The 288,358-nt window shown below is 32.4% G+C and overlaps 1 protein-coding gene across 2 annotated transcripts; it reads left to right on the top strand.

Moving 5' to 3' along the window:
- The first annotated feature begins 153,665 nt into the window (after positions 1-153,665).
- LOC143252850 (cell adhesion molecule Dscam1-like) lies at positions 153,666-287,571 on the top strand. Of its 2 annotated transcripts, none has more exons than XM_076505622.1 (26): positions 153,666-154,036; positions 181,214-181,543; positions 219,833-219,994; positions 221,789-221,932; positions 223,569-223,686; positions 235,373-235,548; positions 237,165-237,434; positions 237,996-238,403; positions 241,453-241,614; positions 242,922-243,209; positions 244,332-244,451; positions 247,660-247,833; positions 254,388-254,535; positions 255,226-255,374; positions 258,706-258,837; positions 262,605-262,772; positions 263,052-263,122; positions 263,214-263,466; positions 268,256-268,354; positions 269,560-269,745; positions 272,207-272,506; positions 275,470-275,649; positions 276,306-276,461; positions 278,981-279,054; positions 280,208-280,283; positions 283,489-287,571. In XM_076505622.1, exons 1-26 carry the CDS (start codon positions 153,928-153,930, stop codon positions 283,614-283,616), a joined length of 4,581 nt encoding a protein of 1,526 aa, XP_076361737.1. In that variant the 5' UTR covers positions 153,666-153,927; the 3' UTR covers positions 283,617-287,571. The 2 variants fall into 2 exon arrangements, with proteins under 2 accessions (XP_076361737.1, XP_076361736.1); XM_076505621.1 differs by having other exon boundaries at positions 278,981-279,081.
- The last annotated feature ends 787 nt before the right edge of the window (positions 287,572-288,358 follow it).

Below are 288,358 nucleotides of genomic sequence, written 5' to 3'. Positions count from 1 at the left end.
ACATAACTCTTTGAAGAAATATACCGCATATTTATGCGAGATACTTCATCTTTATGAATGAGTTTCAAGTGTAAATATTTTCTTGTGCAATTAACGTTTTAAAAAAACTGTCATCAAGTTTTCAGACAACATTAATATCGATAGTAGTCTTTGTATAGCAAAACAACATTGTGTGATAAGTCCCCAATGTAATTTTTGATAGCAGGCTGTTAAGGCATTTCATGAGCTCTTTGAGAAGCAAGAGTCAGTTGGAGAATATTAAGTTTTTATTTCTACAGAGGTTCTCAAATTCTAAATATTGGGTGTTTATAATTTTGCTTATTCATCTGGGATGCAATTATCAAATGATATTTTCACAAACAGGTATGCTCCCAGTGGGTCAAAAGTAGGCTTGACAGCTTCTAAAGCTAAGTTGTCTGAGTTGGGAGTAGTGTATTACTTAAAGAACAACAGCAAATAAACACATAGTTACTCTTTGATGTGAAATTATGTTGATGTTCCAGGATTATGCTTTTCATATTTGTTTTAATCTTACAAAATTTAATGTTACTTCTGTGGAATCCTTACACGAAATTACTGTAAAATAAATTTTATTTTGAACCACTTCAAGCTGTATTTGTTGTTATTTATTTCTTCATCAGCTTTATTTGATCATATATTGAGATTTGTTCAAAATAAACTCTGGCCTGGAAGCATATTTTAAAACCTTACTTTTACTTTTATCTTTTATCAAAATTGCTGTAGTTTGGCTAAATGTCAAGCTAAAGTGTTTGAATTTAGCATTTTAGGCATAATGATATTTTTTCTGCAGTAAGGCCTTTTTATAAATGTCCTGCAGAACAGTTTGTGAATTTTTAATATTAACTAAAAGTCCAATGCCGTGTATCCCACAGAATATCTATTTAGATTTGATTTCCATGCACTTTTGATTTGAAAATCTATGTAAAAGGTTATGTAGTAAAATTACCTGCAATATAATTTCAATTGTACATTCTTCAAAAAGTTCTGAAGTACTTTATTAACCTAATGTTATTTCCAGAAATTTTTTGTTTCACTAATATTTAAGAATGTATTTTCTATAAATGCAAATATCTCAATTTCAAGAAACAAAATGTATAGAAGATTTAGATAAAACTATAGGTCTTTGTGTACATTCCAATGCTTGCTTTTCTCTAATTGGCTATTTATTATTTACTTTTCTGTACTAAAATTAGTGTGTTCCAATGCTTATATTTTTATTTAGGTCTATTTCTATTAACAAATAAACATGACTATGATCATACAAGATTTTAAACTAGGTGTATAGAGCACTGTTCACATTTTAAAGTTTATTAAAAAATACAACTTAATGTGTTTACTTGCTACAGGAGTTGTAGATGCCCTTTTTAAAGACGCAAAAAAATAAACAAAAAGCACTTTTTGCCAGATGAAATAACGGTATTTTGTCTTATATGTTACTTTACTAATGTGTTTGTGTAGGAATCAAAGTATTCTATTCTATATTTAATTGACTTTGACCTTGATTATAAATTCTAAATGTGGAGTTGACTGGTTTGTTGTTAAACACAAAACTACACAGTAAACTATCTGTGTTTTTTACTACGGATATTTAAACCCAATTTTTAGCGTTGTAAACATGCAGACTTACCGATGAGTCACTAGACGCTAAATGTGGACTCAAAAGTGTAAATATATATCATTGTTTTGGTTATCCATTATTAATTTGCAGTCCATAATGTATAACTATCAAAGTACTTGAGAATAAACCAAAATAAAACCCTTTCTCTTGAGGTTAAGTTTATAGTCATAATCATATTTGTGGAATCTACAGCTGGATTTAAAGTAAGAGTAAAAAATCCTTTTCTTGTGTATCCTTTTTTCTTGTAGCTCCTGCACATAGTATGTTGCAAACATTTATTGTGAGACATTTAAAATGTGACTAGAATAATCTTAACTTTTTCTCAAATATTATTTATTTAGAAACGGTTGGTATGGGTCACCACGGATAATTTTATTTAACATCTTATTACAAAAATTAATAGCTCACCCATTAAATTGTAAAATAACGTAATAAAACTACATTTTTAACTGAAAATCAAGTATTCGAAATCGATTTCGCAGGAGTACCTTCTATCATAGACAGAGGCTCATCATGTGTTTCATAAAGGACTTAAGACCCCAGTTACGAAAAACCTAGTCCTCTAGACTTCACGCCAAATTTTGAAATATTACGTTGCAAGAGGTGCTGATTTGTAGAAATAAACTACTTTAGTTTACTGTTTACAATCTTTTCTCTTTTCTCAAATTTGAAATCCATGAAGTATGAAAAAAATATACAGTTGTATACAGCAGTAATGGTTTTAAAGGGTTCAACGTTTCCATCTTCACCAGAACCAATATCATACACCTTGCTTTTTTTTCTAATCTAATTAAGTTTTGATGTTCAGAGCACTTGTCTTTCTCATTACTGTTCTAATTAAGTTTTGATGTTCAGGGCACTTGTCTTTTTCATTACTGTTCTTTCTTCACTTTCATCATCATTTCTCTACTTCCAATTAATATGATTTGCTTTATTTAAGCATGAATCCAAAGAAAAGCAACATTTACAAACACAACACATGAAGAAATCTTCCGCTTTCTATGTTTACATTACTGGCACTTCACATGTTTCACTTTTGAGCATATTTTTTCAATCAAAAGAAGTAGTTTTTAGTTTGTATTATTGGATTACAGTTACGAAGTCTGATACCTCCAAGCCAAATTTTTCCAAAATTTGAATCGATTTCTCACGATCTGGGGTCTTTACGAAAGCATTTCACTTTTCTATCGTTATTTTTATAAATATTTCTATTAAAGTATATTTGGGTATATAATTTTTACTTTTTAAAACTGGTGGCTTATAAAAACACGATATACACAATTTCATTCTCGTTTATTCCAAAGGTCCTAAGTTGTTATAAATGTAATTTGTTTGGTGAATTTTTCGCAACAAAATTTAAGAGTTATTTGTGTTAGCCGTCTCTATTTTAGACGTGATAATCTTACGTTACTCTTTAACAATAAAGAGTTAGGTTCGTCTTCACTTATAATGACCCCAAGGCTGAAAGGGCGAGCATCTTCGGCAACAGGATTAAAACTCACCACCCGCAACTTGCGAGACAAGCACTCTAACCACCAGGTTAGAGCATGCTCTATATCTAGTCTCACCTGATAAATTTAAGTTGAATGTTTGTTATGATTTTATTATAGAGAATATAATTTTTCAAGGTAACTCAACTTTTGAGGAACAATATATTTGTGCCCCCTAAATGCTCTAAATATGGCAATATACATATATTAAAATTCGAATACCCTTGTTTGCTAGATCGTGATTACTCCTGTCAACAAAAGCCAAAAAAAATTGATATCATTAGAAGACGTCAACTACCATATCTCAGACGAATCACATTCTCCAAAAAAATTATTTTCTTTAACAAATGTTACTTCCGCTTAAGAAACCTTTGAATCTTTATATGTTACAAAATATTATGAAATTAAAGAATACTACCTTATCTTGATTTATAAAAAAATCTGTAGAATAAATTTATGTGTCCAGAAACCTGTAAATTGAGTGAACAGGGGAAAAATTAAAATAAGAAAGATAATTTGATTCTTTTCTCTAAAGCTTTTGTCTTTCTAAAGGTTTTCTCTTCTTGTTAATGTATCATTAATGTTCCCAATCATAGATGAATCCATTGTTTTAAACTCTACTCTTTCATTAATTTACATCTGTACTCTTTTGCAGTCATCAATACAAAGCTTTGATGATGATTTGGTCACTCACTTTTATAAAGTAAACACATGAAACTTAAATTAACTACGAATGCATGTATATTTAGTACATCAGGGCACTGAAGTATTAATATATTGTTCAAAACTTCTCCGATTAACCATTACCTGATTGAGGGTCACATTGTCACCAAATGTACTAAAGTATGCCATGTAAATGGAAACTGTACCGAGATTGTTTTTAAAATATAAGACAGACAATACGTTGAGTCGTAAATTATCTTTTGTTTTGCTGTCTCATTGCATTCACAAACTGTAATGAGTTTTTTTTTCAATTCAGCAGTTCAGTTTTTATATAATATAACCTACACAATTTATAATTTTGTGTTCATATAAACGTATGAGCAGAAATCTATATAATATATATAGATTATATATATATATATAATATATATAATTTCAAATATTTCCCTCAGATGAAATTGCAAACTACAAAAACACAGGAGAAAAAAAAATGTTGTTGTTAGTTGTTCAATGTTTAGTGCATTGCTGAAGCACAACCTATTTTAAATGTATTATTTGTTAAGATTATTAGATGGAAAGAGTTAAACCGAATTTATGTGTATTTGAACATTTCATACAATCCATGTTAGAGTAAACAAAATTTTTAATTAAATACATCTTGTATAAGAGTATTAAAAGGTTAATATTCAAGGTACTTCTGTAAATATTAAAACAATTAAACAATAAATGTACTTAATGTTGGTCGTTTGGGTGTTTAATAATTAAGTACATTATTTTTGTATGAAAAAAATGATTTTACAAAAATAAAATGGTAAAATATTTAACAAGTACAATATTCCACCCAAACAAATAAAAGTGTAATAAAAGTTGGATTAAATTTAAGTTTCCTGTATTTTTCTAAAGTATGTTCGACATATTCATTGAATGCTGTCTGGTCCACATAAGTGGATCAATTCTTTATTCAAGTAGCATTTCACACGCTAATATAATTGAAATGTAGTTCGTGTGAGTTATTTAAACTTATTGAAATGCACGTTTGTTTTATACGAGTGCTTATTCCACCTTAAATAACTTTAATATTTGCTGTAAGTTCCGAGCACACTTCAACACAGAAATATAATCAGTTCTTACTAATATCTTTGTAATCGTTAACGTTTAATATCATTGTAACATTTTGACTATCATCATATACTGTCTGTAAGATATATGTTACATTTAAAATTTCAAAATTATCATTAGTCTAATAACGTGATAAAATGATTTGTGTTAAAAATAATATTGATGCACTGAACCAGTACACTTAATTATGATGGTTAAACGCTTGTATAATGTTGATACGTTGTATAAGCATTATAAAACATGTTATTCAAACACTAATGTCATACTACTGTTATTAGATTAGTATATTTATACACTGAACTCATTTACGGTGGGAAAACACTAGTGAAGCAAGTACATATAAGAAAAAATAAAATACAAAGTTAACAATAGTACATATTTATATAGTGCAGTGGTTTCCAACCAAGGGTGCTCGCCCCCCCAAGGGGTGCGAGATAACATTTGTTTTGGCCACCTTCACCTTTATTCTTAAATAAAAAATTACTGTGAGGGTGCAAGAACACATCAACATTTTTTTAGGGGTGCGGGGTATAAAAACGGTTGGGAACTACTGATATAGTGAGTCCGAAACAAGTTTAAGGTGAGTTTAAAACACAAATGTGACATAATATTAATGTAGTGACTTTTTAGTGAGAACGCGGCAAGAAATCATTTCGACTGAAGGTCGTATTTGTACTTCAGATATCAGTGACCTCATGACTATACTATATTATCATTAGGGTCAACATTCTACTACTTATTAAACTATGAATTAAAACTATCTCAATGTAATGCTTTTTTAATACATAAATCATATGTCAGACGATATTCTAAAGGCACATCTTACAATAGATCACTTCCAGTCACAAATGTAATATAGAATTAGTGACTAATGATTGTTTTGGAATTAAGCACAAAGCTACACAAAGAGTTTTTTGGGCTCTGTCTACCACGGATATTGAAACCTGGATTCTAGCAGTGTGAGTCCGCCTACATTCCCCTGTGGCACTATGAAGGCAGAATTAGTGACATTCTGTTCTTACATACCGGTCTTTCTGCATACCAGTAGTTTAAAACAACAAAATAATTAGCAAATTCGACAACGTAGTATACAACGATAATTTGTTGAAAACAATTTTGTGTGTAAAGAATTCAGCTGTACATGTTTGTGTTAAAATCTACACAAAGCGATTATTTCCATAACTTGACAGTTTACGAAGTAAAGTTATATATGTCCCCTATTTTTGAATATGAAGTGTATAGCTTGTATATTTTTTACTAAATAAAGTTAATAGTATAAAGGTTTTCAAAATGTAAAACAACCTTCTTAACATATAAACCATACAACCTAAATTAAACAACTATGTTTAATACTTATTCTTTCCTGTAACACATGATTAGATAACGTTTGTTCTATTTTTACAAAACTGCAACATGCATGGTTTCTCAATAAGGCATATCCTATTACAAATGCAACGCTTTCCAAAACAATTTTTTTGAATTTAAAATATGTATGTAATAATCATCACTTTATTTGTCAAAAAATAACATTTGATCAGATATAGTATGTACATTTATAAAACACTGTTTGTTTTCTCTAAAAAAACTTCGGTTCACTTTGAAATACAAACACGAAGCACTATGTCTTTACTAGATTGTTCAGACATATGGTCAGTATAACTTTTGTGCTACGCTATAAATAATTCATACTATATGTTTAAAATTTTACAAACTTCGGATTTTCAAGCAAAACCTTATTTTAGATAAAATAATTAAACTGCTTAAATGCCTACAAATACAAACTGTGCTGATTCGGTTCACGTCATGCACTGATGCTAATAATAAATAGGAAAAATATCTTCTAGGGTTAAAATGCTATAAATTAAGATGGCGGTATTTTTCAGAACAATGTATCTGTAAGAAAAACTAGTGTATGGATAGTAATTCATATTAGCCATTAACTTAAACTTTATTATTTTACAATTAGTTTGTCTATGCTCTACGTATAGAGCATGTATGTTTTATGTCAATGCGAAAATATAACACTTTTCCACGGCTTCGTATTGTCGCACCTCGATTAGCAGATTATATATACGTATGCTTAAACATGATTGTCAAACATTGGTGTAATATCGTCACAACTGTATCGACACATTGGATGAGTACATTAAAACACGGTGACTAAGCATTAATGTAGTAATACTGCAATTATATTGATACAAATAATCAGTATACTAATCACTCCCTGGTAATGCACTACCTCAGATGTCAACAACTCTAATCTTATTTAATTATAAGAAAATAGAACGAGAAGTACGTGATGCTTTTTAATAATTATTTCAGTTACTTTATTGGAAATATCTCAAGCAATTAATTTACCAATGCGAACCGATTTCTGTCTCTAGTGATATCAAAATCTGTATAAAGCATACCTTTTTGTTAGTTGTGAGTTCACTCAAAATTATGAATTGACAAGTCTATACTTATCGAATCCTGGTAATTTCAATAACTGTGTTTCACAAACAGTTTTATTTCTGAATGTAACGAAACATCCTCCGCCAATGAAATTCAGCAAACTTCTGCATTATAAAGTTTATATTGGCCTAAATTATAGACTTATAGTAATTATTATTAGAAAATACTGACTTCTCAAATTACTCTTCTGTAGGAAGATTTATATAATTGAGATCAATTTTAGATTAGGAGATTTCGATTAAATATAGCCATTTTAACATTTTCTAATGTTTGGCACCAATTTACTTTTTTCCTTATATATTTTATAAGATATTAAAATGTTATACATATAGACGTCTATAATAAAACTCTATAGGGTTACATAAATTAGATGTTTAAAAAACATTAAGATTAACTGCCGTGTTCCAGTTGACTTTTCCAACCTTGTTCCTTTGGCTGTGATTTCACTGATGTTAAAATTTATTTTTGACAAATTTCCGATTTATTATGTTATGCACGTTACGTATTACTATTTCAAAAAACTGAGAATTTCAATTTGAATTTAGATGTAAATATGTATCAAATTTATGATATTTGTCAACAGTTTTCTTTTTTTACACATATATATATTTTAATATACCAACAAAAATAATACAATTTATAATAACGGTTATTACTAATAAGTATTACAAATAATGATTTATATACAACAATTTTACAAATAGTACTGAGTCTTATACCCAGTCTAGAACTGAATATTTTATCGGCGATCCAGGTTCATGACAGGCAAATTAATTCTGAGCTAGCTAGCTTGGTTGGTCTCACAGCGCTGACTTTTCCTGGTGAAGATGTTTAGCGTCCTTGTAGAGATGTTAACGTCCAAAGGCAATTTATTGAAGTTGAAGAATTCGAAATCTAAAATATTTCTGGTCCAATTCTCTAGTTTTTTTTTATTATTTGGCGTTAATCTTAATTATAGCTTTCGAGATCTGTAAGAAATTTATTGTAGTTGACCAATAATAATTTTTATGTCTCTCGCTTAATTGCTTTTGTACGAATAACTCGAGTTTTTTGAAGTTTCAACAATGTTCTAGCAGGTTTTCGTAAAATAAATATTGTTGATTCTTACTCTCAACAATCTTCTACAAATTTCAAGAACAGGTAGGACTGTGCAATACACAGTCAAGAATATACATCACATGCAAAGAGAAAACTACACTAAAACAAAGGTAGGCGCTAAAATAAATGTATAATAGTAAATATGTTACACTAGGTAGGGACAATTATAACTGCCTTTGTCAATAATTAGATGGCAAGAGAATTGGCTACCTTAAGAGGAAAATTAGATATTTAGTTAAAGCAATTAGAATATGTATTATAATAATAGCATACCTGGACCTTCTTTAATAGTTTTTATCCATTAAAAAATTTTAGTCTTAAAAAGTAATATAAACGTAAATTAAGTAGCAAGTTATGATATACTTACTATGCTCTTCTTTTCACAAATTGTAATGTGACAAACAGCTAAATCTAGGCTTAAATTAATAGAATAGCCTTACGCACTAAATCTAGTGAAAGATATATATTGGATACTTACATATTTCCTCCCGAGGTGCCCCTAGTGGCTCAGCGGTATGTCTGCGGACTAACAACGTTAAAATCCGGGTTTCGATACCCGTGGTGGGCAGAGCACAGATAACCCATTGTGTAGCTTTGTGCTTAACTCAAAACAACAACAACAATCTCCCGTGGTCACAGTAGCATGTCTCTGGACTTACAAACCTGAGTTCAATAGCCGTAGTAATTAAAGACCAGCTAACCTATTGTGTAGCTTTGTAATTAAACTGCAAACAAACTTATACGTTCGCATTTTACGTTAACCTTAGCAGTTCTGATTGATTTTAGAGGACATAGATTAATATTTATTTTGGTTATTAATCGGTTCTAAGTACAGTAAAACCTGTCTCAACTGAAACTGCATGGGGAGGAAACCTGTACAAGCCGGAAATATCAAAATTTTGCAGCATTATCTTAAGATTTCTCTTATAAAAGGCCCTCTATATGGCGAAACCTGCGTAACGCGAACGCAAAACTATTTTTCACCTACCTCAGCTATCAACAAGTAGGATTAGAACCTGAGTAAAGCGGAAAAATGTTTGTAATTAAATATTAATTTATTATTTAATTAATAATTTCTTTAAATATTAATAATTTCTTTAAATATTAATAATTTCTTTAAATATTAATAAATTCTTGTTTAATTAATAATTTCTTTAAATTCTAATAAATTCTTGTTTAACTAATAAATTCTCGGACACTTTATTACAGTAAGTATTGGTTAAATATATTATGTTATTTTTTCTGCCGTCATTGTTCTGGAGGTCGCTATTCGAAAAAACGATTGACTGTACATTTGGTCGCAGTTGTTGATGGAAAACTAGAGAAACCATAGGTAATAAGTAAAAGTGAAAATCAGCGCTCTTTCAAAAATTGAAGGAAAAATCAACTTCCTGTGGAATGGAAAGCGAATAATAAAGCGTGAATAACAAGTGCTATATTGGAGGAATTTTTGAACAAATTAAACAAAAGAATGGAACAAGAAAATAGGAATATTCTACTTTTTCTAGATAATGCAACTTGTCACCCAAAAGTTCAACTTTCAAATGTTTGTTTAGTCTTTCTACCTCCATGTACAACATTAGTTCTACAGTCACTAGATAATGGAATTATACAATGTATAAAACTGAAATACAGAAAACTGATGCTTCAGCATATTGTTGCAAAACGACTGTAAGAAAGCATCTGAAATGACCATGAAAATTGACGTGTTAGATGCCATTGCATTTTTAAGTCATTCAATCGGATGCGTAAAAGATTAATACGTAATAAAGTGCTTTCGAAACTGTGGATTTATTCTTGATAACGGCGGAGATTGTAGAGATGTTGTTTGTTATGATGATTCTAGTGAAATCAAAACTCTGATTGAGAAGACTGATGCAGATGATCTTGTGAACACGGAAAGTTTTGTGAACGTTGACAAGAATGTTTTAACAAAAACTGATGAAATTGATTTTAAATTTATAATGAAATTGCAAGATAGTAACAGTGTAAGAGATTCAGGAGATGAACAAAATGAAAAAGGTAGTGAGGAAATAGAAATCCTTACTTCATCGCAAGTGTTAAGTAAAATCAAAGGATAAGAAATTGTGAGTCAGAGGAGATCCATGTAATTATGGTTGGAAAATATTAATTTAGTTTCGTACTATGTGTATAGGTAACGCCACTAACTAAGATTTAAGTTGTTCAGTAAATGTTCAGTTACTGCATAAATACACAATCGCTTTGCATATTCTATATATCTTCAATGAAATAACAATCACACTATACTTGTCTCTTATTACATAATACTTTTGAATATTAAATATATTACGTGATTAAACTAATACTTATTTATAATATATAAATTGCTTATGTTCTCTCTCATTTTATTGTCAGTTGCGTTACATCATTATTGACATTTTGAAACAAACTATTTCGGAAATAATATTTACACTACTTTTTGACATAGTTTTCTATAAGAAATAAAAACAAAATGACTTCCTAAACAAAGCACTACTCAATACAGTAATCTCCCAGCTCACAAATGTATCTGTTATAATAAGATACATGTAGTGTTGAATTTTAATACGATAAAGTAACTTTCTGTCTGAAAAGGTAAGGTTGCTTTACCATTTCCGCTTTACTAGTAACAAAAGAATGAGGAGTGTGTTGGCAACCAGAGACACGCTACGGGGTAAGGAAGTACTCTGTTCATACCCTTAAAATATATTGTAAGATTTAGATTGTTTGAGGACTTCTGATATTTGACTTTGGCTATTTTCTGAATTTATAGACAAATGACACTTACTAGACAAACCGACAACACTATATGAACGTTGTACACTAAGTAGGTAAAAAATCGCCTTCTCTATTTTATTGATATTTTATGAAATTCAGGAAACGGCTTAAATACTTTTTTTTCATTCTGAATATTTCGAAGTAAACACGAGGCAAGAGCTCTTTAAGTAAATTGCCTGTAGAAATACGTTTGAATGTGATGCTTCATGTAATTGATAGAAACTAATAATAAGGGCTAGAAAAAATGAAATAACAACTCTGTTTTTTAGAAAAAAAATAGTTTTACACAGACTACTATCTTCTGGTAGCTCAGAGGAAAGCTTGCCGGCTAATAGCACTAAAATTAGGGGTTCCATGCTACATCGGGTGCTGTTCAGACAGCCAGATTTCCGTAAGAAAAACAATAAAATACTTATAAGCATTTGGAATTCCAAAAGTTCTTCTACTACAAATAATACATAACTATAAAATCAGACATGGTAAAATATTAACAAATTTTAACACATCTATATAAATAAACCTTTACCGCTAAAAAAAAAAAAATATTGTCTGTATGTAATGTGCGAATACTAGTTTATTTTTATCTTCATACTATAGCCTAGTGAAGTATATTGTTTATCTGGACCGTGAAATTGCGCTTTCCATTTTGGGGCTGTGAGTATGTTGTTCGTGTCTATCATATCGAATATTGATTAGAATTGGCGGTGTGTGGGGTTAATTGGTTGCCTTCCTTCCAGTCAATCTCTTAAAGTTATGGACGGCTAGAGGTATTAGCCGTCGAGTGCCTTTGCGCGAAATTAAAACAATTGCCATGAACAAAATTCATTCCTACCAAAATCAAGATCGAAATAACTACTGGAATATATGTTATCTATTGGCTTTCATAATTAACAGATACAAAAAGATTTTTCATTCTGGGATTGGTCGAAATGTATTATAGTCAAACAATAAATATTTGTATCAAAATAAAATCAGTCAATCATAGAGGTGAATGAAAAACCTTCCATTCCTGTAAAATTTCTTTATCTTATCTCCGTTTTTGCATTTGTTTTGCATCTCTAGTATATTAAGACATATCTTTTGCATGACTTTTGTGTTACGAGTTTCATTTGACCATATTAATGCTCAAGAATAATGATATAAAATATCTTTTATTATAGATGAATAACAGTAAACAATAAATAAAAGTAAAATGTAATTACATTCCAGATAAGAATAAATGAATAATAAATAAACAAAATAACAACCTTATTTAGAGAACCCGTAATTATTAGGATGTTTTGGGGATTTTTTACGATTAGTAAAGAAAATAAAGCTTTATTTATTGAGAAGTTTTGGGTCTGAAAATTGAATTCTAATAATATCGTGACCCAGTATGTACAGATGGTTAAGGTGATCGACTTGTCATCTGAGGGTCGCGGATTCAAATCACCGTCACATCAAACATATTCGCCCTCTCCGCTAAGATGAAAATAAAAACTCCAAGTGCTTACAAGACTATATGCAGTATTTTTGTGTAAACACGCACTCTAAAGCAGAAAAAATACTGGCACTGCTCCATAATACAATATCTGATGAATTCCTCTGTTTTTGTAGTTCCTGTTGGCTACGATTAGGAAAATCAGAGCACCTGGGAATATCAAATAGTAGACATGCGAAGGAGAATTATGGTCCCATAATCAAAGATACTGTTTTCATAGGGGTTTGTTTTTTGTTTTTGTTGTTTGGACCTTTGTCTGGTTGCCAGGTTTCTTCATTGGCTTGAAGCTTCATTAGGACAGCACATTTTGTTTTACAAATTGAGGAGCTTTTTCTCAAAAGGAAGAGAAATAAAATGGATCTAAGTGTTTATAAGGGAGAATCAGGGGGTCTAGAGAAGTTCCTCTCCTGGATATTGAACTTTTACACGTGCTGTTAAATGCCACTGAAAAAAATAATGTCCGAAAAAAGAACTGTTACTATATGGATCACCCATAGTGACAGTTTCTTTTTTGTTTTGAAGTTCACGGTAGCCGTTTCTAATTTAGCAGTGAAGACTAGAGAGACAGCATTTAGTCATTACTCTACCCACCGCCAACTCTTCAGCTGCTCTTTTACTCACGAATAGTGGGATAGAGATTGGACTCCGTCAAATACAGTTCAGCTACTATATGATATCCCAACACTGAAGCACAGTAGCAATAGTATCCCATTATTTTTGTGATATGGCTAGTGTCTATAATACCTTTGATTGGATGTTTCCCTTAAAAGGGAAACAAATCACTTGCTTTGGGTGTGAGTAGCAAGCTCTCTTTAGAGTGAACTGTCTTTATCTTCCTGTAAAACATGATAGAGTAAGTAATCAGTTTAATCTGACTGCACAGCAGCTGCAGGATGACCAGCAACAATCTGTAAATGTTTCATCTTCCGTTAAAGAAAATTTATAAAACCTCAATTAGTGTTTACATCAACTTGGCGGTGATGGTCATTCTGGTTCTTTAAAGAGATCTTAATAAGTGCATATCAAAATATAAGAGAAGAAATAGTTTGTGGTTGATATAGAAGCAGCCATAACACTGGTAGACATTACTTCGTATCAGGTACTCTGAGTAAAAACACAAATTGGACCAACTACACTGACTTCTTAATGGTGATTGGCAATAACTTGGATGTGACTAAAGAATCATATCTGATTACCTCCAGAAGAGAGTTTTCTTATCCAGAAAGTAGGCGGCATTGGTTTATACACTGATCGATACAGTTAGCTATCCAGCTTCCCACTAGAATGATCATTTGTATAGCAAGTGAAATGTAGGTGACTGTGGCTAGATGTAACGTTAACGTATCATATATTTTGCCATGTTCACAACCCAACCAGTTATACAGCTGCGGTTGAAGGCTGGGAATAACAAAAGCGCACTGGATTGAGCTCAATGGCTAATAAGCAGGGGTTATTGACTAAGTATAGTAATATACTCGTAGGAAATAAGGCAACTTTGCATGAACAGAAATCACTCACCATCAGAACAGTACAATGATACCCATCACATTAAGCAACGACTGTGTAGTCGTCTTTGGAGGCCAGAAATGTAGTCATCACCTAGGTACAGGAGATGACATTTCATGAGATTAAAAAGCCACTAATGGGAGCGTAGTTTTCTACAGTAGTGACTGTCAGAACAAAGAATGACATATACAAGATTACTGTTAATTTCCAACAAGAAATTGCAGTGAGAAGTAGCATGAATAATGTATCTAACAATCCAACAACATAGACCTAGCCTTCAGGAAATAATAAGTTGAGATGGATAATGAGATTAAGTCAAAATTGTATTCAGCACATTATACTGAGTTTCATGTCATGCTATTTGGCTTATGTAACGCTTCTATCACGTTTTAGGTGTTAATGTGAATTATGTCGAATTTTCTACAAGGTAAAAAAATATCTGGTCTGTGTAGATAATAGCTTGGTGTTTAGTTTCACGTTTGAGTATCGTGTTCTGAACTTGTTTATGATACTGCAGTAGATAAAAACAAATTATTTAAAACCTAGAACGTACACTCTCATATCGATTAAGGTGGAATTTTTGTTCACATTGTAAAATCGGATAGCACACAATGTATTTATAAAGCACGTTTTAAAAACGACTCAGACATACACTGCTAACCAAAATCTTGAGGGCAATGAACATAAAGAAAACAATATGCATTTTGCGTTGCTAGACTCAACCACATAGTAGAGCTTTGAAAGATGAAAATAAGAAAAGGGAAAATAAAAATAAAAAACTTTTTTAGCATTTAATGGGGAAACAGTTGTGCATATCCAACAATTGTCTGCTCTTATGAAAACCAATATGCATTTTTCGCGCATTTGTCATGTTTTTGATCACTTTCAATATTACTTGTATGGAAGAATGTTTACCTTTTGAATGGATCATGCATTGCTAAAAATAGCTTATGAGCTTTAAGATCCCTAGAGGGATGATATCATATTGGATGACAATGTTGAAAGAGTGTGAGATGCTCGTACAGCATCACCCTAGGACCTTACGTATGAACAAAGGTGAAATGTTTCACTGTATCGTAGCCCTCTGTCTGTTTATTGAATGTTCTGATTAAGACACCATGCTATTAAAACCATAGTAAGTACAAGCCTACCAGTAGCTGATTACAATTATGACTGTATGCTGTGATTAACACCGCAAGTGTGCCCTGAAGATCAAATGAAAGGCCGAATACTAGCATATTTTATTGCCAGTAATTATTGTTTATTTCGACTACATTCTTGCATTACAAATATTTCTTTTTTTTTGTGCTGTTTATTTACTTAAACCTTTTTATTTTTTACACTTGTTATGATAAATCTATCATATTTATATATCTTATTATTAGTTGCCGCCAAAATCATATTTCAAAGTAACTTCACTTCGCTATGATGCAGAATTATCAGTAGTTTGTGTACGCCAAATATATAAATTGATTTTTTTTTATCTATTCGTCATTGAAGTAAGGAAAGAAGCTACAGACAACATATATAGAGTAACGAGAAAGGTGGAAGAATCCCCAAAAATACACCCTACAAGAACTTGCAAAATATATTAGAAAAAATTTGAATTTGTGGTGACAACAGATAAGAAGTAGCATAAATTTGCTGCTGTGCTCGTAAAAGTTGTTTAGGAAAAGGTATGAAGAAAAAAGAGATCAACAAGCATAAGAAACCATCAGAAAGAATTCGCTACAATAGTCTTCACACCCAACAACAACCTTTATCTGCTCAAATTGCATCTGAATGTGTTTGTCACAAGTAGGATTATACAGCCATACAATAAAGTGGCTGACGGATTAGGTATTTTTGTTGCCTAATGTGCAGTCTTGCTGATGTCAGCTGCTACTAATACTACTACCTCAAAAATTTATGTTCTTTGGAAGTTATTAAATAGTTTCACCAGTACGAGTTTCAGAGTATATTTTTTAACTACCAAGAGATCAGTTAATTTACATAATCTAGTAAATTACGTTTGAGAAGATCATCAACCTGCAGTATGTATTTACATTTGTCAACAGAATACTCTCCATCAAGAAATATCCAAAAAACCTACCTCTAGCGACTACGTGTTTAAGTTTCTTTGAAAAAAAATACGAAAGTTGTATCCCTTTTAGACAAGCTGATATCTGAAGTGGGTGTAACAAATCTAAGATGTCACATCAGTATGCTGATATTTTAGTAATTATCCCAAACATGAACTCAAATGGTCCAGTAATTATTGTAATTGAACTACATCATTTAGTTTATAATCAAGAAACGAAAGTTAACAGATTACTAGAATTAAAACAGTATTTAGTTTAGTGTCATCATTTGGCATCTGGAAAATATTATATTATAAAGTTTTGAATTTTTTAAAAATAACTTTTAAACAAAAAGCAGTCAGATTAGTAAATCTAAAGAAAGGCTTGTGCCTTTAGCAGTAACACATTGCCTGGTTCGCATTTAACTCAAGACGCATATTGTGTATCTACAAAGTCTTTAGTGCGAAAAATTGTTATTAGCCGTATTTTTCAAGATCTTAAACTCTTTGAATCTAATATAAATGTCACAGTTTAGCAAATAATTAGAAAGAATAGAGAACCCATTATGTTCTGTATTTTGTGCATCGTAACATATTTACGGTTATACATTTATTTCAATACCTACTTCTGGTTCACTTTGATGCATGTGACTTGTATTGTTGAATGTGTATTGAGCAAGTCCCGCCTGTTATCTAAATTTGTAGAAGATTCTTGGGAGTAAAAATCAACAATACATATTTTACGAAAGCTTTTACGTGTTTCCGAACTTTGTTGAAGATTCGAGAATCTCGCGTGATTCGTATAGAAGCAGCTAGTTAAGAGACAGTAACGGAATATTATTTGTCCGATACAGTCCGCATACTATAAGCCTTGGAAGCTGTATTTGTGTTTAATGTTTTTTAATCGGAAAACTACAGAATTTGACCACGAACGTTATAGATTTCGAACATTACAAAATGTTTAACTTCAGTGAATTAACTTCGGATGTTTGTATTTCTACGAGGACATTAAATGTCTTCCTGGGCTCGATAAATTAAATAATAAATAAAATTATTCTTCAATTAAAAATTAAAAAAAATCAAAACTATCATTAGCCTCTCCTACGTACACCGAAGCCCTTTTCTCTTTCTTTTTTAATATTTTAAATAATTTATGAAAAAGATCCTAAATTAGAACAGTACCACGAGCTTATAACAACGCAAAAGCATAGCAATAGTCGTTTTTAGTTCACAGTATAAACGCAAAAAAGTGCTTTACGCCACAAACAGGTTTCATTAGCCCCGGACCCTGGATAGTTACCCGTCCCCTCGTCAGTGGACCTGAACGTACATAAAAAAAGACCACAACACGTAGTATTGAAACTAGAAAATGTAGATTTCACACATAGAAAACCAGGATAAATGAGGATGCATATTCGTTTGACATCAATATTATTCCCTTTTCTTCAGTTAGTAATTTTGCTAACAAACAAAATAATAAGTGTGTGTGTTTTTCGTATAGTACAGCCACAAAGGGCTATCTGCTTAGCCCACCGAGTGGAATCGAACCCCTGATTTTAACGTTGTAAATCCGGAGACGTACCGCTGTACCAGCGGTGGCGCACAAAATAATAAGAACGTTCACTTTGTTAAACGAAATAATAATTTGAACTAAGTAAGAGTTTTTTTTGTCTTTCCGATTTGTAAAAAACACCTATTTTCTTTTACATTCAGTGTATTATTTAACAAAAAAAAATATCTATAATAGTTACTGTGTCCAATTTCGTCCACAACAATTCATGTTCAAAAGAATTATCTTTAGCTATATTATATACTTGAATCGCACACTATTCAACAAGTTTGTTGTAACTATTTGGAACAAAAAGTAATAACTTACAGGGTGATATTTGTAACAATCAAGTGTATTCAGAACTGCGATGGCATTATTATATAACACACCAAATAAACCCTACTATTAACGGTTGTATTCAGTAAAATAAATTTCAGAAAGTCACTTCTTAATATAAGTAAAGAAAATGTTACTGTCAACATGTTAGAATCCCTAACGTGATAACATAAAGCTCTCAGGTTCGCTACACACTGTTTCTTGTCATTTTCCTGAACGAAAAAGAAGAATGCTGACAACGTGTTTTTAACAGTTGTCGTTTCCATGAGACGTGTCACAGGAGATACATTCAATTTCAAACAGTTTGTTCAAAACGATACAATAAAATCGTGCATGTATATAGTACCTGTGTGAATATATATATATATATATAAACCAAACAACAACAAATATATATTTAAACATGTTCCTCTCTTTATAAAATATAATAGATTAAAGTTGATATCGATATAAAATTTTAGAACTTGTAAAGAATAAAGAATTTCATTTTTAGTAAAATATTTAATATTACTTATACAACACTGTTCGAAATTTTATTCAAAATGAAATTTTCCGTGTTGGAAGACATGCATAATATTAATATATATTGATCTCTTAAGAAACATGATAAATGTGAAAATTTAGTCTTAAAATATTAGATTAAAAGTATAGCGTGTATTTACTCTCATAGACAATTCTTTGCTATTTTATGTATATATTATATTACGTATTATAATTTCAAATAGACTGAACTGAAATAAATGATAATTTAGATTTATAAATCAATTAAATGTTGTAAACTTTATTGTACATGGTGTTCGGAAAATCACTGTGCACTTATATTTATTAACAAACATGTTTCAATATAGAATAATAATAAATGAATAATAATTGTACCACTAAATTCCGTAAGGAACATAGGGCCGCAAATACTTGCGGTTTCGTGAACAGACTGTCTTTTAAGTAAGTAGGTTGTTAGTCTACTACACAACCCCCACATAGGAAAACCTCTTCTCACTCCACTGAGGGGAATCGAACCCCAAATTTTAGCGTTGTAAATTCGGAGACATACCGCTGGACTAGCGGGGGACTCCATACGGCCTACAGGAGGTAAATATAAATGATAGTTATAAACAATGTTCAAAGTGACCCAAGCTGGCATCAATACAGACTTGGATCCTTCTTATTTTGTTTCTAAACACCGCTATCAGTTGCTGGCTTGAAAGAGACTGAATAAAATATGATTACAAAACTGCACAGTGACTTTCCAAACACCTTGTATTTGTCAACACAATTGATATACACAGTTTTCTTTCTTTCTTAAAGAAATACATTTTAAAAAGTAAACAATAATACAATTTATAATAACGGTTATTACAAATAATGTTTTATATACAAATTTTTTTCACAAACATAAACAATAGTGATTCTTCTTCCTGATATGGAACTTCCCTGATATCCTGTCGAGGGTTCACGATGAATTAATTAATTTAGATATGATATCAGTAAAATTCACTTGTCGGGCAGCTAGCTAGTTCTTTTGTAATCACACGTGAGTTTTTCACTGCTGAAATTGTATAATGTCTTCTTAAAAATACTGATGTACAATGTTAATCCGCTGAAGTTAAGTAATTTTAATGTTTAAAATCTATAAACATTACTGATCAATATATCTGATGTTTCCGATTGATTAGCGTTAATCACAATTATAGCTTTTGAGAGTTATAGTAAAGTAACAGTATATACTGTCTTTCGGCACTTCGCGTTTTTTTTTTACGTTTTATAAACGTTTCATAAGAAATTTCAGCTTGTTAAACAACACTGAATATACGCTAGTACTTTCGTACACACATATATTGTTGATTCTTAAAGTCGTGGATCTTCAACAAATTTAGTGAATAGGCGGGAATTTTCCAATACACATTTAACAGTATAAGTTACATGCACTTCTAGGTCAGGTGATTAAGACACTCAACTTGTAATCTGAGGGTCGCGGGTTCAAATCCCCGTCACACCAAATATGCCGAGAGAGCATTATAAAGTGACAGTCGCTCCCACTATTTGATGGTAAAAGAGTATCCTAAGAGTTGGTGGTGGGTGATGATGACTAGCTGCCTTCCTTCTAGTCTTACAATGCTAAATTATGGACGGCTAGTGCGGATAATTCTGGTGTAGCTTTGCGCGAAATTAAAAACAAAAACATGCACTTCTAAGTATATGTTTAAGTGAAACAAACATCAGTATTAAACTAAATATATAGTAATAAATCCGTCACAATATACATATAATGTCAAAGACTATTATTAAAATCACTGTTCAGAATGGCGTTGCACGCGAACATTTATTAAATGAAATATTTCATATCATAGGACAAAAGACCGTTTATCGCTAAAACCACCATGTATTACTTTAACCCATACTGTGAGAGAAATGGCTGGTGTTAGGTAAGCTGCTGTGTTCAATATGGGATCCCTAATCTTAGATTGCAAATGCATAGCATTCCATGTAATAACTCTGCTATGTAATAATTTTGTAAAAGTAAAGTAAAAATTTTCGGGGTACAAAACTATAGTATTACAAACGGTTTGTTTGCACTCGTGTGTAATAGTGATAATAATAATGTTCTTTAAAAATGAATGATTTAAAGTCAGTGTATACATGTGAAACATTGACTTAAAATATAGTGAGAGATGTTTGAAACATCTGTATCCAAACAGTAAAACGTTTAATTTAATACAGTAAATTTTGTAATTTTTTAGCTTGTAGAATATATTTTTCAGGATAATATCAGTACAACATAAATAGATAGTCCTTTAAAATGTATTTTACACTGTAATAAGGCATAATATAGATAGTTTATAAACACTAGAAAGTATTTCTAGTAGTTCAAAATCTATAAATAAATTTTTAGTAGAAATAAGGCCTTCAAAAAACTATACATTAAAGTATTTATTTTTTGCAGTTCTCCAGTGGCACAGCAATATGCTCATGGACATTCAATGCTACTTTAAAATCTGCTTATAAGTTAATTTAGATAAAAATTATATATCGTCATAAACACGTGGCCATCTCGGCGGGTAGGAGCTTTCCGTCAACAGTTTTCAGACTTACCGTTGACCAACCAGAGGACTGTAGTTATTATAAAAAAACGTACTTGAGTTTCTATACCTGATAACACAGATAATTCATCTTCGTGTAACTTCGTGTTTAACAAACAAACGAAATTGCTGTTACTGTTTGACTTCCAAGCACTCTTCTGACTCCTCTGTAATATCAAATATATAAATACAAAAGCCCAAGATGCTTCTCATATTGAATATATCATTATCAACAATATACACTTTCTGCTACAAATAAACATTTTGTTAATCAGGCTTTTATCCAATATCTTAATATGAAAGAAGAAACTTTCAGCAGATTTGATAATAATTCAACCACTGTTCTGTTTGCTGCACTTATCGAATTTTCAGTAAAATGAGCGTGGAACAGTAGCTAATGGACACTGTATCTACTGCACGCTTTTACAGAGGAGGGCTTTAAGTCAACATAAAAAAAATATATCCTGTAATGTAATCGGTTCTAATCTGAGACGCTGTTTAGAAGTTTCTTTACTGACTTCATTGTAACCAGCTTGTAACTGCAGTATGCGGTTGAAATCTACTACACAAATATGCATTTTGCTAGAAATATTGAAAATATGTGCTGAAAATTATTACCAGTCTTAATTTCACGTAATATCACACCATTTACCATCTTTCGAGCTTTATAACGTTCACGCTTAATAATACAGATTTCTAATTTAATCCAAAAATGCAGTAGCAATGTTGAGTGTTGAGAAAAGTTGTGTTACTGCTTTACAAAACACGTAAAAAGTACAAAAGTTTCTGATCCACATAAGAAACATTTTACATTTGATTTTCTAACATATCTTGTGAAAAGTTTTGCTTCACTTATTGAATGATACTCAACTAAATTACCAACATTGAATCTAATACATTCTGAAGAGGAAAATGTTTCATATTTTGATAATCATTTACTAAAGTGTGCATCTTAGAAAGTTTTATTTGGTTGTTGGAAGAATAAAGCTACGAAGATGTGTTATTTGTGATATGCTAATCTCGGTTATCGAAACCAGAAGTTTTGCATTATAAGTTCTCAGGTTTACTGTTGATCTGTTATGCGCTATTTAAGATACTAAAGTACGATCTGAATTTTTTTTGCAGATTATTACTTTTAGTGACTTTAATTAAAAAACTGTAAAAGTTTCTTGAGTTGATTAAATTAATTATATTGCTTTTTTCAATTTTATGAAATCGCAGATAGTATTCATAAGTTTTAGTATGATGTTGTAAAACTAATAAGCTTTACTTTAGAAGAGTTAATGGAATTTATGTGTCTGTCTGTTGTATGATTTATTTAGATGTATGTTATCAGTAAAAAAAATTTAAATGCAAAACTAGTTCTTGTGAAATCAAGTTAGAGAAACAGACTGTATTTTAAACATTTTGGTTGTTTGAAGTTAAGCACAAAGCTACTCAATGGATCATCTGTGCTCTTCCCACCATGGATATCGGAACTTGGTTTCTAGCATGTAAGTCCTCAGACATATTTCTAAGTTTTAGATAGGTTGTGTAGATTCTAAATAAACTATCTTATATAAACGTTTCATAATTGCATGCTCAGTCAGCAACAAAATGTGGAAACTTTGCAAGGAGTGAATTGAATACTCTTGAAGGGCAATGAATGTTTATAGTTTCTATTTATGTATCTAATTGCATTAAGTGTCTTAGCATGTAATTGCATCATCAATGTTTAGATTTCGTTATGTCCCAAACAGCTACAAGTAAAACTTTTATTTTAACGAGACAACTATTATAGCATAATGTATTATGTATGTTAGGTTTTAAAAACACACAATATCTTAATTTGCATAACATACTTCTTAAAATTAATGTTCTGGAAAGGATGGGTTTTTCAAGATAGAAAAACAGTTTAAACTTCTAAATAATATACAATAATTTAAAATGTAATCTTATTTTTTATATGTTTATATATATATAGAATGCATGATTCACATTCTTATACTAACCTTTTATATACTTAGCTCTGCTTTCACTCCTATTTCTAATTTAAACAAATGATTATTAAACTCAGTATAACATCATTTTTGCTACAACTAAATATAATAAACAAATGAATTAATGTTTAACCAATCACTTCACTATTTATATACAAACTATTTAAAATATCAACATTTACCATTTTATGATTTTCTCTAGAACATTCATCTGAAGTACAAAACATATTATACAATTATAATTAATACAACTTTAAGGTTCTAGAGTACAGCTTGTAAACGAACTACCCTTATGAGTAAATCAAAATGTCTGCAATGATTATCTTGGACATATTTCTAACTCACAATAATACTGTCTAAGAGTTCTAATTAAAAAAACTTTGATTTTAGGAAATACAGAAGATCATTGGGAAGAAATATATATACACATGGCCAAATAACTAATTCTCTGTTAAATCTGAAGGAATAACATTCAATAGCTCTGAAAGGTCTGGAATTATATATATATATATATATATCAACATACAAACATTTTCCTTTTTTTTTTATAAAAGTGTTTGAAGTTTGTAATGGTATTAGTTACTAGACTAATGTCGTATTACTTTATAATGATTAAAGTGTATATATTAAATGTTTGTTTGTCAAATTAGAAACTCTATTACATTATCACATTTAATGAAAGTAGCTCATCAAAGCATAAAATATATCTTTTACAAATTACCGTATTACGTAATCTAAAAATAAAGTTAAAATGATCTTTAATTATAAATCAAGTGAGTATTCTTTCATTTTTTATAAATCTATATTTTTAGTGTTTTTCATAAGAGAATATATTTTATAACAACAATATAAAAACCACAGAACGTACAAGCACACTGAAATCTTTATCAAGTAAACTTCACAACACACAAATATACCATAAACACCATAGCTTTTTTGTTTGTTTGTTTTTAATTTCGCACAAAGCTACTCGAGGGCTATCTGTGCTAGCCGTCCCTAATTTAGCAGTGTAAGACTAGAGGGAAGGCAGCTAGTCATCACCACTTACCGCCAACTCTTGGGCTACTCTTTTACCAACGAATAGTGGGATTGACCGTCACATTATAACGCCCCCGCTGAAAGGGCGAGCATGTTTGGCGCGACCGGGATACGAACCCGCGACCCTCAGATTAGAAGTCGCACGCCTTAACACGCTTGGCCATGCCGGGCCCCATAGCTTATAAAATACTATATTAACTCTTGCACATTATGTTGGTATTACTATTTCAGTTAAAGATTATATTTTTTCATTAATGTATCATTATGTGAAAACAAACAGTGCACTTATCACAAAACATTTAAATATATTGTATTAAAAACGTGTCATTACGTAAGCAAAGAACTCAAACATTTACATCATAGTCAAATATAATTTTATAACACCAGCAGTAATTATATGTCTAGTTTAGTTTCTTGTGATAAATTTCACCCCATGAATTATAAGTTTCTAATAGGTATGTTTGAATAATTAATACAAGTTTCCATTTATTTTTTCTTAAATGAAACTCATGTCTCAATACAGCCCAATATGTTATCATTAATATATGTAAGTAAAAATCATTAACTTAGCCTATACTTAAGTATTTATTAACAAAATTTGAAAAATTAGATATACTAACATACTAATTGCGAAAATATCTTACTTTATAAAATATTGATCAATACTCCAAAGTAATAACGCCTGCAGTATATACTTTTTCTGGCATGTTTTTAGTCGGAAAGAATAAATAATCACAAACGAAAAATTATTTGAGCTAAAGTGATAATAGAAAGCTTCATAAATTAGAAATTCTACAAAAAATATCATTACTCTTCCCTACCAATTAAAACTGATGTGGTTTATCATAGCCAAATATACTATCATAAAGATGTGTAAGACAATCACACAATTCCCTAGTATCACACTTACTGAAACACCATGAGGAAAATAAAGAATGTATAGATTTTGGTAAGTTATATTTCTACACAATTTTAAAGTATAAACATATGAGTTCTTATTCAAAAGCAAAAAACTTCTTAATTTACTCTCAAATATTTAGAATAATATGAATGTATACTTAGCTTTCTGTATCATTATGTAAAGCAGATGAACAGGTAAATTTGTGGTTACTGATTGCTCAGCTCCGTGAGATACAAAATCCACTCTTTGTTGCCAGACTAACAAAGTATATTTTTTGTAATTTTTGTACAGATTTTGTAATGACAAAATTAAAGGTGATACATTTATAAAATATGAAAGAATAATCTTTTCTTGTAGATCGTATATTTTATTATAAAAAGCAACAAAACTGAAATATTTTGTTAGCAACTTTTACAGATTTTGTTCCCAACAGCTTCAAAAATAGAATGTATGCACATTAGTTGTGATGAATCTTGGATCAAGTCGTTTTTCTTTAACTCAAGGTTTTGTTAATAAATGTTACTGTAATAGTGATAATTAAATTTGTAGTGTTACTTTCAAATATATTTTGATAAAATATAAGGCTATAATGAACCCCGAGCTTTATTAAAAACAGAATACTCTTAACTGACGTTTAATATATTTAGTTATCTCTATATAAGTGCAAAATAATGTGTCACGTATTACTGTAATATTGTTTCAAAATCTATGTGAGGAACTGGTTTGTTTTGGATTTTGCGCACTAATCATAGACAAAATGGAAGGCAGCTTGTGAACTCCACACATTGCCAACGCTTGGGCTATTCCTTTATCAATAATAAGTGGGACTGACCGTCATATTATAGCACCTCTACAGCTGAAAGGCGAACATGTTCGGTGTCGGAAATTCGAATCGACAACAATCAGATTGCAAGTCGACTGTATCTTAACTACTAACTAGGCCATGCCAGGTTTCATGAGATGAAATATCTGTTTTGAAGTACTCAATAAACTAGTTTTTCTGTACCTACAAAATAAAGTCTCACATGTTTAGTTTGCATTAAACTTAAAGAGTGAACATAAACTACTGTTGGTGCGTTACAAACTAATTATGTTTTACTGTAAAGCACATGTTTGAATCCTTTTACTCATCTTTTTATGTAGAGCAGGGGTTCCCAACCTTTTGGCACTCGCGACCCCTTATCTAAAAGTTTGAAACCCATGTGACCCCCTACTTAGGGCTTACTATCAGCAGCTTAATTTTTCTTTTATTTTCTGTGAAGGAGAGGGAAAAAAACATCTAAAATATATTTAAAAATTCTGTAATTATTTATTAGCAAATTAAATCACATTGGTTCAACCCGAATTCACAAAAAGAACATATATTTCTTAAAATAATATTAACATAAGTTTGAACAGCTATCCAGCCCAGCTAGTGAGATGCCTGATGTTGCATTTCAGCAGCAAACTTTGAAATTTGTGGCCGAGCGTTTGTTAGAGCCAGTCTCATGTCATCTCCAACATCCAATCTGTTCCTATTCTTTGTTTTTATATTGACAAGAGTGGAAAATCCTGCCTCACACAAGTAGGTAGAAGCAAATGGAACAAGGACACGTAAAGCTATTATGCTGACTTTGGAGTATGACTGATACATAGCGCACCAGAACTGAGTTACGGATTTCACCTTGAAGAGATCACGAGCTGAAGAGTCGTTCCTTAGATCCAGAAATTCATCTTGAATATCATCTGGGATGCTGGATACATCAAGTTCAGTACAAAATGGGTTCCTTACCAGGGCCTCCTGTTCCTGTGATAGCTCAGGGGAAGTAACGCTTGACTTCCTTTTCTAGAGACTGAAGATGTTCGATAATCTCATCCTTGAGGAACTGATCCAGTTGGATCTGAGTCTCATCCGTCACTCCACAAAGTTTTTCAAACATAGCGATGTTTCCAAGATTGGTTTTCCGACGCCAGTTCTGCAGTTTGGAAACAAAGGCCCGAAGACTATCTTGAAAAAGGAGAACATGTGTTTCCCTTCTTTGAAGCTTCAAATTGAGCTTGTTCAGCTGGTCAAAAATGTCGGCTAGGTACGCAACCCCCATGCTTCATCTTCGAAGTGAGCTACAAGATCTTTCCTTTCTTGAGTCTCCAGGAATAGCTTTATTTCATCTTTCATTTCAAAGACACGATTAATAACGTTTTCTTTCGACAACCAACGTACTGCTGTGTAGAAGAGAAGGACTTCGTGGTCAGCATTCATGTCTTTGCATAATTCTTTGAATAGGCGAGTGTTGAGTGCTTGAGCCTTCACATAATTTACAATTTTGATTACAGATTCAAGCACTTCCTGCAGAGAGGCAGGGAGAGTCTTACTGGCGAGAGCATATCGGTGAACCATGCAGTGGATGCCCTTTGCTTGAGGTGCTAGCTTCTTCACTCTCGACTGGAATCCTGATTTCCATCCCAGCATAGCCGGTGCCCCATTCGTACAAACCCCACACACGTTTTCCCATCGAAGATCTTCGTCTTGAAAAAAAGTTGAAACTTTTTTCATGACATCATCAGCTTTTGTTGTGGTTTCAAGTGCACTGCAGAATAAGAATTCGTCTTTGATGTCACCTGAATTAATGTATCTCACGAAGACAAGCAACTGAGAACATGAACTTACATCTGTTGATTCGTCGAGCTGAAAGGAGAACAAAGAGGAACCCTTGATTTCAGTCAAAACCTGTTCCTTCACATCCATAGACATTTTAGAAATGCGCCTCTGTATAGTATTATTTGACAGGGTACTTGCTGCATCTTCTTTGCACTGGCTTCTCCAAGAATAAGATTTACTGCTTTCATCATGCAGGGTTTAAGAAGTGTTTCTTCAATCGTGTGAGGCTTTTTTTGTTTAGCAATTTCGAATGCAATCTCATATGAAGCTTCCACTACGGCTGCACTCTGCTGCTGAAACGACCCACTTCTATCGATTCTTTGGCTTTTAAGACACAGTTCATGCCGTTTGAAGAAATCCAAACCCTTCTTTGCGTGTTCTGGATGTTTCGTCTCGAGATGACGCTTGAGTTTTGATGGTTTTATTGACTCTGCACTCAGGACAGCATGGCACAAAACACACTGTGGTTTCTCGATGCCGTCGTTGGCGAGCACAGTGGTGAAGCCAATGTTGAGGTAGCATTCTGAGTATCTGCGCCGTTTAGCCATGGACACAACTCACCTCTACTGCTTACTTATTTCCTTGTTAAAATAAAATAAAAATGTTGAATTATGAACGCTTTGGCAACTGTAGATCTTACACTGACTACTTGTGGGGGGTGCAGGTAGAGTAATGCTGGGGTAAGTATTGGGAGGGAAGGGAGCGTGGCCAGTCGCGCGATTCGTCATCCACCAATCAGCAACGGAAATGTGACTCACGTGTCGACAGCGAGCACACACACACTTAATCACAGCTAAACAGACACACAAGCATACGTACATGCGCGTGCACTCACATACTTGCTACTCACTGGTACACACAAACATACAGTTGGAGACACATACACATTCACACAGGCACATTCACTCACAGGCAAGCATACATACACCCATAATATCACCTAATGACATTGAACTAACGTAGCACACGTTTTGCTTTGCACCGAAACAAAAAAAATTGTAAGAGCATGAAAATGTAATTGATGAAATAAAATTAATGTTATCCCAAGCTACTTCTAACAAGGCTACGCGATCCCCTGCCAAGGCTTCGCGACCCCCTAGGGGGTCGCGACCCACCGGTTGGGTACCCCTGATGTAGAGACTTGTCTATATTACAATTAATTAAAATGTATCATGATAATTACAGTATTTTTTTCACATAATATTTCACATTCAAGCATGGTGAATTTATAAATGTGAGACAATAATCACTCGAATTAAAATTAAATGTCCTTTTAAGATTATGAGTGTCAACTCTTTTTTAGTTACAAAATTTGTTGGTGAAAAATGTATTTGTTGTAAACTATTAATATTAACTTTTATAATGTCATAGATTTTTGTATTTCTTAACAAATGTTTAATACATCTGGTTTGATCATTATAAAGTGGCATGACTTTAGGCTTGTACATATCATTACAAACTTGAAATAAATTATTTTTACCTAAAATGTCATATGTATCCGTTTTTGATACTTCCAACGCAATTTCTTTTTTAATATAAATATATTTTAAAATATAAATAATAATACAGATTACAATGACTTTATTATTAACAAAGTTTTACAAACTTAAAACAATATTAAGTCTTCTATCTGGTTTGTAACTTTCTTGATGTCTTATTGATGATTGAGTTAATTGCTAGTTTATGTAAATACAACTCACTTAAATGGGAGCTAGCTAGTTCTGCTTTCTTCTTTAAAAGTCGAGTTTTCAACGCTGAAGTTATATGATGTTTTCGTAAAAATACAACTATCCGATGTGAATCCGCTAAAATCAAACGGTTTATAATGTTCGAAGTAAACGTTCTTGGTCAAGTATCTGATGTCCCCGATTAATAAGCGTCAATCACAATTATATCTTTTGAGGTTTATAGTATATCAGCGAGAGGAAAACAAATAATACATACTGTCTCTCGGCGCGTCGCGCTAATTATATTTATAGATGTGAGGATAGTTCAAGAAATTTCAGCCTGCACAACAATATAAACGATACACTTGTGTTTACGTATATTGTTTTTTACACTCGAGAATCTTCTACAACTTTAGTAAACAGGCGGATACTTTACAATATAGATTTTAATAGTATAAGTAATTTACATTTCTAAATATAAATTTAGCTTAAATGAACATCGATATTAAAATAAATATATGACAGTAACTCCGTCACAACTATTACAACGCCTTTGTGATTTCAACAATATAGTTATATCTCGATTTTTAAATAATTACTATTCTTTTCTGTAAATCAGCTGAAAACGTATGTAAGTAAGTTATCTTCATCTTCCTTAACATATGCTTAACTTTATTTGTTTCAGGCAGAAGGTTACATGTTGCTGCTCTTTGTTCAAGGATAAATTTTTTTAATATCTGTCATTAATGGTTTGTCTCAAGAAATTTGTAACAATAAAACCTTAAGGTGAAAATTTCTGTGCTGATGAAACATATCTTTTAGGCCAATAAATGTAGTAAAACCCCACATTAAAACTTATACTGATTTTAATTATGCCTTACTTAATAGGTTTTCCAGGAGGTCAACTAACTGTAAGTTAACGAACTTCTAATACTAAAATCTGTAGTTTCTCTCCGAAGAGAGCTCAGAAAATCCATTTTATAACTTATAGCTAAAACCAATTTTTTTCTTAGTCATTCCAATACGGTTTTTACTGAGAACGGTGTATAACACTAAACCTCCTTTTGATGTTGTTGTTTTATATTTCTTTCCAATGGCATTTATGCACACTAGTAAAGCGCATTAAATCAGATTTTCACAGTAAACAAAGACTAAATTGGGATGCTCTGTATATTGGTGTTTACAAAGTATCAAGCCTTGCAGTGTAAGTACCACATCAGGAACAATTGGATTCTTTTTACGTTAACTGGCTTGATGAGATATCCCAGTAAAACTGACAGAATTTTAGTAACATTATTTCTAACACAGTATCATTTTCCATTGAGAAAATAAGTTAATACTTTAAGTTCACTTTTTGAACACCACTGTCGTTGAAACCTTTCATTCAGTGTCAGAATGTGTCTGCAAAATATCTTCTAATAAATCTCTTTTAATGTAAAGAATGTGTGCGTTCGAAATAAAACGAGCTTTTGGTCTCAAGATTAAATAAATACAATAAATAAATCCATTTCCGAAACTCTCTCTTTCCTGACTACACATCAAGATCATAAGCTATGCCAATCTAGATTCAAGCTTAGCACAATATAAGACAAGCCAAATTGGTCAGTGTAGCTACAAAGCCAATTCCCATGATAAATAGACTAAAGTAGCACAATCAATTTTACTTAAAATGCTATTGTAGATACATTTATAATATAGGCCTCTTTCACAACAGTGCGTCAACTAGTAGACGCAAAAACACCACTATATTACCCATATAGTCAATCTTGAATAACAAAATGAAACTATATAGTATTAATCATACGATCAGTCTATCACAAACCACAATATTAACTATATGATTAGTCTGCCACAAGAAACTATTAATCATAGTAGTAGAAATATTCTCCCTATGGAGAAGTATAGCTGTTAGCCCCTGATGAACGCTTTTAGGCCTGTGGTTTTTTCTGGAACTGTCTGACAGTTCTACAACATTGTACTCATACTTCACATTGAATAATGTTCATCATCCATGAGAAAAAGAATTTGATTGAAATTTTAGTTAAAAATGATATTTCTTCACAAAGTTGATTTTATTGAAGTATTTCTTTGTAGACGCAGTTATCAATGAAAGTATTTTGCTTTTCTTTTGCAATACTCATGAGGTTTTTCTCTATAGAAATCAAACCATTTAGTTTCTTCCTTTTGGTAACTTTATTAGCTAACTCTCAAACATACAATTTTTTGTGGAAATTTGAAGTGTCTTATTTATTACTCAGCTATAAAAATACTGCATAATTATAAATATATTGCTCAGTGATCGGTGCAGTAGTTTCCAAAATCCGGGTTTTGGATGTATACTTCGCAAACTACATTATAATAAGATAGTCTGTCCAACACAAACCACAGAATGAACCATATAATCAATTTACCATGCCATAATATTAGCGAATAGCTCAGTCTTCAACATGAAAATACTTATCTTGTAATCTATCTACTACAAACCAAAACATTAACCGTGTAGTGGTTAATATCAAAGAATTATTAGCCATAATCATAGCAGGTGCTGGAGAACTTTAACATAAGGTTTGTGTTTTTTTCATATAGCCAAGCCACATCGGACTATCTGCTGAGTTCACCGAGAGGAATCGAACCCCTTATTTTAGCATTGTAAATACGTAGACTTGACATAAATGGAAAGTAACCTATGTGAAGGTGCGACATACAGTATAATCAGCATAAATTTTTCGAGAGAGATGTGTTTTATAAGAAAAAAATATGTCAATATTTGACAAAATGCCTAGTCTTTCTGAAGAAATCAAGCAAACTGCCAGCTATTGGCATTTAAGTCGTATTTTGTAAGCATAATAATTGCTTTTATAAAGTATAAATAAACTGGTTGTTGTTATTAAGCCCAAAACTACACAAAGAGCTATCTGTGCTTTGCCTATTAGGGGTATCAAAACCAAGTTTCTGGGAGTAAAAGTCCACAAACATACCGCTGTGCCACGGGGAAAATTTATCTATTTCGCATACACACTTTTTAATTTGTTTGTAGATTATTTAAATAAGGGATAAAATAATAAAAATGTGACAACAGAGAGAAACGGTACAATGTTTTTCATAGCTGTAATGTCATTGGGTAGTTAACAGTTCTGAGATGCTCTCTGAACAACCCAGGTCGTATTCTTCAGATGGCATCACTTTCCTGTTAGTCAATGTGGATTTTTAGATTTATGTGGACATGTTAAAATTATGTAACATGTGCTAGTGTATAAATTCTGTGTGAATAATTCCTCAATAATGCTTTTCCTGTGAAATGAATTTAAAATGTCAAAACGTGTTAAAGTGAGAATGGATCAAAGCACTAGAAACCATAAAGTGAATTACTTGCACTGATCCAAAAATACCTCTAGCCACGGTAAAGTTAATAGCAAATTCACTGTTTTGAAGAATTTACTACTATGTTTTTATTTTACTGTCAATTTTGTTTTAGTTAAATATATATTTAGAAAGGCATGTAACTTGTACTGTTAAATGTGTATTGCCAAATTCCCGCTATTTACTAAATTTGTGGAAAACCCTCGACTGTAAGAATCAACAATATATGTGGGCACGAAAGCACTAGCGTATATTCAATTTTGTTGAACAAGCTAAAATTTCTGGAAATTCGCCTAACGCTTATAAAACGTAAAAAAAAACAAAACGCGAAGTGCCGAGAGACAGTAAATACTGTTGCTTTACTATAAATCTCGAAAGCTATAATTGTGATTAACGCTTATCAATCGGAAACTTCAGATATATTGTTTATAATTTCAAATATTACCAAATGTTTAATTTCAGCGGATTAACATTGTACATCAGTATTTTTAAGAAGACATTATATAACTATATTAGTGAAAAACTTAAGTATGATCAGCGAAGAGCTAGCAAGCACTCGTTAAATGAATTGTACCATTGATAGAATAATAAGGAAGTTTCGAATCAGATAGAAGACTCAATATTGCTTGTAAGTTTGTAAAAATTGTGTATATAAATCAGTATTTGTTATAGCTGTTTGTAGAAGCCATTATTGTAAATTGTATTATATATATGTAAAAACAGCTGATCAAAACGTTGTTCGCTCCTCTACATAAAAATTTTTCTCAACCCAAACCAGCTGTTTTCACATGTATATTTTTCTCTACAAGTGGGTTTTCTCGGCATCACTATAAATCGTATTATAGTCTGAATACTAAAATATATTTATTTTAAGAAAGAAAACTGTGCGTATGAATCATGTTGGCAAATATTATAAATTTGATAAATTTTGACATTTAATTAACTTCTAAGTCTAAATTACAATTTAACTCAGTATTATATACGAAATGGTAATACTTAAAATAATAAATTGGAGGGTCGTCTGGCATAAATTATAATACGTAACATAATAAATAAGGAGGACTCATGTTCGAGATCTGAGTGAGAGAGAAAATTTGATCTAAATTTAAATTCAAATTATATTTATCAGTGCGAAAAAGATTTGATCATGTTTTGTTATCAAAATATTCTTGAATCGCTCTCCATCATACAACTAGGAAGCTATAACAAAACTGAATTGCTCGAAATTGCCAATTTTTAGAACTAGAGATTAAGAAAGCAATGAGACAAAACAAACTAAAAAGCGTACTATTTAAATACTAGTCGATGAAATTTGTTGTCTGAGGAACATTAAGGTAATACTTTACTGTCCCCACCAACCAATCATGGTAGAGTGATAAAGATAAGTTAAAGATCAAACTAAAACTCAAACAAACCTATCTCATACGAGCTCATACTGAAGACAAAAAAGAACTAACTCGAAGAAAGACCAACTCGTATCAATATGTTGAAGTACCGTCACTTAACTGATAAAGTACAGGAGCTTATACCTCTATCTTTCTTTAAAATATTATATCTATTATGATAAGGTCAAAGCAACTGTTTAAAAATGCATACGAGTTACAAGAGGCTTTTCACCAAACGTTTCAAGAATTTTGGAAACAAGATAAACTTATATGGAATTCGCACACAAAACAAAGAGGTTTATTTTGATCGATGATGTAATTCTATGCATATTTGCGACAGTTTCGACGAACTAAGACAGTTATGTCTAATTGAAAAATTTAAACAGCTTGCAAGTAACGATCTCAAAACTCACTTCGATGAAAAATAATTGCAACTCTACAGGAAGGAGTTTCTCTTTCAGATGATTACACTTTAACAGATAAAACCACTTTTCATAAAAAACTCTGCCATCTCAACAAAAACTTGTACCTGTTCAATCCACTAAATTTGATAATTATTCTAAAAAATCCAGCTCCTTTAGTTTTAAATATTCTAACAACCATGGTAAAACGTCACCAAAGCCATCTGTCATTTATGTTGCTTTTATGTCCACATACGAATGTAGTTTCATAGATCACCCGACTTTGTTGATTTGGCCACAGGGACAAATTTAGACCATTCATATCTTTTGGTACTGTGTCTTTGACAAATGACACTGTTATACCCACATGTATTCGACGTGATACTGAGGCGACTCAATCATTATTATTATAAGTTACATTGCCTTTAAATTCGAGTTTTGCCTCTGGTGAGTCTGTTATTGTTCAGGGTATTGATTGCTGTTTCGTTAATGTTCCTCTTCCTAACATTTATTTAGCATTAAACTTAGTTGTGGTTGGAATAAGACCTATTCTGCCAGTTTATGGTGTATTATCATTATTGTTGTTGGGAAATTAATTAACTAGAAGAAAAGTTGTTGCTAAACCCCTGATTCATCTAATAATGATGTTGTTGTTGAGGAGGAGAATCCTGATGCTTTCCCTCGTGTGCTGCGACTTTATCTCAGGCTAAGAAATTAAGCCAAAACAAATGATAGACATGTATTCAGAAAATATATATTATATATTTCTATCAAACATTTCGTGAATTAGACAGGCGTCTTGTGAATAATTTTCATATTGACAATTCCTTTGTGAGTGACAATGATGAACGTAAGGTATCTAGTTCACCTGCTGAAGTTCCGTTTGCTAGAAGTAAACTGATCCATGAGCAAGAAAAATATCCGAAGATTTCTTCACTATTTCTATATGCATTCCTAAAAGATAAAGTGGTGGAATTTTCAAACGGTTATTTTTAAAACATGATGGAAATGGAGACCACCAGATGTGTTAGCTTTAAATGACTGGGCTGCAGCTTATTATATTGTTATTACTTAAATTACTTTTTATGAAATATTGAAAGTTGTCCAATAACGCCTCATGTGAGGTCATTTAGGTGTTAACAGGACATGTGACAAAATTATTAGATATTTCTCATGACCAAAAATTACGAAGATGTTAGAATTTATGTTGATGATATTGTGATTTACATTGACACCTGGGAAGAACATTTATGCGTATTACGTGATGTTTTTGAGAGGCTTAAGGAATCTAATCTCATTGTAAAAGGTGACTTTTTTAAAGCCAATGTTGTTTATTGACGTCATGTATTAGGCTACAGCAAATTCTCTAATTCAAACTAATGTTGAGTCTGTTGTGAATTATCCAACTCCTACCAACAAGAAAAGTTTCATGAGGTTTTGTAAAAATTTTGCTGACATCACTGTACTATTAATAAATCGGTTGAATAAAAACCAAACGTTAAATTAGTCTGAATCATGTCAGTTTGCTTTTGAAAAGGTCAGATTTATATTCTGCTCTCATCCTGTATTGATGACACCTGACTTCCTTAAGCTTTTCGAACAAGTTATTGATGGCAGTGCTTTTGGAGCTATATTGTGACAATCAAACGATAAAGGTATTCAACACTATGTTGTTATTTTTCTAAAAGAAATAATTGTCACTAAAACAATAATTCCACTGTGGGAAAGGAAACATTGGCATTAGTGTTGGTTTTTAGAATATTTCAGTGTTTATGTATGTGCATCACAACAACCTATTGTCATTGACACTTATTACAACCCATTGACGTTTTGCAACAAAATAAAAAGCAAAAACAGAAGGTTGTTAAATTGGAGTTTAACATTACAAGAGTATGATTTGAAAATAATCCATGTCAAAGGGGTTGATAACATCTGTGCTAATGCACTTTCAGTTGCAATTTAATTTCATGACATAAGGTTATTTGTGTTGATTGTGCTTTATATTAACATTTTATTGAAGTTGTATAATTTGTTTGATGATGTATAATATTTAATCTATTGTTGTCGATGTATGTATATCTCAGTTAAAAATTGTTTAAACCAATTTTTAATTCACTAAGGAGAGAAGTGTGACGGACTTACTATTATATATTTTAAATATCGAAGTTTATTTTACTTACCTATAAATTTAGAAATGCATTTAACTCATACTGTCAAACAAGTATTATGACATTACCGCCCATTCACTAAATGTCGAAAAATGTAAGAATCAGCACAATACGTGTTTACTATATGTGTTAGATCAGCTAAAAATTTTAGAAATTTGCAAATAGCTTATAAAACTAAATAAACTCGAGGCTTCAAGAGAAATCTAAATTGCTGGTTTGCTAAGGTTGGTATACACTATACCTCAGAAGCTATAACTGTGATTGATGATTATTAATCGAGAAACTACAGATAACTGACCAGAAACGTTTATAGATTTCGCACATTACCAATTGTTTAATTTCAGAAGATTAATATCGGATATTAGTATTTTTAAGAAAACATTGTATAAATTCAGCAGTGAAAAACTCGCATGTAATCAGTGAAAATCGAACTAGCTCCCTGTTAAGTAAATTTTATCGATATTTAAAAAAAAAATTAATTTTCTCATCGTGAAGCTTCAACAGAATATCAAGGACGTTCCGAATCCAACAGAAGACTTAATATTGTTGTAAGTTTGTAAAACATTTCTATATATATAACTCATTATTTGTAATAACTGTTTCTAAAAACCATTATTACAAATTGTATTATTGTATGTATATTATAATATATTGTTTTAAGAAAGAAAATTTCGTTGGAAAATACCATAAATTTGATAACATATAGATATTTATTTAATTTTTATGCCTAAATTACAGTTTAAATCAGTTTTAGGCTGTTTGAAATCGTATCATGTAACGTAATAAATTGTAGGCTCATTCAAGATAAATTATAATACAAGCAAGATAGTTTAAAATACAAATTCAGGATAATAACTTGCAATCTTAAAGTAATGAAAAACAAAATACCAAATCATAAAAAGAAAAAGTGACATCTTTTTATGCGTGAAAAATATGGTGACCTGATGAACAAGTTTTTTAAATTTTTTGTTTGTTTTGAATATCGTGCAAAGAAGCTACACGAGAACTAGCTGTCCCTAATTTAGCAGTGTAAGAGTAGAGGAAACTCTTGAACTACTTTTTACCAACGAATAGTAGGACTGGGCGTTATAATCTTTGATCAGCCCACCACACGTATGGAAACTCAATCCGTGATGATGAGAAAACCCACTTGTAGAGAAAAGTGTATATTTTAAAACGGCTGGTATGGATAGAGAAGGCACTAATAGAAGAGCGAACAACGTTTTGACCTTCTTCGGTCATCGTCAGGTTCACAAAGAAAGAAAAGGTTACTGACCGGTAGCTGACCACATGTTTGAAAGCGGTTGTGTAAGTGAGTGTAGGAATGTAGAAGGCGTGCTTAGATGTTGGATATATTTATTAATATAGGTATAAAGGTGTTTCTTTGTAAGCCTTTCTTTCTTTGTGAATCTGACGATGACTGAAGAAGGTCGAAACGTTTTTCTCTCCTCTATTAGTGTTTCCTCTATCCATACACCGCTTTTAAATATATAGTATGGAAACCAAGGTTTTAGCAGTGAGAGTCCGCAGACATATTGCTGTACCACTGGGGAACTTTGAATTTGGCTAAAGTTTAGATTATTGTCTACACTTACTACTGTAGTTACTAAATTTAAAAGGGCCCGGCATGGCCAGGTGGTTAGGGCCTTCAACTCGTAATATGAAGGTCACGGGTTGGAATCCCCGTTACACCAAACATGCTCGCCCTTTCAGATTACGAGTTGAACGCCCTAACCACCTGGCCATACGGAGCCTTTTTAAATTTAATAACTACAGTAGTTTTAATTGCATTTATAACTTATCTTTGTCCCTCAACTCTGATAAGCTGGTGGAGACACTAGAGTTTTTTCCCCAATGCTTCCTCAGACAACAAATCATTTTTGACTATTATTTCAACGATATGCTTAGTTCACTTTTTCTTATTGAATTTTAACCTTTAATTTTAAAATTTTAGTAATTTCGAGCAATTCACTTTTGTTATATTTTTCTAATTGTTCGAGAGAAAGTGATTCAAAAAATCTTAATCATGATCAAATCTTGTTTGTACGGATAAAAATATATTGAATTACAATTTGAATTTGTTTCGAATTTTGTATCTGATTAAGATATCTGACACGAGCCTCTAATTTATTATGTCAGGTATTATATTTTGTCTCAGACGACGAGTCTCCGATTTATTATGTTATGTACGTTAAGTATTATGATTTCAAACAGCCAGAATTTTTTTTTAATTTAGAAGTTTATCAAATACCGATATGTATCAACTTTATAATATTTGCTAAAGGATTGATACACACGATTTTCTTTTAACACACAAATATAATTTAATATATAAACAACAATACAATATATAATCACGGTTATTACAAGTAATGATCTATATACAAACGATTTACAAACTTATGAAGAATATTTAGTCTTCTATCTCGTCTGGAATTAAATATTTTATCGATAGTCCAGGTCTACAACGAGCAAATTAATTTTGGGTTAATATTGTTACACTTCGCTTGAGACCACACAGAACTTTGGCACACCTTCATCATTCCTATCCATAATTACTGTAGGTGACTAAATACTACTCCTAGGGATGATGACAGAACACTATTCTAAATAAACGTGTATGTACTTGATGAAATGTTATTTCTCTAAAAATAAAAGTCCCAACTTCTCCCACAAGTATCATTTATTTACTAACAACCTTTATCACTTTGTAAACACAAAATTGTCTGCACAGTCTACATTTAATCATTTTGTAAGCCATATATTTGACCTAAGATGCAGTGTGAATTAAGCTTTATTAGAGTCAAGAACAATTACTTTTACTTCATTCATTGCGTTTATGAGCAAATGTGTGAGAGAGTAAATGATGTATTTTATGTGATGGTTGCTATTTTCTAAAAGATAAGAGTAAAGTACTAGACTACATTTATAAGATATCAGGGAACAACACTTAATAGTTTAAAAGTATTGAGGTTTCCTGTTCAACATGAACTCATTTAATTCACGATTTTCTCTGTCACGTGATTGTTTTCCTACATATCTATGACCCACCTGTTACATTAGTTGAGATATGTGACTAAACGGGACTTGAGGGCCTATAGCCACCACAAACTTTCTCTTAAACCCGCTAGCTACCCCAACCAACATGCTGTTGATTTTCACATCAGAATGGTGAATTGGCAATCGGTTTCTTTCATGACAATTATTAAATTTTACGCAAGACATATATGGAAATCGAGAAAATTTGCTGTGATGTTTATATAATGTTACATTATTGTTTTATGTGTTTAAAATCTTTCTCTTGCTAAATCATTTATCAACGATTATCTCTGCAGATACCTATAAAGGCTATAAGGTCCCAGGGTTGTTTGCCAAAGAGATATAGTATGATGCAACATGGTAAATTTTCTGTGCTATTATGTATCTATATAAGCTGTATTAGGACTTATTATAGATTATAACATAATGTTGCAGGGTCAACTTAGCATGTGAGCTTACAAACACATTTATCAATGTCATAGGATCTAGACTTACGCTATGCTGCATGGCACTGCCTGCCAGCAATCATTCAATTTGTAAGGGAAGATGAAGACCGCAAGGTTATTATCAATTGAAATATAAGTGGCATTGTAGTGCGAGGAGTTACGATCTCCCTTAATTATTCTCACATAAGATGTTAAGGATATAAATTTAATGTATTCTTAACTAAATTTGCTTAAAAGACTCAAATAATATGATATTATCTAAGCTGGCAATCTTACTTGAAAAATGAGGATAATTTTACAATATTCTACAGAAGGGGAGGATGTTTTATCATAATTTTCTCATGAGTATTACAGTCTTATAAATATCCTCAGTTCTATGCAGCCCCTCCAGTGACGCAGCTGTATACCTGCTAACTTAAAATGATTTAAGCCGGGTGTAGGTATCCTCGGTGCCCAAATAGCCCATTATGTAGCTTTTTTTGCTTAACTTCAAACAACAACAAATTTTATGATTTTTCATACGTTCTGTTCAATCCATCGTTATGGGTAGTTCAAAGTGCCCATACCACGCTCTTTTAGAAAGTTACATTCAAATGTTAATTAAAGTACCTTATTATCACTGTATACAAACTAAACTTGGCATCGAAACGCAATTAATAAATCAATTTTAAATAATATATCTTTTAAGTTCTTAATTTTATAAGGAAATATATAAATAAATCATCAGTCTCTTATAGTATGGAAAATATGACATTGTTCTTTATATCTTTCCAATCTCTAATTTATTTAACATTCTTCTTTCTTCTCCGAAGAATGAAATTTCACACAAATTACTCAATGTAATATAGATACCACTCAAGCAAAATTAATTTTTAAAGCCTTCAATCTTCTTTGTTTACGCAATCATAAACTTTAAAATAATGTAAAAATGTTACGACCATTTGTCACATTAACAAATTATCAATAATTATCTCTGACATTTTATACACTACATCATTTATAACAAATAGAAAGGCAAAGTTCCAATCTGTCGAATGACGTATTAAATTACGTTGTTTTCTTTAGCAAATATTGTAAGCTTCATCTTCAAGTTAAAAGTTTATGTTCCTGTGTTCTGATTACATAGCCAAAGGAATTACTTTAAGCTCCTTTGTCTTAGTTAGAAATCCAGCTAAAAATGATAGTTATAAGACATTGCTTACTTTGTGCATGTTATGTTTCTGTGTTCTTATGTGCATTATTTAGTGTAATAGTTCCATTGATGTAAAAAGTAGACAGGTTTCAGTTGTGACTTACAGCAAAAATAAGAAGTCAAAGGTAAGTATCATGTTTCTTGTTTTTGGTATACGTTTATTATTCATTGTCATAAAAGTAACTACAATGTAAAAGTTGAAATATTATTTGGTTAGATAAGATTAGCTAATAAATAATAATAATGATGATAAACATTCTTCACCAGGTATGCTCGAGAGCAGCTCGTGTGTTACATCATTCAATGTTGTAACGTGAGCTAAACGTTTGCCAAATGGTTTGCTATTTCTCCAGTTGAATTATTAGTTTGACCGTATTCATAATGTAATAAAACAATAAAATAAGTAGAAACAAATGTAAAATGTTGCAACCTGCAGTCATTCTAGTAATTTATATTTATTTCGTATTTGTTATTGTGGTGCTTACAAGATCAGTTAAATGGCCTGAATCTGTATAGATCTAGGGTAACAGTTACAAAAGGAGACTTTATTTTTTAGAAAACGCTTGATATTTGTTTTGGAGTTTTACAGGTTATGCAAATGAAATTTAATTTTTTTCAGATGAATAAAATTATTTTTAACCTTAACAAAAATCGTTTTGCACTCGAAATAGTCAACATTCTTACTCCATATATTTATGAACAGCTTTTAGTAACATTACTTTATTTAAAAACTCTTTGTACAAAATGCTTCTAATGTTTACCAAAAGCTTGCCGAATTTTGTGAAGATACATAAAAAATATTAAAAGTTATATTATAAAACTCTAATGGCTATTGTGTGGTGATTAAGTTGCTCACATCAACCAAACCTGTATAGAAAAAGTTAAGAATGTTTCAGAGTTCTCAGCCTCTTAGAAAGGCTTATGCCTTATATTATATTCTGTGTAATTCGTAGGACATATTATGTTTTGATCATCTTCAATGCAGATTTGAGGTCAAAAGAATGATAGTAAGATAACAGCAGCCAGATAGATATATTTAGCGTTTGTTGGTTATCGTAATTAGCTTGTAGGCAAGTAAAATATGATTGCTTCTTAATTCCTCGAGAAAACTTGTCACATTTTAACATTAATTACCAATGACCGGTTGCCGTCACATTAATTTCCGTTAACATTGGAATTTAGAACGATAACAAACATAAGGAAGTTATTGCATTATGTTATGACAAACGAGATTAACAGCGCATCAATATTTTAAATGATAACAAGCTGACAAAGCCAAAAGTGTTACAGCATTTTATAGTGAAAAAAGACCCCATGGACCTGAAGACCCTGATTAAAGAAATATCCACCACGTAGAGTTGGAATTTAAGCGAAGTTGTTTAATCATACTTTGCATAGACAATATTCTTTTTAGAGTACTCAGTTGCAGTGATTGCAATGTTTTGTTTTGCTCGCCATTATTTTTTACACAAGGAGTGTAAGGATGAGCCAAGACGACCTTTATTTGAGGTTGTAGGAACCAGAAGAAAGAAGTGTGTCTCTGAAAGCCACGATACATATGTACCACACAAATATGCCATGTAAGCTTGGTGTGAATTCAAGATTATTGAAAATAAATAACTGGTCCAAGATATAAAATGAGTATTACTCATGGACACAGCACGATTTTTAGTTTGCCACTCCACATTGTATTCTGTTTTCAGACGCTACGATGAGAATAATACATGTTAAAGATAGAAGAATTATTATGGAGCTAAACTGAATTTTGAGCTGCCTGAGTTTAGAAAGGAAACTGAAAACAAATTTCACAGACCCCAAGCCAACACGAAATTATAACTGTTAATAAGAGGAGTAGGGGAGGTGACTAGTAACAGCACTACTTCTAATCGATCGTAGCTTCAACTATAGCTAAAATTTAACGGCATGCTTCACAGACTGCAACAACTCAAAACATAGATCTTCTGATTTACAGTCAAATCACATATCATTAGGCCACACTTGATCGATTGATCTGATTTTTTATAACACAGTATTCCTCCCGATGTAAATTTACATTTTTTCCCGATAAAGTTGTTTCTTTCAATCATTGTCAGCTTGACTACCTGAAGTTTAATTGCAAAACAATATTAAGGGTGAATATATTATGGTAAAAATACATATTCTCGACTGTACTCTTCAACTCACGTAAAAGCAGGCCACATATTCATTATACAGTTCTGTTTGTTTTGTGCAATAGGCTTTTTGAGTAATTCTCTTCTGAACTAATGATTATTGTGTTTTTATTTGTGAAATAAATTAAATTTAACAGCACCAGACTTGAACTCTTACCTACAGACACAAATGAAAGATCATTAAAACGAGAATTATAAATTTGTTCGTATGTTTGAAGATAAGCACAATGCAACACAATAGGCTATTTGTATTCTGCCCACCACGGGTATCGAATCTCGGATACCAGCGTTCTAAGTTCTTATGCATTCCATTGTGTCCCTGGAGGACTTATACGTTAAAAAGAGCGATAGAGGTAACTTAAAGATACACTTTAAAAGTTTTGTTGATTTTACGATTTTTTGGAAAATAAATTGTTAGAAAGACAAATTTCATAACATATCAGAAAACGAAACTCTAAAATAAGCAAACATTTTGATATATTCACGAAGAAAAACTAGATGATTTTCATGACTCAAAACTTTCATTACTTTGCTTTTATTTGCATTTTAATTTGTTTGATTGTTTGTTTGAAGTTAACAACAAAGCTACACAGTAGGCTATCCGTGATCTGCTCACCATGGGTATTAAAACCCGGTTTCTAGCGCTGTACATCCGGAGACAAATTATATCACTGGGAGACTAATTTACCATCAATTTCTAAAATAAACGAGATTATAAATAATACATTTTATGCGTCTTTCCAAAACAGAATTAACGTTTTTAGACATAGTTGCGTTACCCAATCCAATGTATATTGGGTGCCTAATTTGCTAACAACGAGTCGAGGTTGGAACGTTAATTTGTAAATGTGTGTGTTTTCTGATAGCAAATTTATATTGAGCTATCTGCTGCATTCACCTAGGAGAAATCGAGTCCATAATTTTAGGGTTGTAAATCCATGTACTTATCGCTATTTCACCGAGGGACCATTAATTTGTAACAACGGCTTTGCCTTATGATATGTCTACTGTCACAAATTATGATATTTCAATTGTTCTGGTTTGTTTGGTTTTTAATAAAAACGTTTGTTTAAAATAGTATTTAGCCTAATGCTATGTTATCAATTTAACTATTTCTGAGTTTTGTAGGTTATCTCTGCGTATTATCGTAAGAGAGCGGGCAGTCTTTTTTTTTTCTTGTGCGTGATTAAGATATTATTAGAGTAGAGTACAAACAATTGAAACTCTTAGTTGAAATAAATGAACCTAGTTTCTAATAGTTCATAAAACTCGTATTTACAGATTCATCGCAAATATCTTTTGTTTCATGTTTACCAAGTCATTTTAACTCATAAGAATAACAAAATACTGTAAACGTTTTTATTATACACACTGAAACCCTCTCTTTTCTTTAAGCAAGTAACTTCGAACATATAAATAGTAACACCAATTGTAAAACACCCAACACAAACTTTTTACAAATATTCAGAGATGCATTTTACAAGTAAAGCTTACAACATTCAACAGAACTTTTTTAACTACCTCAGCAGCATAACTTGATCTTATAATGCCAAAAATCAGGTTTGAGTTCTATAATATCTATGAGCATGATGTAGATATCCCATTGTTTAATTTTTCGATTAAACAGAATTAGAAATAATATTGTTCAATTTAGCTGCAGTCAGATATTTGTATATAGAAACAAAAATTCACAGCAGACGACAAAACTTCGTAAACACATTTCAAAGTTAGTCACTCATATGAATGAATGAAAACAATGCGCTAAATGTTTACACTAAAGTTTAATTGTAAACATAATATTGAAATGCCAGTGCGCTCAATTCATACTTATTAAGTGTTAGATACCTTACCAAGGTAAATTTTTGACATAAACATCTAAAACTAAAACTTAACGTGTATTAATTTTCAACATACTTTAAGAAAATAAAACTGATATATACATCGTAAAGCACTAATTGAATGGATATACATAAAAAAAGCAAATAAATAAAAGGCAGTGACGCTTTCGAGTTCCCCGCTAGTACAGCGGAATGTCTCCGGATTTACAACGCTAAAATCAGGGGCTCGATTCCCCTCAGTGGGCTACGCAGATAGACCTTTGTGGCTTTGTTATACGAAAAACCCAACCCACCTGACGCTTTTGTTAGTCAAAATATATACATATCGAAAAAACAGCACCACTATAGACTATCTCAACAAAATAGTACCTCATATAAAGGCGAAATAAAATGTAATGCGTATTTGATCGTTTCAGAATTGTCTTATTAGCATAATGACATTGGGTAGGAATATGAGTTTTATAAGTTCAGAGTTACTAATTGAGTAATTATCAGAAGTAATGAAACGACGCATACAAGATTTAAACATACTAATTTTTAATGTTTCATCTGGCATAAAATTTGTTTAATACTTTCGTTGGTATCTCAATACGCATTTAAATTGATTTTTTTATATTCTAGTGATTACACGGACGGAATAATTTCCTTATGTATATTCCTGATAACGACCTACGGGAGTCTTAACTTAAATACTTGGTTATAAAGATGCCGAGCAACGCCCTCAAGCGTTAATCCAGGTGCTATCACATTCCTTATCTCGTTTGGGAAAATGACTTTATAAAAAACTTCAAAGTATATCACTATAAATTTTACCATAAACGTTTATAACTATGTAATATTTTATATATAATGTACTAGTCTTAGAAGAAAACATTTTTTTCCAAAGAAAAAGTTTACTTCAATTTAGCATAATCTGTTCGTTATACCTAAAATAACAACAGCAAAACAATTACAGCTTTGTTTTTCATAAATTTCAATTAACAGTTATTTTACCAACATTTGTGGAGACCGTTGAGTGATAAACTTGTATCAGAAGCAGGTATTACCCGTAAACGCATAAGTTACAAAGCAATGGTGAATTCGTATATACATATTTATTGCATTATTTTCTATAAGGCTCATACGATATTCTTTTTTCATTACGTGATCTTTAAATTATGTGCAAATACTAAAGAAACTACACACTATTGTTAAAACTAGTAAGCTCTGAAAATTAATTTATAATATCTCAGAAAAATACTATTATATGTTTGAAAGTTTATTTACTAGATCATTGTCACATGTAGTCAGTAATGTAAACTAATTGTCCTTACACGTTACAATAAGCTATGTATCCAATACACTTTCTCGAACAAATATATTCAAATTATGTTTCTATTCCCATCATTTAATCATCTTGATGTAACATTTTCAAAAAACGTATTTGGTGGTACCATGGGTTACCACTTGCTGAAACTATGGTTACCGATAACTGTACGTTCATATTCTGCTTTTCTCAACATATTTGAAGCACAATACAGTGAAGAAAATAGTTTTACAGACAATATTTAGCTTCCAAATGTAGAGGATATATTCAATGACCAAACCACAACCATTTCTATTAGTACAGTAGAAACAATTTTTATGCACAATGAACGTACTGCTTTAAGTCTAGTTTATCATTGTTAAATTAGGGACACTTAACTTAAATTGCACAAAATTCAAAACAAACCAAATACTTCATTTTATTGAAAGCGTGCATGTGTTGCCTGTATATTTACGCATTTTAAAATAAAACATTAAAATGTCTATAATTAAGGGTTATAGTAATAAGCCTCTTCTAAGACTTGTGTCGAAAAGCATAATCTCACGTCTTAGTTGCCAAATATATGTTCATACGTTCCAAAATATCTGAAAAAGTAGTTAGATAGCCTAGCATGGTTAAATGCATTAAAAAAACTAGCAAAATATCTAAAACAGAGAACAGTAATCAATGTCGACATTAACGAGCAACTTTGGTGGTATTTTCTATTTTTCATATAAAAACTTGTAAGTCAGATAGAGGAATATAATACTGAAAATAATCTCTACAGAACTTCTTTTATGATATTCTTAGGCTTAAAAAATAAAAGCGATATGATATAAAGTGCTTGAAGCAGAACAACAAAATCAATGTACTTAATAAACCAAGAGATACAACAGAAGACCATTTCTGACATCACAATCAGTGAAATACAGACATCTCTAGACAAAAATAAAATTGACACAAAAAAGTACTCAGTAGTAAGGACAATGAAAGATGCACTAAAAGCATAGCTACCATTATACATTATGGTGTACATAAATCTGAAGAAAGAAGTGAAATTGGTATAATGTATCATTCTCTAGACATACATCTATTATCATAACTTCACATGGACAAAGTTGTCAACAAATACTGTGAAAAATAAAAAAAATATCCAATATTATTTCTGTCTAAGTACCTGAACAATGGAAGAAACCATATAAAATTCCATTGCTAATGTTAGTTATTTTAAACAATAAATGATGTAACGTGGCTTAAGTGAATAGAATATTATTGACTACAAACAATTATATTAAGATTCAAGTGCGATTTTACCCAACTTTTATATCATAATACCATAATAGAAACAAGTTATGCAATTTTCCTTCTTTTCTTTGCGTAAAATAACGAAAAGGAATTTAACTATTTAAATCAAATAGCCAGTAATATGGTTAAAACAATTCCTGAATACTAAATATATATGTACATTGATCAATCGCGAAAACTCATTTCAAGGATATAAAATCCTTAAAGTTTATGTTCAATTAACGGCAAGTATGTCACCATTTCAATCAAAGAATTAAAGAAACTTCGTTTATAGTTAGAAAAGATGCAAATACATTGACAAAGGTTAGTAATACATATAACACTGGCTATAAAAATATAAGCGCAGTCAATGCTTGTTACCGTTCAAGTCGTTTAATGTTATCATAGATTCCTTTTCTATAACAAAATGTAAAGTTTTGTACTCATGCACTCTCTGGAAACTCTGTTCACATCGTTTTTTTTTTTCATTTTTTTTAACTGAGGTTCTCAGTAAATGTTATGACTGTAGTGAAACAACAAAAGAAAAAGGAACACACGACTCTAAAGAGCATGGCATGTTGGTCAGAGTTGAATTTGATTTTACAGCTTAAGAAAAAAATATTATTGTTTTCTTAATTAAATTTCAGTACACAAAGTATACAGAACTTTAATGTTAAGTGTTTAGGAATATTAAGTCGTAGTACATTCACTGTACAGGGTCACACAGTTAGGCTTAGAAAGATAGAGAGGCAACATATCGCACTAACGCTGTCAGGGAAGGAAACAAATAAATACTGGTGTACTTTGTGCAAACTTAGTCATAAAGAATCTGGTGTAAGTCCACCGTAAATTCTCTGTCTATTTAGTGCAAAATTCGAGTAGAAACACTACAAAACATTTATTCACTACCAACTATTGGTCTACTGATCTACATAATTTATATATGGCTTTTAATGTTTAGTGTTTGGTGATATTAAGTCATAATACAACAGTGTGGTATAAAATTTATAAAGCTTTTAATTTTTAATATGTGAAAAAAATCGTATAAAACAATCCGTAATGACGAGAAAACCCACTTGTAGAGAAAATTATATATTTAAACTATGAGTAGAGAAAGCACGATGGCTGAAGAAGGTCGATACGTTGTTCGCTCCTCTACCAGTGTTTTCTCTATCCATACCAGCTGTTTTTAAATATATAGTCATATAAAACAGTGTAGGACTTGCAGAACTTAATGTTTAAAGACACTAAGTTATTTGGACTCCCTATATGCATAAATATTATAAATTCATTCATTCACCATTAGATTCCATCAAGGAACATAAGGCCGCAAACGCTTGCGGAGGATTCTTCAACAGGTATTTAAGTGAGTAGGTTGTTAGCCCACTGCACCGAGCCGTCCCTAATTTAGTAGTGTAAGACTAGAGGGAAGGCAGCTAGTCATCACCACCCACCGCCAACTCTTGGGCTACTCTTTTACCAACGAATAGTGGGATTGACCGTCACATTATAACGCCCCCACGGCTGGGAGGGCGAGCATGTTTAGCGCGACGCGGGCGCGAACCCGCGACCCTCGGATTACGAGTCGCACGCCTTACGCGCTTGGCCATGCCGGGCCGTAAATATTATAAATACAACTTTTAATTTTCTTATTTGGAAAATTGATGTTTTCAGTTTCAAAATTTTATATGCATTTCAATTAACACTTTATGCTTAGGCTAAATGTATTATTACTGCGTGTGTTTTCTTATGGCAAAGCCACATCGAGCTATGTGCTGAGTCCACCAAGGGGAATTGAACCAGTGATGTTAGTGTTGTAAATACGTAAATTGAACACATCAGTTGTATCATTCAATGAGCTATGTTAACCAATGAAATTGTTTACAGAGCACTAAACATTATTATAAAACCAACAACGCCAATCAAATTAATATTCACTTACAACAAAATAATATCTAAAGTAAGAATCCATTGAAAGTCTTTTTTCCCATCAGGGATATTTGCGGGGATCATGAAAAAAGTTTATAATGAGATTTTAACTTGACATTGTATCAAAAGTATTGTTTACAATGCTTATATCTTTAGTTTATAGAGTTTTATCTTTTTCATACTGCTTGATTTTTAAATCTGTGAATGGCATTACTGAGTATAAACAGCCACAGTTGACACAGCAAAAATAGCCCATTGTGTAACTTTGTGTCTACCAAGAAACAAACAATATGGAGAATACAGGGAAACTTCATTATCACAATCCAAATCGTGCTTGAAGGAAGTTACAATATTTGCTTATTTCAAAACAGCACCAAATATGTGTGCTTTCTATCATTCAAATTTAAAGAGGCCAAGAAGGGGTTCTTCTATTTCCCAAGTGTATCGACATCAGAAGTTAAGAGGACACTTTGTTGGCAGAAGCATTACTATGAAAGGAGTGACATAATATGAATACATCGTCGAAACCAGAAGGTGCACTGGTAGGAGAAGGGGTGACATAAGATGATTACGTCGTCCTCACGAAATGGAGCATTGCTAGTAGGCGTGACAAAGAGGGTATGTCATAATCTCCAAAGAGCATGTTGCATGCATCTCAGTTTTATCATTTCTGATTATAGGGTCATTATGTTTCTTATTTTTATTGGGTAGAGTAATCTGTTTGGCATCTCAAACAATTGGATGAACGACAGTTCTTTATATCAGACACATTACTAAGAGAGGGTTAGCATCGTACAACTACATCATCAACATCAGAGGACGCATTGCTAAAGCATTCAAAATTTTATTTAACTACTATTTTATGAATTTATATCAATAAGTTTGGTATCAAACTGTAGGTTATAATTCATGTGTTAATACTGTATGTTTTTATTTCTTAGATTGAAAGTAAATATTTAAAAAAAGCACTTACACGTCGATTTTTGAAGGGTTCCCTTATATATGACATGTGAAAAATCAATCAAACGCTAATAATGCTCCTCTAGTGGTTTTTTCAGTCATTTTCAAGTATTTTCGTTACCTTATTCTTTCGATACAAAACGTCCAGTTGACAGGTTGGGTCTTTAACTGATCAAAATTTCATTTTTTTTAGACCAAAACATTGCTCAGTTACTAAGCTTGATATCGAATAGCGGAATTCTATTACATCGATACAGTAATTTACGATTTGTTGGTTGTTTCAAATGTATATATTAAACCTAAAAAAAATTATGTCATTTCACGTCTTCCACGTGTGAAATTTTATCAGGCTTAGAACTTATAACAAGCAGCAGACGAGTACACAGATCGTAACTGCAAGAAATAATTAATTACTTAACTCTTCATTTATTGTTCTATGTTTTAAGCAAAATAAGTTTTAAAATTTGCTTGTTAATAGTAATAATCAATTTACATATATAAAGTATTATAACTGAAATATGACTGTATTTTACAAATTACTAGTTCACTAAAAAACAGCCAAGACAGGTCACGAGGGCTATCTGCGCTAGTCGTCCCTAATTTAGCAATGTAAGACTAGAGTGAAGGCAGCTAGTTATCACCATCCACCGCCAACTCTTGAGCTACTCTTTTACCAACGTATAATGAGATCCATAGTATCATCATAACCTCCCACAGCTGAAAGGGCGAGCATAATTTGGTGTGATTGAGATTCGAACCCGCGACCCTCAGATTACGAGTTGATCACCCTAATCACCAGGCCATGCTGGGCCTTGTTCCAATCGTGTGCATCACATATGTATCATGTTAGATCATGATGAAGGCATCTAAATGAATTTTATGACTTTTGTGACTTAAGTTGATAAAGATATTATACAGGCTGTATTTCAAAAAAAGAGCTAATAAAGTACACTTACATAGTTTTGTAAGTAACTGATTTGAATCTTTGTAGTACAGTTGATGAAGATGATTTTATTCAAGGATTATCGCCCCCGCTAGTACAGCGGTATGTCTCCGGATTTACAACGCTAAAATCAGGGGTTCGATTCCCTTCGATGGGCTGAGGAGATAGCCCCTTGTGGCTTTGCTATACGAAAAAAAAACCCACACCCACTCAAGAATTATCACATTTTCTCTGTTAATCTCTCACATTAGATTAGTTCGTTTTTTTTCTTAGAAAACTTGAATTATAAATCACATTAATATTACTTGTACGTTATTTCGTAAGTTTGAATAAAACAAAACATCCAGAACCAGATATACAAAATATAACGAATCTTCTATCAGTCATTGATGATAAAAGATAATATTCCATCCACTCATCCTCTTGAATCACGGTCTGCATATGAGTGAAAGAACATAAGCCCAGCTCAAACTTTGTACACTGACAGGACATTTCATTCGGTAGGAAAGACATTATTGCTGGTTGAAAAAAATATTTGAGATTAATGTTTTTTTTTTGTTTCTCAGTTTTATCATTTCTGATTATGGACCATTCTGTTTCTTATTTTTACTGGGTAGAATAATCTGTTTGACATCTCGAACCATTAGGTCGACGACAGTTCTTTATATCAGTCTTAACAGTCTGAAAGCTTTGTTTAGAAATAAGCCTCTAATGAAGATTTGTTACTGTTAAGTGACCATATCTTCATCCGGACATTTAACTTGAATAATTCATAATAGTTGTACATGCACATCGTAAACAACACTAGATTCCACAATATCCGAGTAAATATAAAGTCAATAAATTCTGCCATGCTGGTTAACAGTGTATGGAGCTTTAGTAGGCTCAAATGCTTAATGTCAAATCTAAAGTAGAACTGATAATGCAAAATCAAATATAATATAGAAGCGCCATCATTCAGGTTCACACCTATTTTTCAGGGGAATTGTTTGTTTGTTTGTTTTGGAATTTCGCACTCGAGGACTATCTGTGACTATCACATCATTCAGGTTCACACCTATTTTTCAGGGGAATTGTTTGTTTGTTTGTTTTGGAATTTCGCACTCGAGGACTATCTGTGACTATCAAATATAATATAGAAGCGCCATCATTCAGGTTCACACCTATTTTTCAGGGGAATTGTTTGTTTGTTTGTTTTGGAATTTCGCACTCGAGGAATATCTGTGCTAGCCGTCCCTAATTTAGAGGGAAGGCAGCTAGTCATCACCACCCACCGCCAACTCTTAGGCTACTCTTTTACCAACGAATAGTGGGATTGACCGTCACATTATACACCCCCACGGCTGAGAGGGGGAGCATATTTAGCGCCACGCGGGCGCGAACCCGCGACCCTCCGATTACGAGTCGCACGCCTTACGCGCTTGGCCATATGTTTCAAGGGATTGAATCGTTGATAACTACAAGTTTATAGTATGATCATACCAACTGATTTAAGATTCTAATTAAATTTCCTCTTTTTAATAATATGGTCTGATATAAATGATATTGTAGCAGAATGAAAGCTAGCAGACTAAGAGACCTATCCTGTACCATTAGACATGTTACGCCAGTTATGTCGATACTGTAGTATGGCCAAAGCCACTTTCTGCAAATCATCAAAGTTCATACTTCTCAGAAGATGAGTGACATAATGTGTCAGAGTATTGTTGAAAATAACAGTTTAAAGAACTATTATTAGACAATGTCACTGCTGTTTACCCATGCCCAATAATGTGTGAAAGAGTTACATTTATAGTTTTATGATGGCCGACAATTCAGATCCACTTGACAGATCCAGCTCGTACATTTTTTTTAAGATATCCTTTCCATTTTACAAAATACTGTTTGTCTTACCCATTCCTCATTCGTGGAATATTCCTTCCACAGCATATACATCGTTGGATAACTTGATAACATACTGTAAATCTGATTCGTTCTATTTAAGTTTTCTCCGATATTATCTTGCAATCAATGCAGTGGTAAGTTTCTTCTAGTCTCAAGTAAGTCATAAAGATTTTGTTTACTCATCCAGACATATAATCTTTCTTAAATTGATGCTTGACTTTTTTAATACACATATAAGTGATCACTTTGAACTAAACTTTTACTTTTGTGGGTGATTTGTAGAGCATTGTCCACACTAACAACTGATTAGTAATCATCATCGTTTTGTCTCATTTTAATACAATCGGCTATAGATATTGACTAGATTCTTCAATATGGTGATTTACTTGGATGCTCCGTGATGAGTAAAACAGCACCAAATTCTAGTTTTAACTGTGATTAAATCTTTCTACAATATGTACTGTAGTTTCATTATCTGAATTTCTTATTCCTTGAAATAACATTGAAACTAACGATAAGTAAATTTTGTTTCACTATCAATTTGAAAGTTACACGGTTTTCCACCCTGTTTAAAATTTTTTTTTAAAACCTTGGTTTTCTTTGTACGGAATAACCCATACATACTAATAAAATCCATCTATAGATGTAAGTAAATGCTTAAAATTATATTGATAGTGAGTTAAGTCAGAGAAATCCCCCCATCACACCAAACATGCTTGCCCTTTTAGCCGTGGGGCGTTATAATGTGATGATCAGTATCACTATTCGTTAGTGAAAAGAGTAGCCCAAGAGTTGATGCTGGTGGTGGCGACTAGCTGCCTACACTCTAGTCTTACACTGCTAAACTAGGGACAGCTTGCGCAAAATTCAAAAAACAAACAAACAAACATGGATATTAAAATAAATATATAATAGTAAATCCGTTACATGTAGTTATAACAATACAGAATATTCAATATGTTTAAAGAGTTGTGAGAATACGTGTAACAAGCAATATTGACCCTACTGTTGTAACAAAAAAAGAAAAAACAGTGTAACGATATTCAAATGGAGTTAAAACTACTTTTGATGACTGTGTTTGTGTTTGTTTTTCTTATAGCAAAGCCACATAGGGCTATCTGCTCAGCCCACCGAGGAGAATCGAACCCCTGATTTTATTTGATGACAGCAGCTGACAATCTGGGGAGACGATAAACCGCTAATATTTTATTAAGTAAACCCAAACTACATTGTATTCTCATATGGTTCGAATTTTGCGTAAAGTTACTCAAGGGCTATCTGCGCTAGCTGTCCCTAATTTAGTAGTGTAAGACTAGAGAGAACATTACCACCCAATGCCAACTTTTGGGCTACTCTTTCACTAACGAATACTGGGATTGACCGTCACTTTATAACGCCTCCACGGTTGAAAGGGCGAGCATGTTTCCTGTGACGGGAATTCGAACCCGCGACACTCGGATTACTAGTCGAGTGCTTTAACCCACCTGGCCATGCCGGGTTGTATTCTCACAGCGATGGGACACGTTTACATTCTCCACGTAGAAGTTTTAATTAAGAAAGTGCTTTTACAGAGATGCCAACCATTACGATTTGAGCGTAATCAAAACGATTTTGGTGTGTACATTACGACTATATGCTCATACAGACAAATATTACGACTTGTTGCAACTCCCAAATTATAATATATTATATAGGTCTATACAATAAAGTGATAAATTGTTCCCCCAGGGCTTGAAAGGGGTGAAAAAAAATTTCTAGTGAGATACATATAAATTTTGATAATAAATAAAAGACATAGCCCAAATGGCTATTTGCGATAATCATGTTTGTGCTTGAAATAATAAAAAAAATATTTGTATCTTCGACGTCTACCAATAGTTTGATTGCGGTGCTTCTTCATACAGAGTACGTGGGGGAATCCATAGTTACGTCATCAGTGCTTGTCAGCCAATCAGCGCTCGCGTGGATGGGTATTTCTCGTTTTCTAAGCGGCATAAAAACACCAATGCGATTGTTCATAAGTGGAAAAAAAGAGGTCTTGTTCACCAAATTGTCTTGTTTCTGGCAAATCTAAAAGGAATAAAACTGTGAATCAAAAATTTAGGAAAGAGTATAGTGCAAAATATCCGGTCATTGCATCAAAAGTCAGTGACAGTCATGCGTTTTGTACAATTTGTCACATCGATTTTTCTGTGGCTCATGGCGGGATAAACGATTGTTCTAGACATACAAAATCGGCATCTCACCAACAAAAGGCTGAGGCGAAGACAAAATCGATGCAGATAACGACATTTATGAGTAAGAATTCAGAATATGAAACCATCAATGCAGAAATGATGTTCACGCAATTCGTCATTGCTCATAATTTACCCCTAGCTTTAGCCGATTATGTAGGACATCTATTCAGAAAAATGTTCCCAGACTCTGATATAGCGAAAACATATGGCCGTGCTAGAACCAAAACTACAGCCATTATACAAATGTTGGGTTGTAAAGATGACAAATTGATTTCAAGCACACTTAGTAACAGTGTTTACACTTCAGCCACAGATGGATCCACAGACATGGATAACTCAAAACTGTATCCAGTGGTTGTGCGATATCTTGACCCTTTGCTTGTAAAAATTGTTTGTTCTCTTTTGACAATGGTGAAATGGAAAGAAGCTTCAACGGGAGAAAATATTTTCAAGCTTTTGGACCACGAACTGACAAAGAGGAAAATTCCTTGGGAAAACTGTCTTATTTCTTCTTCAGACATTGCCTTAGTTACAAGCGACAGTCAAGAGACAATCAATGAAAATGAGAAGAAAACGAAAGCTAGCAAGGAAGTAACCAAGAAAAGTTATGCGCAGAGCAAGTTAGATAAGTTAACAGTTTTCTTGGACAACAAAATGAACTTGTTATTTTGTCTTTTTCTTCAGTCTGCAATTCCTCTATTTGAGGAAACCAATTTGATATTGCAAAGAGAAGAACCTTGCATACACATTATGCATAGAACTCTGATTACACAAGTTAAAAATATACTTGTCAGATACATCAAGCCAGATTATCTTAAAGGCAACATCACTGAGCTTGACTACAAGAATGAATCCTTACACAAATCTGATGAGGCAGTTTCTATTGACAATGCTGCCGAAAAATACATTGTTAAATAAAAGGACCTGGACCTAATCAGCTTCTCCGCCAGTGTCAAGAAATACTATATTGCAGCTACAAATTACATGATGAAACATTTCCCTCTAAATGATGAATTTCTGATTCACGCAGAGGTTGCTGATTCAAAACTGAAAGTCAGCAAAGATTTCTGTTCTCTACGCTTCTTCACAGATAGGTATCCTGTTCTTGTCAATACACATGAAAGAATGGTGCAACGCTTTCATGAGTTAGGTATTTTACGTGTTATCAGCATTCAAATAGCGTATTTACTAAACAACTGACAAGATTAAACTGAGTGTTAAACTTGAGCAAACACTTTTTCCTTACTTAATACATTGCATGTCGATTATTTATTTTTTATTTAGGTTACACGAAGACAATATGCGCTCACTTTAAAAATACACTTCTTTGTTCTTCATCACCTGCTGGTACGTAATGATGAAAGGTTATTTATCTAAGATAATTTACTAATTCATAAGAAGTGTTTATCTTAAACATACAAGAGAGATAAGAATAACTTGTTCCAAGTCTCGAGATATATTTATTTCAAACTCATGTACATTGAAAAACAGCCAATTCAAATTAAAATGATTATGACAAGCATGTCAATCGTTGACACGATAATATTAACCATTAACATTCTAATATTATATTGTAATACTGTACAGAATATTTGGGGTAAGTAACTTTTGCATTGCACTGTATGTATTAGGACTTTACTTACTAATTACCTCGTAACTGTAAATTGTACATTTAAGTATTACTTTACATTTAAGTAAGTACCTTGCTCTGATAGTAAGTTAATATTTTCTATATTTGGGAAAAAAAGTATAAATATGGTAATGAGAATGGCTAATTAAATATATTGTTCTTTCTTTCATACTCATAAAGATTACACTGTAGTTAAGTAGCTTTGCTCCTGGCAATAATTTTGGATGTAAACCAATAATAAATTAATGAACTAAATCCCTATACTATATTAACAATGCAAAATAATCTCTATAATTAAAATATATTAAGAATAAGTCAAAACTCAGAAATACAAATGCATTAAACATTCTAACTAAAACTGTTAATGGAAGTAATACTAAAAATTAATAGTGAAAAGCTAGTTATTTGATTCGTGTGTTGTGTATAGGTTTAATCCACATTGAAGAACTTACCACTATGAACAAAACTCTGCACAGTCATCTGTAACGATGTATTATGACCAACAAAACTGCATTAAGAATCTCCGAAATTGCAATTTTAGTATATCTGATCCTTAAAATAAATTTTCACGATACAGTTTACTGGTTAGCTATAGGTTTTTATGATTCTGACGTGCTGGGTACTGAATGAACAATTTGAAAAGGAGGCTTTCTGCTGTAAACAAACCCTTTGAGATGTTGCCATTACTGACTTGCGTTAGTAATTTGAAATGTCTTAGTTTCGCACACAGAAAAGCGAATGATACTGTTTAAAACATCTAAGAATCACAGTGTCATAGATCAAAATATGGTATAAGTTCTATGCAAGTTTACATATCCATGATTTTCATATAAATGATCATTTAATGTGTGGCGTTTTCTACCTAAACCTTAAACGCGTTCATTACCGTTTATTTTCGTAGTTACAGCAACTTTATATTTACTCACTCCCTAGTTAAATGGGATAATAAAGAGAAAACAGGTTTATTTATTTTAACATGTTGATAGATTTGATAATGTTTATATTTCTAATGTGATAAATGTAATTTCTAGATTAGAGTTAACTGTACTGTTTACTATGAATGTGTGCTAGTTAAATATCATGACATGATGGATAATACATTCATCCAAAGGATGTTTAAATAATGCAACAAGTTGTCAAGATATCTGTGTATGCCTTATAAGTGTTACATTGTTTGCATTGTATTAATTGAAACAAGGCAATACCAGTACTCTCTTAAACTTCTGAAAGAAAAAAAATGTTCTCTCAGGTAACCGAGACGTCGTTGTTTATCGTTTCTCTTCTGTTAACCAAAAGAAGCTAATTTTCTTTTAAAAAATTTCTCTCCTAACTTTTACCGACATTTTCTTTCTTAAGAAACGAATTTTGGGAAAGTGATAAAAAATAAAAATGAGTTTGTTTAGCCAACCACTTTCCTGACTATTACAAAGAACAACACAACAATAATCCATAGATTTCGTAGCTGGTATTTAGCTAAAAGGTATTCTCGATAAATTTGCAGCTCTTAAGTCACAAACTTAGTTGTAGATCAACAAATGAAAAGAAAAATGCACATCTGTTGGTTGTATACTTCGCCATTCAACTACAATAGGATATTTCACCCAAGTTTTTAAAGTCTCGCTCATTCTCGGTAGTTTGTGTCAAAACGAGAACCGAGTTCAGATACGTGCATTTTGTTCAGAAAAAATATATGTTTGTTTGTTTGAAGTTAAACACAAAACTACGCAATAAGCTGTCTCTATGCTCCAACCACCATGGTATCTAAACCTGGATTTTAGAATAGTAAGTCCGCAGATTTATCACTGCACCACTGAGGGGTGTTCAAAAAGTAATATTTTCACTCTATTAATATTGAGACCATCTTTATTAACATCAGAAAAATATGGATGTTGTTTTTGTGTGTCTGTGTGATAGCCTGTAAAAATTTTTAAATTCGTAACTGATAGCCAAAAGATTCATTTTACTTAAAAACTGAATGCATTTAATATATGGTTTTCTTGATGACGAGAAACCCACTTGAAATACAAATGTATCTCAAAAAGGCTGGTATGTGTATTAACACTTTTATTGATAAACAGAAAACAACGTTTCGACGTTCCTAAGTCATCTTCAGGTTAACAAAGAGGGAGTTTGAATGTGACCGTTGCCAGGCATATGTCTAAGGGTCGAGAGTATAAACGGGTACGGGATAGTAGGGGGCGTTGTAGTGGGATGTTAGGTACTAATTAGTATAGGTATAAAGGTACTACTTTATATTGGTTTAATTGTGGTTTTAGTTGCTTGTGTAAGTAGGTCTTCTTTGATTTTGCATTTGTTTATATTTATTTCTCTGCATAGTATCTAGGTGTTTTCTATAGTTATGTTGTGTTGTTTTTTTATTTGCAGTGTTCAGAAACGTTAGAGATCAAAGCCTACAATCAGAATGATTTATCTTCTAAGTTTTAGAAACAAGCATTATTTAACAGAATCAAAATCTACATTATCAGAATTTAGACTATGCTCAGTTAAGATTAAAGCCCTAAAAAATGTTAATCGTCACAGAACATCAAGATTTTGGTAACAATGTGAACACGGACCAGTATTATTCGACGATTCGAAAATTGTACGATTTAAGCATATTAATGTAAGGTATTCACCGCCTTCTCAAAATAATCATATAATAATATTTATATTCATTTTAAAAATAAAAAAAAAACATTTAACGAAGGCTTAAGTTTGTTATGTATAAAAATTCATGAATAAATATGATCTAAAGTACCTCCTATAATAATTCTTTATATTTGTTGGGAAGGCATGTTGACTGAATTGTACAAAGGTGGTATCAATGAAAACTGTGTAGATCGCAAGAATTCTTAAAAAATTTAGCAACGTGAGACAACGGTAAATTTATGAGTAAAATTTAAAAAACAACTATTTTTTACTTATAGAAAATAATAAATTTATGAGAATTACTTCAATATCTTACACATTTTGCTATGAAAGACTAAATTTTATTTCATCAAAAAATGTTTAGTTTAAAGATTACTAAAACCAGAAGTTTCTATTGATTTGGCCTTAAATCTTTATTTTCTCTTTGTATTCAATAGTCTAACGTTACACGTCTGTCATTCTAGATTGAAAATGAAGCTCTTAACGCAATAATAAAAAAAGATAATTGCATCGTATCACATGATTGAATGTTGTTCCAAAACATGTGAGAAGAAAACTTGGATAAATGATAAAAAATAAATTGACGTGTCTAAATGAAAACTTCATCTAGTTTCTTTTGTGCGACGTTTCGAGCAGACATCCTTCGATAGCCAGTAAAGACCGTGTTACTGTTGGGTTCCGATCTGCACTAATGATGCAATATAAACTAACATTTTTGTTCCACAGCTTTTTATACAAATGTTAACAGAGGGAAATAGTTTCAACAAGAAATGAATGCATCACCAGTAGACAATTAAGTAAAATTACTTATCAAAGTAATGGAGTTAAATAAACATACAATACTATTTTTTGGATCCACACCAGCATACATTACATATAAGAACCCAAGAACAATGATATAGTTATGTATAAACCTAAACTAATACCTATCTGTAGTGGCTAAAATTATAACGCTATACTTCATGCTATATAATATAATTCAAAAATTACAAAAACGCGCGGAAAAATTTCACAAATCAATATGTATTTTAAAATGTAAAGTTTGTTGCTTTTTTTGTTTGAAATTAAGCACAAAACTACACGGTAGTCAATCCGCCCACCTCAGGAATCAAAATCAGGTTTCTGTTGTTTTTTGAATAAACTACAAAGCTGCACAATGGGCTATCTGTGCTCTGCCCACCACGGGTATCGAAACCCGATTTTTAGCGTTGGAAGTCCGCAGACATACCGCTGAGCCACAGGGAGACAAAATATAAAGTATCACCTCCAAACATAAAATATTCATTGTTCTTGATAAGGCATAAAGACTTACAATGACCAAGAAGTCTCATTTTTCTTCTGTGATTTTAAATACTTATACTCCATATTAAAGGCTTGTTCATCAACGTTTACTGGAAAAAATGGAAATGCCCTGACCAGTTTTAGTACACGAATGCAACTAAAGAACAATGGGATAAGGGAATTTTCATCCTTATAATTAGCATTATGTTATTCATTCACATAACCAGTTAAACATATAACTGGTGGAAGCCAAACACGTAGTTTCAGGTCTATATCTCTTATATTAAAAATGTAATAACCTCAATACTAATGTGTTTTAACACGTATAATTGTAATGTATTTATGTATAATGTTTTTATCGGTTTTATTATGTTTATATAACATTTTAAAATTAAACTCCAGTTCTTTATTTAAAGTTCTAATATAATTTTTAGTACAAATTAAAATAAAGTTGTAAGAATTTCATTTATAGGCTAGAGTGAGAATATATTTATTGTTAAAAACAAAAGTGAAATTCCATAAAAAAGTACAGGTACTGCGCTGAGTGAAATGGACCTATTTTTGAAAAAAGAATACACTTTACATGGAAACATGAAATAACGACAAAGCAGCAACCGGTAGAATTGCTCCCCTGGTTAAAAATGTAATTAATCAGAAACTTATTTCTTTGTTCATTATTGTTAAAAGTAAATTTAATCAAGTATTTTATCAATTTACGGATTACGTCTTCATCTGTGTTTACACATTTGTTTTAAAGAATAATTTCTTTTAACTTTTTTTTTATTCAATTTACATAAAACACTTTTTGAGAGACTTAGTAATTAGTTGTTTACTATATTTTTAATTGAATGTAGAACATTTCGATGACTTATTAATAATGTTATTAATAACTCATTAATACTTACAAAACATCATTAGTTACGTTACTTACAAAGTTAAGATTATCGATAAGAATAAAGCGAATAAACGTAAGAAGATGAATTAAATTGATACGTTAAATAAAATATAATTATAATGAAATATTCTACTGTCAATAACCATATACTAAGAATACCTAATAATTAAATATGCAGTTTTGCAGATAATACTCTTAGTGTACAACGAATTAAAGAGATAGAGAATACATTCAAAGTTAATTATCAAAGAATAACTTTTCATGATAAAAAGCAGAAGTTGATGTTAATTTAGGAATGTGTGACATGCAATAAACATAACCATCTTGTGTTTATGTAGGTGGTCACGTGAATAGTAGTTGCATAAATTATTCTAGATAGCAGTATACCAGAACCACTGATGTACAGGTGTGACCTTTTTAAAATATATATACTAGATTAAAGTACTAAAACAGTGAATGACGAATTAGAATTGATGCATAAAAAACACAAGTATACTATTTATAAGTTCGCACAAGACAAGAAAAGTAATACAACAGTTATATTTTGACAGGACTCTTTTACAGGTAGCAACACCAGCAAAATTCTTAGAGATTAAATGTTACTCGAAACTAAACTGGATACACCATAGTAATAAAATAAAAATCAGAATTTAATAAAGAGCGAGTTGCCTTAAAAGCCTGACTGGTAGCAAACAAGGATCTTTACCAGGAACCATATTAAAAACCTACAGAACATACATAACACCAGTTGTAGAATATGCCTGTATAGCATAGATCAATGTATTAAAAATAAATCAACAAACTACAGCAAACACAAAACTATGTTATAACGAAAGCATACAGGGTCTCACTATGAATAAATTCTGAATTTCTGCGCAACTACTCAAATATGCGAACTCTGTTATGGATAACTTATGGATAATTCGCTTTCAAATTATAAGAAAAAAACATTAATTCAAATGAACTTATGACAAACTATACAGTTATAAAATACATAATGAACCAAGCCTTAAGTCCTTCACCCTTCTAAACACCATAATTAATAGAGATATGGATAATGTCTCACTGAACAATATCATACCAGGTTTTGTAAAAAAAATGTACAATGTCTAACCCAAATATTTATTATATAGCCTACTTTATTATTTATTTTAATACTTTTTGAATACATTTTGAGAGTACATTAGTATGTAATTTTAGGTTTATTTATTTCAAAGTGAGATCTTAATTATGTCAGGAAAATGACTTCAAAAGAATGTTTGTTTCCAACTGAGAATCTAATCAGGTGGGTAATTTGGTAATTATAGATTGTATTTTTTAAAATGAAAAATTACCCATTATTGCAAAACATTCGGCACTTTGTTGCATAAAATTGGAGTCTTATTGGAAAGAAATGGTTTTGTTTCAGTAAAACAATTGTAAACACATTTTCAGTCGAATATAAGAGACTAAAAAAGTGTAAAAAAATACAAAAGACATACGAAAAAAAATTTTTTTGAATGTAAACCAAAAATATGAAAATTCTATTAATCTAAAGAAAACTTAGAGCATTTGCTCACAATTGAAACATTGTTCAAAAAACTTCTTAAATGTTTATAAATATTAGAAGAATTTTGGTGGTCGACTTTATTTGATACCTTATTCAAGTCTTATAGATATAAGTTTTCACGAAGTATGCATATTATATTTTATCAAAGTAACGCCAAATGTTTGCAAAACTATGTACTTATTAATAGGAATGCAGCATCAAAAATTTATTTTAAAGCAAGAACCAGTAATCATGAAGGTGAGACATTTTCATGAATCCTAAATTCTGTAAAATAATTTTGTAAGCCAAACAGCGCTAGGCTACCTAAATCGTAAACACAAACAAACAAACAAAGGGTTTTGTATGTAAAAATAGGATTATATGTGTATGTATCTCCTAAGTGGAACTGTGTTGTGAAGAGGGACTACAAGTGCGATCACACAGAATTAAAGCTAGTAAAACTGTACGAATTAAAATTACCCCATGAGTTGTACATTGCAGGAAAAGAGTATGTTCATTAAAACTGTGGACGATAGACAAAATTTAACGTACTATGAATAAAGCAACCACAAGGTAACAGGGATTATTACCTAGAATTCAGTTGTATTGAAAGCAAAATAATAATTCCAGAGCGGGAGGTAGAGGTCTAGGTTGATCCTGCTCCTCTCTGATCTAAAATATCAACCAAATTCAACTAACGATGAAGAGAATAAACAAGTAACTGACTCTAAGAGGAGAAATTTTAAAATGTGATTTTTTCTTATGATCTAAGTTATGCTAAGTTATATTCTGTACCATTTAAGTTGTTGAGAAAAAATATCAAGTAAATGTCATTTAATTTTTGTTTATTATTTTTATTCAATTTTGCTGATTTCCAAAATGTCTGTCCTCCAAAATTAAAAAAAAAAGCCGTTTCTAAAGAACAGCTATTTCTCTAACGCTTATGTCCATCAAAAGTGTACTACGTGGTCGGAAAGATGTCTGTAAAGATCACGTGCTTTTATTTATGTTTTAGCGCAAAGCTTCGCAATGGGATTTTTATAAACTGTGAGGAATCAAACCTTGGAGTTTAGTGTCATAAGTTTACAGATTTGCCAAGAGAAGACCCAGTTTTATTCCAACAAAATTAATAATCGAACAGCAACCTCTATATCAAGTGCTCAAATTAATTACAAAAAAAAAAGATGTTTTCACTAACAACAAGGAATATTTTAATGGACTGTTTAATGGTTTTACACTTTTAAATTAGCGATAACTAGCGTAGATAGTACTCGTGTAGCTTTGCACGAAATACCAAAAACAAACATCCATATTACACCAACTTAGACAGCTGCATGTGGCTCGTGTAGCGTCCTTTATATTGAATCTGTAGATAAAGTATAACCAATAAAATAATAAAACCTGCTGTTCTTTAAGCAAACAAAGTAAAATAAAGTATTATTGGAATATAATTTGAATATACACGTTCATCGTAATAGATGAAGTAAGTAAGAGTATGAATATACATTTTTTTTTACTTTTGAATTTGGCGCAAAGCTACATGAGGGCTATCTGCGCTAGCCGTCCCTAATGTTGCAGTGTAAAACTAGAGGGAAGGCAGCTCGTCATCACCATCCATTGTTAACTGTTGGGCTACTTTTTAAACAGCGAATAGTTGGGTTGATCGTCACATTATAACGCTCCCACGACTGAAAGGGCGAGCATATTTGGTGCGACGGAGATCCGAACCCGCGACCCTCGGATTACGAGTCGAACGCCCTAATCCACCTGGCTATCATGCTGCTTTGTGATAAAACAAACAAACATCTAGCATGTTCTTAATCTTCTCCGTTTTCTCTAACCTTATGCGTTTATATCTGAATATTTATTTTTATTAACATTAGGTTTGCTTCGAAAATACAAGACCTATTTCAAAGAGCAATAGACACTGAATCGATTTCAAACAAAAAATGAATTTCATTGAAGCAGATAGATGAATATTATCCGGGATTTATTTAAAATTAGTTAAGCTATCCGTGAATCGTGGCCGTAGAACTTAATGATATTGTAAGGAAATGTTGCAAATGTAAACCTTTACTAAAATATTTTTTACTCCAAGAACATTTTACGTATTTGTGTTCATTAAGCAATAATGTACCTATTAAGCATTTTAAAATTGTAAATTTAGCTTAATGAAAGAGAAGCAGTAAATTTTATTCTTCAGGATAAAGTTTTATAAAATGTGATGCAGATTTTAAAAATAAAATTACATTTTAAAGACACCATTTACTTCATGTCGACTTCAAAGTCCTAAGACAAAAGTAGAAATAAGTTTATGGGTGTGTTTTTAATTTATTATGTAGATAATTTAAACCAAGGGTCAAGAAACAATATTACTTACAAACTACTCTTCATATATACTTATCAAAATATCTACCAATAATCACTGTTCTTTGTAATGTATATTTTATCTAGATACACATTTTACTTTTCTTTATAATAACTTGTTTGTTTGTTTTTAATTCCTCGCAAAGCTGAAACAGGGCTATATACACTAGCCATTCCTAATTTAGCAGTGTACGACTAGAGGGAAGGCAGCTTGTCATCACCTCCCCCTACCAACTCTTGAGCTATTCTATAACTAATAAATACTGGATTTGACTGTCATATTTTAACGCTCATGCGGCTGAAAGGGCAAGCATGTTTGATATGACGGGAATTCAAACCAGCGAGCCTCAGACTACGAGTCGAGCGCCTTAACCCACCTGGCCATGCCGGGCCAGTTTTAACAAATTGAAGAGTTACGACTGTACTCTACATGGGATCACCAGGCAATATGAAGGGGGGGGGGGAGAAATAGAGGTGATGATGATATAGTTCTATGAAGTGAAATCACAATCGTAATGAAATCATCATACATGGACAGGCATGGCCAGGTGGGTTAAGGCGTTCGACCTGTAATCTGAGGTTCGCGGGTTCGAATTCCCGTCGCACCAAACATGCTCGCCTTTTCAGCCGTGGAGGTGTTATAATGTACCGTCAGTCCCACTATTCTTTGGTAAAAGAGTTGCCCAAGAGTCGGTAGTGGGTGGTGATAACTAGCTGCCATCCCTCTAGTCTTACACTGCTAAATTAGGGACGGCTAGCACAGATAGCGCTGGTGTAGCTTTGCGCGAAATTCAAAAAACAAACAAACTAACATCATACATGTCTCGACAAGTTATCAATAGCTAAAGATAATACAGTCACTTTATGTACAAAACACTAATTCACTAATTCTGTATATAATCATACATTTCCATACCTTTTATATGTAAATCACTTATCATCATGAAAAGAACACTTATTTAACATGCAAACCTACGTAAATCTTAATATGTCATTGGTTTATACTCATCCATATAATTATGTTCTTCACAAAATATTGTATCTTACGATAAATGACAAGAAAATAAACAACCAATTTTAATTTAATATACTGATTATAGTTTTAATTTCCATACTTACGTTATTTTTGAATCAGTATTTTGAAAATGAAGCAAAAATTTCTTATTTAAATGAGGCAGTTATTGTAACCAATAATTTACTTTACATAATTTTTTACCTAGAAGAATACCATTATTTAACTTTTCATCTCCAGAGCAAGTGGGCAGAGTAAAAACGGCTACAAGAAAGTGTATTGGAAGATTTTTTGCAAAACAATCTAGGCATAGTTTGTTATCCAAATTTTGATATAATATTATGCACCAGGTAAAGGGAAATTGCTATATATTCGTATTCTATTAGAAATATAAAGGTTTTTAAGAAAAAACAAATTAATTTTATATTGTCAAAGAATGGTATTAAAACAGACAAGTTGAATAAATATTCAAACACAAGCATTACTAAGTTCTAGCACTGTCGCCAGGATGAATATCCACTGCAAAAGCTCCAAAATCACAGGTAGACAAAGACTGTTGAAATATACATCCTTTCTGTCCATGAAACCGTCAAAAAAGTGTATTTTATTGATGAATAGTGCATCTACATACATTTTATAAAAGGAAAGTAGTAAATGTAGAAAATTAGGAACATCATTTAACAAATATATATAGTCTAATAACAGCAATAATAATTTTTGTGGCTAGTGATAGTTCTTTTGCTTGTAATAAAGCACCAAGCACTTCTTTGAACACAAATTTGTTCAGTTCATGCATCTTGTGCAAACATATCTGGAGAAACGATGTTCTCCAGCATCAGTGCACTTCACTCAGTCGAGATACTCTCCTTCACAGTCCACAATATGTGTAGCTCCAGCTACCTTCTCTAGTTCATTCCATTTCTTCATACGTTCTGTTTTATTTGATGGACAGTTTATGATGTCTTCAGGTATCACCTCTGCAGCTTTATTCATGAAACCTTCATTGAGGTTTTGTTTGAAAACTTTTTCCCTTTTAGCTGGTATAAATTGTTCAAGATGTGAGCATTTATTTTGGTCACTTCAATAATCCAGATTTAGATAGTTTTACTAATTTCGACTGCAACATTTATCAGATGTACTTTATTCATGTTGGAATCTTACTAAATTATCATTTTTGCTGTGTTATTATTTATTTGTGTTTTTTTTATAAAGCATACAGATAAGTCTATAGACATCCAATTCAAACACATTATTGGGTAATAGATTAAAAAGGAAATAATAAATTTCAAGCCAATATTCACGAATAATTGAAGTTTATTTTTAACTAAACGAGCACGTGTTTTGAAAACTCTTCCTCTCTTAAATAGGAAACATTAAAATATTTTTCGTCGGTGAAAATGAAAATGATTCTGACTTACCATTTCTGAACCTTAAAAATTTAAACCACTATCTTATTGTAAGTCATATTTTTAAGATTTATATTTGAAGTAAAGAAGTTTCAAACTTTCTGTTTTCAATAAAAAAAATTGATATTTTGGTAGTTTATACCAAACGTTTTAAATAACAAACTAATATTTATTGATGACTTAAAATAAAAATATATCTCAGAACGGTTGGTATGGGTATTAACGTTTCTATTGATAAGGAGAGAACAACGTTTCTACCTTTCTAGGTCACCTTCAGGTTAAGTAAGAGAGAGTTTGAATGTGACCGTTGCCCAACACATGTCTTAAAGACGAGAGTATAAACGGATACGGAATTGTAGAGGGCGATGCAAGGTGAATGTTAGGTTATTAATTAGCATAGGTATAAAGGTGTTCTTTTATATTGGTTTAATGTTGGTTTTAGTTGCTGTATAAGTAGGGCTTCTTTGATTTTGCGTTTCTTTATATTTGTTTCCCTACTTAATATCTGGGTGTTTTCTATGGCTATGTTGTGTTTATTTGATTAACAGTGTTTCAAAACGTGTGAAGGTGTTTTGTTTCGTGTTCATTGAATCTAGTTTTCATTTTTCTGCTTGTTTCTTTACCTCGTAACAGTTGTTGCATTGTCTTTCATAAATTATGTTGGTGTTGTCTTTGTCAGTGTAATTTTTACATAGTATGGACTTTAGTTTTGTACCTGGTTTTTGAATAAATGTGACGTTTTCCAAAATGTTGTGTTTTATTATCAGTTTTACCAAATGTTGATTTTTTTGCTGATGTCGGGAACATATGGTATGCAGCAATGTAAGTTTTTATGGTTTATTGTATCTTGGGATTTGTTGTTTTTGTTTTTTGTTGGTCTAGGCGTATGCGTATAATCTTTTCCACGGTTTTTTGAGGAAATTTGTTCATGTTTATGAAGTGTTGCCTTATTTTGTTGATTTCATCATTAATTTTATCGGGCGAGCATAGTTTTGTGGCTGTGTTTATTTAGTTTCTTAATATGTTGAGTTTTTTGTTGTTTGATGCGCTGAATCTCAGTATGGGTGATTTTTCTGTGGATTTCTGTTTTGAATTGTGTATCAGTTCTAGTGATTTGAGGTTAAGAAATGCAATTTGGCTATTTGTTTCGTGTTCGTAGTTAAACTTACTGTTAAGGTATATCAAGTTAACGTGATTGAAAAAAACTAAATGTGTGCTCTGTAGGTGTGAATCCAGCAATTGTATCATCAACATACCTGTACCAGTATAGTAGTGGGTGTAAGGCTAAATTAATCGCTTGAGATTCAATTTGTATGAAAAAATGTTGGTTAGAAATGGTGACATGGGATGCCCCATATTTAGGCTATTTATTTGTAGATAGTTTTGGTTATTGAACATAAAGTTAGTTTTGGTGGAAGTGAATTCTATCAGTGTTGTTATCGGTTACTGGGGGGTGTGCATCAATAGATTGGGGTCTTGGATATAAAGTTCTAAAGCTATCTTGCAGGCTTCAGTGTTTGGGGCTTCTGTGAAGAGCGATATTACATCCAAACTAGCCATTAAGACTTTATGATTTCATTGATTAAGAATATATCTAAAGTTGAAAGAGTCTTTGAAAGAGGAGCCGACTGATTTTACATATTTAGAAAATGTCCAAGCTATATATTTAGCGAGGCTGTAGTTAAAAGATTCGTTGGTCGACATTATGGGTGACATGGACAATCAGATTTGTCGTATAGTTGTGGTGTGTGTGAGTCGGTCTTTAGTAAATAAGAATAAATGTTTTCTGAGATTGTGTTGGTTTTTTCATTCAACATTGAGAAAAACTGTTTTTCTGAAGACCTTATGAACATGATTATGGAAAAATATAAAAGCACTTGTGTTTTACAGGCATAATCTACCTTTAACAAATATTCTTACACTTTAGGGATCCTTTATGTTTTAAAATAAAGAAAATTTATACTAAACGCTGTGAAACCTTCATATTCATAGATTTTGCTGAATCTTCTTCTCTAAATTTGTTAAAGTAAAATATCATATTCCAATACTATAGCGGTCGTAAGTTGTTTAAACATTTGCATGTAGCATTTGTAAACAGGGCTACATTAGTTCCATGATACGTTACCAAGTGGTTTGAAACAAACAACGTCTCTAATCGAACGATGGAAATCATTCCAGTATTTATCTACATTTCAACCTAAGTAACACCTTGCGATAAAGACTTCAGTATTTTCTGCTTAATGATACGTCTTCGTCTTTTCCGATATTTCTAAAAGTGCTTGGAAACCGTTTTTTATACACACAAATAATTAATCTAAAAACCTATTTATTACTAGTCTATATTTATTAAAGTAATTCTTAGCTATACATTAAGATGATCTTTCGATATATTTGAATGCACGTTTTTGATGTTCTATGAATAATGCTGTTCTTATACTTCTTTGTTTAATTAGTGTGTGCTTTGAACTAGAACATAATCATTAACGTAATAAGACTTCAGTTACCCGTTGTAATCTTCAAACATATATAGAAGACGTCTGACGATAATTACATGTACACTCCACTGTACTGAATTTACCATTAAGAACAAAATAATTAGGAACTTTGATCATTCAATCTATATTCAATATAAAATATAATTTACTTCCTCGAGCTTGACATAGAGCTAACGTAAATAGGAAATTTATGAAATTTTGAAATGTGAAACATATATTATAAAAATAAAACAAAATTGAGCAATAATTATTACCTACATATTCTATAAATGATGATTCCTTTATTTGCAGTTTATGCATCTTATAACTGTAAGAAGTAGGCCCTCTGTTTGCTTTATTTCCACTTGCTCATTGGTAGTCTTTTTCTTTCGCTAACAAAGAAAGGTTTCCTTTGTACACGACATAATTATTTTCCTACGCATCTCCTCCTTAATCGCGCCGTCAGTTATGGATATAAACACCAGAGTACGAAAAAAAAAAAAAGACATTCTCGGTAGAACTGCCGCAAGTTTACAGACTTATAATGCTAGAATACAGGGTTCGTTCCTCCCAGTGAACAGAGAAGATAGATCACTGTGGCTTTCCTTTAAACGAACTAGCATTAATTTCATTATTTGATTTTTTTATGAAACAAACTACCAAACTGACCCCTTGGTCCTTAAATTTTGAAGAGCAGAGAATAAAATATTTGTGAAACTTTTTTCTTAAGTATGCTTGAAAATCATATAGAAAATATTTTCAATTCATCTTTAGGACTTACATGAAAATTTTCAATTCTCTCTCACCACTACAGAGTCTCATTCTTTAAAGTCACGAGGAAACTTCTTATTGTCTTCAGTAGCTTGTCAGGGCATCCACATTAGCAAAACAGCTTGAGCAACGTTCCTAGGACTATTGAGTCGAAAACTTTGTGAAGTCGACAAAGACAGAATGAAGACTTCGATGTTGTTCCAACACTGTTTCCTGTGCTTGATCTAGTGTGAACATCATATCAGTAATTGGTCTAGTGGATCTGAAACTGCAGTGTTTTTCTGGAAGAGTATTATTTGCAATAATTTGTGTTTCGGGAATATTTTGGTCAAGAATTTTCTAGCTTTTGTATCTAGCTTTTGTCGGTGGGGAAAATAATGGCATATTTAAAATCCCATGAAACTTTTCTATCTCCCAACAATGAAATATTTTTATAGCAGTTGTCTCTTGAGAACGATGGTATCATGTTTAAGGATTTTTGATGAAAAACATTCCTTTCTTGGTGTCTTCTTTTTTCCAGTCCTATAATGGTTGTTATGCTTTCTAGCTCCTCTTGGATTGATACTTGATTAAAATTTTGTTGTGCACCAACACTTGTGGTGGATGGGTGATTTGATAGGTCTTGAAAGTGTTCTTTCCAGTAATTAACCGGTATGACCAGATGATTAGGGACGCTGTACTCGTTATCTGCGGGTCGTAGGCTCGAATCCCTGTTCCGCCAAACATGCACTTCCTTTCGGACTTGGGAAGTTATTATGTAACGGTCAACCCCATTATTCGTTGGTAAAAAAGTAGCACAACAGTTAGTGGTGGGTGGTGATGACTAGCTGCCTTCCCGCTAGTCTTTCACTGCTAAATTAGGAACAGCTGGCATAGATAACCCTTCTGTAGCTTTGCACGAATCAAACAAACCAATAATTAACAATGTCCTCTTTGGATGTGAGAATTTCAAAACTACCAGTATTTTTTATTGTAACTTGCAAATCCACAAGTGTTTTTAGCTATATGTGAAATACTTTCATGTTGTTTATATCAGCAAGACATTGAAGCTTATTAGAATCATTGTAGGTTAGTGAGTATTTATGAAGTTGCTTTGGGCCATTCAGTAACAAGGAATGATCTTTATGCTGAATATGTTACAACATGCAATAAGGCTGGTAGAAAAGGGGTTGTCAATGCTAGTATCTTTGCTAACTGTGTAAAGTAAGTAAATTTGACAATGCATCTTGTCTGTGAGACTGGAAAATTTTATTAGTTAAGTGTAAGAAAAACAAATGTATACTTAACTAATAACCTTTTCCAGTCTCACAGACAAGATGCATTGTCAAATTTGCTGAACAACATTAAAGTAGTTCAAATATAACTAAAAAACACTTAGGTGAAATACTTTCATGTTGTTCATATCAGCAATACATTGAAGCTTATTAGAATTGTCCTACTAGTCATTAATTATATTTTTCCCTTTACTTTGTAATGCAGTTTTGACTCTTTTAAACTTTTGCTGGGTCTATCATGCGCTTTGTCTTTTGACAGAATTGTTAGCTATCTGTCTTGCATGTAAGAGTTTCATGATTTCTGAATTATTTTTAAAACCAATCAATATTTTTCACTGGACTTTACCGATAACTTTTAAGAACGTTTGATAAAATGGGTCACGGAAATACTTCCACTAATGTACATTACCTACGAATTTGATGCTGCACACTGACTCGGAAATTTCATTCTCGGGCTTACTTTGGATGTGGACGTTCTTTTGTATGTGTACATTACGTTTTTTCAGTACTCTGGTCCCTGTATCGTTTTAGATAGTGTGGACATTAGTCTTCAGATACTGTGAATAGTGCGTGCTGACAGCACGTCGCTAATATTAAATCTTCTTATAATAACGTAATCAAGTAGGTTATATATCTTTAATCTTTGATGTTGTCAAGATAAGTACCATTTGTCAGTGACCCTAAGAAATATGATGGTGTTAGCGAGGCCTTTTTTAACTGCAAATTTCAAGTAATTTTTCACCATTCAAATTAGATTTACCTATGACAAACATACCTAGCACATGCTTTCAGGTTTTATACTCTGGCCAAACTCTGACAGTGAAGTTTCCCATCAGATTTAGCTTGTATGAGATTGAAATAGTTTCTATTGTGTATAGCAAATCAGAAAATAATCTGTCTTTTATTATGCAAATTAAAATGAATATTTAACTGTAAACTCATTGAAGGTAATTGAATTTAGCATTGAACAAGGAATTTAGACGACAATAAGTATTCTCATACTCATAAAATATATCCTTAGATGATATTGCTTTTGTGGTCTTAGGGCATCTCGTAGATGTGGCGTGGTTGGAAGCTTGATGGCCAAAATTTTTAAATGGCATCTTCAAAAATGTAGTTTCATGGAATGACATTCCTTAGTCTCGTATTTTTTCTCCAGGCTTATGGTGAGCTGTAACTAATCAACGTTAAGAGCTTTGGATTTTGTTGTGTCTTTGAAGACATATTGTATCTTATTGATGTAATTCAGTTTATTAAGGATAACAACAAATGTATCTTTATTCATTGAATGACAGTGATATTTTAGTTATCAGTTAATTCCTTTAAGACAGTATATTCCTCATTGAACCAGATTTATGAGAGTTGCAGTTATAGAGTGAAGACAAAGGCAGTGTTTTTAACCTGGTTTTTACAAAGTTCTGTAAGTTGTGGTAATAACTTCTTTTTCAAGTAGGTTGTAATTTCAAAGTTTTGATAAATGCACTTAAAGGGGAACAGATAATTAAATAATTTGTGTTTATTGGAAGGTAAGCAAAATTGTAGGCACTTAGCTAGGGCACTTTTACAAGATTCGCTAAGCACAACATCAGTAAAGGTAAAATTCACTATATTAGGATCAATACTGTTGTTATTTTTGTGTTGAATTATTTTTTTCAGTTTAACTATCTGTTTGTACTTCAGCCGGGATACAGTTCTGGTTTGTTTGTTTTGAATTAAGCGTAAAGCTACTCGAGGGCTTACTGCGCTAGCCGTCCCTAATTTAGCAGTGTAAGACTAGAGGGAAGGCAGCTAGACATCACCACCCACCGTCAAATCTTGGGCTACTCTTTTACCAACGAATAGTGGGATTTACCGTCACATTATAAAACCCCCACGGCTGAAAGGGCAAGCATGTTTGGCGCGACGCGGATGCAAACCTGCGATCCTCAGATTACCAGTCGAACGGTTTAACACACTTGGTCATGTCGGGCCACTACATTTCTGGTGTTAATGTTTTAAGCAAGTGGTTGTTGTCGATCCATGGTACGTTATTGGTCAGTTTAATTTTCGCTGATTCAAGTTGAATGGTAGCCTGTTTCTTCTGTCCGTATTTCAACTTCAGTTCTTTTTAAAAAAGACAACTTTAACGTAAGAAATAGGTAGAAGATTTCTTCATATAACAGTGTGTAGGTTTTAAATTATTGACGACTTAACGGTATTTGTAAGTTGTTAAGAAATGAGTGTGCAGTGAACATTTCCGGATTTTCAGGCCAAATGTTTCGAGTGATCGAAATAGCATATCGTCGTCTAATAATACTAACAACTAACAACAAAATCGAACTTATGATGAATAACAATACAACGACAACAATAAACATTTGATATGTATGTGATGGTTAAAAAACGCTAATTCTTAAAGGTTGCGGAATGTACTTATTCCATCTTCATCAAGCTACACTGAACAAGATAAAATATTAGGTAAAAGCATTTCTAAATTTGGAAAATTCCAATATTTTGTAAAAAATGAAATAAAGTGCAGAGAAAAAGATGAAATCAATCAAAAAATAAAAGCAATAAAGCATAGGCTCGTGCAACAATTGTTACAATACTATACAAGTTATTCAAAACAGACTTAACTGTAGTGAAGTAACCATATGCTGTAGACCCACAAAGACTGTTTGTCCCTTTTTATAGGTAAACAAAGTTACATACTGAACTTACAACTTTTTTAAGAGTAATTAAAACTTTCTGTCCACAGGTTAAACTACAAATTATATTTCAATCACCTTTAAAGATTCAAAATGTGTTCATGTCTAGAGACCTATTACCTACACCTATGCGTTTCAGGGTAATGAAACATATTTCAAGGTAATATACATGGTGAATGTAACGCAATTTACATTGCAAAACCATACGTCAATTACACTTGTGAACCTTCAAACATAGAGAAGTGTCAAACACAGCTGGTAAACAACTATAAAATTTCTAATCCTGCAATTCGCATACGCAGTGAAAACATTAACTACTCATTCTTGATAAAAAATTTCGAAGTCATCTTATCTGAATCATCGAATATTGAGGTTTTAATTAAAGAAAATAAATGAATTTTCAACTTTAAATAAAACACAAACTCATCACAATTAAATTAATTTTGAATAACTTAATAATATTGTTACAATTTTTCACTGTTTCACTCTTTCTTGTTTTTATTTTTAACTAAGTTTATCTTTTACTCTGTATTGTAATTAGTCTTTACAAAATGTTTGAACTTTTGACACTTAAAATTTTTGTCCCTTAATTTTTTACTCTACTCAGTATAACTTGCTGAAAGTGGAATATGTATGTTCAAAAACCTTCAAGAAGTAAATGTGTGTTACTGCAACACATGTGTCAACATGTGTCAAATATTTGTTATTATTGTCGTTATACTATTGTTCATCTTTGAAGGTCTAGAATGAAAATTGCGAACATTTCATATTAAGTTGCAAAAAATAATAATTTCATCTGGCACAAATTCAAATATTAAAAAGAGAAAACGAAGGCATATATAACAACTTTAACTATTCGCATCTTATAACTGTAAAAGTTTAGTTACATAATTTACGTGATTTTACTTAACATATAATCATTATTCAGTTCATAAACGCAACTGCTTTATGCTACTGGGTTAGAGGTTACATAGATGTACTGTGAGACAGTGAATACCGTTTGTTTTCATTATTATTATCATTATTTTACTTATCGTACATTTATTATTTATTCTATCGTTTAATTTATCTATGAATTAACTCAGTTTCCAGCTGATCACGTTTATTTTGAATAAATATATACTCTTCAAAACAAGAAACGCAAATGGATATTTTTATTATTTTAAAGAGAAATATATGTAATAGCGTTACAAGCTCAGAGTATGTGATGTTACACGTGTTAAGGCACTGATTGTCAGACCAAAATGACAATAAAAGTTGTGCACTTTGAAAACGGAGGAAAACATCGGATTTTTCGCCAAAACGCATGCGTGTCCAATAAATTTGTTTGAGAGATCTGCATGTTCTGCAGGTGCAACATGTGCAAAATCCCTATAAAAGTGACGGGTTCTCGGTTTCAATAGCTCAGTGTTAAGCCACCGACACGCAATACAGTTACGCCAAGACTGACTGAAGCAGAACGCAACAACGCCATTGGTCGCTTGGAAATAGGCGAATCTCGATCAGATGTTGCCAGAGCTGTGAATGTCCACCCAAGCACCATCACAAGGTTATGGAATCGTCACCAACAACATGGATCAACTTGTGACCATCCACGATCTGGCAGACTTTGTGTGACCACTCCCGCACAAGATCGCTACATCCGGTTACGTCACCTTTGGGATAGGACCACCACTGCGACGTCTTCTACCTCAACCATATCAGGGCTGCGTAGGATTTCCGATCAGACCATACGCAACCGTCGACGAGATTCTTAGGCCCCATGTGCAACCCATCATGGTGAACGTCAACGACGTTTTTCAACATGACAACGCCTATCCTCACACAGCCCGACTCACAACTGTCTTCTTGAGACACCACAACATCAACGTTCTTCCCTGGCCCTCCAGATCACCAGATTTAAACCCCATCGAACATCTTTGGGACGAGTTGGACCGACGTCTGCGACGGCGACAACCTCAACTGCAGACTCTACCTCAGCTTGCAGCAGCTTTGCAGGCTGAGTGAACAGCCATTCGACAGGATGTGATTTGTCACCTCATCGCTTCCATGGGCAGGAGATGCCAAGCAGTTATTGATGCTCGCGAGGGGCATACACGTTATTGACGTTGAGTGACGTTAAACTTCACCTAATGTGCGTGGACTTCGCCTTTGCAGACTTTGGATGTTCAGCAGTGAATTTGCAAAGTTTCACACATGTCATACAGAACTACCCGGAATAAACTTGTTAACAATTTGTCTCATATTTTGCCTTTTGCGTTTCTTTTTTTGAAGAGTACATTTATGTATATTTGAAACTGACACCAGCTTCCTATCAGTGACGTACAGATATTATTATTGTAGCAAAAGATTATGTAAATCTGTGATCATATGAGATGTACTCTTATTATCGAACGAAGTGAATAAATATCCTGCTACAAGTTTTATAAACTGAGTCACGAGATAGTTAATGAGTTATTCTTGTTTGAATTCTATAATATTATTAATATGACAAAGTGATTTTGGAATATTGTTGTTTGGATTTATTATCTTGATTTGTTTACCTGATTCCATTATTTGAAATAATTACCACTCATATTTGTGATTTATTGCTCATAAACACTGGTATCAAGTTCTGGTCTGGTATGTGTTTTTGTAAGCGCAAAATTTTATTCCAAATCTTATTACAGTTTGTTGAATTATTTTCTGTTGAACCCTGGTTTTAGCGATGTGTTATTTTAGACCGTCTACTATCTCTCAACAAATAAATCATAATAAGTAAATAAAAATGATAAAAAATCCTACACACAACAATAATACGTTGTTTAATAATGAGATTAAGGTTTACAAAGAAGAACCTTACTGCTTATGGCGCTGGGGTAAATTAAAGAAATATTATGCTATAATTTTTACAAATGCATTACCTTCTAATGGCCATCAGGTTTAATTTTGGTTAACCTCACAAAGTTTCTGTTGGAAGTGTTTAAGAAATGGAATGAACAAATTAATTTAATTTACTAAACAGTTTTTAGAGTTGCAAGAGTAGCCAAAAATTTGACAGTGGGTAGTGATGACTAGCTGCCTTCCCCTTAGTCTTACATTGCTAAATTAGGGACAGCTAGCACAGCTAGCCCTCGTGTGGCTTTGCATGAAATTCAAAACAAAACAAACAAACTTTAGAGTTGCAAAGTAACTATTAAGCAAAATTTCTATCGTGAGTAACTTGGAATCTTTTTTCTAAATTGTGTAGTTTTTATAGATAAATTTGTTTGTTTGTGCTTAAGCACAAAGCTACACAATGAGCTATCTGTGCTCTGCTCACTACGGGTATCGAAACCAAGTTTTTAGATAAAGTAGCCATTTTACTGGTTATGGTTTTGGTATGAGAAACAATCAGAAAAATTATTAGCGGGTTCATTCCAGCAAAGAGACTTTATTTATCATGCAAGTTAACTTAAATACGGTTAAAATAAATCACGTTACTTATCTTTATTATATTTCGGGCAATTTACAAAAAGACAACTATCTAGTAATGTTGTTTGTTTGTTTTCTGAATTTCATAGAAACTACACGAGGTATATCTGCACTAGCCGTCCATAATTTAGCAGTGTAAAACAAGAGAGAAGGCACCTAGTCATCACCACCTACCCCAAGATCCTGAGCTATTCTTCTCCCAATGAATAGTGATATTATAACACCACCACAGCTGAAAGGGCAAGCATGTTTGGTGTGATGGGGGATTGGAATCTGGTAATGAAGGAGAGCATAAAACAGATACATTTTGATGTATTTTAAAATCACTTCTTTCTGAAATAAAATGAACGCTTCTTCACTTTCCACATAAATTTTGAAATGTTCATGTAACACGCTATTATTATGTGGAATATCACGCTAGACCTGCCAAGGGTTATCCACACTAGCTATACCTAATTTTAGAGTGAAGAACTAGAAGAAAAACAGCATTCACCCATCGCATTTCTTGAGCTACTTTAATTAAATAGAAGGATTTTACCGTCATTTTCACAATACATCAACAGCCACAATGTGCACGGAACGAGCCACGAAACATCAGATCTACAGTCCAGCACGCTTATTTCTGAGCCGCGTCTGACCATTGAAATTGTGAATCTCAGAAATGATATAATTCATAAAATAAACCTTACTCTCAGCTATCCCATCCTGTGCACAGTTGCTATTTAAAAAGAAACTAAACTACTTTAAATCTTTAAATTTTTGATACATATCAATCTTTGTGTCAACTAGCGTCAACTAATCTTGGTTAAAAACATAAAACGATGAAATCCAAAACCTCCACCCTACCCAAATAGTACAACAATAAGTCTGAAGGCTGACAACACCAAAACACAGTACATATAGCCCAGTACATATATTGTATAGCATTGTGCTTAGCTGCAAAGAAACGGGAAAATATCCAATATATCATTCGATTCATTACTTATCACAGAATTAGACGAGTTTACTGTGATAAGTAAAATACAACTAAAACACCATAAATATGATTCATATATACTCTTCAAAAAAAAGAAACGCAAAAGGCAAAATTTGATACATATTCTTAACGAGTTTATTCCGGGTAGTTCTGTATGACATGTGTGAAACTTTGAACATTCACTGCTGAACATCCAAAGTCTGCAAAGGCGAAGTCCACGCTCACTAGGTGAAGTTTAACGTCACTCAACGTCAATAACGTGTATGCCCCCCGCGAGCGTCAATAACTACTTGGCATCTCCTGCCCATAGAAGCGATGAGGTGACAAATCACATCCTGTCGAATGGCTGTCCACTCAGCCTGCAAAGCTGCTGCAAGCTGAGGTAGAGTCTGCAGTTGAGGTTGTCGCCGTCGCAGACGTCGGTCCAACTCGTCCCAAAGATGTTCGATGGGGTTTAAATCTGGTGATCTGGAGGGCCAGGGAAGAACGTTGATGTTGTGGTGTCTCAAGAAGACAGTGGTGACTCGGGCTGTGTGAGAACAGGCGTTGTCATGTTGAAAAACGTCGTTGCCGTTCACCATGATGGGTTGCACATGGGGCCTAAGAATCTTGTCGACGGTTGCGTACGGTCTGATCGGAAATCCTACGCAGCCCTGGTATGGTTGAGGCAGTAGACGTCGCAGTGGTGGTCCTATCCCAAAGGTGACGTAACCGGATGTAGCGATCTTGTGCGGGAGTGGTCACACAAGGTCTGCCAGATCGTGGATGGTCACAAGTTGATCCATGTTGTTGGTGACGATTACATAACCTTGTGATGGTGCTTGGGTGAACATTCACAGCTCTGGCAACATCTGATCGAGATTCGCCTATTTCCAAGCGACCAATGGCGTTGTTGCGTTGTGCTTCAGTCAGTCTTGGCGTAACTGTATTGCGTGTCGATGGCTTAACACTGAGCTATGGAAATCGAGAACCCGTCACTTTTATAGGAATTTTGCACATGTTGCACTTGCAGAACATGCAGATCTCTCAAACAAATTTATTGGACACGCATGCGTTTTGGCGAAAAATCCGATGTTTTCCTCCGTTTTCAAAGTGCACAACTTTTATTGTCATTTTGGTCTGACAATCAGTGCCTTAACACGTGTAACATCACATACTCTGAGCTTGTAACGTTATTACATATATTTCTCTTTAAAATAACAAAAATATCCCTTTTGCGTTTTTTTTTTTTTTTTTTGAAGAGTATATAACCATTACAAGAGATTAAGACTACTTTTCCATAAGCCGTTGTTGAGGGTTACTGTTGAGGGATGTAATTAATGAAACCGATTTAAGTGACAAGGGATCACTTAGATAATAGATAGGACTTTGTCTTCAGCTAAGTTGCAAAACAACCAAGCAATCTAGGAAAACAAACTAGTAGCTTTCAAAATTAAATGTTTTTCAAAAATATATATAAATATACCTACATATCATTAACTTACTCTGACAAAGAACCGTAAACAAAATATAGTAAAAACATGACTCGTAGAAAACAATAACATTTTAATATCTGATATCACTGAAGACGACATACCCATGCTTGTGAAATTAATCATTTCTAATAATGAGCCAATTCAGTCATTATGAAAATGGTTATTCTTTAAGTGATATTACACTGTTTTTCGTACTGAATAAGTAAACGTATATATATATACATACATTTGTAAATATTTTGCCAAATGTTAATGTCATTGATTGACAACTTGTTGAACATTTGATTTGTAAGTAAAGACATCCATCCTTTTATAATTTAAGTGCAAAATTAATGGGTACTAAGAATGTTCCCAAGAGAAGACATTCGTTTAAAACCATTTAAGAATGGCATTTTAAATTAACATAACTTGTTTTCTTATCAATCATGTAGATATATATGTAAATCAAAAGAATTACAAAATGACTCAAAAAAACAATCCGTGTTCTTACAATGCTAAAAATTTGGTTTCGACCATGGTGGCCAGATTACAAACAAACCTTTGTGTGGCTTTATGCTTAACTTCATACAGACAAGCAATCTCAAAAATCAAAGTTAATTTTTCATTACTAATCATTGTTGTCATCTTTACATCTTATAATGAATAGGCCAGGTGATTAAGGCACTCGACTCGTAATCCGAGGGTCGCGGGTTCGAATCCCCGTCACACCAAACATGCTCTCTTTTTCAGCCGTGGGGGCTTTTTATGTGACGGTCAATCCCACTATTCGTTGGTAAAAGAGTAGCCCAAGAGTTGACAGTGGGTGATGATGACTAACTGCCTTCCCTCTATTCTTACGCTGCTAAATTAGGGACGACTAGCGCAGATTGCCCTCGTGTAGCTTTGCGCGAAATTCAAAACAAACAAACATAATGAATAATGTCCGTGGCCATAAGTACCGAAACGCATTGGACATATTCCATCTATCAGAAAAGATTCAGGTGCCGATGTCAAACTATCCAGCAACAGTAAAGTGCGCGACTCTTTCAAACTACAACTATGTATCCTCCAGGATTCGGTTATTAACCTTTCATTACATATTCTATTGGTGAATGATATACCGATCCTTCAGTTATCCACAACACATGAGTCTCAGTATTATGCTGATTACGTAACTGTTTGGAGCTCGTCATGTAACCATCTAAATACAGCTTGTAAGGCTCAAATACATTAACTGCCATACCATTATGATGTAATAAATGTCATTTCACTCTAACCTCCCCCCACAAAAAAACGTAAGCCATAGTCTTTGACAAATGTTTCAAGGTAAAATAAAGTATATTTAACCCAAGCTAGATTGAAACTTTATGATTTCTTTATTATTTTTACTATGTTTATAAAATTTTTAAGTATTACCTTTCACTCTAAACTAACATGGACAGGGTACATTAAGGATATCTGTAGTAAATTGAGTATTTCAAGAAGATAGTTGGGTTTCAAAAAGGATGAAAGCTAAATATCATCGTATATATATTTAAATATTTTATCAGACCCTTAAATGAAAATGACAATATGATCCTATATAATACGGTAAATACATTATTTATAAAACTACAAACACAACGTAGTCTAGTTTTACGAATAGCTTATAGGTTACCTATATATACATCAATAATATATCTCAACACAACTAATATGATACTATCCATTAAAGGTAGAATATTCAAGGTAGCTAAGGATTTTTAACATAAAGCAGTAAACCGCAACCCACTAACTAAGTTATTTTCATATCTATGTGGTATCCCAGAAACATGGACTACCCACCTTGAATCTAGTTAAAACGTTGTAATACGCTCATGTGCATTAATCTATATACGTTTTAGTTCCGGATAATGAAAGTGGCTTTTTCTCAGATACTCTTCTTTATCTCTCATAAAACATTAAAGGTATTTGGATCTATTGGTTGATCCCCACCCATACTGGTGCTTTTATCTCAGAAATAAGTAAAGGTTCATGTTTTGTCTAAATGTTCCGTCTTGTGGTTTTGAAGTGTCTTTTTACAACTCTTTTTTGAGTTAGAATATGATTAGCAAGTAACATTCACTCTAGTGGGGTGAAGAGAAATACGTTTTTTGAACACCTCCGTTTACATATGGCTTTGGGCTTTTTTGAGGTTAATGTCAAATAGTTCAAAATCGAAATACCTGCCAATGTTTGTATAGTACAGCATAGCTTGAACATACAGTGTATTAGCTACTACTGCCATTTACTGTTTTCGTTGAGTTGTGGGAAAGCATTTACCCTTAATGTTTAGGTACAACTCTATACCACCTCAACTTTCTAAAATATAAAATTTAACTACATGTATTAATTTTTTCTTTCCGTTTTCTTTCACAGAGCTTTCCAATACCTGCGATTTACATAAATCTTCAATTAACCTAGAACAACTCAAATATCAAATAAATCAATACTCACAGAAAACATTGGTGAATTAATAAAGGTCTTGGAAATAAGTTAAGAAAATCATTTTATTTATAATAAAGTTTGAGTTTAGAAGAAAACAAAATTCAATAGCTTTCTAATTAAAATTCTAGAACACATATGAATTAATCTTTGTAAAAATATAATAATAATTAATTGCATTGTGTGTATTTTAATTCGAAACAGATCTGACGGGCTTATACCTGACTGTGAAACTCAATTAAATATTTTTCTATTAAAAATTAAATGTATAATAATAAACGACACATTGTCAACAATTATAACATAATTTATTTAAAGAGTATTACAGTTTCAGAGAAAACATTTTAATACGTCGTTGTAAGACTAAAAAAATCATCTCAGATACGCTAGCCCAGTTTGTGATTAATAAATATAGCTATAAAATAACACGATCTTATGATCATGTTTTAGTACTTCAGAACATGCTGATACTAAATCTATATTTTGAAAATTAAAATGTTTATATACTTTTACACGAATAATCTACTAAAACTAATTCATATAGCAAATGAAAAACGTCAACCGATATTTAAACCAGATGCACTTTTGCAGGGGCCCTACAAGTGTTCTATTTCAAGAGTAAATAAAATAAAACTATGAGTAATATATATCTTTATTTCTTGCTGAAATTGAAAAATTTAACATGCTCTGTTTTACCTTACAGAGTATGTGATTCTTCTCGTGATTCGTGGCATTCGAACGTTTTACTAACGTCACAACAGTACAGATTGTAATCTTAAGCGTCCCTCATATGACTCATCCTAGTGTCTACTGACTGACAGATAGACAACACACTACTTTAAAGTGGTACATTTAATTAAAATTTTGCTAGGAAAAAGACTACAATACAAGAAGTATCAAAAGCTTTAATTGCAAACCACGCTAAACTGGCAATTTCAGTTGGCACCTCTACATAAAACAAAAGTCTAATTTCATTATATATATATATATATATATATACTAGAAGTTTAGAGGTTAAATATAATTACTCTCTCAGGTTTTTAGCAAACGACTTAATATAAATCATGTGATGATAAATAAACATATTACACTTGCACCAAAAACTTTTCCCGGCATTTATAACTTTACTTACCGATGTAATGATGCAATTTGTTTTGTGTCCTGGCGGACTAAGCCAGTAAGGATTTCTTTATGTTGATTTTAAATCTTGTTTGAGAATCTGTAAGATACCGAATCCCTTTAATTGTATCTTTCTAGATCTTTTTTAACTGTGAGCTTTCATTATTTTCCCATTCACTGTGTTTGTTAATGTTGTTATTGATTTTTTTCTGAGTCTTTCCGAAAGAAGCCAATCATTGTTATAAACTCATAAACTCAAAGGAGTTTAATAATCGATGTTATTACACAGCTTATTACGATGGAGTCACGTAGGCCATCTGGTTTTTACAACAAAACGATTATTAGCACAGAACAGTTATGTAAGGTAATGGAACGGAAATGAGCTCATGATGGAACCATAATACAATGTTAACTATCTTCCTCTTTCTAGAAGTGCTTGAACACGGTAGAAAAAACAAACATTTTTGAAACTATTAGCACTAAAGCATTTTTAGCTGTAAAGTTGTAAGAAACGGAAACTTTTTTGTTTAATGCCCAACGTTAGAAATATTATCTAACACAATATACGACTAATAAGTACATATGTTAAATGCTTTTTTTCTGTTCTCATATTTACTTACTTTTATCCTCTCGAAGAAGATCATAGAATACACATAATTTTCAAGTGAGAGTGGCTTTTCTAAAGTTGTTTTTTTTCCTGGGTGATGTATTTATAATCCTTATTTCGGGTTGAGCAACCGAATTTGCATATCATTAAAGTTTTATATCTAATATGGAATACAATTAAGATTCTGGGGTGTGTTTGGTGAATATTTTTATCATTGCTTGCTCAGCAATTCAAAGTTATAACGTTAATACTTTAAAGTAATTGTAGGATTATCATGCTGGAATGTCTGCCTTCGTCAAGACTGTAAATGTTCCAATAAAAACTCAGTTAACTTCTTAGTTTGTATAGTTAAGAAACACATTCAAATGGTGATATTACATTGTCTGTTTCGATGTACGAACGTTTTTGAGCTTTTTAATGCGATATATATAATCAGCATTGTTATCGTTTATTACACTATTTTGAATCTAGACCGTGATAATTTTCTACTCTATGTAGCCTAAACATAAATAATGATTTTTGTATTTAGCCTTAGAGAAATAAATTTCAGTGCAATGAATCCACTAATCCGAAAAAAATAATTAATTTTTAATGTTCTTATTGTAGATTGTATAATTCTAATAGTATATTTTAGTATTCTTACTAAAGAATATTTTTCTAATATTTTTGAATACACTAAATATATCTTAAATATTTTACTGTGTAGCCATAAAGAGAATACATTTTTAAATCGCGTTGTGAAAAGAAAACAATGAAATTAAGCTATCTTGGTGAACTTAATCTATACTATATAGCTAAGTTTACGGACTTGCAAAGCAAAAGTCTGTGATTCGAGTTCTGACTGTAGACAGTCTATAACTAACCCATTTTGTATCTTCGTTTTAAGAATACAACAAGATGTGTAGGAAATTAATGAACACATGTAGTATAATTATATAATGTCATATATATAATATCTTACTAAAAGCAGAAGGATAGTGCTTGTTGTGGTGTTTTGCAAATAAATATATATCTTAATAAGTTGTGGTCCCACTTTTCTCAGTGTGAAGTATATTACTAGCACTTAACACCATTTATTTGTATTCTTCTAACAGTGAACTAGCTAATGCAAACTAAACCGTGATAGCATCATTCATTACCAAGCTTCACACATGAAATTCCACAATCATACTCAAAGTGTTCTTCAATTCATACGCTATTCATCCTAAATAATAAAAAAATGCAGTGATTTATTGCCCATAAATGGTAGATTTTCATAACTATTCACTACGATAATGACTCAAAGTGTAATGATAGACATTACATAAGCTACAAGTCGTGCCTTGAAACCCATCATTAAGGAGCCCTTTGCTTCTAGTGGCGGTACTGTCCCGTTTATCTGAATTATCATTATAGTCACACATTGTGGATTAAATACAAATTATCATTAAAGACACGGATACTAACTAGCAATTTTGTTTCTTAACATATATGAAAGATTACATAGACTGGGAGTAATATATTCGATTTTTTTATTCATCTTCCGCAGTTTTCTACTTTTTCAGCACATTCCTTACAATCGAGACGCGAGCAATGCTACACGAGTGCTACCTACGCTAGCCGTCCCTAATTTAGAAGTGTAAGACCAGAGGAAAAGCAGCTAGTCATCACTACCCACTGCAAACTCTTGAGCTACTCTTTTACTAACGAATAGTGGGATTAACGTCACTTTTTAACGTCCGCACGGCTGTAAGGGCGATCATGTTTGGTGTGACGAAGATTCGAATCTGCGATCCTCGAATTATGAATCGAGCACATCAAGTACCTGGCCATGTCGGGCTGAACGAAAGTAAGTCAAACTAAAATATTTTGTACACTTATGATATTAATGCTGCATTTTATAAATACTCGTCTTTGGACATGCATAAAATCTTTCCTCGTGGCATCTTGTCTCTATAATGATATAGGAAAGAGTGTTCTCTTATCGCGACCGCATTCATTGAAAAAGAAAAGACCAAATGTTATTTGAGGAGAAAATTTAATTTGTCCTTGTTTATAATTTATTTGGATGAAAAAAAGTATATGACTGATTTTCAATTTCGCTCAAAGTTTCACCAAGGCTATCTGTGCTAGCCTTTCCTAATTCAGCAGTTTAGGACAAGAAGAAAGAGAATTAGTCATCACCACCTACCAAAAACACTTTTACCAACGAATAGTAAAATTGATAGTCAAATTAAAACGTCCTCATGGATAAAAGGGCAAGCATGTTTGAAATGACAGGGATTCGCAACTGTGACCTTCAGATTACGCGTCAAGCGTCCTAGCTACCTAACCAGGCCAGGCAAAGAGCATACTAGTAGTATCATTTGAAAAATGTTGTATTTATGTTACGAATTGAGACAATTGATTTTACATTGTCATGTTCTGAAAAACATTACGTGCATATTAATGTTATAAGTAATATTGACGAGAAATGTAACCGCCATAAGGGATTGGTATTTCTGTTTTTAAACTTGTTATGTCATCTTTCTTTTAGTTCTCAAACTGTGGCATGTGAAAAGGTAAAAACTTTAAAAGTTAAAGCTCATTTTAATACCTTATCAAAAAGCTACAAAAATGTACCAATTTCTCTGCTAATATGAATACTTAAATCAAGATTAAGTGACTCGCAGTTGTCCTTCTTTGTGGTTAAAATGTTATATTGTCATATGTTTTATTACAATTACGTTAAGTTAATTTTGTTAACGTTGTACGTATTTACATTAAGAATTGACTCACACCAATTCTCGACATGACAATTTTATGTTTATTGCCATAATTACTAATACAAAGGTTTAGAACTAATTTCGATTTTTATTTACAGCATATTTTACTTCGTCTCTCTGTTCATTTGTCTATATTCCAATCTCCTAGTCTTTCCCTATCTCAATGATCACATTTCCCTTATATATCTTTCTCTTAACAACCCCAAATAAATCTATTTTGTATTAAAATGTCTCATGATCATAAGAAATTCGTATCTTCCAATTCTGCCGAACTTGCAAAAGCGAATGCTCTTTCTAACCATTTAGTGCTTTAATCCCTTAGAAACATTAGAATTCTGCAGCTTGTTCGCCATTTTTAACCCCAACCGAATTTTATAACAATGAACAATAACTAAAAACACTCTCATTAAAGCAGTCGTAATGAAATGAAATCGGTTAAAAGTGCACAAAAGTGTCTCGAGAATAAACAGATAATAGCAAGATATAAGCTGACTTAGTTTGTTTATGTAACTGTTTACGAATAATTTATTGTTTAATTTAATTGTTAGAAATTGCATCACATTACTCGAAACTTCTGATTTTTCTCATTTATTTAACTGAATATTGTTATCTATTATCTAATAGCGTTTACAAAGTTCTGGCTTTAGGTGGATTATTTTTAAACACACTTATAAAATATAATAGGATATCAAGTGAAAAGGCCTAGCGCGTTAAGGCGTGCGCTTCGTAATCTGAGGGTCGCGGGTTCGCGCCCGAGTCGCGCCAAACAGGCTCGCCCTCCCAGCCGTAAGGGTGTTATAATGTTACGGTCAATCCCACTATTCGTTGGTAAAAGAGTAGCCCAAGAGTTGGCGGTGGGTGGTGATGACTAGCTGCCTTCCCTCTAGTCTTACACTGCTAAATTAGGGACGGCTAGCACAGATAGCCCTCGAGTAGCTTTGTGCGAAAGTTCAAAAAACAAAAACAAACAATCAAGTGAAAAAGAAAAAAGAGTTATCGACTGTGTAATCTTGAGTTTAGCCATGAGTGTGTATAATGGCGACTTTTAAAGAGTAATAATAAAATATTATCATTTGGTTTATTAAGAAATTGAGCCAACCCGTGTAAGCTTCCGATGAAAAAGAGGATTATTTAAAGCTCCGGGTGCAAATGTATATGCGTTTGACTTGTTTTAATATAGTATTTTAAAACCAACGAAATGTAAGTCATTTGTTTATTGTTGAAACCTGTCGCCTACTGTGGCTCTACAAAATATAACAGTGGCGAGCCAGCCAAGATTATATAGAGGTAATTGGCAGTATTAAAAGATGTGAATTACAGCGAATATCACCTTATGTACGTAATGCTGAGAGTGATGGTGAAAACATTGTAGATTAAAACCACGTTACATAGAAGTGAGTGATTATAATTTATGAGAGCTTATTAGAAAATGGATTTATGTGCAGCTAGTCAAAGAACGGGTCAAGAATTATAGGATTCTTACACACAATGATCATCAGCATCGGTACCCCATGGTGGTAGCATAATTACAGGTTGAAGTGTTATTTCCAATCTGTATTCAAACCTTGTGAATAGACTAATTTTTCAAGTCATAATATGAGACTGAATTGCTTAACTGTGTTTTAATTATTACTTCGATTAAATCATAATTTGGTTAAAATTATATCGTCTTGTTTGTATTATTTTCTAGCGCAACACTAAACGTGGGGCTCACTACGCTCTTTTGAGTGCGGAGAACTGAGCCCAAGATTCTAGCATTGTGAATCTATAGACTATGGATTTACTGCTGAACTCTCGGGGAACATTGTTATTAGTGTTTGTCTACACTGTCGTTCATCATCTTCTATCTCTTGTAGTAAAAGTGGCTTAAGCTCATTTGACATACAGAAATCCAATATTAGGTTTCCAATTTTGAAATGTCAAATAAATAGGTGACAAATGTTTAACAGAATGAGAATAGTTGTGTATAAAACACGTGAAACATGTGTTGTGATAACATTTAGTTCATACAATAATTTAAATATTACAATATTTCAGAGAATAGGAGATATTGGGTTTGGTCGAAACAGATCACCTTTAAAATTTTCTGATAAGATTCTTAAGTTTCAGCTTCTGATATTAGTAGGAACTATAGAGCTTTTACTCGCATAAGCCCTAAGTCCAATTTTGCTCCCCAAAAACGAATTTTTAAGTGAGTAATATAGTTTCAAGGTTTCAGATAAGTTGTCGTTTATCCTGAAGTTTGTAGAGAAAACAATTTCAAAAACAATCACATGAAAGATACTACGTAACTTAGGCTATACTTTCGCTAAATCTGATAGGTGTATGACTATAGCATCACGTACTTTTTAAGCTTTTTTCAGAATGGCGGGAGGTGGAACTATATACAACCAACTCAACATTAGTCAAGTGTATTTTCTCTTAATTCTACTTTAAAATATTACATGAAGAACACAACGCTGCGGGTAAAAAAAAATGTCAGAAATATCTTCCAGTAAAGGATGACCATGCAAACGTTTGGTATATTCCAATTAAAAGAAACTGAAAATCTTGATTCAATAAAACGATAATGACTCAATTTCAGAGTAAAAGTAGTCTTGTGTAGTACATGGAGACCAAAACAACAAACCAATAAAACCGGGATGTATTGTCCAGTGTGTAAATGTTGGGCTCATGAACTGTGGGCCGATAATGGGTGTATTAACTGTGAATCTAACACTGATACGAATGTTAATGGTGAGTCACATCAAGTTGAAGAGTTCTTAAAGCACCTAACTGTGATTTAGATTCTTGATCTCATTTATTAATACCTTGTTAATGTTGTATTCCTTGCATGCCTATGTTATATGAATTTAAATATCAAATATACTCATGGATTAGATATGGAAAGTGTCACTAAAACACTTCGAAAGTTATAAAATTTCGTAATATTTAAATCTCTTAGCTTGATTTCTAATAAAAGGTAATGGTAAGTTGTGTCACGTTAGTCTACAAGCCTGTATCAACGATAGAATGAAATAGTGCATGGAGAAACATTACTTTAATATGCAAAGCAATTATATGTTGTTCAGATTACATCCAATGTAATATTAATTTATAATATTTATTTACTTGTTAAATATAATTATCATAATAAATTAATCAAGTAAAATACTTAAAGATTGTAATAATATGAACAAAAGAAAAAATTTGTTTATTTTTACTGCATTTTGTTTGAGTTTAATGAGAAATAGATGTGGAGTGATAATGGTTAAAAAGCAATGATAATAAATTAACTATGTATTCTGACAACGTTTTTTTTCTAAAATAAATACCTTATAAATTACAAACAGATTTTACAAATCCCATATATTAACTATTCTATAAACATTGCTCAATTTCTCTATAACATTTTTTTTTCAATTTCCTGTCATAAAAGAGCCTATAACTGTAAAATATAAATAAAAAATATTAAATAAATATCTTGTACCAATAAATATAGCGTATTTATATAATACAAGGTGTTTTATGTGAAGTAAACATTAAAACGATTACATAATTGGAAATGCACGGTAATGCTTCTTTTACCACGATACTCTGACAGGTAGATGCAAATAGCCTGTTGAATTTTGCGCCAAAAAATGCCTAACAACCAACTAATTCTCTGACAACATATTGATTTTGAAACTTGTCCCTAAAGGAACTGTTATTTCATTTATCCAGTATTTTGAAAGATTTTTTCTAGCACTTAAAGTTACGCTAGAGTGTCGTTTTGTTGTTTTGAATTAAGCACAAAGCTACACAATGGACTATCTGTACTTTGCCAACCACGGGTATTGAAACACGGTTTTTAGCGTTCTATGTCCGCAGACATACCGCTGAGCCACTGGGTGGCGCGCTAGAGTGATTCACAGAAGAAATCAAAACCTGCTTTAAAGAAGGCAAAGTTAATATCAGACTAATTATTTATCACTTTGTGTTACGTACAACATTGACAAATTACCTTTTGTCACTCACAGAATAAGACATAATTTCACGACTTTGAAATGTATTTCGTTGACACAACAATAAATCCTAATTTGTTTGTGCATAGTGTAAAGAAGAGAAGGCATTTAGAATGTGATTTTAAAAAGAACAATAAAAGTTAATATCTGGTCTTCAACAGAATGTATATTTAATAAGAAAATGCGTTATAAATGAATAAGAAAGATAAATTATTGTGCGAAATTCACAAAACATATTTCGAGTGTAACTGCCTGACTTTATATGTGTAATTACACAGAAAGGATGGCCCCTATGTTTTTGTAATTTCTAAAACTATGTTATATTTTTTATATTAAAAAATGTTTCCGTTAATATAAATTTTCACTGTGAGTCGAGATCTACTTAAAAAATATGTAAAAAACTAAAAAAATCAAACGCTATGTATTCAAAATGTCAGTTGTTTATAAAATGACGCAATCAAGAAATGTTTTTGGCGGGAAAGAGACAATAATGTTTCGATATACCACAACTCTCAATCTGGCCAGGCAGATGACTACTAAATATATCAACAGCCTCAATAACTATGTCACCAAGAACTCAATGAGCAACATCGAGTTAATAAGGAGGATTGCCAACAGAGAAGTCTGGCATGCCATGGTCGTCGACGTCTGCCGCAGATTTGACACATGAAGAAGAAGAAAAAAGAAGAATACCACAACCATGACACAAATGAGCAGAGAGTAAGAAAAAATTACTGTTTTTAATTATAACAACTCAGTTTGAACAGTAAATTATAAGATTTAATTTTAAAATATTAATCCACAAGTAAAACATTTATATTAAAAGAACTATTAAATGACAATACGGTAAATTAATGATAAAACTACTTTACATCGGTTATAGAAATAAATCTTACCTGCAATTAGAAGTTTTTACTTAAAATTGTAACAAATCAAACCTTTTGTTATGTTGTTGACAATAATGGTGGACTTTATATTTCTTAAAGGGTTGTTTTATCCTCTAAAATAATCAACCTCTTTTTTTCCAGAAGTCACTTCAATAAATATGCATCTAAAATACTAAAGTAATGTGTTTGTGACGCAACGTATTTACATCCATGACAGAGGTTTTGTTTCTTGTTGCTAAAAATTAAAGAAACTTTGTTTCAAAATTTTCACGCAAAAAAATCATGTTATTTATCCACTGTAATCCTTAATTTTGAAGTGATACACTCGAGAATATGCATGTGTGTTTTCTTTCTTGGAAAGCCACATCAAACTATCTACTGAAACCACCGAAGGAATCGAACCCCTGATTTTAGCGTTGTAAATCTAGGCACACTAGGGAGACGGCAACTAGTCAACAGTAACCAAAACCAACTGTTAATTTACTTAAGTCTGACCGCATAGGGTAATTTGACTGCCTTTGAACCTAAAGCGCAATCACGCGTGAATTCTATGTTCACAATCCAAACATACAATCAAACATGACAGGGTAGTTTACATTTTTGTAGAATTTTTTGAATTTACTAATAAAGAATACAAAATTAATTTGATACAAACATTGTTACTAGCAAATGAACCCAGGCCTGACATGTCCTGGTGGTTTGGAATTCTTGAAACGCAACCTGCGGGCCATGGGACTGAAGCAAGGTGCCGAAAATGCTCACTCTTTAGTTATTTTTTATAATTTTCCATTTTCTCTGTGTACAAATAATTAGTTAAAACTCATGCTAAATGTACTTAAACTAGGGCAAGTAAATGATATTCCTAGGCTGTTCAGCTTTAATAAAGTTCTTCCTTTCACGTTTTAGTTTCAAAATACACTTAAATATCAACTAGTAATGCTTTACAAAAGCATATAGACCGAATAAAACTGAACCAGATTAGGTTCTAAAAATAAAGATAGATATATGTTTCATAACAATATTTGTTGATGTTGGTGAAACAACTTTGATGTGATACTGTAAAAACATGAAAGTAAATTCTTAGAAGTTAAATAATGGTCCAAATAAATAATAATCAAAACAGTAGTTCAGAATAGTGTAAAGGTTCAGTAAAGTTGGATCAATTATTTATTAATGTTTGTTGTTAACCACAAAGTTACATATTGGATTTTCTTTGCTCTTTCCACCACAGGCATAACAATAGTAATTGTACCTGTATTATTCTACAGACTTATCGATTGGTTACAGGGGGGGTAAGAGAAACTTTTATGAAATGTACGAATACAATTTCAAATTAAATACTCATAAAATATTATCCTTCAGCAATAACATCTTGAGATCAACTCCATGAAAAGTATATGAAAATAATGTAAATACTTTATTTAAAATCTTGTAACAAATTTAAAACGTTCTATGGTGTTTAGCGTACACGAATAGAAAGTTGAGAATAAAATAATTATTATGATCACCTATGAATCAAACGATCTTCCCCTGTCTCATATTAAAAGAGCATTTGAACTTAACTGATTTTACACCCATCTGACATATAGAGATCTGTTATGTAACATTCACTGTAATCGACTGATGAAAGCTGAAATAATTCGAAACCGTAATTCTGCAGTCTGTTTCTATATGAAACTACTATACGCATTGTCTATTCTGAACAACTCTAATATGTTGGAAATATTGTACATAATAGAACACTTTGTTTTTAACTTACCAGTTTCCTATTGTTGAAAGGAATAGAAAGAAAAGCAGCGGTTTACTAGAAAAGCGATTTATGTATCCAATATAATATTGTTTTAAAATAATTGCAAACACGTTCAAAAGTTTCTGGGTAAAACTTAGGATTCCAAAAGTTTATTTTGAGAGAATACGTTTTATTAGGTCATGTTTTTAAGATATACCAGTTTTCAATGCTGGATCTTTCTCATGATTGTTGTAATGAACTAGTTTGCCATAAGGCGCCCTTAATAGCAATGATTCAGAAGTAAAACACTTGATATATTTCTTGGTTAATTCAACTTCATGATAAACTATGAAATGATTAAACAAGTCAGTATATACGCATTTACTTTACAAAAAGTAGTTACCTTCTTAACCCTAGGATAATCGATAGAGTTTATGCGGATACCACCGACTTTTAAAAACATTTTTCTAAATATCTAGATACAATACACTACAATAATAAATTCTGTAACGTTAAAGGGGAGAACAGATACAAAAGTAATAACAGAAAATCAGTATAAATGTATATATCGTTATTGAACAAATAAACTGTCCAGCACATACAAGTTCATTATTCTCGAAGCACCTCTGATTATTAAGGTTCCTACTCACACACAGGAGTCGAAAAAATGTAAAAAAATAAATAAAATACGAATTACTGTTGAAACCAACGTATATATTATGTGATGAAGGAAAGGAATTTCACCTAAAAGTTTTGGTCAGTTCGCAACAATGAGTTTTACAAAAGTTAAAAACAGCATTACTCGATATTATGCAATATTTAAACGACATTCAAAGTGAACGGTATAAACACAAGCTGGTAATTTGAGGATTATTGATAGTAAATAAATCATTTATAATTGATAATCATTTTTAAAACGTTTATAATCATCTGTTTCAGTCATTTTGTGGTTTGGCATTGTCAGATGGTTAGAGCTCTCGACTCGTAATCTGAGGGTCGCGGATTCGAATCCCCGTCACACCAAACATGCTTATGGGGGCGTTATAATATGACAGTTGATTCCATTATTCTGTAGTAAAATAATTGCTCAAAAGTTGTCATGAGTGGTGATGAATAGCTTCCTCCCATTTAGTCTTTTACTACTAAATCAGGGACTGCTAGCACATTGTAGCTTTGAGTGAAATTATAAAAGAAACAAAAAACAATAATGCATTTTGTAATACGTACTACGTAGTATTTAGATCATTCAAACTGGAGATTATTTATAGAAATAAAACACTTGTAACAAGTTAAATGCTTCTAGATTTCTATAGTTGTAAAAGAGGAGAATCAATATCCTAAGTTAAAAGTATAAAATTATAAACAAACCATGGAAATATAGTTTTCTTGTTGCATTTTAGGCAAATGCGTTATTTGCGAGTTAATCGTCTGTTGCTTTTGAAAATAAGTTTTTTTGTGGCTCATGACTTGAAATATACAATTTCACAGCAAAAATTCGAAGAAAAGCCTCACGGCGAGAAACTCGTAAAAGCTCTATTGTGTATAATGGTAGTTACTCTAATTGACTTTTAACGCGTAGTTTTATCAAACAGTTAACAACATCTGTGAACATGTATCAAAAAAGTTACGTAACATTAACTTTATGGTAGTTTAACGTTCCAAATAAGAGCGACCAGAATAAAATTTTCTACTGATAGAAGAAACATATAAGAAAAACATAATATTAAACATTATGATATAATGATTATATTAACAAGACAAATGAATTTTCAAAACACACATATGGTAATATAACTTGTTATATAAAAATATTTATATGCTCTTTTCAAACTAAAAAAAAAAGTGAAAAATAAAATGTTTAAATACAATTAAGGAGTAATTTGAAAATTCCTTTCAGTGATTACCATAAAATATTATTTTTTTCGCGTATTTCGTTCATTTTAAAAATATATAACAAACATATATCTAATCTATTTTATTTCTTTATACATATTAAGTTAGCAAAGTATCAGTTTAATAAACCAACCAATTAATACTTTTCTATTATTTTGTTTTATTTACTTTCACTTCGAAGCCTTCAGTGTTGTATTCAAATTTACTTACTTTAGAAATACCTTTTTCATACTTTGGAACTTTGAAATATATACAGAGATTTACAGCGCTACAAATTTGGTTTTGACATTTATGGTGAGCGGAGAGTAGATAGCCAGTTTACATTTCTTTCGGTACAGACTGTTCAAGGTGGTGTACTATAATAGCGTTAACACTTTATATCAGTAATATAGAAATATTTTTAAAAATCATATTTTTCGGATCTTATAATTGTAAAATTTTGATTAACGGAACACAGTTGCAAATGATTCTTTTCAAATGCGTATTTTAGAGTTATTTTAGTTATTTAGAATATAAAAACAAGTGAGGTCAATACTCATTTTAATGACGTTATTGTAAAACTTATTCAACCAACTTTGTTCTGTAGACAATGACACGCCATATATTCAAGATATGAATCATTTTATCAGTTATCATTTTCTTATATGTGTGGTTGGTTTTTAATTATTACTTGGTGTGTTTTCACTGGATTTTACTTAGCAATTCTGGCAACCTAATTTCACCTAAAGTAGTAAACCAAAACAGCTGTTAGGGTCACGTGATCGTTCTTATTCGTGATTGGATGTTTACTTCCATGGTCAAATACTTCACTTGTTTCATTCTTAAGCTTAAACATAATTCGTAATATATCACTGTTATAAAAATTAATTTCTTTCCAAATTAATTATCCAGCGTTTCACATCATTAATTCAACATTTTTTTTCCAGTTTGCTACTCTTTCTTTATAAATAATTAGTACCAAATAAACAAGTCTGAAAGTTGTATACAGTTGTAGGATATAATTTATGTATAGCTTTAATTTTCAACTTTAATATCCCACTGTAATTTTATCAACCTTTTTCATTTAAATTGTTTACAAGTATTCTCCTAGTTAAAAGTTAATACGATGCTTTCTTATTTTGCTATGTTCTTGTTACTTACTCAAGTGTAAAAAAAAAAGGTTTAATATCACACTTTCCGTATATAAATAGTATATACAATTGGGACTTTATTTCGAGTACCTACATTTACACTTTATCAGGAAAATATTTGAGGAAGACTTGTTACTGGAAGGTAATAATAGCACAGCACTAACGTCAGAATAGATAGGTTTGTTTGTTTTTGAATTTAGTTCAAAGCTACACGAGGACTATCTGCGCTAGCTTTCCCTAATTTAGCAGTGTAAAACTAGAAGGAAGACAGCTAGTCATCACCACCAATCACTAACTCTTGGGTTACTCTTTTACCAACGAATAGTGGGATTGACAGTCCCATTATTACATCCTCACAACTGAAAGAGCGAGCATGTTTGATGTGACGGGGGATTCGAACCCGCTACTATCGGATTAGGAATCGAGTGTCTTAACCACCTGGCCATGCCGAGCCGATATTATAAGTAAACCTATCATGGTATTAGACAGTACGAGCACATTACTTGAAGGAGTCACTGCTGACGTATAAAAACTTGAACAGGACAATCAATAAGTTTGTTTGTTTTGGAATTTCGCACAAAGCTACTCGAGGGCTATCTGTGCTAGCCGTCTCTAATTTAGCAGTGTAAGACTAGAGAGAAGGCAGCTAGTCATCACCACCCATCGCCAACTCTTGGGCTACTCTTTTACCAATGAATAGTGGGATTGATCGTCACATTATACACCCCCACAGCTGGGAGGGTGAGCATGTTTAGCGCAACGCGGGCGCGAACCCGTCTTACGAAAGAAGATAAAAGAAGAGGCTTGCTCAATGTTGTACAAGATGCACTAAATTGGAAGAAATTAGCTTACTACTCAGTACACAATAATAAAGATTATTACTTAAAAGTAGGAAAAAGTGAAGAGGGAAACAGAGAAAGCTAAGAATCAAAACTCAAATTAAAAGTTGACTACTACAAACAAAATTATCAAAGTAATCATTATTCTCTTAGATGGGCAAAATTAGTTTATTATTGAAATTTAAATGTAACAAACAAATTATAGAAAGAGAGAAAATCAAGAACCTGGGAAAATTTAGTGCTGATACTGTGATTGTCTATTTGTTTGTTTGTTTTTGAATTTCGCGCAAAGCTGCTCGAGAGCTATCTGCGCTAGCCGTCCTTAATTTAGCAGTGTAAGACTAGAGGGAAGGCAGCTAGTTATCACCAACCACCGCCAACTTTTGGGCTACTCTTTTACCAACGAATAGTGGGATTGACCGTCACATTATAACACCCCTACGGCTGAAAGGGCGAGCATGTTTAGCGCGACCGGGATTCGAACCCGTGACCCTCGGATTACGAGTTGAACGCTTTAACACGTTTGGCCATGCTGGGCTTCCGATACTGTGAATCGAAGAAAGAAAGAGCTTAATGCAGACAAGTTATGATACAACGTAGCCAGAGTAATCAGGAGGATTAAAATGTTTATTTTAACAACTCGCTTCTGGTATACTTAGGTGCTGTACTTGACTTTCCTTTTGATTTTAATGTTGTACGTATTCCTTAGGAACTGACCCCTACTACAATATATAATAAACATCTCTTTATCACTATAATCAACATCCGTAGAATAAGAGTATTATTTCTTATTGGCATCATATTAGTTCTTTCTTTCTCTCAATTTATTCATTTGTTCTCACACCATCCGGTTTCTATTTCTTCTGTTAAATGCCTAAGTTTTATATATATCCCTTTCTTAAAAGTTACAACAAATACGCACCTGTTATCTTGTATCGGAATACAATGTCTTATAATCAAAGGGTTTTCTGAAACTGCTAAACAGAAAAGATAGCCAATCACTCCAATAATATGCTAACAGCTTAAAGTGACATTTCTTCCACTAAACTTAATAATGTATGTGAGTGGATCGTATAAAAATTCCTAAAAGTAAAGAAATTAGGCAACAAAGCCATATCGTACAGTTGAAAAAAAGGGAACAAAGTCTAAACAGATAACATAAAATAAGTTGAAATTCTAAACTAAGCTGCTGGAGAGAAGAAAAAATTATGGAAGATGAATGACATTATTTTTGTACGGGTTAAAATAACTGGTTAAATGGCTTTTTCCCACATGTTTGTAATGATCCAGGAAAGAAAGATTCTTGATGTAATATTCTTTTCAGTATATTGTATATAAAACAATACTCTACACTTAAACATTATATACATAGATTCAAATAATAGATCAGATGTCAGAATACATAAAGCAGAAACAGTGGTATTTCTACTTAAACATTTCCAGTAGCATTGTGGAAGAACATCAAGTTATAGATTTAATACCCATACCAGCCATCTTGAGGATACATTTTCACTTCAAGTGGGTTTCTCGTCATCATGAAATCCTAAAATCTTTATTTTTAAAACCAAGAAAATCTATACACCTTCCAAGTAGAGTTCAGAATTTAGGTGAATATCCAAATAGTGACAGAAATGCGTGCAAAAAGATCAGAAGAAGAAAACGAAAACAATTTGCAATTAGTAACTTTTGTATGTGATTATGAGTATAAATTATATCTTATCTATTCATGACTCATAAAAAATTTGATACTAAAAGAAGACCACTTTTACTACTTTTTTCTCAATTATGACTTCGACAATGATGTAACTCTCGAGTTACACATATGAAGTACCTTAAACTCACCTATGAATAGATTGAGACTGTATCGAATCTACATGGACTCAGAATCACGTAATTACTAAAAGTTAGAAACGAAACTTTGTACAAGAGTACATAATCCATAAAACTTGAAGTCCCATATAAACTTTCAAATCTCCATGTAATCTTAACATAAAAATTAAGACGTTTCCTTTTCAAACAAACTTCGTCAAATCTATAAAATATAACCAAATAGTCCATGATGGACTTTTGCCTACAAACTCTAAACCAAGTATTGATTAAAAGTTCATTTAAATTAAGGTAACAAATAAGGCGAGAATTAATTTTACTTTCTAAAGATCGTATGCAAACAGATAGTGATAGTATACAAATTAACAGTCATTAACTTTTATTCCATTCACAACCATTACAAAACTATAGGCTACAGAAAATCTTCTCATATTAACATTAAGCCTAACCAGACAGAACAAAGCAGTCTAGCACACAAATAGATAAGTTAATTTCAACCTTGTGACTACTCACTCTTGTTTTCCTGCTAGAAAATCCTGCATCTAAAAACCATAGATAACCATCACTAATATAGGTTACTTTTAACCTAACTAAATTTACTCAACGAAATAAATGTTAAGAAGACAGAAAGACTAGACTCGTGAAATTTATAATTAGTAAAAGAATGGAGTAGAAATGGTTTATGTCTGATTATCTTCACCATTAATCTAATCTCAAAGTTACACATGGCATAATCCTTCATTCCCAAATCAAATGTATAGAAAATACATACTCTCTCCATTCGGGAAACACTTTATCTTTTAGAAAGGAAGAAAAGATTAATGTGATTATTTATTACAAAAGAATTAACATCTTTTTCAAAGTGATAGATTTAAATGCCTAAAAGAAACAACTTATATTTGAGCAAATAATAGTTCTTTAAATATAAATATAATGCATAATTATAATAACGGTGTGCAATAGGTGTCAAATTAAATTATAAGTTTAGCAAATTTTATAACATCTAAACATTTAACAGAATGAAATGTAATAGCAGTAAATTCTAAGAGCCTTAAATTTCTAAAGAAGTTTTAAAAATTAATTATTTTTTTAAGCACAAAACTACACAACTGCTGACAACAGTGAGTAGTCGAAATTGTAAGTTTGTTAACTTACAACTGATCCGTCAAGGGACAACACTTGTAAATATTTAGTTAGATTTATATATATATGTTTTTTTTTACAATAATTGAGATATTAAAGATATTTGAAACACCTAATTAAAAGTTACAAAATAATAATGTTTCTTTTTGAAATATTATAATGCATTAGTTTATAATGTTAGTAGTAAGCACAGCGATAGGTCAACATCATTATGTTACCTTATTTTGTTGTAAAGTACTTCCGCCACAATTTTGTTTATTATAATATTACACTCGCAGTTTGATTTTCATTTAACCCTATAAAGGTTTTTCTTATTTTAACCATAGGAAATTGCTACTTACAACAATAACCAGCAATACACAAGAAATTCAGTTTCGTTTCTTACTGTAAGCATTTTACTTTCTCTTCTTTGTTACTGTTAGCTTATTCACTTTCTCTCACATCTCATCGTCTGCCTTCTGTTTTATATCTCTTTTTTAAAAGCTATGCCAACCACACCTGTTTTTCTTATATTGGATTACACAATGTCATAATAATACGGGCTTTAATAATCTTTACAGAAGCTAAATAATAAAAGCAGTCATTCCTTCAATAAATTCTGTAACGACTTAAAATACTGTCATAGTTTACTCTCTAAAAACTTGTGAGAAGTAAGCTATTTTCTCATCTCTTTTAAATCCAATAGACATTCCTTATACTAGCACGGCATGACCAAATGGTTAAGGAGCTCGACTCGTAATCCGAGGGTCGCAAGTTCGAATCTTCATCACATCAAACATGCGTGCCCTTCCAGTCGTGAGGGCATTATAATATGATGGTCAATCCCGCTATTCTCTGGTAAAAGAGTAGCCTAAGAGTTGGCGGTGAGTGGTGATGACTAGTTGCCTTCCCTTTAGTTTTACACTGCTAAACTAAGGACGGCTAGCACAGATAGCCGTCGTGTAACGTTGCGCGAAATTTAAAACAAACTAAACCAATCCTTAAACTGAATTTTATAAAACATCTTCCTAGTTTTCCTGAATATTTTCAACAATGTTGTTTGTATTCAATCTCGCTGCGTTTCTGTTAAAACTTGATACTATCTTAGAATATTAGAGTATTAGCACTGAAAAGCTAACAATTTGTTCAGAAGTGCACTTTTATCAATATATTACAATCATGTTTGCACCAGCACTGAAAAAAAAACTCATAATTCGTTTAATTGTGTACTTTTATTGATTTATAAAGTCTAGCTTATCATGACACTCTTTGTTAACCTGTTTCACCATTTACAGTATTTTACAGAACATTAATAATATCACTTGTTTTCACGTATATATAACATTAAGTGTCACAACTTCACAATTTTATATTCTAATATTGCAAAACATTTACAGTCTTTTCTTTATGTACATAACTATAATTAAAAAATAAGCTCAGTTTCTTATATATATATATATATATACATAAACAAGTACACAAATTCTTATCTTTCATTCATATGCATAACAAGACATTCACACAACATACGTTTTAATCTCAGCTGAAATGATCTTAAATCTGCATCTAACAGGTCAACCCATAAGTACTGTCCGAGAATTTAATACAGTAAGTGCATTATCATTTCTATCTTTTTACAAGGCTTCAATGACAAAAATATGTAGTAGGACGTGTATAAAAAAGTTCAGACAAATAAAAGAAACCAACCCAAATCCACTTTTTCAGATCATTAATCAAATAAACCCTTATCAAGATGGATGTGTCTGAAGAGCACTTTAGGCATACAATGTTTTATGAGTTTAAAAAAGGTAAATAGTGCAGTAGAAACTACATGAAACATTCAAGTTGTTTATGATACGGAATCTCTCAATGAAAAAAATGTCGAGGGTGGTTTCAGAAGTTCATATCAGGTGACTACAGCTTAAGTGCTACGCCACGTTCAGGTCGTCCTGTTAATTTTAATGATAACTTGCTACTGGCTGCACTTGTTGAAGATTATGCTGTAACAGTTGAATAACTAGCATAGAAGCTTATTTCTACCCATTCAACAATTCACCGTCATATGCAACAACTTGGAAAGGTATCAAAAATTTGAAAATGGGTCCCTCATGATTTCACAGAAGCTAACCTTGAAGCAAGAGTGGATATTTGCACTTATCTGCACTCTCGTGAACGTAACTCACCCTTTTTGGACAGGATAGTGATTGGAGATGAAAAATGGATATATTATAAAAATGTTAAGCGCCGCAGACAATGGCTCAGTGCAGGTAAACTGGTTAAAGCACAGCCCAAATGGACCTTCCCTCCAGGAAAGTCTTGTTAAACGTTTGGTGGGATATTGTTGATGTGATCCACTTTGAGTTGCTGCCACTCAATGTAACTACTATATCAAAGTTCTATTGCCAACAATTAGAGCGCCTGACTGTTGTACTAAAAGAAAAGAGGCCTGCCTTGATCAATCATAAAGGTGTTGTGTTACACCAGGATAATGCACAGCCCCATACAACAAGGATCACATCTGCAAAGATTGAAGAGCTAGACTTGGAAAAACTTCCACGTCCTCCTTATTCTCCAGACCTTGCTCCATCAGATTATCATCTATTCCAAAGTTTGCAGAAATATCTTGATGAAAAAGAGCTTGGAACACATGAAGATATCAAAACTACCCTCTATACATTTTTCTCCTCCAAACCCCAAGAATTTTATGGAAGTAACATTCAGAAGCTTGTGAATCGTTGACAGGAAGTAATTGATAATAATGAAACATACATTATTGATTAAATAACATTAAAAGCGTTTGAGCTTCTTTCTTTCTGAACTTAAAATCGGACAATACTTAAGGGATAACCTGATATATGCATTATTTTTAATCACGGGAAGTCGCATGTTGTTATTAATCAAGCACAAGAGGGTGTTTGTATTTCAATGACCACTCGCTGTTCTATACTTTACTGTAAAATTAAACTCTTATAGACTCCACTGGAAAAAAAAATCTATTTTCATTCTTCACTCTGTCTGGCCACATTATTATTCATTTTCACGAGAAATGCTGTATTTAAAAGAAAAAAATTAAGTTCTTGTAGCACATATGATTACCCATCACTAATTTTCAGCAGTATATAATGCTTGCTTATGTTTTAGTAATTGTGAGCTGAATTATGCCTCTGGATGTTTTATGCCGTCTTCACCTTAATGACTACGCTACCTCAATAGCTGCATCTGACACATCAGTTTGCACAATGGTGGCTAAAGTCTTCTTATAATTATGTAAAAATTGTTCTTTTCTTAACCTGAAGATGACCTGGGAAGGTCAAAACGTTGTTCTCTCCTTATCAATAAAAGTGTCAATACCCATACCAGCCGTTCTGAGATACATAGGTAAAACTAATTTATCACTCAGTGCCTCATTTAATTAATTTCCTAAAAGTTCTCTCACAGGCCTCATCCACACACACGTTTTGGACACATTTTACAGATTAATCTTTCTACAAGCCAGTTAATAAATGTCCTGTATAACCCTACCATCCCAATAAAATATCTAACTCTCTTCTTTGTCTACAGGAACAATAAATCCCTTACACACCATGTGACCTAGACATCCATGTTGTCTTCTTTAATGTAACGTTTGTATGGTTTGACTATTAAATCTGCTTTACTCAACTTATCTTTATGCTTTTTGGTGTGGTGTTCATCCCAATTATTGGTGCATATGCCATTGTCATCCATGTAAGCTGTGACAGACTTCTGTAAATCCTATGAGAAGTTAGCCATTATTCTTTGAAGATACTCGATTATTTTTGCTATAATGGGCATTACAATAAATTAATATAATCCACAAGGAGTTGAAGATGATTTTTCTCTTCATCCTCTTCCTCTAATTTGTTTCGACTTGGAGATAACATTCGATCAATCTATTGTACAACGTACTTTGCTTGACTAATTTATCATATCCTTCATGTGAAATAATGGATAGAAAATGACAATAATAACTTCATTCACCCTCCTTATCAGTATATAACCTTATCCATCAGTCTTAGCTACGCTACTACAGCTGATGCAAAATGGCTAGATGTAGTAGCTGTTGTTTTTGAATTAAGGACAGAGTTACATAATGGGCTATCTGTGCTCTGTCCACCACGGGTATCGAAAACCGGTTTTTAGCGTCGTAAGTCCGTAGATATACCGCTGAGCCACTGGGGGCAGAAGTAGTAGTACTAGATTTTGTAGAAATTGATAAAATAGTTCGAGAACTGATAGTGATATCCTCATGGATCGGATTTTTAAAGAATTCTTATCAGACTTATACATTATTTTTCAGCTTAAAATAATAGAAGAATTATGAACGTAAAAGCAATAAACATGAAACACACTAATTCTTATAGACCCGAAACAAAGAACAAATGAGACAATTAAAACCATATTAAGAATAATGGTGCAGAAGGCTCCTGTTAAATAGTATACGAAAGGAAGTTCCCCACGATACATCAGAAGCATCTTTTTTTTTTGAGTTACTATACTTATCGAAAACTTGTTTCTGCTAAAACAAATCTGAACCAATGAAAGAGTTAGCACACGTAATTACTTTGAGGCAATTTTTAGCAAAGGAAGAGAAGTTACGGGCTAGGGTCACTCAAAATAATTAAGTTAAACAAAAGCTACACCATGAAAATAATTATAGAAAATTATAACTTAAGAAGAATGTGTTAGTTAGATTACAGAACCCAGGATCTAAATATAGTTCAGAAGAAAGTAAATAGTTTATTTCCCTATAATTAAGTGAGTTGGAAGTGACATATGAGGTAGATGTAGAGGACAGATATATAGTGGATCAAATGTATCCTGTAGTTATGCTTAAGCCATGTCACGCTAGAGATACACATGAGATGTGAGTGATGACATCTATGAAATACAGCCATTTATTTGATGGGTAAATAGGCTAGTAGTAACGAGAGTAAACAGAAAACTATATTTAATTCTAATGAGTTACAGGACATGTTAAAATATTTGAAGAATTTACTCCTACATAACAGGAGTTATGTTATAATCTCAACGATACAACAATATTTTGGAGTTATATTAATAATTGTTAAATTAATCACTGATTCTTTCACTTTCATTTCCCTCTTAGTAGCTACCTGACATGCTGGACATCTTCAAATTTATTTGGTCGGTGATAGTTTTTATTGATCCTGTCTTTAATTTTATTTTTACTTAAATGTCTAGCCAACATTGTTTCATGCTCGAACTCTACTGTTTACATCCCTTTGGAAGTTCTAGTTATTTCGTACCAAACATTACCTCATTGCCGTTACATTTAGGCCTCAACACTCCTTCCCACAAGTAACAATAATTCCTCCAATATTCAGTTACTGCTGATTCCTCTATTACAGCTTCACTGCAATATTTATCAATATTTATTCTTACTACCATTTAACTATTTGTTCTCGATCAATATTTACTATGCTAACAACAGTTTAGAAATGTTATTATTTCTATTATTTAATTCTTCACGAAGTTCTACTCACGTTTCGGAGTTATATTTACTCCTGTTTGTTTCCTAGCTATGTTGGTTATGTGCTACCTTTGCTTCTATTAATCAAAACTGGTTGTAAGGTGCCATCCACCACCCTCTGCGACTATTTCACCTTCAGAAGCCCGACATTTCAATGTGACTTTAGGTATTGATACACTACAGCAAGATCCTCTTGTTGTGATGTTAAACTAATTAAACCTAATGTCTCATTTGTGAGTTTATTTTTTTTACTAACTATTTTTCACCATAGTTTTCCATCTACCAGTATTCCTTAATGCTTTCACAGTTTTCACACTGATAGTCGCTTCTTCTAACTACTTATTAAAAAGTTTTGGAGAAGGTGAGTAACTTCTCCCCTTATTTTGAAAATCAGTCCTGAGGAAAGGTTCTCATTACACTTTCTGAAACAGCTGATCCAGTTTCATTTACTTGTGATAAGTGTCTTACTAGCTTGATTTTGACCTAATTTCAACCAACTGTGTTTTACTAAATTTTCATCCATTAATTTCACTGTTTCACGTACGTTTGATGGCTTCCAATAGTTTAATCATATCACTGTGTTAGCAATTTTGTTTAAAGTTGCTTTTGAAACACGAAATTTACAATATTTTCAGTGCCTCCACTACTTTTAAATCTTTCAATCTAATAAAATAACAACTTTTGCGGTCTTACTCTTTAAACGTCTTAGTTGCAATTTTTTCCAATTTACTGTAATAAGTCTTCGAACTTAAATAGGTGATTTCATTGCATCATACTTTAATTTGTCTGTGTCTTCATTTTTATTATATCTTGCTAATATTTTTTCAGGTAATGCAAGAAATAATTTTCTTGTCATATCATGTGGCTTCCATTCTTCTGCTTTTTCTAGGTGTTTTTTATCCAACAGCACAAAAATATTTGATATATCTATACTGCTTTCACACAACTTAGGCAAGCGCCCTATTTCCAAAATTACCATGAACTGCATTCGTCTTTACCTTGAATTCTATCTGCGTATGTTTACATTGTAACTCTAGTTCTAAAAGTTCTATTACCTTTTACTTTCAATGATTTATTCTCAGCGTTCAATGTCAAACACTTCATTTCTGATTGTATCTTAACAAATTCCATATTCTTACCATAATGACCTTTAGGAACACCAATCGTAGTTCTCGTATTTACACTATGCTCAAAGCTTGAAAAATCTCCTCGTAACTCCTGCCTCGATTAAGATGTTATATATCTCATCTTTTTAACCAATTGCTACTACTCAATTCTCTATACTTATTTAACAATTGGCTTTCAATCAGTGATTTATAGTGTCGTCCATAATATTATTAATTCTATACTTTTAAAAAAGAACCACACAATTTATAACCAGTAGGAATTAAGTGAATCACTGTCAAAATTAAAACGAACAAAATAAAAATCGACTTCACTGCTTCACCCAATTGACTTTCTTATTCAGCTTTTTTGTTGATATGTTTTTAGCTTCAACCTCTTCTTTCATGGTTTGATTTGATTCTTAACGAATTGATGAATTCCACCATCACTTTGTTATAATCGTGCTACACTCACATTTTGTTTTCTTTTAACTTTGTTAAGGTTATAGTTACTTCTAAAAGGAACAGTCTCATGCTAATATATATATACTACATTCCTGCTTATTAAGATGATCAACAACACATAAGAAATTAGGTTCTGTTTCTTACTGGTAGGATTTTACATTATTCTTTCCTAATCTTGGTTTATTCTCATGGTTTCCCTTTTGTTAAATACTTATTCTTTATATACCTTTCTCAAAAATCACGCAAGAAACACTAGTTTCTTCTTATCGGGTTACAACTTCTCATAATCGTAGGGAATTCAGTTGTCTTCACAATGACTAAACAAGAAATTGTGTCACTCCCTCCAATTATGTTCTAACGACTTAGAGATATGTAATTCCGTAATATCTTAGAGACTGGCCACTTCCTACCTCTCTCAATTCTTATCGATGTTCTTTACACTAACTTTATAGCATAGTCTACGTCACATTCACCCACTAACAAACTTAATCTGATAGGTCCATTCTCATCCACAGTGGTCTATCAACAACGTTTTTTAGAGCAAAAGTAACTTTATTAGGAACAAGAACATGCAGAACTATATAGAAGATGTCGGTCCCACATTTCATTAGGGATAGTCTAAAAGAGTTGCTGCACATACGCGCACAAGAACAGTAATGATGCTTAGATGAACAACTTCATGGTCCATTTAATATTTTGTAATATAAGGAACCACCTCATTTTTATGTAATATTTCGCTACTTTGTCTCATTTAAAAGATGCGCATGCACAAACCCGTAGATAACATAAGTAATAATACCCAGGTGCACACCTTCAGGGTCCATTTAGAATGGATACAAAACGTCGTGTTTCTAGGTTCGTTGCTCTTAGATCTAGGGTGCTCACATAGCGACACAGCATAAAAGACACGTCCTTTCATTGTTATACATTATTAAATTGTTTTTTGAAAATCTAATGTACCACATAGAATTTTCACATACGACTCGAGTGGCTTAACTTACTTAAAGCTCTCGGTAATATACTTAAATCTATATTACAATGATTTATTATTATTATGCCACTCGATTCCATGAAGGAACATAGGGCCGCAATCGCTTGCGGATTTATTAACTGGCTGGTTTTTAAGTGGGCAGATTGTTAGCATACTGCACAACCCTAACCAGGAGGAGAAACATGAGCCGTCCCTTATTTTGCAGTGTAAGACTAGAGGGAAGGCAGCTAGTCATCACAACTCACCGCCAACTCTTGGGCTACTCTTGTACCAACGAATAGTGGGATTGACCGTCACATTATAACGCTCCACGGCTGAAAGGGCGAGCATGTTTAGCGCGGCTGGGATACAAACCCGCGACCCTCGGATTACGAGTCGTTCACCTAACGCGCTCGGCCATGCCGGGCACATATTACAATGAATTACACATTAACTTTTTAAATCAAGGAATATTGTGAACTACGTGTGAAATAGTTGTTCCATTAGTGCTGTTTCATTTCGTTATTTTATAGAGCTTAAAAATAGCTACATGTGTTTTCAAGAAATCAATTCTACATCTTACTCTAGAAACCATACGTTGGAAAGTGCCACAAAATCCTAACTTGTTAAAAGAACGTTTGAACATATTGCAGTCTTATAAATTACACTACCGTCTAGAAACTGGATTTCGATACCCGTGGTGGGCAGAGCACAGATAGTCTATTGTGTAGTTTTCGTTTAATTACAAACAAACAAATCATTGTCGTCTTTCGTTTGTCTGAATACAGATATGTTAGTTTCGTTGTTTCTTATTTTGCACAAAGCTAGACAAATTGTTATCTCTGTTTTGTTCACTGCGAGTATTGAAACCTGATTTTTGCGTTACAAGCCCTCAGAGTTACTGTTACAATTTATTCTTTCTCGTTCTACATAAGTTACATTTGTGTTTCTTTAAAAGATCTAGTTTGATAAACTCGAAAAGATTAAAACTATGAAGATGAAAGTAATTGGAAATGTTGGTGCCCAAATTGAAGAAGGACGTTACCATAGCAATTAATAAGCGTGATAGTACACCCCATTACCAATGATTGTGATCTTTACTCCCAAAATTATTGTCAATTATTTTTGTTTAGAGGAGAAAATTGAATAACATAATTTGAATTGCAAATTATATGTTGTATGCCAACTAGAAACTCGCTAGACTATTACAGAATGGAATAACAGATGTAACGAAGAATTCTGATCTGAAATCCATCATAATAATGCTATTCATAAATCTATTGGAAAGGCTTATGGAGAATGTGACGAATTATCACTGGCTATTACCATTAAAGTTATCATGCTTGATGATTAAACTTTGTCATATAATTAGCCACAGCACCATGATCTCGATATGATAAAAAAGGAAAACACTTCTTTGTTCTTCACACTTAATGGTAATAGTATTTGTCCGAAGGACTATAGCATATACCCTGCTATGCTCAAACGTCTTCATTCCACAAAAAAGGTTATTACCAAATATTCGAAATTATTGTACCATAGACAAGAAAATATGTTGTATACTTAAACTAAGCAACAATTAATAAAAAAAGAAGATATTTAAAATACACCAACGAGTGTTCTGGATGAAAAACTTGCTGATAAAGGCTGATAAAGCTTAGCGCGAAATAAAAAAACAACAAATAAACAAAGAAGAATTTCTCTTTAATGACATGATAAAATATAGTTTAACATAATATATTTGAATTGAAAGACCCCAAATAGAACCATCAGAAGAGAAACGGAAAAACTGAAGTATGGCTAATAACACTGTCATATAAAAGGAAAATAATGAACATTAGAAAAATTTACAAAGTATACTACATTGTGTAAGAATATAGTGTTCCCTTCTCTAAAAGTTATGCAGAAAGTATATCCAATGCACAAATCACATAACCTAATTAATGTTATAAATATGACACCATCACGTCTTCCAATTCAATCGTGTTGATTTCGTCGAAACATGTTTAATCAACATATGAAGATCATACACTGGTGTTAATTAAAAATGTTTTTAATGTACCTATTTTGACGTGCGTATTATTTATTATTATAATGTTATACACAAGTGCCACGAAGTGTTCCTTGAAAGTATTAGTGTAGTAGAGCATATATAGTGAAAATGAAAATATTAAACACTTCATAGGTATGACTACCAAATAATCCACTAGAAATTTTCATTCCATTAATAGCTGTCGAAGTCTGGTTAAATAAAATAAGCCTGAATATTCTACTTTCAGGCCTGTTTGCACTACATATTTAAACATATGTTTCAATGGTCAAAACCATTTGAATGGAAAAAGAGGAGAACATTTGCTTTTGGAAGCATGTAAAGAAAGCTTCATGAATAATACACCACTCTCAGAAAATCATATCTTTAGATCAGTAATAGTGCATTAGAATTCTCAGAGATGATAAGCGTTGACTGACATTTCAAGCAGAGCATGTATAACACTTTGAGGACGTCGTTATAAATGTTGATTTCAACCGAGGATAACCATTATTATAACTTTTCAAACTGCAAAACATTTAAACATTTTTTATTACTAGGTAGCAGATAAATAATCAACTCAGTAATTTGAAATACATTTTTTACGCTAATCATAAATTAGAACTTTTAAAATGAATTATTCAATATAGTCAGCTTGTTAATCCTAACTACCAGGAAAGTGCTCATATAATTTGATATTACAGTTTAGGCTACATCATCCATCACGATTGTTACCTCTAACTAACAGGAGAGGACCAATAACACTTGATTTTAAAGTTAAGACAAAATCAGTCGCCCATCTAATTAATTCCATATGTTAAAAATCTCAAATTTGTCGGTAAGCTATGATGAAAATGATTTATGGCTTTTGATGGCAAAAATTAGTATCAAAGCTGATGTTTTCTTAATTCAAGATTGAACAGTCAATATTAAATAATTTCTCGTAAACTAAGCTCACAATATGAATATTAGACTTATCAATAGAAGAAAATAGTTCATTCAGTTATTTTAAAGTATGAATATCAATAAATATAATTCGTAAGAGGAGGAACACCACAATTTCTTTCACGATATTTTGACATTTTACGTATGACTAAGCAGACCATACAGGTTGTGTAACAGATCCAGGAGACAGAAAGAGTTGGTAAACTGAAAAAATACATGAAGTTGAGAATCTTTTCTGCCCTCTTTTTCTCTGTAGGAAATAGTAAACAAACAGAAAATCCGTAAAAAATAATTATTATCAAGGCTACACTTCGATGAGAAAACTGAGAGAATACCAGTGGGCTTTCTGTTGAATCACTGCAAAAAGGACGCTTATTTAGCAAGTAGAGCTGCTTCTAACTCTTAAGAACTATTGCTACGGTCTTTAAAATACAGCATCTATCACCAGAGCAGCCACAGGAACAGCTTACTTATCTGAACAGTTGCCATAAAGCAAACCCTCCAAAATCCACATCAGAATACACACAAAATATGTCAAATTCTATTTCTATGTATGGACTGCACTTAAATGTTAAGTTGTGGTCTACATACAGTATGGTTGCTACACACGTTTAGATATTTGGTGTTTTTTTAGTTTTAAGTACTTTAAATGGTAAATATTTATATGTTTATTAAAATATCTCTGTTTTGGATAAAAACAACAAATGGGTAGCTAAACAGAAGAGATTTCTTTCATAAGCTTGGACCGTAAACCACGCACCACAGGTGGAATATTAAAGAAACAGAGTTGCACGTTAGGAATAGAAATACTAAACAAATTCCAAGAAAAGAGGGAATAGATTGTGGAATTTATCTCAGAACTTCCTAGAGGATAATGGGTACTTCTTCTATAATTCGTACTTAAAAGCAAAGAATATATTAACACAGTATAAATTATTTTTTCTAAAATTAGCATTAAGTCAGTAAAAAAGACGTGAAATTTAGTATTTATATCGGTAAGTTTTCTTCGATTTTAGAAACATCTTTATCTCTACAGTTATCTTGTACTTCATACCGACGATTTGTTTAAAATTTTTACCACTGAATCTTCTGAACTACGCTGCAGGGCTATTGTCAAGACGTACGGTCCTAAAACAGAGCATGACAGAATGTAGCGACGCAAATTATAACGACATGATGACGTTCCAAGTTGTTGTAATGTAGCATATTTTGTCTCTGTATATATACATATATATCGTGTGTGTGTGTTTATATACTTACATTTTTATACATAAATTTACGTAAATTAATTGATGCTTTATACCAAAGGTTACTGGTCCCTTCTAATTTGTAGTTCACAAAAAATTCGTTCTAATGTAATGAATTTAAAACCACCTGACTGATAATTTATAAAAGTTCTTATGAATCTGAAGAGAAATCTGAAGCTTTAAAATTTGACACTTTTTTAGTTACTTAAACTGAGTTGTATAATATGAAAATACGATTCTTAAAATAAAAATTAAAGTGTTTGTAAAACGAAAAGTTTATTGAAATTCTCTGTGGATAGTCTTTAGAAGGAATAATCAATCAAATTAACTATGTATTAATAAAATAACAAGTCTTAGTTATAAAATAGTGTTAAGCTGAAAGCTCTTTTCGATAAGGTTAGTACATAGTCACTAAAGGCTCTAAAGTCTGTCTTGTTTAGATCAATTCATAAAGCTACACTTCATTTTCATCATTTTAGTGCATATATTACAATTTTTTTAATATAAAACTTTCTTCAATTTGTTTATTTTCATAAGTCAAAAACTACAGAGGAAAGACAAAAACTGTAGTTAATTTGTAATTTTTAGTAAATAACAAAAACTATGTAAAACTATATGTTTTTAGAGAGCGCTCGACGAGATCTGTTGAAATATGATCTTAAATTTTAATTTTAGCACTGGATTTTGTATATACTTTAAATTTTCATCATTTTAGCTACATGTTTTCATAAAAAGTGTTGTGCATCTTCTGTATTTCTTTAGGTATTCTTATTCCAATTAGACTACAAAATGATCAAACAAGTTTTTCTGCAATAATCGAACGTAAAAAGGCAGCTTAAAATAAGCCTAACCAGTTTCACAAGCTAATATTTAGTCGACATTCTCATGGATTTCAATACTGCTTTACATCGACGTGGCATGGTTTCAATAAGTCTGTGCAGATATTCCTGAGTGATTGACTACCATCCTTCTTTGAGTATTTCAGAAAGTTCATCTTTCGTGTTTGGCTTGCGATCTTTGATTAATCGGTTTAACTTAGCCCATAAATTTTCAATCGGATTGATATCAGGTGATTGACCTGGCCATTCGATAAAACCAAATCTATTATTTCTAAGATATCTTTTAACGACTTCACAATTCCAGAGAAACTTGTGTGATCATTTTGTAAGTTAATTGAAGGAAGGTATAAGAAACTACAACAGGTGCACAACACTTTCTATGATAATATGTAACAAAAATCACAAAACGTTTGGGTATTTACGAAGGCCAGCAAAATTTAAAATTTCAGATCATATTTGAACAGATCTCGTCTAGTGTGTTCTGAAAACGTATAGTTTTACATATTTTTGTTAACTAGTAAAAGATATAATAAATGAACAACATTTTCAGGGAGCACTTTTCAGTCCACTCCTGTATGTCAATGATATTTATTCTGAGTGTTATATTATAAATGCCTTTTAACCGGTTGATTAGATCGTTTTACAAATGAATTCATTGTGTCGACATGAAACGCAAAGAAAATGATCACCAATAACCAAAAACGTTAATAGTATTACAAATAATATGACTTTAGTATGATAGATGGCAGCACATGGTGTCCATTTCTCGAATAATTCTCTTTCTCAATCATTCCTCTATCTCAACAGCAAGATAATGAATAAATTTTGCAAGTCATTAGTATTGATTATATGATGTCAATAAAAACTTAATTCAGAAGAGTTTTGAGATATCTGCCACAGTTTTTAAATTACACTACAAGAAATTCTGTGAAAGTAAAACATTAATGTTTAGGTATCGGGTTTTTAATTAAACTCGATACCTTACTTTTTAATTGATAAATTTCAATGACAGATAAAAATATTGAATGATTATCTTCACTTTCAGAGACATTATCGCTAGCATCTAATGTTATATATTTTTACCTATATGCTTTGAAATGTTATCCTCTTTTTTCAATTTTCTCCTGCAGACTTACATAACTTTAGGGTTAATAATACTGTCGTAATGTGTATTAATACCGACGTTTCGAGAAACTTTTGGATTGTTTTTGAACGCATTCTTAGTGTCTGCAACATTCTTTTCAATATAAAAATAACTTGAGTCATACACAGAAAACAAGTTAGGCTAGAGTTAGTAATTATATCTGAAAAAGTGGAGCATTGAGTATTTTAGTTTGTTAGTCAATTGGTTAGTAATTAGTGTATAATTTAGTCAGTTTATATATTATTTCCAACAATTTAGTCAGTCACTATGTGCGAATTTTGAAAAAAAACTTCCACGAAGGAATAAATACAGAAAAATAAAAAAAATAAATAGTATTCATAGTTTATTTTTGTAGTTAAGTCTTTTGGCGAATTTTTATTACGCTATGGACCTTGTAGTCCAAAAAAGGTAATATTTTGTTATTGTTATTCTTCCTGTTGTATAATCTAAAGAAACTTAGCCAACAATATGCCCTCCAGTGGCTCAGCGGTATGTCTGCGGACTTACAACGCTAAAAACCGGTTTACGATACCCGTGGCGGGCAGAACACAGGTAGCCTATTGTGTAGCTTTGTGCTTAATTTAAAACAACAACAACAATAGCGAACCATATAAAGTATTACATTAAAAAAAATCCATCTAACTTTTGGCTGCAACCCGTAGTAATTGTTATTAGCGAAATATGTAAAAAAACAACTTTATAATAAATTTTCAGAAAACGTGTCAGAAAAGCTTAAACTGAAATGTTTGGTGAATATGATTAAAGATTTAGAGCTTCTGAATGTTTATTTTGTTCTTGAAGTATTGACGTTCATCTATCAACAAAGGAAATATTCGGCGAAACGTATAAAATATATGTAAACAGTAAAAGACGCATTTCGAATATTTTCTTTTCATTATCGAACATAATAAAACAACAGTCAATTATAAGCAGACAGGAAATGGTTTCTTAAACTTGTGTTTGCGCTGTTGTCACTTCATGATTAATAATCTCACAACTTCACCCACGAATGTCTTATTTCATTACAGTTTACATAAATCTAACATTGAATTCCGCTTGCCGAGCTTACGAGTGCCAGAAAGCGACGTAAATAACAAAAGGAACGTATTTTAGGATTCCAACAGGATCCCTTCTATGTGCATTTATGATGTTAACTCAGCAATCTGGTGCTTTATAGGTACATAAAATGTACGAAGAAACTCAAAAAAGACCTGGATTGTGACAGCATACTTCCGCTACGACTAGCAGGAACTGTTAAAATCCGCAATGGTGTTTAAAATATCTGAGAAAATACATTGTGCTATGATTTCAAGGTAATTGAAAGGAATAAAGAAAAAGGATAAACTTTTTAAATATAAATATATGTTAACATAAAAATAATAGCTTTAGAAATTTAAAAACCTACATTTTGAGCCGACAGAATACGAACATTTAACTTTCAATGAAAATGAGAGAGAGAAATGTTTTCCAATAAAAAATCAATAATTTATTTCATTTTTTGCGCATTCTAAATTAGATTTTTCTTTGTCATATTCACATTACTTTTATAGGCTCCCTTACCCCAAAACATATGAAAGTTTTTATCAGTAAATGGCATCGGAATACAAATTCTATCATATTTTACCCACGTATGTATTAAGATGTAAAACACTTAAGCTGCGTTACTGAAAAATTATTTCAGGCTTATTGCATGTGATGAAACATCGTGCTAAGCTGCATATGTTTTCTGTGACAAGCAATCGGCTAAATTATGAGCATTTATAAGCTAGTGCGCATATGACAGACCAGTTAACCTTGTTTTGTTTGTTTTTGGAATTTCGCACAAAGCTACTCGAGGGCTATCTGTGCTAGCCGTCCCTAATTTAGCAGTGGAAGACTAGAGGGAAGGCAGCTAGTCATCACCACCCACCGCCAACTCTTGGGATACTCTTTTACCAACGAATAGTGGGATTGACCGTCACATTATACGCCCCCACGGCTGGGAGGGCGAGCATGTTTAGCGCGAGTCGGGCGCGAACCCGCGACCCTCGGATTACGAGTCGCACGCCTTACGCGCTTGGCCATGCCAGGCCCACCAGTTAACCTGTCGATGTTACACAGTCTTTCGATTTAAACGACATATAGTTTTCCACGTCATACTAACTTGCTTTTGTGAAAAAACATTCATAGGTATTCTGTAAATGTCTTTAGATGTCATAATTCTGTGTGATAAATAGAACGTCAATTAACATGAAGTTTATTTTAAATTCAAACAAACTCTTAAAAATTAAAACTTTTGTCAACGAAACAAACTCATAATAATACAACATAAATGCATATTTATTAATAGGTGAGATTTTGATGACAACAAAATAAAATAATAATACTATTTAATTTGAAGATCATTCATTCTCTTTCCAATTTAAAAAGGAAAACTTCAAACTAGAAACAGTTTCAGCAAGTTGACGAAAACGAGTCATCCTTTGGTTATCTTGTTTATTTGCTTTTATGGCTATGGTACATGATTTCGTTTTTTTCATGAAATGTTGTTTTATTATACAAAGAGGAATGATAAGTTGAACAAATTCAGCCACGTTCGATGCCGACAAGTTTCTCAAGGGAAGCTATGAATTGTATGTATAAAGCATGAACCGACTGATAATATTTTTCAGCGTTTGACACACATCTGAAAATGTCCCCTCATACTTTTCTAAATACAAAAAGGTATATATACGCCTTAGGACTTACACTGCTAGAAAGCAGGCTCAATCCAAGCGGCAGTTACATCACAGATCGTTTATTGTGCAACTTTGCAATAAGAAAAACAACATATTTATATTGATATAGAACGGTAGCTTCTAATCATGTCGTTATAAAATAATGTAATAAGGTGTTTATGTCTTTTGTCGCATTTCAAGTTAATTAAAACCATAACTGATAAATCACGTTCTGAGAACGTTCATGCTCATTTCTTTCTATATTTACACGAGCTCTTATGTCACGCAATGAATGAAGTTTGTTCCACTTTGTAGGGCCTAAACACAAAAAAATAATATCTGTGTTAATGTTGCTCGGAGCCGCCATATCATACATTTGATCATAAATAATAAAGTAGGTTTTTGATTTAAAATTGATAAAAAGTCGGCAAATATTTTCATTTCTTGTTTGATCTTATAGAGAGTGCTGTTTTTTTACCAGTCGAAAATATTATATGTTTTACACTACAATACTATAAAATTAATGCACTTTCTAGAATTATGTCATAGAAGCAATAAATAAAACAATTTCATGACTCTTTTTTTTTTGTTGTTGTTTTTCGTTTTTATAGTTTACTGTCTTTCCTGAAAGAACTAACTCATAATAGTATCTGTATTACATTCATATAAAATGATAAATTAGGTCCGTTACGTTTAACAGAGAATTAGCGTGTAAGCTTTGATGAATACAACATAATCATTAAAATCCATCTGAAACATTCTCTATTGAATTATTAAACAAATGCGCTAGTTTAAGAAGCTCTTTTTACGTTACTTTTAATATTTGCACTGGAACTTACAATTTTTGTAGTTTTTAAAATAAAGTCATGTCTCTGATAGATTGTTTAGGCAGAGTATTCATGACGAAACTTTGTAGAATGGACGGCAACTGCCTATTGTAGAGATACAAATGTAGAGAATAACGTTTCGCCAGTCTTCTGCTTTTCGTCTTCAAGTCCTGAAGAAGAAAGGCAGAAGACTTTCGAAACGTTGTTCTCTACACTTGTGTCTCCACAACAGGTAGTTGCTGTCCATTCTACAAAGTTTCAAAATCATATATTATTCGCATGTAAGATAAAAAAAAGATGTTCTCGAAATTATACGGATTACTTAAAAGTTTCTCTTCTGTAAAGCAGCATATAGAATGTCTCTAAAACTTATAGAATCTTATACTCTACTAAGTGTCTATTAAGAACATGTATTGTCCCCTACTGGGACAGCTTAAGTCTTCAAATTTACAATGCTAAAATCAGGAGATTCATTCCCCTCGATAGACACAGCAAATAGCACGATGTGACTTTGCTATTAGAAAAATACAAACAGAGAAAACGTATTTTGTTCCTGAACAGGAAGTGTTGTAGTTATTAGCTAGTCTTTATGCAGATAAGAAGTTCAAAAGTTGGAGTTTACGTTATACCGTTTAACACGCTCAACTTTGCTCACATTACAAGAATGCCAACCAGTTATGTTATTTGGTTAAAAGAGGAAGGTGCTGCAAACTGATTACCTGCCTTCATTTCCTCAGTTTGGAGGTAAAGACTGTTGTACCTGAACCTTGGACTCTCTTTGTCTTGCTTGCCATTTACTTTATGTTTTACACTTTTTATAACATAGACAGTAGTTAATACATTATTACAATCTTCTTTACTTTCACTAGTAAGTTGTTAAAGCAAAGTGTCTTTGCGACTGAAAATATCAAATATCTTTCGTTTCTACTCATAGACAAAGTATAAAAAATACGTTATTTAATATAAGCAATAAGCTTCATCAAACAGGAAACGGAAGTTTTGTTTCGACATCACAACCGTCCTAAAATTAATTAGATTGTGTTACATATGTTTGTTTGCCGCTGGAAAAAAAAAAGTTTTAGAAAAATCCGAAAGGATGTACTAGTTTCCTGAGTCGTAATAATACACTAGAATTTCTGTAAACTTCATGAAATGCGTAAAACTGTGTTGATTTAAACATCTTTGTTAAGCTTTCTTCTGGTAGCCATTAAGAGTCTCGATAGATTTAACATGTTTCACTACATTTCGCAGAGAGTTGAAGATTCGTTGTTGCAAAGTTTAATTTTATTGGCACTTAAGTGGGAAAATAAATTCGTCTTTGTTTATCATAGGAAAGCACAAGTATACTAAATCCTTTTTGAATATTATTTTGAAAACATGTCAAGACTTCTTCAATTAGAAAAGCTTACCATATCCTGATTTAGCATATTTAATAGACTAATGGATACTAACTATATTAAGCAAACGTGTTAGAAAATTCCGACTTAGTAAAATCAAGTTATAATAAAGTTAAAAACGAGCAGATAATGTATGTTTCAAGTACACGACAATACATATCTAAATGTATTTTATCAAAATAGTATTCTAGTTTTTCTAGTTTGAACTTTTAGCTTTTATGCTTTTATTTGATTATAGTATCTCTTCGATTGGGGAAACAGTTTGTCCTTTCTTTCTAACATTAGATTTCTACTCAGACACATCTACAACAATCATTAAAATATTAAATAAAGTAACAAAATTAAATGCTCAATCACGTGAGAAAAGGTAATATAACTAAAATAGTCTATTAACGGTTCAAAACATTCAGCAAATGCCCAGTTAGTTTCAATTCAATCTTACTAAGGTTTTAGAGACCACATACATTATAAAATTTTCATTACAGATAAGTCAGAATAACTTAAGTTTTTTTTTAAAAACAACATTTCTACGTAATAATCATTAGCTGAAGTGCATAGTGTTTTGAATTCAAGCTATTTTACGAAGTGAGCATTTGTAATCAATGAAAGCGTCCTTCTTATTATTGGGATAAAAAAAATTATTTTCTACCTAAATAAATGTGACCTATGAGTGAATAATATGCGGATTTTGTCAAGACATGCAATGATTGCAATATATTTTAGTTGAGATATACAACTTTCGTTTGTACTCAAAAACAAAATACTCTTGTGATTAGATTATTGATATTCATGAATTGACTTTAAATTGCATGTCTTTCTGTCGAAAGTAAATTAAATAACCATCTGTTAGGTCCTCGGTGACTCTTTGGTATGTCAAAGGGCTGATAATGCTAAAAAATGGGTTGAGATATCTGCATTGCAGAGTACAGTTAGCACACCATGTGGCTTTGTGCTTAACTACAAATAAAACCCGCGGCTCCGCTTTACTACTGTCTTCCACTGGTACAGCAGTAAGTCTTCGGATTTACAGCGCTAATATCAGAGGTTCGATTCCCCTCAGCAGATTCGTTAGATAGCCCGATGTGGCTTTGCAATAAGAAAACACACACCCACAATAACATTCTTGGCCCGACATGTCCAGGTAGGTTAAGGCATTCGACTTGTAATCTGAAGGTCGCGGGCTCGAATTCCCGTTGCACCAAACAAGCTCGCCCTTTCAGCCGTGGGGGCGTTATAATGTGACGGTCAATCCGACTATTCGTTGTTAAAAGAGTAGCCCAAGAGTTGGCTGTGGGTGGTGATGACTAGCTGACTTCCCTCTAGACTTACACTGCTAAATTAGGGACAGATAGCTAGCGCAGATAGACCTCGAGTAGCTTTGTGCGCAATCCAAAACAAACAAACCGCTTTACTACACAGTTGATGTGTGTCTACAGTGGCAAAGAGGAAATATTTTAACGTTAATTTAGATGTAAACTTCACATTAATTTAGATGTAAACTTCACATTAATTTAGATGTAAACTTCACATTAATTTAGATATAAACTTTTTATATGATAATTTATTTTATGCTTTTAAAATATACATACATATATAGGGCGATATAATTATGAAGTCAGAAATTATTTTAAAAGTTGAAACGCGTACGATTCTTACAAGAAATTCGTTGTACAGGTTTGGTTGGTAGTACTGCCTCTTGAAGAAAGAATCATGGGATTTCATCTTCCCAGAATAAAATAAATCAAATAAGTTTTAAAATAACAATTATTTTATTATAGTTCAGAACCATCAGATGAAAGTATTTCGACAAGTAAAGGTAGAATTTATAAAGAGTTTACAGATATATTTTTACATTCAACATTTCATGTTAAATTGGCGTTATGGAGGAATTGAAAGTGATCAAATGAAAACATGAACGAAACGTTGAAACAAGATATTATCGTGGAAATGAGTAATTTTATAGGATTATAAAATATTATAATTTCAAGATTTATAATTCAGAGCTCAATTAAAAAAAAAAAGACAAAAAGTAAAATCTGCAAATAGTATGTCCGTTTTTTTTATGAAGAAAAAGATAAGATAAAGTTTAGAAAGTAAGCCACCAGCTGTCATTTATTAATATTATACTAAAATTGGTATACAACCAAAGTTTATAAAAACACATATTCTGATTACCTGACTATATTTCTTTATTGTAAATGCTACAAACAATTGAATTAATTTCATTTATTTAGTAAGTTACCTTTTTACTTGTGGTTATTGGACTACATTGTGAATCAAGCACTGCCAGTAACAAGTTCTGAGTTCTTTGTTTTAGCAAAGTTATGTAGAAATACTCTTCTGTTTTAATATAGACTAGTCTTACGTGCTCGATGGTAACTAGGCATTACAACCTGAATTAGCATCAACTCAGGGTGCATGACGTACCTTCTAGCATCTTATTAAATATAATTATATATAGCATTGAATGTTATGTAAATGCATGGTTTATTCGTATCTCTAAGTGTTTTCTCTGCATTATTGTATTATATTCTTGAATCTATCAGTAGTTCATGCTTCATCTATATTCATTTAAATCAGCTCGTTGTTTGAAGGATTTTGTAATGATAGTACTCCAGAGGAGTAGATAATTGGCTAAAACAATCAATTTTTAATTATTTATATAACTAAACGGAAGTTTCTTATAAAAATCTAGAAAATATTCAGTCATTCACATAAAGCTACAACTACTTCTCACCACTTCTTCTTCTATACTTTGTTATTGTAACTCATCGCAAACTGATATTGAAGAACAAAGGAATCTATAGTGACGGCAGAGTATATTACAAAAGATTACTTCTAATGCATTTAGGAGGTATATCATATACAGAAATCAAGTAGGTTATTTCTAATGCACTACGAAGGTAAGTCATGACGTTGCAGGCTCTGGATTTAATAATTGCTAAAACGGATTACGAGTCACGCAGCATTTTTCATATCACATCAGCGTACATAATTACGAGCGCAAAGCCTGCAATGATGTTAAATAGTATTCATGTTGTCAACCAAATTGGTTTAAAGATTAACAGTATTTTACAAGGGTACAATTAAAATTATTGCTAAGGAAGAATAAAAACGTATATTAAGCTCATAGTTTCCGCATTTCATTTCAGTTTATGTCCCTGCCCTACCCCGTAAACAATTTAGTGGTACGTTTAAGACTCGATTATGTGCAGTCGCCAAAGTACATACAGCCCATTGTGCAGCTTTACGTTAAAAACATCTTAAAGAACTAAATGTGGTTTAAATAGCTGATGCATTTGATATTGTTTAACTATATGAAATAAATAAATATCTTACTTTTAATATGTGTTGAAATAACGCCATTTACCTTTATCAAGATTTAGGAAAACATACTACTTTATATACACCATGGCCAGGTGGTTAAGACACTCGACTCGTAATCTGAAGTAGCGGGTTTGAATCCCCGTTACACCAAACAAGCTCGCCATTTCAGCAGGGGGGACGTTATAATATGATGGTCAATCCCACTATTCGTTGGTAAAAGAGTTGCCCAAGGCGGTGGGTGGTAACGACTAGTTATTTTCTCTCTAGTCTTACACTGCTAAATTAGGAACGGATTTACGCGAAATTCAAAAACAAATCATATACACCGAATTTGAGAGGAAATATTTTGGCTAACATTCTGACGTTCGTGGTTTTTCATCATAGTGTTACAACGTCGTATTTGTTATTAACATCTTAGCCTTTCACACTTTATTTGTCCCTGTAAGAAACTTGTCAGTGGAATATCTCTTGAACCTACTATTCCTGAAGCGTACGAATAAACTGGGGGCGCCTTTCACGGAAGTCATTATGTTTTGAATAAATAACTTTTTAGGCTTAAACTGCTTTTTGTTTGGGTTCTGGAAGTCAACAATATTCTAGAATGGCTAGAAGAAAGATATTTTAAGCCAATGCTGGGATGAATTGTAGTACGTACAGTAGTACATGAAAAGAGTTCATGAATTTTCCGCTTGGCTCAACATCTGTAAATTAAGTCTACCTTCGGTTACATGGTAGGATTTGCTTTTCTTCGTATACACATACACACACACACACACACACATATATATACTTTATTTTCTGGGCAATCAATGAAGAGGCTACACAATACTTTGAATAAGTATAAAATAAACGTCTAGCCAGATTATGAACCTCAAAGATCTAGTTTATCACAAAAAATAACGGTACCATGTTATATTATTCCGACTTTTAATGTTTTGCTATACAATATTTTATGTAAGGTTGTTGGTTAATGTACAGTTATAAAAACATTCTACCATTAGAACTTTGAACTGCTTTTCATTTCAACTAAACAGAAATCAAACAAGAAAAGCAAGCAAATCGTATTGTAGTTTTCAAACAATTAATGTATATTCTTCATTTTAAATATTGAATCCTGAAATGGTTTTTGCTAGTAATTAATTTCAGTAGAAATGAGATGTTTGTTATTAACTAAAATATTAATTAAAGACCACTCTCCTACACTATATTTACTTTATAGGTATTTAGAAAAGTTTTATAAGTTTGTTTGATTCAAGTTGTTTTATTTCGTCTTTTAATAAGGCCGCCCAGAGGGATCACCTGTTTCAAACACTTGCATCATTATATAGTAGTTTGCCGTCTGTCAGTTAGTAAATCAGTACACGTTAAAATGTCGTCACATAAAGGAAGTATAACGTTGGAATTTGTACTGTTCTAACATCAGTTAAACGTGCGCGTGCCATGAATCACGAAAAGTATTATGCGCGTTGTAGGCTACAACACAGCATGATATATGAACTTCAATAAGAAGAAATAGATATATTTGTTAATTTTACTTTTAATTTTATTTAATTTTTAACAAAATACTTTCTGAGACCATGGGGACGTACATCTAGTATGTATATATATATTTTTTACACTTTAGTTGTTGTTTTTTTGTCAAACTCTTTCAAGGTTTTTACAAATATGTCGTTCAGAAGAAATACGTTAACGATGTAGCAGTGAACTAATTTATCCTTTTTTAAAACTAGCTTTACTTAACACGTGTTGTAAATATCTGTACTTTACAACTATTTCATATTTCTAATCAGACTATGAGTTTAAAAGACTATTGCCCTCTTGTGGTTCAGTGGGAGGTCTGAAAGCTTATAACGCTTAAAATAGGTTTTCTTTATCCGATGTTGACAAAGCGTAAATAGCCTATTGCGCTTAACATCAACCAATCAGCAATCAACCAATAAACGAATAGTAGCATAAAGCATATTTAGTATGAAGCACTTTTCCTTACTTTCTAATAAAAATTTAAATAAACTAAAACATAGTTAAGTCTAGATAATTTGTCTGTATTTTTCTTTCAGGTTATAGAAAATAGCACACATTTAGTCTTTAAGTACACACGAAGTTTATTCAAATCAAAACGCATTTGTGACACAGAATATTGTTTTACACATTATTATAGTAAAGTGTTTATCACTTAATTTTTGGCTTTCACAATTCACTACAGAAACGTTTGTAGGTTGAAATTTAGGTAGATAGCTTTTCACCTACTCTGACCTGCGAAATATGTTCCTTGCAAAATTTATCGACATTATCTGTGAAAGAAAGCAATGTGATTGGATCATTCATGGAATAAGTTTCTTCTTATTTTTATTATGTACGGGACTGTGAAATTATTATTTGGCAAAAGTTGAATAACATTACTCTAATGAAAAAATGTGCTTCCTTTTACATGTTGTATTTTCTGTCGCTCAGTTCAACCATTAGATTACTATACGTTCGCCTAATGATGACAATAATACCCTTCTATTTTTAAAACTAATTAGAGTTTTGAGAATAATATAACCCGTACGGCTACAGATAAAGACATTTATAACATTACAATGGTTTGTGATCCCCTTGTGCATGAGATATGCAATAAACCGTTTTTTTTTCCTGTTTGGTCTTTCAGTAGTTAGCCAGTCATTTCATTTCCAGGCACGCCGATGGGCTAGATATCTGGAAACTTAATGTTTCTTCTGCGAGACGTGTACGGATTTGAAAGTACTAGTTTACCGAAAGTGAGAACCGATCAAATGAATGATCCAATCTTAGGTTAATTCTCTTTTGACTTTTATGGCTGAACATATTTATACCTTACAAAAGAGAGTTTTAAAAGCCGTTGCTATATCACCAAAAAGAAATTAACCTTGGACTAGGTTGTCTGATAGAGCATTTTGATCGACACTTTGGGGTAGTTTATTTGTTGATGTTGTGGATTATTTAAAATTAATTCTGTTTGGAGCAATCAATATAGATCCAAGCTTAAGATAGATTAATGATTTATCTGTGAATAACCGTCTCTGAACTCAAATTAAAACTTTATGTTTCACTACTCTCTTCAGTAATGTTTCATCCAATAGTATCATCCCATAAAATCTAATAATAGTGGTATGCAAATGAAACTAGAGTTTAATTGACATGAAATATTTAATATAGCGTCATAAGCAACAGAAACGTTTGTATGTTTTATTTTAACGTTATTTAACCTGTTCAGTGCCGTAGACGAGATAATTCGTCCAAGCCGATCGGTAACACAGTGCCACGGACGAGTTAATTCGTTCTCAATGATACCTAACTTCAACGCTAGATGTCAGCACCACACATGCATTTGACTGACTTACAAATTGTTTCACTTTCGATCCAAAATGGCGTCACGAAAAAGTTACAAAATGAAGAAGCATTAGAGTTGTATTGTAGCAGCTGAAATCTTTGGCAGTCAACAGGATTAACAGAACAAGCGTCATTTGTAAATCACAAATTTTTCTGTAAATGTTTTCTAATTTTCAACTAATTAGTCCTGAAGTCCTATTTTCAGTTATATAGCCATTTAATGTCTATTGTACACAAGGTATACATAAAACGAGTTTTTTAAATAAATCAATGTGTGATGTATCAGAAGGTTATCGTGCTAAATACATTAAAATCAGCATATGAAGTTTCATTTCAGCCGGGTATTTTGCAAGTGCATGATAAATAACACGTTTTAGGACACTTGAAGTATTTGCATATTTAATGGTTTTTTGTGTGATTGCAGTTCGTGATTTAACTATATGCATATTGATTTACAGTCTTTGTTTCTGAGAGTACTTTAATTCTATCGTTTTCTTACAGTGAAAATCCATTTTTGTTTTTTTGTTTCTTTGTGACGAGGTAGCTGTGGCGCTCGACTTCTAATCAGAGAGTCATGGATTAGAAACCCCGTCACTCCAAACATGTTCACTCTTTCATACGTAAGGTCTTTATAACGTGAAGGTCAATCACATTATTCGTTGAAAAAAGTAGCCCAAGGGTTGACTGTGGGTGGTGATAACTAGATGCCTTTCCTCTAGTCTTACACTGCTAAATTATGGACACCTTGCAAATCAGCAGTCGTATAGCTTTGCGCAAAGTTCAAAACAAATACCCCTTCTGAATTAAAAGACGTATATTCTCAAGATCTATGTGAGGTTCGTCCTTTGTCAAAACTCTTTTTGTACTTCACTGATTTTATGGCATATAATGGATGTATTATATTTGATTAAATAATAAACACTGTTGCTCTTCAAAAATTTAATCAAACTTTCAGAAAACGTTTGTGTTAAAGCGATAGATGAAGAAAAAACAAAATAAACCAAAATGAGTAATTATTTTTCATACTGAATGGGTCATCTTATGAAACAAAAAAAGGTTACTTTTTTAATTAAAAATAACTTCTGGTAGTAAAAATAAATAAATTATTATTACATTGAAAGAAAAAATTAAATCGGTAAATAAAACGGCTAGATATGATAGGATCCTTCTCAAATATATATATATAACCTCTGTCGATACATTATAAAACGTTATATTTGTTCCCTTTTTTTTAAACTCGCGTTCTGTTTTGTATTTGTATTAAAGCTCATTCCTGTCAATTTATGTCGAACGAATTTCACAAACATCCTGATAGAACACGCCACTGAGCATGCCAGTTATGAAAAGATATGATTTAGAATAATGGAAAAACAGGAAAATGTCTAAAAATGTGAAAGGCTTGAGCAGATTTCCTATATCTTTTATTTTCTGTTGTCTGATGGAAGATTCTCGTTTCTCTGTAGCCTTATGGTGCTATACTTATTGGAAATGATGACATTTAAGCCTCACTGGTCTTTCCATGAGTCCTGCTGTGTCGATATTGACCTAATGTGTGCTTGGACGTAATCTTGTCGAGCTTATATTGATCTACACTAAACTTCATTGGGTTTCTCCACTCTGTGCTTACTTTGAACATGACAGAGGATTTTTTGTCCATACTGATCCTGTTAGTATAGTATGTTTCTTCTTCAAGACCTTTCCTTTTCTGTCGTGTTTTTTTTTTTTTGTCAATTTAATGCAAGCGTTGACTTACAAATGATTGGTGAAATTTTCCTTCTGTTTCATTTTTATTGTCCATACGGTTTTTAGACAGATAATATTACTTACATTAAGATTTTTTTAAATATAATTGATCAATTTGGTTTAGGCAGAAGAATGGATAGTACATTTTTCACGTTTTTTGTTAGTTTATTATATCAACCTGGTAACACCAAAGGTAGTTGAATTTCATTTAGTTCTTCAACAGTTATTTCTTTATTGGATACAGGTCTAAAATATTTTTCTTCTTCTTAATATAAAGTATCTCCCACATCCCATTTCACTTTTTGTAACTTTTAGATTTTGCAAATTGTTTTAAATGTTTATACCATGATGTACATAAATTGTAACTGTCTGTAAGATAGGAAGAATAACTATACAATAAAAGTCAAAGTAGAAATAACAGTGATAAATATATGTCAGTAGCACACACTGATACCGAAAAGCTATCATTCACATGCAAAATTCTATTTAAAATTCATGAGTATATGTGTATAAAAAATAATTTGATTATAAATGCCGTTTCTATAACAAAACACGTATAAAATATGACCTAACAAACTAACATTCTAAGCCTTTAAAATAAGGTAAAGTTTCAAATACGATTATATCTAGTAATTAATGACATTCAAGTACGGATTTATATCTCAACCTTCTCTGCAGTAATAAACTATCGCCATTATACTTAAAGCATCAAAATGTTTAAATAATAAACTTCATTTAAATTATAAGTAAAATTTTTCATGCAATCACAAAGACAATTATTTTTAACCTCCAAACAATTCCACAGGCAGCAAATCAGTTATTAAACACAACTTCGGATTTTCATACTTCAGTTGTCTATTTTATTCTAAATGCACTCGAGAGTAATGAAAGTTGAAAATCGAAGGTGATTTGCAGCTTTTCTGATTAATTATAGCGCTGCCAAAGCATAAGAAGGTTGAGTTGATCCTACTATAATAAGTCATACTTATTTTTGAATTACGAGGACACCATCTGGAACAAATTCTGCGAAATTCTTTGAAGTGCTTATGGTTCCATATTTTATGGACACCTGTACAATAAGATTACAGTTGAACATCAATAAGTTTGTTTTTCTGTTTGTTTTTGGAATTTCGCACAAAGCTACTCGAGGGCTATCTGCTCTAGCCGTCCCTAATTTAGCAGAGTAAGACTAGAGGGAAGGCAGCTAGTCATCACCACCCACCGCCAACTCTTGGGCTACTCTTTTACCAACAAATAGTGGGATTGACCATCACATTATAACGCCCCCACGACTGGGAGAGCGAGTATGTTTGGCGCGACGCGGATGCGAACCCGCGACCCGCAGATTACGAGTCGCATGCCTTAACGCGCTTGGCCATGCCGGGCCACGAACATCAATAAAACCATCACTTTGCGTTCTTAAACATCTTTAATCACAATAAAGAAGCCCAGTTTGATCGTTAAATATTAAATAAAAAATACTTTCACCGGTCTGTTATTTAATTTTGTTAGTTTTCTATTATTTTTTGGGCTAAAATGTTAGTTCATCATTTACATTAATTAATCAGCAAGTATGAAATTATGAATGAAGTATTAGAAAATACCACAAAGTTCTTATTCAAAATATATTTCTAATAGGGATAATAAATCATTATAAATCATATTATTTAAATAATATGAATGTTTCTACAAGGCCAAACTATACAGTTACTAAAGGAAATATTTATTTTGTATTGCTATATACATGCCACTAAGTTGTTGTTTTTTTTTATTAGAAATCAGTCAGGTAAGTTATGTCAGTATCACATTTTGAAATGACATGTGTCTTTAAGCGTAAATACAAATTACAATTTTTTTCCAGTTTAAGGATCAAATATTTATATAATGTACTTTGAACTTCAAATGTGGTTTATGACTATAAATGTCCTGAACGCTCGTTAGATTCTGTTGCATACACCATCAGATGGTTACAAGTCATGTACAAGAACATACCAATTTAAAATCTGCTTCATTTTCAAACATTAAGAGTCATGCACTGTATGAATACATTTAAGCCTAAAGCTGGAAGATGATTTAAGATTATCGCACAGACAAATAATGAATAGCAACTGCGTACAAAAGAAAGTCTGCTCGATTTAGATTTTAAAGTACAGTTCGTTTACCTCTCATTCTGTAAGAGTTTATTTTGTCATAAAGCTGTATCCTACAAAGAATTGTTCACTTGGACATGGACTAAGAAGCTGTAGTCCGAAAACACGTGTTTAATAACTTATAGTTTAAAATTTTGATAAACTATTTTGTACAATGTATAGGTATAAAAATGATCATAAAAGGAAGTTCAGATATTATTCCATACTTGAATATCATTTATTGTCGGACGTAATCGTTTTCTTTTGGAGTAAATCTACGCTTGAATATGGTTCTTAAACAGAAACTTATAACTTAAAGATAATATTTTGTTTCACTTTGGGTCCTTTACTTCTCATTTAAGACACAGAAACAAAAATGAGTTATATGAAGCAATACTAATACTAAAACATATTTCAATATTTTATTATTTCGCATACGGATATAATATATTAATTATGTTTCACATGAACAGCTAGAACAAATAATTGCAAATATATTAATATCAACTAAGTTAATTGTTTTTTAACGATTACTCAGCTAAGCCATAAATTATTTGGGACTGTAAGTTGTATTCCTCTGAATGCCAGCTTCATGCTGTGACAGGGTTATTATTTATCGGCGAACGCATATGGTTTTATTGGGTTCGTAGCGGTATTGCGTGATATTCTACACACCTAGATATATCTGTCTGTATTTTGTTTATGTAGTGATTGTTGTGGTTCGTGCAGAACTACATAGAAACAGAAGATTGACACTGTATGCATGAACATATATATAGATCCAGCTAGAAGAGTTTCCATCTTCTGATTTAGGTTTTTTTAAAGATAATGTGTGTTTCATGTTTATGCTAGTATAAATATATGTAGCTGACAGGTCTATAAAAGTAAAAATAAATGCCCATTTACCTATTCGTAGTTTGGTAACGGTACGTCTACGTAAAGTGAACTTGTGAAGCACGCAATATTTACCTCATATTACGAATCAAATCTGTTTATTCTATTTTTTTTTGTGTTTATCAAACTATCATCACTACCTTTTCTTATAATAGACAAGTTCTACGACTATTATACATCAATAAACTATAGTTTTTTATGGAAACAAAATTATTTTATTGACAAAAGTTATCGTATATCTTACAATCTTGTCGAAAAACACATTATCTGTATATTCTGTTATTCTTTGTTTCATAGCTTTAGCATATTTATATTTAAGTCTTAAAGCAGTAATTGAATTTAAAACATTCATGATTAAGTTAACACACACGCAAGCTAATATTACCATGTTTGTAATTTTGTGCAATACTGCTAAACCTTTGAAGAAATTGGCATCTTTTGTACTTCATCAATTTTGATAACACTTTTCGTATTTTCATATATAATTTTATATACATTACCCTTATTGAACCTGTAGTATAAGTTTAAGGACTTATAAAGTTAAATCTCTCCAATCGGCGGCTCAGAAGAGAGTCTGGGGGTTTCTAACGATAAAAGTTTCATTTCGATAATCCAGGTGGGCAAATAATAGATAGCTGATTATGTAGTTTTGCGCTAAACAGCAAACAAATATGACTTTAAATGTTGAGTTTTGATCATTGTGGTGAGTACAGTGCAAACAGTCCATAGAGAAACTTGAGAAACCTCACACGTATTATCTGTCGCAAGAAGATAAGAAAAACACATTTTAAATCTTATTTTTTTTAAAAATGATGAATAAATTAACCGGGTTTTCAACTGAGTCCATACTGGTCTCAACATAAACTAAAATTCATCTGATTATAAAATAAATATTAAGGTTTAATCTAAGATTATTTAGAACATAACTTTAAGCCACACCCAAATAAATTGCAATCTGCTTAAAATGTAGATATTACTTGCGCTTTTCTTTGCTTTAAATTGTGCCATGTTTTACAATTGAAAAGAGTTACCTACTATCTAAGATTTGCTAAATTAAAACATATTCGTTCTTAAGAAAAAGTAACATTGGGGTTAGGTCGAATATAAACTTATGTATGATCTATTCTTGCTTCCCAAATATTATCAGCTTCCAAATATATTTCAACATATTTTTCTTATTTGTATTTTAGATTATTTGGAGTAGTACTAAACATATGTAATAAAACGTAAAGAAAATTACTTTAAGTTGGATGAGTTTGCATTTGAGATTATGTGTTCTTGTAAAGTCATCTTTTACTTGGGCAACACTAAACCAAGAAGTAACTGTAACAGCATAATAATAAGTGTAAAGTACACTTAATTCCTTAAGTAAGTTCATAGTAGAGGCAGAAGTGCGGGCCTGGCTCACCCTTTTAGCCGTTAGGACGTTATAATGTGTCGGTCAATTCCACTATTCGTTGGTAAAAGAGTAGCTGAAGTGTTGGAGGTGGGTGGTTATGACTAGCTGCCTTCCCTCTAGTCTTACGCTGCTAAATTAGGGACAGCTAACGCAGATAGCCCTCGTATATCTTTGCGCGAAATTCAAAAAACAAACAAACAGAGGTTCGGATTTGCTGTTTTTAACGCAGTCCTTTCTTTTGATTTTGTTTTAATTTACTTAATTTTTCACTATTAATACTCTCTTAAAATACATATAAATCATATAAATATATGATGTAAATATCAACTATATGTTGTATACATTAAGGCAAAATTTTCATTATATCCATATTTCATTGCATTTTCTATGTAACTATATAAGTAACTTAATGAGTATGTCTCCTTTCGACAGTTACAGTATTATTAGTCATAGTACTGTATAACACTCTAAATGATATAAGTACTCATTCCTGATTACCTATTTTCCCTGTTTAAATTTCTTTTTCATAAGGCATTTCATGGTGTAGACATGCCCAGTGCATGCAATGATTTATTGATTTTAAAAAAACGCGAAAGACTGTTCCAAGGCTTGACGTCCATTTTTATCTTCCACAAAAATTATTAGATATAACGCCAACATTTGCATATAATGGTATCTTTGACACACATTGATTACATAAATGAAGTAATAGAAGCGCTTCGTCGTAACATTGTCCATAATCATGTTTAACTCAATATGAGAGACAAATGAAATTTCCAAAACGAATGAGAAGCTAAAAAAAATTGCTATATTCAAACCACAAAGTAATTATTTTTGCAATTGTGATGTTGCTAGGTATATAAACTTGAATTGCAATGATTTTAATATTTGTTTTCGAATTTTCCTGTTTTAGCCATGAACATTTGACTATACTATTAATGTGACTCATTCACCGTAATCTGATTGTAGCCACATCAATAACGTCAGGTAACAAAAATCATTATTTGCTACTAGAGAAACAATGCGAATATTTATGAGTAATTTGATGTTGCCGATTATAAAAATCATGTTAAAAATTACTGATCACCTATTTTATGATATCTCGACAAAATAATCTGTATATAACCACAGCCTATCATATCCTCGTCAGAAGACTTTGGAGACTCTCTCATTCTTATTCCAAAAATGTCATCTTTCCTTTAACTTTTCTAAAGAATTTCTATATCTTCTTGTTGCCCCATTTTCTAACTTCCTTTTTCAAATATAAAACTTAAAAGAGAGTAAAGTAAATTACGTATTCTTACATATTTTTGTATTCTACCCTCTTACAGATAGCAGGAAATCGTTGAGTAATCTTTCGTACTTCGTTGTTCTTAGTGTTTTTATAATTAAGGTCATTTTTATGCTCAGGCAGTTTTCATTACGAATCTAAATCAAGATTAGCTAAGTTTTTCCTCCACACACAAAAGTAATTGTTGAAGAATTGTCTATCAAATTTCAAGACGATACTCTTTGGAAATTACTTTGACTACATGTTTTTTGTATTTAATGATTCCTATTAAACAGATCAGTATTTACATTATCTCAGTAGTCATAAAAACATAACATTTATAAGAGAACATAAAAAGAATATTAATTGGACTTCATTGGTTCTTTGGTACATATTAATAACGGAAGATCTGAATGTGAAGTTGTATCTCAGAACGATTAGTATGGGTATTAACACTTTTACCAATAAAGCAGAGAACAAAGTTTCGACCTTTCTAGATCATCTTCACGTTAGCAAAGAGAGAGTTTGCAACTTACTGTTGGAATACACTTTTATTTCAAGTGGGTTTCTCGTCATCATGAATGTGAAGTTTATCACAAGTAAACATTCACAACTTTGTCTATACATTTAACAGTTCTATTCCAAAAATATAGACTGTATCAATAAAATAACCAGTGCCCATGAATGATTGTGGGCTGAGCACGTTATATCAAAATGGTGTTGAATATGCGAATTAGCATTTTACGTGATAACTACAGATCAAATCAATTTGAATAGAATATATTAGAGTTACATTTAGACATTGTTTAGAGTACAAAGATAGTGGTACCACTGAAAACTGATTGCTTTCCAGAAAGGTACGTAATAACTTTTCGATATAAAATATTCATACACTCAGATATATAACTGTGTTATTATTAGAAATATTCTTTGTACGTAATGATCTTGGGAAAAAGGAGTATGAATTTACTTTAATACCAGGGCCTTTCTGAAACAAACATGAAATAAGAGGTATCCATGCTGCGGTACAAAAGTGCGCTATGGTATTTGGTAAAAATACATGAAAACAAAGGTCAGTGGCAAAAGTCGCTTATGTTTTCCAGGCGATACCACAGAGTATAATAAAAATAGAATCTCCATCTGGAAACGAGACCAACAAGACATTGATTAACCAAGATAGAACTTCTAATTATAGGTGTTGTTCATTCTCCTCATGTCTGAATCAACAAGAGAATTAATCTGGTATCCATGTTTTACCATTCGAAGATACATATTAAAAGAGTGCCGAATGCAGTGTCTATTAGCTTCTCTGTGTGTTCGTAAATTTTAAACCGTTGTTGTCGTACAGAAGATGGGTGTTGAAAAGCAGCAGAAAGTAATATACTTATGTCTAATTTAATTTAAATGAAATGGACAGTTAAGTCACTTATATGTGTATTTGGCAATCCTCAGTATTGTAGATAAATATTTTTTTGGGAAAAAGGGGGTCGGCGAATTGTAGTAGTTACCACTTAATTATAAAGTGTGGTGGAATCTCCACAAATATTCAAAGCCAAAGCATATCACATTCGTTCTTATGTTTGGTAGAATGGGAATTCTAACTCGTGGCCCTAACCATTTGACCATGTCGAGTCACACATTTTTTTTTTTCATTGATTGTGGTGAAGCCATCACGGATATAGTCAAAATTGAACAGAAAGCTCAAAGGACTCGAAGTCCTATAGACGATATTGAATATCAACAGACAAAGGTTGTTGCGAAGAGTATTGTTAAAGTTATCAAAAGAAATTATCAGAAACAAAAAACGTTTAGTTCTTGTATTTGTACGAGAACAAACTTGGGAACATTTGAGAAAAAAGAATAAATTAGCAAACAATGTTCAAATAATATTTCTATTCCTACCCAAAGAGGTACAAACAGTATTTTCTACTTTAGCGAACCTGAAATACACACATAGTAGCAAAACATTTTATTGAAATTAATAGTACTAAAAGCTATTTTAACATTTGTATACACATAAAAGTACGTTTTAAAAGTAAAAAAAACAAAACAATATTTCTGAATATCGCACAAGCACTGATTCTTCTTTAAATAAAGACTTCACTTTGTCTGAGCTCTGTCAAGCACAAAACAAGCTGAAATCTAACAATTTTTACGAGAGAAAGGACAATATTTTAAATGAAATGTTTTGACACATGTAGAAAGAGTGATTTTAAATTGTTTTACTTTTATCTGTTAGAATATGTTATTATACCTTCATCTTCAAAACATGCCATTTTCTTCTAGCTTTAAAAAAAAGTGATTCATGTGTCCATTGTCTTATAGACTCATTGCTTTCAGTCTATGTATGACTATGGAATGTCTCGTAGCTAAAATATTATAGAGATTTACAGAAAAATAAGCTTTTTCATCGCCTTCACTACAACGTTTAGTAAAAGTATCACGGATGATATTTTTGACTTTGTTATTTTATTTAAAAGCCTTAATCTACGAAGTATTCTGTATCAGTTGTATCTCTGTAAATTTTGCAATTTGATCATAGATAGAAGTAAATACTTTTTTTACATAATCGATCCATTCAAGTTAAGGTGTAATAAACACTTTCTTTTAATTTTAATATGTTTTTTTTTTTTTGTTGGCTAACATTGAGTTCATTTTGATTAGTAAGGCCTCATTATATATTTGTGTTTACGACACGAATATATGGAAAGAAAGAAGTATTAAACCTCTTAAGCAGGTTAGGCAAAACACTTAAATGAACTTACACATCATTGTGACAATTGGAATTTTTAAATTTCTTCTTCTCAAACGCAAGCTATTTTCTTCATTACGTATAATGAATTTATTTCACTTTTTTTAGTAGAAAAACAGTTTTAAATATTTTGGTAGGTAATTTGCTTACCTCCTTTCATGGAAATATCTCGTTCAAGAGATCTACAATAAACGTTATCAAAGAATTAAGTTACTGCATAATGTTCTGTATTTTTCACTACTTGTTTTAAGTACGGTAATACTTAACAGTCTGCAGACTTACAACCCTAGAAATCAGATATCGATACCTGGGGTGGACAGAGCACACATAGCTCTTTTTGTATAACTTTGTGCTTAATTACAAACGAATAAACAATCTGTACAAGTATAATATAAAAATTAAACAAACTTAATACTTTTGTCGAATTATCAAGCACTGAAGTAGAATTGTCACATGGCTTCGTGTACCATTCCTGTTACGATTTGCCAATGTGATTATTACCATTTAAGAAATTGACTTGTATATGTTATATTTCTCTAACACTCTGTGAACTAAATTAAATGTCGAATTATTAAACTGAATACTGTAAATTAGACGTGTCATTTACGCAGATCATCAATTAACCGACTTCTGAAAACGACTTTTAGTCGAAGACTTACTAATTTCATTGATTTCATGTAAAGGTAGGATCATATGATAGTTGCCGAAATCAAATATTTCAATAGCTTTAAGTGGAAAGAGTTTGACTTTAGTTCACATTCCATGGAATTTTCAATAGTTTCGCATGGTTCAATACCTGATCTTTCCTTTATAATGGTACTGCATTTTTCAGATATTGGTTGATGTACTTATTAAAACAGATTATTTCTTCTACTCCTTCGAATCATTACAAAAAATGGTGGATTTGTTTTTATTTTTTATTCTGATTTGATATTAAACGCTTAAGTGATTGCATAAAAATGTTTTAATACATTTGTACACCCACTCAACATATTATTTCTGAAAACCTTAGCATCGTCCAAAATAAAGATTAAAGACTTTTCATGAGTAAAGGGCTTAAGTGTACCGAATATCAGAAAAACTCGCAGACAATCGCAATCTGAGAAAGAAATGTTGTTAAGTTATTGATTATTAATATTATCTTAACGCTATTACAATTAAAAATCATGTCAATAGTAATTCCTATAAGTACTTAGTTATTTCGACAAATGCATTTCAGATTACTAAGTTGTGTGGTTTTGTCAAATTTGATTTATAGTATCACAAACTCCTTAGTTATTTGTGCAGGACATGTTGCTGTTTCTGATAAAAGAAAAACAACAAGTGCAGATTATTTAGATTTTTATTCCAATATTTTATAACATTAATAAAAGGGAAAATTAAGATAATAACAGATAGACGGAATCGTTGGTTATTCGTGGAATTGCTAAAAGTATTGTTTAAACAAAATAAATGTTGCAATAAAAAGTACACGAACAAGTAAAGTGATACAAGCTGTATAGATTTTGAAATTGTTTTCAATCTATTTTGGTTAGCAGATTAAAACTGCTTCATTTAGCTCTATGGGCCACAGTGCTGACCAAAGTAGTGACTGAATATCATTGTTTTGTTAATAATTGTATAGGGTTTAACTGTATACTTTAGTTGCCTCTCGTTGCGTTAACTGTCAGTTGTTCGATCATATGGTTCAAATATTAAAAAGAAAAATAAATGATTTTTGTTCAAAATACAGAGGGCAAAATAAAATAAAAACATTTAAGGCAAATTTGATAAAATGAAACTTTTATGATGAATCTGATCGTACTTATGGCATGTGTGTTAAATACACAAAATGCATTGAAATAAAAAGTACTGGCCACAGATGAAATTACTTACGCAGAAATAGCTCATTTTTTTCGTCGTCAATATCAATTTGTTTCACAATCTCTCTCAACTTCAATGGTCTTTGTATCTAAGTTTATTAAGAAAAACCGTTTCGGTCTTTCCTCCTTCAACATTTGTATTTCTTCCACCTGGCCCGGCATGGCCAAGCGTGTTAAGGCGTGCGACTCGTAACCTGAGGGTCGCGGGTTCGCATCCCGGTCGCGCCAAACATGTTCGCCCTTTCAGCCGTGGGGACGTTATAATGTGACGTTCAATCCCACTATTCGTTGGTAAAAGAATAGCCCAAGAGTTGGCGGTGGGTGGTGATGACTAGCTGCCTTCCCTCTAGTCTTACACTGCTAAATTAGGGACGGCTAGCACAGATAGCCCTCGAGTAGCTTTGCGCGAAATTCAAAACAAACAATTTCTTCCACCTACCAACAAGGTTAATGTTCGTCTTTGTAAACAAACAACATTGAGTGATGGATCACAAATCATTCAAATACACTTACACCCTTGTGCAAATTAATTGAAACAAGACGGAAAATTACGATTTTTTCATTTTTTTGCGTTTTATTTCTGAGAATCCAAAAATTACTCACAAATTAGTACATGATATGACCGCTTTTATTTTTCAGAAGATCATTAATCCGCTTTGGCATCGAGTCCACGAGTTGACTGCAATCTTTACTGATTTTTGGATCGCGGTACCACATCTCAATTATAGCCTCAATTAGCTTACCTTCGTTGTACAGTCTTTTTCCCGAAGTCTTTCTTTACAAATCGCCCAAAGATTTTCAATAGGATTTAAGTTCAAAGAGTTTCTAGGCCAGTCCAGCACCTTTATTCGCGTTGTAGTCATAAAATTCTTCACAAGTTTCGATGTGTGGCACGGAGCCAGGTCTTGCTCAAAATTGCCAGATCCATCTGGAAATCTCTTTTTCAATTCTGGAACGACTCTTCTAGCAAAACTTCGATGTACTGTGATCCTCGCATCATACCTTTTACGATATGTAAACCTCCGACGCCATAGTAGCTGAAAAAGCCCCAAAACATCTTCTTCAAGGGATGTTTTACGAACTGATTGACGTGAGAATCTCGAAGTTTCTCACCTGGAGATCTGCGAACATGCAGACCTTTTTGACCCTGTATGAAGAAATGAGTCTCGTCACTGAATAACACCTTCTTCCATTGTTCAAAATGTTATGAGTATGCGATATAAAGTTTTTTAGCATATTTGAAGATAAATTAGTAAATTATGTGTACAAGATAATTGTGAAGTGTGTAGTTTTTTAAGAAGATAGTAAAGTGAATCAATCAGATGGCTATCGCGATTACTTTCTAAAAGTAAGTTAATTTGATTTTAAGTTAGAAATTTTAAGGAGGTAATAAACTAATGTATTGTAATTTAAGTGGTCTCAACTTTTAATTTTTACACCAAATAAGTTGAAAGAACCTACCAATAAAACGTTACCAAAATATTGTTAAATCCTATGATAATTTTGTTGATACTTTATTATTCATGTTAGATCAAAGTATTCATTATAGATAGAATAAAGGGCATAATGTGTGTGTGTGTTTCTTATAGCAAAGCCACATCAGGCTATCTACTGAGCCCACCGAGAGGAATCGACCCCCTGATTTAAGCGTTGTAAATCCGTAGTCTTACCGCTCAACTAGCAAAGGGCATAATACCTCTTAAATTTTGATGGACTTAAAAAAATTGTCAGATCTGTTGATACCACTTCAGTAAAGCACATCATACATTTTACCATCAAATTGGATTCAATATGAACTATGTTCTGTGAAGTAAAGATTATTATCAGAAAAAAAACAAACGAAAACGTTGGCGTGATTATTTTTAATGTATAGCTCAGTTTAACGTCAATTTAAAAACTAAATTAACAAATCTCAGAGCTATGAAATTATTGTCTTTGGTAAAACAAATTATCGTAGTCCGATGGTCGAGAGTTCGAATCCCTTCACACCAAACATACTCGCTCTTTCAGCCGTCGGAGCGTTGTAATGTGACGGTCAATCCCACTATTCGTTAGTAAAAGAGTAGTTCAAGAGTTGGCGGTGGATGTTGATGACTAGCTGTCTTCCCTCTAGTCTTACACTGCTAAATGAGGGGCGGGTAGTGCAGATAGCTCTGGTTTAGCTTTGTGTGAAATTCAAACCAAAACAAATTGATTTCGACTGTTAGAAAAAATACAAAATATTTTAACAAATTTTTCTCCAAAAACAACAGCATTTGTAATTTTGTCTTGTTTTTTTCTCGTATAAAGCTAATTTTGTAAATGTTTCTTCCTTTTATAGTAAATGTTCAGGAAACAATAATGTACAATACAGTGTTCGTTTAGTGTCGCTTAACCTGCTAGCTGCGTTAAAAAGATATGCTAACTCTGGATATAATACCTTGTAGTTTAACATGTTTAAGCATGTTTCTAATACTTGTTTTGATGTCTTTCTTTACCACATTTATTATACAAAATTGTATATGTTGGAAACATGCTGTTTTAAATTCTGTTAATAAAGTCGGATAAAGATCTTTCAGTTCTAATTAATTATAGTTGTCGTAAAATATTAGTTGAGGATTATTAATTTTTAAAAACTGCATTCTTAACCTACTTTCTTAGGTATTTTCAAAAATTAGAGGAGTGGCTTATGGTAGTACTTTAAGTACATTATATTCGTCATATTCTTTGTCCAAGACGCGTTTTACTCAATCCAAAACTCCTGAGACCAGCTGGAATACAACACCAAGGTGGTCGGAACACTATTTGTAGAGAATATTTGTTACGAAAACAATTGCTATGGTGTGAACGCCCCTTATAAGCTGACAAATCACGAGAATAATTTATTAGACTTCTCATAAGTTATTAGATGACACCTGTTACTTTTTAACAATGCATTCTAACTCTAGGCATTGTAGAAAACTGTGATATGATTTATAAAACGAGTGTATTGGTGAAACATTTGTGATCTTGTTTGTTTTCGGTAATATGGTTCAATCTTAATCTCTCAAAAAATATTTCTTAAACAATTCAAATTTCCGGGTCATTTTTCAATATAAAAGTAATTGTAAATGGCGCTCTTCGGGGATGTATCACAAGTCCTATACTTCTAGTCTGGACGTTATATTTAATCAACGACTAAACTAAAAGAATCGTGCAGAAGCTATAGTTACAATATATTCAAAATGTCTTAATCTTCTAAGATATTTTCATATAAAACAAAGTTTTAATTTTACATATTTACTTTATTTTTAGTTTGTACTCTTATTCGTTTACGACTCGACTATGCCTGTAAGGCTTCTTATTCAGTTGATGAAACAGCATTAAACAAATTGGATCGTATCCGAACTAGAATAAGTATTTGTACTGAGAACTTTTTTACATCCCCAATGTATATATTCCAAGTACAAACCTTAGAAATGTCGCTTGATGACATATAATATTTAAAATGTTACTTAAGCTCAGAATATTTAAGTACAATTCCATTTCCCATATTTTTGATTAATTTGTTGATTATAAATATATGATACATGGCAAAATGAAAATGAAATTTTTCGGTGGAAAAATTACACCAGTGTATGCTGGTCTAAATATTGTTAATTTCCTTATTGTTGAGCTCCCTATTTTACCATAAAAAACCTTCCATTTTGTTTCTACCTTGTGTTTCATCTGATTTTCATATTCAAAGTTCAGAAATAAAACTCGTCTGCTTTAATAACACTTGTATTTCAAGAATTTGGTTTGGTTTGTTTTAAATTTCGTCCAAAGCTACACGAGGGCTATCTGCTCTAGCCGTCCCTAAGTAAGCAGAGTAAGACTAGAGAGAAGGCAACTAGTTATCACCACCCACCGCCAACTCTTGGGCTACTCTTTTACCAACGAATTATTGGATTGACCGCACATTATAACGCCCCCATGGCTGAAAGGGCGAGCACATTTGGTGCGACGGGGATTCGAACCCGCGACCCTCAGAATACGAGTCGAGTGCCGTAACCATCTGGTCTTGCCGAGCCTTTAAAAAATTTATTGGCACATTTTCACTGACGAATCTAAACGTTCCACATGTTACTATAAAGTATTCACCTTCCTTTTGTTAGTATTATGTTTACTTCTGTTAGTATTAAATTTAACGAAGCTTTATGAAGCTGGATAATACAGCCGCTTATCATGTTTTTCTGTGGCTTAAAACATTCAGTACTGGCTGAAGTATTTATCTATATTTAGTGACATTTTAATTGTTATTTTATCGGTACAATTTGGTGCGTTCAAGTATACGTAAGATACACTAATGAAAATACTTTATATTTATAATGATCTCGTTCAAAATATTGCTTTACTCATATCATTTATATTCCTTCTGTTGTTGATAGTTTGAGGATAAAAGGGGTAGCATGTTTAGTGGGTAGGGAATTCGAACCCGAGACCCCCGGATTAGAAGTTGAGGTGCCTTAACTCCACACTATGAACTGTCGTTACTTGCATTTCCAGAATTATCCTATCCTAAGAACGCCTATAAGAAATAAGATGAAATATTATTTTAAAATATAAAATGGATATATTTTATGCTTAAGCATGTTAATGTGTTTATACAAGTTCGAAATATTAACATTAACTATCCAAGATTCTGTGTCTTGTTATTTCAGAAGATGTAAACAATAGTTATTGAATAAATCAACATTTCTGTGGTGATTACTTAGTGAATCGTAATGAATTAATCTACTTAGGACTGCTAAAGTTTCCTTTTGACTTTTTTATAAGTAACAAAACTGAGCGATATGAAATGTACAGGGAGGTAACTATCACTACAAGGTTAAAATAGTTCTTTTCCACAATAAATGTAGACCTTTTCTTCTACACAAAGAGTTGAGTAACATATGAAAGTTAAGTATTTATTTAAAACGTCAGAATATCGTAGAGTTTTTGGAATATTGGACAGGTCATTCGACACCTCCTCAATATGGCTTAACGCCTAACATGAATAAGAAGAAATGTTCGACTGTCAGCATTTTTGGAAATACAATAATGATACACTTAATCCTTCGGTCCGGCATGGTCAGGTGCTTAGAATGTTTGATACACGATCAGAAGGTTGCGGGTTCGAATCCCTGTCACACCGGACGTGTTCACCCCTTCAGTCGTAAAGGCGTTGTAATGTTACATTGAATCACTTGATCGTTGGTAAAATAGTAGCCCAAAAGTTGTGGATGGGTGGTAATGATTAGCTGCCTTGCCACTAGTCTTTCACTGCTAGAAAAACAAACACAATCTTTTGGCCAAGATTACATTTAAAAACGTTGTCACGTTTGGTGATTAGCTTAAGCAATAACAAGCATATAAGAATTTGTTTTAAGATACTTCCACAAATAAAATCTAATGAAAGACATTTTAGATGTGAGAAAAAATGTGCGGCCAAAAAAGAACAGCGTTAAACGTAAAGGAATGAAACCAAATCTAACATTTCTTCACACCTATAGAGCATTTTATTATATATCATGATGTTTTGGCAAAAGACACCAACAAAACAGAACAACTAGTGAAGTGACACTCAGTAGTAACCAATATTGACTATAGGATCGCAACCCTATTATTCGGAACAGACCTATACTTTACAAAACCAACCAAATTATTTAAAATATATGGTGGTAATTCTCCTCTATAATGTGATGTTAATAACTTCCTTGTTGCTTGTCATCACGGCATGCAATCGGTACAGCCTTATCAAGCATCATTATCTAAGCTAATTATGTAAGCAAATATCTTGTGATAATAAATGCTCTTTAATTAAAATAATTTCATAAACTTTACCACACTTGTGCTTAAGCTGGCAACGAATAATGAATGTTAACCGTCCATCCATATGATCCTTTTGAAAACTTAAGCTAGAAACTGCTAATCTATTTTGCATGGCATAATATTTATGTATCTGCACATGGTTTCACCCTATTGTTTTACTCCCCTATATTAGCTGTCTTCAATCCAAATAGCTAAAAAGTCCATTTTTACTATTACCTGATGCTGTAACAATAATTTAAAACCGACAATTCACGTGACTTTTTGTGTAAGCATGTGCAAGAATTTTCAAGAAGTTCCAGATGTAGCTTATATTTTCACCAAATTTGGAACCTAACTGTAGGTTGTAGATATTTATCACTGTGCTACAGTCGAAAAAAAATCCGTTTAAGTTAAATATGGTTTTTTAAAAGTTTCCTAACTTTCGGTGCGGAAAAGAAGAAGAAATCCAATCAAAATTTGAGATTCTGTATGTCGCGTATTTTTTAATGAATTACCTTAAAACTTCATATGTGAAGTAAGAATCCAGTAGAAAATATCGACATAAAATATGTGATAGTTTTTAGTATCACGTCTGAGCAAACAAAAGTGGAAAATTGCTAAATTATCACTCCAGTTAATAACAAACAGTGTGTCCTGCAGGTTATATTAGCCGCACGACTTACTACTGTGTTTCTTAATGTATGTATACCTAGAGTATAATTTATATCTAAACATTAAATAAAACGTGAATGTCAATTTGATGAGTATTTCTTTCGAATCCTGTTCTACCTGTTTATGACGCTGTTTCACTTTTGTAAGGCCATAAGTAATGAGGAAATAGTTTTGTCTTTACCGTGATTGTTTTGATAAAAATTATAAGCTTTTAGTTGTAGAATAGAAAAATTCATTTTTTTCGGGCATTCTGGCAGAGATTTAGTATTCGAGAAATATTTTAATTATAAATGTGTTTTCCTTATTGCAAAGCCACGTCGAGATATTTGCTAAGTCCACCGAGGGGAATCGACCATCCTGATTTTAGCACCGTAAATCCGTAGATTTACCGCTGTACCAGTAAAGGACTTTATTCTAAGAAAAACTGTCTATGTATTTATGATTTGATATTGAATTAAATGGCTTCTTGTATTCATAATCAGTGGCGGTTTAAAGGAGTATGGTTAGCCACCCTAATCACTTTTCTCCCAAATCTGCAACTATTAATACATTACAGATTTCAGAAGTATCCACTTTAGTGACATATATTTTGTTTATATATATAATTGTGTCTGATAAATATTTCAGAGAAACAAGATTAACAAATTCGTATACATGTATTTTTACCTATTTTAGAGAATATAATATTGCGACTTCTTTGAAACCGGGCCGACATGGCCAGTTGGTTAAAGCACTCGACTAGTAATCGGAGGGTCGTGGGTTCGAATCCTCGTCGCACCAAACATCCTCGTCCTTTCAGCTGTGGGAGGTTTATAATGTGACGGTCAATCCCACTATTCGTTGGTAAAAGAATAGCCCAAGAGTTGGCGGTGGGTGGTAATAACTAGCTGCGTTCTCTCTGGTCTTACACTGCTAAATTAGGGACAGCTAGCGCAGATAGCTCTCGAGTAGTTTTGCGCGTGTCCCACGCTGGTACAACGGTAAGTCTAGAAATATACAACGCTAAAATCAACAGTTCGAATCCCCTCGGCGGGCTCAGCAGATAGCCCGATGTGGCTTTGCTATAAGAAAACATACACACACGCTTTGCGCGAAATTCAAAACAAACGAAACCAATCGTTGGAAACCTGGTTGAGAATATCTGATTAATGTCCATTTAACAACATAAAGTGCATTGAGGAATACTGAAGTTAATTTTAAATTAACAATTGTTTCCTTTCTCCCTTTCATATAAGTAAATATATGTATTTGTATTTATTTTGTATGTTTTCAGAAAAATGTGGGCAAGCGAATTTTGAATAAATTACATTTTTCTGTAATAGCACTATTGCTTAAAATCATTAAAAAAATTATTATGACTTGTCAGTTAACTATATTACATAACATTTAACATAGATTGTCTGAAAAATAATAAATATACATTGTTAAAAAAGAGTTTCGATAAAATGCATAAATTGTTAAAAAATCAGAAAAATGCCTAGAAATACGTTAAAAGATTATAAAAGAAAATGTTTTTTGCGTTTAAAAATACTTCAGCAAGACAACGTTTAAATTTTGATAAGTAAAGTGTTTTTTGTAACGTAAATTTGTTCCATACTTCGCCAACCTCACCACCTTCAGATGAGTCATCTTTGTTTAAAGCATAGATTAATTCAGCGTTCCGTACAAATGCTCATTTATATGTTGGAATTCTCATGTTTCATAACAGTATATTATCTGGTGTGTTCGTGAAACCTTTGATATCAAATTGTCCAAGTTTATTATTATCTTTAAAGGCTTCTATCTCTGTGCTATGTCCCAGCAATGCAAAATTTCTCTATTCTTCCATAAAATACAAATAAACTTCTGATGATATTATTGTTAATAACTTCTGTTTTTTAAAAAAAATGAGGATGTTAATTAAGTAAACTTATAGAATGACAAGCATTATATTTCATCACATATCAATTATTTATCATTTATTCAAGAAATATGCTTACTATATTAACATTTAAAACATCGATCATTGAACTCATAAAAAGCTCTCAGTAGATTCAATTCTTTCTTTAGTTTATTCACCTTTGTCTTAACATTAGTGAGTAAATACTTGTTTACTTATACATTTATTGTATGTAAACAAAGTAGTTGGTCTCCAGTAATATGATATGAAGCAAGGAAACTGCAAGGAAAGACTATTACCTGTATATATGAACCAGGCCATCTCTAAGTAAAGTCACACGAGAAAGCTGACAAGCTCACAAAAGTATCCCCTCTATAAAATGGTGTACTAATCTACTAGTAGGATATCGACCTCATCTGCACTGATAATGTGTAAGCGGCAACCACGGAAAGTCTTCATCGACGTACAGATGGAATGAGTTTGCTTCAAAAAGTATTGTACGATGTAGCTAGGAAATGCCAAAGATTTGGAATCAATAGAACAGTAAACAACCAGAATAGCGTCGGTATCGTATTCTACTTCAATTGAGACAACATGTTTCCTAAAAGGGATCAGTGCCTATCGATGTCATCCCTTGGATTCTCATCATCTAGTATCCAACTCATTTCTTATGGAATAATATCTGCCTTAATTTCTCAAGATATTTTCAGTGTTTTAAGTCTAAAGTCTATACAAAAATGTAAGTGCCTTTCTATTTTAGCAATCATGAAAAAATAATTTTCTAGAAAGTGAACTAGAGGAATATGTAACCTACATGTATCGAGCGGCCACATTCGTTACAAGCATGAGAATTTACTTCTCCACCCAGAAATAAAACAAGTATACTTTTCACTTCAAAATCCAGTTAACTCATTTGCTGGTTTATTTGTAAGAAAGATTACTAATATTCTGTCTTTTGGATTGTTCTAAATAAAAGTAGTATCGAAATAAAATTAACAGAATTGTCAGATGTCAACCACAGATATTAAAATTTGCACCAACCACGTTTTATCACACTTCTTTTATGACTTGGAGGTTTGAATTATTAATTATTTCTGATGAGAAAGAAATTAATTACATAGGTCTGAACTTCAGAACAATTTTATAAATGCATGAGGTTAATTTTGTATAGTAAATTGACAAGAAGTACATAATGCTGTAAATCAATAAACAGAAAAACTAAACCTAAAATACTTGAAAGATGAATCAACAGTTCGATATCCTCGCTCTAAACGATTTTTCTGCAGAAAACCCAGTAAGATATCATATGTTTTTAATCACGTTACAAAATTAATTTTGCAAAATAATTTTTACACGTGTAAACGTTGATAATATATAGTAATAACATAATTTTTTTCGTATGTTGTTAAGTACAAAGCTACACAAAGACCTATATGTACTATGCCCTCTGAGGGTATCATTTTCATATTTTTAGCGTTATAAGCTCTTAATACTTCCTTTGAGCCAGAGTGAGGTGGAATAACAGGCAAATTTATCTCAAACATTGTAACAACTTATACTACTTAATATTTTCTATATGTCTCTCATCTCTATTCATGTTCATGAACACCTAATATTGACTGTTTACAAACCAATGATGAAAATTAAACAATAATAAATTGTTTCAATATTGTTTCCACAATAATAAATCAGTGTTTATATCTTCGGCTCATTTATCACTCAGTGAATTACTGGATGTTCAAGTAAAGGCATTTCTCCAAAAAGGACGTTCTGTGCCACGTTGCCTATTCTTGCAATTCTTACTTTTAGTTTTCCAATATTTGCTTGACGTAATGTAGGCTCAACTATGACCTATTGTCGATATGCTACAAGTGTTTCAATATTGCAAGTATTTTTGCTACTTTACGTATGAACCAAACTATTTTTCTCATGCTTAAAAGTGACACAGAATTGGCGATACTGTATGTAAAAAGTATAAAGGTGATAGACTCTGGACAAGACTGCTTTCTGAGCATAAAATGATGACCAAGTACAGCAAAAGCTTCCTTTTGACCTACAAAGTGTTCCTAGAGTCATATCATTAACAAAACACGGTCAATATTAGATTATAAAGCCTTGTTTATAGTTATGGAAAGCTTGTATCAGAATTTTATTGAACGAATGTTATTGCTTTGGACCACCTGGCTTGACTTAACAAAATTCGTACACCACAGTTCTTCATATATAAGAAAATATTAAATTCTGACTTTATAAATTATAAGACCAAAATGCTAAAATGCTTTTAAAAGCAATCTCATAAAACTATCGTTATTTAATACAACCATTAGTGGTGATATTTCTACCATGTGTGAGATGACATCAATTTTAGTGACAAAACTAAACCACATGAGTCCCAAGATAACCTTGTGCTATACAGGAATGAAACTGTAGACATTTACATGATATATACTAACGTTAATGACGACGACTTCGTTTTTAATTATTACGTTAGTAGCTCATCTACAGGAAACTACTGTCCGTATAGAGTGCTCTGCCCGATATCTAGACAAGAATTAGTTGAGAACATCTGGAGCCTTAGACATGTTTTCTGACCAACCATGCTCAGTCACAAAACTTTCCACAAAGTGGAAGACGCCCTATTAAGGAATTTAATCGACTGATGCAAATTAAAGTCAAAACGGTCATCAGGAACATGCAAAGACAACATCAAGTGGTGATCAGTAGACTCACATTAGCTGCTGATAAGATGTATGTTGTTATTTATTATATATGTAAAAACGGCTTGTATTGGTAGAGACAATTCTGTGTAGAGGAACGAACAACGTTTCGACCTTCTTTTGTCATCGTCAGGTTCACAATGACGATGATCAAAGAAAGTCGAAACGTTGTTCATTTCTCTACCTAAAATTTTCGCTACCCATACAAATCGTTTTTACATATATATTTTCCTCTACAAGTGGTTTCTCTCGTCATCACGAGTTCTCACTGTTGTTTACTGATATATTAAACAAATCTCAAAACATAAAATAAAATACACTACCATTAATTGGTATTAATTATCTATTGTTCATTATATCTATTTTAAAAATAATACCTACACAATTTTAATAAATGTCCATAAAACATCTCATTACTTACTAATCAGATTGACAAAAAACAGCTCCTTTGATACTATGAACATTTATAAATTGACATTCTAGACTGAGCGTTCAATGGAATAAAATTTCTTTCAAACAACAAAATACTAAATTTTGAATCTCCAATGCGGCAAAAACTCGGCCGTATCAAAAAGCTTTATTTATAGAAAATTCTATACGGTCGTTTTGTTTGATCAAATGGAGGAATAACTTGAAAAGCGTGACAAGCGGCTCTTTAGTGTTGCCATACTCCAATAAAGAAGCTTGCGATACAAAACCTAAAATCAACAGGGAAGTGGAAAAGCTGTTTTAGACAGGCCATTCTTTGAAGTTCACAATAATATACTTTCAGCTTTTGAACATTGTAAACAACCATTCAAAACTTACGGTTAGCCTGTGTTTATCTTATTTCACCGTATTGATTTATACATGTTCTTTATACATACATGTACATATATATAGAACCTATATCCTCACATATAAAAATAAAAAAAAAACATTTGGAGATCTAATCAGAGACGTGTAATTGCAGTCTTGAATAATCTTGGTTTCTTTGCTATTGCAATTACCGAAACAGACAGCGAGATTTTTTTTATTTCTCCACTATTATATCTTTGAACTATATCACCACATTATATTATTATTGTTCAACAACCAGCAATTTCGGATATTTTATTCAAAACTAACTTAATTATCTGCCGCATAAATGTACGTAGATTACTTAAATTAAACAGAATGGTTTCTTGATTTGAATTTCATTTGATTAAATATACATAATAGCTGAATATTGTTCCTCAACTAAATGATCAAAGTTAAATATATCGGTAAATTATGGTACGTTACTTTATAGCAGTCGTTCGTGCAATCACAAAAGCAAATTGCGCATCACCGTTTTCTGAAAATAAAATTACCTTCAAAATACAATTTTTTAAAGATGTAATCTAAAGTTACTACTTTATATTTCAGTTTGTTAGCTTTTGTTATTTTTATCAGACTCAGTTGTTAAAGTTTTTCTACAACTCATGTTTGATGCAGTTGTTTTAATATCGATACAGAAAAACACATGCGTATTTATATGGCTAAATGCTCTTCGTATTTCATCGCATATAATTTCACTTTATATTTATGTTTAATTATCTTGTCGCCTTTACTGCTGCTATGCAAGTTGTACAATACCTTTAAAATTAATTTTCATGTTCATATATGTATCATGTCGTATATTAACAGTTTGTTTAATTCCATACAATGATCGCTTTTTCAGCCGTAGAGGTGTTATAATATACGGTCAGTCCCAATATTCGTTAGTAAAAGAATACCTTAAGAGTTGACGGAGAGTGATGATTACTAGTTGCCTTCCCTCTAGCCTTTCATTGCTAACTTATGGACGGTTAGGCAAATAGCCTTCGTCTAGCTTTGCACGAAATTCAAAGCAAGCCAAACCATACATAATACAATCTGTATAAATAATACTATATTTTGAAAGTCAGTTTGATCTTTATTAGATAAATCGTAGTTTCTTGTCTTACGTTTCGATAAAAAATATTTTAGTATATACCCAATACTAGTGTTTCTGTGCTTTTAATTGTTATTTATTTATAATTACGAAAGTAAATTGGTTTGGTTTAGTTTAAATTTCGCGCAAAGGTACACGCCGGCTATCTGCGCTAACCGTCCCTTATTTAGCAGTATAAAACTAGAGGGAAGGCAGCTAGTCATCACCTCCCACATCCAACTCTTGAACCACTTTTTTACCAACGAATAGTGGGATTGACCGAACATTATAATGCCCCCACGGCTGAAAGAACGAGCATGTTTGGTGTGACAGGGATTCAAATCCGCGAAATTAAATAATTTTATTATTACGAAGTCTGTTCAATGTTTTTCTGCAAAGATTATTTCCACTAGTCTGTTAATAAAACATAAAGATATCATCTTATAATCAAGATTTGTATATGTACTCACTACAAGTATAATTAAGTGTATAAAATCGGGTAACAGGAATTTTATATGTTGACTTGATACTAGCGCCACCGCTTCACGGATAAGTCGTTAGCTGTTTGGTACTCCTGTAATTCTACTCAAACTGTGGCCGTGAAACATTTCTGCTTCTTCGTCACCTCGATCCACGCTCTCTTATGGAAAAACCGTTATGAACGAAATGTCATAGACAATACTTGAAAGACCAAAACAAAGTCTGCATTTTTATGAATCTCTCTCTCTCTATATATATATATACTTTATTAATCTGTTCACACAAAAATAGGATATTGAAATGAAAATTCAGTTCTTAACTGTTATCTCCACCAGCATTATTTCACTGCTCTGTGAACTAGTCAAAGATAAATATCTACAGTGGAAATGAAGAACAAACAAATGACTTTTTTGCTACCAGAGAGAGAACCAACTCGTCCTATTTCACAGATTGTTCTGACTTTAAGTTTTTTTCTCTTGCTCTCAGTAATCGAAGGTAAGTAACTTAGTGCTTTATAAATTATTTATTCCCACTTTTTCTAGGTTGTAATACTATTGAAAATATTATGCATGTGAAATCGTTGTTTTCAAGTATTCGATCTTATATGAAGATATAAAGCGCCACCTATTTTTTATTTAAAAGAAAGAGAAAGAATGACTTAAAAGATAAATACCAGAATTATTTTATTTCCCGACATTTTAATACTAAAACGAAAGTCGTACTTCAAAATGTAACAGAAAACTTACTCAGTGTTAATAAAATGCCGCCCAGATGTTCAGCGATATCTACAATTCAGAGTTCGATCCCTGGAAGCACAACACTTAAACCCCTTTGTGATTAATAATAAACAAGCATACATGAAAAAGAAGAAACATGATAATGGAGGAAAATTACTCATGATTACTTTAATATATTTACGTACGTTTTTTTTTCCAAGAATACGAAACTCCATGCTACTCTAACAAGGTTTTACGATTTCAAATGGACATAAGAAGAAAAAGTATTGAACCCTTTTGTTGTTGTTATCACCCAGGAGATTTGTGGTGTCGTATGTTATCCTTAAACTTTCGCAATAAAATCTTCAAACAATCAACAGCACATGCATATTCGTATATATGGAATGTATTCAATTATTTTATTGCGAAAGCTACAAACCAGGTGACAGAAATTTTTTTGTACTTTCATTATACTCTAACATTATCACGATGGCCACGTTTTAAATGTTTGAAGGACACCTAAACATTTTTCAGGTATTATAAGGTTTCACAAATTACTGAAATTATCAACCATATGAACTTGTTCCTAAGATAGTTCTTCCATGAAAAGTAACTTTAATGTTTACCTGTAGAACATAGTTGTCACACGTATCTATACATTAGGTAATTATGGATAATTCACATGTCTTAAAAGTTAATAAATGTTTTCAGACATATTGTACAACTTTTCGCACTGTTACTCTGAATTTGAGTATTTTTATTGCAATGTTGTTAAATCGTTGAAACTTAAGATGACTGTTGTTTGTTTGTACGTAAGCACAAAACTATACATCTGGTTACGTGTGCTCTGCCCATAATGCGTATCGACACCCGAATTTTTAGCGTTATATGTTTTGAGAGTTGCCAATGTGTTGGCAGAAACGTGAAACAAAGAGGACTATAATTCATGATATATAAATAAACAATATCGAAAACAGCTGTACACATTTTTGTTCCTGTTCGATTTTTACCATTCAAGTGTTCTTTCTACGTACCTTTGTATAAAGTAACCCATAAATAAAAGCTGTCAGTTAAGTGAACAAAACTACATTTGAAACAATAAACCTTATGTTGGTATATTTCTAATATACAAAACAAACCAAAGATGACACATGGTAGAATAAACTGAAGACTGATGATATATCCATATCATGAAGATAAAAGTACTGTACAGGAGCAATGAAAATGTTATAAGAGCTACAATCAACGAAACGGATACACAGAAATGCTAGTAGGCAAACAGATAGATAGATGTAGAAATAGATAAACAGAAAGATGTTGCTTTGTGATAAACACATAAGAAATTCGAAGTCATGTGAAGATCATCTCAAAGATTCTGTATTATCTTTTTCTAAGAGAACACTTACCCTAACTGTTCTGATACTCTTCTTGTCATGGCTACACACAAATAAACATATACACTGCTGGCTAAAATTTTAAGGCCAATGAACATAAAGAAAAAATGTGTATTTTGCGCTGTTCGTCTCAACCACTTATTTGAGTAGAAGTTTGAAAGATGAAAATAAGAAAAGAGAAAATTAAAAAAAAAAAAACTTTTTTAGCATATAATAGAGAAAATGTGAACACTATGAAACTAGCCTAAATACTACCTGGTCAAAAGTTTAACACCATACTGAAACGAAGGGTTAATCGGTAAACACGTAACGAAATTTAGTCATTTGTGTTCAAGCATTAGCGTTGTCAACATCTCTCACTGACATCTCCTGTGTTACGTTGGGTAAAAACATGGCAAAGGCTAAAAGGTTGACAGGGTTTGAACGTGGCAGAATTGTCGAGCTGCAAAAGCAAGGGCTCTCTCAACGTGCCATCGCTGGTGAGATTGGGCGTAATAAAACTGCTGCTGCAAATTTCTTAAAAGACTCTGAGGGGTACGGAACGAGAATTTCAAGTGGTCGACCCAAGAAAATTTCGCCGGCGTTGAGCAGGTGGATTCGATGAGTTGTCCGGCAAGACACCAGCCGACGACCGTCATATCAGATTAAGGCCCTTACGGACGCAGAATGTAGCTCAAGAACAATAAGACGGCATCTACGAGAGAAAGGCTTTAAAAACCGCAAATGACTACAAAAGCCACGCCTCCTTCCGCACCACGAAACAGCTCGGTTAAATTTTGCTGAAAAGCACCAAACAAGGAACGCAGAAAAGTGGATGAAGGTTTTGTTCTCTGATGAGAAAAAATTTAACCTGGATGGTCCAGATGGCGTCCAACGTTACTGGCACGATAATGATATCCCACCGGAGACATTTTCTACACGACACAGTGGAGGAAATTCCATCATGATCTAGGGTGCTTTCTCCTTCCATGGAACAATGGAGTTTCCGGTTATGCAGAGGCGTCAAACAGCAACTGGCTACCTTGGCATGTTGGAGAGAGCATCCTTATTGACTGAAGACCCTCGCTTGTGTTGAAATGACTGGATCTTTCTGCAGGACAACGCTGCAATCCACAATGCCCGCAGGACAAAGAACTTCTTTCATGGCGAATAACCTGATTCATTTGGACCATTCAGCATGTTCGCCCGAACTGAACCCCATTGAAAATGTTTTGGGGTGGATGGCAAGGGAAGTCTATAGAAATTTACGTCAATTCCAAACAGTTTATGATCTTCGTACAACCATCTTTACCACTTGGAGTAACATTCCAGCCAGTCTTCTGCAAACGTTTATATCGACCATGCCAAAGCAAATATTTGCAGTTATTCCCAATGATGGCCGTGCAACTCACTACTGAGACATTTCCTACCCTGTTTAAGACTTCTTTTTGGTATTGTCTTAAACTTTTGTGCAGCTACTATCTAGGCTAATTTCATAGTGTTCACATATTCTCTATTAAATGCTAATAATTTTTTCCCTTTACTTATTTTCATCTTCCGAAGCTCTACTCAAATAAGTGGTTGGGTCTAACAACGCAAAATGCATATTTTTCTTTATGTTCATTGGCCTTAAAATTTTGGCCAGCAGTATATATACTTTGTTCTGATAATTTTATGTCTTGCTGGAAAGGTTTCTCAATATAATTAAACATCCTGTAACAATTAAACAAATGACTGTATCCACTTAGAAACGTGCCTTTATTCGTTGCTTTTGGGGTTGCATTATTTTTCACAATGTTTTTTTCCCAGTGGGTCAGCAGTAGGTTTCGCATTTGAAATGCTAAAATTTCGTATTTTATTATCCTTAGTGAACATAAAGCAGATATTTAGGCCCAGCATGGCCATATGGACTTGGGCGTTCGACTCGTAATTTAAGAGTCGCGGGTTCGAGTCCCCGTCATACCAAATATTTTAGCCCTTTCAGCCGTGGGGGCGTTATAATGTGACGGTCAATCCAATTATTCGTTGGTAAAAGAGTAGCCCAAGAGTTGGTGGTGGGTGGTGATGACTAGTTGCCTTCCCTCTAGTCTTACACTGTTAAATTAGGGACGGCTAGCGCAGATAACGCTCTTATAGCTTTGCGCGAAATAAAAAAAACAAAAGCGGACATTTAGCTTATAGAGTGGTTTTGCGCTAAAACAAACCAGCTCAGAAAGCTGACAAAAGTACTTTAAGATAATAATCAAATACAAATAGTTTGAAAAAGATCCAATACAAGCCAAATAAACTACAACGCTCACTTACTTTGTTTAAGGCAAGATATAACAAACATTTAAGACCAAACATACAAAAAGTCTACATTATCATAGAGACATCTAGCGGCATTGACTTTCATTCATAAAACGTTTCACTCAACAAACATTAAAACAGAAGTTAATTAAAAACAAAGAAAATTCAAGTGATAAAGCCACTAATATAAAGATAAAATAATACAAAATTGCTATGAAAAGACCAGTTAAAGATTAAATTGGAAATTTATTCTCATAAAGGAGATGTTAAATTCTTTAACAAATAATTATTACAATGTGTATTTTTGTAATCGATCCAGTAACACTAGGAAAGTGAACACTAAATTTAATTATTCTCGGTAAACTAAAATTTTAAACCTCGAACAACTAACATAAACTAGAGAAAAAAAAGAATTCTCACACAGTAAAGCCATTCGAGTACAGTTCTGTAAATTCGAAATCCATTATTAAGTCCAGTTGCTATAAACCCTCTCTCCATACTTACTAATTTGTTTACTAAAATCCAACAGATGAAGATGGATGCTATTGATTAGCCATCTTCCCTCAAGACTATTAATTTATCTTTGTGTATGTGTACGTGAATATTCTGAACAAAAAAATTAACTTGGTGTTTATGTAAATTGATATGACCCACACAATGTTATACACTTCCAAAATATAATATTACAAATGGAATAATTCTCTTGTGAACGCTTATATCATAAAGCCATTTATTTTACAAATAAAATCCATTTTCTTCTCTATATCTCCATGTATCTCAGAACAGTTCGTATGGGCATTAACACTTTTAGTGATAAAGAGAGAACAACGTTTCGACCTTTAAGGTTAAGAAAGAAAGAGTTTGAATGTGACCGTTGCCTGACACATGCCTTATGGACGAGAGCATAAACGGGTATGGGATTGTAGAGGGCGTTGCAAGGTGGATGTTAGGTTATTAATTGGTACAGGTATAAAGGTGTCCCTTCATATTGGTTTAATGTTGATTTTAGTTGTTGTATAAGTACAGCTTCTTTGATTTTGCGTTTATTTATATTTGTTTCCCTACTTAATATGTAAATGTTTTATATGGTTATGTTGTGTTTATTTGATTTGCAGTGTTCAAAAACGTGTTAAGGTGTTTTTTTGTTCTTTGAATCTAGTTTCCATTTTTCTGCTTGTTTCTCCAATATAGAAGTCATGCATTGTCTCTCATAAAGCCTGCCATGGCCTAGCGCGTTAAGGCGTGCGCTTTGTAATCTGAGGGTCGCGGGTTCGCGCCCGAGTCGCGCCAAACATGCTCGCCCTTTCAGCCGTGAGGGCGTTATAATGTGACGGTCAATCCCACTATTCGTTGGTAAAAGAGTAGCCCAAGAGTGGTGATAGGTAGTGATGACTTAACTGCATTCCATCTAGTCTTACACTGCTAAATTAGGGACGGCTAGCACAGATAGCCCTCGAGTAGCTTTGTGCAAATTTCAAAAACAAACAAGTCTTTCATAAATTATGTTGGTGTTGTGTTTGTCAGCGTAGGTTTTACATAGTATGGTGTTTACTGGAATGTTGTGTTTTGTTATAAGTTTTTTTTCCAAATGTTGGTTATTTCTCGCTGATGTCGGGAACCTATGGTATGCAGCAGTGTAAAATTTTGTAGTTTGTTGTATCTTGGGATTTTTTGTTGTTAGTCTAGCTGTGTGCGTATAATTTGTTTCCACAGTTTTGGAGGAAATTTGTTGATGTTAATAAAGTGTTGTTTTATTTTGTTAATTTCATCGTTAATTTTATCGGGTGAACATAGTTTTGTGGCTGTGTTTATTTGGTTTCTTAATATGTTGAGTTTTGTTTTGTTTCATGTGCTGAGTCCCAGGAAATGTATAATCCAGTATTGGAAATTTTTCTGCGGATTTCTGTTTTGAGTTGTGTATCAGTACTAGTGATATTGAGGTTGAGAAGTTGTATTTGGTTAGTTTTCTCCTGTTCACAGACAAACTTAATCTTGGGGTGTATCGAGTTATTGTGATTTAAAAAACTAAGTGTGTGCTCTGTAGATGTGAATCCAGCAACTGTATCATCAACATACCTGTACCAGTATAGTGGTGAGTGTAAGGCTGAATTGATCGCTTGAGACTCAGTCTGTGTCATAAAAATGTTGGCTATAACTGGTGACACGGGATTCCCCATACTTGGGCCATTTATTTGTAGGTAGTTTTGGTTATTCAACATAAAGTTAGTTTTTGGTGGTAATGAATTCTATAAGAGTTGCTAATTGGTTGCTGGTGATGTGTATCAATGGGTTGGGGTTTTGGATATAAAATTCTAAAGCTATCTTGCAGATTTCAGTTGTTGGAACTTCTGTGAAGTGGTAGATTACACCAAAACTGGCATCTAAGGCTTTATGATTAAGTTGATTAAGAATATATTTAAAGTTAAATTACTCTCGTCCCTAAGACATGTGTCCGGCAACGGTCACATTCAAACTCTCTCTTTCTTAACCTGAAGATAACCTAGAAAGTTCGAAACGTTGTTCTCTTCTTATCAATAAAAGTGTTAATACCCATACCACCCGTCCTGAAATACATTTTTTTTAAAGTGAGTTTCTCGTCATCAAAGACAATGTAGTTATAAGAGTTGACAGTTATTAAGCGTTCCTAATTTATATATCCGCTTCGTAAAATTAATTGAATCCTCATACCATTGAACAACTTATAACGTCCTTTTGTAAATAATTTCAGTTCTTACCATTAGCCTTTTATCTATAACAAAAATTGAAAGGTAAAATATAGATAATTTTACTTAAGCGGGAATGTTTAATTTACCTATACTCTGATGTTAAAGGATATCTGCAGAAATGTTTTATACAACAACACTGGATACTGAGAAATAATAATGGCATATTAATTTCAAATATACATAAAAGCTATAAGTTTGTTTTTTTCGAATTTCATAGAAGCTTTGTTTGTTTGTTTGTTTGTTTTGGAATTTCGCACAAAGCTACTCGAGGGCTATCTGTGCTAGCCGTCCCTAATTTAGCAGTGTAAAACTAGAGGGAAGGCAGCTAGTCATCACCACCCACCGCCAACTCTTGGGCTACTCTTTTACCAACGAATAGTGGGATTGACCATCACATTATAACGCCTCCACGGCTGAAAGGGCGAGCATGTTTGGTGCGACAGAGATTCGATCCGACTACTCTCGGACTACCAGTCGAGTACCTAAAATACCGTGCCATGCCGAGCCTGAAAGTTATAAGAATTGTCATAAAAAATGTAATAAACTCCAATCACTAGAGATTCTAAAATCAAGAGATCAAATCTGTTAAAATGCTGTGTTAGCTAGATAGATTTTAATATTTCTGAAAAATGTTTACGTTTAAAAATTAATACAAATAATTTCAGAATGTTTAGCAATTTGACAATATCCCTAATGAAATGTAAAGTAATAAAATAATATTTATATTATTCTCGTTAGAAAAATATTTTAATATTATATAATAATTATTTCAGTACGATTTTTAAGACATTGTTGATAACTTCATAGAATATTTTTTATAAAAAATGTCAGTTTTATTGTAGAATAAAAAACAAATGAATAAATATTGTTTCCTCTAGACTCCTAAAAAACTTATTGTATTATAAACTCATATATGATACTTTATGACCTTATAAGCGGCAATTTTAACTGTTTCTCTCTTCACTCCCCTTTCTTTAACATACAAAAACTCATATAAAAATGTTTCTGGATATTGGCCAGTTTAGAGTGTTTTCAAAATAAACCCTGAATAGTTGAATTTGTTTATTTACTTATTCATAGTACTGTATCGAAAACGACCTACATATTTTAATATGTTTTAATTTATTGGCGGCACTTTGTCAAGAATGACCTACGTATTTAAACGTGTTTTTATCTCCCATTTTTATTGACATTTACTTTCACATCATAAAACAGCAATAATATAGTTTTCATTTAGCTTACACTTAGAAATTCCTGACTCGACAGTCTACGTTATTGACACGTTTATCTACCTTTTTTGTCAATAACATTGTTTCAGAATTCCTACATCAAAAAAAAATCGTTTATTTGTTTCTTACTAAAAACAAAACTACAGAAAGGGCCATCTGTACTCTGCCTTTCTCGGATATCGAAATACAAATTTTAACACTAAACCACCAGGGGACAAAGCAACCAGTATCAATTATGCAAGGAGTAATGAACATCCCATGGTCTTTGCAATGACAGCTAAAAATCTGGATTGTTTCTCCTAATATTAACTTTCAATTTCACCTTTTCATCAATTGGAATTTCTAATACCTGTGTACATATAGAGACATTTATAAGTTTAATTCACTTGTAGTAATACAAATACTTAAGATGTTATTAAAAATTCTAAACTAAATATTCCTTTGGCTTGCACTTTACGACTGGTCAATAATAAGCTCATTGATTATTTACTTGAAATTGTACTATAATCAGTTTATGTTTCATTATTTAAATAATAGTAGATTTGTAGATATAGTAGATTTAATGTCATATCTTCGGTTTAATTTCAAAACACGATTCGTTTTTTGTTTGTTTGTTATCCAAGGAGTTATCAAATGTGGCCAGCCATTTTATAACATTCACCGATCTTCCACTTCTTAAAGACATTACTCCAGTAGAATTAAGAATGGTCAAGTTATTTTAAATGTTTCGAGCATCCATATTATAATAATGAGTTCAATATAACTAATGTATTCTGAAGTTTTTGAATCTCTTATCTTATAGCATCACGGCTCCATCTTAATATATAGTAAATTTTGACTTTATAAACCTTCATCTAACAAAGCTTCATAGCACTTAAACGCAAATTATTTTGTGATTAACCTACTACTAATACTAGTAGTAGTACTGAATAAGTTCTCTCTGTAATTTTAAGAACAAAAATATACTTGTAACTACATACATATATATTATTATATACAAGAAAGTAGCAAGGTTTATTGAAAAACAGTAATCTATAAGAATTTTTTTCCTGAAAGGATAGTTCATAATATTCACTCACTAATTTACATTCTCATATTGCTTGTTCGTGCTTCTTCTATCGCAGAGCTATACAATGGACTGTCTGTGCTCTTTCCACTGTGTGGAATCGAGCTCAGAATTTTATCGTACACTTACTGCATACACATACAGGACAGTGTATTGCTATGGTTTTCTCAAAATTAATTTTAACTTAGAGACTTAACGAAAATTTCAGTCACATGTGGTAGAACGTTTTGATTTTCTGAGTTTAAAAATGATTCCTTTCTTCCTTATCTGTCATTAATAACATACAATAATTTGTGAAGACGTATATAGTGTCGAACAACTTTATATTAATGATGCATGTATAATGAAGCGTACGTGTGTCATTACATTATAAACTTTTGCGTTAGCATTTTAAATATCGTGATATTCTTCTAGTTGTAACAAATGATTTTCTGAAGACTAATTATTCAAAAAGTTTAGCTCAGGAAATTAAAAGAAATCGATTACGCTTTACTTTACAAATTACTCGAGAAAGATTATCTAATTTTATGAGACGATGCATATGATTAACTTCCGGCCATTGTTTCGAATGAGTTTCGCAATCAACACAGAAGAACACGAAGTCTGTTAAATTAAAATACAGCCATTAATGAACAAAGTAATAATATGAAATAATTTTGATCAATTTCTACGAATATATTTTTAGTTGAATTACCAAACAGCGTGTCCTGCAATGATAGATAAGATAGATATGTGATATAAAGTGTTTTTTCTTCACTTTTTTATTTTATACATAGCTTTAGATATGCATAAGGATGAAACAAGTGCTATACATTTATTAGCAAATTTTGATAATGGATTGAATATATGCATATAATTTTTTATAGAATTCTAATGAACCTGAAAATACTATACTGTCTGTTCTGTGTACTTTGCAAAGAGCATTCTCCTCAAAATTTAATCGCTATTATAAAGGTATCAATCAAGAACAAGCCCTGCATCTCAAATACTTCCCATCGCAAAAAGAGTATGGTTGTGTCTTTAAAATGTTATTACATAATTAAGCAAAAAGATTAACGAAACAAATATTTCTTCTGGTTGAATTGGTCCACGCGTATCATAGTGAAACCAAGAGTCCGCGATTGGCGTCCTGTTAACACAAAATTACGCTACAGGCTTTAGAGTCATAAATGCGTTATAAGAGTGACGGTTAAATTCCAGTGTTCAGTTAGAGGTGTTCAAAGGTTGGTGGTAAGCTTGGTTGGTTAATACCATTCTATTTGATTATTTAACTCAAAATTAGGGACAGCTTTCACAAACAGCCCATGAATATCTTTTTTTGCGAATATCTGAAACGAACAAACGTGAAGAGAAATATCCACACAAATCTTTACGTGTATTTTATAAAATAAAATGTGAACAAAATAAAATGGCAGAAAAATGTCGAAAACAACAATTTTGCGCAAATATTTTCACAAAAATTAAATTTCAATATTGGCAAATAAATGAATAACCCAGAAGTATCTCACTTTTATTAGTTTAACAATTTGTTTGTTTATATCAGGTTTACTGCGGTCAGTCATTCATAAAATGATAACAAATTACAATATTTAAGCTTTGACAAGGCCTTATACTGCAACATAATATATCTCAGTCTATCTTCGATAACGACTGAACATTACATAAAACAATACCGAATTATTTGTTTCAACAACAACTGAACGCTACATAACAAACATACGAAATGTTCTGCAATAACAACGGCGTGAATATAAGATAACGCAACACAGAACAGCTTATTTCAACGACATAACGCTGCATAGAAAACGTATGGAGTGTCTCAATCCCAAACCGACTAGACACTATCATAACACAATTACGAAATATCTTACTACAGCACTGAATGCACACCAAATAACACAATACAACAAGTCCGAAATCAGAAACGACCCAGTCCTATGTACCAAATGTATAAAATGTTTCATTTCAACAACGACTGAATACTGTATGATACTCATGCGGAACACCTTATTACCGCTACAACTGAACGCTATCTAACACCATTCTGAAATTCTTACATCAATAACGATATCACACAGCAGAAATGCTTCATCTCAATAATACATACAATGTTACATAGCACATACATAGAATATTTTATTATAACAACGGCTTAACGCTACAAAACACAAACGGAATCCCTCACTACTTCAATAACTGCACGCTACATGACGTACATACTGACGGTCTTTCGGCAACCACTAAACTCTACGTAATATAATACTGGAAAGTCTCACGTCAATAATAACTGAATGCTACATAATACAGTAAGGAAACTCTCAAATCAAAACGACCAAACGCTGTTTAACATACATAAGAAATGAACATCACATAACACACACACTGAAAGTTACATTACAATCACGACTAACCGCTGCATAACACACTTATTAGAACAACGACTTAACGCAATACAATACGATAAAAAATTATTCAATTCAACCACAGTTTAACATTACATAAAATACAGAAGGTCTCACAGCAACAATGACCAAATGCAAAGCAACACCCACGGAATACTTAATTTCAACAACGACTGAACGCTACATAACACACATATAGAACGCCTTAATATATGATCAAATGATTACTATATAATACACGAAATGCTTCATTTCAAGAACGACTGTACGCTACATACGTATCGTTTAATTTCGAATGCTACATAATGCGATACGGAATGCCAAAATCTGAAATAATTTTTCTAGCAAGTCTTTGCCTGAAATTTCTGGTCTTTGGAGAAAAAACATAATTTATCTTTCCTCATTAAGAAAGTTATATCCAATAGCAAGGAGGATATATTTAAGACAACAACATTATATTACTCTTCTTACATCATTTTCTTATCATTGCTAAACCCTCTTATCATCATATCATCTTGAATTACGATTTCATAACACCAGTGTTAATCAAATTTATCATTACAAAATATTTGCTTTATATATATTTTTAAGATACGTTTTTATTATATAAATATATACGTACAAATTATAAACGCTTTATAAATTTATTCTAGACAGCATCCAGTGTTCTTTATATTGTTTTTACTGAGCAAAAATACATAATACCTCATTAAGTATTTTATATGGAAATTATAATTTTTCTACATTTTCTTTTGATAGTGGTCTATTGTTTTAGTAAAACTGTTTAGTGATTATATAGTAAAAGTTGTTTGTGTTAACGTTTTACTCTACGAAAGGAGTTGGCCGAATCAATGATAAATGAATAATTTGTTTATGGAAACTACCAAGTTTGTTAACACACCATAGGAAAGTGTTTCTATTCCAAAATTGAATCTTTACTGGTTTAGAAGCTTTCGACATTCCGGTAGATTTAAAATAAGTATTGAATGAAAATATATGAAGTTTAACTAACCAAAAATAACATCGCAACCTAAATTTATGTAAAATGTAAATAAGTAAAATCATTTTATTAGCTCATATCATATACAACTTCCCTGCTAGTACAGCGATAAATCTACGGATTTACAACGCTAAAACCAAGGGTTCGATTCCCCTCGGTGGACAGATAGCCCATGTGGCTTTACTATAAGAAAACACACACATACACAAACATAAACAAAAGTGCTAGACAAAAATATTACGTTAGTGTTAGCTAGAAGCTATAAAATTTAAAGTTAAAACAACAATTACAATTATAATAAATAAATAGAAACAACGTTTTCTATTCAAACAATTTGAAACTTTGTTGGTGATATTAACTTTGTTTGTTTGTATTTAGGCGTAAAGTTACACAATGGACTATATGCGCTGTGCACACAGATGGTATCGAACTCCTATATTTAGTGTTATAAGTCCTCTTGCTAACCAGTAAACTTAGTTTGTTTGAGTTCAAAAATGCACAGACAATCAGAAATATAACTAGATATTCAAATGCAGTATGGATATACTTGAAACTAATAAGTATTTAAAGAAGGGTGGGAATTGATAAACGTTTGGATAAGTAGATCTATCTGCACTTTTATGCCAAGGTAGGCACATACGTAACCTTATCGTGATTTCAAGTGACATTTATAAATAAACGCAATTCTTGTTTTTTTTATTCGTAACAAGTACTACAAATACTTTACATATCAAACTGCTAGAATGAAAACGTAAAGAATGTCATCGTTGAAATGCTTTTAACATGGAAGTGTTAAGTTCCATTCACCTTAAAACCACATAAATGTCTTATGTATCATAAATTGCCAGAAAGCTATTTTCATAAGATTTTCTTTCACAATAATATTTTCTCATACAAAATACTTCAGAGGTTTTAAGTCAGAGACTACAATTTTCTTCTATCGTTAGACATTCAAAGGTGAAAAATAAAAAAGTATAATAATTTCAGCAGTCTCTAGTTTCAGTTTTTCGTTATCAAGCAACTCTTCGCATTTAGGAATTAAAACACTTGTAATCTTATTTTCATGGGAAAATACTCTTAATTTTTTAAAGGTTTGTTAACAAGCTGCTAAAACAAGAGAAAGAACCTGCTAAGTGGTGCTTTAAGAGTTCTGGTTAAGTAGGCAACGTTGATACCTATTAAACAGTGTAAAATTCCAAATGCTTGAAGAAAAGCAAAGTTAGTAAAGGTTGACGCTTAAAAGACATTATAATATGTCTTTATTTGAGCTGCATTTTAGATATTAATTTTTTTTTCAGAATAATACTTGTTCTATAGTATACGTCATTCACTACAGTGACAATTTTTGTTAAAAAACATACCCTTCATTTGCAGGGTAAATCTCACTATTGTAAATCTAGACAACACCAGTGTTTATTTTGTTGTTGGGCCCGACATGGCAGTCTAGTTAGGGCGCTCGACTGGTAATCAGAGTGGTGCGGGTTCGAATCCCATTACACTAAACATGCTCGCCTTTTCAGCCGTTAGGGCGTTATAATGTTTCGGCCAATCCCACTATTCGTTGGTAAAAGAGTAGCCCAACAGTTGGCGGTGGATGATGATAACTAGCTGTCTTCCCTATAGTCTTCCATTGCTAAATTAGGGACAGCTCTCGTGTATCTTTGCGCGATAACCAAACTTCTAACATTAGGAATTATACTAATGATACAATTTAATTATTATAAATTTGTAAATGTTATTTTTACCCTTTATTATGGACAAAATAAAGACATAAATTATATAAATATTCAACTTTAGCAACTATCATACAACATATACCAGCTATTTATCTCCAAACACCATTGGTACGTTCAATAACTTCATTTGGCTTTTTTATGCTGAGTATACAAGTCACATACGAAACTGAACACTGGCATTCTACTGCTTTTTAGTAGAAAAGGCCACGTACGTCATATGTCCTGAAATTTTAGCCAAGATATGATATTTCTTTTTTAATCTCCAATCGACCTAACTCTGGATACGTACAGACAGTTATAAGCCTTTAAACTTACCGCTGAGCCACCGGGAAATCAGATTGATGGATGATTCTCTAAATTATTGAATACAACCTAGTCTCAATAAATATTATTTGTTTTCTCATCCTTACTGGTTGATGTTAAACATCATCAAAAATAATTTTAAAAAAGTGATTGTTAGAATGCGAATTCCGTATGCTTTCTTCACTATAATTAGCTTTGCATCTACTATTAACCAAACGTAAATTTACTATATTTATAGATACAGAAGTTTTGTTTATATGAGTCAGTAAAGCTCAATTACATATTTAATATTTCTAATACTTTGGATCATTTATCAAGTTTAAATATCCATTTTAAAGCTTGCAGACATTCCTAAATACGATTTATTTCTATCACGAGCTTGTAACAGATTCCATAGAATAAATAAATTAGACATACGAGTGTAATTTATTGCCACTTAAATTACATTTAAGAAAAAAAATCATGAAATTTGAGATAAAATAATTGTACAAAGAGACGATTCGTGAAATAACTATGACATTGGTTGTTTTAAGAAAAAACTAAATAATATTAGAAAAAAATTTGTTTTTTTAATTTCGCGCAAAGCTACTCGAGGTCTATCTGCGCTAGCCGTCCATAATTTAGCAGTGTAAGACTAGAGGGAAGGCAGCTGGTCATCACCACCCATCACCAACTCTTGGGTTACTCTTTTACCAACAAATAGTGGGATTGACCATCGCATTATAATGCCCTCATGGTTGAAAGGGCGAGCATGTTTGGTGCGACGGAGATTTGAACCCGCGACCCTCAAATTACGAGTCGAACGACTTAACCCACCTGACCATTCCAGGCCTATTAGAGAAAATGGAACAAATGTTCCAGTAATAAAAACATATATCGTTACCTGTCTCGCATCCAACTCCCAAAATTTATATAAAATTATCATAAATAGAACAGGTTAAAGGAATGCGAGACATTACCTCATTTTTTTTCTTCATGGTTTTCCCATGTGTCGAAATTATGAACTATATATTTTAAAACCCAAAAAAGAAATTGTTCTATATAAATAATTAAGAAAAATATCTTTTAGGTAAACATAAAAATTCGATAATTGTAAAGTATCTTCCACACACTCTATTCAAATAATTCATTTACCCAAATAATATATTACATCCACTTTTGCTTATGCTCTTCTGTTACACGTGAATATATACTCTTCAAAAATAGAAACGCAAAAGGCAAAATATGAGACAAATTGTTAACAAGTTTATTCTGGTAGTTCTGTATAACATGTGTGAAACTTTGCACGTTCACTGCTGAACATCCAAAGGCTTCAAAGGCGAAGTCCACGCTCACTAGGTAAAGTTTAACGTCACTCAACGTCAATAACGAGTATGGCCCCCGTGAGCATCAATAACTGCTTGGCATCTCCTGCCCATGGAAGCGATGAGATGACGAATCACATTCTGTTGAATGGCTGTCCACTCAGCCTGCAAAGCTGCTGCAAGCTGAGGTAGAGTCTGCGGTTGAGGTTGTCGCCGTCGCAGACGTCGGTCCAACTCGTCCCAAAGATGTTCGATGGGGTTTAAATCTGGTGACCTGGAGGGCCATGGAAGAACGTTGATGTTGTGGTGTCTCAAGAAGACAGTGGTGAGTCGGGCTGTGTGAGGACGAGCGTTGTCATGTTGAAAAACGTCGTTGACGTTCACCATGATGGGTTGCACATGGGGCCTAAAAATCTCGTCGACGTATCGTTGAGCCGTAAGATTCCCTCGAATGTGCAAAAGGCCCACATCATGACGCTGCCACCACCAAATCTGTCAACATCCTGCACACAGTTTGCTGCAAAACGTTCACCTCGGCGACGGTAAACACGGGTCCTTCCATCCTGCATACGAAGCCTAGAACGTGATTCATCGCTGAACCAAACATGCCTCCATCGTTGATGAGGCCATACCCGATGTGCCCAAGTTCACTGCAGCCGTGCTTGACGATGTTGCTGGGTGAGGATGACGCTTCTGACTGGACGTCGAGTTCGGATTCCTGCATCTCGTAGACGGTTGCGTACGGTCTGATCGGAAATCCTACACAGCCCTGGTATGGTTGAGACAGTAGACGTCGCAGTGGTGGTCTTATCCCGAAGGTGACGTAACCGGATGTTGCGATCTTGTGCGGGCGTGGTCACACGAGGTCTGCCAGATCGTGGACGGTCACGAGTTGATCCATGTTGTTGGTGACGATTCCATAGCCTTGTGATGGCTACGGCAACATCTGATCGAGATTCGCCTGCTTTCCAAGCGACCAATGGCGTTGTTGCGTTGTGCTTCAATCAGTCTTGGCGTAACTGTATTGCGTGTCGGTGGCTTAACACTGAGCTATTGAAACCGAGAACCCGTCACTTTTATAGGGATTTTGCACATGTTGCACTTGCAGAACATGCAGATCTCTCAAACAAATGCATTGGACACGCATGCGTTTTGGCGAAAAATCCGATGTTTCCTCCGTTTTCAAAGTGCACAACTTTTATTGTCATTTTGGTCTGACAATCAGTGCCTTAACACGTGTAACATCACATACTCTGAGCTTGTAACGTTATTACATATATTTCTCTTTAAAATAACAAAAATATCCCTTTTGCGTTTCTTGTTTTGAAGAGTATATATATACCATAGTATAGCTTGATTTTTTGTAGCATTTTATGCAACACTACCCGAGAGATATCTGGTCAACATCACCCAACACCAACTCTTAGGATACGCTTTTGCACAGGAAATGTTATTGACCGTCACATTACAATGCTTTAACTGCTGAAAACGCAAGCATGTTCAATAATGGAATTCGAACCTGCGGATAGTAGATTGCAAGTCTATTTCCTTACCACCAAACCATAAATATTTGAAATAATCCTAGAAATACACATGTGATACACATCCAGGAATCGCAATAATTGCATCTAATTAGTCAATCTATCATAATGACATTAATAGTGCAAATAAAAACAGATAAGTTGCACAATGCACTTTATTTCGTTTTATTTTCTGCTTGATTCAAGTGTCCATATTACTCTCTATAATTCAAAAAAGTTATGTAACTGCTACCTGACCTTCTCAGTTTCCATATAAGTCCACATATACTCAATACCTTTGTACAACTTAAACACTTGTTGCTAATGTTCTCGACCTCTGTCTTTCAGGTATCACTTCACGACATATGATGCATGCTTTCGATCACTGTCTTACTAAAAGATTGAACTTTACCTGACAGATCTTGTTCTTGATAAAATAAGAAGAAAAATTTGGTTACATCTGTCTACATCAATTTTAAGATAGTCAATAGCATCGGATGTGATGCAGTCCCAAATGTTTTGCCCCCCAACAACATGCTTCACTATGGATATTGTATTGACTATCAATCCATTCCATTCGCTGTCATTAATCCAGTTATTGCTGACTGTGGTCTAACAATTTGAATTTAGATTCATCTGAGTAAATTTACCTACCTCTGGCTTTACCCATCCTATTATCTCAACTTCTATTCTTAGTTCAGCCTTTTGCTTTGGGCATTTCTTCTTAGCCTTGGTGATTTTGTCTGTTACACTACCATTGTAGCTACTTCTTGCTCCTGTGTATGTTACTGTTCAGAAGACAGTATTCACGTTCAGCTAAAGCTGAGGTAAGATCTCTATTGGATTATCCTGTACCACCTAAATATCGCATTCTGTGTTACTTAAAGTCATGTCTAAAGTATCTGGCTTCCTACTCCCATCACTTCTATTATCGACGTAATTAATTTCGCGTACTGTCTTCAGAGTTTTCATATAACTTCCATAACTTTTGCATGGAGTGGCTGGCCATTGCCAGACAAAATGTTGATTTTGACAAGTTTTTTCTACAAGCATTTCTATCATGAGAACCATGAGTGCAATCTCTTTATTAATATTGAGAGTAATATGGTTATCTCTACTTTTATATAGATTGTTTAGCGTAGCACTGTTTGGTTGTTTGGGTAGCAGCCATCAAGACATGAAAGTACTCTGGTGCAATAACGGAGGTGAAGTTCGATAATATTTGCATTTTATCCCAATGTATTAACTGTTTCCGTAAGTGTTTCCATTATTTAAAAAAATAGCAAGTAGTTGTTCAGCTAATAGTCAATCTGCTGACGAATTACAACAGAAAAATCAAGTTATTCAAAAGATCTACATATCTACATGTGAATATCCTATTGGCCTAAAATATTTAAATAGTTATGATTCCGTCAGTTAAATTAAGCATTCTTGTATTGGTAAATATGAAACAAGAAACCACATTGGTAATATGCAATATCTAGCATGAAGAATGACACTGTATTTGAGAGCTCTGTCCAATGCAAGTTCTGGCTGATATATTGTCAGAAGAGAACTCAACAAACATTCTATCAATTTGTTATAGTGTTTTAGGAAGCACAATAGAGTTTATAAAATTGTGTTAGTTACGCATAAGCTTCTTATCCTCAAAGAAAGTTCATTAAAACCATAAACTCTCTATAACACCTTTCTTAGAACATCAGCTTCAGCTAATTCTATCTGAATAGTGACTTAACTGGTACTGCAATGACCCTTGGTTTTATTAGGGTAATAATTTCTCTGGCCAGCATGGTAATAACAGAAACTTTTTGCCATCTTACAAGCCACGTAGAAACAGCTGTCTCTTAGGCAACGTTTTTGCAAACATATGTATAAATATCTCTCATTATCAACGCTATATTTATTTATTTAGTTATTAACAAGTCTTAGCCTTTGGATCATCATACCGTGTTTTGGAAAGTTCCTTTATTAACAGATCTTCCAAATATAAATTTAACAAATCTTAGCAGAGCTGCAGCCAGAACTGCGGCAGTGAAATCTCTGTCACTAATTTCTAACGATGAGAAAAAAAGAAAGAGATTGTTCAATCTAGTTCCATTCTTTTCCATCCAATGGTCGATTATGTGTTTTTACCTTCAGCAGAATCTCATTAAATAGCTCTGTGGTTTAGCACATTGATTAGTTTGTCGTTTCCAAACTAAAAAAACAAAAAAAACGTAATATAATGGATTTCATTATTCACTCCTTAGAAAGTAGTTCTACATTATTACATTTTCATTTCATATCCTTGTCTCCAGACTGAGTGAAACAACTACGACACGCAAATAAATAAATCATTATAGTTAGCATACTGACCAAAAGAAAAAATGCCCCTTCATCCGTTCAAAAATACGAATCTGGACTTGTGACGTTAAATATATGGTTTCAATACCTGTAGTTGGCACAGTACAAATAATTCATTGTGTATCTTTGTACTTAACAATAGGCAAACAAAATAAAACTATAGTATAAAATATTCGTACTAAATGTTTGGTATTACACAACCATCCTGATTAAAAGAGAAATGAAGGTGCCAAAGAAAATAAAATTAACTAATAATCGTCTTCCTAGATGTGAATAATTTTCTCTTATTATTGTCTTCTATGAATTCGTATTTTCTAACGTTGAGTTCAACTTATTTTATGACCTCTAAAGGTATTTTCACATTCTATAAATTCAGCTTTACTTAAAAGTAGGCCTGGCATGGCCAAGCGTGTTAAGGCTTGCGACTCGTAATCTGAGGGTCGCGGGTTCGCATCCCCATCACGCCAAACATGCTCGCCCCTTTCAGCCGTGGGGGCTTTATAATGTAACGGTCAATCCCACTATTCGTTGGTAAAAGAGTAGCCCAAGAGTTGGCGGTGGGTGGTGATGACTAGCTGCCTTCCCTCTAGTGTCACACTGCTAAATTAGGGACGGCTAGCACAGATAGCCCTCGAATAGCTTTGTGCGAAAATAACAAAACATTACTTAAAAGCTCCAGTTTTTCCTTTTGTATTCCTTTTTTCTATTCTTTGAAACATTTTAAAACTCTAAACTTTAAATTGCTTTCTCAAATTACATAAGTATTTCACTACATGTGTGTTACTGATCAACCAATACTTATGATTTTATTATAGTAGAAGTCACTATATCTGAAAGTAATATCTATTTTTGACTTAAAAAATGGAAAATAGACAACATTCTTCGGTGGCATATGTTATTATGCTAAGGCCATACAACTAGAGATCACATTTGAGGCAATCCTGAAGTTGTAAAATCGTATATATATTACACTCCCGTGACAAGTATTCGCTCCATTACCTTTTACTTGAGAGACCTCGCTGTATAATGTATTCCACGCAAACATACAGTTTAGCCAGAACAGCCCTGCTGATCTTATGATAAAAACAGCTTCTGTAATATTAATACATTTCATCATTCCCTATCTACGCTCTTTGTAAAATGTAGTCCAAAGTTTACGTGGATGTATGTAGGAAAGTTTAGAAAGTTTTAAATAAAAATTTCTATTCTACAATTGACAAGGAATTTTATCATCCATATGTTACTTTTTTTATTTAAATTTAGAATAGCGAAAGCTTCGTTATTCTTTATTGAGCCATAAAACTATAAAACTAACTTAACACGTCGTAGGCTAATTGCTCTACAAATTTTCAAAGTGTTTGAGTAAATATTAAGTTTGATTTATTCCATTTTTGTATCTGACTACAATTTTGTATGAGAAAGAGGAACTCTAATAAAATGGTGGCTATTTCGCTGACCATGAAATACAAGCTATATTTTCTTGCGATTTTGCAGATCGTGTAAAAAAATCTTATGTTCTGATTTCGGTTTTTGTTATTTAAAAAAATTAACAAAAGTTATTGATTAATGTTTGTTTATAGTTGAGTACAAAGCTACAGAAGGGAACATCTATACTTTGTCCAGCACGGGTATCGAAACATTTTTATACCGTTATTAGTCCGCATTGGGTTGGGCATCTATCAAAGGTCCGCTAAGTTTTCTATCAAAATATGTAGTAGTTTTTCAATTCCTTTTTACTTGACCATTTCGATAAAAATGTATGTTTCATCATGATAATAACGCAATCGATAAATAAATAAAACATTTTAGTTGACTATTAACTTTCCGATGTTTACCTTATACACGTAAAGGTTGTGCGGAACATTATATAATATTTTCTAAGTATAACGAAGAAATCATCAAAATACGATGGTCGTTTTTTTAATCATATAATATTACTTTTCCACATAGTGGAGGATAAATCAACTAATGATTTGCAGGTCCGCATTTCTTGTAGACATTCAGCTCTCAAGTACTTTGTTACAGTTGACGCAGACAACTAAAATAAATGAAACGACACGGTATCAAATCGTATCTGCCTATTTATATTCAGGTAATACCTAATGATGTTTTCTCTTTAGTATTTCACATCGATAAGCCTTTGAAACAATACAATAAATTATTAACAGAATTAAGAAGCTATTTGCTTATATTTTACGGAAATTATTGCTGTTTGAATTAAGCACAAACTACACAATGGGCTACCTGTGCTCTGCTCACCACTGGTATCGAAACCCGGTTTTTAGCATTGTAGGTCCGCAGACATACCGCTGTGCTTCAGAAATATACTTCTCTTCAAATGTTACACCATTTTTACACTAATTTACCTAAAATATCCTTTGCCATTAAACTAAAAAAACACCTTTTTACGCGGTCTTATTTCCATAACTACTACGGTATCACAATATTAAAAGTACATTTTGAACATACTGCGCATAATCACATAACAAACATGTTAACATTGGTATCAGTACAAAACTGAGTTCTTATGAAATCACTATCATGACTTTATCCAGCGTATCCCTTCTATTATTTTATTTCTATTGTGGTCCAGCAGAATCCCTGCGAGAGATAACATTGTCAGAACTTAAGTTTCTACTGATGTCTAGTGTTTCCGAATCCTTATCAAAGCCATTCCACTCGACTGATCTCGTTTTTATGACGTATAGTTTGAAATCCTGCCAGGCGTCTAGAAAACCTACTGTTTAATCGACCCAGAGACGATTTTACTTTTAATACAGGCTGAAATAAAATGAAAATATGTACAAGCTAGCAGTTTTCTTTTTTATATTAAAGTAGCATTATTTCGTTCACTTCTTTGTCTACTAGTGTGCTTTGTCATGCAGTTTTGTGTTTATTGTCGCTACTAAATAGTTCTTTATTTATTAACACCAGGTATATAGTTCCATACAATGTATTGCTTCAATTTTATCGTGACGTAATATTTATTTGTGTTATTGGTTTCATTGTAACTTGCCTGTTATAGCTGAAGAATGTTTTGTTTTGTTTTTCATTTCATTGGGTCATAAATTTTAAAATGGAGATGAAAAATTGACATCAATACCTCTATCAGTGTGAATTTGTTTTAAAAATGTATTGTTTAGGGAAAAAACTCGGATGGCTCTGCGGAAAACGTGTTGTCTTATAAAGTTAAAACTCAAAGTCTGATCCAGGCAGATAACACAGCATGGTTATCTCAGTGTAAACATTTGCGCTTGGAACAAAATTATCAAAATAGGAACATTTAACAACACTGTAAAAGTATTAGAGCATTTCACTTTCAAGTTCCTAATTCTACTAAATATTAATTTCAAATTTTAAAGCGCATTCAGTTGTTCACCTTTAAGGGTCATTTTATCAAAGACACGAATATTGTTAAATATTTCGTGTTTATATAGATACGTCATAGTTTCTTAACATGATATCTATGGCCCATCGTATTCGAAGAATGAAAAAATTCATATTCGTTAATTCACTTGTAGTGATATATAAAGAAAATAGTTATAACAAAAAGTGGAATTTTACTAAGATATACTATGTAAAGGTGTATTTTTTTTAAATCGCAGTTCTATGGTAAAATTTAAAATGAATTAATAAGTAAAAGGAGTGAGAACCAACACGTTTCATTTTTTCGAGCTCACAATTCTTTCTGAACCTTAATGGCCTCATCTAAATTATTTAAGTATTCTATAGATAAAAAAAATAAAGATACGCATTTCTTTCTGTTCAAATTGTTAAAATAAACTGTCTATAAAAACTATATTTTCATTTTATAAATATTTAAATATTTTATTATTTGCTTCAGAATCATTTTATTCCTACTTGATTAAACAGAAAACTCTGTTTAAAGGGAATTGTAGTATAGGCCCGGCATGGCCAGGTAGTTAAGGCATTCGAATCGTAATCTGCTGCTTGCGGGTTCGAATTCCAGTCACACCAAACATGCTTGCTCTTTCAGCCGTAAGAGCGTTATAATGTGCGGTCAATCTCACTACAGTTTGTAAAAGAGTAGTCCAAAATTAGCGGTAGGTGGTGATGACTATATCACCATGACTACACCTTCCCTCTAGTCTTACACTGCTAAATTAAGAACGGCTAGTGCAGATAGCCATTGTATAGCTCTGCGCGAAGTTCAAACAAGTAGTATATTTTAATTAGTTGAACCAGTTTAAGTAGAATAATGCAGTTTTATTTAGACATCCGATATATATATTCTCTAACAGAATAATATAAGATCAACATACAAGGCTGTTCTTAATTATTCACTAAATACAAATAAAGAATGTGTACGAAAGGATTGATATTCTTTGTTAAAGGAGTAAAAAATTACCCCTTCATTATATTTAATTAAGCAAAATATATGGCGATTTTCAATGCACGAATGAAAATAGGCATCGCATTTTAATGCTTGTAATAATTATTAAAATGTCAATGTCTTCTTCAGAATGTTGCAAAACAATTTTTGATTCTGGAGAATTCTGAATTATACAAACTGCAAATGTAAATTTTGAGATATTTATCAGTATTGATAACATTTTCAATACATTCAACGTTTCAGCGTTTGAAAAGCACGAACTCAACAACCTCATGTGTTTAAACTTTAATTCATTTTTCAGTTCAGCACGACATGGCCAGGTGGTTAGGAGCGCTTGACTCATAACCTGAGGGTCGCGGGTTCGAATCTCCGTTACACCAAACGTGCTCACCCTTTTAGTCATAGAGGCGTTATAATGTGTCGGCCTATCCTACTATTAGTTTGTAAAAGAGTAGCTTAAGAGCTTGGGCTAAATAGCAATGTTTAACTGACTTCCCTCGAGTCGTACACTGCTATATTAGGGATGGCTAGCGCAAGTAGCTTTCGTGTAGTTTTGCGCAAAATTCAAAAACGAAGAAACAAATGTTTTTTCAGAACGAAATGAAAAAAATCATATATTCTAAGAGCCACATTTTAAATAGCATGTACAAAATAGTATCAAATATGTACACTTTGCTAAAAAAAGTTTCAAATCATCTTGAAGAAATGGTAACAATAATAAATATGTGGTTGATAGCGTAAAATACATCGATGAATTTTATTATTAAACAGAACAAACTAAAACAGGTCATTTGTTTTTATTGGTTGCTAGTTTGCTTACCTTCTTTCATGTAAATATCTCGTTCAACAAATCTTTAATAAATCTTGTCAAAGAATAAACTTACTTGATACTGTGCTGGATTCTCTGCTACTCATTTTAAGTACGGCAATACTCAACAGTCTGCGAACTTATGACGCTAGAAACCAGATTTCGATACCTGTGGTGGACAGAACACAGATAGCCCTTTGTGTAACTTTGTGCTAAACTACAAATAAAGAAATGTCACAATGCTTAGTAATGGTTTTTTATTTTGTTTTTCATTTCAAACTCTGGGATGATAGCTATTGTTAAAATAATTTTCTCTGGAGTTATGACATTCCTGGAACAGAAAGTGGTAAATTGCCTGTAGGTAGTAACTGACTCTGTGGTATTGACATTCTCAAAATTTCGAAGCTTTTTTGCTCATCATCAAATATCAATTAGTACAAAATTTTCGGTATGACTAAAAGAGGTTGTTTGTTTATAAATTCCTCAGTATTGATGAAAAGCTTACCAATATTGATTTAGTTATATAGTCTTTCAAAAAACTACAGACTTTGATTCATATTGTCTTTTTAAGATACAAATTGATAAATCAAACAAACTTAGCCATTTTTTTGTTTCCCCTAATCTTTAAATGAAAATCATTGATAACATTTCCCTGACATATTTATTATATGTATTGTTTATTAAACATTTATCGGTATTCCAGCTAATAATTTATATAGCTATCAGACATTATATCGGGTAACTTAAATATTTGTACTGGAAAGTAGCTGAAGTAATTGTCGATAATGTAACTGGAAAACCACCATTTGCTGAATAACTTACTGCAAACTTTAAAGTTCGAGAATAAATGAAATAAAAAGCATGTCACCCTAAAATAAAACGATTAGGCTTATAAGTATTTGGAAAGAACTAGAATTAAAAACTACTCAATTGAAAGAATGTTCTAACTAGTATATAAACATATAGTTTCAATAAAGAATACTCCAGTACTTATTTTAACCTCTCAAAACAAGAAAGTAAAAAAAGGAAGCAACTAACCGATTTTAATTTAAATAATTAGCGTATAAAAACAGAACAGGTAAATCAAAATATGATCATACTACATACTACATACTACATTATGTAATAAAACTTAATAGTTTCAAACAGCATAAGTTGTTAGAAATTAAGTAAGTGTTCAGTACCAAATATCAAACACATGTTGCCCGAATTTTAAAACTATTTAACTGGAGAGCTGGTTTAAAAAATTGATATTTTTTTCATTTTAAATGCAGTGCTGTTTTTTTTTTTTTGAATTTCGCGCATACCTACACAAGTGCTATCTGCGCTAGCCGTCCCTAATTTAGCAGTGTAAGACCAGAGGAAAGGCAGCTAGTCATCACCACCCACCGCCAACTCTTGGACTATTATTTTACCAACGAATAGTGGGATTGACCGCACACATTATAACGCCCCTACGGGTGAAAGGGCGAGCATGTTTGGTTGGACCGAGATTCAAACCCGCGACCCGCGGATTACGAGTCGAACGCCTTAACACGCTTGGCCATTCCGGGCCAAGCACGGTGCTACGCAATGGTTTATTTGTGCTGTGCCTACCCACGAATATGGATCCTTAAATTTTATATGGCATTATAGGATTAAAAAAAGCAGTATAAGACTTTAAACTTCCTAATCAATCACTGTTGTTCTCAAAAAGTGTAAATAGTTAGCTCAATATAGTAAATGTATTCATAAGTAGTTATACCAGCATCAGTGAATAGAACACTTGTAGCTTTCAATGTGTACTATTTTGGGTTTCACATCCTTATCTGCTTCTAGTTTTTGTTTTATTTCATTCGGACATATGAAGCTAGTTAACAAGTACCTCTACTATAATGACACACTTTTACTATTTAATTTGTACACTATTTAATTTTGGCTAGTTTGATAAAAAAATATCTTCATAGTACATTTATATATGTGTGTGTGTATTATTTAATTGTTAGTATATCTATATATATATTTATTAATATATTTCTCACATTACTTAATTTTTTTTCGTTTAAAATTTATCAACGTCCTCTGGTGAAGCTTGAATTATTCCCCTGTACATTTCCTTTTCATTGTCCTCTATTTTTTGTTGTTATTGTTTTGAATGTATAATCTAGATGCGTTTAGTTGTATTATTGATATCTGTAAGAAATAAATAAAATATCATTTCATTATACTGTTTGTACCATTGGAATTTTTGTCGTTCCATATGTTATATGTTTAAATTCTGTTGGAGTGTCTATTGCACCGTCTAGTTGATAATTCGCTATTGTTTTCTCCACTGCCTCACTCACGTTATTGTGTTTTACTTCTTATTTTTCGTTGTTTTTCTAACATATGGTTGCTGAAAGGCCAAGCTAAATTTTGATACTGTATAATTTTGATTAAATAAGATAAATCTACTCCTTGTTTTTTCCCTCTTGTGGTGAAAACTGGATTAAACAATAACATTCACTTTCCTTTGCGTTAATAGGAAGCAACAGAAAAGCTCAGCAGGACAATCTCCAAGGTCCGATCTTTACTATCGAGCCCGACTACCTTGTAGAATTTTCAAATAATAGCAGAACGTTAATTAAATGCTCTGCTTCCGGAAACCCAAGGCCCAAAATACAGTGGGCCACGCGAGAGGGTCGGCAGATTGATACAGTCACCGGAATCAGATACGTTAAATCGGACGGAACATTAGTCTTTTCGCCTTTCAAATCCGAGGACTATAGACAGGATATCCACGCTGCAGTTTACACATGTATAGCTTCGAATAAAGTAGGCTCCATAAGAAGCAGAGATGTACATGTTCGTGGAGGTGAGTTGAATTTTCATGTTAAACTTTCTTTTCGTAAATGTTGTATATTTAGTTAATGCCATCTTTCACAATGATAGCAATATCAGACGCTAAAGTTTTGCATTTCAAAATTCAGATATTGTTTCAAATTACATTTAAATTTTTATTATTTTTATTTGAATTAATGTGTTAAGGAATAACTTGCAAGGAGTCACGTCTAACTATTGAGAAAAATGAAAATATCATACATACTTTTTGTTATAAAAGAATCTTAGATCATGACAAAATTTCAATGTTTTAAGTAATATAACGAGCTAGTACTAATTTACATATTATATACAGATTGTTCCTGTAGATATTTACAAAAATCTACTTCTCTTCTAAACCTAAACTAAGCAGAAATTCGTGAATTTCCACAACAACTGATCGCCAATAATTAGATCACACTTCAAGAACACAGAAAACTTCTGTGTTTTTATTTCCAGCCACGAGTTTCTAGCTCGAATAACACAAAAAGGCACACGAAACTTAACAATAATTGTATTTTCTTCCATGGATATGACGAAGAAAAGCTGTTTAATTTACATATTAGATAAATCAACAGTACATATGGCAGTATAAACAATACATACGGAAGTATAAATGTAAGATTGTGTTTTATTTAGCAGTTGAAAAAGTTTTATTTTTCACTACATAAGAAAGCTTAAATATATTTACAATTTTCTTCAGTAGATAGCTTAAGCACGGTAATATTCATTAGTAAGGGTCGAAAAGGATTACAAGTAATTCACGCGCCAAATAAACACCCAGTCGAATTCCTAAGCGAAAGACCAACTATTCTAAGTATTGATTAAGATATATTAATATTATGCTCATGTATAAAAATAATACACTATAAGCTCGTTAACATTTCCATATAACAAAACAATCAAAAAATCTCTAAAACAGCTATTTTTTTCGTCTACTACCTATCCATCTGATCGCATCAAAGGGGATAGCACCTAGAGGGCTTGGACTGTCACTATGCGTTTCCTCCAGCTTACTTGCCCGGTCTGTTGGTATCCGCTTTTTACATTGCGATAAAAGTTCATATGTATATAGAAACACAGGTGGAATATAAATGGTAAACATATCATGCACGTACTTAAGTATATTTTCAATAAAACGGATGGCTCGACATATTGGTAGATAGACAAGCGACGTTTCTAAAAGTATATACTTTATACAGGTATAACATAAAAAGCAAGAAATAAGTATTAAAAATTATGAATTTTAAACTGAAGAAGGAAACTACTATAAAAAGTAACAAAACGAGAATTTAAACCACGATCATACATTTATAAAATTTAATTCCTACTCTTACCTGAAGGTCAAAATTTTATAAATTGGTGATTGTGGTTTTAATTCTTGTAAATGTTATAGCTATCAGGGATATGAATATACCAAAAGTCATAGATACCGTGTCCATTCCATGGACATATAAAACTGAACAAATAAGAAGAAAAAAATATAATTCGTACAATTACTATAAGAATTTGGTAGTTTGTTTGTTTTTGAATTTCGCACAAAGCTACTCGAGTGCTATCTGTGCTAGCCGTCCCTAATTTAGCAGTGTAAGACTAGAGGGAAGGCAGCTAGTCATCACCACCCACCGCCAATTCTTGGGCTACTCTTTTACCAACGAATAGTGGGATTGACCGTACATTATAACGCCCCTACGGCTGAAAGGGCGAGCATGTTTGGCGCGGTGTGGATGCGAACCCGCGACCCTCAGATTACGAGTCGCACGCCTTAACACGCTTGGCCATGCCGGGCCTATTATAGGAAGTATTTAAAACAAAATATACGCTGCAGTAAAAACCACACAAGTAAATAAAGTGATAGTAGTTGGACAGATTTTAAAACGATATTTGTTCCTCACTTTGATTGGCATTATGATCAGTTTAGCTAAATGAAGTAGTTTAAATTTGCCAACAAAAGAGGAACTTCTTTTTATAGCATTTTTTTATATTTTTCTAGTAATTAGAAAAATAGCCAACGATCCTTACTTTCCATTGAAACTTTAATTTTTTTTCCCTAATTATTTACGATGTAATTCTAGTGTTCTTTAGCAAGTAAGACAATTAAAGTGTTATCCAAATTTTATCTCAATAGATAACAAAGCTGATGTATAGTTTCTGTTTTCTCCAATAGACATTAAAGATATATAGTCTTCTTTAACAGGTAAGACAGTAAAATTTTGATTTCAGTTTGTTTACGTGAATAATACAACCAAAGTATAGTTTCAGTTATTATCAGTAAGTAAAAAAACCTGAACTACTGTTTCAATTTCGGTGGATAAGAAAGCAGAAGCACAGTTTCAGTTTTTTTTTCATTAGATATGGAAACTGGAGTATAATTTCAGTAGATAAGAAAGCTGTAATTCAGCTTCAGTTTTTTTTAAGCAAGTAAGAAAGCTCATATAGTTTAAGTTATTTTTTGAGAAGATATTAAAGATATAAATCTAGTTTTCTTCAACAGTTAAGACAGTGGAAGCGTGATTTCACTTTTTGTTTCAGCAGATACAAAATCTGAAATATAATTTTAATTTTATCCAGCAGATATAACAGATGTAATTTTTCGTGTTCTTCATTAATCAAAACAATGAAAGTGTAGTTTTACTTTGTTTGTGTTTCACTCTTATTGAAAAGTTAATATGATTTCAGTTTCTTTAAGTTTGTAAGACAACGAAAATATAGTTCCCGTTTTTTATCCAGTTCATATGACAGTAGAAATGTAGAGTCAGTTTCTGTTTCAGTGGTTATTACAAAATAAGCATGCTTTCGGTTTTTTTTAGTAAATACGAAATAAAAAATATGTTTCCAGTTTTCTCCATTAGATGTATAGAAAAACTGTAGATTTATATTTCATCTATAGAATGCAGAGGAACTAAACTTTCATCCTTCTTCATTAAGTAGAACATATTTTACTTTTCTAGATAGATATTTTAGCAGAATTAAAGATTCAAATTTATCTGGTGAATAAACAGGAGATGTATAGTTTCACTTTAATAAATATGACTGTCTCACTAGGTTCTAACGTAACAGTATATTTTCAGTTTTTGTCAGTGATAATGCAGCAGATATAATAGCTCAACTTTTATTTTGTAGATATCACAGATGGAGATATAGATTCGGTCATGTTTACTAAGTAATACAGTTGAAATGCTACGGTCTCAGTTTTTCATTTGATATTGTTAAGAAAGTTTAGTTTCAGATCTCTTTGTTGTATAACATAGCAGAATTATTGACTCAGTTTTCATCAGTTAATCACGAAGTTTTAAGTTTTTAGTGAATAAAACACCTGAAGTATAAATTCCAAGGTCTTTAATACGAATACGTCTGAATCTTTACTGACAGTTATAATAAAACAACAATTTTTATTCAGTTTTTGGCAGATATTACTGCAGAAAATTGTTTTAGTTTTATTAACTTGATACAGTAGAGGGTTTACTCTCTGAATTTTATTTATTAGCTATCGTGGTGTTTTAAGATGTTCTGATAACCCTTATTCTGAAAGAATAGAAACACCATTAACAAAAGTACAAAATGAAATATAATATAAGAGTAAATCTGAGTTTGTGACTTAAACTGAGTTGGAAAAAAAATATTATTTCTGTGCTTGTAGCCTAAATCTAATCTAATGAATTTACAATGATGAAAGACAGTCATACTTATAATCTATCGAGAGGTATTACAAGACGTTCTCGGTCAGAGCGAGAAAGTTGAAAAAGTACAGGAAAAAAAATGTAATGTCGTTTCTCCCGGAGTGCAAACACTATCTACGCCATCCGTGGTCATTTAATAAGTAAATATAGAGAGTAAAGATTCTCCAGGTATCTTAAAACTCTACACAACTGACCTAGATATAGGGACAACATATTGAGCTAAACTACATAGTTCAACACTGTAACCTTAAAATATTTTGTTCATACTTCTAATCCCTTACTTTATAAATGGATTTGTATAGATCACAAATACGACCATGTTAATTCTACATATCTGGGGAACTTTTTTCTTATGTGTCTGAACATCCATTAAAGATTATTTTCGAAATTAGTGAATCAAAGAAAGCCTTCAAAAAACAAAACTGATATACATCAAAACTAAAAATTTTATATCTTTACAGGTTATTTCAAGATTTCCAACATTCCATTTCTCTTACTTTAAATTTGTTTACAGTTAAACATAAAGCTACACAATGGACTGTATGTGATATAATTACCACGGATATCAAAACCTGATTTTTAACTTCATAAATCCTCAGAATTACAGCTGAGTCAATGGAAAACTTTGATTTAAGAAATACTGTATCTCAAAATCGTTTTAAAGGAATAATTTCCTTGCAGTAAAGACAATCAGAGAAATACAATAAAATTCAATAAACAATTAATTGATTTAAAAACATTATGTAAGCATTTGTGCAACAATCTCTCTTTGGTTTCTGCTATATATAGTCTATTTAATAACAAACAAGTTTATAGTTTGAACTTACCTAAATATCTGATTATTTTAATAAATCTTATATAATATATACAAGACTCCGACGAGTTTGGAAACCATAAGCACTTCAACGAATTTTTCAGAATGCGTCCGACATACTGTCAATGTAATTCAAAACAAGTTAAAAGTTTCCATTCTCTTTAAACACTTCAAACATATTGGTGTTATTATAAATCGTGTGATACTCATCGTGAATTCGTTGCTTCAGTTCTTCAGCGTCCCTCAATCTTATCATACTTTGATAGTTCTATAATCAGGGACATATCTGAAGTTAAGAAAAGCTACAAATCACCTATGATTTCACACCAATTCTAAGCATCCTATACATATATATCTATACATCTTTTCAAAATAACATATTTCCGTTAAAATTTGGCCTTGGGGGGATGTTTGAAGTTAGGTACATGGGCTATTTGTGCTCTGCCCACCACAAGTATCGAAACCTAGTTTTTAGTGGGACGAGTACGTAGGCATTCCGCTGTGCCACTGGGTGGCTTCCGCTAATGTATTGAGAGTCAATAGTTATTTCTACATTACAAATTACGATAGGTGCTTAATAATATAACGACATAGATTTTACAAAAACTAATTATTATGAATGTAATAACAACCAATTTCCATATAACACGTATATTATTCTTCAACTTTTAGAAATGTCTAAAGTTTTTGCAAAATATCTGAAAAGGTTTAAAATTAGAATATCAATATCTTTGTCTTAGATTAAACACAAAGCTACGCAATGGGCTCCCTGTTCTCTGCCCATCACGAGTATCGAAATCCAGTTTCGAGCAGTATAAGTCCGCAGAAATATGGCTGTGCCACTGGGGGAGAACATTAATCAAATACAATAGGTAGTAGCTTATAAAATTATATTACTGAATACCCCTCCCCTTACGTATTTTATCTACCGCTGTTACAACGATAAGTCTACGGGTTTACAACGCCAAAATCAGGGGTTCAATTCCACTCGATGGACTCAGCAGATAACCCGATGTGGCTTTGCTATAAGAAAACGCACACATGAACTGATGATACAGGTTGTAATGTTGGTTTATCTTTAAACGATTTTATACCTAAATTGCTGTCAATGAAATTAATTTTACAGGCAGTTTACAATTAGTAGTTAACTGAGAAAAATATAATTAAACTAATAATAAGATCCTCAAAAATGTACCTCAAAACAGAATTATCTCTCCTTTTTATGTTATTCCTAAATTGCATATGCTATAAAATTCAGATTTATGTACAATTCTGTTAAAACTACAATTAAGCAACCTGTAATTTTATTAAATAGAATACCTAACAAATTATTTTGATGAAATTAAAGAAAATGATTGTAATAAAAATAATTTCTGTATTACAAATAAGAATTATTTTACATAACTGGCAAACGTAATTCTAAAAGCTTAATTAAACAGTTAGAACTTATGTTTTTGCTACTTTGTATGATAAAACCCTTTTGGTAATATTATTTGTGTTTTGAATATTTTGGTTAATAAATTTGCTACCTGAATTCACCAGGTGAATGAGATATGTAAGCATTACTAAATTGATAAGTTTCAGTGTTTATAATATATTCTTTCACTTTAAAAACCAAGAGTATTAACATTTTATAGAAATTACAACAACAATTAATTATTCAATATGTATTGCTAATTTGAACTTTTGTTTCATGAATAATATTTTTAATTTTGATTTATTCATATTCACATATACATACATCGAGAATTTGATTAACTTAAGTAACTTGGACAAAAGTAATCACATTTATGATATATATCCCACAAAGACATAATACTTATATTTCAACATTTGAAGCCATCGGTTAGACTTGAATATTAAAATTTCTAATGGTTCTTCGGGTATAATATTTTTTATAACAGAAGAACATTTTATCTTCCATTTAGAAGCTATAATAAAAGAAAATTATTTTATACACAACGCTGACATTTTTTGTTTATATCTTTTGATTTAAAACTACACAGCAGGCTCTCTGTACTTTGTCCACCACCGGTAATATCAAGCTATTAGTTTTTAAACTAATTCTTAATAGGTTTTATAACTTTACCTTAAAAATTTTAAATTCAATTTTTTCCCCAATACAAGCATGTGTTAATCAAATTTCTTCAAAATTTTATAACTAAACCAGTTAATAGCAGTAATTTAGCTTCACTTATGCATTTTCTTCTGAGATTATTTTGAAATACTAAGCTCCTTGTTTATGCGTGTTTTTTACAGTAAAACCACACTGGGCAATCTGCTGAGTTCACCGAGGGGAATCAAACCGCTAATTTTAGCGTTGTAAATCCGTAGACCCTACCAGCGGGGTACCTTGTTCGTGTGCCAGTTCGACTTTTAAATTTAATTAATTCACATATATATATGTATGGCAGATCTGCTAACATTATAGAAGTGGAAAATGAAAGCTATTTGAATTGAAATGTTTTGAAAGTATCATTGTGTGACGTAGAAAAATGACTTTGGCTTTAAACGTTTTTAGAACATTCGATAAATAAAACGCAACCTTTCTTTTTTCCTTGAGTTTTAAAGAGTGTTGTTAAGTAACTAGCAAAATTACATATACACTGCTAGCCAAAATCGTAAGACCAATGAGCATAAAGAAAAAATATACATTTTGCGTTGTTAGACTCAAACACATATTTGAGTACAGCTTCGAAAGATAAAAATAAGAAAAGGGGAAATAAAAAACTATTTAGCATTTAATAGGGAAAATGTGAACACTATGAATTTAGCCTAAATAGTAGCTGGTCAAAAGTTTAATAAAATACCAAAAAAGAAGTCCTAAACAGGGTAGGAAATGCCCAACAAGAGGTCTCAGTGGTGAGTTGCACGGCCGTCATTGCGAATAACTGCAAATATTTGCTTTGGCATGGTCGATATAAGCGTTTGCAGAAGACTGGCTGGAATGTTACTCCAAGTGGTAAAGATGGCTTTACGAAGATCATGAACTGTTTGGAATTGACGTAAATTTCTATAGACCTCCCTTGCCATCCACCCCAATAATTTTCAATGGGGTTCAGTTCGGGCGAACAGGCTGGATGGTCCAAATGAATCAGGTTATTCGCCATGAAAAAGTCCTTTGTCCTGCGGGCATTGTGGATTGCAGCGTTGTTCTGCTGAAAGATCCAGTCATTTCCACACAAGCGAGGGTCTTCAGTCAATAAGGATGCTCTCTCCAACATGCCAAAAGTTGCTGTTTGACGCCACTGTATAACCGAAAACTCCATTGTTCCATGGAAGGAGAAAGCACCCCAGATCATGATGGAACTTCCTCCACTGTGTCGTGTAGAAAATGTCTCCGGTGGGATATCCTTATCGTGCCAGTAACGTTGGAAGCCATCTGGACCATCCAGGTTAAATTTTTTCTTATCAGAGAACAAAACCTTCGTCCACTTTTCTACGTTACATGTTTGGTGCTTCTCAGCAAAATTTAACCGAGCTGTTTCGTGGTGTGGAAGGAGGCGTGGCTTTTGTAGGCATTTGCGGTTTTTAAAGCCTTTCTCTCGTAGATGCCGTCTTATTGTTCTTGAGCTACATACTGCGTCCGTAAGGGCCTTAATCTGATATGACGGTCGTCGGCTGGTGTTTTGCCAGACAACCCGTCGAATCCTCATGCTCAACGACGGCGAAATTTTCTTGGGCCGACCACTTGAAATTCTCGTTCCGTATTCCTCAGGATCTTTTAAGAAATTTGCAACAGCAATTGTACACGTTGAGAGAGACCTTGGTTTTGCAGCTCGACAATTCTGCCACGTTCAAACTTTGTCAACTTTTTAACCTTTGCCATGTTTTTACCCAATGTGACACAGGAGGTGTCAGTGGGAGATGTTGACAACAAGTGACAAATTTCGTTACGTGTTTACCGATTAACGCTTCATTTCAGTATGGTCTTAAACTTTTGACCAGCTAGTATTTAGGCTAATTTCATAGCGTTCAGATTTTTCCTATTAAATGCTAAAAAAGTTTTTATTTTTATTTCCCCTTTTCTTATTTTCATCTTTCGAAGCTCTACTCAAATAAGTGGTTGAGTCTAACAACGCAAAATGCATATTTTTTCTCTATGTTCATTAGCCTTAAGATTTTGGCCAGCAATGTATATACCAATACTAGTTGCGCAGTTAATCTCCACAGTTGTATCTAGAACTTTAAAAAAATTTTCGTCAAAGTCCACATAAGAACGTATAATTACTTTAGAACATCGTTTGACAAAACATGTTATTATCCTCTACTCTGTTATCACAATACAATCAGTGGTAAATTCATTTATGATACCCTGTGGATTAGCACAGTTGTATCGACAGCTTCGAATAATTCTCTTTTACGTTAAAAGTCCATATAAGCTGGTTCGGTTATGTTTGAACCAAAATAACAGAGGAAGTACTCTTTTCTTCGCTGTTCCTACAATACAATTACGCTTTACAAATATTCACTATACATGCTTTATGGTAAAATGCACAAACATAGCCTATATCTTTTTTATCATATCTCTTATTTCCTTTGTCTAACTTAATATCAATAGATTTCACTTTCACTAGTTTATTAATTTGCTCTAACTTAGTCACGTATATATGTACTGCCTACCTGAGGCCTAAAACGTTTCACAAAGTAGAGACATTATCATGTAATAATAATCACTTAAAATATCAAAAAATTAGAATATTTGAGTAACATTATGTCAATCCAAAAAATTGAGCTACACAATAAATGTAGACAAATGAGTGGCGGTAGGGGTGTTTTTTTTACCTGCATTCAACACCTACGGTGTTTCACGTGATCAATTAACAGGCGGTTATTGCGGGTCAAAGTTGAAAGGTCACGGATCAAAGTAGTACGTTGTTATAACTCTAAACACGGTTCTTTATAGGAGTATTATAATAGGTGTGGAAGGAGAAAATTCAGCTGAATTTGTGTGTTATTGCAACAGCGGCGGCCATTTTCTTTTCCATTGCATTCCCCCACGGAGAGTGGTAGAATATTCTTTTAGATATATAAGTCGTTTGTGTGTCTTTTCCTCACATTTTGTGTATGTTATGCTATAGAAAACCTAATTATTTTTTCGTTTACTTTGGTGTAGTGGCCTGGCCTGGCCAAGCGTGTTAAGGCGTGCGACTGGTAATCTCAGGGTCGCGGGTTCGCATCCCTGTCGCGCCAAACATGCTCGCCCTCTCAGCCGTGGGGGCGTTATAATGTGACGGTCAATCCCACTATTCGTTCGTAAAAGAGTAGCCCAGGAGTTGGCAGTGGGTGGTGATGACTAGCTGCCTTCCCTCTAGTCTTACACTGCTAAATTAGGGACGGCTAGCACAGATAACCCTCGACTAGCTTTGTGCGAAATTCAAAAACAAACAAACAAGCTTTGGTGTAAGGGCGTGGCGCCAGCTATGAATGTAGTTTACATTAACTTAGGTCAAAGATAATAAATGCTCAATTTTTGTTTGTTTGTTTTGGAATTTCGCACAAAGCTACTCGAGGGCTATCTGTGCTAGCCGTCACCACCCACCGCCAACTCTTGGGCTACTCTTTTACCAACGAATAGTGGGATTGACCGTAACATTATAACGCCCCTACGGCTGGGAGGGCGAGCATGTTTAGCGCAACGCGGGCGCGAACCCGCGACCCTCGGATTACGAGTCGCGCGCCTTACGCGCTTGGCCATGCCGGGCCTAAATGCTCAATAACAGCAACGATGTGGGATAGATGGGATTGTGTACCCTACATTAACCTGGCTTTTGTTCCAAACTGTCGTCACACAATGTTTGGTTGGAATTGATCTAGTAGCTTAGGAGTAGTTAGATAACGGACAATCAGACAGATATATGGATTGTTTTGTTTTATATATATATATATATATATATACAGAGAGAGAGTGGTAAGGTACAAGAATAAAAACAGCAAATACACAATTGCAGGTGTATCAAGTAGCTATGACAGCAGAAGTATGGATCAAGGTTTCTTTGGTAGATAAGAAAACGGAAGAGTAGTTTTACATTTCTATAATAGATATGAGAACTAATGTAAAAGTCAGTTTTCCTCAATGAATATTACAGCATATTTATAGTTTCAGCTTTTTTCACTAGATAACTGTGTGATTGCTTTGTAAATGATGTATTAGAGGATGAAACAAAGATACTGGATTCAAGTGATGCGGTTTCATGACCAATAAAACAAATACTGTTTCAGTTTTTCTTTAGTTGACGCAACTCCATGTTCCTTGAGCAGATAGTATAACAATTTGATATTTTCGTTTTTCACCAAAATGATTTTTTAAAGTTGTTAATTGAATCACAATCTCACATCTACTCCATGTAACTCTCGTTATTCAATCAAGAATATAACAGAGTTTGTTTCTCATTCTTCTACACTATAATAACGAGTGTTTTTAATAATTCATTCTATATTATTTACAACAAAACAACGTTTTACTGTGTGTAGTTAAAAAACTTTCGCCTCACTCTATTATATAAAATAAAACAACCTGCGTACAACTAACCCAATAAAACAGAACCTCCCGGACACTTCATTTTTTACAAAAGTTCTCCAGGAAACTCTAATTTTTTTATCTATAAAGCAAGAAGTTAGATTGTTTGTAAGGTCAAGAACTTTAAAGAACTTGAATGTTTAGAAGAAACATTTATAAACTTTAAAATAAAGTTTCTTCTAAATAAATAAATATACTTACTCGAAAGTTGATTTCCTATCTTCAAAAATATAATTTTATTAGTTTAATATGTTAGCTTTATAAAGTGAAAAAGTGAAAGATCTGCAAATAGCCCCAGAATACATGAAACAATGCACGTGAAACAATGCATTTTCGTAATTAAAAAAACCAACAAGATTTCGGAAAGAGCTGATGTTCAGCTTATGTGTTTTTTATTCCTCTTTCCAGTTCAATTCCATTAACACTTTACACAGTACATAATAGTTAATATCAAGAAAAGTTTACAGTCTAATAAAACCAATGTCGTAAACCGCACTGCTCACTAAAACATAACTTAACCGAACCATTTAATTTCCTGGACCCAATAAAGTTGGTCATTTTTGTCCATTAAGACTAACAATAAGTCGCATATAAGAAATAGTAAACCTTTATAAAACTTGATAACAGTTATCTATAACCAAAAGTAATATTAATTTTCAAAGCAATAAATATTTGCGGTTTAAGATTATGAAGCAATTTATAAAACAAAAATTATACATAGTATGCAGGTTTGTTCCCTTTCTTTTCTCGACGATATTACGTTCGTTTCTATTTCAACATTGCTTTGATGAATAATTTTGTACCACTAAATTCCATAATGTAATTTTTTTATCAGTTTCTGTTTACATTTTAAACAATAACGCAAATACAAAAGTAGCATTGAAATTCGTCACTCATTTACCTTCACCACAGCTATATAAATAATGATATTTTTAAAACCCAAACATTCTACTCCCGGGGTTAATTAATTCACGTATTTCCATAACTTATATTTTAATAGTATATATTTGTATTAAAAGCTCTGCATGTTGTGTTTTTTCAACTCATGTTTATTATACCTGATAGCAGCAAAATATCGAAAACAAAAACCTTTTTTCTTATGTCATCACCACCCATCGCTAACTCTTGAGCTACTCTTCTACCAGCGAATAGTGGAATTTACCGTCACATTAAAACGCACCCTCAGCTGAAATGGCAAGCATATTTGGTGTGACGGGGATTTTAACCCGAAGACTCTCAGATTACGAGTCGAGTGCCTTAACTACCTGGCCATGCCGGGTCCCACATTTACCAAAGCGGTAATATCTACGAATAGGAAATATTTGTTTTGGAAACGATGTATCATACGATAAAAACTGTAATATTGGATTCAAATAGTTGGTCTTGGTTTATAACAAACATACAGCATATAAAAAACAAAAATAGAACATACAAGATAGAAGAATTAGCAAAAACATACTTGCATATTTTATTAAACTGTGTATCTTCTATTCATGAAGGTGTTAAAAATAATAGACAGACTATTATAGTTGTTAAATTAATGTTTCCCAATTTATGGGCAATTTATTTCTCGTATACAAGTAGTGTAATAAAAAATAAATTAATTTTCTGTATTTGTATGGGACGTTGGAATTACTTTTATAAAGTGATAAAGTTACAAATATATCAATAATTTGTCAATATTTTAAATATTAATTATTGTTTTAATATCGCACAAAGCTACTCGAGGGCTATCTGCGTTAGCCGTCCCTAATTTTGCAGTGTAAGACTAGAGAGAAGGCAGCTAGTCATCACCATGGGCTACTTTTTTTACCAACGCATAGTGGGATTGACCGTCACATTATAACACCCCACGGCTGAAAGGGTGAGCAGGTTGAATGCGACGGGGATTCGAACCCGCAACCCTCGGTTTACGAGTTGAACGCCTTAACCCACCTGGCCATGCCGGGCCGTTAAATATGAATCATAAACTCATTTCTAAAATCTTCTCAAATTATTATGTAGGTTTTAAAATACTTTATTTTTTGCTCATATTCTTCTTAGTATTATGTCTACTCGATGGTTTGGTAGAAGAAATATTATTGGATAACCAGAAAACACCTTTTAAATTCATTTGAAGAATATGCAATGACGTTTTATAGTTTCCTAAAACAGTGATACGTTTTAGCCATAAATAAAGACTATAGCATCTCCTAGCGGCTGACTTTCAGAAGGACACCAACTTTTAATTAACACTATATTTATGTTGTTACACGAATCCCTAGAAACTCATTATTCCATGGCTTAGCATTCAAATTAACGTGGGCCTGTTTAATTACTAATTTCAAAACTTTCGATGCAAGGAATAATTAGATTTGTTCTTCTTTATCCCCTGATATTAATCCTTCTCAATGAAGCGATTTCACCTCAAGTATTTACTTCTGTTGTGAGCGGGCCTTAGCCTCCCTCGGGAAATTACATGATTACATTGGAGGAAAATGAAATTTGTGTAGCGATCGTTAACAGCATTCATTCCAGTACGTGTGGAAACCGTTACCATAACAACGTTCTCCTTGAATATGTCCCTTGTTCTTCATTAATGTAAAAGCTGCTTCAGTTGCAAATTTATATTATTCAACACTTATCTTGTATACATGTGTTTACTTTGAAATAAGCCCTTTAAAGCCACCTGGTTGAAAGCTCTTAAGCAAGCCATAAATGCAGACTTAAATAGAAACATACAAGTTAGATACAACTAAAGCAATAGAGCTGAGATAATATATTTTAAATGTATAAATATTATTTATACTCTGAAAAACAGAATCCTTAAAACTGTTAAAAATACGCAGAGTGTAGCTTTTTAAAAACTTTAACAAACATATTTTAAGAAACTTCATCAAAAATAGCATATTTACAGAATTCACAAGTTCTGGGAATGCCTGAAATATCATAACAAAAACCTTGAATTTCTTGTTCTTCTTTCTTCTACTTGTTTTCTATTAAATGATATCTAAAAACAATGATATCTATCAATTTCACTGAAGTGACACAGTTTCAAACGAAGTATCCACTTTTTTAAGTATTATTAATTACTAGTAGTTACTTTTAGAAAATGATGAGTAAAGGATGACATCATTACCTGTTGAAGCTAGCCTCCTTACAGAACTTTGTTGTTCTTATATAAAAATTAACTACGGGATGAAATAGGAATCACCAGCCAGTAATAGATAAACAATAAATATTAGAGTCAGAACCTCATTGTATTTAAAATTTTGTTATAAATACAACTTTCTTATATCTATTGAAATACTGCATTTAAAAAAGTAAAGAAAACACTTTTCAAAAAATAAAATAACTGTAGAGATGGATAATATCAATCCTTCAAAAACAATGCAAACAACAGTAGAGATGGTATTTGTATTATCCCTACATAATAACACAGCCAATAATTACCATATAGAAATGTATATAATTATTCAATCACAGTTGAGTTTAATTTACCCTATTTTCGTCTGTTAACATTCTACTACATGGTATGCCTGTGTTGTTATATTGTAATGGTGTAAATGCCTTGCGTACAGTCTTGTTTGCATTATGTTTAAAGCATTGATATAAGCCATCCTTATATATTCTTTCTTTTATGAAAATATTTTTTTTCTTTATTTGTATGGAGAGGTTTAACGACCAACGAACGAAAGTAAATATCTATAAGTTAAGATACTAGGTTTTTTTTTTTATTGATACTTAGTATTTATAAAATTATTATAAAAATTACGTTTATCCTCTATTGTAAACATTTTATTTATTTCGTATTGTCTTTTCAACTCCAACAACACCTTTAATTAAATCATAGTAATATTGTGCCTAACATACATGTATAATATCTTTGGTACGAATATTTTAGCATTGTTTAGTATTAAAATGATAAAATTGTCTAGAAACAAGCAAAATCCACACCGACTGTTTCTCAGAACAAGCTGAAATGAATTGAACATCTGTAGGATAACATTTAATGGCATTGACATAATGGGCTAATGGAAGATGGTACAGCTCGAAGCGTTTTTTTTTTTTTACCTCCTCGGTGATTCAGCTACTCCCGCTATACATCGGGATTCTATAACTACGGTAATCATTGGGCAGATAGCCCGTTGCATAGCATTGTGCTTTTCAACAAAACAGACATCTCTTTGTAGCTGCATCGTGATAAATTAAACTAGTTGTTTGGTTAAAGACAAACGCATCTGAAGTTACAACATGGTCTATATACAAACTATAGAAAAATCCTGGTTCTTTTAGTTTATTATATGAATCTGTAATGTGTAAAAAAATATATTTATCATAGAAAAAACATTTTCGACTTAAAAATAAAGAATGCATCATTCAAAATAGAGTAATAATATTTATTTTATAAGAAAACTGTTCGGTATAATAGGTTGTAAAGCTCTTCAAATAAAAGTTTATTTTACTCCATTGTTTCATCAATGCGGCTTCATTAGAACTCAACATTTAAATATACTCATAAACTATACACGTGACAGTACTGAGCGGAATACTTTCATATTCCCAGTCCACAAAATATCATGTTGTAATTAATAAATAAAACTGCCTTATACGCTAAATAATATAATGGTGTGAATGAAAGATGGCTATTTTTTGCTTATAATTAATAACCCGTAATTTTGTTTGTTTGTTTTGGAATTTCGTACAAAGCTACTCGAGGGCTATCTGCGCTAGCCGTCTCTAATTTAGCAGTGTAAGACTAAAGGGAAGGCAGCTAGTCATCACCACCCACCGCCAACTCTTGGGCTACTCTTTACCAACGAAAAGTGGGATTGGTCGTAACATTATAACGCCCCCACGGCTGGGAGGGCGAGCACGTTTGGTGCGATTCGGGCGCGAACCCGCGACCCTCAGATTACGAAGCGCACACCTTAACGCGCTAGGCCATGCCAGGCCCCTCGTAATTTTGAAAATACTTAAATATATATGTTTATACTAAAACAAAAATAAATTAATGGGAGCATCACCACCATTGGGTAATACATCAATGATATGCATAAAAATTGAAATAAATATTTAGAACCTTACTGATATTTTACAAACTTAAACATAAATAAAGTACTGTAACATAAAGTGCAAGTTAAAAATATAAAAAAATTAACGTTCTCTTTGTTATCGTAAGTCTCACATCATCTTAAAGTTCTTTAAAACTTCGTAGAGGACTCTTGCCTAATGGTGTAATTTTCTTAGAAATGAGCAAAAGTTATTTGTATTTTCTGTTTAAAAACTGTAGCACATTCCTAAAAATGTTTCCATTTAAAAGATAATCAACGCATCAAGAATGCCGTGTTCATTAAAATAACGTTTTCTACAGTACTGGTTTCATGTTAAGTGAATGGAAATATTTTAAAAGTCTATTAGATATCACACGGATGTTCCTACTTGTTTCAACTACGTACAACATTGTTCTGATAGTATTGTCCTTCAAAATCAGATTTGCGACTCTACACATTTTTACGGAGCTTTTTCTAAGCTTTAAGTTTCAAGGTTGATCTCGCTAAAACATTTCTATCTTACATGTTTTACCTTGTTTTTCAATAACTTTAATGCGTATAAAATCTAACAATTTGCTTGTGAAGAAAAATAATATTTGTGGACTAATTCATGCAATAACAAGTTTCAAAAAAGAATTTTTATTGGTATGAAGTAATCACTGTCTGTTATAGTAAACTTTATTCACATATTTCTTATAGTTGCTAGTAATAAAAATGTTTGGATTAGTTATCCTTTAATTTTTTTGTATAAATTCTTGTTTAACTTTGTAAGTAATATATTTTTGTCATACAACTTCTGTTGATAAGCTGCTAAATGATAAGTCATAAGCAGTGTTGTTTAAAACTACAATAAAGATAAATTTCAGCTTTACTGTTTTAAAAGGAAAAAAATTTCGAGAATCAACAGTATTTTATAGTTAGCCTGATATAACGATAATCACTGAATCTTTCATGATGCTCGGCATGAGACCCTCGACTCATACTCCAAGGGTTGCGCGTTCGAATCCCTGTCACACCAAACATGCTCACTCTTTCAGCGGTGAGGCCGTTATAAAGTGACGGTCAATCCCATTATTTTGCCTGATAAAAGAGTAGACCAAGAGTGAGCGGTGGGTGGTGATGACCAGCTGTATTTTCTCTACTCTTACACTGCTAAATTAGGGACAGCTAGCGCAGGTAGCCCTCGTGTAGCTTTGCGCGAAATTCAAACCAAACCCTTTACAATAACAGGAATGTTTAATAAAGCAATTGCTTATTCCAAAATTTAGATACGTTATTGACATTCTGACGTCCACATTTTAGCTTTTTTTTTTCATTTTGTACCAACGATTTAATGCACAATCTTCCCGAAAATACGTGGAAATTACTGAAAATGTCATAGCAGTATTAGAGAGCTGTATAACACAAATATGGTAAAACCTAAAATAGTGTTTCTTAAAGAAAAAAAAACTTAGCACACACCTTACTTGCTTCACGACGGTTTTCGCTACATATATGTTATGTTTACACTTGTGGTACATCGAGGCTTCCAGATTTACCTTGAAACAATCAGTTTTGGGCTTGCTAACGTGAAATTCACGGGAATCTAGTAACTGAGTGTGTTTCTCTTCAAGCTTTGAACGAGTTCGTCGCACAGAAAAACTAAGCACGCAAATGCATTGTTGAAACAAAAATATTTATTGTACACTGAAGGGAAATAAATTATACAATACTAAAGGGAAAGTGCCTCGTGGTTATGTTGAGTTGGCAACAAATGTGAAGAGCCTTCAACAGTTTCTCTCGCCAGATTAATGTTTTTTCCTTATAAGTTATGGTAAACATAAAAACACACACTTAAAAACAGCTCGAAAAAGCTAAGTTATAATAAAAAATTAAACAATCTAAATCCTTAGCACAAATATAGTGATATGCTTTCAAAATTCGGGGTATGCTATAAATTAAACTATGTTAAATCCAGCTCACTAAAAGTAAACATTAAAGCAAAACCAAAGTTAAAATTGAAATTATTAATGTCCATAAAAGTTGCTGAAAATAAAGTCTGCAAAGCAAAAGTTTTTAAAAATCTAGTCTAAAGTTTATTGTTTTAAAGGTTAACGTTTAATCAGTCTCCATGAGACAAACTTGACTTAAATACAAAATGACTAACATTACAGTCCCCCGATGGTACAACGGTAAGTCTACGGAATCATAACGCTAAAATCAGGGTTTCGATTTCCCTCGGTAGACTCAGCAGACAACCCAATGTGGCTTTGCTATAAAAAAAAAAAAACACACTAACATTAAACAAACTAGAGCTTGCACACGATCCAACGTTCTGAACATTGTCCGTTATTCACAGCATTTCCGAAACCCAAGAGTTAGCAGCTCCTATGTATTATCTAGTTAACCCACAAGAAAAATAAACGTCTCTCTCTTGTATTCTCAAGACGATTGTTATGGGTATCAGCACTTTAATTAAAATAAAATACAGAACAACATTTCGACCTTCTTAAGTCATCTTCAGGTTAACAAAGGTCATCACGAATTATCTTTCTTTTACATACACATACAGCGTCACAAGTTATTCTTCTCGTAAGAGAACATGGACAACAACAGATCAGTGAATACACATAAAAGTTGTATAATTTATTTTAAAATCTCACTAGGCTCAAACTGAGAATTTTGAAAAATGCAATAATTAAAAATTAGAGATATAGAGCTAACACATGAAACTGCTATACACCACATACTCATCGGCAAAACATATGACCAAATCCACTTTCTCATGAACAGAGAAGGAGGACTGAAAATACCACCTTAAAATCAAATAAAACTACTTGTAGGAGGAACCATGCTGCTATGTTATCCACTACTTTTTTTTAAAAGTTGATGTTTCATATTAAGTGAATTTTTAACTGACAGAGTTGGTCACAAATAATTATTGCCATTATGATCATTAGAAATACGACAAAATTTGTTGGCACGTTATTAGGATTAAAACTGTTAGTTAGAGTTCTGTGGAATATTGAATATTTCTCAATATTAATAATCGAGTCTCACTCTAGCTTTTTGTAATTATTTTCATAATCTACATTATTTTTCATCAGCTAATTATACAAAGTATTACTGATAACAACATAATCATGAAATTATTCCCTTAACCATAATTACTCATACTTATATTGTCGTTACTACTGAGTTATGTTAAAACGTAACTTTCGACTCTGAAATATCCCAAATAATTGTAGATATGTTTCTTACAGCCAATGTTTTATCAACGCAAACTGTTTACTTTAAACCTGAGTTTCACGGTATTCGTTGTTTCCTAACATAACAAAAGTATACAAATAAACGAAAATTTGTCTTTCAACTAACGTTTAAAACCTGGATGTTATCTACATTGTTTTGATTATTGCAGTGTATTTCATCATGTTTATTAAGGTAGTCAGAACATAATGTGACATCTTTTCCTGGTTGCTGATACTTTGCGTGATATTGTCACAATTATTCTTGCATATTTTATAATTCCTACTAATTTCGTAAAGTTAACAAATGCAGGTTTTCAGACCACAACCTTTGCTTATTTGTACATTAAAAAAATTAAAAGTCAAGGACTTTTTTAAATGTAAATTTTTATAAAGTTTCAGAGTTTTATCGTTTGCAAACATTAATCTACATTGTACCATTCCGAAGGGTAAAGAAACATAACTTTTAACAACAAAAATTTAAAATTTGTAAACATTACCTAAAATGGTTTTAATTTTTGTTGCTAAAATAGAAAATATTTTAAAATATTTTAAAACCAATATTATTGGTTTTATCTCGCTTTTTTTACTGTTTATAAAATATAGTTGAGTTTATTCTATTTTCCTAAGTTAAAAGCTATCAATTTAGAAATTCCTAAGCTTTTATTTAAAAAAATTGAAATTTGTTGTCGTTGAATGTAAAATTGATACTTTTTAACTACGTTACTCCCTCATTAATGGTTTTGGTCTTCTTATTTTAAACTAATTTTCTTTACGTTATCTTTTATCAATAAAAGCATAATATTAACACGCTACAATTAACTGGTATATGATGACACTTAAGCTGATAAACATCTATTTAGGCAGCCTCCAAGTGGCACAGCGGTATGACTGCGGACTTGAAACACTATAAACCGGGTTTCGATACCCATTGTAGCAGATCACTATGGCTCAGCGGTAATAGTGAAGGTTCACAACGCACAATATCTAGTTCCTATACCAATGATGAGCATAGCATAAATAGCCTACTGTGTAAGTTTATACTTAATTATCAAACAAAGAATAAACAAACTGAGTATTCGCTATTTCAAACATCTATTTCTGTGCTATGACCTGACAGACATAATTATGTAACAAGCTCGGCATGGCCAGGTGGTCAAGGCACTCAACACATAATCTGAGACTTAGGGGTCCGATTTCCCGTCACACCAAACATGTTGGCCGTGAGACGTTATAACGTTGCTGTCATTCTCATTATTCGTTGGTAAAAAGAGTTAATGTTGTGTGGTGATGACTAGCTGCTTTCCCTCTACAACAAATAAGTATGTAATGTTCATTCATCTCTGGATCAGGTTTTAAATTTGTTTGATCATCACATGAAACAATTCAGTATTTATAAATTAGACTAGAAGAAACCCCCAGTATGTCTGTTGACTACATTGCTAGAAACCGGCTTTCGATACCCGTGGTGAGCAGAGAACAAGTAGTCCATTGTGTAGCTTTGTGCTTAACTTTAAAGAAACAAATAGACTAGATAAAATATTTGGATAGTTCTTTCTTCATAAAGCGAAACACAATGCAGAACACTAGAAGAATATCACATTGGTGTATAGTTTCAGATTTTCTAAAATAACAAACTAACAGAACAATAGTTCTCACATAATGTTACCTATTATAATCTATCTCGGATGAGACTCCGATTTATTATGTTACGTAAGTTACGTATTGCGATTTCAAATAGTCGAAAATTTTAAATCTGAATTTAAAAGTTAATTAAATGTTAATGTGTATCAAATGTATGATATTTACCAACAAGACTGATACACACAATTTTATTTCTTAACACAAATATATTTTAATATACAAGCAACAATAAAATTTATAATAACGGTTATTACATATACTTATTGCAAATAATAGTTTGTATACAAAAGTCTTGAAAACTTAAAAACAATACTTAGTCTTTTATCTGGTTTGGAACTGAATCTTTTATCAATGTTTACAGAGAGCAATTAATTCTGTGTTGATACACAGAGGGCTCGCTATCGTGAAGCACACATAAGTTTTTCACTGGCGACAGTATCTAACTGTCTTCGTAGAAATATTAACATCAGAAGTTAATTCGCTGAGGTTAAACGGTTCGTAATGTTCGAAATATATAAACCTTCCTGGTTAAATATCTGTATTTTCAGATTAACAAGCGCTTATCACAATTCTAGCTTCCGCGAGTTATAGTATACTGTTTGTAGCACACCAACAACAATATTAAACTGTCTTTTGGAGAGTCGTTTTATAAACTTTAAGGCAAAGTTCTAGAAAATTGATTTGGCAGCAATATTGGCAATCACTGGTATTTTTACATACGTCGTACATTGTCGATTCTTACGCTTGAGAATAATCTACAAATTTAGAGAATAGGTGGGACTTTTGTAATACACATTGAACAGTATAAGTTACATACATTTCTAAATATATATTTAACTAAAATAAACATCAATATTAAAATAAATATACATTAGTAAATCCGTTACAATAATTATTTTCGATAGCTTGATAAAAGTTTGTCAAAGTAAAAATTTATATTCGGACTGCATTAATAAATATAACTTCTGTTGCTGAGTGTATTAAAACCTCCCTATTTTGTACAGTAGGTAATTTACCTGAGAAAATTAAACTGAAAATCTCATATTTCAATGTTTTGTACGCCTTAATTAAAAATACTTAAACGAGGATATCTCATGAGAACCACATTACTGGGTCTACGACTTACAACTAGCATCTCGTAGGATTTCTAACAATCTTTGAAAAGGTTTGTTCAGAATCAATAAATAATTTCTTGGCTCTTGTAATTTTTATGATAATATACACAATGTATTTATTTCTGTTTTCTTCATTCTATTACCAGTAGTTGTATGATTATATTTTCACCTTGTGTTAAGCCTCCAGTAACCCAGAAGTAAATCTGCTTACTTATAACATTAGAAACAAGGTTTTGATAATCAACACAAATGACTTATGACGTAGCTTTGCGTTTAACTATAAAAAACAAACAAATCTGGTGATAAAGGCATTTTTCTTCGTTTGTCACTTGATAGTGTAAATTCATAGCCTTTAATGAAACTAAACACGACAAACTTCCTTTGATACAATTAAAAATATATTGTAGGAAAAAATAACGCCCACTTGGGACTTATACAAGCAATAAAAAAATTACATACAGTTATAACCGTTACTTACCCCTATATTCCTGTTTCCAAACTCAGTTGCTTCATAATTCGTCTACTATAGTTTTTCTTTTCGTTCAATAATTAAGTCTTATAATATTTCCCTACGAAAATCAATTCGCAGTACTTCCTTTGCACAGCCAACTTATAACCCAAACCCATTGCTGAAATCTTCCAGGCGAGACTTATGGGTTAGCAACACTGCTGAAAGAAGGCATAATCACCCCCTGTTGTAATAATTTAACTTCTAAAAAAATGTTATACTCATCACAACTCTAAATTTATACTATACCTTGACCTATCCTTACTCCAAATGAGACTGGAACATATCTATTGTATATCACCCAATAACGCATAAGATAATACTTATTACTTCCACATACTACAATGCCTTCATATAAGAAAAGATTAGAATTATATCACTTCAGCAATTTCAAAGATAATTTGACTACAATCAACTTTTACTCCATACAATACTATAATACTTCATTACTAATGAAATACAGAGCTTTAGTATTTTTAATACAAAATTACTTATGACTCTTCAGTGTCCATTTTATTGAATCAAATTCATAATATAAACCAGATAAATAAATTATTAGGAATTTAGAAACTTGCAAACAGAAACAAAAACTAAGAAAACAAGGCTAGAAATAATGTACAAGTTATGTACTCAAAATACAAACCCCTATTTTGGTTCTATACTGTTATTTAGAATTACATTTGATGGAGTTAAAATAGGAATTTGTTGTTTAAATAAATAATGTCTACAGTATATCCAGCCTTGTTAGTAATTATTCCACACAACTGTCTGAAGGGACATCACCTCAGTGGTGGATCGCCAGGTAATAGAGAGGAAAGAGAGAACGTGTAGAGACGATTATACCACCAGAGATGAAACGTCTACTTCCATGAAATGTCACCATAAGAGGCGTTGCTGGGACTAGGTGTGACGTCATATTTACATGAAATGGAACCGAGAATGCTGTCACCGTAATTGGCGAAAGTTGTCTAGAAAACATATTGGCATTTCCACAAAGTGGAAACGGAGTTTCCTTGTATTAATGAGATCGACAGAACATAATAATAAAAAGTTTTAAAACTAAGAAGATTATATAAATTTGCAATCATGTGGTTGTAGTTTTGCTTTACAAATAAAGTATTAAAAACAACTTTTAAAGGCTGACAATCCCGTAGAATTGCATACAAGTTTCAACTTATGCTTTTGTTTTATAAAAACTTATTAATGCACAAGATGATGAGCTCATTTATCTGAACATATGATGAACATTTCTACTTAGTTACATGTAAATGTGTTATTGGTTTAATATAACAGTTCTCGACAAAATATTTATTTTTAACACTTGTATTACACGTATTTCAAAAAGGTAGATTATGTTATTAAGGCAAAGGGTGATGAGTTCATTGTCTCAACATTTGATGAATGTGTATATTTACTTACACGTAAATCTATTATTGATTTAATATAACAGTAAATTAGTTCTCGACATAGATATCGTAACATGACATGAATGGCTAGATTTAATTAAGTTTCAAAAGTAATGCAATTACTTCATTTATAAAACACTTGACTAATTCGTAGGTTTTATATATAATCATACTTTCTGTTGTTTCTTATCCCGGATAATGTTTAAATCATGTTTAACATAATTTTTTTAACCTACAGATTTTATAAGTACTGAATGGACAACTGACCGTGTTTTTAAAAGGTAATGTATCGAACTATAGTTTTGATTTCTATATTTAATCATACTTCTTTTTTTACTATTACTGTCTACGTATGGACGCTTATTTAAATATGATGCGCTATCAATATTTGTCTTTGGGCTATCAACCTAGTTTGTTTGTTTTTTTATCAAAATAGGTCATTTCATACGTTTCACAGCATTTCTGTAGGCTGAAAATGGTATCAGTACTTAAGATAGTGCTACTTTTAGCACACAGTGTTATGTAAGATTTTAACGCAGTAACTGCGTCGCTTTCTCTAGTAAATGAGACAGCCATTATAATACATATCATATTTTATCAATTATTAATTAAATGAGGCAGTTATTATTTACCGTCTCTTATTTAATTATCGATATAATTTAACATACAGTTTCACTTTACAAATATATATTATTATATTATGTATATCATAATGACCTTGTTAATCCTCTATGTATGATTTCATTTTGCTAATACCAATTATAATAAATGAACGGCTTACTATATAACTTTACTATTATATATTATATTCAAATTAGCAACATTTACTTTAATTTCTATACATAAAACTTTGAGATTGTCTGACTGTTATCCTAAAAAATACAAAAATTCATCATGTGGCCAGTTTTCTCTTGACACTCGTGTGTACGCACACCAACTTAGTTTATACAGACACGGGTTATGAGAGTGTACTTTGCGGTGAATATTTTAGAAACATGTGAACATAATCTCCATACAAGTAATTTTGGTGAGTCAATGATATATTTTGTTTATAGGGATCCGTTTTATTTGTGAAGTCATATGGTTGAATATTCATATATTCCCCAATTAATACTTCACTGGGTCATTGGTATTGTACAAAATAAAGATAATATATTTCAACTGGGGATTCGTACTAAAGAAAACAATATTGTTTAAACTTATGTAATTTAAATATCCTTTTCAGCACCATCACACCCTGAGAAATAGAAAACTATGATTCACATAGCATTAGAAACTGACATACATATAGTGTAATTTATTTTAGTTTGTTTGTTTTGGAATTTCGCACAAAGCTACTCGAGGGCTATCTGTGCTAGCCGTCCCTAATTTAGCAGTGTAAGATTAGAGGGAAGGCAGCTAGTCATCACCACCCACCGCCAACTCTTATGCTACTCTTTTACCAACGAATAGTGGGATTGACCGTCACATTATACGCCCCCACGTCTGGGAGGGCGAGCATATTTAGCGCGACGCCGGCGCGAACCCGCAACCCTCGGATTACGAATCGCACGCCTTACGCGCTTGGCCATGCCAGGCCCATAATTTATTTTAAGAGGTTAAGTTAGGCATATATATGTCAGTATTTTATCAACTACGATATTTTTATAAATTGTATTTTAGTATATATTGAGATTTGCTAACATTTGTTTCTAAATGTGTGGTACTTAGGTCGGATATTTTTCTCAGTTATGTGAATAAATGCTTCATAATGTATGACAATATCTTATTTATAGTTTGTGAAACATCAATGACCAATTCTCAGATTGATAAGAAGTTTTTAACATTTAAAAGTAAAATTTAGACAGTTCGTTGAAGAATGAACTTGTGAACAAAATTATCAATACTACACAGAAACAACCTGTTTCTGGTGGAAACTAAACCTGTTACCACCCTTTGTATAAAGAAAGCTCATATAATTTACAGGTTAATGTTTAAGTAGATATGAAACGCAAAAGTTAATTGATCTTTAATTTAAAAATTGTTTTAAACCGATTAGCATGGTCTGAACTGTGACCGATTTTTGAATTCGGGCACATACAGAGTAGAAAGTATGTGATAATATCGTGAATACACTTTTAGTTTTTCTATTGCAATGCAAAGTGAATGAACTATGTTTACTAAGATTCAAATTCGGTGACGTAGGAAAATCTAGTTAAAGTATGTTCAACTTTCAATCTATGAAGAAAATATATTATATTATAAGTACGTAGACAGCAACAAGATATATATAAGTCACTTGTTCAGCTTTTATTTTAATAAAAGTTCCTTTGCTGTACTGACAACCCCATTCTTTTAGTAAGACCATGAGTCAGATAGAAATGGAAGTGTGTTCTGTTTTAGCTAACATTAAATGTTAAAAGCTTTTCTAAATCTAACTTCCTGCTCTGTATATTTTCTAAAACCAATGTTTGTCGAGCTGATCAGTGGTCTTGAATATCAAAATAGGTTACCATACTAGATATCAAAATGCTAATGGCCAAACTGAGCTTTGAATTCGAAAAGTCCCTCCATTCTTACTGATAGGTTAACACAACATAAAGTATGAGCAAATAAAGCAGTTCTCTAACATTGTGTTAAAATCAAAGCTAGTAAAGCATGCATTCTATGTGTATTGTAAGTGTAAATGTCCTTTTCAAGATATATAATGTAAAATGTTATAGAACGAAAAATATAATCTGTATGTTAAATCGTTCAATACTTAAAAAAAACATTAGATCTGACAAAAACTTTTGAATTACGTTAAATGTAATAGTAAAACTACCCAACTGCAAAAGCAGCAAAAACGTATGGCATGTAAGTTAAATGTACTGATTCTTAGCTGTTACCATAACGCTCTTTCAAAATATATTTCAATGTAGAAAATATAACACTAAAAAATTCAAATGAAAACTAGATTTTCTTACAAATTAGACTGTAGCCATTCGTTCTGTAGTGAAATCTTATAAATATAGCATGTTGAAAAATTATTCAAAGCTCATCGTAGTAAAGTATTTGTTTTTTTAGATTATAAACTAAGTTGGTGTGCGTACACAAGAGTGTCAAGAGAAAACTGGCCACGTGATGAATTTTTGTATTTCTTAAAACAGCAGTCAGACAATCTGAAAGTTTTATGTATAGAACTTCAAGTAAATGTTGCTTGTTTGTTTGTTTGTTTTTGGAATTTCGCACAAAGCTACTCGAGGGCTATCTGTGCTAGCCGTCCCTAATTTAGCAGTGTAAGACTAGAGGGAAGGCAGCTAGTCATCACCACCCACCGCCAACTCTTGGGCTACTCTTTTACCAACGAATAGTGGGTTTGACCATCACATTATACACCCCCACGGCTGGGAGGGCGAGCATGTTTAGCGCGACGCGGGCGCGAACATAAATGTTGCTATTTTGAATATAATATATAATAGTAAAGTTAAATAGTAAGCCATTCATTTATTATAATTGGTATTAGCAAAATGAAATCATACATAGAGGGTTAACAACAGGCCATTTTGACATACATAATATGATAATATATACTTACGAAGTGGAACTGTATGTTAAATTACATAGATAATTAAATAAAAGCCGTTTTTAATACATAAAAGTATATAAAGTAAATTATTAGTTATAACAGCTGCTTCATTCAAAAATATATAATAAAATTTGATACATTTTATTATATTTGTCTCATTGACTTGTGAACATTTAACAGCAAGTGTGTTAAAGTCCTACATAACACTATCTGCCTAAACTAACACAATTCTTAGCAATTATCAACCCATACATATGCTATTAAACGTATGAAATGACCTATTTTGTCAAGTTAAATAAAAATCGTGGTTATGTGCATCGCATAAAGACAACTACTGAAAGTGCATGATCTTTAAATAAACATTCATTTCAGGACATTACAGTAAAAAATAGTATAGTTAAATACAGAAACTAAAACTATAGTTCATTACTTTAAATCATACAAATGCAATCAGCTGTATCATTCAATATTTATGAAAATATTAGATGTGATAAAAACTTTTCCAGTAGTACGCTAAATATGATTGAAACACTATCCAGCTCTAGAAACAGTAAAAAATTATGAGTAAATATAAGAGTAATTAATTAGTCCAGTGTTTTATACATAAAGCGACTGTGTTATTTTTGAAATAAAATTAAATCTAGCCATTGATGACATTTTGAGACATCTATCATTTTATTTAGATTAGGTTGCAAAATGTTTATTGTGAAAATAATAAATTGCTATAAAGAAATATTGTGTCGAGAACTAATTCACTGAATCAATAATAGATTTACGTGTAATTAAATATAGACATTCATCAAATGTTGAGACAATGAACTCATCACTATTTGCATACAGAAAAATATTTTTAGTAACATAACCTACCTTTCAAAATCACACGTAATACAAACAGATATAAAAATGAAAACAAAAACATAAGCTGGTACCTTTATGCACCCCTACGAGACTATCAGACTTTGCAAATTGTATTTAATGCTTTAAACACATGGTTATGAAATTCGATTAAATTATTAATTTTAAGACTTTGTTACTCTAATTTTATGTTGCTCTACATCATGTCAATTTTACCACTGGTTCCACCTCGTAGAAACAGCAATATGTTTTCTGGACAATTTCCTTTGTCATGACAACTTTCGCCTGTCATGGTGCCAACACTTTTGATTGCACTATGATATAACCTAGAAGTGCAATCTCTGTCTTTTGAATATCCTAGCAGCACACCCTTTGGCGCAACTTTGTGGGAGTATGACATCGTTGTTTCTGCTATCATTTATATCTCTACCTCCTCTCTACCCCTTCCTATTACCAGACAACCCCCAATTGAGGCGGCATCATTTTGACATGGGGGGGATAACTACTTCTATTTCCTTACTTTCCTACCATCCCTACTTACAGATTTTTCATATTCTGTTTTTGTTTTTTATTTATCGTCTTTGTTGATTTTTGGTACGCTCAAATTTAGACAAAGAATTACTTGACATCGTAACTAACATTACACATTGTAACAATAATAAATATAACTCATAGCTAAGTTCATGATGACTTATTATACCTATTGACTGTTATCGTATTAGTTTGAGAAATAAAATGTTAAACTGTAGCTGAAAAGTGTCGTTGAGAATTTATAATTTCTCTGTAATTAACTTCGATATATATAAAAAATGAGCAAATAGATGACAAGACTAAGACACAACCCCACTAAGAGCATATACAATTTTAGCATTAGAAAGGCGGCCTTTTCAAATAAAACATGTACATATATCTAAAACCTCGCATTAAATAGACCTTCTTGTCTTTAATTATTCTTCAAATGTGTGTTATAAAAGTGAATATCCTGTATAATGATTCTTTTCACTCTTTCACTTCATAAGTAGTAAAGAGATTGTTTCTATAAATACACGTTTGTATAGTGTATCAACCATTGAGTATAGAAGTTACATTCATCTCATGTTCATCTGTTATTGGCTAGTAGTTTCTGTTTCACCCCATACTTAAGATGTTTAAAGGAACAGTAGATATTTCTAAGAAAGCTAAATTCAAGGAGTCATAATAACGTCGTTTACCCTATAATTATGATTTTTTTCTTAAGTAGTATATAAAGGAAAAAATATATTTTTAAATACCCCTACGACATTCGCAGTATATTATTTAGTATTCTACAACTTGTTTTGGCGCAATATATGAAGTCGTTTATGTTGTAGGCTGGCAAGAGAATAATAAGAAGAAGAATTACAAATGAACCATTTTGAGTAGCTTAAAGGGTTGTTTAAACTGAATCTTTGCTACTTAAGGTAATTTTTGTGCGAACGTTTTTATAATTGTTTTGTGCAATTCCTTACGATACCTATTATGAACCACTATCACGGTTTGGTACATAACTTTACGTTACCATTCAATGGTGATGTAGCGCCCACTTAAGTTCCATCTGCTAACAACTCCCCTTCAAAGTCCTGCTAGAATTACATAAAACTATTATAATAATTACGTGGTTTGCTGCATAGTCATCCACTTTTGTTATGATTGTAATACTTGACAGATGTATTCTACCTTCCTAGCTATGATTGAAATTGTATATGATTTTACCCTCTCACTTATTTGAAAAACATCTCTACATGTATAGTCTGTGACAGTCTCTGAAAAAAGTTGTCTTTAGAAAATTTATCGAAAGAATGGTCTTTCATAGCACCATTTATCCTATTATTTAGATAAGTCCTAGATTTATCCTACAGTAGCACAACGGTATGTCTGCGGACTTACACCGCTAAAATCCGTGTTTCGATACCCGTGGTATGAACAGCTATCCATTTGTGTAGCTTTGTACCTAATTCAAACCAAACCTAGATGAGTATTTACTCTCGTTGAAAATCAAAGATAACTTAGCTCATATTCATTTTTTTGCATGTTAATCACAGTGTGATCACATATCTGTATTTATAATACCCCAACAATTCCCTAATACATCACTTGATCAATCTATATTTTACATATGCAATTTAATAGACTTTTCTATAAACACGAATTTAAACAAATTATTCAATTCGAGCTACAAATTAAAATTATGAGAAAATTCAAACTTTGAAAAAGAAAGAGAATTGTGATAAAATGTTCTATAGCAAATAATAAGGCAGACAGTATTTTACAACTTAGAACTATTTTATTTGATGATTTAGTAACAACTAGTAGAATATATTTGTGGATTAAAGTTCCCAGTGTGAATGAGTTAATTATAACCAAGCATAAAGTATTCAGAATTTATAGATTTATGTCGGAAATTATGCAGTCATTTCTCCTATTTCTAAAATCAAAGTAAATTATGAAATTAAACAAGTCTTATAGACTTTTAAGATTGGTAAAGTTCGTCTTAAAATCACGCAAATTGTTTTTTGCCTATATTTAGTTATACAGAGAGAGTTTATAAAAACATTTCGCAGCTGAGTGCATCATATCTCGAATAGGTGTCACGTTGCAAGAAGGGGAGCTGCTATAACCTAATGTTTGATCAATCACACACACATTTCAAAATGTGCTCCTCCACTGTCAAAAATACAGTGTATATGTGTTATAGCGGACATTAGAGAAAAAAGATGCATTTTATCTTGTATGTTGGCCACTTCCAGGATAATTGTATTCTGAATGTTTGGAATCGTGCGAAGCTTCTCACAATGACTGGGTCACTTCAGGTACACTAATAACCAGAAATGATCTGGTGTTACGTGCCGTGAACAAAGAGGCTATTCACAAAAACCTGAAATGATTTTGTTCTGCAAATGCTCCCGCAATAGTTGTTTCACCTGTGTATCAATAAATGAAGAGACGTAACCCTGCATGAAAATATTATCACCTATCACATTTCGTTGCTGCAATATGAAAATTGTTTGTTTCTTTTAAATTTCTCTCAAAGCTACTCAAGGGCTATCTGCGCTAGCCGTCCCTAATTTAGCAATGTAAGACTAGAGGGAAGGCAGTTAGTCATCACCACCCACCGCCAACTCTTGGGCTACTTTTTTACCAACGAAAAGTGGGATTCACCGTGCCATTATAACGCTCCCGCGGCTAAAAGAACGAGCATGTTTGGTGCGACCGGGATTCAAACCCGCGACCCTCGGATTACGAGTCGAACACCTTAACAAACTTAGCCATGCCGAACCATGAAAACTATTGGTGGTATTCATTGCATGACACCATGCAGCATTAACTGTGCAGGTTTGTAGTGTCCATGTGGTGATGGTTTTTAAAAAAGTGCGGTTTACTAATAATGACAGCTGAAGAATCACGCCACGCTGTCACTTTACCATCATAAAGATGTGTCAGAAATGTTATTTGTGGATTATTTTCCGATCAGATAAAGCAGTTGAAAGTGTTGACACTTACAGAATTCTAGAAGATTGAAGAGAGCTTAATCAGGCCATAAGATATTAGTAAGCCATCTTTGACTTCCAGTTTTGACAAGAACTCCAACGCAAAATCAACATGACAAGATAAATTCGTCTCACTGAATGTACTTGAGCATGATGTATAGTGTAAGGAAGCATTCGGTCAACTGAAAAGTTTACAAATAGTTGAAATACAAATCCAAACATTGAACGAACTAATGTGCACTGCTATTACACGTGTGGGTGAACTGGCTTGTTCTCCCACAGCATAGCTGACCTAACTGATTGTTTCAATAGGTGTTAGTAGTCTGTGTGAATGTCATTTATCACAAGTTCAGCCTTTCTCAACAAATGTTTCAGGAACTTGCACGCCTCAACTCTTTAACAAGGTCCTCTGGAGCTGTTATGCACTCTACATTATTCTCTGAGAGTTTATTCGGCATTACATCTTATAACACAATAACACTTCACTAATTATACCTCTCTGCAAACTTCTACCCATGACAAATATGCGAAGAAAGCACTGATGCGCCCGTGGTGGCTTGTGGAAACTTGTGGAAATCACCTTAATACATATGTATATTTTCATTTTCCCATGACATATTGTTTTTTGATATACGACGCCCTAAACTGCAAAAATTGTTTTATAATCCCCAAGTAATTCAATACATTCCCTTCAAAAATTTAGTATTCATTCTTTGAAAGAGTTATATATACGTATATATTGGTGTAATTATGAAAATCAGTTGACTTATGAGTTATTTCGTTAAATTCAGAATTTAAACAAATAAAATCAGCCAAAAATAGCTTAACATTAAAGAAAAAAATTATCTTTATAAATAACAATGTAATGTATCACTGGGATTACACTGTAAGTTATGGGGGCTGTATTGCTAAGTACAAGAAAAAAGTATTTTATTAATGTTTCAATTTATTCTTGTTGAGTTGCTTTTTTTATTGAGAACAGCCACTTCCGATAAATATCCACAGTTATTTAACACTAATTATAAATGTCAGGTATGCTTGGGTACTCATACCACCTCCTCAATTTAAATTCAAGTCTTATTTCATATAAAAAATCAGGATTAGCTACAAAACAAAATGATAATATGAAATCATTTTACTTACATGTATATCCTCTTGGCTTATTGTTGAAGTTTATAATAAGGAAATTAACTTATACTATATCTCAGAAAGAAGAAACAGCTCAAAAAATACTTTCTAACTTAGAAATGAAGATAAAAGAAACCGATAAATAAAAATTCTTTTTAAGAACCAAATTATGTGTAATACAACTTTATTTTGACAAACTTTAGCAATATCCCTACACTCTTGTTAATACGCGATTACAATTCAAGTATACTAAAAAAAATTGATATCACTACTTATATTAATGCAGTCACATATTCTTATTTCTAGACTGGAAATCAATACACGATTCAAAATATGTTTTGCGCGCTTTTCAAAGTTTCTTACAAGATATGAATGATCCAGATGGGAAAAGAAAGCAACACAGAAAAATAAAAGATTATATTCACATGTGTTCTAATAATTCAGCGGTTACTTTTATGAAGTTATAGAAATTTAAAAAAATTCAACGTATGAATTTAATATTATTACCAAATATAAAATTAGTACGATTATGTTAGTATTGATTCAGGTAATAAACTTAAAACAAAACCAATCTTATTTAATTTGTTTGTGACCCAAAAAAGTTTTGGTGTCAATGTCAGAATAAATTTAAAAGATATAAATATTTTACTCATCATTAGAAAGACGTTTCTCAACTAAAGGTGAATCACAAATGTATATTAAACACGCATGTAAGTACGTGCTTAGATTGTTTTGTTTTTTGGAATTTCGCACAAACCTACTCGAGGCTATCTGTGCTAGCCGTCCCTAATTTAGCAGTGTAAGACTAGAGGGAAGGAAGCTAGTCATCACCACCCACCGCCAACTCTTGGGCTACTCTTTTACCAACGAATTGTGGGATTGACCGTCACATTATAACGCCCACACTGCTGGGAAGGCGAGCATCTTTAGCGCGACGCGGGCGCGAACCCGCGACTCTCAGATTACGAGTCGCACGCCTTACGCGCTCGGCCATGCCAGGCCATATTCAAAGCACTGAACAAATAGAATATTGTGGTAATTATTTGAAAAAAAAAAAACACCGGAGCAATTATATGCAACTTATTTTTGATTAAGAAAGTAAAATTCCAAGAAAAAAAATTATCATGTAATGATCCGCCACTAGTAATAATCCTTTAATAAAGAAGGCGTCTTAGCATCTCTGTATTGCTGCTATACAACAATGATTCTATATACAATATTACTCTCAAACTGATATCCAGAACGTATTATAATATCATTCTCAAAATAATATCTAAACCTAAGACTGATTTCTGAAACATATTACAATATTTTTCTCAAACTGGTTTTTTTCAGCATATTACAGAGTTATTCTCAGATTGCTCTGAAAAACGTATTATAATGTTATTCTCATCTGCTTTCAGGAACATATTACGAAATTATTTTCAGGCTTATGTCAAAAACGTATTACAAAGTTGTTCTCATGTTGCTCCTTGAAACGTATTACTATATTATTCTCAGTCTACTCTCTGGAGCCCTGTATTACATTATTTTTACTTTGTTTGCAATTTCTTATCATGATGACCTCAAAACTGTCGTGAATAAATAACTTTGTGACATTTACAAAATACTCTAATGTTGACATGAATTACTACCAAATGATTTGTAATAATAAAGACAAAATAAATTGATTTTTTTATTTTTATTCTGAAATTTCATGAAATAATATTAAAAGTATAGAATATTTTTGCTCATACAGAGCTTATGAGGTTGGCTGCAACACAACAAACATGGTAGTGGTCGGAACACTATTTACATAAACCAGTTGTTATAACAACTGTGATTTAATTACCATTACACACTTTTCTTATTTTTGAAAAATTCTAAGGGACTTAATAAATAACTAATGTTCAAAAACTTTAAGCTTCATTCTAATGTTTTATGACAAGTTTTATGAATCAATAAAAGTATAACATATATGTTTTTGTTGCTAAGCAACATGACACAAAAGCCGTTGCTGGAAAGTAGTGTTAGCAAAGCACACTAGCTTTTCTACATATTAAAATTTGTTATATAAGAAACCACTTTTTATGTGATTTTTTGTTAGCTTCCCTCCTTAAAATGGCCTACGCGTATGCACTTCAATAAGATTAGCAATAATGCCCACATGCACGCCTTCAGGGTCGAGAGCTCGGAGCTATGAAAGTCACACACCTTTTCTATGTGGTTTTCACTAGTTTGCCTTAAAGAAAAATGTACAAGCGAATGTTTGGCGCGACGGGGATGCGAACCCGCGACCATCAGATTACGAGTCACACGCCATAAGGTGCTTGGTCATACCGGGCATTTGGAAGTGTAAAGAGAAAAGGAAAAACAATGTATATAGTCAATTGAAGAAGGAACTTGGCAGAAATATTGTGGGTGTTGGTTGTAGTGCTCAAATTGTACATAACTGTCTCCAAACTGCAGTTAATGTCCTTTCTACTGAAGTAAAAATCTTGGTGGTCAAAAATTACAAGTATTTCTATATTTACACTGTGCGTGTTACACACCTAATTCTGTGAGTTTGTAGAAATTGGGTACTAGATTCTCCAATATAGAAATACGCGATTCCTGTCTTTGTTATCAGCTGTTGAGACAATTATACAGATTTATGAAAGACTGAAGTCATATTTTTGTTCACAAGAACAATGGCCATTGTTGATAAAAAGATTTTTTGAGAGTAAATGTGGAGAAATGTATCTATGGTTTGTTCATAAATAACTAGGCTTGTTCAACAAAGTGATTTTAGCCATGGAGATATTGTTGTAGAACTTAATAAGTTGAAAAGCAATCTGAAAGAAAGACAAGATAATAACCTTATTTTCCTTGGTGCAAAAATAATACCCAGTGTGCTAGAAGAAGAGGGAGTAGACTTCATTAGGAAAGAATTTACCAGTTTTTATGATTGTCTTATATTGAGCTGTGGGAAAACAGTTTTGGTGGTAGGGAATATTTTGTTTGGATAAAAAACAGTGTTTTCGTGTGGTCTGACGTAGAAGCAGCTCCTGAAAAAATCAATAAAACGCTTCGAAATGCTGCAGTCAATGTTCATAATCTGTCTGATGAAGTTGTTCTTGCTAAATTATTCTGGTCATCAAGATGTGACGCGTGGAAAGAATAGATAATAGGTTGTAAAGAAAAATGGGCAGAACTTTTCAACCACTTCAAAGATCAAAGTGTTTATGTACCTAATCTGGGGCAAGTTATAGAGTACATTTTTGTCCACCAGGCACTTCTGCCCCTGTTAAAAAAGTATTTTCAGTGATGAATAGCCTTTGGTGTGTTTCCCTTATAGCAAAGCTACATCGGGCTATCTGCTGAGCCCACCGAGGGTAATCGAACCCTGATTGGAGGGTTTTAAGTCCGTAGACTTACCGCTGTACTAGCGGCGAACAGTAGCATTTGGTCTCAAGAAAGAGGTCTAATGAATGAATCAACAGTAAAAGGACTGTTGCATTATAAACTCAATATTGACTTGAGTTGCAGTGAGTTCTTTAAAAAAATAAAAACTAATAAAGATTTTTGAAGAAAGTTCATTCAAGTGAAAAACGTGAATTGTCACAAAGAATGTGTTCAGTGAAAAAATAATTAAATTTTTATGTTCCTTGCCTTGCTGAATTTAAATAAATGTTAGAGACATAAACAACCAGTATTCCTTTTTTTGTGGCAGCATTAAAGTTTAAAGGGAGTTAGGTTATGAAAGCACTTCTTTATTATGCCAGTGCCGGTACCTATAATAAAAATTGAAAACTGTCCCGGTTTGAGGCTAGAAAATTATGCTAAACCTAAATATACATTATTTTGTACTTTGAACTTATATGTATATTTTCTATTTCACTACAAGGAAGAAACGTCAGTATGTAAATACATTTATTCTCTTCTTAAAGTTTGGATAAATAATAAGTCATTCTACAAATTGTTTTAACAATTATGAAAATATAATCAAACTCAAGCAAGCTATAATTCGATCACATTTCCATTGAGAAGAAATTTCACACATCGTTACATTCCTAAGTCCTTGTAATTGCTGTGCTTACCCATTTTTATATTTTTTATTTCTAACGCCTATGATGTTATCACATATAGATTGCTAGATGACGGTTTGGACTGAACTAATTAACTATTCAGTAAAACCGCAAGTTATATGTTATTTTATATAGTTTACTTATTATAGATGCATGTTTTCCCATTGAAATTAAACTTACAGTAACAAAATATAAAAAATGCGTATCATTTCTGTACAGTTATATATCTATCTAACAACAATAAGCAGAAGAAATTTAAATTTAAAGGATTCCATGACAAAGGTATTTCATTTCTTCCCGAGAGAAGCCCCTCGCTATTGCAACGGGAGGTCTACGGATTTACAACTCTAAAATAAGGTGTTCGATTCTTCTCGGTGGGCTCAGCAGATAGCCCTATGTGGCTTTGCTATAAAAAAAAAAACACAAATACACACCTCAAAGAAAAATATAAGTAAGTAAATAATGCATTGAATGATTTGCCACGCAGTGTCACAGCGATATGTCCACGGACTTCAATGCTAGAAACCAGGATACGATACCCGTGATGAGCAGATATAGCATTTTATGTAGCTTTGTACTTAATTTCAAAAACAAACAAACAAATCGAATTATCTAAACATTTAACGCATATTATACTGACAATTGTTGTTAAAATCTACATTTTTGTCATACTCGAATTCTTAAATTTTAATTGCCTTCTTTCTGGATTAACAATTGTCAACAATAAAAACAAGCTCTGATTATTTCATCATGCTAATTTCGAAATTGCCTATCATATTATTTTTAATTTTTAACGTAATAAAGTGAGTATCTTCATATTAAATTGAAATGTTCATTCTTCTTATAAACCTTTGATATAATTAACTTCAAAATCTACATAAAATAATATATATGTTCCCAAGATTAATATGAATGAAACAATACTTGCAAATAGAGTAATTATTATGAAATAAACCTTGAAATAACGTGAACGTGGTTTCTTATGTATAAGAACTAAGAGAAAAATTCTAAGAATTTTGTGATAGAAAAATAAAATCCATTGAATCTTACTTTCTTCCTGATATATTTTTATTCGCATAATTCAGTAATGCTGCTCTGAATTTACATAAAGGCTAAAAGCTCTTGTTAAATTATTTCATTTTATTCTTTTGTTTATCTTTTGTTCTCTGAACTCTACACATTTTTATTTATATTGATTCTTAATTTTCGATGTTCGACTTGAAAAATTTATAGAAAATTCTTTGTTTCCATGAGTCAGTCGTCCAGCACCATTTCAAACCACAGGTTCTTGGTGAATTCGTCATCAAAAATAACTCTGCAATCCTGCGATGTGAGGTACCTACTTTTATCCGAAAGTTCGTCAGCGTTGACTCGTGGTTAAGAGATGATAATGTCGAGTATAGAAAGAACTATTCAGACGGTAAGTTTTTTTTTGCATATTCTATGTTGCTCAGAGTGCTTATTTATTACTTGGAATGTGTTTGAGTGCGATGCATGCTTTGTAGTTTGACAAGAGTTTATCATGTCCATCAATATTTCTAGACAATGTTAAGAAAACAAAAGGGTTCAAAAATAAATTAACTACAAATGGGTAAAATCCTGTTTCCCAGGTTATATGGTTTCGTATTTTTGAATTAATATTTTTACGTGTACGTTTATGGAACACCAAACGTTAACATCAGGGGTTCGATTCCCCTCGGTGGACACAGCAGATGGTTGATGTGGCTTTTCTATAAGAAAAGAAACACACAAAGGCACACCAAATAAAATATTTCAAGAAAACTGAACACAAGAGACATATTTTCTGCGTGGAAGCATAACTTGATTAGCTATAAAACGAAAGTTCTAGAAGATAATCAAAATCATCTTGTATTTATTCGTCCTTTTAAAAGAACGTTTCTGTGTGTTTAAAAGCTGATATATCAAGAAATATCTCATGCGAAATAGTGAATATTAGGTAAAAAGTAATGTAATCCTAATTATGTATGTTATAGAATAACCTGTATCATAATATTGTGACATTTTCAAAATAGGTTTTAAATTTGTGAGTTGTAGTTTCGGAGCCAAACACATCTAGCTTAACAACTGTTGGTACCGTTTTTAATAAAATTAAACTATTTGTTATTCCAACAAATACAAAAACGTTTTTTTAATTCTAGTGGCTACGGCTCAACAACAACAAAATCTGCATCTTATTGATCTAATTGATCCTAATCCTTCCTCGTAAATACGCATGCGTTAATTTATTCAGTAATTTTGTCTTTGGATTTCGCGCAAAGCTACACGAGGGCTATCTGCGCTAGCCGTCCATAATTTAATAGTGTAAGACTAGAAGGGAAGGCAGCTAGTCATCACCACCCATCGCCAACTCTTGAGCTACTCTTTTACCAATGAATAGTGGGATTAACCGTCACATTATAACGCCTCCACGGCTGAAAAGATGAGCACATTTGGTGCGGCAGGTATTCGAACCCGCACCCCTCAGATAAAAAGTCGATCGACTTTATCACGTGGCTATGCCGGGTTTCTTCGCTGTCACGTGTCTTGTTCACTGAATTTCCACTTTTCTAATGCTGAAGTTATTTCTTCCATCTCACGTCGATAATTATGGAAAAATTTGTTATTTGTGTTCTTGTACTCTACGGTAGAGCGATATATAAGTCGAAATAACATTTTGCTGATCAAACGATTTGTAGTGGTTTTTAGGTTAAATGTTTCATTACTCGTCCTCATTTTGATGTTTACATTTAAACACTTTGGAGTTTTGACACAATAACACCATGGTTGTTGTTATTGTTGTTTTCTTGGTGCGAAGCTCTACAATAGGCTATCTTCACTCTTTACAATGTGAAAGTCGAACTCCTCCGGGGATACCACCATGGTCTAAACACTCAACTAACTACAAGTTCTACAAGTTACAAATATTTGAGATAGACGACATGAAAATGTTCAAACTGCGGCGTACTCCTAAGAACTGTGACTTCCAAAAGAAAATAGCCGTTTGATCTGGCTTTTTAAGTGAAATCTTTTATTTAAATAATTAATATGTGTTTGAATGAAACGTTTCAGCTGTTCACAGAATGGATATTTTAATGGAAGTAATCAATTTCTAACATTGTCATTAAATTTTAATATATATATATCAAATAGGTAAAATAGTTGCTATTCTACCGATATTGGAACATTTCTAATATTACTTTTTATTCCTATTTAGGACAAGTTCACGTTCTTCAAACAGGAGAGCTACTTTTGTATAGAGTTGAAAATACCCATTTGCACACATACGCTTGTAAAACCAAGCATAGACTAACTTGGTATACCGCTACCACCTCTACCTATGGAAAACTTACAGTAAGAGGTATTTTATAATTTAATTTATAACTTTTTATTTTTTACTTTGCGTGCCAATGAAAGACAGTTCATAAAGCCTTCACAAATAATATTAATGTAGTTCATTGTTAATTAAATATTTAATAGATGAAATATATAAAATACACCCTGTGCAAGTCATTCAGAATACATCTATTTTATCACACCGTAGTAGAACAATCTTAAAAACAGTATATCACGCATTTTATTAATTACTTTAGATGAATATGTTCAGCTCACGCGTTGTAGTAAAAGACATAGTCTACAGTTATTATGTTAGTGCGTTTAAAACACCAAACTTTGTCATTCCATTTCCATTTACTATCTGTTACCGACTCAGCCCTTCCATTAAATGCTCACAGGGTATAATCACACTTTAAAATGACTTTAGTTAATTGTCACTAAGATTCAACTTTTATAAAAATTCATTAAAACTAAATGTATATACAAATCAATAATAGGTTTTAAACTTTTGAGCTAAGGTCTATTGAAAAAATGCTACTTCTAAATCTATTAATCTAAATTATCTGACGTCATTGGAGGAACCAAACGATATATTTACCTCCTTTATAGGGCAGAACATTAATGTCTAAAACCTACATACTTTCAAAACCAGATTTGTCATACAATTATATTAGATTTGCTGTTGCAATGCTTTCTATTAATTTAAGTGTTTGTTATTATTCGATCCACAACTCCAACCTACGTTTCGTTCGATTGCGTAGTATTATACGAGTTGTCTTTAGTTTCATTCATGTTGCTTTCTTTCCTTCTGTCCCTAGAGATGTTAAGTGCAGCACACCTTGTATAAACTGATCCGAAGCAGTAAAAAATGAGAATAGACGAGATTCGACTCCACTGTTTTATTGATCAGAGAGATTCCCCAACCAAGTACACTACTACATAGTAAAGTACTATAACTCTCAGTTTTCGCTTCATTAGTTTTAAGGACAAAATATATAGGTGGTTTCTAGAGCTTGAAAAACAGGGAAATGAAAAACAGAAAAATAAAGTACGTTAGATAGTATAGAATGGTTGTTTAAAACAGCTGCCCGTTAAGTAAAATCATTGTACGAATCTTACCTGATGCCAACTGCAGCAAGTATCTGCAGTTCTAGATCAATATTTCATGTATGTTAGCTTGAAATTTATTTTTTATTGATTTTCTAAAACCAAGAAAAACATACAATTATATACACTAAAACAATATACTTGGTTTATTTATGCAGTTTAGTTTCACAAAGGTCATAACTGTATTATGAGTTACCTGCGATTCTTGAAGTTAATGTAAATATAGCCTTAAAACTATTCAATATTTGATTATATATCAGTCTTCCTGTACTCTATATATTTAAGTTCATGTTCTACTAGACTCCAAAGAAACAATTTTTATGATAGTTATATCGCATATACATCAATAAAGTAACTTATCTTTTGAACACCATATCGTATCATTTAACACATAAAAATAAAGTTATTGTTTAATATTATATCCCCATGAAATTTATATAAACATTCTAATACATTTATGATGCACAAACTATATAAATTGGTTTACTCTAATTCTTTTAATATTTGGATTGTGCAAGGTTATCCGTAAATCAGTATATATTCCATTCCTACAGAGCCTCGTGGACTTTCTAGCCCAAGATTTGTTCTAAACTTTTCTTCTGTTAAAGCCACACTGGGCGATATGATCGAATTACCGTGTATTGTAGAAGGATGGCCAGTTCCTAGTGTTAGGTAAGGATGTTAAAACATTAATAATTAAAAAAGATATATTGTATTAAGAACTGAATGTCTTTCCTCGACCTTACAATGAAAAATATTGTAAACTATATGTTTTACAATATGAACGACATATATATAGGCCCTCTCAGTGATTCAAGAGTCCCAGTCCACTTGTACCTTTTGAGATCCCTGGCTACGTAATAAAAATGAAAAAATGATGGCACATGAAAACAAATAAGCCAATTATTATTAGCCAAAAAGAAAGTGAAAGGTAATTTTAATATTTTATTTGCATATAATTTTCAGCTTTAACTTAAGAGTGTGTGTCACATTTTGGTTTGATTGGAAGGCACATGAAAGCTTAACAAACGCAAAAGAAGATAACAAGGGCCTAAGTTTGAGGTCCCCTTTGACCTTGAGAATATAGCTCTCTATATATTATATAAATATACACATATACACATGAAGAGAGAAAGGTTAATCTGTTTGAGGATTTCGAACTCTCAACAAATTTCGACACTCACCATACATATATTAGCTTGTATAGATTTTTGTGTACTTATCGATGATATCTGGAAGGTGCATTGACAAACGTGTTACAACGGGAATCTATCATCTGAGAGAAGAGATAGTTTTGATAGTTGCTAAACATCACTAGTGTACATATCGTTAATTAATCATACCTATGCATCTTACTGTCGTCTTTATTAACCTTTCTTCTGTAATTCTTCTTTATCAGCCAACTACTTATTTTCTCCAAAGTTTTTATACAACACTGTATAAGCTGGAGAATAAAGCTAGGCAGGAAGTATGGGCTCTTGTAACGTTAAAATTTGAGATCATGAATATTCCAGATACATTAAAACAATATACAACTATAATACCTCTCAACCTTTCTTATTTTCGGCATTTCGTTTGTAATATTTTATCAAGGAAACACATGAAACGCTTTGAGCACGCTTCAAAGGGAAGCGTAGCAGAGTTGAACGGCAAATTATTTAAAACAATACAATACACTCGAACTTTGAATAACTAACCCCTTTGGTTAGTATTTATGTTTAGACGAGGTAGTAATGAAAATCACAACCATATGCAATAAAGACTTAGCATAAAGTGATAATAAACCATCATTTAGCTTGTTATATATAATTAATTACGTAATAATATTATAATAACAATGGTTAAAAATAGACAATATTCACAGTTGTTCGTTTCAATTATCTTTATTTTCTTCAATGAATGTAATGGTCGCCTTGTGTATAAACGTGCTGAGTTCGTTTGGAAACGAACCGGAATTTATTTTCAGGAATCATTTTGGTATTTTGGCAACATTTGCCTAGACCTTCCTATGCTCGCTTTAAATTTTTTCAAGCAAAACAAACTCAGTCCTTTTGGCAAACGAACCGAAAACACCTGTCTAGGTACATTCTCTGTTCTATTCGTTTGCCAATTGAGCATTGTTATTTGCACTGTTCTTTAATAATTGGTTTGGTTTGAACTTCGCGCAAAGCTACACGAGGGTTATTTGCGCTAGCCGTCCCTAATTTAGCAGTGTAAGACTAGAGGGAAGGCAGCTAGTAATCACCACTCACCGCCAGGTGGTTAAGACACTCGACTCGTAATCTCATTGTCGCGGGTTCGAATCACCGTCACATCAAACATGCTCGTCCTTTAATTAATAAACGGAACAATACTTAGTTCCAAAAAGGTTTAGCGTAAACAGGCCTCTACTTGTTAGCAAAACGCTTTTAAAGAATTAAATAGGTCATTCGTCTACGAAAGCAAAATTTCACCGTGAAATTCAAAAACATTATAGAAAATACATTCGTTGTTACTCATCTAAACAATAAAAAGTACTTCAAAGTTGAAACTTATATAATAACAAATTTTATACATAGAAAATGTTATTCGAAAGTTTTAATTTTGGGATGATTTCAGTGGTTCTAAACGAAACAGTTTGTATTGTTTAACTTTTTTCTGAGTATATTACGCCACTACTAACCTGCTAGAGGGAAAATCCAAATAATTTTTAACAAATTAATGTGAATTTCAACCATGTAGTTTCGATACAAGTGTTAGTTATCACCATTTGATTTCATCAAGGAACATAGGGCCGCAATCGCTTGCGGATTCTTCAACAGGTATTTAAGTGAGTAGGTTGTTAGCCCACTGCACCGAGCCGTCCCTAATTTAGTAGTGTAAGACTACAGGGAATTTTAGCCAATTCCTGTTCCGCAACCTCCGTTGTCATAAAAGAGTGCCGAATACACTCAATTTTAGAAAATGTAAAAAAAAAATGAATTCAGAAATAATTCAATGGAATCAAATGTACGTGAATTAAAAGTATTGCTTAGTGTCATACTGCAATAATTACATAATCACTTACACAAACATTGTCCTCAAATATAGCAAAGGTTTTTTTAAGTTATTTACTTCTGAGTTAATATTCTGATATTTCTTTCGTCATAACGTAAATAAACTTTTTTTAGTGTATTAAAGGCGAATACGTTTTCCGCACCAATTTTTAAAATGCCTAGTCTAAAGATGTATAATCGTGACGATTAGACAGTGTTATAAGTGATCTAAAATCATAATTTATTCTTCAATTTTGATGAAACTTTAATGATATTTACATAGATAACATATTTTAATCGCATTTTTCACAATGTAAGTAAATTTTCCACATTTGTTTGAGAAAAGTGTATAAATGGCCTACGAGACAAGTAACATAAAACGAAGACTTATTTAGTGCAATGAGAAACTTAAGACAACTGTACATCCACTGGCTCAATGGACAGATGAGGGCACAGTGTTAATATTAACACTAATAGCAGGTGCAAGTCTATTTTTGTAGTGGACATCACCTTCATTTCATTTCTTTTTTTTTATTACAATTTTGATGTTGTTGTTTAAAACATCAAAATAAATTTATGTGTTTTAATGCCAGACGTTTCCAAATCTGTTTTCAGTTTGATATTTGGCCCGGCATTGCCAGGTGGTTAAGGCACTGGACTCGTAATCTGAGGGTCAGGGGTTCGAATCCTTATCGCACCAAACATACTCGCCATTTCAGTCGTGGAGGCGTTATAATGTGATGGTCAATTCAATTATTCGTTGGTAAAAGAGTAACCCAAAAGTTGGCAGTTGGTGGTGATGACTAGCTGCCTTCCCTCTAGTCTTACATTGCTAAATTAGTGACGGCTAGTGCAGATAGCCCTCGTGTAGCTTTGCGCGAAATTAAAAAAACAAACAAACTTGATATTCGCTTTATATACCACTAGTTGTACTAACAACGTTTTGCATATTTCCTAACCAAATTTTTCTGTTTAACGTGATATAATTTGAATTCACCAGAAACTGAGTTAAATTATAACTTAAATATAGAAGTCAATTAAATGTCGATATTGGTTCAATTCACGATACTTGCCAACAAAATTGATACTCAAAGTTTCCTTCTTTTGTTAATATAAATATACTTTAATATACAAACAATAATATAATTAAAAATAACACGTATTACAAATAATGATCTGAGTACAAAAGTTGTACAGACTTACAAACAATAACGAAACTTCTTTCTGGTCTGGAACTTCTGGATGTATTATCGAAGCTCACGATAAGCGAGTTAATTTCTAGTTTATGCAGGTACAATTCACGTACAATTAATTAAATTAACAGGAAGCTAGCTAGCTGTATGTTCTTCGGTCTTCGCTTATGACACGTCGAGATTTTCGCTACTAAAATTAATTAATGTCTTCCTAAAAATATTAATGTCTGATATGAATCTACTGAAGTCAAATGGTTTGTAATGTTCAAATTCTATTTCTGAAGTTTTCGATTATTAAGCTTTATTCACAGTTACAGCTTCCAAGGTTTATAGTATACCAACTGTAGCAAACCAACAATATATACAATCTGTCTGCATCGCGTTAGTTACATTTATATGCGTGAGAAGAATTTCGAAAAGTTTCAGCTTGCACAATACTTACGACATCTTAGTGTTTATATACACGCATACATTGCTGATTCTTACACACAAGAGTCTTCTAAACATTAGTGAATAGAAGGAAATCACACAGAACAGACTTAACGGTATAAGCTATGTATATTTCTAAACATAAATTTAAGTTAAACAAACATCGATATTAAAATAGATATATAATAGTAAATCCAACACAGCTGATATGAAAAATCCCATATTTTTAACTTATGTTCTTCTTTCCTCTTCTTTGTTACAAAACTAGCACTAATTATTAGATTCTTAGAATGGTATAACTTTTTAGTGATTAATTCGTTTAGCCAAAGCATTTATCCAAAGTGATTTGCAAGAATTATTTAGGCAATAAGATTTCTGTATATTTTGCATAGAATTTGGATAAAAAGTTCCAAACACTTTGCAAAAAATCCCCACACGTAATAAAGGGTAATACTTCTTTTGTTTTCAATTGTATTATATGCTTCTACTACAGTAGTGAGTTGTGTAAACTTCGAAAATGAAGAGATAAAAGTTTAACTTTTTGATATGTTGCTAGTACAAAAGACCGTTTATGCCACAGTTTTAGTTTTGATGGTTTTTCGTTGTTGTTGTTGTTTTAGAACTTACAGTATGGAGTGAAAATAAATGTTATAAATGTTTTTCGTGGGAAAAAATAAGGTATGTGTAATTAGATCATTTTGCTCTCGATGTAACAAGTTTCGCTTCGCCGAAAAGATTGCTTTATTTAGGCCATGTTTACGTTAAACCATATCGGCCTAAGCAACTTCTTGAGTCGACATAAAATTGGATTAAAATATATCACATATATTGAATGAAACCTTTTGATTCATGATGGACTATATTTAGAGCTGCAATTCCTACAAATATCACGCATAAAAATAACATTTTTTATTTACAGCTATTATATAACTTGTAAAAAGTTCGTCTCAAATCAAATGTCAAACTATTTCATTGGATGCAATAAAAACAAACAATACATCTGCATCGAATCAAGGCTTTTAGAATCATGATAAATTATATGATATAAATAGAAGGAACACGATGTAATAAGTATATACATGATTATTTGTATATTTCTATTTTAAAAATAAAAAAAAAACTTATTTTAAATATCTTAAGGAAATCAAAGTTTATTACATCAATCAGTCGTAATTGAGGTAAACGATGGGGCTTAATTTCTTTATGAAGAAAGAATCCTTGAATTATCTGTCAAGAAAATTATTTATTCTCTTGATTATATCTTTATTTAATGCTTTATCTTTACAGATTAAACGTACATATAAAGTAGTGTTCGATAACAGCGCTGGTTAGAGGAATTATTTTATTGCATTGTTCATAGAAGTTCCGTGATCCTAATATGAAACTTCCGTCTTGTTTCTCCAATACATTTATTATAGTGAGCTTTTATGGTGTATTATTCAGTCAAACACGCAAGCTATTTTCTGTTCTAATATTAAACACGTTCTTCTTTGAAATTATGTTTATAAAACACCAATTCCAATTTTAGCTCTTAGCTATGCTATTGAATAGTTTTATACGAAGTATTTGATTAAATTGTTAGAATCGTGGTTTCATATTTTCGTTGACATATATAACTGGGTTTTAATTTTTAAAGAAAAGAGAACATGTTTTTCTGTTTGTTATCTGTTGTAACCAGATAAACTAAAAATAATGTAGCATCTACAAGCAGTGATGTGAATTCAAATCCAATGGCCTGTAGTTTACTCTAATGTAACAAATGTTTGATGCAGCAACTTACTTCAAATAAAATTATGTTTGACGCCAAATTATTTTACACTTGTATACCTTTTTTACTGCAGTCCCATTATAAAACATCTTCCAGAAATGTTTGTAACTCAAATATTTATAGTCTATAAATAAAAAGCAAAAAGGTTTTTTTTAAATATTCTTACAAATATATTTGAATCAATCACTTTTGGTTAGGCTGAATGTTTCTTAAAACATGATGATGCTTGAGTTGATTGTCTTCATTTAATTCACCTTTCAACGTGTTTTTTTTCTTCTCATTTTTATGTTTTGAATTACAATGTAGATATTTATGCCTTTGATTTATTTGCATTGCTTTCAGTGTTGGCAGTAATTAGCTATTAAGTTATTTTTAACATTTTCGCTTTCACATATTTGTCATTTTTTTTACGTAATTTTAGTTCCTGCTTTTCTCGGATACTTAGATTAAAAGACTTGAAATTTTTAAAACATTTTATGACATAATTGACTTAATGTTGTTTATTGCCTAGCTTGCCTGTTCTTGATTCGCAGTTGCTGATGGTTTACTTTTAATATGCTCCTAATGGTACAGCAGTGTGTCTACGGGCCTACAGTGCTAGAGATCGGGTTTCGATACCAGTGGTAGGCAGAGCATAGATAGCCCATTGTGTAGATTTGTGTGTTTAATTTCAAACAAACAAAAACTTTTAATGCATTGTATTGTTTGTGACATAGCGTAGAATTACTAGCGACCGAAACAAACTAATTTCTCGATTTCAAATTGGATTATTCTTCTTATTACGACGGTTTTTCTTCTCAGACAAAAGAAATTTTAAGCAGAATGATGATAGGTTTAAAATCTCTATTTAACATTTAGTCTGTTTGAAGATAACTAAATTTAGACATTTTAATATACTTTGTTCGTCTCTTTCTGTTATCTTCAAGTACTTGTGGTAAGAAATTTCTTTTAAGAGTATAGATTTAGACGTTTCAGTTTATTAATAATGTCTGTGAATAGCCTTTGGATCCTTTCAGAAAAGATTTCTCTTTGCAACGTTTGAAAAAAACCTTAGTTTTTGCCGATAATTCTTACTAAGTCACTTATCTTAAAAGAATAAACATCGACTATGTTTCTCGCAACATATCCCTGATGTTTACTCACTCTTGGTTCTGCTTTTTTTGCGCGTCTATTACGATAATCTGATAACGAAACCGTTTATGCAACGTTTTTGCAACCTTCGTTGTAAGAAAGTTCTGTTCGAATGTTTATATTTGTTTTTGACTACCTCAGAAGCATTACGAAAAGTTCATCGATACCAGAGAAGTGCCTAACGTGTTTTTTAATAATTTAAAGTATACTGGAGAATATTGTACACTTTCTGATAAAAACCTTAAAAGGGTGTTATAATAAACATTTTGGAAATAGTTAGTTGTTTTTTTCAAAGGCAAGTTGTATCTCAGTCCTATTTCCTACTTCTTATTTTACAATATTTGTTCGCAGATATAGTTATCTATAAGTCTACAATCTCATTAAAGATTACAAATATAGTATTGCCTAAATGTTTGTATGCTGTTATTATCTACATGCATCAAGTAGTTATTCTTATAGTAACGAGTAGTAACAGAGAAGGAATCGTATCATCGGACAAACATGTACGAATTTTTATTCTGGTCTGTATGAGTTGTTGTTAACGTTTGTTCATCAAAACACACATAAGCAGCTGTTTTGCATAAAAGAGTGCACTTTTGATATAATATTTTTCAAAGTAGGTTAACGCTTTGTTCAAACACTTTCTTTGTACTTGGTGTAGAGTCATACCTTATCATATGCCAGACGTTACAGGGCATGAAATTGTTCGATTGTTCAAAAATGGTATGAAGCAAACGATTATTGCCAGAACGGTATTATGTATTCAGTAAACATCATTGGACTAAAAAAAACGTTGTTCCAGAAAAGTCTATTGATAGGCGCCGAAACAAATACTGACCAAGATGGGCGTGTTTTTATCAATTAACATGTTGAAAGAAATATTGCAACGCCTTACAACAGGAATGGTATGAGCACGTTCATTCCAAAGTATCCAGAAGAACAATGAATAGGAGACTGACCAAACAAGGTATTTTGCAAGAGGGGCTATCTGCAAATCTGTATTGACTAGAATTCACTGCCGTCTCTGGGTTACTTGAGCAACACAGTTCTCCAATTTACAGTTAGGACAATGACGACATGTCATATTTTTAGTTCATTAAAGCTGATGGTAGACTCGCATTTGTTGTTTTCCTGGAGAACAAACGAGGGAAGACTATCATTCCCACAGGGAACGTGTAGGAGGCGGTTCAGTACATTTTTGGGCAACTACTCATTATGATAGAAAACTGCTCTTCTTATTCTATAAATAAACGTCAATAACGTCTCCTACAGGCATCATATGGAGACGATATTACTGGCACATGCTAGTTCAAGGTTTGGCAATAACTTTATGTTCTAGGATGACTATGCCACTGGTCACAGTGCACGTATTGTACAAAAGTAAATTGACCTAGAAGACATTATAGGATTTCAATGGCCTCTAAGTCTCTAGATTATAATCCTACTGAAAACAGTTGGACAAAAATGAACCCAAAAATTGCTAACTACAACCATAAACCAATTACTGTAGCTGAATTACAGCACCTTCTAGTGACAAGTTTGGACAAAATCACGATTGATTACATTATTAATCTCATCGACAACATGCCACGTTGCCTTTCGGAGATTGTTAGAGTACGTTTGTTCTGTGTTTTCTGTTTGTTTTTGTTTTGTTTTTATGTTAAGCACAAAGCTATAAAATGGACTACTGTGGTTTAGAGTACGAGGAAAACCAATAAAGCACTGATTGTTTAATATGAATTGATATAAGGTTACAGACGCTATTTATATTAATTTGATATCATTATATATGTTTTGTTGTGGCAGGTGAATGCAGAATTTTACATCTTTCTGTAGGTGTCTGATAAATTTAAATGTTATTCGAATGAATTGTTTTTGATGTCCATAAAACCTGTTTCATTATACAAATTACTTACATAACTGTTTAATATAATATGGATTTCTCAGATTGACAACGCTAAATATATTTCTATTACACCTTAATAGTAATGACTTTACTTCATACAATTATGTGTATATTTTTCCCAGATCTGCAAATGAAAATAATCTATATTTGAAGTGTTTTAAAAAATCTATATTAATTTAATGTAACTTTCATTTTGATTCGAAAGTGTAAACAAAAACTAACACAATACGTTTGCATATTAAATGTAGTACTGGGAATAAATTACAAATAATTTTAATTATAGCATCTACATTTCTAGTCTATGTTTAATGACATACACCTATTCGTTTCATCACTTATATTTTTTTAACTGGTATGCATGTTCTAAAAAAATCTAAATCCTTAAAGTTTGGAGCTCCGCTATTCATCAAAAGGTGCGCTTAATATGTATTAAGTAACTAGAAGAAACAATAACACCAAACTATCCATAAAATTTGATAACTATCTAACTATCTGCTGATTTTACAGAGGGGAATCAAACCCCTGATTTTATGGTTGTAAATCCGTAGACTTACCGCTGTACCAGCGAAGGACTATTGAATATAAAGTTGATAGATGGTTTTGCAACATAATTTTATTAAAGTGTACCCTGAAATCATTAAGATTATGATTAAGGGTATGTTTCAATTATACTTGCCATAAAACATCAGTATCAAGGCTACTACATCTTTGTCATTTAATTCTTAATCTAGGCCCTAAGTGTTTTTCATAAATTAGAGAAATGTATATTAACAGTATTCCATCCATATTACGTTCGTTATATCTATCGCTGACGACACATTTCCCTCAATTCACAGCTCATCAGGCTAGCTGGACGCAACAAACACAATACTGAGGGAAAATTATTTATATGACATTTATTACAATAATAAATTTTATTGTGGATTTCATTTTCCAAGCTGGTGAAGCATTATCATAATTAAATATATTTTTAATAACACATTTGTGTTAAGCCTATTATATTACATATTTTCTATCTAGTCCCATAGAGATTTTTCAAGAATTAGAAGTATGTATAGTTAAATATAATTATGCTTCGTCTGCTTGGAAAAATCGAAAGATATGTATTGTTTTACTGTAAATTCACTTTAATTATACCCATATTAGTTGTCTGTTGTTTATTTCCTCAAATTTATATTGAGAATTAAGATATATAAGTATCAAAGTAATTCTTTAAGTTGCTCTACTGAATGTTTAGGGTACAGTAAAAAGGATAGTGGGAGGATAACTGTGTGACTCGAGAAACTTTGTCCTTTAAACATTTTTTTTTCTCTCTCTCTTTGCTATAAGCAGAACTTTCTTTATAATTTATTGTAGTTAAGTAAAAGTTACAAAATGGGATATTTATGCCTCAGTCACCGCGGATATCAAAACACTATTTTTAGCATTATAAGCCCTCAGTCCTGCCATTAAGCCATTGTATTATAAAGCTTTGCTTTATTTTTTCATAAACGTAATGCTCTAATTCAGGTTTTATCACTTTCAACTTCCAAAATATGTAGCCTTAACTTTGGAAAGGTAATTTATGGCAGGGCTGTTTTTAGAGACAGAGAGTTACGTTTCTTACAGGCACTGTTTTTTACTGACATAGGTAAACAGAGGGTTTATACTATACATTAGTTTGCGGACAATGTTAGAATATTACTATATTTTTTTACTGTAAGTAAATTTACGGATGGTTGGCTACCCTGATTCGTAGACTGTGACTTGTTTCAGTTTTATTGTCTATACTTAGGACATCATTTGTAAGTAGACTGTAAAATAGGAAATAGCATTGTGAGGTTTAACTATTTGCAACCTACACAGTGCCAGTTATCTGACTTTAAATGTGATTATTTTTGTTGTAATGCTTTAAAGCAGCAATTTTCTCTCTATGGTCTGAGAATTCCTCTCAGGTGATGCGTTGAAACGTTACACAACACTATGTAACAAAATTTTTACTTTTTCTTGTTCCTTGGCAGAATGTGTTATTTCCCAAATGCTTATGCCTAAAATAAATGGAAAAGACCTATTTTATTCTTCAAACTTTGGTTTTGGGACCAAGGAGCGTATAACGAAAACATGATGGGAGACTATATTTGGGGGCTGATACGTGAAAGTGATTTACAACATAAGCAATTAAGAAATAACACATACTATCCAGGAACAAAATTTGTGTTACATAGTGTAATTACTGAAAGGAAGCAGTGACATAGTTATTGATCCCATTTTGGTCAATTTGGGTTTAAAAAATATTGGTTGTCTGCGAAGAAAAGTATGTGAGAACCAATTTTCTGATTTTCTCTTTTTTTACGTACGTTTCCACAAAAAAAACATAGAATAATAATCTATTCATGCTCATTAAAATAATCAAACACTGTGTTATTGGCAAGTTATTCTATTTTTACAAAGGAATTCCGTTTACTTATAACCTCTGCCCGGCACGACCAAACGTGTTAAGGCGTGCGACTCGTAATCTGAGGGTCGCGGGTTCTCATTCCCGTCGCGCCAAACATGCTCGCCCTTTCAGCCGTGGGGCGTTATATTGTTACGGTCAATCCCACTATTCGTTGATAAAAGAGTAGCCCAAGAGGTGGCGGTGGGTGGTGATGACTAGCTGCCTTCCCTCTAGTCTTACACTACTAAATTAGGGACGGCTAGCACAGATAGCCCTCGAGTAGCTTTGTGCGAAATTCCAAAACAAACAAACAAACAAACAAACAAAAAAGCTTTGTGCGAAATTCAAAAACAAACTTACAGCTTTCCTTGTAATATTATTATAAATTTGCTAGCACTAATGATAGCTTAAAAGAAGCTGTTTAACATATTTATTAGAGTCATAATTTTCCGTAACTTACATTTGTTTTTCTATATTAATTAAAATACTGTTTTATTATAGATGGTACAAAGAACAACATGGAAGACTGAATCCTGTACTGTCAACAAACCGTTTACGGAATAGTCATGGTATTTTAACCTTTCGTACCACTCAACGTGAGGACGAAGGTGTTTATGTCTGTGTAACGAACAACATTGTTGAGCAGAAAGAGATTAAAACAACCTTGAAGGTGACGAGTAAGTTGTAAACGGTAAAATAACTTACATATACAAAAGTGACTTCACAAACTGCAAGTAAATAATAAGAAACTAAGTAAGTTGACTCGTTACGTTTCATGAATACAGTCCTAAATTTTCATACATAATCTTGAAAGAAAAGTCGGATTAATGTCTTGCAGTATACCTAAATCCAACTGGAAGGTTCAGCGTATAGCCCACAAGAACACTTTTAGAACGCGCGTAGAAAAAAAGTAGTTATCGTCTAATCTAGATAATTTAATTCCTAACTGTGGTTCTTTATTTACATCCATAAGAAGACAAATGCTACAAGATAAAGTAATCAAATGTTTACAGTTTGACATTAACTGTTAGCACGAAATGATTAAGGAGGCTACGTAGAAAAGGTAAGTTTGACTCTGTCACTGTTATGTAACTTGTTTCTAATGTTATTATAAACAAGTAATCTCGTTATTATCATGATTTAAGTGAGTTTATGATTGAGCTTGTTTAAATATATATGTCAGATTCTTATCTCGCCTGGTCAACATCTAAACTCTCTACTTTATATAATATATACTAAGCTATTGATTTTATGTTAAAGGGAGCATATCTGAACATCATGTTTACTCTTGTTAAAAAATATTTAAGGTCGCAAAATTTATTATGTCAATTTCGAGTGTTTATTTGTTTTTGTTAAGTTTCATGCAAAATTACGTGAGAGTTACCTGGTCTAGCCGTCGGTTATTTTGAAATGATAAGCTAGTGAGAACACAACTAGTCACCGCCAGCGGAGTTTATTTGTGACTCTTATATTGCCTCGCAATCTGAGGGTTGCGGGTTCAAATCCAAGTCAAACCAAACATGCTGGCCCTTTCGGCCGTAGGGGAATTATAATGTTACGGTCAATTCCACTATTCGTTGAAGAAAGAGTATCCCAAGAGTTGACGGTGGGCGGTAATCACTAACTGCCTCCTCTCTCTCTTACACTGTTAAATTAGGGATGGCTAGTGCAGAAACCTCTTATATAGCTTTGCACGAAATTAAAAATAAATCTCTTATAAAATATCCCAAAGTGTAGAGCGTGATTTCTTTTTAATAGTAACAAGACCTCATATCTACAGCCTGGCTAGCACGCTGTACACTTGACCATTTTCGGACCAAACAGATTATAATTTAAATATGTTCATTACTTCTTTCAAATTAAGCCTGAAGTTAAGTTTTTAAATTAAGTATGAAGTCTAGTCTTAAAGTCACCATTTACTATATAAAACTTAATATTTTTAAATGATTCCCGCTATACGACTGTTTTGCCTGAAATTCTTACTGCCTCATGAAAGGAAAGCTTCTTGGTTCTTGTCTCAAATATTATTATTCTATCAGTCTCTGGTTATCGACCCAAAGTGTAATGCCTTACATATACTTAGGTATTTTAAAAACAATTTTACGTTTATAGACAGATCTCTCTCATGGGAAATATTTAATAATGTAATAATTATATAACAAATATATGTTTCTTCTTTTTTTCTGTAAAATTCCATTTAATTGCTGTTGTTTTCATAGATATAAGTTAGACACAACTTATTTGTAATATAAGTTATGAATTAATCTCTACACTGTCTTCTTATTTTTTACAGACCGCTTACAAATAACTGTTAATCCTCAAATTCAAACAGTCGAGGTGGGAAGTTCCGTGTTATTTAACTGCAGTATCAAGGGCTTTCCAGTCTCTTCAATAACTTGGGTGAAGGATCAGCGGCCTCTTAGGGTAGATTCTAGAATTATTCTAATAACCGAATCGGTGTTGAAGATAATATCTGTGCACAGAACTGACAGAGGAATGTATCAATGTTTTGTCTTCAACGACGAGGAATCCGCTCAAGGAACATCAGAGTTAGCTATAGCAGGTAGCAGTGCATAAGTCAACCATTTTGTTTATTAATAATTTTTTATAGGCTTTTCTTTTATTTGGTTATTCGAAAACAATATTTTTCTTATTTTTGCTTATCTTTAGTCCACATATATTCTATTTTTTTATCTATCCATTCCTCTACGTGTATTTATTGTCTATTCATGTATGTATTTTATACCTATTGAATGGTTTTAAATAACAAATTTAAAATGTTGTTATTTTCTATTTATTTTGGAATATTAAGTATTTTAGGGGTAGAGATCTGAAATATCTTTTAATCCAAAACTATTTTACTATTTAGCAATAATTTTTGTTATTGTTTTTAAAAGAACGTAAAAATAAAAAAATAAAAATATTTATGGCATTTCTGCTTACCAGTTTTGTTTATTTTAATCTATATACACATTCACAAGGTCTCTGATTGATAGTCTTTTAACATAAAATTTAAGAAATTAAGAGTATAAATAAAATTAGTGTTTCTGATTTTAAAAAACATTAAGATTGTGTACTTCAAGAATAATTATACATCATAAATATTCCATATTTTTCCTAATAGATGTCGCGCCAATCTTTATATCCAGCTTTCAAGATAAAGATATATCCCCTGGCATCTCAGTTTCTCTGATGTGTTCAGCAACGGCCAATCCATTTCCAAACATCACATGGTTTATAGATAATCAACCAGTGCACAATTCCATTCGGATAACTCAGAATAGTTACCCCTCTAGTGAAGATAACATAGTCAGCTATTTGAATATCACAGATACTAGAGTAGAAGATGGTGGACTCTACACTTGCCTGGCGTCGAATGACGTCAGCTCCATATCACATTCTAAAAGACTTAACATCCGTGGTTCTCCGTTTATCAGACCGATGTGGAACATAACTGTAGTGTCTGGTCACACTCTTGTTCTCGAATGTCCATACGGTGGCTTTCCCATTGAACGAATCATATGGGAAAGAGGTAAAATGATTGAATGTTTAACCGTTTTTTAAAGTCGGTTTGAGCTTTATCCTTAATTCGAAATATTTTATATGTGATTATGGTTATTAGTTTAGAACGATCCTTATTTATTTCAAAAATACTAAAAGTAAAATCGCAATTAATACATGCCTAAATAATTATTATGAAGAAAATTATAAGTATGTATATATGTATTTTACATAGTTACAGTTTCTAAATTATATTCAAGAAAGAGGAATCTTAACAATGACAAATCTTGCTTTCACTCACGAAATAATAAAAGTTCCTATAATCATTCTAGCTTTAACCAAAAATATGTTATAAAAAGTAAGGACGAACTGAATTGACCTGGTAGGTGTCTTCAATACTCTTTGTCAGTTTGTTTTTTTATTTCGCGCAAAGCTACTAATTTAGCAGTGACAGACTAGATGGTAAGCAGCTAGCTAACACGACCCACTGATAACTGTTGGACTATTCTTCTACCAAAGAATAGTGCGATTAGCCGGCACATTATAATGCTCTCTCGATTGAAATGGTCAGCATGTTCGGTGATGGGCATTCAAACCTATGACTCGTAGATTGCAAGTCAAGTGTCCTAGCCAATAAGTCATGCCAGGCTAATACTTTAGCACTGAACTTTCTTCAAAGTATAAAAGTGGCCTCAGCAGATAGCCCGATGTGGCTTTGCTATAAGAAAACACACACACACACTCAAAGTATAAAAGACATGTTATTGTTTTATAAATTGTAACTATTTCACAGTTAGATATTAAAAAGTGATATTGTAAAGGGTAGAGTTTTCATTCGTCATTAATTTTATATGTTTGGAAAATATATGGTTGCTGTAAAGGTTTACACCAGAATGGACTTTTAAATAACATAGAAATTGGGTTACTTTCAAAAACATTTCACTAAATAAAACAAAGATTTGTAAAAAAAATGTTATAAATAATTGCTGCCAATAACGTGGAATATCATACTCATCTACTATAATTTTACAACAGCTGAGTTCAGTACCCTCAGCTAATTTTGGAGAGAAAAGGCCAAGTGGCAGCATGTCGAGCTGTGGGTTGTAAGGTCTACAATTCGAGGTTGAGTATACTGTTAATACATTTACACTTTTAACTGTATAAAGCGTTATAACTGCGAAAGTCAGTTCTGTAATTATATTAAAAGTAGCTGCATATTTAACTGACCAGTAGTTCCAAATTAGGGTGGCTATGCCTCGACCATCTAACACACAGTGTTTTGTCAAGTTGAAAATACCAAATACTTCAAATCATCTTTAATTCATAAAACTGCTTTATGCAATCTCTCTCTTTGTATATATATATATATATATATATATATACATAATGATACTGAACAAACATGATATAAGCACAATTATACTGTAGTTTATAAGCTTGATGTCAAATATTTGGAAACTAATCTACTAATGTAATTTCGTACCAAACTGTAATAACTCTCCCAAAGCACGCCACAAAGTGAGATATATTAAAATGCCTTACCTTTGAACCAGTGTTTCAAACTTTTCCAATATAATTCACCCCTATCTTTACAACAGCTTACTTGCTCCAGTTCGGAAAAAAAAAGACAAAAAGTACAAGAATTGATAATTGATAATCAATAAATTTAACGCGAAAATTTCTGACAGCAAATTCCAGCGAAACTGAAATAATATTCTGAGGTTAAACATGTATCTATCACCATTATATTGTGCGTTTTTTTAATGTTAATGAAGCATCAAACACAATATTGTGAAATATTCAAAAGAAACGCACATAACTAACATTGAAGAAAGAAACATTGAAAACATCAAAAGTCCTTAAGGTGAGAAGAGATGAATATATTAAAATATCTGAAGAGAGGAAGGTTAAATCTAGGTAGAATGAGTATAGTAAAAATATGAGAAGAACTAGGTGTTTCCCTATCACTAACTATTGGGCAGGCCTATTCTACTTAATATTTTTGAAGCAAACTTTGTCACAGTATGGTATTGTAAATACAACCAAATTTCGAAGGCTTGTTTTAAAAATCAAGATAGTATATTTTACTGTACATGATATGTAAGAAAAATAATGTTTTAAGTTTGTTTTCAAACTCATTTAGAAAGGGCCCTTAACCACAATATAATTGGTAATACTAATTCACCCTGATTCTGATCTCATTGACTCCAAGGTGAACCATTCACCTAGTTGAGAAACACTGTTTTAAATTATTTACATTGATAACTTCTTATAATGTCTTCGTTCATATAATCTTATTCTGAAATGGTCCGTATCCTTTCAAAACACAATTGAAACGCAGACTCTTTATGGACCATCATTCACCGTTTAGAAATCAATACCAAAAATAATTTAGCCCACAAAAATATTTTCCTTTTAGCAATCGTTTTAACCTAAGTTTCTAAACAACATAATCGCTTCAATCAACAAAATTTGTTCTTTGAGAACAGTTTGTTTATCTCGTGATGATGAGAAACCTACTTGAATTAAAAAGGTATTTCAGAACGGCTGGTATGAATATTAAAACTTATATTACAATACAGTAGATACCAACGTTTTGACATTTTTAGGTCATCTTCATCTGAGATACAGTTTATTTATTTGTTTGAAATTAAGTACATTGCTACACAATAAGCTATCTGTGCACTCCCTAACACGGGTATCGAAGCGCTGTTTCTATGGTTGTAAATCTGCGGACATAACACTGTGCCACTGGTAAATATGTTGAGGTTTATGTTTGTTTCATAAGAAATGTTTCTAGTTAAAAGAAGTAAGATATATATACTTCTCTTACCTTTAATTAATATGAATATTTATATCAGTCCAATATATACGGAAAAAATATAAATGATTAAACACTCTCATGTTGATAAAAAAAAAAATAATCTTAATGTCACTGAAGTAATCTCAGAATAACATTCTGTATCTTATAAATAATATATTGGTTTATATTTGGACAACAGCATGTAATTAAACTATTGTTGTTTCTATATACTTTTAATGTTTTTTCATACTGATGCTGATGTTTTCATTAATTTTAGGGGGCATTATTCTTCCTCTTAGTCATAGGGAAGAGATCGACGAATATGGAACATTAGTTATTCACAATGTTCACAGGCAGATGGATGAAGGGAAATATACCTGCACAGTAAGAAATCCGGAGGGTCAAGTTGCCAGTGGTTTTACTTACGTCTCAGTGGTAGGTAGGTCATGAACAACGAGGTAAAATTTACTTTATTCAATTTTCTCGTGGTTTATAACAACTACGTACCTCCTTTATTTTGTACTGACTGGAAACACAATGGTGTGATATAAAATTTTGTCTGAAGCTTTCTCAGTCCGGCTTTGTTATAATGTAAATGGGTTTTATCAAAGTAACTATCTTCGTTTTTCATTGGTCTTATTAGTCTAAAGCAATATCTGGCTTCTCTACGGATTTAACTAAACTACTTCATTTGTCCATTGTTTCATTCAAACTAAGTAATTTTGTAACTGGTTGAACAATTTTTTTAATTCATGATGACGAGAAAACCCACTTGTAGAGAAAAATATATATGTAAAAATGGCTGGTTTGGGTTGAGAAATTTTTATGTCGTTTTCGAACACTGCAGATCAAATAAATACAACATAACCATAGAAAACACCCAAATACTAAATAAAGAAACAAACATAAACAAACGCAAAATTAAATAAGCCTTACTTATACAACAACTCAAGCCTAATATAAACCAATACAAGGGAACACCTTTATACCTATATTAATAAATATGATCAAACATCTAAGCACGCCCTCTACATTCCTACACTCAGTTACACAACCCCCTTCAAACATGTGGTCAGCTATCGTCAGTTACGTCATTTTTTCTTTGTGAACCTGACGATGACCGAAGAAGGTCGAAACGTTTTTCGTTTCTCTGCATAAAAAAATTTTCTCAACCCAAACCAGCCGTTTTACATATATATTTGTTTAATTTTTATTCAGTCTTGAGTATGTAAAGTTTATAACGTAATTTCAATACTTAAAGGAAAAACACGTGTCCCTATTGAACTAGCACAATCATATACAAAAATTAAAAGAATGTGTAATTCATTGACTAATCCCATAACTCTAATTAATTTATTTAAATAATTACTTTCAAATCCAGATTTAAAAAAAAAACATAAATTTTTACATACAATATTTTGTTTTAAGTGTTTTAAAACCGGCTGTTGATCTTTGTTTTCTTTTAAAATGTTAATACTGCACGAAAACACTATTAAACATTAATTAATCTAAGAAATACCAGTTAGATGCTGATTTAACTTACAGAATACCATTAAACTTTAATTTGTCTTTGAAAATGCTTTACGTTGTAATTTTCTTAAGGAATAATTGCCACGTTTTATTTTACTTTGGGTTCTTTAATTATTAATACTATTTAATAAAATATCAAACAATGTCCAAATATGACTTTGTTTAAAGATACTTCTCTTTGTGCAAACTGAATTCAGTTATTTTCTTTTATTTCAGTGGCTCCAGTGATTGACGAAAATTTTTTCCCCGATAAAGTAACCGTGACAGAGGGAGTAAAAGCTCGTCTATATTGTAGCGTGATCGAGGGAGAACCCCCCATCACAATACACTGGGAAAAAGAAATGCAACCAGTAATTAGTCAAAATCACATGACGGTAGACCATTCACACGATTCTTCAGTAATCATTTTTCACCGTGTAACAGCACTTGAGAGTGGAACTTACAAGTGCATTGCCTCCAATAGAGTGGCTTCAGTGAACAAAACAACGGAATTAATAGTGAATGGTAAACTCTAACCTTCCAATTATAGATCAAGTATTTCTAAACCCCGAAATTACTATTTTTCTTTATTTGTCATTTATTAATTTTATCCTACATATTTTCTAAGTATCATAAAAGTTCTATTTGCTTTACCACCGCGTTTTATCGTAATCTATATAAGTCGTCCTTTTGGTGACTATATAAGTCGTCCTTTCATCTCAAACACTGAAAAACGTTTTAAACTTAGAGGCAGTACTTGAGTATAGAAGATTTTAGAAATGGACGACTTCGTAAGGGAAATATTAAAACATTACTCAGGAGCCAAATGGTGTCTTTTCCGCTATTACTTTTTTACATTTAGCTTTCAACTGAGAAACGAACAATTACACCTGCGAGTCGGAAGAGATTATCGAGCCACCACGATAGTGAGCAGTAGGATGAGTAAGAAGAAACATTTTGAAAGCAGCTACGAACATAGTATTATACTTGGCTTACTGTACAATATCTACTAAGATGGTACTAAACGTTCCTCTGCGTGTCATTTAGAGACTTCTATACTTGACTGTTATGCTCGTGACGCATTGACAAACTTCAGTTACTTTACCACTTCAAATCACTTTTCACACCCTTAATGCAAAAAAATGGGGAAAATTCCATCATTTTAACCACTAAAAATGTACAAAAAATTTAGTTCAAATTTTATCAATTTGTTTTGTTTGTTTGTTTAGAATAAAGCACAAAGATACATAATTGGCTATCTGTGCTCTGCCCACCACTGATATCGAAACCCGGCTTTGAGGGTGTAAGTCCGCAGACATACCACTGTGCCACTGGAGGGCTTTTCAATTAGCCAGTTTTTGTTCTGTTTTTCAATAAAAATCTCCGTCACTGGCTCGTGTGGGGCCTTTTAAAAAACGGATAAAGGTACTTCTCATATTTATGACTTTCAAGTAGATGTCTTTGAATAAGATAAATTATTAGAAAGTAAATCAACATTTTTACAAGATCCACTATTTATAGATAATGACAAGAAACTAATATATTACTCAAAGCTATTATTTATTGTCAACTAACTCAGCTTGGTTATAATCTGTAACTTAAAATTAAGAGCTTGTTTTCTATTTAGTGTATTTTTTACTTTTTCAGTACCGCCTCGTTGGGTAATTTCTCCTAAAAATGCATCCGTTGTGGAAGGTAAAGACGTTAGTCTCCACTGCTCAGCAAATGGATTACCAAAACCAACTATTACATGGAGAAGAGCCAGAGGTAACACTAGCAAGATAAACATTCATGTTAACCATGCATTCTAATTATGTTCTCACCAAGTCTATCGCATTTATTCAGATAATGTTGAAAAGCTGCTGTGAAAAAAGGATGAGTAACCTTGTAAATCTTCCACCAAGATCCACCCAATGAGACTTATGTCCATACTAAACCTCATGCTATTTTTGATGATTTGCTGTGGCTATAAACGTTTTCCAAAGTTAGCTGAACTGCTTAAACTTCTGATATTAAAGCTTTTCTTATTATGTTCGAAGTCTCCGGTGACTTACAAGACATTTTATGGTGTCATTTCTACGTTAGGAAGTTCAAGAACTATTAATTCTTTTTTTTTCTCAATTTTAACACACATTGCACTTAGCATAGCATTAGAGAAGATTTTATTGTTTAACAGTTTGAATAATTTTTTGTTGGGATACATTTCTTTGATAGTATTAGTTGTTTGTTTTATTTTCAATAATATCACTTCTGCTGTGTACTGTACAATGATACGTGCATGAATGGTTAAACTTGATTATGTGAGGTTAAACATAATAAATCGTTTTACTTTATATTAAGGCGTTTTCGTATCAGCATAGTAGAGCCATACGCTAGAAACACACTTTAGTGGTTAAAACTTTTATATCCATACAGTAAAAGTTTAATAAAAAAAAGTGTAATATTTAAATCTGTCTTAGCTAAATCTGGAGATATGTAACTGTTTGCAAGGTATGATCAAAGCATATTAAATGTGCATCTTATAAACAGAATAATATCTATTATCACATATTAAAGACCATTTACACTTTTTGAACAGTGATTAAATTCAACATGCTAATACTGAAGCCTTATCTCATCAAAATACTATTATTTTTCTTCTTTTCCTGCTACATAACAATAGTTCTGTATCGATTTTGCCATAAAATGCAGTTTTTCGGAGAGCAGCCATATCAACATTTCGTCCACTTTCTTGCGCAACTTTACTTAAACAGCTGCTGTATTAGGTTTACTACTTCTAACCACACGCTTAGCAAAACAAATGTATTAAAATTCATTGCAGTTGTATCGAAAGAGTTTACAAGAATGTTATTGAAAAGCATTGCTCTTACTAAAGTTTTACTATCATTTTAAAAAATAACTGCTGTTGATTTCAAGATGTAGCCAGAAACTTGCGAGCGTTGGTCATCTTCAAAACTTTGATTATTATTGTATTAATCTGACCGGAATATAATGTGCATATTTGTTTGTTTGTTGTTGGGTTTTTTTTTTGGAGGATGGTAGAGGATTCTACCTCAGAACCATAACCTTCATATTTTGGATGAATCCTTGGCCCCAGTTGGCTTGATAAGAATTATTTCAGAACTATTTGTGGTCCCAAACGCTCTTTCGTGCAAGTTTTTCCACTTTGATGACGAGCACTAAATACTTTCTTTGTGTTTGTCTTTGGTCGCCTCAAATTTTGGATGCAATTTTGCAGTCGTGGTTTGGCGAGTTGTTTTACATAGAGAACTATCTCTATGTCTGTAGAGATAATTGCTCACTTTTATGAGTTTCCATAATTTTTGCATGATCCACAAATTTAATTTTGACATTCTGAATCTTTACTCTTTCACGTAAGCAAACGTTTTTATAATTGTGTTGTCTGAAAACATAAAGGACAATGTTTCTTAACGTCTACGACAGAGGGTCTAGTACGTTATACCAACGATGTGAATATTTATATCGTCAAGTCACGTAGCAATTACAGCTGATATAAAGTCTAGGGTGAAACAGAACGTATAAGAAAACAGAACGTATAAGAATTACATTTCGACATTCTTTCAAATGCAAAATATTCATATATCAGATGTGTTCAGATGGAGAATTTCTGAAAAGGGGATTATTTCTTCCAATTAATGAAAGAGTAAAACAAAGGGACACAAATGAAATTGAGACATCAGGACCATTAAAAAAGAGACTTGACACAAATACTACCCAACCTGTGACAAGCAAAGTACAATGTCTTATAACAGATGAGAATTCAACTATACAAACATCAGTGACAGAAACCGTCTACTTGTTCCAAGAAATAGTATGCGAACTAATCAAAAAGGATATCAGTCTGAAAGTAAAGCCACAGGTTTGAGTTTACCATGGTATGATAAGATAAGGCATCCAGTCATACCTCACTTCTACAGTCGCATACCTCAAGCAGCTAGAGAATGAAATATGTATATATTTTCGTTATTCCGTACGAAGACATGTCATTCTAATTGCCTATGAATTTCTGTGAGATTGAACTTTGGAAATGGACACTAAGAAACCATTTTCCACGTTCAATAAATAAAATATAGAAAGTATTCATAGAAGAGTTAACTTGTTATTCGTAGTTGACCTATTATCTTTAAATTCAGAGCATTGCTTGCACTTCTTTAGACAATACTTTTACATTCAATTAAACTACCTGATTGGAATATCAAACTATGGATCTGCAAGTCCATTATTCATATTCCGATAGTACAAAATAAAATAAAAAAACGCGCTTCACACTTTGAAGTTGTAAGTACATTATAAAGGTGATGGTCAAATTCTACTACTGAGTCAGACAAGTATACTCCCTGAGTTAACAGTGGGAGTTGCATTTCGTAGGTTTCAAATTTTATTAACAAGGTCAGTACTAACTTATTACGCCAGTGCATTTAAAATGACAAAAAAGCAAAAGCTGAATATATAGAAATACAATAAGTAGTAATATGTAAGTCACAATGTTGCACACTTCGTTGGGTTTTTATTCATAGTAACCACTTATGCACACACACACACACACACACACACACACACATATATATATATATATATATGGATTTATTAAAATAATTGGGCCAAAATATAATATATGCAGGAATAATATACATATGCGTCAAATCATACATTATTAAAATTTGTTTTTTATTGAAATAATTTTTATATATTCAAGTCATTGTGAAAATCAATAGGGATCACAAATATTTCACAGTGGGTTACCTGTTTCTTACAGAAAATACAAACAACATCTTTATCCTAATACCAACAGAAATACCCTCTCAAATATACTTCAAGCGGAAAAGCAACCCTTTAAATGGAATGCCTACTAAAACCAAATGTCCACCTTATAGCCAATGAGACAGCCTAGCTGTGTTATTAAAAAAAAAAAAGTTTTATTTTTGGAATGAGATATTGGTGTATTATTTTTCAGGACAAAATCCAGGAGACTTCGTTTACTTATACTCAAACATTCGAGTGCAACTCTTCGGTAATGGCACGTTATTTATTAGAAAAGTTGAAAAGACAGACGAGGGTTACTACTTGTGTCAAGCAACAAATGACATTGGCGCTGGTCTCCGTCAGCACGTCTTTCTCCAAGTTCACAGTAAATATTTTGGATATTTTGTCAAAGTTTTTCACTTTTAAAAAAATATAAGAGCGTCTATTCTTAAAATGACCAATATTTAAGTACTTGTTTTATTACTGACTTTTTAATACTTAAATTTAAGGTTCAGACGTTTTGTATTGTTTACAGAAAAACTTTTGGAATAACGTATTAATAACTTGTGATGCTACAAAATTTCCTGTTTAATTTTCCTGGGTCTTTGGGGAAAATATATTATAATAACATAGAAACATTCAGAGAGAGAGAGAGAATCAGTCAGTTAGTAAGATAGTAAGATTTTGTGCCGTAGGTGCAAGAGAAGTTTAAAAGTAACATGGATTTCCATTGTACATTTATTGTAGTGCCTATGTTTGTTTCTGCATAGTTTTTGTTGTTGGTTTTTTTCTTTTTTTTTTTTTTTTGCATGTGACGTTTTTCTTGGCTTGTATTGTGCAAGTCCCATGTGTTCTCGAAACTTGTAAAGAATTCTTGAATGTGACAATCAACAATATTTGTTTACGAAAACGCGCTGGATCATTGGTATATAAAAACTGATGCGCCGAGAGACAGTTACTATTATTGAACAGTTGTAATCAATGTGCTATAATCCTTGAAAGCTGTAATTGTGATTAACGACTATTAATCGAAAAACTACACAAATTGACCATGAACATTTATAGATTTCGAACATTACACACCGTTCAACTTTAGTGAATTAACTTCGAGCCTTATTATTTCTACGAGGACATTAAATATCTTCCTCGGCAAGAAATAAACTTGTAACATGGTTGGGGTCAACCGTACCGGCCAGCTTTAAAAAGATGCGTGACAACATCAACTCAGAATTAATTCTGCTATTCGTGAACCTGGATCGTCGATAAAATATTCGGTTCTAGACGGATATAAGACTCAGTATTGTTTGTAAGTTTGTAAAACTACTGAATATAAATCATTATTTGTAATACCTTTTAGAAATAACCGCCATTATAAATTGTGTTTTTATATCAAAATATATTTGTGTTAGAAAAAGAAAATTGTGTGTATCAATCTTGTGGGCAAATTCAAATTTCCGATTATTTGAAACAGTGATATGTAACGTATGTAACATAATAAATCAGAGACTCGTCCAAAATAATATATTATACATAACACATTTTGTTTGTGAATTAGGCCTATCTGTTGATGCCCTTATAGAATGTATTTTAAAAGAAATAAAACTTCCCCCTTTTTTGTTAAATGCTCAGGACTTTTCAATACTTTTAGAAAATTTTTAAAAAAGACCCCCACAAGAAAAAACGCTAAAAGCCATTATAACACTTGTGTAAGTAGAATAATTATTTTCACGTAAATAAAACAGGTACCAACAGAATTTCAAATTCAAAATGACAACACTTGCACGAAAGAATGTCGAAAATTTGCTTACAAACAAAAAAAGAAGAGGCAGAAAGAAACAGAACATTAAAATAAAAGTAGAAAGAACCAGTTTTTTGTTTGTTTGTTTTGGAATTTCGCACAAAGCTACTCGAGGGCTATCTGTGCTAGCCGTCCCTAATTTAGCAGTGTAAGACTAGAGGGAAGGCAGCTAGTCATCACCACCCACCGCCAACTCTTGGGCTACTCTTTTACCAACGAATAGTGGGATTGATCGTAACATTATAATGCCCCCACGGCTGAAAGGGCGAGCATGTTTGGCGCGACCGGGATGCGAACCCGCGACCCTCAGATTACGAGTCGCACGCTTGGCCATGCCGGGCCCAGAAAGAAACAGAAACTTAAAAAAAGGAGATGGAAAACTAAAGCCCATAAGAAATTAAAAAAAAAAACTTGAACCAACAGGTAATGTGTTTGTTTTCTTATAGCAAAGCCACATTGGCCAATCTGCGGAGTTCACCGAAGGGAATCGAACCCCTGATTTTAGCAAAGTAAACCTGTAGACTTACCGCTCTTCTAGCGGGGGACACAAGAGGTAATAAATGGAAATTTAAGAAGAATCACAATAAGGATATATAGTAAAACCTGTCTAAACCGAAATCGAATGGGATTGAGTAAAATTTCCGGCTTAGACAGTGAACATGCATTTACTTAATTATATATAATTTTTGAGCGGAACATTATACTTGCTTGACTCAAGGGAAGTAAGACGTTTGTGAATAAAGTTATTATACTGTTTATGCTATATTTATTAAAATAAGAACAAAAATAGGCATTCAAAATATACATAAGTACACAAAATTTTAATTAAACTTATTTGAAGAAAGTGTCCAAAGAAAGTGTTTCGTTTTTTTAATGGGCCTTCTTATGCGGTTAAAAGAGAACGCTAATTCTACGGCCTTTATATGAAGTTCATTTTTCCCCTTCATGTTTGCATACAATTTGATAGCGTTAACATAACTTAACACTTGCGATGAAGTAGGAATTTTTATTTCCTCACTATCTTTCCAATCTTCAATTCATCTTCTGAATCTCTCACATTGTTACCATCTTGCGATTCTATTATAGATTTTAAATCAATTTCATCAGTTTCTATTAAAACATTCTTGTCAACATCCACAAAACTTTCCGCGTTCACAGAATCATCTGCATCAGTCTTCTCAATCAGTTTGTATTCCACTCGAATCGTTACAACAAACAACTTCTCCACAATCTCCGCCATTATCAAGAAAAAGTCCACAGTTTCGAAAGCACTTTATTACGTATTCATCTTTTACGCATCCGATTGAATGAGTTAAAAATGCAATTGCATCTAACACGTCAATTTTCATGGTAATTTCAGATGATCTCTTACAGTCGTCCATGTTTGCAATAATATACTGAAGCATCAATTTTCTGATGTTGTGCATGGAGGTAGAAAGACTAAACAAACACTTGAAAGCTGAACTTTTGGGTGACAAGTTGCATTATCTTGGAAATGTAGAATATTCCTATTTCCTTGTTCCATTCTTTTGTTTAATTTGTTCAAAAATGCCTCAAATATATACACTTGTTATCCACGCTTTATTATTCGTTTTCCATTCCACAGGAAGTTGATTCTTCCTTAAATTTTTGAAAGAGAACGGATTTTCACTTTTACCTATTACCTATTGTTAATCTAGTTTTCCACGGCAAATGCGACCAAAAATACAGTCAATCGTTCTTTCGAATAACAACCTCCGAATAACTTACTGAAACAAAATGTCCGAGAATTTATTAATATTTAGAGAAATTATTAATTAAACAAGAATTTATTAATATTTAAATAAATTATTAATTAAACAAGAATTTATTAATATTTAATCAAAAACATTTTTTCCGCCTTACTTAGGTTCTAATCCCACTTGTTGATAGATGAGGTAGATGAAAGATAGTTTTTCCGTCCGCGTTACGCAGGTTCCGCCATATAGAGGGCCTTTTATCTTAAAATAATTCTGCAAAATTTTGATATTCCGGCTTGTATTAAATTAAAGCCAACACAAAAGGAATTATTAAAGATGTACAGCGGAATCATAAAAAAATAAGAATAGAAAACGATACTTACGAAACTCAAAATGAAAGAAGTAAACCATAAAACCGAGGATGTTTTAATTGCAGCTTCAAAACGCATAATACCAGGAAATGTAAACAAAATCCTTTAATCAGAGATCTGCTTACTCAAGATGAAGGATGTAAGCCATAGGGAAAGGGATTTTGAGAAAACTATTTTTAAAGGAACAAATATATGTCTCATTGGTTTTATTTAAGAGAAACATTGCAGCATGTTGATCGACTATTTCTGCACCTATAATTATTTGACTCGATCTAGCAATAAAAGGCAGAAAACTGCCTCCTCTTGAGATGAAGTAAGAATATGGATTTATGAGAATAGCAAGTTGACACATATTTCAAGCAAGAGGAAAATTAAGAGTAATGTTCACCATGGGAAGCTTCACATCGTAGGGAGAGGGCATAGTTGGAGCTTACTTCGTACGGAAACACCAATGTAACGTTTTGTTAGCTTTAAATAGCTACAAAGTTTATGATGAACGAGAAGTATGTATGCATTATATTACACTTACACTACTAGAAATTGTACTTCAAATAACTACAAAGATAGATGTACGTGATAATGAAAACAGCGTATATAGAGTAAAATAGAGCAGAATATGGAATAATATATGGTCCAAGCCGAAAGTTATCGGCTGTAATTGCCTTTGGAAGTACATCAACGGGAGAATAGATAATTTCATAATTTCTCTGAATACTTCACCAGAAGTAAGTCGCCCTGCTGATAAACACGAGATTGCTGTTGAGACCTCGTTCAGAGTGCCACTAAAGATGGAGCCGCAGATGGATTCCCTCGACCAAGTACCTTAAAATAACTCCTCCAGTGACAAAACAGCAAGTAGCAGTAAAGAGAAATCATATCATCTTCGTATCATAACTCAAGAAAAATAAAACAACCAAAAATATTTTATGGCAGGATAGTATAAATAGTATTATTTGTTTGTTTATTTTACAGCAAAGCCACAATGGGCCATCTGCTGTGTCTTACGCAGATAATCGAACCCTGAATTTTAGTATTGTAAGTCCATAGACTTATCGCTACCCCATCGCATTACATTTAAATACTGCGAATCAGTAAATACCAAAATAGTGATTTGTTGATTAAAATTACGATTGTAGTTTGCGTTTTCTTAACTTCACTATTAATTCAACGAATGTGCTGTTGGATGTATTTTTGTCAATGTTTTCAATAGTAAAGAGAGAATATATTGCTAATTATTAAACCTAAATTAAGTATATAATTTTATTTCTATATTAGGACTAATCAGAGAATTTCACAATTCAGAACGGAGATATGAACTGTGTTCCACTATTTTAATTTAGACGTTTTATACTGCTTGCTAGGAGGAGTTTTAGCTTGACACATCGTGTAACACTGATAAATTTTATCAGCATTTAGATTTGCCATGGCAGCTCACTTTTTTTCACATTTTGTGTAAAATATTGTTATAATATAAAAAGCCAAAACGTTGGTCAGTCAGTTAGTCAGTGAGCTAATTACTTAATTAGTGAATCTGTTTAGATTGTGCCATAGATATGATAGAATATATTAACAAGTGACTGTTCAGTTTTGTTGAGTTAGGTCTATTACTTCGTTAAATGGACTGAACATTGCATTATTTTAACGAAATGATAAAAAATAACCTGTCGAACGTTAGAAATGTTGGAAATCTTTTCTTAGTATTTGAAATGGTTAGTTGTACTTGGCTTAACCAAATGTTTGCATTGCCTAAAATTATTTAATAAGAAACATTGTTCCAACAAAGTCTCAATACTACTTTACATAACCAAGAAACAAATATGTATGCAAGACAGTTATATTCCACTTAAATATATCATGTACTCTATAATGTCTACATTTTGTTAAAACCTACTAGTACTGTTTAATATTCTTCATTGTAATACTCGCGTTATACATATTATGTTTCTAAATTCAAATGAAGCTTTAACAGTTAGATTACTATAATTATATTCACAGATTATGCAAATAATTTATTTTAAGGTAAATGAAATGAAAGTGGCGCCGAGAAGAAAATTCAAGAATATTTTAATATTTACCTCTTACTTCAAAAAGCCACAAAAACATTACGTTTTAAAAGAGGCAAACCAGAATATTATACGTGACTTTACAGTAACTTTATTTTTAAAATTAATTTTGTTAATGGAAGACTAGAAAGGCATGGCTCATTTCAAAGGCTTTCTGAAGAAACACAGTCAAACTTTGTTTTTTCAGACAAATAAACTGAGACCTTTATGTAAAAAACTACATATTTAAAATATCATGCGAGAACAACGAACAAATTAACTGCGGTTATGAAACAAAATTAAATACTGCGTAATTTCAGTGCATAAAAAAATAATGTTCCCATCCGAGAAATGTCTAATAAATTTTAACACTTTCTTTCTTTATCTGGTCAACAAAATATAACAGGTTAGGATTATGCAAACATGCTCATTGGACGATAGCTAAATCTAATTTTTTTTTCCTATAAGTAGTAAACCTATAACAATAAAGTGTAAATTAATTTTTATGCTTGAAAATTCATGATTTTATGTTATTATACATAATAATTGTTTCATCTGTTGAATACAAAATTATAGAAAAGATAAAGAAAGAAACTTGAACTTGAAAGTATATGCACAACTTTCTTAAAAACAACTAATGTAGTTAGTTAAGGTCTAGAAGCTAAGGCGCTCGAAATCCTGTCATCTAACACGCTCGCCATTTCAGCTGTAGGGGTGTTATAATGTAATGGTCAATCCAAACAATTTGTTGGTAAAAGACTAGCCCAAGAGTCGGCTAGCTGCTTTCCCTCTAGTCTGTTAATGTTAAATTAGGGGTAGCTCGTCGTTGGTTATACTTTATAATTTAAAGCAGAAAATAAAATACGTTTTAATACAAGAATCTGACAGACAGTGTAAAAACAAAAAACACGTGAAAGTATAACTATAATGTAAATATATTGAATTCGAATTACTGTAAAACCATGCTCAATTTGTTCAGTTGTTCGTACATTATTACTTTTGTTTTTCAGCTTCACCTCAATTTGATTTGCCATACAAGAGTCAAACAGTACAAAAAAATGAAAATATAGTTATGACTTGTACCGCTAGAGGAGAACAACCAATGAAAATCATATGGAAAAAGGATAAAAATGAATTAAACCATTTAAAGAACATACGGTAACTTTTATGTATTTCAATTACTTTATCTTTATTTATTTTATCTTTTCATTGTAATAATTTCTATGTTACATTTATGCTAAAATAAATCTTGTATAAGCTAGAAAACTCCCATCATTTGTTTGTTTTTATAACATTAACATAAACTTACTCAATAATCGAACTTCAATTTAACCAATGAAGTAGGAAGACAACTTGTATATTATAACTATTTTATTTCTATGCCAGATTCTAGTTGTAGTACTAAAATACACTAATAATAATTTTATAATCGAAGCAGAATAGATATAAGTGCTTTGAGAAATAATAAAACATAAAAAAGACAGATTTTGTGCTAAGGTGTTTTGTCAGATATTTTTGTGCAAAATTTTCAACATTAATTTTCCTTTATAACAATCATATATGTGTGTATAGAAATTAAATAAATGCATTTAAATGAATTTAAATAAGTAAACAAAATCATATTTTAAGCCAAAACAAAATTATACAATTATGCAATAAATATATACACCGTTAATATGTATATTACCATAAACTGTATTCTATTATTTCTTTGCTTGAAATCAAAGCTATAAAATTAACTATTTGTGCTCTGTCAGTCGCAATAATTGAACCTATAATTTTAGCCTTATAAGCATTTAAACATATCACTAAATTGTATGAAAATATTAAACTGCCTTATTTTAAAAGGTTTCTGATTAAAGAACATAGTGAAGAAGGAAAGAAGACATCGACGCTCAGTATTTCCAAAGCCTTAAGGCAAGACTCTCACCTCTACTCTTGCTTTGCTTCCAACGAGTTTGGAGAAGATGAGACAAACATTCAGTTAATTGTACAAGGTAAGCTGCGTTAATGTATTTGTATTCAAATTTAAATGTTCAAGTTACTAACTTATTCATAACTGGTCACGCAAAAACTCACAGGATGAGTAACTTTACCAGATATTTTAAAACAATACTATTACACTTACATCCGAATGCAATCACTATCATTTCATTAACAGCAACAAATCATCATGATAATAAAATGTTACCTAGGCAATTAATACAATCCATCAAACGTTTTAACCAGTTCACATTTAGAACATGACAACGTATATTAAATTCTGTTTGTGTTATATTGTATTACAAATAATTATATGGACTCTTTGCTTATAAACTTAGAGTTTGAATTAGCATTATACTACATACTATATCTATTTAAGCATATGAGATAAACCTTACGTCACTTATATCAATTGTTATCTTCAGATTTATAAGGTCGCTAAAAGAACACTAGCAAATTACATCTACGAAAGTCCATGAAGAAAGCATTAAGTATTGAAACTGAAAAGTAAAAGAGGATAAAGTATCTGTTAGCTCATGAACAACATTATTACGTTTACAATTTTTGGGCGATGATATACAAAATGTTATCTGCACATAGCCGTTCATAATTTTCAGCTGAGAGACCATAGGGAAAGCAGATAGTCAACTGCACATAGCATTAACACTTAAAGTACTCTTTTCAGATTCAACATTGAGATGCAACCGTCTCTTTTATTGCACATTGAGGCACCGAAATTATGAGCGCATTTTTAAGACAAGGGGTCACAAACGGTGAATCCTCAAATTCACACACCGGGAACATTCACTAGCTACATCGTAATGCCCGGCCCTGTGATTCAAAACGTATTACAATATCTTAAATGTGTTTATGATAAGCAAAATTAAAGAATCAGCAGAATAATAAGTAAAACTGAAATATACAATAAAATTCAAATTAAGAGTAAAAATATGAAAAGTGGCAAAAGAACAAAACATAATATTGTTGTTTAGAATTAAGCACAAAGCTATACAATAGGCTATCTGTGCTCTACCCATCACGGGTATTGAAACCAGGTTTCAGCAAACATACCGCTGAGCCACTGGGGGGCATAAAACATGATTATAAATATATTTAAAATGTTTAAAAATTAAAAAATAAAAACTGGTCAACCTGTTTAATAAGGTTTTTTGTGTTTTTTTGTTTTTTTATCATTAGTGCAATTCTACACAATGGTCTATATGCCTTATGTCTACCACGTGGAATGAAACCCAAGAAGGCTCATCATGGCCAGGTGGTTAAGGCGCTTACCTCGTAATCTGAGAGTTGCAGGTTTGAATCCCTATCACACCAAACATACTCGACCCTTTCAGCCGTGGGAACGTTATAATATTATGGTCATACCCTACTATTCGTTGGTAAAAGAGGAACCCTAAGAGTTGGCAGTGGATAGTAATGACCAGCTGCTTTCCTTCTAGTCTTATACTGTTAAATTAGGGACGGCTAGCGCAGATAGCCCTCGTGTAGTTTTGGGCGAAATTCAGAAAGAAACAAATCTAAGATTGTAGCGGAACACTAAGAAACCTTATTCGTTTAGCTGCAACAAATACGTATAATACATTTTAGTGTAAACGTTTCTTATGGTCGCCATAAGAGTTTACAAATTAACTTTACATGCGCATTGAGCAAAGAATATATAAGCTTGAATTTTACTTTTATGTAAATCCCTTAATTACTGTTCTTCTATATAAATATTTGTTACAAAGTCCAGACAAGTTTATTTCCATCTAATTCGAAACATTTTCTATGAAAGTAAACTTACTTTAATGTATTTCAGTAATTCATGCCAAAATAGCTTTTAATCTTCTTTTACAATTTTCATCCCACAAGCTGAGGTTCACGACTTTCTTTATGATATAAATTAATCTAATTCTGTGTCCATGATTTAAAGTAATAAAGATATTGTTTGTTTGTTTTCTATTTTGGCTTATGTAATCAATAAAAGTTAATTATCTTCTTCAGATGATTTTATTTCAGTCATTTGCATTCGTGCCTTATGAATTAATGTTAGTAAAAAAAAACACGTACATGACCTATTGCTATTACTCAGTTTGCGTTGCTTTATAATTGAAGAGGCTAATCGCACATATTAATAAGACTAACAGAAACAAATAAAAATGTTTGTATTCATTTCAAGAGAACATTTATATATACATATATACAGAACAATTAAACGCAATTTTAAATGTCTCTTTCAAAGACCACAATTTTTGATCGCTACTTAAGACAAAAGATGACATAAATATATACCGAACGGAATCTTAGAAAAATGGTAGGACTTGTAGGAAGTATGCATAGTAACTTGGTGCAGTCAAGACGGTTTGTTTGTTTGTTTGTTTTTTGAATTTCGCACAAAGCTACTCGAGGGCTATCTGTGCTAGCCGTCCCTAATTTCGCAGTGTAAGACTAGAGGGAAGGCAGGTAGTCCTCACCACCCACCGCCAACTCTTGGGCTACTCTTTTACCAACAAATAGTGGGATTGACCGTCACATTATAACGCCCCCACGGCTGAAGGGGCTAGCATGCTTGACGAGACGGGGATGCGAACCCGCGACCCTCGGATTACGAGTCGCACGCCTTAACGCGCTTGGCCATACCGGGCCTGTCAAGATGGTAATCAAGTATACAGATTTTTTTATAAGTTATACACTGTACGTTATAATCGAATATTAATTCAATGCAATCTAATGACATTAAATGGAGGTTAAACTGGAATATAATGTACCAGAACGGTGTTCCACCGCTTGATGGTTCAAGATCTTCTGATTAAAAGAAAAATGCATTTTCCCTTTATAGTCTTGAAGTATCGATAAGTGAAATTCAGTATACATAGTATAACTGGTTTGCTGTTTTCATATTATCCATGCTCCGTTTACAAATAAGTTTTAAAAGTGAAATAAAAATTGTTCTTTTTAAGCAAATTTGTAATACGTGATTGCCAATTTTTTTTAAGGTTGTGTACAGGTATATTGTGTAGAATTTTCTTTGTATTTCTGATTGTTATTATAAGTTTAATGTAGCTACTATTCAACATACTCTTGACATCTTCAATAACCATAATTACGTCTTAAGAGATATTCCAGTAATATATTTTTGTTAATATTGTTACACAATGAGCTACCTGTGCTCTGCACACAAGGGGTATCGAAACCCGATTTCTAGCGTTGTAAGTTCATAAACATACTGCTATGCCACTTGTGGGGGGTAATATTTATATTAAGGAGGAAGACCTGCTTTGATTTAGAAATTAATCGTTTCTTTGATTTTATTTCAATTTAATATCAGTATTTCCTAATGTTTTTCAGAACCACCAGACCCTCCTTGGAATGTAACCGTGCTAAACGTCACAAGTAGAACAGTAACATTTTATTGGTTAAATGGCTTCAGTGGGAACAGCCAGATACTTCGCCACCTCATTCAGTACAAGCTACTTACAGGCAAGTTCTTTCCACACAGAGAACAAAGTTGATGTTATTGTTGAATAGTAATATGTAAAATTTTACAAGACATTCAAAGTAGATATATTATATAGATGTTATCATTTTGATAACAACTTTTGTAGAGGGAGCAAGGAATAATGTAACGAGAAAAACTTATCGTTATGTTTAGTTTTAACCTCGAGAACATTAATAATAAGTAATACACTATGAAACGTTTAAATCAGAAATTTGATAATAATTAAACCTTTTCAAATTCCTGATGACGAGAAAAATGTATCTCAGAACGGCTGGTTTGGGTATTAACACTTTTATTGATAAGTAGAGAACAACGTTTCGACCTTCCTAATAAATCCTAATCTATCTCTGTTAACCTGAAGATTACCTACAAACGTCGAAACATTGTTTCTCCTTATCAATAAAAGTGTTAATACCCATACCAGCCGTTCTGAGATACATAAGCATTTACAAAGTTGACGTCACTTTCATCATGACGTATATACATATATATGTGTGTGTGTGTACAGATACCCATGATTTTTTCCGTAGTTAGTTGGTTGGTTTTGAATTTCGCGCAAGGCGACGCGAAGGCTATATGTGCTAGCCGTCCCTAATTTACCAGTGTAAGATTAGAGGGAAGGCAGCTAGTCATCACCACCCACCGCCATCCCTTGGGCTACTCTTTTACCAACGAATAGCGAGATTGGCCTTAACATTGTTACGTCCCCACGGCTGAAAGGGCGAGCAGGTTCAGTATGATGAGGATTGGAACCCGCGACCCTCGGATTACGAGTCGAGTTCCTTAACCATCTGGCCATGCCAGGCCTTTTTCGTAGTTAAGCAAGCATCCTTTGTTACAATAGAAATTACCGTTCATGAAACCAACAAACGAGACAGACCTAATTTACAATATTTAATAGCTCACAATAATAATATTTTAAAGTGACAATGTTTACACAATTACTAATCTGACAGTATCTCCACAATTATAAAGCAATGATGAGAAAACCACGGAAATAGCAAAAATTAACTGACTTGGTCAGAATTAAGAATTTCTTAATAGAATATGCCTTAAAAAGTCAAATGTCACCGTCAAATATAATTCCAGTTTCTTTTCGTTTTGTACCGTCACACACAATTTCAGCTTTTCTAAAATCTCGAGCGTGATGACTATCAACAGTAAGTTAGGTTTCTACATAAGGTACTAACTTTACAACATCCTTTATAACATTTATATACTATCATAAAACTAGAAATTTCTAGAATTATTGTAAAAAACTCTCACATGAATGTAATCACATCCTCTACAGAAAGTCGATTGTAGTAAGTTCGTAAGTTCGCTGACCTCCAATCGGCATTCCAAAAAAATTCGGCACTTTATAGATTTCTAGGACTAAGCCATGAGCGATCCAAATATCCGAGAACTTTTCTGTAGTTCAGGAATATTCGATGAAAATAAATCATATTAATTACACTAAGGATTTTGTCAAGGTTTGTTTGGCTTTTAAATTCTGACCAGGTATTAAGTTCAATATTAAAACAAAAAAAAAATTACGTCTAACCATTGCAACATTATTATTTATTATTAACACTACTAAGTAAAGCCCACAAATATTAAAAGCATTTATGTAAAAAATTCTGTTTGTTTGCTTATTGTTAAACGCAAAGCTACACAACTGAGTTTCTGCCGTCTGGAAACCCGATTTTTAGCGTTATCAGCTCAGAATTACTGCTGAGTTAGACACCGAAGATTGCTTTTTGGACAAACTGTGATAAAATATTTCATAAAAGGTTTCGTGCACTTTTTTGACGTTGGTTTTGCCCCATATAGTTGTAAGACACTGTGGTTTAAACAGACTTCCGATAACCGTTTTTTATGGGAACATATAAAGTTTTTTTTTAATTTTCATTTACGCCCAAACTACCACTACAGGCTAACTGTCACCATAAACAGTTTCTACATATAATAATTTGTGAACGACAGAAACGATAAGTTATATATTTTGTTTTATCTATAATTTACAAATTTATCGCAACATTTTTCAACATTGTTGTTAATTTTTATCCATTAGATTTAGGATTTTAGATTTTAATGTTGCAAGTGCTGACACCTTTTTAGATCTGAATGAAATGCTTGTCATAAACCACAAAACTTTGTTTTGCTCTAGATTAAATGCAAATCGTTTCTAAGTACGAGATCAGAAACATTGCTGATAATGTCTCTTCATAACTGTCTTAAAGTAAGATACGCTACAGCTATCTGACAACAGATATCTTTCTTATCCACTGAAGCATGTGCAACGCACAAAATATTTCTATATATGTATTAAACTGGATTGTTCATCTATACCAAATGGTTAAAATTGATTGCCTTCTGACAGCATCAATTGTTTTACTTTGGCAACCCTATAAAAATCTCATAGATAGTTAACATTTCTAACTTATATTTTGATCACTACTTTTCTTTCGCATATCCAGATGAATTAGCTGCATGAAAAAGAAAAGCAAATTGTAATCATATACACGTTATTAAAAATTTTGAAATTGCGATATGTACTTTATTAAGCAGCCGTTAACAGATGTAAATAAAGTATCTTATGTTGCATACATACTTCAAGCGACTAACTTAATGTGGACCTATACGGAAAGTAACTATATTTTTTTAATATGCTCCTTAAGAAGCATGCGCAATGCGTATACATAACCTTTCAACGTTGATCAGTTATATATATAAATGTGTGATATTGCTTGTGTTTCAATAACAATAGTTATATAATATGTCTTTTGTTGAACATTTGCCAATCAGTGAGACAGCTGTAAGGTTAAAAAAATATAGGGTTCGATTTCTTGCGGTAAAAAGAACGCAGATAATTTAATGTGTAGCATTGCGTTAAAGACAAAATTATTGTTTGTTTTTTGCACAAAGCAACTCGAGGGATATCTGTGCTAGCCGTCCCTAATTTAGCAGTGTAAGACTAGAGGGAAGGCAGCTAGTCATCACCACCCACCGCCAACTCTTGGGCTACTCTTTTACCAACGAATAGTGGGATTGACCGTAACATTATAACGCCCCACGGCTGGGAGGGCGACCATGTTTTGGCGCGACTCGGGCGCGAACCCGCGCCCCTCAGATTACGAAGCGCACGCCTTAACGCGCTAGGCCATGCCAGGCCCAACAAAATTATTACTTGAAGTTTTTTTCTATATTCTCACCTGTTGATTACTGGCTGACTCCCCATTAAACCCATGGGAAAGGTATCGGGCTTTTGGTAGCAACATAGGGACATAAGATCGAAGAGTCGACCTCTTATTTCACTCATTCAAAAGTCAAGTTGGATGGATACCAGTATAATAGTATACGAAAGATATAATGATCTCTCGAGTGACATGAAGAAGAGAGATGTAAGAATACATCCCAGATTATTGACAACTGATACAGATGTCCATATACAAACTTTTATCCAATAATGATTTGTCTATGACTCTATTAATTGTAGTTATCCGTACATGACAATCCTTATCTCCTCAGGGTAGCAAAATGACAGAATTTGTATTAAATAAAAATTCTATACTATACAATTTATTATATATACAGGATACTTCTTGTTATGACAATAAATAAAATAGATCTGAAAATAGATTCAATACAAAAACTTTAATCAGTATATTAGATTTGTGTTTTTAACTTCTATACGATATGATGAGACATCTCAAGTTGTCAGTAGCACTTTCGCTGCATAACTTTGAAAATTTATTTTGCATTTCAGATTTGTGGTTAGATTCGGTAATGCAACTGATAATTCTTGGCTTGGGAAGTACCGCAACGCTTCAAAATCTCCAGCCAGTGACAACTTACAATATTCGTGTAATTGCTGAAAATAGTGTCGGACCCAGTGAACCCAGCAATGTCATTAATATAACTACTCAGGAAGAAGGTAAACAGAGATAATATAATGAAGAGTATGAGTCAAACAAAATTAATTGCGAATATTTCAAATCATTTTGTAAAGTTAATATATAAAAAAGAATAATATTTTAACCGTTGTAAAGATATATAATACTTATAAATATATGTATCTTTATTTTACTTCGGTTCCTTTTAAAATTTTACTAAATTGCATACCAAATAAATAATTTCATGAAAATGTATATCTTTCTGAAATTAAATATAATTTTTGTGATACTGCTTTGAAATATTTATTTCTTATACGTAGCGCCGTCTGGTGCTCCCCTTGAGGTGAAAGCCTACTCAGCTGGTTCTCAGTCTTTGAAAATTATGTGGAAGGTAAGATCATTTGTATTTTTAACTGCAATATAAATATTTGTTTCTGAGAGATATTTTGTTCGAAATATTGATATATTAAATTTTTTAATAGCCACCTGCTAAGAATTTACAGCATGGAGTTATCACCGGGTACAACATAGGTTTCCGAAAAACTAACAAAGATGAGCCTTATCAAATAAGAGACGTGACTACAGTGACGTCAACTTCTGAAGGCGGTGGCTGGCAGACAACGTATTTGACCAATCTAGATAGATTAACTAGTTATAGTGTAGTAATTCAGGCATACAATAAAGCAGGTTTTGGACCGAGGTCTAAGGAAGTCACAGCATCGACTCTAGAAACCGGTAGGCTCTCTTCGATAAACAAGAAAGGGAAGTTATATCCCATCGTAATATATTTATTTATTAATTTGTAGTATGTATTTACCTGTCGCACGTTTTCATGATAAGTCACTCGTTGGGACAGAGGCAAGTCTTCGGATTTACTTCGCTAAAATCAGGGGTTCAATTCATCTCAGTGGACCAAGGGGATAGCCCGTTGTAGCTTTGCTATAAGAAAAACACACATTTTCGTGATAAAATATTGTAAAAAAATGCTTTTTTAATTAATGTTATTTGATTAAATTATTTTATTATAATGAATTTAACGGTAATCATGATTTTATTAAATACTTAGTAAATATTTTAATGTTTCTAATCAGATCACTGCTCTGGTCAAACGACCTAGGCCTCGAAAGTAGCGCCAAATGTTGTTTTTTTTATCTAATCAAACCAACTTAAACCTTTCCGGAATAACACTTCTTCTTTTTTTCAATCCGCATTGCGTGGCAATAGTTTTATCATTATAATATTTTAACATTTACTAAACAGTTTCTTTTTCTTTGTTTACCAGTTTTTGTTTTTTGTTTTTGTTTTTGTGACAGACGTGCTATTAGAATGTTTTCAAGCTTTGGTATGTAGGAAATCCACTTTGTGCAGTCATGATTCTATTTCGTGTACCACTAATACACTACTTAGGTATTTTTGACTGTTTCTCCCGGGCGATATTGATGGAAACAAGACCTATTTTCGGTTGTGTTTAACTTCAGAAATGTCAGAATGTTAAACACTTCCTACTTTTAGTTGAGACAACTAGTTCCAAGGGTTTCGCCAGTACTCTGAGAAGAAATTGCATTATTATTTCTGTACATATAACTCCATTCTCTCAGTCTAGAGGAACATTTATATCAGAGGCATGTATTTTGACATTTTGTGCACTCATCCTTTTTATCAACTGACAATTATTCAAAACAAAGATTGATTTTACTTTGTTTTACACTCTATTAACTCTCTTTTCTGCAACTCACTCGAGCCAGATTTTCAAATTTAACTATGTAATTCAGATTCTGTCTGTTTTTCAAGATATAAATAAACGACTTAAAAACTATTCAAAATATAAAACGTTTTTCGTGAATGTCATTAATCACGATGATTTAATTTCAAGCTGTTACCACTATGTTTTAGACCTATGTATTTATTTATTGCGAAGATTATTAACCTTCTGTGACGTTCCATTCTGCCTTTTCTTAGCTTAGTTGAATGAAATTAGAGATCGCGTTAGGCTGAGAGCGTCGTACAACACAAAACTTCTTCTTTAATTAAATAGAAATGAATATGCTAACTATCACAACTCCCAACACTAAAAGCTACTTACTGTGATAATTGTAATATTCATCTAAAATCGTATTGCTGGTTTTAGTGCAAAGCTACACAACGACTATCTACATTTTGTTCATCGCGAGATATCGAACCGTGGATTTTAGTATGATTGTTAATATACCGCTAACGCACAGGGTCCTTATGAATTAACATATTTAAAAATTAATTCATTAGAAAATTAAAATAAATCTGTTCTCTTATCACATTTTTTTCAGTTTATCTATGTTATACAAAATCTAATATGTGGATAGATAAACATAAAGCTCCTCCCTCCCCAAGATTTTATGAAATTTGTACTTTTAATTCGTTCTGTTTATAAACCATTATAGTAAGGCATGTTTTAAGTAAATTTTATTTTAAGGACCGAGTGTAACCAATAATTAATGTGTCGGATTACAGCTGTGCGAGTAAATTTAATGCCAAAAAACAAACTCGCTCCCCATTTTGAGTCCTGTGTACATTATAAGAGTGACAGTTAAATTCCAACTATTCGGTCAGACAAGATTAGTTTAAGACTTAGCCGGTGTGCTGTTGACTAAGCTGCATTCCCTCTTGTATATCAGTTCTAAATTAGGAAATGTTAACACTGGTAGCTATCGAATGGACTTGCAGGAATATCTGAAAATAAACAGAATTTCAGTATGAAAAGTTGTTTGCGATTATTGATCGAAAATAGTTTTTTGGTTTTTCACGCAAAAAAAAAATCACTTTACAAGTGTGTCTGTGTAAACCTCCCAATGTACAACAGACAATGTCCCAGTTCCATATCGCTTGAAAATTTTTCTTGTAAATCTTCTAATAATTTAGCCAAAGCAGCTTTTTTTTTTCACATAAACTTTAAAAATAATTAATCACCACAGGTGTGCTAAAATCAACGTTTGTTACTTTGTCGGCTTTTCAAACTGTGTTAAATAATTTGTTTGTTTTGTTTTGTTTTTGAATTTCGCACAAAGCTACTCGAGGGCTATCTGTGCTAGCCGTCCCAAATTTAGCAGTGTAAGACTAGAGGGAAGGCAGCTACTCATCGCCACCCACCGCCAACTCTTGGGCTACTCTTTTACCAACGAATAGTGGAATTGACCGTAATTTATAACGCCCCCACGGCTGAAAGGGCGAGCATGTTTGGCGCGACGAGGATGCGAACCCGCGACCCTCAGATTACGAGTCGCACGCGTTAACATGCTTGGCCATGCCGGGCCCCATGTTAAATAATAAACAAATCCGGCATGGTCAGGTGGTTAAAGCGCTTGACTCGTAATCTGGTGGTCACGGGTTCGAATCCTCGTCACACCAAATATACTTGCCCTTTCAGCGGTGTGACGTTATAAATTGCAGTCAATCTCACTATTCCTTGGTAAAAGAGTAACCCAAGAGTTGGCGGTGGATGATAATGATTAGTTGCCTTTCCTCTAGTCTTAGACTGCTAAATTAGGTACGAATAGCGCAGATAGCCCTCGCGGATTTTTGCGCAAAATTAAACAAACAATAACAAACAAAATTCCCTTTTTTAGGAATTTTAATGTAATCAATTAAAATATTGATTTTGTAATTTTTAGAACCTGATAACACCGTCTTTACTTACTGAAATACATATAACTCAAAGTTTCGTCAACTAGTATGCATGATAGAAAATAATCACAGTTCTGCGTGAACGAAAGGAAAATTTGGACATCCTATATGTTGTCTGAACGGTGTGTAATGATATTAAGTAAACAGTCTATAGTTAGTGTTATTGTACCATATGCACCAAGTTTATTCTCTGCTGTTCGGGTTAGAAAAAATAATTAAATAAATAAATTCGAGTGTGTGTGTGTTTTCTTATAGCAAAGCCACAGCAGGCTATCTACTGAGCCCACCAAGAGGAATCGAAACCCTGATTTTAGCGTTGTAAATCCGGAGACATACCGCTGTACCAGCGAGGGGAAGTAATAAATTCGATTATATAAGTTCATGTATGAATGAATATTCGTGTATATATACAAATTATTCATGTGCATCATGTGATTCGTTTCATTATTTCATTTGCAGTCCTGTATTAAAATATTGAGAAGAACTTAATTATGTCTTGTATTTCAAACTCATTTTTAGAACACTTGCGTTTATTATTCATGCTCATAGGTAGTGGGTGCGGTGGGTACGGTCTCATCTCTTTATCTGCATTGCACCCATATGTATGCAAACCGTATATAAAAGGTGAAAAAAACAGACTCAAAATACATCATAAAAATGCACAGTTTTCAGTGAAAAGTAAAACCTGTTTGCCAAGCAGGAATGTCCCCGAGGTCCACAGTACAACGTTACTCTCTCCTCTCTAAAACATGTGCTCAGCATTCAGTTGCAAACTCTCTTTATTAACCAAAAGATGACTTAAGAAGGTCGGAACATTGTTCTGTACTATATTTTAATTAAAGTTTTAAAACCCATACCAGCTGTCTTGAAAATAAACTTACAAGCTATAGTGAATCTTATATCTATTATAGAACAAATATTTTATCCATGGTCCAGGTCCACGACAAGCAAATTAATTATGAGTTGATATGTTACGCCTCGCCTAAGCTAACGCTGTCTTTCTCTTGACCCTCTTTAGTGACACCGAGTACTAGCTGACTCCTTCCAGTAAAGACATTTAATATCCTCATAGAAATCATAACGTCTGAAATAATTCACTGAAGTTGAATGGTTTGTAATGTTCGAAATATATAACATTCTTGGTTAAATTCTGCAGTTTTCAGATTAATAGGCATTAATTACAATTGTAGCTTCTTAGGCCTATGTAGTACATTTATTGTTGCTGTCCAATAATATTCTCCTCTCCCATCTCTCGACTAACCGCTTTTCATAGGAATCACACGAATCTATAGAAATTTCGACAATATTCTCGCGCGCTCTCGTCCAACAAGTATTGTTGATTTTTACGTACACGAACAACTTTCTAGAACAGACTGAACTCACACAATACACAGTTAAGAGTATATGTCACAGACAAAAAGAAAACTATACAGAGACAGGCATAGGCACAAAAATAAATGTACAACGGTAAATTCGTTAAAACGAGTTCTCTACTGGTTTCGTTTTCCTCTCCAAATTAACACAAACACTCTTTAGGTTTCTGTCTACACTGTTGTTGTCGGAATTACTTTATTAAAGTATATTTAGGAAACAGGATGTTTTATGACAAATTTGGATTATTTTTTCAACTTGAAAACGTGTTATGTCTAGTGTAAATAAACCGCATAGCTTTGTTAAAAGTTAGAATAAATTAAAGTGTTCTAATTAACATAGAAAACAAAAGATGAGAATAACTTTATATGGCATGAACTTCGTATCATGTTTCGGACATGTTAAGGTTGAGACAACAAATTTATTGATTTTAATTCATTCAGTATAATGCCGCTTATTATTTTCTTTAATATTAGTTCCAACTATAATTTTTTAGCGCCGCCTACGTCTCCAGTGATCACCATCTCAAAGTTAACCTCGTCCTCAGCAGTATTTCAGTGGAAAAGAGATCCGAAAGACAAATCTATAGTTTCTGGTGAGAATAGAGTTGTGTGTTAGAATTGTTAAAATTGTTAAAACTGTATAGTTTTATACACCAGCTATTTAACGTAAATATTTAACCATCCTGTAAAAACGTGCATGAAAAAGTGGATCGAGCTTACTATTTAAGGAGAAAATAAATAGTTTGACTGATGTTTCTTTGTTTCGTGACGTTGTTTTCAAATGAAAAAAAATTATCGATAGTGTCTAATTTAAAGTTTGTAAGCCCAAGAAATATGGTTTCAGAACCATCACGATAAATGTAAAATATATGCAGTCTAGTGTAACTCATCACATTTATACGTAAGAGTAACATATCAGCTGAATCTCATCATTTTAAAAGGAATATAATGCAGTTTAAGATTCTCGAGGGAATTATGTTACAACATAAAAATCAATGTGATTTATGAGGAAAGTTTTGTTTAGCAAAATCAGTGGATTATGGATTTCATCTTATTACGATTTGAAGTAGAAGCCAGGAAGTGTTCTATTTTTAGCATATTGAGTTAATTATGTGTATGTGTGTATATTAAATATTACATTATTTAGCAGACTGCGATGTTATTTTCACGTTCAAAGAGAGATTATTACATTATTTGTTCGACTAATATACTGCTTTGAAATAAGCATTTTACTTTCTGTTTACACTTTTGGTTTCAAATCATTTTTATGGTTTCGATATTCGAAACAAAATCAGATTACCATATATAATAACAAAGAGTTTGTCTAATGAGTTTAGCTGCGGTAACAGATCGTGACATAGGTTTGTAGTTAAAACGATCGACTCCCAGTCTGCAAGTCTCGTATTCCACGCCCATCACTGCACACGTTGGCCCTTTCAGCTGTTAACCTGAAGATGACCTAAGGAGATCGAAACGTTGTTAACCCTTCCAGTTGTTAACTGTTGTTAACCTGAAGATGACCCAAGAAGATCGAATCGTTGTTCTGTGCTTTATTTCAATTAAAGTTTTATTACCCATACCATACGTCTTAAGAATACGTTTTTATTTCAAATAGGTTTCTCGTCATCACGCATTGTAGTGGGTTTATTGCATCTAAATTATGGATGACCACTTTTCCCAGGGTATTGATTATGTTGTGTTTTTCGTTTCTGTAATAATCGACTACTAAACTGAAAATCACTGAGAATAAATTATTTAAACTATCGTTTCTCATTAATAATTTCTTTTAAATGTTCAGAATACGTATTTCAGTACAAAACCAGCGGAAGTGAATGGCACAAACAACGTCTAGATGGCAGCGTAAATTCCGTGACCCTAAATGACCTTCAATGCGGTTCGAAATACGAAGCATATTTAACCGCTTCGAATTCTCTTGGTACTGGTGAACCAAGTCAGACCATACATTTTAAAACAAAAGAGGCTGGTAAGTATATGTTTTGATACCAAGTTAATAGTTTTATCAAAAGTGTGCAAAGTTGATGAATATGATAGATTTAACATTGAGAAAAAGAACATTTGTTTTCAGATAAGAAAGAAAAATGAGTGTATGTTTTATTACTTATTTATTCAGAATAGTGTGCGTGTTTTATAGGCTTAAAATTAATTGTATTTTTTACACGATGTGTTTGTCTCATATAGCCTATAATAATTTTCTTCGGCTCTCGAATAATCTCGAAACAAAACTTATTGCGTCAAAATTCAGCAATCATTATAATAAAAAGTTAGAGTATAAAACAACTGGCTTTATTATGCAATCATAAAGTTAAAATAGCTCAAATATAATGAAGTCATGGGTAACGTTTCTCTAATACCAAGCTTGAGCGAACACACTTCGATGGATTTGAAATTTCATGGTTTCGCCCTATTACTGCTGAAGAAAAATCGCACTCCGTGTTTTGAGGCCGCGTTAAGGAAGTTCACATGTTGACGGAGGGTAACGTTGATCATCAGCAATCCCTCAGACTATCACTTCAAAATGAGAAATGCGTAGTGGAAGTAACACTTGTGTATTTTTGCGCCAAAAATTAATAAAATAAACAACTCATCAGCTTTATCAAAATTATGGACGTATTATGTAAAACAATTATATCTGAATAAAGCTAAATGAATAAACAAAATCATGAGGATGGACTGCGTTAAAAACAGCGAATCCTAACCTCTGATTAATTATATTATAACCATAAAATTTTCAAGCCATAAACCAAAACACATTAACATAAAATAAAATACATTGCATATAATCCCACGTTTTAGCTTGTACTCTGAGATCCTTTTTTTTTTAATATGTTGCGTATTTTATTTCATGTTAATGTGTTTTGGTTTATGGCTTGAAATTTTTGTGGATATAATATGTACATATATATATTAGTGAAAATAATTACATTTTAATGAAGTTAAATAATAAAATAAGTGAAATCATAAGAAAAAAACTGCGTTAAAAACAGCAAATCCAAACGTTTGACTAACCATGTAATTCGTTATTTTAACTCGAAAACAAATTAAACAAAAAAAACGCTACATCAACGAAAAGATTCCAAGGAACAAACTACAATGTAGGATTATAAAATGTCCCCTACGTTTTGAAGGTGACTGAAAAGTAGAACCCACTTAACAGTGGGGATACACTATCTATCAGTCTTAATTTCCATTCGCCAGTCTTAATAAGAAATAAAGAATAGCAATAGATATAGAATTAGAAATTAGGAGAATGAGATGTGGGTGCTCAAGCATTATAACTTCGCAGTTATTCAGATATTGTAAAATCTGTAATAAACTACAATATGTTATCAGCTATGTTGAAATACTAATACAAAAATTAATAGTTAATGGATTTAATAAAGAAACTTTAAATTAAATTATTAAATTATTCTGTAGCAAGTACAAGAACGTGTGAAATAAATATAAGGAAATTAAAATTAGAGAAATTTTACATAAAATTTTTAATAACTGTTTTTAGTTAAGAATAAAGTCATTTAACAACTTTGCATTACTTTATGCGGATGTACACCTTGTTGCATATAAAGGTTTGTTTAGGGCATAGTAGTCACAGTAGACTTGATGAATAGGTGATGGTCGGGAGCTATAGTAGTTTGAATGACTTGATGGGACGCTTCATGCTAGTATAGTTTGTTTGCTATGTTGTCAGTTAGTGTCTTTCTACCATGTTGGGGGCTGGATGTTAACATCAAGAGAAGTTTTCATCTTACGTACCTCCAAGTGGTTGTACCTTATTTGTTTATTTTTTATTTCAGTTAATTCTTTAGTTGGGAGAGCCGTCACCTTCCCAAAACTGAATGTAAGCAGTGAAGGGTGGTATAGATGTGGGACGTTGTGGGCTTGAGCACTCACATTCTGCTCTCCTAATTTCAATTTTTATTTCTAATTCTATATCTATTGTTATTCTTTATTTCTTATGTACGACTGGTGAATGGAGGTTAAGACTGACAGACGGTGTATCCCAACCGCTACGTAGGTCCTACTTCCACAATCATCTCCAAAACCTAGGGTATATTTTATAATCCTACAATGTAGCTTGTACCCTGGGATCTTTTCAGTTAATTTGTTTTTGTTAGGCCTGTTTTTGAGTTAAAATAACAAATTATATATATATACCACTCGTTTTATGGGTGAGGACATTGAGAAATCAATTGATAAATGGGAAATCACACATTTGTTATGTTTGTTTGGTGCACAGAATTTAGAAAATACCGTATAAACTTCTAATAATGGATTTTTATGACATTTTTTACAAACAAGAAAATATTTTATGACAAAAACAAAACAAACAAATGATATATATCTATATATATATACACACACGTGTGTATGCTTATGTTTGCTTCTTTATCTCATTTTGTAAGTCCACATTTTTTAAATTTTTCTAGCCCCAGTCTCTCCTTCTAAGGATAACTTTCTCAAAATACATGGTACTTCCGTGACACTTCTCCTGACAAACTGGCAAGATGGTGGTTGCACTATCAGAACCTTCACAGTGTTGTATAAGCCCAAGTCTCAACACACATGGTATAACATTTCCAACCAGGTTCCTTCGAACAATGGAAAATTCACAATCCGATCTTTGAAATCAGGAGAAGTTTATCACCTGCTAGTGACTGCTCACGGAGATGGGGGAGTAACACAAACTGAATATCAGTTCCAGACTCACCGTTTAGCTCCAACGTTTGGTGAGTGTTAGAAATAAATTCTTCAGCAAAAAAAATTAAATAATTAACATTGCTACTGGATATCGCATTTATTTGTTTAGAATATAATTTAGAGTGAAATAAAGAAATTTTTGCCCTCACTCATTAAAAGCTCACTGAAGAAGTAAAAAATAAAATAAATAATGGCTTGTGTTTGTGCATATATATATATATATATATGTATGTATGTGTACATCTTTGTTGTTATCTTTAAGAATATAATATCACGATTGTGATCATGGGTTGCTAGCCACTCTTATTAAAGATCGCAGGTTCCTTCCTATTTGATCGTTTTTTTTTTATGAGAGTGCTTTTGCTGTTGTATATGAAGATAAATGTATAGACAACCCTAACAAGAAATTTGTTCTTAAATTTGAGACGCTTTTTGTAGCTACCTTGAAATTTCTCGTTTTTAAATGAAAACAACAGATTTTCCAGGATATCATATTTTGTGAGTTTTTTAGCTAGTGAAGTCTGTTTGAAAGGTAACGTAGGAAATGTTTCATGATGACGAGAAAACTCACTTGTAGAGAAAAATATATATGTAAAAATAGCTGGTTTGGGTTGAGAAAATTTTTTTATGTCGAGGAGCGAACAACGTTTCGACCTTCTTCAGTCATCGTCAGGTTCACAAAGAAAGAAAGAGGTAACTGACCGATAACTGACCACATGTTTGAAGGGGGTTTTGTAATTGAGTGTAGGAATGTAGAGGGAGTGCTTAGATGTTTTTGTGAACCTGACGATGACCGAAGAAGGTCGAAACGTTGTTCGCTCCTCTACATAAAAAGTTTTCTCAACCTATACCAGTTGTTTTTACATATATAGGAAATGTTTAACTATTCACTTCAAAATCTATTTGTGTTTTACTATACATGTAAAGATCTTGTTGTATAGCCTTCTTATTTTCGTTATTTCCATGGAAATTACTATTGTTAATTGTTTGTTTGTTTGTTTGTTTGTTTTGAATTTCATATTAAAATTGACTGTAAAAATAAAATAAATAAACCAAAGAATCAAATGTCTTTAGTTATTTAAACACAAGAATCTAATTCTTAAAAATGCATTAGAAATTCACTAAAAATATATTATTTCAATATGGCGCACTATAAATCCCGTTTCAGAAACAATCTTAATTCAGCTGGCAATTTCACTGGAAATTTCACAGGAAGGAAGTTGAAAGTATTTGTGTAAAATAAAACTTTGCTTTTGGTTTTACGACGTAAAATGCCATGGTTATCTATGCTGGAAGGAAATTGTTAAAGTAGCTGTATTAGAATTGCCCAATAGAGAAGCTATTGTAAAAGCAGATTATTTGTAATAAAACTGGCCGATAAAATGCTATCGCAGAAGTATTCATATTAAACTAGTCGTTAGATAAATCCTACTTTGAAGTTATCTTATTAAAATTGGCTTTCAGAATTTACCACTTAAGTAACTATTAAGGAACATGTCTCTATAATGGCCACATTAAAAGTGGTCATTAAAAATGTCTTCATTAGCATGGGTGTTATAAACTTGGTCATTAGAAAATCCGCCCCTGACTTAGTCGATCCCAATTGGTTAGAGAAGAAAGGCAACTTTAAAGAATTTATGCCATTCTAAAATTGTCCATTAAAAATGTCATTATTAATTAGCGTATTATCCATATAAACAATGTTAAAATTACTATGCGATTAAATTATAAAAGAGCTTTGAAAGTTTTTTTGGTAGACATGCATTTGTGTGTTCGTTTTATAGGTGTTCTGAACACTGGCATAAATAAACCCCTGATTTTACAAAATCATTTGAGAACTGTGCGTTTTTGAGACATGTGAATGAAGAAAAAATACATTTACAAAATAATGAGCAAATACATAGAGTTAGTTTTATCATAACTGAAATGGCATGATCTATTTTTCTGAATTATTTATATTCGTTTGATTGGTAAATAAATCATAGATGCAAACTTACCTTTGCTTAAGTATCCATTCATCTCCCTGTCATTGTTGGGTTTTGGTTTTGATTATCTAGTGAATGAAACAGCTGTTATGCTTGATTTCATCACATGTTTTTGTGCGCGCTTACGGAGTTCAGTGTACACAAATGACTAAAAATAAAATCCATATGCAACAAGGAAATTAAAGCTTGTTATAAATGGTTCTGATAAGAGACCTGAATATATGATTATTTTTCTCTCTTTTTTGTCGTAGTAATAATATTATTTTGTCTATTCTTCCAAGTAGATTAATCTCTGGCCCGGCATGGCCTAGCGCGTAAGGCGTGCGACTCGTCATCCGAGGGTCGCGGGTTCGCGCCCGCGTCGCGCTAAACATGCTCGCCCTCCCAGCCGTGGGGGTGTATAATGTGACGGTCAATCCCACTATTCGTTGGTAAAAGAGTAGCCCAAGAGTTGGCGGTGGGTGGGGATGACTAGCTGCCTTCCCTCTAGTCTTACACTGCTAAATTAGGGACGGCTAGCACAGATAGCCCTCGAGTAGCTTTGTGCGAAATTCCCAAACAAACAAGATTAATCTCTAATATATTCAAAATATTTCTATTTCATAATAATTTAAATAATTAACTATTTGTCTTAATTCGATATTGTTCTACTAAAGTAACTAAACTAAATGTGGGTTGCATTTAAGGAGTCAATCTGAACAACCTTCTTATTATTGAATCAACCCGTAAAATATTATATAGCTCTACTGTATATCAGTTGTATCTTTCAGTGGGTCTTGTATGTAAGAAATTCTTTATTTTTTTATTTGTGCAACGACACCTAAACTAAACTGATTTATATTCTGTTACATGTACTTAACACAAAATGTTTTAATGATTGATTTACAAATGTAATTTCCTTTTTTAGTTTAACTAATACATTAAATTATTGCTTATATATTTAATACAGCTAAACTTCCATAACATTTAGTTTCAAGTGTCTAAAAATAATACAAATTTTTTTTCAGTTGCTACGGCTTTTCCAACGATTAACCAAAAAGGTTCTGGTTTACTGTTTTATAGCAACATAGCCCTTATTGTCCCTGTTGTTGTATCTGCTGTTGTAATTATAGTTATTATTGTCATCTCAGTGGTATGTTTACGTAAGCATCCGGCAGAGAGCAGCAGCCGACATTCGACAACAAACGGCAAGTAATGTGTGTATGTCTGTGTGTTTTGTTATTGCAAATCTACAACGGGAATCGAACCCTTGATTTTAACTGGAGACCGGTAAATAATCTTGAAATAACGCTTTTTTTTTTAGTTTTCGGTAATACGTAAAAAGTATTTTATTAACGTTTTAAATTAACATTTGTTTTAAAAATCGACTTATCCTTTCTGAGCTATAATAATTCTGTTTCCCCAAAACTTTGTTGTGAATTAGTATTTTATTTATATTATAGTAGCTCATAATACTCTGGCAAAATCTTTCAACACCTACTTTACTCGTATCTAATTCTGTAACCAATTCTGTTTCCTAAATCATTGTTCTTTTGTGTTAGAAAATAATTTTATTTTTCGATACGTTCTTATATAAGACTATATTTATAATAGTGAATCATTAAAAAATCCATTGAACAATAAATATGACATATTAAGGCATGTTTTGCATGTTATTATAATTTAATATTTAAAACGCTGCCTAGCACACTCACGTGTGTCTTTTTTTAAGTTAGTTACAGTTCAGATGCTGATGTTTTCAAGTTGTCAAAAACAACGGAAGTTGATCGTAGTAACTGTTTCTAGACGATTAGAAAAGAGCAAACGATTATCATGTTGCTCACTAATTCAAACATATCTGCAGGTAATCAACGTGTAAAACATCCAAAGGACGAGAACATGGTCATGGGAGAATTATCAGAAAAACTCCCAGGATCTAACAAAACTGGGACAGGGAGGCAGAGCTACTATTCCTCTCCCACAAGAAGAACTGTTTTAGATTCTCAAGACAGAACCAGAGGTAATGTTAATTAAATATTATTGCCATTATAAACATCATGAAATTTGAAATATAAAATACTGTGTTGATTTCATAAAGATAAACTACGTTTTTACTGCTTCATTTTTCTCTCTCTTCATCATTATTAACAGGTATATTTTAAGCACAGTAGTTTACCATACCATATTTTTAGTAAGTTACAGTATTTCTAAAGCTCATATCTATAATATCAAATACGATATATTTTGCACTACCTCTTTTTGACACTGTAATGCAATCTAAATGTGACAGCTTAGCTACTGACAGACTTAAGCTAATAAATTAACTCTGAAGATGGAAATCTGCTTGAAATTCTTTCTCAAATGAGCAGAAAGACACAGACTGGTGAATTAACATACTCAGGCTTGCTAGAACATATTCTTATTTTAAAATCATGTGAAAAACTTGTATTTCAGTAAATCAGTTTCTTTTTTAAACAGTAAAATGTCTGATCTATGTTTAGGAGTAATTACTAATATTGATATATGCAAACTACAGATTTGACATTTCATTTTCTTTTTCTATATGTGTTCCTCAAAACCCTCTGATTTTTACTTAGTTATTACAGTTGATGTATGAACTCCAAAACGTATTACACCATCAAGAGTTATTGTATTTTATAGAAATTAAGGTTCAACTCCCCCCCCTCAGAGTTTGCTGAAATTACTTCACAGGCCTCAAATGAACAAAAACTTAAAATACAGCAGTTTTAGGAACACTATTTGTTCATTATACACCCTTGTGCAAATTAATTGAAACAAGACGGAAAATTACGATTTTTTTCAATTTTTTTGCATTTTATTTCTGAGAATTCAAAAATTACTCACAAATTAATACATGATATGACCGTCTTTATTTTTCAGAAGATCTTTAATCCGTTTTGGCATCGAGTCCATGAGTTGACTGCAATCTTTACTAATTTTTGGATCACGGTACCACACCTCAATTATGGCATCAATTAGCTTATCTTTCGTAGTGCAGTCTTTTCCCCGAAGTCTTTCTTTACAAATCACCCAAAGATTTTCAATAGGATTTCAGTCCGGAGAGTTTCCAGGCCAGTCCAGCACCTTTATTCGCGTTGTAGTCATAAAATTCTTCACAAGTTTTGATGTGGGGCACGGAGTCAGATCTTGCTGAAAAAAAAAACAGATCCATCTGGAAATCTCTTTTTCAATTCTGGAACGACTCTTCTCTGCAAAACTTCGATGTACTGTGATCCTCGCATCATACCTTCTACGATACGTAAGCCTCCGACGCCATAGTAGCTGAAAAAGCCCCAAAACATCTTCTTCAAGGGATGTTTTACGAACTGATTGATATGAGATTCTCGAAATTTCTCACCTGTAGATCTGCGAACATGCAAACTTCTTTGACCCTGTAAGAAGAAATGAGTCTCGTCACTGAATAACACCTTCTTCCATTGTTCTTGCGTCCAGTTCTTGTATTTCAGACCCCATTAATACCGTTTTTTCTTCATTGAGTTGATATGGAGTTGTTTTTTGACTGGTCTCCTTGCCCTTCTAACGCAATTTCGAATGACGTAATATTCCTTAAAATTTCGTCATATATCCCAAAAATAGATCGACCGTACTGCAAAACACAGCTAATGACGCTGTGTGAAAAAATGACTATTAAAGGAAATCAGCGGGTCCAGCGAGCCTACACCGCTGCCATGCTGAAAATATTGTAAAATGACCATTTGTTTCAATTAATTTGCACAAGGGTGTAATAAGTAACAAATTGCTAGTTATACTAAGTATGGAACATTGTCAGGTTTTGTATATGTATTATTCGGATTCATTTGAGTATACGTCTTTGACTTGTTGAAGATAACTTGAACAATAAACAGAGAGCATACAATCCACTTATTTTAAAATAATTTATTCAAAACAAGTCAGACGTATGTACAAAATTTTGTTACACTATTGGTTGTCACAATTGTGTCCAGAGCTTTAAATAATTCTTTTTATCGTCAAAGTCTACAATTCAATTACTTTAGAACACTCTTTGACATGGCAAATTTTTCTCCTGTAATCTATTATAACAAAACAACCTGTGATAATTTCACTAGGAACAACCGTAATGAAATATAGCACTGCCTTGAATATTTCAAAAGACAACGAATATATAACATAGCAGCAGCTTTTATTATTCTACTAATAGATGAAAAACAGCATACACAGTTAGATTGTTGATATTAGAAAAGAGATGTTAATAAAAGACAATAAAAACAACCTGCGCAAGAAAATCGAATATCAATAATTATTAAAATATATGAAATCTTCACACATTAGGACAGTTACAAAGAACTTAGTTTGAATGGATATTATCAACTGTATTAACGGTTAAATTAAGATATGTCTTGCAGACCAATGACACTAACCAACGCGCGTTATAAGCATATATAGTGATAATAAAGTATAGCCAAAATGCACAGAAGAACCCAACTCCTTATTCTGAATGGATCAGGAGTTTATATAGTTAATGGTTCACTTTTTCAGGAAGAAGACCAGAAGCCCATGAATACGCTGAACCTTACTCATCTGTACCTGTGCCACGACGAGTTCCAGACGAAGTTAGTCGAGTTTGTTTAAAAGATAATGTAGGAAGCATTTAACTATTCACTTCACAACTTATTTGTGTTTTAATATACATGTAAAAGTCTTGTTGTACAGCCTTCTCCTTTCTTCATTTCCATGGAAATTACTATTGTTAAATAAATTTTGTTACGTAAGATACCAAATTATCACGTAAAAATAGTGTTTTAATTGCATTATTTTTCCGACAATTTTTGTATATAAACATGTTACGTTTTTATATACAGTGGTCGCAATTTACTTATGTTTATAAAACACAGAACAAAACTTCATTGTTATTTTTGTATAACATTTTCATTGAGTTTCTACTGTGAAAACATATACCCAGGCTTTCTAATTGTATTTCTATAAAATAAAGTACATTGCAACAAAAAAACTAATAATAACATTGTTTGAACATAGCTGTACCCTCAATATTTGTATTACATTCACCTCAAGCCAATAGTTTTCTGCATTTGTCATTATTCAAACACCAGTTTTTTTGTCGTTTGCCATTATGTCAACACGCAACTATGTGTGGTATCGCAAAACGGAGAAAAAACACATTAGCAGCACATCAAGCTATTTACGTTTTCCTTTTGCTCATTTACAACATCATATACATCATGCTAAACGTACTTGTTTCAGTCTAACAAGGGTAACAAAACATCAAAGATTACTGAGTGTCCACTTTGCTCTAAGTATCAAAGAGATAGGGGAAATTATAATACTTTGGTTATAAAGTAATACTTAAATAAAACACGAGCTAACAAAACTATACGTGAATTAGTTTTAAATACGTTTGATTTTATCCAGGAAAAATTCTCTTTCAACATAAATGATTAAGATGAGTTTTGTATAAAAAGGATTTTAAAGCGTGCAAATTACGATTTTTATTTCTTGTTATATTTTTGTACATAGTGTTAAAATAACTTAAGATACCGAAATGAGCCACAGAATGTTTGTGCTTATAATAATTCCTGAGGCATCGCGTAAAAATGTAGTCAGCTACCGGTCAGTAACCCTTTCTTTTTTTGTAAACCTGATGATAACCGAAGAAGGTCGAAACGTTCACTCCTCTCTTAGTGCTTTCTCTACCCCTACCAGCCGTTTTTAAATATATAAAAGTTTCTTGGTATTTCTTCTTTACAGGTGAACAAAGGAACAATCAGAACACTTAGAAGTGCTTTCAGTAGATCAGATGGTCTGGCCACTGAGATATGGAATGGTAAGGTTATCCTAGTAACAATAATTTATCATTCTAATAGTCATTTAGCTTTCAAAAATAATATCCGTAATATTTTAGCTTTATAGCAAACTATTAGGAATAACCTATTTGGATGCTGTTATCTTTGTTTATAACAGTAAAGCATCGTTCAGTAACTGATATCCACATATGTTTTATCTAACGAAAAGTAGCAAGAAAAGTATATTTATAATACATCTCTTTCGCAAAGGAGAAGTAAAATATTTAGTGAATCTTGGAAACAGAGAGTTCGTGCCCATGAACAACAGGCCAGGTGGTTAGGGTGCTTAACTGAGAATCGCGGGTTAGAATCCTATCCCACCAAATATACTCTATTTTCAGCCGAATTTCGTTGGTGAACGATAAGCTGCTTTCCCTCTACTCTTTCACTGTTAAATTTTGAACAGCTATTACATACAGCCCTCGTGTAGCTAGCTTTGTGCAAAATTCAAAATAAACCAAATATTGCATAATACCATTGAGAGCAGCAGTTCAGACTTTTTTTTTTTTGTCCTTCTCTGCAAACACAAACGTGAATATTTGAATATAGCAACACATCTTGTGAAATCGAGGGTACTTATTAGAATATATATACATATTTACACGAGTTTTGAACAATGAAAAGGTCCTGAAACATCTAATGCAAAAATTATATTAGTGAGATTAAAAGCACAATCAGCACGAGGGTTTGAGGGCATGCTACCCTGGAAATTTGTAAAAAAAAAAGTGGATATCATGAGGTTAAAATTGGAAGAAATATTGCATGAAATATAGTTTAAACAATTGTATAGTATCCATAAAAATCCAAAACGTTCAATATCATAAGCAACTACACTATGACTATATAGCATGCATTTGCAACGTACGGCCGGTGTGACTCTGAAAATATAACTGCATTCAGTGAATTCAGCCTGTTAGCTGCCCACGAACTCATTTGTTTTCATTTTGTTTATTGTTTAATGAGTCACGAAAATATATAAAATTAAGAGTGCCTTTAAACTGATAGAATTATAGTATTAAGTTTCTAAATAATTAATTAAATCAGCAAATAATATATGATGAGCTAATTTTTATTTGAATTATTATATTCTATATTGGGCTCACTGACAATTAATTGAAATTGACAACTCTCTGCACGGAGAACAACGTAATACAATGCGTCATTTGATGAATGAAAACCTTGGCTTTCTGTTGATTATAAATAATGGAGTATTAAACGTAAGAGAGAACTATTAACAAATCCTGTGAACGAGAATGTAACAAACAGATGTATTATAGATAAGGAGGTTTAAATTTCTATTTGATGACTCTGTAACTAAACGAAATTAAAGGCTAAGAAATACTTTGTTTCAGCGATGTTGATACTATAAGTTATTTATGTTAAATTTCGTATTTATTAGAGATGTGGTGAATAAATTATAAATGAGGAGATGCCTAGAAAAAAAGTTATTTCTCACACGAGGGGAAATTCAGAATTTTTTTTTTTACTATTGCCTTATAAATTTAAGAATTTAAAATTTATGTGATATTAAAATATGGATTATCAGCTACAAATATACCTGAGCCACCTACTGACTTAAAACATTTCTCATAACCTTTATTATTTGAATAATATTCCCATTTACTATGTTATTCTATTGCAACACTACTTTCGTTTTGTTTTCTGGTAATAAGAAATTTTGCTAAGGAAATCGCAGTCTTTTTAAATTGTACTTTTGCTTCGTACAGTGTATGGCCTGCAAGTACATTTAACAATTGCTATCCGGCCTTCACCCTGAATTAAGTTGCATGTGCCTGCTATATAAGCACATCTTTTATTACCTCGCAAAATAGGGGTTCGGTTAAGCCCCCCTGCGCGTCACCCCCAATGGTTTACCATTCGAAATTATGAAGACGAATAATATATAATTGATAACCAATTAAAAGTTGCATGCTTTAACTGTTTCTGAACACAAAGTATACTGAGTTTTTACCTTGCATAGTACCCCAATGGCACAGTGGTATGTTTGCTAGAAACGGGGTTTAATTATCCGTGGTGGACAGACAACAGAGAGCCCTTTGTGTAGCTTTCGTCTCAATTACAAACAACAACTTTACCTTGAATTTTTAAGAATGTAAATTGTTTTATTTGCTACCAAAACAACAAGTAACGAGATAACTATTACAAATAGCGAGTGTGTGAGTGTTCACCTTAAACCTAAATTAATCTTATTGCTTCTGATGATCCTCTCTGAATTTACTTGTATTAAATAGTTTCATTTCTCTTACGAGCATTTCTAAGCTTTGGGAAAGTCAAAGGTTGGAAATGAACGACCGAAACATCACACTAGACAAGACTCCTAGCATAATGCCCGAAAATTAAACAGATCATTCAAAGTGAACAATAGTACACCTCTGAAATAATTCCTCCACGACCGTAACATGATCTAGGTAGACGTTTTCTTTTACAGAGATGAAATCAACACCAATGATACCGATGTATGACTTAAAATTAATGATCAGGATGTCACCTTTGTACTTCACAGTCGTGAAAAAACTGCCTCGAACACGTGCAGGTCACTTATTCTTTGAAATTAATGGCACAAACCATGATAAACCCACAGTTAAAATGATATATAATATAATAATATTCCCTGTTACGACGGTTTGTGAAGCCAAGACAAATTTGGGGCTCATCATTGAAGAAGGTAGCGCCTGGCATAGGAAAGTGGTAAGCAGTGTAAGACAAGAGGGAAGGCAACTAGTCATCACCCCCATCGCAAACTCTTGAGCTACCTTATTATCAGCGAATAATGGAATTGACCGTACATTGCACCTCAGTTGCAGTTTTATTTACTATATTTCTACTTACATAATTTTCCTGTATTTTCATTCAATACAGTCATATGCTACAATAAAAAATACACAGTACATTTATGAAATAAACATTTTTAAACTTACTTGAAAATTAACTTTAAAAGTACACATTTTTCAAACAACTTGGTGAATATTATATTCAAAAGCAATCAGAAAACAGTAATTTATTATCCATTGCATACCTCTATACAACTAATAGTAATTATGATGTCATGAAAGAAAATATACATGCTGTGTTTTGTTCTAATAGTGTTTCTGATTGATATCTGAACGAAATTAACCCAAGTTGCTAATGTTAATATATTTAAAATTTTCGTATTTTTACCACTAGATGGCAGAACTAACCAGTCCACTGAATTATGGGAAAGATATGAATCAAGCAGCAATTCAAGTCAATCAGAAAACAGTAATAATCGAACAAGTAGTCAGTACAGTGGAATTCGACGAATAAATATATAAACACTTCGACTTGTTGCGTTATATTAATATTTATCCCATACTGTCTTTCAAGCAGCACTCACTAAAGTACTAATAATTTGTTCGTAAATAAATCGACCCTTACCAATCACATTTTCACATTACTCCTTTTTTTTTTTTTTTTTTTTTGCATTAAGTACTAGGTACAAAGCTTATATGTACATGTGTCTGTTTGTAAAATTACATTTTTTTTCTTTGTACAACTACTGTAATAAAACGTTTACCAAAATTAAAATTTACTCTCCTTAGTTATTTTGATATCAAACGGCACGGCTGTTCATTTTGAAAACGGCCATTACGACCGTTCCACTATAATCAAATATACCACAATTTATTCTCACCTGTTTAATTTATATTACTTCGGTTAAGCTGCAAATTATATACTACATATGTTTTCAGTAAAAATTGTTGATGTTGTTTTGTTTTCGTATTTAAACATTGCAGTTTGAAATACGTAAGAAATACATGTACAATGATGGTATTTTATGTCAAATATTTACCTCGTAATGAATGATGGGCCTTTCACTGAACCAAGTGGTTTGCATCATTTGTACTTGCTTTGAAGGTTTGCCGACTACAAAACTCGGTTTTTAGCGTTGAATACCCTCAGCCTCACACTGGGTGAGAGGAGATATTAACACTAGAGAAATGCAATAAAAAACATTTATTTACTTCTTAAATTTCAAATCAGAAACCATAATGTATTCATGAAAATATACGTATTTTTCATTAGAAACTGTTCTGTAGCTTACCAAAATCAGTATATTGTTCAAGGCAGAAACACGCGTAGTAAATATTGTAACAAAAAGTTATTATTTTATTATGATTTTGTTTCCAAGCGCGTAAGGCGTGTGACTCGTAATCCGAGTCGAGCTAAACATGCTCGCCCTCCCAGCCGTGGGGGCGTATAATATGACGGTCAATCCCACTATTCGTTGGTAAAAGAGTTGGCGGTGGGTGGTGATGACTAGCTGCCTTCCCTCTAGTCTTACACTGCTAAATTAGGGACGGCTAGCACAGATAGCCCTGGAGTAGCTTTGTGCGAAATTCCAAAATCAAACAAACAAACAATGATTTTGTTTTTAAAATTTAACCTCTCCCAATGTTACAGCAGTAAGTCAGTGGACTTACAACGCTAGAAACCGTGTTTCGATACCCGATACTTGTAATTACTTATGTCTCTACTATTTAAGTCCCCCCCCCGGGAGAGCGGTAAGTCATCGGATTTATAACACTGAAATTAGGGGTTCGATTCCCCTCTGTGACACAGCAGATAATCCACTGTGGCTTTGCTATAAGAAACCACACACACATACCTTATACCTATTTAATGTACGTAGTGTATCATCAAAACAAAATTTCTCAAGTGGGTGGTGGAAGGACTACACAGAACCTTTCGTGCAACACATGCTACTATTAGAGTTATTATTAATTTATTATTATCCTTGTGGATAGTTAAATCATTCTTTACACAAAGAAAAAACTATGTTCCTTCAAATAGAATTGTAATGTTCACAGTTATAGGTTTTGAATATTTTTCAGATTAATGAGCAGTGGGGTATTTGCCCAGGGACTATAAGGGGCTCAATCTAAGGGCCCATTGATAATTTTATTCTTTGTAAAACTACATGGGATGTAGATCCAAAAAGTTATTAGTCTTTGAGCCTACACAAACTTAAATCCGCCACAACGAATGAGTGAATGTGTATCAAGATACAAAATTTTATATCTGCCTTTCGCTTTAAAAATAGTTAATTTCCTAATTCATTAAAATTCGTATTCCACATTTCAAAGGAATTAAATAAAAGTATAAATAATTAAAGCATTGAATCACACTATTTCAACGAGGTACTGAAATAAGAAAAAGAAAAGTTTCCGTAATTTTACGACTTTGTTACGTAGTTGTACAATACACTAAAATGCCTTATTTAGACATGATTTAAACCATAGCCATGGTTAGTTGTCATAAGCTGTATTTGATATACAAATGCCGTAGATATAAACATTAATATTTTGTAAATAGGTTTATATACAACACTTTCTTCTTAGATTATTTCTTTCAATACCAAACGTTATTTTTGATACCCTTATTCAAAAATACATTTCGATGTAATGTACGCTCTTATAACAACACTCAACTTTGGATCTTACAATGATGTAAGTACAGCCTGCAAATAATGGAATAAGCAAAAATGAAGGTATGTGATATTTACAAGTGAATAAAGTTTGAATAATTTGGCAACAATCAATAATAGTCTATATAAAGCAGAGACAATAATAGTACTATAGTCAATATACAAAGCTTGGGACTGCATCTCAAACAACAGTGTAAAGGATCTTCACAAAATTAATTTCACCTTGACTCAGATCCATCATTATATTCCCTCAAGCACACAGTTCACCTGATGGAGGATTTATCTTACAGAAAGAAATTAATTCCAAGTTACAATTAACGTAGTAAAAGGATATACTGACAGTACAAATAAGTCAATGAAAATTTCACAGTGATGGCTTTGCCTATAGAAAGTCGCAATAATAATTTCATTGAGCCTATATTGGGTTTTACAAAAATTGGGAAAACCAAAAAGTGAGATAACAAACAAAACATTAAGAAAGTGGTGTTTGTTAAACAAATGGCAGCTAGCTGGTTATATTATCATTCACTACAAACAGTCAAGCTAGCTAGACAATATTTTTAAAAGCAAATAAATTCCCCAGTAACCAATAATTATTACTTTTAAACTAAAATGCCATGAACTGTTAAAAAACAAGTGTACCAGGTAAACACGAATTCGCCAAATCACCAAAGCAATTTTCACTGGAGATAAAAAAACATACGTGTATATATATAAACGTATTTTAAATAATTCGTGAATCTGTTGCTCTTCTTTTGTTGGCCTGGCATGGCCAAGCGCGTAAGGCGTGCGACTCGTAATCCGCGGGTTCGCGCCCGCGTCGCGCTAAACATGCTCGCCCTCCCAGCCGTGGGGGTGTATAATGTGACGGTCAATCCCACTATTCGTTGGTAAAAGAGTAGCCCAAGAGTTGGCGGTGTGTGGTGATGACTAGCTGCCTTCCCTCTAGTTTTACACTGCTAAATTAGGGACGGCTAGAACGGATAGCCCTCGAGTAGCTTTGTGCGAAATTCCAAAAACAAACAAACATCTTCTTTTGTTTCTGACGCAGAAACGTAATATTTCAGGTCCATTATAACATGCATTTTTTTTCGAAAGTGTTAAGGCCAAAAAATAATGAGAACACTTTTATTCATTCCAAAAGTTAATGAGGTAGCGAGTTACGTCGGCTTTGTAACTTATACGGAGTCCTATTTGAAAAGTTTTGGCTGTCATCTTGGTATAAGTCAAGTTGGTTTTAGTGTAAAGGACGATATGAAATTCAAAGAAACAATTGATAATTCTTTGTTTGCCTTTGAATTTCGTGCAAAGCTACACTATGGCTATCTGTTCTAGCCGTCCCTAGTTTAGCAGTGTAAGACTACAGGGAAAGCAGCTAGTCATCATCACCATCCGCTAACTTTTGGGTAACTCTTCTAACAACGAATAGAGGGATTCACCAAATTTTATAACGCCCCTGCGGCTGAAAAGGCGAGCATATTTGGTGTGACGGGGTTCGAACGCGCGACTCTTAGATTACGAGTCTAGCCATACCGAGCCCAAATGATAATAAACGTGGCATTCAACCATATTAATGTGAGTAATTAGAAGACGTTTCTATTCGTGATTCACAAAAAGTACAAATGTTCTTCAGAAAGTACCGAAGTGAAGTAAAGAAGTAGACTTGGTAACACTGTCTGGAAAGTGCGTTACATATTTTATAGGTGAAGGAAGTGGTGCAAATATTACCTTGAGGAAACAACTCATTTCGAAAACACACAAAAGAAGCCCATATAGTTCAACAGCCAATAACACAAACCCCTTACAGGCACACCCATGAGGGACTACGTCATAACCAAAGTATATTTTTGTCCATATATAGGAATAGAAGAGATGAAAAACTTGAAATGTGTCACATGGAACAAAAACATTACTATCCAAGTACTCTCACAAAAGCGACCAAATGGCTATGAAGTGAAGCTGAAAACTTTATCAATGATCATCCTCTATTTTTATTCACTACAGGTTCTATACTAGCTGCAGAACAGGAAGACAAATTCAGTATAGATACTTATATAAACACTACTCGACCATCAATCTCAATGGGCCCCTTGCCTTTGCTGGGACAGGGTTTGTTATATACATAAGTTGTAAATTACTTAATATTACCTACTTTGTTATCTGAAACTGGGGGGTTTGTACCCTTGCAAGAATAGAAAATATAAGAGACAGATATATACAAAACAGTACAGCAATATCTGTCAAAATTCCACTTGGAGAGTGTGGTATCAGTTTTAAATGGGGTGATGTGTACAACACACCAAAAAGACCTTTCCACTCTTTTTATTGTAGAACAACTAATGGTTTTAATCCAAACAGTTTGGTCTCAAACAGTGAAGAATTTCCATGGTCCACAATCACTAAGGCTGGGAACTGGCAAGGGTCTCACGTGCTCCACTCGAAAGGTAAGATTCATGTAGGGGAAACCCAAATAATATGTCTAGATATACATCAACTTCTCTGCCTGAAACTTTTTATTGGAATCATTGCAGTGAGTGACCATTGGTTTGTAAAATGAGCGTAGTCTGCATTGGACTTGAGCATTATATA

Source organism: Tachypleus tridentatus, chromosome 6 (genome assembly GCF_004210375.1).
Source record: "Tachypleus tridentatus isolate NWPU-2018 chromosome 6, ASM421037v1, whole genome shotgun sequence".
Taxonomy (NCBI): Eukaryota; Metazoa; Arthropoda; class Merostomata; order Xiphosura; family Limulidae; genus Tachypleus; species Tachypleus tridentatus.
Note: the sequence above shows the minus strand (reverse complement) of the source record. Positions and strands in the feature narration are given on the sequence as shown.

Bases quoted from the DNA above. Each gene is read 5' to 3' on its own strand.
- LOC143252850 (XM_076505621.1), top strand. From the start codon at position 153,928: ATGAAGAACAAACAAATGACTTTTTTGCTACCAGAGAGAGAACCAACT. The intron at 255,375-258,705 runs GTAAGCTGCGTT...AATGTTTTTCAG, and splicing joins CATTCAGTTAATTGTACAAG to AACCACCAGACCCTCCTTGG. The intron at 268,355-269,559 runs GTGAGAATAGAG...TTAAATGTTCAG, and splicing joins AGACAAATCTATAGTTTCTG to AATACGTATTTCAGTACAAA.